The following is a 288,358-nucleotide window of genomic DNA, read 5'->3' as shown; positions in this document are numbered from 1 at the left end:
TCGCCCAGCCCTAATATATATATATATATATATATATATATATATATATATATATATATATATATATATATATAATTATAAAAACAAGAAAACAAGACACAAAACATGCACATAAATACAGGAGGTGATATTTACAATGAAATCATAAACAAAGAGAGTCATAAAACAATTTTAAATCAACACAAAAAAGTTTAAAGTTGGGCTTATAGATTCAGTTACTTTACATTTATGAAGATGAAATTCACCGCATAAAGTAAGCAGTTTTAATCTGTCATCCATCTCCTTTGACCCCGAGTCCCAAATCAAAAACAACACATTAACAACCTCAAAAGTAAAGAGTTTGTAATAAGCCAGGCTCAAAACTCCTTTACATAATCACATTCAAAAAACAAATGTGGTATTGTTTCAAGGTTATAGTTACAGAATGTGCAGTGTGAAGAGACGTCCAACTTAAATTTAGAAAGAAGAGAGTTACGGGGATTTTTGTCGAATTTTAAAGTGAAGCTCTTTCCACTTTGGCGTTTGGTCAAATGTAATTTTATGATGCGCTTTATGATGTGCTTATGTTATGTTTATGTTGGTTGGAGTATTTATGTATTTTTTATATTTTTTGAACTGACTGTACAGCACTTTGGTCAGCAGTGGCTGTTTTAAACGTGCTTTATAAATAAAAGTGCCTTGCCTTGCCTTTGTTAGGTAACAGAAACCTATTAATCCCAGTCCATGTTTTAATGGTAGAAAGAGAAGGATAATTTAATTTCCATTTGAAAAAGGCTTTGGGATGACAGCTGATCTTCCTAATAAGAAATCTTCTAATCCAAAAATTGTTACATTTGCCATTGGAAATCTCCAAACCCCCAATAGATAACTGGGGCATTTCACAAATGGATGCTCTGATAGCTACAGTATGACCTAAGTTTAGGAGAAATAGAATTAATAACCCCGTTATAAACTGCAGGTGAGGAATTCGCTCCCAAAAGATTGATAAATTCATTGTAGGAATAAAAGCTGCTATCCTTCTTAAACAAATCCAAAACAAAAATAACACCTTTGTCAACCCAATCCTTAATAAAGATAGATTTTTTTTCCCACGCAGCACATACTGATTATTCCATAGAATACTGGGGAAAAATTGTGGCAAAAGGAAAGCTTACAGGCCTACCATCCGGGGATATGACACACACTCCTTCTCCAGCATGGCGGCTGCAGGTGAGGATTTTTTAGATTTGTGCCTGATGGGCCGGTTGGAAATTTTTGGGTGCGACGAGCGACGTGTCATTTGTGTCGGGGAGATTTCCTTGAGTGTCAGATAAAGTGTGTCCGAGATGGTATGATTGCAAAAGCTTGCTCTTGAGTTATGAAGGGACGCTGCATCGAAACTGCACCAAGAGCTGTACGTGCAAATGCGAAAACATATTGATCAGCTTATTTACTTTCTGTTCAGACAACACGCGAGCGCTGTTTCAACGCACACATGAACTCAGAAAACAGAAAATGAAGGACATGCAGCCAAGCCCGTGTCTGCTTTGTGTTGTTTTTGTTGCATTGCAACTATTTTGTTTTTCCTTGTGTGAATGCAATATATATTTGGTTTGTTGACAAGAATTGAATTAAACCGTTGGCTCAAGCGCAGGCGCAGATTTGAGGGAGCTGGGGTTGCTGTAACTTCATACATTCACTGAGTTTCTTCACGCGTTTAACTGCAGGTCGCCTTGCATGAGCAAAAAGATCTCATATATGTGGAGCAAAAACATGTTCCTCGTTGAATCGCAAGATTAACTTGTTAGTGATGCTCTCATTGGTCTTCTGCACTGTCCCGGGACAAACGCTCAGGACTGACATCTTCTGCTGTCCCGGAACAAGCAGTTGTCACTGTTTTGAACCCTCTGTTGATTTATTACAATGTCCATTTTACAAATAACTGTCGTTTCCCTCCCTAATGCCTACTTTAACTGTTATATTAACATTAATACACCAACTTAATTTGATTTAATTTTCATTCTTTGACTTTTTAGTACTTTTTTATCATTATTGTTTTGCTTATTTAATTACCGTACTTTATTTTTGCTACTTTTTGATTTTTCTTATTGTTTTTACTTACGTTTATAGTTTTTTCCCGACTTTTATTTTATTTTTTGTTTTTACTTATTTGTATATTTCTGTTATTTGTATTGTTGTTGTTTTTTTTCTTATGGAGTTGTAAAATCGTCGTAAAATTCGTTGATTTTAAAGTATTACTACTGGTATATAAATTATTTAATGGGTTAGGACCTCAATATATTGCAGATATGCTCACTGAATATAAACCCAACAGATCACTCAGATCATTAGGATCACATCAGCTAGAAATACCAAGGGTTCACTCAAAGCATGGAGAGTCTGCTTTTAGCTATTATTATATTATTAGCTTCCAGAAGAGATCAGGTGTGCTCCTACAGTAGTCACATTCAAATCCAGACTCAAAACACATCTGTTTAGCTGTGCATTTACTGAATGAGCACTGTGCCACTGTTCGTCCGACTGTTACTGTACTTCATTTTATTCTAAATTGTTTTAATTTACTGTATTTTATTTTTATCATTATTTTTCATTATTTCTTATTTTTTATTCTAAACTGTTTGAATTATTCTGATTTCTTTTGATTATTTTAATTTCTTCTATGTAAAGCACTTTGAATTGCTATTGTGTATAAAATGTAAATAAACTTGCCTTGCCTGGTCTATTTTCGTACAACTGATACTTATTTATTTTAAAGAGGAATATCTGAAAATGCTCAATCAGCTCAATGGCAGAGAACATTCCTGTCTGAGTGCCATAAATATGTTTTTTTTCCAAAGTTTGCATCCCTGCAACTAAAGAAGTATTAAAGATAATATCTCATGATTCTCATTCATAATAAACGTTTCTTATGGAATCTTCATTTTAAGGCCCTATATGCCACAAATCCATAGTTATGGGGATCTCAGTGCGACCCCATGTCCAAATTCTCGAATTTAACCATTTTCAATGGTTGGAAACCATGCAAATGGTTGGCTTTTATACATATGCGATTGAATAAAAAAGTATTATGGAAACTTTGATGACGGCCTCTTTTCATTTTCCTTCCACATTCGGCATCAGCATGTCATGCTCACAATCTGGTGATCTATCACAATTATTAAAGGGTAGTTGGGATGACATGCAGTGCAGATTTCATGACCTTGTATTAAGTCTTCATGGAATATTTGTTCTTAGAAAAAATCATTTGGAATAAGTGAAGTGCATAAAGACAAAACCTGGTTAAAATGGTGTAAAACACTGATCGATTACTGTACGCAAAACATTTTATTTTACACATTCATTAAAATTTTACCACATAAAACATTTTATTTGTTATCCTAAAGGAAATATTTAATAAAGGAATATCTAGAATCATTTGAAAACAATCCTAAAGGATATTAGTAGGAATTTTGTTCAGGATTAAAGCATGGAACAAAAAGACTAATGTACGGTCAGACAATCTTACTGATTCCAAGAGACTAATAATAATATCTATTTGTGTGTATAGATAAATAGATATGAAACGTCATGCTCACGGATCTCCACTAGATGGCAGCACTATCATCAGTTCAGTTTCAAGTCTGAATAAATTTAAATTAGTTCAAACTTTCATTAGTAGAAAGAGCAGAGTATTTAGACTAAATTCATTCATTTTTGACTTTCAATGTTGTCTCTTTAAAAAAAAAAAATTTAACCAATTTACCAGTAGTCAGAAAACAACAAGCAGTCAAATGAAAAGTTACTTTAATAAGTAAATGTGTGCATAAAAAACAAGCAATGGATTTCCTTTATAAGTTTTAAATATCATTTTTTATTAAATTCAGCTTCTTTTTTAACCCATTATTAGTTTATTTGCCTATATAAGATATTGTTTACATAGAATCTTTAGTTATAAACAGTCAATATTATATTAAAAAAATCTTAATTTGTCACATAAATGTTCAACTGGTAGTCTACAGCAGTTTCATTTACAGTATTAAAGTCATCAGCTACTGATGTTACCAATTCTTGTTACCAGATTACTTAGTTTAGCAGTTCACAATAATGTCTCCGTCATAACTGAGAGATTTCATCAGGACCATCATGCACTCACATCTATATTAGATGGAAGAGATGTTTTGCAATTATTCATAGTATTTCTGTCTTTCTTTCATTAACATTATTTTTTTGCAGCTTCCGTGCCAGTGAATCTGACCTCATTTGGTTTTCATTTCTTTTAATATAGCGGAGTGCACTTTTAAATCTAGCATTAGAGAGCATTTCTTATTTTCAAACGAGGGGCCCTGCCTGCTTTTACCTGCCCCAGCCCATCTTTAAAAGCATTACGGGCCTCTTCATGAAGCTCTTCTACATGATCCTTCCATCCTGGCTTAGCGTTGCACACTTTTGACCTGGGTTTATATAATGGCCAACGCGAGATACCAAGGGACTCCACAATAGCTACATACAGGGAACATAAATCTTACAATGTTGTACATTCTTACAGTTCATATCCCGACACAACAATCCATCTTTTGGGACCTTAACGTTACCCAGCAAAGCATCGGACTGATATACATTAACCACGATGAAGTTTAACAATTCATCCTCCACTATCACCTTCCCATTATCTGTTTTATAGATTGCAGGTTTTGTACGGGGACAAGTCGAGCCCCCATCAGCTGCACACGCCGCCGTGACTAATCTCTGTTTATTAATTATTGTCATTAATGATTTATCAATAAATTATAACCGGAGGAAGAAGTGAAAACAAGGTTTTAGATGTACGGCAGAAGAAGAACTGTGCAGACTTTTGGTTGACACCAAGGTTGATCCACACAGGTCAACTGCTCCGCAGCACCTTTCCACTCTCGTTACAGAACCTACAGGACCACAATGCATGGAGCTCCCACTCTCTGAACGTTTTGGGTGGATCTTCAATATCCAGCCACACTAAAACCGTAAAACTAACTAATTTCAGCTCCAGCCATTAGGTCCCCTGAGATCTCTGTCCCACTCCAACTCACCCCAGCCAGGGAAGGGCTTGTCCTGCCTCCCTCCCGGACTCGCGTCGGGCAACCACGAGAAGCTGAAGTGGACCCCATCCGACACCCACCTAGCGAAGCCTTCACTATTGATCTTCATTCACCATGAGAGATATAAAGCAGCTACTCGCTGTAGTAAGAGTGCTTCACCTGGTCGAAGGCGCTGAGGGAGTGAGGGCGCCACACCACCTGACGCCGTGGGTCATTCCCATAGATATGGTGTGGAGTGACGACACCCACCACCACCCAGCACCGTCCAAAACAGCTATCCCGCGAGAAAGCACAACACAGAGACCCTCTATCACCCTCTGAGCAAAACTCTTCTCGGTTATCTGGTGATCTCCTATTGGTCTTCACTGCAGATATGAAGCAGTTTCTCAAGACGGGTGCTTCATTAGGCACTGTGGAGAGTGGTTGTGTTCATAGTGCGGCAATCTGACACATTATAAGACACTGTGTGGGTTTTCTTCCTTTAAATCTTCAAAATCTTTCTTCAATCTTCCCTAGGCCTGCTATATAGTTAGTATGCGAAAAACAGTACACCAACAGAGTAGTCTGTTACGAACATCGAAAAACAGTCCCCGGATGACCTACTTCTTCCAGCTTCACGCACATTCCATGGACACTTTACATCCATGAGGCCACAGGAGAGGATTAACGGATGGCAGTGAAGCGACGCAACTGAACTAAAGCTGCTGGTAGATCACATGACGTATAAAACATGATGGATGTAGAACGTCCGAATTACATTTATACTATACATATTCATAGCCTACTATATTGTGAGTGACATTCACGGCTGTTACTCTATGTTAGACAACAAATAGCTGCGATTTCTTGCCACAACAAACATTTTGGAAGGAAAAGTCTAAATATAAATGGAATCAGTACATAAAAGCATAATATTAAAGCCGAACGAGAAACAGTGAGCGCCCCGCTATTTAACTACAGCAAACGGGCAAATACGGTTGAAAGCGAGTGTATGTAACGTACACAGAGATATATCATAAATTATAGGACAGTTTCTGACTGCTAAAATGAGCTTCTCGTTTAAATTGCCTCGGTCAAACTCAGCACTGCACTCTACTGACTTCAATCCTGGTTGCCGCTCCGAAAGTCCCTCTTCACTTGCAGAAAGTTAAACAGATCTCAACTTTGTCGCATCACCAGACGCGCCTCACCGGTCGCCAACGGTCCCTGCCTCGCGTGTCGTCCGAAATCGCGCGCTCCACATTGAAGTGAATGGTAGACTTTCAACAGCTGCTTTTATAGAAGTTCTGCTTGTGACGTCATGACGAGGAATTTAGAATCTTAGTGACGAAAAGACGATTTCAGTGGCTGCATACTTGCTGCACGTGACGTCAATCGCATTCTTCGCTGCCATAGAGACAGAGCAACAGACGTCATTTCTTGGAATTTTGCGCGTCATCATAATCACATGACTTTTTTTTTTCATGATCACATGACTGAATCTGGCGCTGGGTGCGCGCTGACGTCACGCACCATGTCACGCCCCCATCCGGGGATATATATATATATATATATATATATATATATATTTTATAAAAACAAGAAAACAAGAAATACACAATAAAAACAAGAAACTTTTAGTCACAAAATGCACAACAATGTAGGTTTCTGTTCAAATGTTCAATACTATGACTGTCAGTGTCGACTATTTTATTTTTATATTTTGTCATTATAAAGATATATCTGAAGTGAACAATATCCTTTAGTATGACTTAAATACATAATGAGGCAACATAATTGGTTCATATAAAGTATTAAAAGTAATTCATTACATTTTTTTATTTAACAACACTATTAATATACATCAAGAAATAAATTTACAAATAACTTATGTTTATTATATATAACAAATGCCAACAGAGGGCGCAAGAGGCCTGACGATAATTGTTGCACTTTACATCAAGAGCAAACCATTGTTTAGTGTTTGATTGTAATGTTTTAGCCAACAGTTTCATTTTGAAACCTCAAACATTTATTTGCATTCTTAGAAATATATAGTTTTTTTGTGTGTGTTGTTAACATGTCTGATGGTCTTCGGGGTCTGCTGGACCCCAAATGACTTTTGCTTGAATTAAAAAAAATGTTCTCTTTTTCCAAATGGTATGAAACTTCCTACGGCTCTCAACACTGTCTAGATCTACAAAAAAAAAAAAAAATAAATAAAATGGAATTCTATCTGTTTTTATGTAGGCGTGACAAAAATAGTCACACTCGTGGTCTTCAGGGTCCATTGGACCCCAAAAAATAACATTTAATTTTGTAACAGAACAATAGTTATTTTTTTATACAAATATTATTTTACTGTTTATTAATGTTTTTACTCAACATTTGTGCAGTTTTTGGAGGATTTATGATATCTTTTAAATATCTATAAATTAATAAATAAATATTTATTTATCATTGGACTCAAAATAGACAAAATTCATCATCAAAATCAGAAATAACGCAGAACACAGACAGAAATGACAGAAATAAAGTGGCACACTTCCAACAATGCAAAAAAACATTCACAATCCAAAATTATCATGCTCACACACATGCACACACACATATAGAGGAATACAATATACAGCATACAGACTATAAAAACTGTTCGCTTATTATTTGTAAAATAAAATACTCTAAAATGCAGAACCACCGCAAAAATAAATTGGTAACACACATTGAAAATGTGCACACACACACACACACACACACACACACACACACACACACAGGAATACATTTGTAAGGCTATAAAACAGATAAAAGAGATGAGACCAACTATTGTTCTATTGTTCCAAACTATTGTTCATAGTTGTTCGATTTTCTTCCCAATTTACTTTTTTTTTTTACAAATATTTAATTTTTACTGCTTTATTTGCTAATTTGTTATTGCTGTTCAGTTGAAATAAATGATCAAATCTTAAGACTCCAACATTTCTCTTTGTAACATGTTGTTCAGGTTTGATTCTAATCATAATGTAACATTATTGAAAAACTGTTGTTTTTTTCAGTACAAAAACAAATGCTAAACTTTGACAAAAAGTATTTTATTTTTGTTATAATTGTGATTTTATAATATTTAAATATGAATCCAACTGAATCCAACTTTAGAAACTATATCTTTCAGTAATTCAAATAGTTTATAGGCCTAGTGGAGCTCTATAGCCATCTAGTGGTTAAAGTGACTTATTACAAATTTTAACCTGTTTTTTTCCAAAAATTAGGCAAAAATCTTACATTCAACCTTGTAAAATTATCCATGGTATCCCCAGGAATGAAAGTTAGAAATCTGGGTCTTTTATAAAGTTTATTTAACATAAAATGCTGTTTTTTTTTGTTTGTTTTTTGTAAAAATCCTATTTAAATAAATATTTATAGAAATAATAAAAAAAATCATAAATCCTCCAAAAACTACACAAATGTTGAGTAAAAACATTAATAAACAGAGTAAAATTATATTTGTTAAAAAAAAATATATACTATTCTGTTACAAAATTAAATAATATTGTCTGGGGTGCAGTAGACCCTGAAGACCAGAATTGTTACTTTTTTTGAAGACCATCAGAGGGTTAAGTTGCTAAATAAGTTCAACAGCACAAGTTTCATCCATATTCCCAAATGCACGTTATTGTGATAAAAGTACCGAAGCATAGAAGAAAAATAATACAAGGAATGTCCATTTTTTGCCACAAACTCAACTCTGTTGAACAGAATAGTACCAATGGGTGAAATGTATAAGGATCTATGTTGTCCCACAACCGTATTTATTTTTCGTTCTTCTTTGGAAAATAAAAAAATACAAGACTTAAGGACTTTTACACGTCACTCAAAAATATGATTTTAGGGATTTCCTCAGATAAATATTGCTCATTTCAGAGAAATGTTATAAACAGTCTGGTTTTACCTGCGTGATTCCTTACAGACATTTTTATTCACATTGGCATCTAATGAATTGTATATTTGATCTGTTAATGTATATTCTGTAAAAATGTTATATTTATTATCATGTTTAATTTTAAAGCAATAGTTATGTATTTCTTTATACTCATTTAAACAATTTTATTTTGGAGCAGCTCAAAAGTTTATGAAGACATGAAAAAAAAACTCAAAATAGACAATGTCATCAAATATTATTTATTATTTCAACATGAACATATACAGTATATATATATGAAGAGTTCAGATGCAAAAGCCTCTAAGTGCCATTTGAAATTTTCTTCTAGAATGATCATTTTTATCAAGCTCGTATATTTAAGTTCAGTAATTTCAGTTAAATTGCAATGAGGATTACCTATTAATTGTCATTTAAGTGAAATTACTGAACTTGAATATAAAAGCTTTATAAAAATGATCATTTTAGAAGAAAATTTCAAATGGCATTTAGAGGCTTTTGCATCTGAACTCTTCATATATATATGTAATCAACATAAAGGGCCATAATAATAATAATAATAATAATAATAATATCGTGAAGCTCTTCTACATGATCCTTCCATCCTGGCTTAGCGTTGCACACTTTTGACCTGGGTTTATATAATGGCCAACGCGAGATACCAAGGGACTCCACAATAGCTACATACAGGGAACATAAATCTTACAATGTTGTACATTCTTACAGTTCATATCCCGACACAACAATCCATCTTTTGGGACCTTAACGTTACCCAGCAAAGCATCGGACTGATATACATTAACCACGATGAAGTTTAACAATTCATCCTCCACTATCACCTTCCCATTATCTGTTTTATAGATTGCAGGTTTTGTACGGGGACAAGCCGAGCCCCCATCAGCTGCACACGCCGCCGTGACTAATCTCTGTTTATTAATTATTGTCATTAATGATTTATCAATAAATTATAACCGGAGGAAGAAGTGAAAACAAGGTTTTAGATGTACGGCAGAAGAAGAACTGTGCAGACTTTTGGTTGACACCAAGGTTGATCCACACAGGTCAACTGCTCCGCAGCACCTTTCCACTCTCGTTACAGAACCTACAGGACCACAATGCATGGAGCTCCCACTCTCTGAACGTTTTGGGTGGATCTTCAATATCCAGCCACACTAAAACCGTAAAACTAACTAATTTCAGCTCCAGCCATTAGGTCCCCTGAGATCTCTGTCCCACTCCAACTCACCCCAGCCAGGGAAGGGCTTGTCCTGCCTCCCTCCCGGACTCGCGTCGGGCAACCACGAGAAGCTGAAGTGGACCCCATCCGACACCCACCTAGCGAAGCCTTCACTATTGATCTTCATTCACCATGAGAGATATAAAGCAGCTACTCGCTGTAGTAAGAGTGCTTCACCTGGTCGAAGGCGCTGAGGGAGTGAGGGCGCCACACCACCTGACGCCGTGGGTCATTCCCATAGATATGGTGTGGAGTGACGACACCCACCACCACCCAGCACCGTCCAAAACAGCTATCCCGCGAGAAAGCACAACACAGAGACCCTCTATCACCCTCTGAGCAAACTCTTCTCGGTTATCTGGTGATCTCCTATTGGTCTTCACTGCAGATATGAAGCAGTTTCTCAAGACGGGTGCTTCATTAGGCACTGTGGAGAGTGGTTGTGTTCATAGTGCGGCAATCTGACACATTATAAGACACTGTGTGGGTTTTCTTCCTTTAAATCTTCAAAATCTTTCTTCAATCTTCCCTAGGCCTGCTATATAGTATGCGAAAAACAGTACACCAACAGAGTAGTCTGTTACGAACATCGAAAAACAGTCCCCGGATGACCTACTTCTTCCAGCTTCACGCACATTCCATGGACACTTTACATCCATGAGGCCACAGGAGAGGATTAACGGATGGCAGTGAAGCGACGCAACTGAACTAAAGCTGCTGGTAGATCACATGACGTATAAAACATGATGGATGTAGAACGTCCGAATTACATTTATACTATACATATTCATAGCCTACTATATTGTGAGTGACATTCACGGCTGTTACTCTATGTTAGACAACAAATAGCTGCGATTTCTTGCCACAACAAACATTTTGGAAGGAAAAGTCTAAATATAAATGGAATCAGTACATAAAAGCATAATATTAAAGCCGAACGAGAAACAGTGAGCGCCCCGCTATTTAACTACAGCAAACGGGCAAATACGGTTGAAAGCGAGTGTATGTAACGTACACAGAGATATATCATAAATTATAGGACAGTTTCTGACTGCTAAAATGAGCTTCTCGTTTAAATTGCCTCGGTCAAACTCAGCACTGCACTCTACTGACTTCAATCCTGGTTGCCGCTCCGAAAGTCCCTCTTCACTTGCAGAAAGTTAAACAGATCTCAACTTTGTCGCATCACCAGACGCGCCTCACCGGTCGCCAACGGTCCCTGCCTCGCGTGTCGTCCGAAATCGCGCGCTCCACATTGAAGTGAATGGTAGACTTTCAACAGCTGCTTTTATAGAAGTTCTGCTTGTGACGTCATGACGAGGAATTTACTGCAAACTTGCTGCACGTGACGTCAATCGCATTCTCCGCTGCCATAGAGACAGAACAACAGACGCCACTTCTTGGAATTTTGCGCGTCATCATAATCACATGACTTTTTTTTTTTTTTTCATAATCACATGACTGAAACTGGCGCTGGGTGCGCGCTAACGTCACGCACCGTGTCACGCCGTGTCACATATATATATATTATAAAAACAAGAAAACAAGAAATACACAATAAAAACAAGAAAAAGCACAAAAAACAGTATTCTCAAAGACAAAGTAAGCAAGGCAGTAAATAAGGGACAGTCCAATAAACAATAACAAATCACAAAACATGCACATAAATACAGGAGGTGATATTTACAATGAAATCATAAACAAAGAGAGTCATAAAACAATTTTAAATCAACACAAAAAAGTTTAAAGTTGGGCTTATAGATTCAGTTACTTTACATTTATGAAGATGAAATTCACCGCATAAAGTAAGCAGTTTTAATCTGTCATCCATCTCCTTTGACCCCGAGTCCCAAATCAAAAACAACACATTAACAACCTCAAAAGTAAAGAGTTTGTAATAAGCCAAAATGTCTTGATTATGAACTTGACATTAACCAAGAAATCATAACCTGTCACAAATGTCATAACAGGTCTAATTATCAAACTTAAAGAAGTTATTTAGCTTTGCGTTAACATTACATTACTGTCATGTGGTTGGTTTTGACTTTGGCCGTCATGACACCATTATAACTGTGACATGAATATTTTACTTGTCCTCAAGTAAAGTGGAACACATTGTACTAGTTATAAAGATGTCATTAAGGGTTATTACACTGTCAAATGTTTTAACAACAGTGTCATTAATATTTCCCCTTACCTCAAGTAAAGTGGAACACGTTGGACTAGGTATAAACATGGCAGGTTGACAGGTTATGATTTCTTGGTTAATGTCAAGTTGTCATAACAAAGACATTTTAAACAATGTCAACTTTGCATTAAAATTGTCATAATTTACCGAATGACACTTAATGACAAAAGTCATAAACATTCATAAAGACTCCTTCATGTTCATGACAGGTGTTATGTCATGTTTATGACAGTGTCATGTCAGTCCACACCCCTTCAAATAAAATTTAGACCCGCAAAGGAAAACAAGCGCTCTACAGGAGCTGAAGAGGGAATGATTGTGTTGAACCTCACAAACAGCTGTCTAATAAGTGGATACTGGTTCAATGTCCAAATCCTTCCTCTGATCTTCTAGGATTCTGGCTCAAAGTATTTTGAGTATTTTGAAAATACAAAAATACTCATCCTAAATGTATTTAAATACAAATTACATTTGATTTTTTCCAAAGGCTTTAAAATACAAAATAGTATTTTGTATTTCAAATACGTATTTTAAATACATGTATCTGAAATACTGCCCATCCCTGAAGGTTAACAGAAATGAGATAATTAACAGCAGTGTAATGCACACAATTCACCACAGGAGGGCGTTTAGACGTTTAGAGTCTTTAAATTGATATGACAGATATAAGAATATATTTCCATTAAACAAAAGCGAACTTTTCTAGATTTTTTTTTTACTATGTCGCTTTAAATTAATAATTTATCAAACAATGTGAAATAAATGCAAAGTAAGTGCAGAGTTTAGTGCAGTTTTCCTCTGGCGCTCTGAATACGGTTCAGCAGTGTAATTCACACAGTTCACCACAGGAGGGCGATTAAACTCCATTTTCAACAGAATATCGCAGACAGGGGCGGCGCTAGGGGTGGGCTAAGGGGGCTGTTTTCAGTAAAGCCCCGAATGTTTTTATTTCCTTGCATTGTACACACCATCACTGAGAGAATTTAATTAATTAAATGTATATTTCTCGACTCTCGCATCACAGCGTCCGTCAACATACGCATTGTCATTCACAACCGACAAGAACCGCCCACTCAGGCTAGTGCTTCTGACTGACATGTAAACTGGCCAACCATCGATGAGAAGCTCGGCGGTCTTGTACGATCCAGCCAATGAAATTAAATATTTTGGAGCCAGGTGTTTGTTGATGTGCAAGAAGTTAGTAATGAACGAGTAAAATGGATGCTATCAAAGTTCTTCCAAAAAAGAAAAAAAAGAAAAAAGAAAAAGGAATTAAAACAACCGCCAGCCATTACTAAAACAAGATACAACAGCTTCAGCAGGTATCTGTAACTTTTAATCGAAGTATTAGATTTCTTTCTTTAGATTGTCAGATACAGAACAATTACTCTCAACAACTTTCTTCTGTTAATTACATAAAATTCATCCGCAGACGAGTGGTCAGGTTTTTCTTTGAAAGTACATCACTGCAGACATTAATACTGATAAACTGTTATTTGTTAGTGTAATGTTTTAATTGAAAATATACTGGAAATGTTAACAAACGGCTGTAATGTTTTCCATTCTATGCAATAAAACTGTGGTTGTTGGTGAGGAAAGTTCTCTGAATCTTTAACCTCTTTATTCCTCAGTTTAAATACAAAGTTTACATGTGACTGGTTCAACTGTGTCTGAAATAATAAACAGCTTTCCTCAGTAACTTTTATATACGTTTATATATTTTTTTTTATGAAATTCATGCATTGTAATGTTTTATAAAAAAAATTGGGGACAGTATTGTCTACAATGTAAGCGTAACACAATGTAAGTCAGTCAGACTATAAACACGTTTCAGATAAAAAAGGATCTTGTAGTTTTTACAGTAATGTCCTGATCTCTTAAATGCATGTATAAGTTCAGCTTGATGTGGGTCACTTGGAAGTTTCAAATGAGAGTCAGAAATAATAATGTTCAGTTCATTTACATCTGGATCGCATGGTATGGGGCGCGGGGAAGTTCACTCATTCTTGCAAATGTTAATAATTTCGGTGTCAGCTGAGGTGAAGAAGACTCTGGTGAGTTCCTTGGTGGAATGAAGAATGTAATGAAGCTATAAGAAATGAAAGGAAAGCATTTAGGAAATTGAAGAGAACACATAATTTCCAAAATTTAGTTAAGTATAAAGTGACTCAAGCAGTAGTAGGAGAATGGTATTGTTCAATACCTTTATTTGTCCCCTCAGTGGGGCAATTGATTTCACAGCATACACTCAAAAAAATAATATGTTGGCTTTAATTAATTTTAATTTGTCAACAGGTTCCACATAACTGGAATAATATTAAACAAACATGTTTGTGTTTTGTTTATGTAACTTCAACATAATGGAATTATGTAATTTTAAATTACCCAATTTATGTAGTCTCAACATGAATTTTTAAAGGCTTCCTGACATGATTCAAAGGCATTTTATTATATTAATTATCCATTTATATTTCATTTGATTCAGTGACATTTAATTGAGCATGTGTACTTGCAAACATCGAGCCCTTGGACCTGTGCATGTATCGATACATTTATACACACGCTACCCAGACACATACACGCGTTAAAACACACAAGCTTTTTTGAGTATTACACACATTCTTTTCCACAGAGAGAAATGATCCTCCCCACTATTTTCTGAGTCAAAAATCTGATGAATAACATCATGTGCAGAGAGCTACTTTGCCATTGTGCTGCCACAAATGAATGACAAGCAAGGTGCTGTGAGGCATTTATATATGCCTGTGCTATCACATGATGTATATTTGTAAATATTGTCTAGTTCTGTGTGAGAACCACTGTATGGTGAGAACCTCACAGTTCCAAAACAAAATGTCATAATATGTTTTCTGGAAGCTGTGATGAAACAAGAACATGAAAGAAAGATTATTTTGAAGCCGGATCACTGCAGTCACGGCCAGTTTGTGTGTGTGTGTGTGGTAAAGTCAGATGGATAAATGTATATTAGATGCAGGAAGAATCAAATTTCTCTCTGTGGAAAAGAATGTGTGTAATACTCAAAGTTTGTGTGTTTTAACGCGTGTGTGTCTGGGTAGCGTGTGTATAAATGTATCGATACATGCACAGGTCCAAGGGCTCGATGTTTGCAAGTACACATGCTCATATGTGTACATGAAAATAATGAACATGCTCCTGAAAACTAAATTGTTCTGTAATTTTTAGTCTCTCCCATTCACTTTCAATGGTCGCCCATTGTGACAATTTTTGACCATGCCTACTCTCAGATAAATGAGACCCACGATTAATCAGATGCAAACAGAAATATAAAACCAGTCCTAATTGAAAGAGAACAAGTTGACAAAAAGATTGAATCCAAGATTGGGTGAAAATATGTTATAATGAGTGATTTATAAGCTATTTTTTATAGGCCGGTCATTTTTGACCGGGAACACCACAAGTGTGACTATGTTCCATATTTTTTACAAAACAAAAGTCTTTTACAAAACATGCATGTCTTGATCTTGGCGTCTCGGCATCATTCTGCTCTGAGAACTGATCGCTCCTGGAAGAAGATGGATGGACTTTAGCGGGTCAGGAAAAAAACAGTTTCTAGACACACAATCTCTGGACTTGAAGTCACTGCACTGAAGGAGACACTTACCTGACATTACATCACAGTTTAAAGTCCACAGAGGCAAACGGTTCCAGTACCAATGTGTTTAATAATAAAATAAACTCAGATAGTGTCAACTGAATTTGGCAATAATACAGTGAATTACAGTAAAGTTACTGAATATTTTTCATAATAAAAATCATCAAAATGATATGAAAATATGTTATTCCCAGAATAAGTGTTGTAGTATAAGCATGAGGACAGCAGTGTGTGTGTGAACTGAGTTTGTGACACTATAGTGTGTGTGACAGTGAAGTTAACTGTTTGGCTTTTCGGTTTTGCACTCTCAGCCTCTGCTCTCTCACACACACACACACACACACAGACACACACTCCTGCGCATATAGACATCACTGTATTTTGGCCACTGGAATACACACTGAAATTAATTAATTACTGATTGATTTTAAAAGAAAGTTTTGATTTTAAAAGAAAGTTTAATTCATTTCATAAGACACCATATTTGATGATACATCATCAAATCATTGAAAATCATAAAACATAGAATCAAGAAAAATATAATAAAATATAATATAATTTTTTTTTTAAAAACACGCACACTTTATGGAAAAATAAAACAATGTTGGGCCCTAAATTAAAAGGTAGCTTACTCTGTGTAATGTATTCCAAAGGGTAAAGGATTTAGGAAATCGAAAATAGTTCCTTGGTGGAATGAAGAATGTAAATATAAGAAATGAAAGGAAAGCATTTAGGAAATTGAAGAGAACACATCATTTCCAAAATTTAGTTAAGTATAAAGTGACTCAAGCAGTAGTAGGAGAATGGTATTGTTCAATACCTTTATTTGTCCCCTCAGTGGGGCAATTGATTTCACAGCATACACTCAAAAAAATAATATGTTGGCTTTAATTAATTTTAATTTGTCAACAGGTTCCACACAACTGGATTACATTAAACAAACATGTTTGTGTTTTGTTTATGTAACTTCAACATAATGGAATTATGTAATTTTAAATTACCCAATTTAAGTAGTCTCAACATGAATTTTTAAAGGCTTCCTGACATGATTCAAAGGCATTTTATTATATTCATTCATCCATGTATATTTCATTTGATTCAGTGACATTTAACTAAGTTAATTGACTTTAGCTAGCTATTTGTTAACAGAAGCACATACCTTGAATGGCCATCCCCAAAGATCCACAAGCATCAGTGAAAATGTACAACCCCAATACAACAAGATAGCACACTTAGTGTAGAATGTTTTTAGCATGATATTTTTGCTCACTAAAACAAATATTGGTTACTAATCAGTTTGTTTTCTCGCAGTTTATAATATTTTCATAATAGCCATCGTCCAGCCCTAAAACTTTATAGTTTTTTGTTGTTTTTTTTTGGTCAGTGTTTAATTAAAAACATCCAATAATGCAGAATATGCAATGATAAATATTTAATTGATGAGTTGTTAATATATATAACAATACATAATATATGGGTATGCTTTTACAGCTAAATTCAGCATATTGACTCAAAATGATAACTGCAAATCCACCTTTCGCTGACTGGAGTCCAGTTGTTTCTGTGAATTGCAGCGATCCATTTGCTTTTTTGTCAAATCTAGTTGTACAGTCAATCGCAAAGCTCTTTCCCACTTTGTATTGTGTTTTATTTATTTATTTATTTATTTTATTGAGAAATTAATCAAAATACAATAAGTACAAAATACAGTATATACAGTATATAAGAGGAATGCTTCACATGACAGATATCATATTGAAACATGTTTAAACAAATAAACAAATAAACAGGAATAACAAAAACAAAGGAGAAGAAGAAGAAAAAATACAAATAAAAACTAAATAAATATACATAAAAAAGCTCAATATTTCTTTCTTTTTATAGACACTTTTAATGTTCATATAATTTGGTAAACTAAGTGGGGGCATTAATTACAATACGAAGAATTCCTCCATAAAGTTTAACTACATTTCATTCTTTTTATTTTTAACTAATTTAAGTGACTTCCTCAGCGAATGTTGTGTTTGTTTTTCGCGGCCTTCAAACTGAAAACATGACGTCACGATAGTTCGCGCTAGAGCGCTCAGAGCCGTTGGAATGCACGTGACACGTCACTTTTAGAACTTCATTTTACGTCACAGTAGACTGGAGTATATTGAACAATGAAAGTCACTTTTTCAGTTTGTAGGTAGTAGAAGATTTGGATTATCTGTTATCAGAGTGAATTTTGTAGGTAGAAGTTTTGGATTATCTGTTATCAGGGTGACAACGTATTTATCATGGGACAGCTAAGTTCACGACCGAACACAGAGTGCGTACGCGAACCCTGTGTACTTCTCAAATACACCACCAACACGGCAGAAAACCATCCTCATCGGCTTGATGAGACTGTTGGGACTGGTGAGATTGATGGAGGGAGAGAGGAGGAAAGAAGCTGGAGGAGATGGCCCACTCTCTACTTTCGTCGTCGAGCTGCAAAATACGACCTGGCTCAGGCTGAGAAAGAGTTCCAGAATAATTCGGGATTATATCGGAGATTTGGCCAAGGTAAAGTCACGAACATGTCACCGTGATACAACTTTTCTGCCCTACAAAGGCAAAGCGCAGTAACTATACAATTGGTCAAAGAACGCCGGGCTTTATGACATGTGTTCTGTCTTGTGAAAAAAATATCTGGGTTAAATTATGACCCGTTTCGGAGATGTATTACCACATAATTCCCATAACATGTTTGACTGGCTGGTATAAAAACTTTAAAGGCCCTTTTCTCCGTTGCTTTGTTTGCGTAGTTACTGCACTTAGCCTTTTTAGGGCGGTATTGATTAATGGATGATTCTTCGTAATAAATGAGAACTATTTGCTGTCATTATGGCATCCATTTTAAAGGAGCAGTCCGTAACTTTTGGCGCTCTAGCGGTTAATAAACAGAACTAAAACAGTCTAAAATAGTCCAAATATAAACACTTATTAGTGTACCATAGTGATTCAATTCGGGATAAGACACAAACACTGTTTGGAAAACGGGTTCATGATTGTTTTAATTTTGAACGGACAGTAGCTTTAAAGTTGCAAATCAAAAATGAAAAGAAAGATTTTGATCACGGCATGATTTGAGAGTAGTTTGATTTGATGCCATTACAAAACCAGTCAGTATGTGAGAATTTAAACTCGGCAACAAATTGATTTACATTTTTAGAGAAAGTTGAATTCAAGTGCCCCTACACTGTAAAAAATGATTTTTTTGGTGAAGTAAATCCTAGTGAAAAAACAACAAACAATGTAATTTACATGAAAAAGTTAGTTCAGGCAAGAATAAAAAATCAAAAAAACTAAGTAAATTCCATATCAGTACTTAATTCAAGCTAGTAGAAATTAAAGTGTAAAATCAACTCATTAAAATTAAGTAAAACTGACTAAATTTTTCTGATACTGGGGTTCCCATCATGCACTGGACCTTGAATAATTACTGAGGTTCATTTTTCACCGTTTTCCAGCTGTAGTTACACTGTTTTATCATTGATTTTTGTTGTCAGTATTAGTAACTTGCCATTTTGTGATATTTTGAGTATTTCTTTTGCTCAAAATGACGCATTCAAACACAAAAAACGACCCATGAAATGTGTATTGTCTACCAAGTATTGAGGTCTTTGCGTTCACATGATGCTTAACATCTGATGATGTAATATAAATTACGTAGATGATCTAGAACACATACTATAAATGACAAATAAAATTCAATATTATTGTTTAAGTGAAATGTAATGCAAAGGAAATCGGTATTAATCAACCTTTTACTAGCCGAGTTAAAATTACTTATTTTCCGTAAAGTTTACTTAATTCCATATTCCATGTAAATTTAACTTAAAGATCTCTAATTAAAGCTACTGATAAATTTGTTTAGGTTTTTACTTGGCAAATCTTTGTAAATTTACTAGCATTTTCTGAGTTTTTCTGAGTTTTTGAATTTACTCCATTTTTTTTAAGTGTACATAAAGAACCACTCTAATTTTGTTCATTATTTTTGTTTGATTTAACATATAGCTCCAACTTCTGAAGTCCTCCCTGCTGCCGAGGAACAGCCAGAGGAGGAACAGCCAGAGCTGAATGTCCTGCTCAAGAGTAAGAACAAGTCATCAATCAGATTAAAAAAAATTATAACTTATAAAATAAAATGTATAGATATAATTTAATTTCATACTAACCGTGATTGTTTCTTTTAATAGGCCCCATTTGTGAGTTTTATGAAATTGGCCAGAAGCTGGGCGAAGGAGGATTTGGCTCGGTCTACGAAGGAACTCGACGCGTGGATGGACTTAAGGTTTCTTTTTATTCCTTTTTCTACATATCTGTTCAGGATTTATGTTTGCTATGATATGACTAATTTCTGTGCACACACTAATTCATACATGGGCAACATACGGCCCGGGGGCCGGATCCGGCCCACATAGTGCTTTAATCCGGCCCCCGCGATGCACTCGCAATTTTGATGAAACACCTTAAAAAAAAAACAAAAAAAAAACACAGTCTTTATCTGAACTGCGATCCTGCTATTAAAAACAATCCAACAGATGTCGCTGTGCGAATACAATTTGCGACTTAACTTGTCTTCTTCCCTCCTCAAAGTATCTAATTCTAAACGGCCAGGACATAAACAATTTGTCAAAATGAGTGGAGTAAAAAAGAGAAAAGTGGACTCTGAATGTCGAGCATTCAATAAAGAATGGACGTCAAAATATTTCGTCACGACCGTCGGCTCAAAGGTTATTTGTCTGATATGTCAAGAGAGCATCGCTGTCTTTAAAGAATATAATATTAGCAGGCACTTCAATGCTAAACATGCTAATTATGCCGTGAATTTCTCCGCAAAGGAGAGAGAAGAAAAAGCCACGAGATTGTCCTCCAACTTAACTGCCAGGCAGAATATTTTTACCAAGCAGTCTAATGTACAGGAGTCAGCAACAAAAGTGAGCTATATGTTGTCCCACAAAATCGCTAAACACAGCAAACCATTTTCGGATGGTGAGTTTGTAAAAGACTGTATGGTAGAGGCAGCTAGCGTGCTGTGCCCTGACAACAAAAGTCAGTTTGAAAATGTGAGCCTGTCTCGCCGCACAGTTACTCGTCGCATCGAGGTAATTGATGATGAGCTGTTAACGTAGGCTACGTATGGTTTTTTATAAAAATATGAATTACTAACCAGATATGGCGAAAACGTTGCCGACAGCGACGCGATGCACGGCCTGCGCGTTCTTACAGAGAGAAGGGAACTGAAGAGTTCTTCATAAAATGGCAGCTGGTTGTGGTTATTTTTCGCGGTCATTTCGTACTAATGTATTTGAATTTACAGTAACATGCCCCGAAATGGCTACATTGAAGAGTAGCCTATCATATACATATTATATTAAAATGTCTAGAATAGATTAAATTGAATGTAGAAATCGTGGTCAGCTATTCTAAAAACTTTAAAGTTATTAGCTAGAATCCGTATACACATTATAAGAATTATTACTTACCAGATGAAGAAGTTCCAGGTCGGCAGAAAAGACAGCAGCACCACTGACACGACAGAGAAACTCTTCCAAAGTCAAATATGATCCCATGCACACCCCACTGACATAAATTATGTCATAAATTATGACTGTTAATGGTCAACCAGTGCTACATTTTTATTTTAAATGTAAGAATAACATTAGTAGGCTATCAATTTTACCCCTGGAACTGTGTGTGGTGTTTTTCGCGGTCAATTTGCACTGCTGTATTTAGATTAACAGTCACTGATAATTTCCCAGAATGCATTGAAATTCTACAGTAACATACTGTCAACTGTGTGCACAGTACATAACTGTTGAAAAAACAATTTAATACTGTGAAAACAACTAAATCTACTGTAACTTACTGTACATAGATTATACAGTAAGAAACTGTTGAGAAAAACAGTATAATCCTGTGAAAACAACATAAATCATTTACAGTGCAGTTGTTTACAGAAGATAACTCAGCACTCAGGTTACTCTCTAGAATGGATTGTTGTTTATGAGACATTAAGAGTGCAGAGTCATCTGCATATAAAAATAGTTCACATGAACAGGAGTCGGCCATATCATTAATATAGACCATTTCACAAGATGTAAACAACACAGGTCCAGAAGCACTTCCTGTTTCAGTTTTTTAACACTACATAAAAGCTGGGATAAAATACAACCAACAGAACATTTAAAACTGAATCAAAAATTTAAACAAACATCTTTAAGATGTTTTCTTTACATGTGAAATAAAGAAAACGGCTACAAACTGAAACAGGAAGTGCTTCTGGGCCAGTGTTGTTTACATCTTTTGAAATGGTCTATATGTTAAAAATAATGACGGTCCGAGAATACTTCCTTGTGGAACACCACACTCAATTATACAAGGATCTGACATTACTCCCCCTAAGGCTACCAGTTGTTCCCTCCCTGATAGGTAAGATCTAAACCATCTACAGGTGGAGCTGTAGGAACAGCCAGAGGAGGAACAGCCAGAGCTGAATGTCCTGCTCAAGAGTAAGAACAAGTCATCAATCAGATTAAAAAAAATTATAACTTATAAAATAAAATGTATAGATATAATTTAATTTCATACTAACCGTGATTGTTTCTTTTAATAGGCCCCATTTGTGAGTTTTATGAAATTGGCCAGAAGCTGGGCGAAGGAGGATTTGGCTCGGTCTACGAAGGAACTCGACGCGTGGATGGACTTAAGGTTTCTTTTTATTCCTTTTTCTACATATCTGTTCAGGATTTATGTTTGCTATGATATGACTAATTTCTGTGCACACACTAATTCATACATGGGCAACATACGGCCCGGGGGCCGGATCCGGCCCACATAGTGCTTTAATCCGGCCCCCGCGATGCACTCGCAATTTTGATGAAACACCTTAAAAAAAAAACAAAAAAAAAACACAGTCTTTATCTGAACTGCGATCCTGCTATTAAAAACAATCCAACAGATGTCGCTGTGCGAATACAATTTGCGACTTAACTTGTCTTCTTCCCTCCTCAAAGTATCTAATTCTAAACGGCCAGGACATAAACAATTTGTCAAAATGAGTGGAGTAAAAAAGAGAAAAGTGGACTCTGAATGTCGAGCATTCAATAAAGAATGGACGTCAAAATATTTCGTCACGACCGTCGGCTCAAAGGTTATTTGTCTGATATGTCAAGAGAGCATCGCTGTCTTTAAAGAATATAATATTAGCAGGCACTTCAATGCTAAACATGCTAATTATGCCGTGAATTTCTCCGCAAAGGAGAGAGAAGAAAAAGCCACGAGATTGTCCTCCAACTTAACTGCCAGGCAGAATATTTTTACCAAGCAGTCTAATGTACAGGAGTCAGCAACAAAAGTGAGCTATATGTTGTCCCACAAAATCGCTAAACACAGCAAACCATTTTCGGATGGTGAGTTTGTAAAAGACTGTATGGTAGAGGCAGCTAGCGTGCTGTGCCCTGACAACAAAAGTCAGTTTGAAAATGTGAGCCTGTCTCGCCGCACAGTTACTCGTCGCATCGAGGTAATTGATGATGAGCTGACATCAGCATTGCTAAATAGGGCCACTGATTTCACATACTTTTCACTGGCCCTGGATGAGAGCACTGATATTAAAGACACTGCCCAGCTGCTTATATTCATCAGAGGTATTACGGACAAATTTGAAATAGTGGAGGAGTTAATTTTCAGACCTCTATGATACGGTGTCAGGATGCATGCAGAGAATGAACCTACCGTGGGCGAAGTTACTGAACATGACCACTGATGGCTGTCCAAACCTCACCGGGAAGAACACTGGGCTATTGCGTAGGATACAGGACAGGGTGAGAGAGGATGACCCAAGCTCAACTCTGATTTTCTTGCACTGCATCATCCATCAGGAGGCCTTGTCTAAGTCGGTGTTAAAGCTTGATCACGTCACCAAAACTGTGGTGAAACTTGTCAATTTCATCAGGGCACGGGCGCTTAACCACCGCCAGTTTATCCAGTTGTTGGAGGAGAGTGAGGCAGAACACACTGATGTCCCATACCACTCAAACGTCCGCTGGCTGAGCCTGGGCACCGTGCTACGCCGTGTGTGGGACCTGAGAAGTCAGATAGAGGTGTTTCTGGAAAATGCCGGGAAGGCTGGTGACTTTCCAGAACTTAAAGATTCCAATTGGATGTTTGACTTTGCCTTTTCTGTGGATTTAATGGGCCATCTGAATGACCTCAATAGGAAGCTGCAGGGGAAGGATGTGTTCGTGCACAAACTGTATTCCTACGTGTGAGCATTCAAAGAAAAGCTGACTCTGTTTTCCCGGCAAATGACAAACAAGAGCTTTACACATTTCCCAACTCTTGCCACAATGAAGGATGTGCCATCCCGACTCACTGTCAAATACACCACTACACTCGAGGATCTGCACACTGAGTTCAACAGGCGTTTCTCTGATTTCGGTAAAATAGAAAAAGAGATGGAGCTGGAGTCCGGCCCCTTTTCCTTTGACAGCGACCAAGTGCCTCCGGACGCTCAGCTTGAGTTGATTGACATGCAGTGCGATCCCTCTCTCAAGGAGAAATTCACCTCGTCATCATTGGACAGGTTTTATGGTGCATTGAGTGAGGGCAAGTTTCCTAACATGCGGAGGCATGCGCAAAGGAGGCTAGTTTTATTCGGGTCCACGTATGTATGCGAGCAGACTCTCTCTGTAATGAACTTTAACAAGTCACGCTACAGATCACGACTAACCGATGCACACCTGTCGTCCGTGTTGCGCATCTCTACGTCGAACACGACCCCAGATTTCGATGAGTTAGTAAAGAAAGGCGACCGCCTCAATTGTTCACATTGAGTTACAGAACACCGACAAAAACGCTCTTCATGGTCATTTCAGTTGCATAGGATGAAATAAATTTTTCTAAAGTAGCCTATGTTTGGCTAGTTCCATCAAGTTACCCTTGATTGGTGTTATTTTTAAAACATTTTTCAGTTTCATGTTGCCATTTCTTATGCATGTCCCGCGTAGATGGTTATGATACAGCTAAATCAAATTTAAATTTTGTGGGATGCATAGGCCTATTTCAATGTTGTCCTTTATATCGTTCAAGCAAACATATGTTTGAAGTTAATCTGCACTTACTTAAATTGTGTTCTATTTTATAAAAGATTTGAACAAAATATGTGAAAGAAATTACAAAAAATGAATAATCACAAATGAAATCAGCTGAAAATGTTTTTTATTCAGTGATGAAGTTCTCCCTCTGGTGGTATATAGCCTCAATAAAATTTGATAATTCCGAGCCAGATTGCCTGAAGTCTGTATCAGTATGCTAATAAATTTGCACAAACATATATTTGCAGTTTTGTTAATAGTTTTCTATCTTGAATAGCTACAGCTGGTATTAATGACAGTTGAACAATATGGGTAGTGTAGGAAATTAATGCTTGAAAGTAAATCCAGATAGTAGCTGTACCCACTAAACATTGGACGTCGGATAGACGTGCAGATCATGTCTATATTGGGTCCGTCGGTCCATGACCAATTGTGGACGTCTATTCGACGTCCAAACTAGGTCTGTTATCTGGACGTCCAACCATGACCCAACTTGGACGTCATCTTGACGTCCAACATTTGACCTTAAACTGGGTAACTTTTTTTGGACGGCATTTGGACGTCTTTTGACAGTTGCTGGAAATTATTGATTTGTAATATTTGTTTTATTTTTATTTTTTTATTTATATATAAATAGGCCCACAATAAAAATAAAAGCAAAAGCAAATGGTATACAAATATCATAGAACTAAAAAATTAGTTTTAACTTCATGATTTAATATTAATGACATTATACATTATTATAAGATGTTTTTCTTAATGCTGCGTGCGTGCCTTTGATGCGCGTGCGCGTGAACATTCAAATCACAGGAGCGCGCGAGCAGTTTGAATTGAAACAGGAAGCGTCGTGCCGTCGTCAACTGACAAACACCAACTAGCGTCTCTCGCTGTTGTCACTGCGTTCAGGTAAGTTAAGTTAACAAAATCACACAAATACTACATAAAAATGTTCCTGACACCTTTATTGCGTGTAATTGATACGTTTCTGTTGAATATTTACTTTATAGAAATGATTTTGGGTCTTCGAAAAAGTCCGTTAGCATCTCAATCGTTTTCAGAAGAGGCTAGCAGCTAAGTTAAGGTAAGTTACTCTGAAGCTGTTTTGTATAAGTTTGGGGTTTTATCTTTGTGTAGATAATAATTTTTGATAGTTTTTTTGCTGGTAATTTACAATGGGTGATTGGAAGTAACGTTAAGCTAATTTATTTAGCCTAAAATAATGCGATGTATTATTAATCAGTGACGTCACTTAACGTTACAAAGATTGATTAAAAAAAGTGATTTCATGAGGAAAAAACGTCCACGATAAAAGGGGGATTTATTGTTTATTCATGATAGTAATGTCATATGCATTTATTTAATAATATTTATGTATACTTTCTCTTTTCTTAGCTAGAGGAGAGGTGAAATGCAGAAAAGAGAAATTATATATGCTTGCTTCCTTGTAATAAACCCTATGTTCTAATCCTATGTAACATTGTTGGCTGTGACACATTGCATGTTATTTTCTAAGATCATGTTGATGTCCTAAGTTACTGCACCCCCTGTCCAAGACAATCTCCACGGCTATGAACTCGACTAGTAAGCAAAACCTCAAACATACTGTACTCTACTGTTCAAAAGTTGTAGGTCTGTAGGATTTATGCTTTTGAAAGAAGTCTTAACCCCAGTTTTTTTTTGTGAGATTGTCCTTAAGAAGCCTTTAGGCTAAATAATCAGCTAAATAATAGATGGCAAATATCATGTTATAAAGGTCATAATTATAATAATGAATTTAACTATTATGATAACAGAATATCATGGTCATTGGTATTTTTATTTTATTTCTCTAGGTGTGTTTTGAAATAAGTTGTCCAATGAGACATCGTACTGTCCAACTCAAAGGTATTTATTTATTTTTATGTATTTTTTTACTGATAAATACTGAAATTCTTTTTACTTTTAAATGCTGAATTCAGGGGGTCGACAACTTTAGGTACGCAAGTTATTTTTCACAGATATCTGGCAAGTTTACTCATGGCTCATACTCTTAGCCTTTATGTTTAAATGTTTGAATTTATATCTGCAATAGAATATTTGCAATATTAACCCTATCAGGGGGTAAAGATATCATTAGAGTTCTTTAAGGAGTAGTTCACTTTTGAAAGCTTTTGCTGATAATTTACTCACCCCCATGTCATCCAAGATGTCAATGTCTTTCTTTTTTCAGTCAAAAAGAAATTAAGGTTTTTGATGAAAACATTCCAGGATTATTCCAGTATTTTCTCCATATAATGGAGTTCAATGGGAACGGTTCAAGGTCCAACTGAGAGTTTCAGTTCAGCTTCAAAGGGCTTTAAAAACACCAGACAATGAATAAGGGACTTATCTAGCGAAACGATCGCTCATTAATAAATAAATAAAAAAGTTTAAGTTTTATGAGCACAAATGCTTGCCATGCTCTGTTCTGTGATGAGCGTTCGTGACTCTCCTGTTTGAACTCGTTCATCAAAATGAACTAATCTTTTTTCGAGTCATGACTCAAAGGGTCCTTGATAAGACCCTTATTCATCATCTGGAATCGTTTAAAGCCCTTTGAAGCTGCACTGAAACTGTCTTTTAGACCTGGAACCGTTTGGTTCCCAGTAAAGTCCATTATATGGAGAAAAATCCTGGAATGTTTTCATCAAAAACCTTAATTTCTTTTCGACTGAAGAAAGAATGACATGGATTTCTTAGATGACATGGGGCAGAGTAAATTATCAGCAAATGCTTTTTTTTATTTATTTTTTTAAATTTGAACTACACCTTTAACACTTCAAAGTCTGACTGATTAAATCATATTTGAAAGCAATGTTAAAAGTAACAGATCTCAATATTATTCTCCTCTCATGGCATAAAGGTGAGTCAGTACAAACTGTTATACCTCTGGGTATGAATGACTTCCTGTGGTGGTCCTTATTACTTTGAAGTTGAAGTAGCCTTCAACTGAAAACAGTCTGCTCTGACAAATAGTTAGTAGTTATAATAGGCCTGCTTGTGTCAAAATGATTTATGGCTTTTTTGATTGACAGGGGGCGGGGCTGACCTTTGACCTTCCGGATTCGCTCTTTGAAGTAGTCATAAACCTTTGACCTTTGACATACCATGTCTGGGGTATCGATTAACCTTTGACCTATCGATCAATCAAATGGACAGGTGGTGTTGACCCGTTGACCTTTCTAATCCAAAAAACATGTGTGTGTGTGTGAACATGTGTGGTTTGACCGGATGACCTTTTTTAATCCAAAAAACATGTGTGGGAACATGTATGGTTTTGTCCTCTTAGTGACCCCAGGAAGCGATCGATCAAAATGGACAGGTTGACCCCGGTTGTCTGGTTTTATCGTTGATGTAGCCCCCTCCCATACCAGAAAACCCGTCTATAAAATGGGTGGTCTCTGTTCTACAGAATTCCCATCCCATCCTGCTGTTGCATTGATGGAATAATTTTCTAATAATGACCGTATCACAATAGGGTATGTAAAATAAAAGCGGCTTACTTGAGTGCTGATGATTCTCTCACAGGCCTTCGGCCTCTGTGACAGTCGGGGTGTGAGGCTATGAGATGGCCAAACATTCCTTCAGCCAGAGAGAAAAAATCTTACACAAGCTAAAAAATTAAACCGTGTTTTATAGATTATAAGGAAAAAACATTTAGATTTAAATGTGAAAAAGCATCTTACTTTATTTTCATCAAGATGTGAAAAACCTCTCATCAGCAGAAGCATCTGTGTGCCTGTGTGTTTGTGTCTGTGTGTCTGTAACAGCATTACATTCTTGCATCCTGTGCTGAAACAGAAAAGTTAAAACTTTAACTAAAGTTAAAACCATGGTTCATTTAAAAAGAATATCAATAAAATGCTTTATCATTCATTGTAAAATAAAACAACATGTTTTATAGATTATAAGTTGACTAAGAGTCTATCAAAAATAAAACCATCTTACTTTTTCCAGCTGGTCGACAAAGTACTTCCTAAGATGCCCATACAATACATGGATGGTTTACAAAAGATGAGTTTAAAGTTGTGAAGATCTCCCTGTGATTCTCTCTCCCCCATGCATGGCCGGAGTGGTGTGTGTGTGTGTGTGTGTCTCTGTGTCATAAACGGCAATAAATTACTTTAGACCTCTCTGAATCCTCTAAGTCAGAGGGACCCTCTCACACTTATTTTCTGTGTGTGTGTGTGTGTGTGTGTGTGTGTGTGTGTTACATTATACCCCTTCAAGTGAGGACGATATATTTCACACTAAACATTAAGCTCTATATAAATGAAAATAGTTATAAATTTACATCTAGTAATTTACAAAATTATTATTATTTAACACTAACTAGAGTTGAAAAACATTGATCTTCAAAAGTATATAAATGAAATGGTAATAAATGCGCAATTATTAATTTACAAATATAACATTTCACACTAACTGAGTTGAAGTTGAACAACATAGTTCATTTAAAAGTATATCAATTAAATGCTTTTATCGTTCATTTCAAAAATAAGACTAAGATCTTAAGACTAAGATCTCCCACAAGTGATCCTCTCTCCCCCTCGCTTTACAGGCATGCATTGTGTGTGTGTGTCGGTTCAGCGGAGACATTCCATATGTTTGATTAGTGTTAATCTTACTTCATAGTATAATCATTAAAAGTTTAAATGATATCTTTTAAAAATACCAGATGTTTTAAAATAAATTAAATTAATTCATAAAACAAATATGCTACATCAGCGGTCTATGGAAAAACTTGACTATATTTTTATTTATCAGGGTGCATGTAAAAAATTCGATCTCTCACAAGTCATCTCACACATTGTGTGAAATGTTCAATAATTCCTTAAGTAGTATCTCTGCGAAAATCACCACATAGGTCTGTCTTTAGTGCGAGAGCACCAATGAAGACATTTTAGAAACTGTGATGCCAAAGGCCGGCCACCCATTAGCTTCAGGATAGTGACAGAGCAGATGAGTCTCTGTGCATCGCCGAGTCAAAGTTTTGTTCGTACTAGAATTATTTCGAATCATAATCGTAAAAGTTTCAAGCTTTTAAAATGAAAAGATTGTTTAAATTAAATCTTTATAGTTTTAATACATTCATATCTTCTATTTCTTTTAAAGATTACTCTAATGATTTTGTTTAAAGCCGACCTAAAAGTATTTTTATTAATATAGCCATAACAATTTTTGTACTGTAACTGCGTATTCTATACCATACACCTAAAACTCTACCGTCAGAGAAAACTGGATTTTTACATTTTCAATAAATAATTGAATATAATTTATAATAAAGCTGTTTTGCACTCACAAAGCATAAAATCTCTATTTTTAAATCAAATGATTATAAATTAAATGATATATAACTCTATAATGAATAATAACACATATGTTACTAAAATGTATTTGTACAAATTAAACATAGTTTTATCTAAAGAATATATCAATTACATGTATAATTACAAAAAACTCATTCTATGCAAACTAGATCTAGGCAATGATAAAGACTATGCAAAAAGCAAATAGTTTAAGCTGTCATAAAACAAAGACCTCTCATATCCGTTAGTAATAGGGTGAGATGAAGGTTCAGACCCTCACAGAGACGGAGGAGTTACGGGCCAGATGAGCCACTGGGCCACAATTATGTCATGTTATTCTAAATTTTTATTCTAAATTCACTTAAAAGCATAATCTTAAAAGTTTCAATTAGATCTTTTAAAATTAAAAGACTGTTTAAAGTTTTTTATTAAAGTCCTATCATCTGTTTATCTTACAAGACTTAAATGGGTTTCCATAAATTTAACCAAAGGTATTATTTATACTAAAATGTAAGAAAAATTAATTATTTCTACTTATTTCTACTAAATATTTCAAACATTATTTTTGTCCATGCCACATGAAACAAGTTGTCAAAGTTTGTTTTTGTTGTTTTAAAAGAAATCACACGACTCTACGTTGCACTTATTTAGATTAAGCTGTATCATTTAGAAAATCACCACACATTTTCAGAGGCGCAGTGTTGTCCATGATGCTCCATAAGTAAAGTTGGTCTTGACCGAATATTTAATTTACACATCTTAATTCAAAGCATGATCTTACTTTTTCTACGGTAGCTATGACCATTTGTACGTATAAGATATATCATTTTTACTTTTCTTGTATCTCCCAAACTATACTTATTCATTGTGGAAAAAGACACAAGTGAAACCCTTCACTGAGAATATACTATCGGTTATCTACACAAAATATATGTAGAATTTTCAAATGTCAGCTTTTTGGTGTTGACGACATGAACAGACTTTGTGGAGAGCCGATGATTCTATAGCAGAAACATGCCCTTTGACCTCCTCCATTTTGGAGGCTTTTTGTTAAAGACCTTACAGCTTCGTCCTTAAAAGGCATGCCGTGTAGGAATTTCACCCATCTAGCGGTGAAATTTTATTTGCCATTCAAACGCATAGTACTCTCTAGCGCCACGCTTTTTTAAATGCGTGTTGTGATTACGGCGACCGTTATGTGCCAAGAAGCTAGGACATGTCGTCCAATAGCACTTTTTCGAGTTTAACTATACACATTCTACCGTTACACCGTCTATATAATGAATTACACAACCACGGAATGAAAAAGCTTGTAATTTAGACCATTGTCGATAAGAAAGCAGGACTTCTACGTTCTGTTCAAAGTCTTTCTCCTTCATTACCTCTATCCACCTGGGAAAAGCGGTCCCGACATTTACCCTTGTTTTTAAATTTGCCGGTCACCCTTCCTTTTAGATTCAATTTTTAAGCATTATCATGGCGATGAGGATTGCATTATGAAGTATCGTGCAGCAGTGCAGCCTTTCAAGCGCCTCTCACTGACCTCCTTGCGTCCGTTTCAGTCAGCCGGCTCTCAATGAAAACGCGTTGCGGTGGACTAGTGCTTTTTGTCCCTCTCCGTTATTATAGTTTTTCAAGATGGGGGAACGACACGGCAGCCTCTGTGACTCACCCGTCAGAGCTAATTTTACACCAATGAGATCATATTTATAGACATTGATTTTAGCTAATGAAATACGTTTTTAAAAAATATTTAATTCCCCTTAAAAAGATAAAGTTTAATGACACTAGCTTGCAACGTTCCCCAAAAATCAAATACTCTTTACGATTTGTATTACACTTTTAAAGGATAATCTTACTTTAAAGTTTTAACAAAAATGTAAAAGCACATATTTGCTGTTTTCTGACACAAGACCTTTTGTGAATAGTATTAAGATGGAGTAAATTATTGTAGTGTCTTGTTCTGTTTGTATGGTGTTATCGCCTATATGTTTGAGAAACTGCCTAAACTTTGTTCTCTCGAACTTAATTTACCGACGGGTACAAATAAAAAAACCAACCAACCAACCAAGACCATTAACCGGTTCTTTTTTCTTTTATAAATTGACTTTCTACAAATATCAGCCTGATAAAAATGGACTTAGTACACGATGATACAAGATAGTGTTGTGTTTAAAACCATGATAACATTTTCTTTGTTTTGACAAACCTACAGAAATGCCTTTTGATTACTAAGTGTCAGGCAAAGTGCAAACAGACAATGTTTGAGAGCCCTAATATTGGCGTAATCTCTGCGAGGTCTCAACCACAATCGCAAAACTTTGTGGTGGGTGATACGGTCATAGCTTTACTAAAATAAAATTTTATCAAAATGTAATATATTATGGTTTGTTATCGACTAATACCTTTTATTTTTAACTAACGCTTCAATATCCAGCATAATTTTGTTCAAAATTGTTTTGTGACCCAAAATAATCAGATAAGGGAATGTTCACAAGCTACAGTTAGATATTCTCCTCCATAGTGTGTGTGTGTGTAAATAGTGGCGCTTAAATGTTTGGCTGTATTTTTTCACATCGTAGCGATGCAAAGTACCATACTCAAGCCTATGGTCTCACTTTAAAAACATAATCTTTATACAGTAATTGAACGGGCCCAAATCACCAAGAAACCAGGGTTGAAAAGCACCGTTTATAATAAATATACAAAAATTCACAAATGATGACTATTCAGATAGCTAGCAGATGTCTTTGTATGTTGGACAGTGTGTCTGTTTTAGGCGAAAACATTTCTTTGAGAACCGTCAACATTCATTCAACATTAATTTAAGTGTTTGACTAAACTTTCCCTCTATCTACGATGCACAAACTATTGTAAACTACTGTTAATATAAGCAAGTATTACTTACTTAAGTTACTTATAAGTAAGTTTTAACGTGAAAAGTAAGCCCATGCTGTTTTACACTTAAACTATTACATCTGACTATTGCACTGAGAGAGGCCCATTCATTAAGTTTGGTAATTCTAGAGATCAGCCCGCTTCCATTTAAAACAAATACGCTTGTGATCATTTTTTGTTTGTAATTGATTATGCCGTTTACATCTTGCTCCTTTGTACAGTTTGCAAAAACATGAGATATTTCGTTTAGAACATCTTTCAGCTAAGTCTACGAAACATTGACATGAAAGCTGAGTATTGCGGCTTTTCTGTTACCTACAAAAATATTAAACTCGTCTAGCTATTGTCCGTTGCACTGCACAGTCATAGATGCGCAGTTATTTTGTGTATGCGGCTAAACAACGGTTAAGCCGGTTAAACAACGTGAAAGGCGGGAGGATTCATTTTTTATTCCGTCTACACCGATACTTGGATACTTGGCCAAAAGAGTTTTTGGCCTCATCACCAAAATGTCTTAACGTATCATAAATATCACTTGCTAGATAAATTATATCTAACTATCAACAGTTATACGTGAAACACGCTCAGTCGCATTAGAGTCGGATTCTTGTTTATATTGAACATTGAACCGCTAGTGTTCTACAATTGTTTACCACCGTTTCATTTCATCTGGTTGTTACACTATCACCCCATGGATATCCGTCTCCTACCGTGAGCTATAATGTTAGTGAACTCTAGGTCTTCTCTTTTCATATACAACACTATTCACATGAATTGGCTTGATTTAATAAAATGATGGTTTAAACCATCCTAGTTTTTAAATAGCGCTTAAATGTTATCCCTAAAATACCGCACAAGGATCTCTGAAATATGTGTAGATCATCTATGTAGATCTATGTTTTTAAAAAATTCAGCAAAACAAACAATGAAGACATCTTTCTGTCGGTTACCCTCAAAATCCAGGCATACAACAAAATAAAGTACATTTACAAAATTACAAAAGTTTTATGCGATATTGATGTCACGTTTTTAATTTCAACTCGTTTTAATTTTAACGGAACTTCTCAATAGGGGGTAAAAGTTAACTGAAAGCAAGATAAAATACGTCCTAGCTTCTTTCTAATATATAAAATATTTATATATTTTGGTGTAATTCATAGAATTCTCTCTGGCGGCATATGCATAACGTCTCCATGACTTCTGATTCCATGAGGCTTTAATCCTATATAGTCATTTACGACATCATGACGACGACACCCCTATACAACCCCCTCCAGCGGGAGTGAGGGCGGACCACAATCGCAGGGCTGATAAACTCTACAGAGAGCTCAGCCTCAGTCATACACAACCCCAGTTTTCCTAACTGAAGGGGCCTAGCTCTAATAGTCGCGGACTGGTGTGCCGCTGCTACATCTCATCGATCAAAAGTCGAAGGAGCATTGTCTGTTGTAATACAGACTGTCAAAGTCGGCTTCAACCTTCCTGTTTTTTCTGACGTGAACCACGCTTTTTTCACGCTTCTGACCCAAAAGTTTGTCAACGTACAAGGGCGATTGTGCTGTAAGGACTTTCATCATCAAATAGGGGACCGAAAAATCCAACAACTTCAGAAATGGCGACGCAAAAGCTGACTGAGAGCGACCCCCCGACGAGTTCTGTCGGAGTTCTGCGTCATCCGGCGTGTGAGTGCGGCACGGGAAAAGACTGTCGTTTAAGAGCTATACAAGACTCTATGTTTAAAGATCATTTTAGAGGCCCGATGGTTAGCTTGATGCACAGGATGATCGAAGCTGCCTGTGATGACAACAACGATTGCACGAGGGATACCAAACGTGTGAAAAATCTCAAAAAAGAAATGGATGACATAAGAGGGTTGGTTCAAACTTGGACAGATGTTACGCCCATGTTTGTAAACGGCAAAGAACCGGTCGGCGTAATCCTCAGAAAAGTTCTGGATGTGATGCATGAATCTTGTGAGGAATTTGAATTTGTCGAACTACTCTGTATGTGTACGTTTGTAACAGATCTCTGTGTGTCACTGTTGTCAAAAAATGTCAAAACAGATGTAAATGACATAGTTCAAAGTATGGTGAACTATGCCCTAGAGAAAAACCTGATTGCGTGCCGCAACTTTTTATTGTCGCTCGATCACCTGTAAATGTCGTTATTGTTTTAATTCACTATGTTGAAATAAAAAAATATTTTGTGGTCATGTCGGAGCTCATAAGCTCATAACTTGGTTTCTATAGGATTCATAGTAAACATGCATAGTATAAATCAGATACTAAGTCAAATGGATATAATAAAACAGACACTAAGCACATTAAATAAAATGATATTTATTCAACAAACTAAAATCTAAGTAAATTGAATAAAATTATATTTATACAACAAACTAAATCTAAGTAAATTGAATATAAGTAAAAAAACAAAACAAAAAAAAACAAAAACAAAACAGAAAAATGGGTAGTAATAATGATGTCAGTGGTAATCTAACCAGAAAAGAAAGTCACGGCAGGTCGTCATGTCACGATCTAGGATGTAATTAACATACATTACAACAATTTTGTCGACGTTTTCAATAGCTTCTGCAATTTTGATTACATCATCATCATCATCAGAGTCATATTCTTTAGATTTCTTTACCAGTTCTGTACAGACATCGGCCACATAAGTACAAGTACACAACATATCGGTGACCCCTAGCATGCGTTGTGGTTCACAGATCATATCTAGAACCTCTTTTATCAAATCAGCGGGTGGATTGTCACCGTTAACACATTTGTCCGTCAAATCACCCCATGAATTAGACAGTCCTCTTATAAGAGCCATATTTTTCTTGAGATTTGCCTGACGCACAGTGTCATAACACGGAGTATCGGGGTGGGATGCGTCCATAATCATCTTATTCATTAGATCGGTCATCTGGATTCTGTAATGGTCTTTAAACATGAATTCCATACAGGACTTTAGGCTACAGGCTGCACCCATGTTGGAACTGGCTTGGTCACTCGCCATTGACGATCGGAAGACCTTGCCAAAGGTCGACGACGTCGCAGATGATTTCCTTGCGGGGTTGTCCACACGATGCGGATGATTTTAGGTGTGTCGTACGATTCCAAGTCTTTGCGGTGATTGGAGAGGTAAGTCAGGTTGTGAGTTTCAAGGTTTTTCGCTGGGTGGTGGTGGTGATGAAGGTTTAGTGCATCCGCAGTCGCACTCGATGAACGGACCCAAGTCTAAGCGACGGTTGATAGTTTTAGCTCGACCCTGTTGTTTTCGAGGTCTGTTAGGTCTGTTAGCCGGAGCACAATCGTTTTCAAAGCATGGTGCCAAGGCTACGCGACGTCTGGTAGTTTTGACCGGAGCCCAGTCTTTGTGATGGTCCGATGGACCGTGGGTATCATCAAGAATGCCGCAGCTGCTCACATGATCGGGTTCTGTACCGTTGACTTCAGCCATGGTTTATAAATGGCGCTTGAGAGGGGTCTGGTTGCCGGAATTTATCTGTAGAAGAGGGGGAGGAGTCGGTCTTTCATTTCTTCCACGGCTTGTAAAGACGTTTGCGAGGGTCTGACAGCAGAGATTTAGGATGACCGTAGTGAATGGGGGCAGATGGTCTGGTAAAGGAGCTACTGCGCGCGCATCTCTCGGGGTGGAACAGCTGCACTTTGACTTTGTTGTATCCGTCATGCATGTCACACCATTTGAACATTTTGGTGATGAGGCCAAAAACTCTTTTGGCCAAGTGTCCAAGTATCGGTGTAGACGGAATAAAAAATGAATCCTCCCGCCTTTCACGTTGTTTAACCGGCTTAACCGTTGTTTAGCCGCATACACAAAATAACTGCGCATCTATGACTGTGCAGTGCAATGGACAATAGCTAGACGAGTTTAATATTTTTGTAGGTAACAGAAAAGCCGCAATACTCAGCTTTCATGTCAATGTTTCGTAGACTTAGCTGAAAGATGTTCTAAACGAAATATCTCATGTTTTTGCAAACTGTACAAAGGAGCAAGATGTAAACGACATAATCAATTACAAACATAAAAAATGATCACAAGCGTATTTGTTTTAAATGGAAGCGGGCTGATCTCTAGAATTACCAAACTTAATGAATGGGCCTCTCTCAGTGCAATAGTCAGATGTAATAGTTTAAGTGTAAAACAGCATGGGCTTACTTTTCACGTTAAAACTTACTTATAAGTAACTTAAGTAAGTAATACTTGCTTATATTAACAGTAGTTTACAATAGTTTGTGCATCGTAGATAGAGGGAAAGTTTAGTCAAACACTTAAATTAATGTTGAATGAATGTTGACGGTTCTCAAAGAAATGTTTTCGCCTAAAACAGACACACTGTCCAACATACAAAGACATCTGCTAGCTATCTGAATAGTCATCATTTGTGAATTTTGTATATTTATTATAAACTGTGCTTTTCAACCCTGGTTTCTTGGTGATTTGGGCCCGTTCAATTACTGTATAAAGATTATGTTTTTTAAAGTGAGACCATAGGCTTGAGTATGGTACTTTGCATCGCTACGATGTGAAAAAATTCAGCCAAACATTTAAGCGCTACTATTTACACACACACACTATGGAGGAGAATATCTAACTGTAGCTTGTGAACATACCCTTATCTGATTATTTTGGGTCTGAAAACAATTTTGAACAAAATTATGCTGGATATTGAAGCGTTAGTTAAAAATAAAAGGTATTAGTCGATAACAAACCATAATGTATTACATTTTGATAAAATTTTATTTTAGTAAAGCTATGACCGTATCACCCACCACAAAGTTTTGCGATTGTGGTTGAGACCTCGCAGAGATTACGCCAATATTAGGGCTCTCAAACATTGTCTGTTTGCACTATGCCTGACACTTAGTAATCAAAAGGCATTTCTGTAGGTTTGTCAAAACAAAGAAAATGTTATCATGGTTTTAAACACAACACTATCTTGTATCATCGTGTACTAAGTCCATTTTTTTTCAGGCTGATATTTGTAGAAAGTCAATTTATAAAAGAAAAAAGAACCGGTTAATGGTCTTGGTTGTTTTATTTGTACCCGTCGGTAAATTAAGTTCGAGAGAACAAAGTTTAGGCAGTTTCTCAAACATATAGGCGATAACACCATACAAACAGAACAAGACACTACAATAATTTACTCCATCTTAATACTATTCACAAAAGGTCTTGTGTCAGAAAACAGCAAATATGTGCTTTTACATTTTTGTTAAAACTTTAAAGTAAGATTATCATTTAAAAGTGTAATACAAATCGTAAAGAGTATTTGATTTGTTGGGGAACGTTGCAAGCTAGTGTCATTAAACTTTATCTTTTTAAGGGGAATTAAATATTTTTTAAAACGTATTTCATTAGCTAAAATCAATGTCTATAAATATGATCTCATTGGTGTAAAATTAGCTCTGACGGGTGAGTCACAGAGGCTGCCGTGTCGTTCCCCCATCTTGAAAAACTATAATAACGGAGAGGGACAAAAAGCACTAGTCCACCGCAACGCGTTTTCATTGAGAGCCGGCTGACTGAAACGGACGCAAGGAGGTCAGTGAGAGGCGCTTGAAAGGCTGCACTGCTGCACGATACTTCATAATGCAATCCTCACCGCCATGATAATGCTTAAAAATTGAATCTAAAAGGAAGGGTGACCGGCAAATTTAAAAACAAGGGTAAATGTCGGGACCGCTTTTCCCAGGTGGATAGAGGTAATGAAGGAGAAAGACTTTGAACAGAACGTAGAAGTCCTGCTTTCTTATCGACAATGGTCTAAATTACAAGCTTTTTCATTCCGTGGTTGTGTAATTCATTATATAGACGGTGTAACGGTAGAATGTGTATAGTTAAACTCGAAAAAGTGCTATTGGACGACATGTCCTAGCTTCTTGGCACATAACGGTCGCCGTAATCACAACACGCATTTAAAAAAGCGTGGCGCTAGAGAGTACTATGCGTTTGAATGGCAAATAAAATTTCACCGCTAGATGGGTGAAATTCCTACACGGCATGCCTTTTAAGGACGAAGCTGTAAGGTCTTTAACAAAAAGCCTCCAAAATGGAGGAGGTCAAAGGGCATGTTTCTGCTATAGAATCATCGGCTCTCCACAAAGTCTGTTCATGTCGTCAACACCAAAAAGCTGACATTTGAAAATTCTACATATATTTTGTGTAGATAACCGATAGTATATTCTCAGTGAAGGGTTTCACTTGTGTCTTTTTCCACAATGAATAAGTATAGTTTGGGAGATACAAGAAAAGTAAAAATGATATATCTTATACGTACAAATGGTCATAGCTACCGTAGAAAAAGTAAGATCATGCTTTGAATTAAGATGTGTAAATTAAATATTCGGTCAAGACCAACTTTACTTATGGAGCATCATGGACAACACTGCGCCTCTGAAAATGTGTGGTGATTTTCTAAATGATAGTTATGTTTTAGGACTAGGTGAAACAATCCCCTGTTTAAGACCTGAGGTATGAGTGGTGACGATGCATCCATCAGAGTGATTTCCTCGATTTGGTTTAGTGGGATAAGAATGGGGGTTTCAAGCTTCATTGGGGTCATCAGGTGGGCACCCCCCTTCTCTGGCGTTTCAATGATAGGCCCACGACACCTCCAGAGGGCTCATCGGCAGCACCTGGCGTCCCAGGTGTGCCCCCCTCTGCTTTCAACCCTTAACTGCCACAGGTGGTATTAGGGGCCCAGTTGGAGTCTCCCCTTTTCACCCATATCCATCGGCTTGCTTCTTCTGCTGCGCCTGAGAGGGCTTTGATGGTTTGGCGTAGGGTTTGGCCTCGCACTCCCAGTTCCTTAAGGAGCTTGATGGTTGACTTGCCCACAAAGCCTCTGCAGCCGACTTCCACTGGGCAAACCTTGGCTTTCCACCCGCGTTGCTCAGCATCAGCTGCCAATTCGGTGTACTTGAGTCTCTTGCGCTCAAATGCCTCCTCTACAGCATCTTCCCAGGGAACAGTAAGCTCTATTATGTACACGATGTGGAGTGATGGGGACCAGAGCACAAGGTCTGGTCTTAAGTTTGTTGTAGCAATCTCAGAAGGGAAGTAAAGCCTTTTGTTCAAATCTGCCACCAGTTTCCAGTCTCGAGCCTTTCCAAGCTGGCTGATAAACGTTGTTGTGTAGCCTTTGGCTGTCTTTACTCCTTCTCGAATGAACTCCTTCGCATATGTAGGATGGAATGATGGAGAAGGCAGGGCATTGTTCTTTAGTCGGCTGCACTCCAAGGTGGTTGCTAGGCACTTCAGGACATGGTTGTGCCGCCAGGTATAGCGGCCTTGTGACAAGCTTGTCTTGCATCCAACCAGAATGTGTTTGAGGTTTGCGGGGGATGGACAGAGGGGGCACGTTGGGTCTTTTCCGTACCACTGGTTGAGGTTTGAGGGGGAAGGCAGGACGTCATACGTTGCGCGTAAGATGAAGCTGATGTGAAATGCTTCCATGCTCATCAGCTCCCTCCAAGAGAACTTTCTGCTCTCAACCCCCTCCCATCTCATCCACTGGCCTTGCTTGGCTTGTGAGACAGCCTTTGCACACCTCGTTGCCTGCTCGTACCGTCGCACCTCCTCGACGACCAGCCGTCGCCGCTGAGCTGGAGCTGCTTTATGCCACGATGGTCTGCTCTCTATAGATCCGAGGCCTCCTCTTCCCTGTTGCACATTGCCAATGATATCTCTGTGCCTGAGGTCTGACTTCGCCTGGTGAGTGGCTTCAGCTGGGTTCCATTTCCTTCCGGTCACCAGGGTAGGAGCTGTTTGGGAAACGCATGGATCACGGGACTCTGTTAGTGTCATTTCCAGCCTTACTTTAGAGCACTTGAACTCTTCAACCACGCTGGAAACAGGAATCTCCAAGATGCCTCTTCCATACAGTCCTATGTTAGTAAAACATCTCGGCAGTCCCAGCCACTTTTTGGCAAATGAGCTGATCAATCTCTCCAGCTTTTCTACCTTTGAGATTGAGACCTCATAGATGGTAAGAGGCCACATCATCCTAGGTAGTAGCCCGAATTGAAGGCACCACAGCTTTAGCCTGCCAGGGAGCATGGTCTTGTCGATACGTTCAAGGCCGTGCATGGTATCTTGCCTAAGCTGGTCTACCTGCTCCGTGTCCTTGAGGGTGGCATGGTACCAACGTCCAAGACTCTTGACTGGCTTCTCTGCTACTGTTGGTATAGGCTCCTTGCCCACATAAAATCGCTGTTCCGACAGCTTTCCCTTGACGACTGAGATGCTCCTGGACTTGCCTGGCTTTATTTCCATCCGAGCCCACTGGATGTTCTCCTGTAGCTTGTTCAGCAGGCGCTTAGCACAAGCCTTGGTTGTGGTGAGGATGGTCATATCGTCCATATAGGCTCTAATGGGAGGGAGACGAACACCAGATTTGAGCTTCTGACCTCCTACTACCCACCGAGATGCGCGAATTATGACCTCCATAGCCATCGTGAATGCTAAAGGTGAGATGGTGCATCCAGCCATTATTCCGATTTCAAGCCTTTGCCATGCTGTGGTATACTCATTAGTAGTTAAGCATAGCTGCAGGTCTTGAAAATAGGACTTGACAAGGCGGGTGATTTCATCTGGGATACTGAAATACTGGAATGCAGTCCAGAGGAGATTATGAGGAACTGACCCAAAGGCATTTGCAAGATCCAAGAACACAACATGGAGATCACTTCCATTCTTCTTGGCAGTTTGGATCTGATTCCATATCATGTTTGTGTGCTCTAAGCAACCAGAGAAGCCTGGTATACCAGCTTTCTGCACCATGGTATCGATGTAGTGGTTCTTTTCCAGGTAGGCTGTTAGTCTGTTAGCCACTACACTGAAGAATATTTTACCTTCAACGTTTACGAGGCTGATTTGGCGGAACTGGCTGATGTCCACCGAGTCCTTATCCTTTGGGATAAGGATGCCTCCTGCCCTCCTCCATGCCGTTGGAATTTCTTGCTTCTGCCAGACTACTTTCATTAGCCTCCATAAGCAGCGCAATACCCCTGGTGTGTTCTTATACAGCCGGTATGGAACTCCATTGGGCCCAGGGGAGGATGCAGCTCTTGCCCGACGTACAATTCTCTCCACTTCGCTCCATCTGGGGGGAGTGATGTCCAGCTCATGTTCTGGGGAATGTATCGGAGGCATATCGGGTGGAAGAGTTGTCTCTCCGTCTCGCTGCCTGTCAGTGTGGCTCTGTTTTAGGTGAGTTTCCAGATCTTTCTTTGATGCTTTGAGTTTGCCACTTTTTTCCTTTGTGAAAAGGTTTTTTGCAAACTTGTAGGGGTCTTTGAAGAAGTTTGATCTCGCCTGCTCCTTCATTTTCCGCCTCCTCCTCAAATTCTCAGCTCTCCTCAAGGTTGCCAATCGGTTCTTAATTTCTGCTTGTAGCAGGTTAATTCCCTCCTTCTCCTCCTCTGGGGCTTTTCTCCATTGTTTTTTCAGCTGCCTTCTTTCCTTGACTAACCGTTCGATTTCCTGCTGTCTTCTGAACCTCATCGGGGTGGGTAATGGTTTTTTCCTCTTTTCTGCCATCCCAAAGCGCTGTGCACCATAGTTGTAAATTAGGTCTCCCATTCGCTCCAGTTTCTTGACTGCAGTTCCCCTCAGTTGTCCCAGGAGGTTACTGATGTCAGTGTCAATCGTCTCCCACTCCTTTTTCTCACAGGATTTTGGCCACTTGACCTGTGTTTTCCGCCCCTGAATCTTATTCTCAGTTGTAGGCTGCGACAAGTTGGGCTTCAGGGACACGGCTATGCTTGGCTCCTCATCCTCCTCTCGAACAGGGGGATTGATGTTCTGCAGACTTTGGTTTTGGTCCTGCTGCTGAACTTCACTTGACTTATTCAACCTGCTTCGTAAGAAGTAACGGTCAATGCAAGTTCCCTGTTGCGTTGACAGCAAGCACTTTTTCAAGCCTTGGTGCCTTCTCAGGCCTGCATAGGTTGTTTCCTTGGTCCAGCCACATCTACAACTCTGGAGCTTAATTCCTGGAGTAGGTGTTGTCATCTCAGGTGTCTTATTGATCATCATTCTCGTTGTCTGTTTCGTTCCTGGGTCAGTAACCATGTAGTCTGTCAGTGAGTCATCATGCTCCCCCGCTCTCGCTGACTCTGGGGGTGTTTTCTTCCTTGAGCTTTTTGTAGCCTGAGATGGGTGGAACCTGTACACTACTAGTGCCAGGTCCCTCCTACCACAGGGAGCTAACCTGGGGCAGGCCCGTTGGGGTCTTTCCCTCCTGGCAGCTGTCTTTCCAGGCTGTCACCAGGTCTTTCCCTAGTTGCCAGCTGCTCTCTTCACAGCAGTCACTGGGTAGATCCAGATGATCAGTTATGTTTTAGGACTAGGTGAAACAATCCCCTGTTTAAGACCTGAGGTATGAGTGGTGACGATGCATCCATCAGAGTGATTTCCTCGATTTGGTTTAGTGGGATAAGAATGGGGGTTTCAAGCTTCATTGGGGTCATCAGGTGGGCACCCCCCTTCTCTGGCGTTTCAATGATAGGCCCACGACACCTCCAGAGGGCTCATCGGCAGCACCTGGCGTCCCAGGTGTGCCCCCCTCTGCTTTCAACCCTTAACTGCCACAGGTGGTATTAGGGGCCCAGTTGGAGTCTCCCCTTTTCACCCATATCCATCGGCTTGCTTCTTCTGCTGCGCCTGAGAGGGCTTTGATGGTTTGGCGTAGGGTTTGGCCTCGCACTCCCAGTTCCTTAAGGAGCTTGATGGTTGACTTGCCCACAAAGCCTCTGCAGCCGACTTCCACTGGGCAAACCTTGGCTTTCCACCCGCGTTGCTCAGCATCAGCTGCCAATTCGGTGTACTTGAGTCTCTTGCGCTCAAATGCCTCCTCTACAGCATCTTCCCAGGGAACAGTAAGCTCTATTATGTACACGATGTGGAGTGATGGGGACCAGAGCACAAGGTCTGGTCTTAAGTTTGTTGTAGCAATCTCAGAAGGGAAGTAAAGCCTTTTGTTCAAATCTGCCACCAGTTTCCAGTCTCGAGCCTTTCCAAGCTGGCTGATAAACGTTGTTGTGTAGCCTTTGGCTGTCTTTACTCCTTCTCGAATGAACTCCTTCGCATATGTAGGATGGAATGATGGAGAAGGCAGGGCATTGTTCTTTAGTCGGCTGCACTCCAAGGTGGTTGCTAGGCACTTCAGGACATGGTTGTGCCGCCAGGTATAGCGGCCTTGTGACAAGCTTGTCTTGCATCCAACCAGAATGTGTTTGAGGTTTGCGGGGGATGGACAGAGGGGGCACGTTGGGTCTTTTCCGTACCACTGGTTGAGGTTTGAGGGGGAAGGCAGGACGTCATACGTTGCGCGTAAGATGAAGCTGATGTGAAATGCTTCCATGCTCATCAGCTCCCTCCAAGAGAACTTTCTGCTCTCAACCCCCTCCCATCTCATCCACTGGCCTTGCTTGGCTTGTGAGACAGCCTTTGCACACCTCGTTGCCTGCTCGTACCGTCGCACCTCCTCGACGACCAGCCGTCGCCGCTGAGCTGGAGCTGCTTTATGCCACGATGGTCTGCTCTCTATAGATCCGAGGCCTCCTCTTCCCTGTTGCACATTGCCAATGATATCTCTGTGCCTGAGGTCTGACTTCGCCTGGTGAGTGGCTTCAGCTGGGTTCCATTTCCTTCCGGTCACCAGGGTAGGAGCTGTTTGGGAAACGCATGGATCACGGGACTCATGTTAGTGTCATACAGCTTAATCTAAATAAGTGCAACGTAGAGTCGTGTGATTTCTTTTAAAACAACAAAAACAAACTTTGACAACTTGTTTCATGTGGCATGGACAAAAATAATGTTTGAAATATTTAGTAGAAATAAGTAGAAATAATTAATTTTTCTTACATTTTAGTATAAATAATACCTTTGGTTAAATTTATGGAAACCCATTTAAGTCTTGTAAGATAAACAGATGATAGGACTTTAATAAAAAACTTTAAACAGTCTTTTAATTTTAAAAGATCTAATTGAAACTTTTAAGATTATGCTTTTAAGTGAATTTAGAATAAAAATTTAGAATAACATGACATAATTGTGGCCCAGTGGCTCATCTGGCCCGTAACTCCTCCGTCTCTGTGAGGGTCTGAACCTTCATCTCACCCTATTACTAACGGATATGAGAGGTCTTTGTTTATGACAGCTTAAACTATTTGCTTTTTGCATAGTCTTTATCATTGCCTAGATCTAGTTTGCATAGAATGAGTTTTTTGTAATTATACATGTAATTGATATATTCTTTAGATAAAACTATGTTTAATTTGTACAAATACATTTTAGTAACATATGTGTTATTATTCATTATAGAGTTATATATCATTTAATTTATAATCATTTGATTTAAAAATAGAGATTTTATGCTTTGTGAGTGCAAAACAGCTTTATTATAAATTATATTCAATTATTTATTGAAAATGTAAAAATCCAGTTTTCTCTGACGGTAGAGTTTTAGGTGTATGGTATAGAATACGCAGTTACAGTACAAAAATTGTTATGGCTATATTAATAAAAATACTTTTAGGTCGGCTTTAAACAAAATCATTAGAGTAATCTTTAAAAGAAATAGAAGATATGAATGTATTAAAACTATAAAGATTTAATTTAAACAATCTTTTCATTTTAAAAGCTTGAAACTTTTACGATTATGATTCGAAATAATTCTAGTACGAACAAAACTTTGACTCGGCGATGCACAGAGACTCATCTGCTCTGTCACTATCCTGAAGCTAATGGGTGGCCGGCCTTTGGCATCACAGTTTCTAAAATGTCTTCATTGGTGCTCTCGCACTAAAGACAGACCTATGTGGTGATTTTCGCAGAGATACTACTTAAGGAATTATTGAACATTTCACACAATGTGTGAGATGACTTGTGAGAGATCGAATTTTTTACATGCACCCTGATAAATAAAAATATAGTCAAGTTTTTCCATAGACCGCTGATGTAGCATATTTGTTTTATGAATTAATTTAATTTATTTTAAAACATCTGGTATTTTTAAAAGATATCATTTAAACTTTTAATGATTATACTATGAAGTAAGATTAACACTAATCAAACATATGGAATGTCTCCGCTGAACCGACACACACACACAATGCATGCCTGTAAAGCGAGGGGGGAGAGAGGATCACTTGTGGGAGATCTTAGTCTTAAGATCTTAGTCTTATTTTTGAAATGAACGATAAAAGCATTTAATTGATATACTTTTAAATGAACTATGTTGTTCAACTTCAACTCAGTTAGTGTGAAATGTTATATTTGTAAATTAATAATTGCGCATTTATTACCATTTCATTTATATACTTTTGAAGATCAATGTTTTTCAACTCTAGTTAGTGTTAAATAATAATAATTTTGTAAATTACTAGATGTAAATTTATAACTATTTTCATTTATATAGAGCTTAATGTTTAGTGTGAAATATATCGTCCTCACTTGAAGGGGTATAATGTAACACACACACACACACACACACACACACACAGAAAATAAGTGTGAGAGGGTCCCTCTGACTTAGAGGATTCAGAGAGGTCTAAAGTAATTTATTGCCGTTTATGACACAGAGACACACACACACACACACACCACTCCGGCCATGCATGGGGGAGAGAGAATCACAGGGAGATCTTCACAACTTTAAACTCATCTTTTGTAAACCATCCATGTATTGTATGGGCATCTTAGGAAGTACTTTGTCGACCAGCTGGAAAAAGTAAGATGGTTTTATTTTTGATAGACTCTTAGTCAACTTATAATCTATAAAACATGTTGTTTTATTTTACAATGAATGATAAAGCATTTTATTGATATTCTTTTTAAATGAACCATGGTTTTAACTTTAGTTAAAGTTTTAACTTTTCTGTTTCAGCACAGGATGCAAGAATGTAATGCTGTTACAGACACACAGACACAAACACACAGGCACACAGATGCTTCTGCTGATGAGAGGTTTTTCACATCTTGATGAAAATAAAGTAAGATGCTTTTTCACATTTAAATCTAAATGTTTTTTCCTTATAATCTATAAAACACGGTTTAATTTTTTAGCTTGTGTAAGATTTTTTCTCTCTGGCTGAAGGAATGTTTGGCCATCTCATAGCCTCACACCCCGACTGTCACAGAGGCCGAAGGCCTGTGAGAGAATCATCAGCACTCAAGTAAGCCGCTTTTATTTTACATACCCTATTGTGATACGGTCATTATTAGAAAATTATTCCATCAATGCAACAGCAGGATGGGATGGGAATTCTGTAGAACAGAGACCACCCATTTTATAGACGGGTTTTCTGGTATGGGAGGGGGCTACATCAACGATAAAACCAGACAACCGGGGTCAACCTGTCCATTTTGATCGATCGCTTCCTGGGGTCACTAAGAGGACAAAACCATACATGTTCCCACACATGTTTTTTGGATTAAAAAAGGTCATCCGGTCAAACCACACATGTTCACACACACACACATGTTTTTTGGATTAGAAAGGTCAACGGGTCAACACCACCTGTCCATTTGATTGATCGATAGGTCAAAGGTTAATCGATACCCCAGACATGGTATGTCAAAGGTCAAAGGTTTATGACTACTTCAAAGAGCGAATCCGGAAGGTCAAAGGTCAGCCCCGCCCCCTGTCAATCAAAAAAGCCATAAATCATTTTGACACAAGCAGGCCTATTATAACTACTATAGTTGATGTGTTGTATTATCAGGGATACTCCACTTTGTCTGGAAATTGGCTAATTTTACAAATCCCTCAGAGTTAAACAGTTGAGTTTTACTATTTACGATTTTCTGATATTTAGAAGAGTATCAGTAACCAGACAGTTTCTGGTCCCATTGACTTCCATAATATATGTTTTTCCCACTATGGAAGTCAATGAGAACAGAAACTATCTGGTTACTGATACTCTTCTAAATATCAGAAAATTTGCTGAATGATTTAGAAAATGGTAAAACCCAACTGTTTAACTTTAGGGGAGTTGTACAATGAGCCTATTTCATAAAAAGTGGAGTATCCCTTTAATCCCTTTTTTTTTTTTTGTGCAAAATTATTCTCAATAGTAATTTTTATTGAGTCCAATGTGTTTCCAAGTAGAGCCCTGCGCAGGACTATTTTCCTCACCCCGCCGAATCTCTGACCATTACCACCTGCTCCCGCAACGGATGTTACACTCCCGTGGGACCCGGCGGTACTCAATCCCAATGCAGCCCTCTACCAAGCACAAAGCTAACTTTTGTAAATTGCACAAAGCACAACAGGTTGATACAACTGAACGTTATTACAAACTGTTATTTCAGTGTTTTAAGTAATTTATAAGTGGTTGATGCTGAACTAATCATATACAAAACATTCATAAATGTTTAGCAAGTGATATGCTAACACTTCATGTATGTTTTGTAAATTATTACAAGTCATTTACAATTGAATAGTCGTGTTTTGTAAATTATTAATCATTGCGTTTCATAAATGTCAGGTGCCCAGTGGTTAGACTCCTTGTGTTTTAGAGAAGACAGCTGTCTACAACCTCACTAGTCAGCAATTACACTGCAGTACACACTACAGTGTTCAACACCTGTTATAGATGTGTAAAGGCATGAATTAATCATTTACACTTTCTGCATAAAGTGTGAACTATTCATCACTTGTAAATGTCTTACACTTCATTCGTAGATTACCACTTCAAGAATCAATAAGGCATAAGATCTACGCATGCTTTGTAACACATTTACTAGCGATTACTATACACTTTAGATTAGGGGATACAGAAAGTGTTGTAAATGACTTATTCATGCATTTACACACTGTTAAAAACTGTTACTTACCTGTTTCAAATGATATGTACATGAATACAAGACATTTACAACACTTTCCCCCTCTAATTGCTAGATGCATACATTATTATTTTTTTCATTTATGAAACGTATATTCATGTTTTATACATTAATAATTTACTAATAACTTGTAAATGACTTGTAACGGAATTGACAAAACATTCATAAATGATTAGCAAATGATACTAATATTTTCAAAGTAGTTCATTAACTAACCACTTACAGACTTACAACTGAACGTTATTATAAGGTGTTGACAATGGTCAACATTCTAATGCACACATTAAAGAATGCAAGCTTTGAGCTTTCTAAAAAAAGTGCAGTCTGCTTAGTGCCTCTTTGTAGACAGCCTAAGTGTTAGTTAACAGTTGCTGAGATGGCTTAGTATTTATCCAGTAATGGATGCAAGGAAACATATTTTTGCTTACAAATGTGGGGCCTTTGGTGAATGATTGCAGATTGCCGTTGCATATATCTAAATCATATATTTTTCTGCTTGTGTAGGAGGGATCATGAAATTTGATTCTGCAGCCACAGAGAAGTAAATCAAGATGCATGTTTCTGAGCACCTCAAGCACGCGCCGCAAAGATTGGAGGTAGAGGATTCACAACTCCCTGATGAGCCAAGACGAGAGGACTTGAATTATAAATTAAATTACAATCTAGTTATTTGTTCATAATTGTGCTTTACTGTGGCCCTTCAATGACAATCTAATTATTTGTTCATAATTAAATTAAATTACAATTTTACACTACAGTGTTCAACACCTGTTATAGATGTGTAAAGGCATGAATTAATCATTTGCACTTTCTGCATAAAGTGTGAACTATTCATCACTTGTAAATGTCTTACACTACATTCATAGAGATCTACTAACTAATTATTTGTTCATAATTGTGCTAGATATATTTGGTGCCCTTCAATTGCAATCTAATTATTTGTTCATAATTAAATTACAATCTAATTATTTGTACATAATTGTGCTTGATATGTCCGGTGCCCTTCTGATGCTATTCATGGCAATTTATTTTTGAATAAAGATTAAAATGGTGATTATTGAATTGTGATTTATTTGTATGTGTATTACTGTAATGTTGTAAAGTTATATAAGTTAGAAAAACGACGTATAATATAAGTCTAAATTTGACGTTGAAAAGACGTCCATAAGTAACCACATTTGGACTATAAATAGCCCTTACACGGAGGTCCCACAGACGTCCAAATTAGACGTGCAGTTGACGTCGAAAAAAAGACGTCGTCTGGCGTTACAAAACAACCCCTTCATTGGACCGAATTTGGACGTCCAAAAATGACACGAAAAAGACGTCACATCGACGTCACGTTGCGCAGTGGGTAAATAACTGTAGAGACATATTCGTATACAAAAACTGTATACTTGCATTGAATTAATTTGTATTAATTAAATCATTTAACTATGTTCAATTGCAATTGTCCAAAGGGTGGCCCTCGGGTTACTTTGACAAAGTAACTGTGGCCCTCAGACTAAAACTGTTGCCCACCCCTGTTCTATTGTATAAATTACTTAATTTCAATTTCTCACCTGAGTTGGTCAATCTTATCAAATCTTATCTTTCATGTCGATCTCAATATGTTAAAATTGGTAACTATAAATCGAACCCCCTATGTCTTTCAACTGGGGTCCCGCAGGGCTCCATACTAGGTCCTACCCTTTTTAGCTTATACATTAATGATCTACCCTCTGCATGTGAAAATTGTGATATTTTAATGTACGCCGATGATACAGTTATTTTTACTCATGGTAAAACTGCTACAGAGGTTGCAATCAAGCTAACAGATGTATTAGTGAAGGTCACATCTTGGCTTAACCAATGTTGTTTGCAACTGAATGTTTCAAAAACAGTTTGTATGTTTTTTTCCAAAGGTTCCCACATAGATGCAGAACAAGACATTTCTATTTCTGGACATAGATTAAAAGTTGTCTCAGAATATAAGTACTTAGGACTACACTTGGACTCAAACCTTACCTTCAAAACCCATATAAAGAGGGTCTGTAATAAAGTAAAGTTCAGTTTGGTTAATTTCAGGTATATCAGGACCCTCCTATCAACTGAGGCAGCTAAGGTATACTTCCACTCATTAATTCTCTCCCACATAAACTACTGTTTGATAAGTTGGTCCAACGCACACGCTACAGCCTTAAAACCATTAAAGTCATTATACAAACAATCACTTAAAATTCTAGATAAAAAGCCATTTCGTCATCACCATTGCCATATCCTACAGAAGTATAAATTGCTTAGTTGGGATAACCTAATAAAATACAGAAATGTCTGCTTAGTTTATAAGATCATGCACTGCTTAGCTCCTCCTCCTTTATTTGGCCTTATCACTTTTAAATCAAATACAAACAGAGTTACAAGAGGTGCAGCTAGGAGAGACTGTATAATCCCACTTAAAAAAACAGCGTTCAGTCAGGCTGTCTTTTCATTTACTGCTTCGCATGAATGGAACTCAATACCCCCACTAATTAGAGAGTCTACATCTTATTACTCATTTAAGATTAATGTTAAGAAATGGCTTATTGAAAATCAACACTGTCAACATTGATGCGGGTCCAATTCATCAACAATAATTGTATCGTTTATTAACATCTAATTATATTTTATATCTCATGTTTATTTGATTATTTGTGATTTTAACACAGTCTATTCTTTTTACTTTTTGTTTATTGTATATTGAACTGTATTGCATTGTTATTATTTATTATCTTAGGATGCCTAGTAACATCTGGCAAGGGGACTGCCGATGAAAACTAGCCTGTGGCTAACTCGGGTGCACTTACATTTGTTGTGAATGTTGATTAGTGTACATTGTCCCTTTTCAAATAAACAAATAAATAAAAGTGTCAATGTCAATGCCGTCTTGCCCGAGAGCTGCATGGACTCACAAAACGGATCTGAAAAGTTGCGATAAATAGTGTGGGCATCATTTTAGATCAGATTCCAATCGGATACAAAGATATTTTGGCAGTGTGAATGTAGTCATAGTTAATACGTTAGCATTTTAGCCATAGTCAAAGCTTCGTTTAACTTACACATGTGATGTGGCTGATGAGCTGATGCTGTGCCTCTCTCACCACAAACGCCTTCTTTCATCAGTTTTTTACACTCTTCTCTTTAACTTTTGACAGTCTATAGAACTCGAAAGGTATTTTCCCGATGCAACCGATAGGTACAGACCAAAAATCGACAATTTTTCAGCAGAAATAATCAGCCAAATATGCGAGCCCGTTCAGTTCAATGGCATTGTTTATGTTCTGTGCCTCCAAAATGGCCGACTTCCGGATTGAAATATACACGACGAGTCGTGAAAACCTATTGGGTCACATCGTTCACAAAATGGCGGACGGAGTCCTCAATTCATTTTCATATTAAGAGCCATCTCACTCAGCAACAGACAATGACCCAGCTTTCAGCATTATACCCACACATTCCCACATCATTCCTCTGTTAAAATTTACATAAGTATAATAAACATTTTCTTACAGGATCAAGATGTGTATACTTTCTAGGACAATGTTTGTTGCTGTTTGTCTGTGCTGTCTGAATTGGCCTTAATCCAGCTAACATTTTGTTCAACTTTATTTTCTTCCACAGTTATATTTCATAAACATAATGATCATGACAACTAAATATTTTTGTTATGGTTATTAATATTAAAGAATGAAGAAAGAAAGACTTTGAAATATTTTTATGTTATTTATTGCTACATTAAAACCATCCTTGATTTAACCAGCCGAGTCATTTCCAGAAGTGGTCCAGATCATACAAACATGAACGGGTTAGCAAACATGAATCAACCCAGTGCTTATAGCCGTAAAAAAATGCATGTGCCAGAGCGAGCTGCCAGCCTGGTTATCAGTTACGGTGAACATGAATCGGCCCAGTGCTTTACAGCCGGAAAGAAAATGCATGTGCCAGCGCGAGCTGCAGGCCAGAATCGGCCCGTTAACACACGCCGATGCCGAGTCTAAGCCGCAGGCGCCGCGAGGCAGCCGAGCTCGGGCCGATTATACATGCTGGCTGGGCAGCTATTTTGCCCCAAATCCTCTTAAAATGTCTTTAATTAGGGGCCAAGCACCGAAGGTGTGGATGCACCTATTGAAATCGTTTTCGTTTTAATTATTATTCCTCTTCTTCATCCAAAAAAATCACAATAATCTTTGTCCTTTGTTACTATTGATATGAAACAAAGTCTCAAATTTCAAATTACGTCCATTTTCTTTAGAAATTCAAAAACATAAGTAACGTTTTGGCGCTGTGGCGTGAGATCGCTCTGGCGCAGCTCAAGAGAAGCAGCAGCACTGATATCTCTCTTCCGGCTTAATAATACCAGTTACAGCGTGAAATAAACATGAATGAGCATCTGAAACTGTGTCCACCTCAAAGAGCATGCACAGAGAAGTCCAAATTAAACATGATTTAATGACTCGTGAATGTAAGTACACACTGATGGCCTAAGACACGAAACGAGCGGTTTGTGTGAGAAAACGAACAGTATTTATATCGTTTTTACCTCTTGCACACTGAGTCCGATTGAACCGATTATCAGATCGAACTGATCGATATATCTAAATATCTTTAGTGTAACCCTGCGTCTGATCCCTTGGCTGAAGCAACTCAGAACAGGTCTTCAAGTGTACAATTTTGTGGACATCCTGGAAGAGCATTTAGGATTGTGCCAACATTTCTTTGTCCCCAGTGCAGTGGGTGATAACAATGAGGAATCACTCATAGGTATAACATTAACCCTTTGACGCGTACGATCACACCGGTGTGATCAGTCTTGGCTGGTCCCTGGAGCGTACGATCACACCGGTGTGATTAGAACGTTCAGTGAGTCACGCGATCAACTGCTAAATTAAAAATTTCAAATCTGCTTTGGCGCTTTGACTGGCACTGAGGCAGAGACAGACATGCTCAGTGCTCATCATTTATTGAAAATGTTCAGTGTATTTTAGATTTCATACACTTTAAATGACAATACACAACAACAAAAATACTAGTAAAAACTAAACAGTTTGTTATTGCACACTAATATCTTTACCAGCAAGATCACCTTTTTATAATAACCTAAACATTATGTAATATTTAATTCGAGTCAAATCAAACACATTGTGTAGATAAAACGTCCGTTTCACACCCCAAGCGTCAGCAGCACTTTCGGCGTGCATGTTAAAGGGTTAGTTCACCCAAAAATGAAAATTCTGTCAGTATTTACTCACCCTCATGTTGTTCCAACCCTGTAAGACCTTTGTTCATCTTCGGAACACAAATTAAGATATTTAAGATATTAAGATCGCTCCTGCATACAGTCCATAGGCTTCTTGAGGGACTGGCTCTTGCTGTCCTCGAAAAGTCATTAAAGACATCGTTAAAATAGTCCAAGTGACTACAGGGGCTCAATCTTAAGTTTATCAAACGACGAGAACACTTTTGTGCGCAAAAAAACAACAAAAATAACGACTTTATTTCAACTATTCGTTTATTTCTCCCTCTGCGCGAGTCAGGTTACTAGTTTAATAGCGTAAGCTTCTGTTATTGTACGTCACACGCATCACACACACATGACCAGCGTCGGCCAATGGTGAGCCTACGTGTGACGTAGCTCTACGCAATCACACTACGTTAACTGACTTACAGGCTCATGGAGAAGGAAGTGAATAGTTGAAATAAAGTCGTTATTTTTGTTGTTTTTTTGCGCACAAAAGTGTTCTCGTCGTTTGATAAACTTAAGATTGAGCCCCTGTAGTCACTTGGACTATTTTAACGATGTCTTTAATGACTTTTCGGGGACAGCAAGAGCTAGTCCCTCAAGAAGCCTATGGACTGTATGCAGGAGCGATCTTAATATCTTAAATATCTGAATTTGTATTCCGAAGATGAACGAAGGTCTTACGGGGTTGGAACAACATGAGGGTGAGTAAATACTGACAGAATTTTCATTTTTGGGTGAACTAACCCTTTAATCAGTGAGTGCATTCATACCGGGTCGGGAGCAGGAGCAACGCGTGAGCGTCGAGCAGGTGCGTTGTGTGAGCGTCGAGCAGGAGCGTCGCGTGAGGAGAAGTGAAAGCGGGGGTTACCGTCATATATTCCGGGAGACATGGATGATCGTGCATGTTGTATATCCAGCAGGCTCTAAGTCGAGCTCCATCAGTGTTAAGCATTGTAAACAAATAATGGCGACGCCCGTCCGTGATAACCATGGTGATAACTTACCGATTAATTATTATCTTTTTTTATTTTTAAGTATTAAAACCACATTAGGAGTTCCCTTGCATATATTTAACAATGTAGTTAACAATTGTGTAAATATTTTGTATAAAAAAATAAAAGAGATTGTAACGGTCATGCATTGCGAGTCTTTTTTTTCCGCTGACAAGTGATGTAGAGCTGACGTCACCGTTACCTCACACTCGCTTCTGATTTAAGACACAACTTTTTATCAAGTTCACTAGCTTTAAAGTTCTTCAGAAAAAATGACAGAAAATATATATAAAAGAAGACAACTGACAAACAAGGAAATTGAGGAGATTTTTTTTAATTCTGATGAGGAGATTTTTGACAGCGAGGCAGAAAGTGACAGCGATGAAGATCTTCCCCCAAATCTTGAAGCTCTTGACGACATTGAAGAAGAGACAACACCCGTCCATGTTGTACCTATGTCAAATGAAGCAGAAGAGGTAAGCTCATTTTCATGGAAGGCAACCAACCTTTTTAATCCTCCTGGCCCAGGCACTTTTGACAACCAGCAGCGTGGTGTACAAAATCCACCAGAATCGCCCAGTGAGGTCAATTGTTTTAAATTGTTCCTCACAGAAGAAGTCATCGGAGAAATAGTGGAGGAAACAAACCGCTATGCCTCTGACTTGCTAGAAAAGGAAGTTAAAGGAAAACTAGCTAAATGGGTTCCAACAAATATCCCTGAAATGTACACCTTTTTAGTGTCAGTGCTCCTAATGGGGGTGATCAAAAAACCATCACTTCGTGATTACTGGAGCACAGACCCCATGCTCTTGACACCATTTTTCGGATCTTTGTTTTCTCAGGACCGCTTCCTTCTGCTCCTCCGCTGTCTACACTTCGCAAACAATGCGACAGCAGTTTTCAATGACCCGCTGAAAAAAATAAGAAACATATTCACTGCTCTCACGTCCTCCTTTCGTCGCATTTTTGTCCCATACAGGGATCTGTGTGTGGATGAGTCTCTGATGAAGTGGAAAGGCAGGCTGGCATTTCGTCAGTTCATTCCATCTAAACGACACAGATTTGGGGTCAAGTTCTTTGTTTTGTGTGATGTGCTAACTGGTTATGTGCAGGACATGATCATTTACTCCGGATCTACCACTGACATCCAACATTACCAAGGACTTGGGATTTCTGGGTCTGTTGTGATGACACTTCTGGCACCTTACCTTGGAAAAGGTCATGTTCTTTATGTGGACAATTGGTACAGTAGTCCCACACTTTTCCAGCACCTCTTGTCACTTGCCACTGGAGCTTGTGGGACTGTGCGGGCAAACAGGAAAGGGATGCCAAAGTTCACCTGTAAGATGACAAAAGGTGAGGTTGAATTTAAAGAAAATGGATCACAGTTGGCAGTAAAATGGCATGACAAGAGGGATGTTCATGTCCTTACCACAGTCCACCCAACTGGTATGGCAGCCACAGGGAAGCTCGATCACATCACTGGGCAACCAAAGATGAAGCCAGTCTGTGTGCTGGAGTATAACAAAAAGATGGGGGCAGTTGACAAAGCTGACATGATGACTGGTTTTCATGAATGCACCAGAAAATCTACCAAGTGGTACAAGAAGATCTTTTTTCACCTACTTGACACTGTTTTACTCAACAGCCACATCGTCTACCTGGCAAATTACTGGTAAGAAATAGATACACATAATCTAATAATAAATATAAACAAGATAAACAGGGATAGATTTTAAATTAATGTCACTATAATAAACAGACCACACCGTCACTTACTATTCTATTCTCCTCTTGATGTGCTCTACTATGAGTAGGAAAAGAAATCACCTCCCTGCAATTCAGGACAAACCTGATGAGAGGGCTGCTGGAGGAGTACAGCACAATGCGGTGTCCAGCCAAAGGAGGACGCCCTGCCTTAGACACTCCACTGCGCCTTACAGCCAGGCATTTCCCATCTGAAGTCCCACAGACCACTTCCCAGGGCAGCAAGACCAGACGTCACTGCAAGGTCTGCCTCTCCAGCACACGCAAGAGCAAGCAGAGGCGCCTCACCAAGCACATGTGTGTGTCATGCAACACTCCCTTGTGTGCTGTCCCATGTTTTGAGGAGTACCACACACTGAAGCATTATTAAGCCTGTAAAAACTCAGAGTATAATCATTAATTTATTATTCTATTTTAATTAATCTACATTAATCTATTTTGATTATTATTAATTGTAATTATATTTGTAATCTGATTTGTAATTAAATTAATAAATATAAATGTATAACATAGTTTGTTTGAAACCAAAACATTTACCAAAAGTCAGAGTATATTTATTGAATTTGTTTATGATTATACTTTTTTGATTGTTATTCATTGTAAATATATTTGTAATTGGTTTTGTAATTATATTAGTAAATAAGGACATTTGTAAATTTTACCTTACATTGAAATAGGTTTAATAAAACATGTATGAAATGTGTACATTTTGTGATTTCTTTTTAACAAAAGTCATACGTTTGAATTGCATGAATCTTATACTGTATCTCTCACCAGCAAAGCTGAGAAAAGCTAAATGTTATTTGACATTGTTAAATTACATTTCCCTAATATTATATATCTACAAAACATTTGAGCAAGCTAATGGGAAGTGAGGTGTGACCATAGACTAGATGGATAATTATAATATTATAATATATAGTCACACCTCACTTACCATTAGCTTGCTCAAATGTTTTGTAGATATATAGAGAAAAATAATTTAACGATGTCACACCATGTAGCTTTTTCTCTGCTTTGCTAGTGAGAGTTATAAAACTTAGTAACAATATTAATAAACTGATGTAAAACATTTAACGCCAAATATGTGCTTTTATTTATGTTACAACGTATCAATTCAACTGAACCCCTACTTCGCCTGCTGAATGCACGGCATTGACAGAGAAACACAACATTATTAGGCATGTGAACCTCCACATTTATGAGCACTGTCCGTTTTATAAGAGAATTTCCATAAAATAATATCTTTATTCACATTTATTACATGCTTTGAAATAATTCTAGATGCTTCCGAATAATAATAAAAAAAACTAAAATATAACTTAACTCACCGATTGCCACGCAGCTGTTGTGAGGAAAGCCCCGTGTCCAAACGAAATTCAAAGCAGTGGGGGGATAAACAGAAGCAAGCATATCAACCATAGTCTGTGCATGCTAAAAAATATATTTGAGAGGATTTGAATAAAAAATAAAACGAAACATCCAAACCACTCACCTGCAGGTGGTTATCCATCGTGCGCGCCATTGTGACTGTGCGAAGTGTCACGTGACACAGTTGATGCGTCGCCATGGAAATTAGAACGCGAGTCATTGCATAATAACGGTCGCAGAAAAAAACTCACGCCAGGCTGCCAGTCTGAATATTCAGAACGTACGTGTGAAAGGGTTAAATCTGATAGTAACTAAATAAAAAAAAAATAAAACACTTCAGTGTGCCGACGCACGGACTGAAGGTAAACAGGTTAAATGGGTCAATTACTTGCAACATCACTTGTTAAATCAGGCACAATTGTCAGAACAGACTGCTTGGTAGTTGACAAACAAGTGCAACCATCAAATTGACGAATTGAGACATTCTTAATTGTGTACCACTTCCCGGTCACAAGGATATCTCCTCCTCAGACAGTCAACAATAATCCACTGGTTTTATCTGCCACTTCATAGGGTCGTCTTAGCAATCTTTGATTGCTGCGAGTCATTGACTGTGTATCCTCAGTCAACTGGATCACTTTACTTGTAACATTCACCTAAAATACAAAAAACATGATTCAAAAAATGGTTAAACTAACAAACAATCTCTTTTCTTGGCATCAATAACCTTAAAGGTGCCCTATAATGTGAAATTGAATTTATGTTGGCATAGTTACATAACAAGAGTTCAGTACATGGACATGACATACATTGAGTCTCAAACACCATTGTTTTCTCCTTCTTACTTAAATCTCGTTTTTGAAAAACACCTGAAAAACAGGCGAATCTCCACATAATACCGACTCTGACGTAAAAGTCGGGATCGTTAATATGTATGACCCAAAATATTTGCATATGCCAGCCCATGTTCAGTGACAGACGAGACGGAGCTGCGCAGCCGAAGCATGGCAGTTGATCAGTGTTTGGATGTACACATGAATACAAAAGTATTTTTTAGTTCCTTCATCCGAGCCTCTGAAGAAACAATGGGTTAATTTTATTTTCTCTGGAAATTTCCAAACATTTCACTGAAGACTGTTTCCTTAACTTCCCAAGAGCTGGCCTCGGATCGAGCTGATGTGTTGTTGTTGTTCAAGTTCAGACAGGTAACGTTAATCTTTCACTCAAAATCGTTCAATACTGTTTATGCATCAGTAAGTCAAACCAGGGACTTCACATCGTTTCTTTTAGTAGGATGAAAAAATAATAATTGTGAATAAATTATATACAGAAAGCGATCAATATCTTTCCACACAGCGCGAGTTTATCTGGACACTTGCCAAACTCGTTATGAATTCAATGACGCACGTTACACTGCACAACGAAGCTCTTACTGTATTACATGATCGTGTTGGCATTGGTGAAAAAGCATTAGACTAGAGAGAGCAGAAACTGCATTACAATGATAAGATCTTCATTCTCGCGATCGACAGACTGTCTGTCCTCTGCTTGCTCAGCACAGCAACATTTTATGTGATGGGAATAGATCTAAATACTTCAAAAACATCTCACGATTCGTTAATCTCGATTGCTGTAATAGTAAAAACGTATCATAGCAGTAGTAAAATTATTCATATGCAGACACGCCCCTTCAAACCGGGTGTTCAAATCAGAGGCTAAAATCAGGCTAGGAAAAATGCCTTTTATTTCTAAATTATGACTATTTTTGATCTAAAAAACATACTAACATTATAAGGGCAACCCAGGAAACATAATAAAATAATAAAAAAAAACATTATAGGGCACCGTTAATGTCTTGTTTCCACTGAGCGGTACGGTAAAGTACAGTACAGTACAAGTCAGATCGGTAAACCATGATCCGGCTTGCGGTTCCACTGCCAACACTACCCTTACTTGATAGGTGTGGTGTTTGCCGGAATGAAACGATCAATGTTTCAACGATTTTCGTACTAAGAAAGCGACATAGTAAATAACAAAAGATGACGGACAGCAGATCTTGTTCTTGTTTCTCAACATGTTTTTCACAAGAAACAAGCGCTGGCATTAGGCGTTTCTCGATACCAAGTAGAGTCCGACTCAGGAGAATGATCCCGAGGATGCGAGTCCAGTAATTCTGCTAATGGAAAAGCGTTCTCGAATGCACCACTCAGGTCGCTCTGCTACTCCGGTTATCTCTGTATGTACATTTTAGGCAACAATAAAACGAAATATGTTATAAAACACCACTCTACTTCTTTTCGATTTCATTTCAATAGATTTTAAACATAATAAGCACACAAATGTGGTTCAGGCAACGTATAGCCCAGAGGTACTCAACAGGCGGCCCGCGGGCCTTACCCGGCCCATCGGCATTCATTTTATGGCCCGCGACATGCAAAAGATGAATGCAGTTTTTTCTAGCTCAAAGGTTGCTATTACTCTATGTAGGCAGGCTATACCGCGGACACTTTGGATAATCCGTGATTTATTAAAAAAATAAAATAAAATCATCGTCATTGTGATGTGTGTGGAATGTTTAATGGAACTTATATGGGCTAAATAGAGGAATAAATAGAGTCTCCGCTACGGCGACTGAAGTGCGCGCGCGTCCGAGTGAAGACTGCGCGAGCCATGTAGCTGACAGCAGCGGCAACAAACGCTCAGCTTGAGTTCAAAAACATTTTAGCACTAGATCTCTTATTTAAGAGCGAACTAAATTAATGCCCTGCTAGTTAACTGGAGATGTTTTGTTTGGATTAGGTACATCCGTGCCTCAATGTTTCCAAAAGTGTGCTGGGTACAAAATGATTAATGACAAAATCGCCATTGTCTTGTTTTTAACAGCTGACTCGGGTGACGTTAGAGCTGATCCGTGCATCTCTACTCTGCAATGTGTAATTATTGGCTGATGCTCATCTTAAAGGAGCTGTATGAAAGAAATTTATTTCAAATAATCATAAAATGGCCCTGATATGTAACTAGACATTCAGAAATCATGTTCATTTCAAATACTTATATCACTGACAACAGTAGTCCGGCTAGGATATTGTCATTTAAAAAGTGAAGTTGCAGCCCTCAACTGTCATGTTGTGTTTTGGTCTGATGCTCCGCCCTCCACTGATCAACCAATCACGGAGTCAGTAGTGTTGCGGCATTCGGGTTGCCAGCTCTGCTCTAGTTACCACAGCTGCAGATACAAATGTGTCGGATAAAAAAAATTTTGGATGGAGGTTGCTAATTATTTTAATATTTATTTTACTTCTATAGCAAAACAGCTGGTCTTAAAGCTTCAACCTTTCCATGGGTTTTTTAATATAGATTGGGTGAAAGCATTCTACAATAAACTTGGGGCATTGCCAAATTCATTTTCTTTACGGAAAGTTGAGATAGGGGAGATGGAAAAAAGCTATTACAGTTAGACTGCTCTAAGGGACCTGGTTTAGATGGGTTATCTCCTCGGTTTTTACGAGATACCGCTGCCCAAATAGCCCCATATATCTCATATTTTTAACCTGTCTGTTGAAACTGGAGTTTTCCCTCATGACCTCAAGAGGGCCAAGGTAATCCCCCTTTTTAAAAAGGGAAATAGCCACGATCCCGATAACTATAGACCAGTCTCTATTTTATGTACAGTTTCTAAAATATTTGAAAGGCTGGTCAATGAGCAATTAAATGAATACATGAATAAAAACAACTTCATGTTTAAATTCCAATCCGGATTCAGGAAGTCACATTCTACCGAATCATGCCTTCTCTATTTATCTGAAATCATTCACAGGGAAAGAGATAATGGAAAAGAGATCTGTGGAATGGTGTTATTGGATCTGCAAAAGGCATTTGATACAGTGAACCATGACAGACTGATTACCAAACTTGAGGCCTAATGCCGGGTTCAGACTGCATGATTTTCAAAGTAGTCGGGTCGCTGCTCTTTTCACACTGCATGACTATCTTGGCCAGCATTCAGTCACTGCTGTGTTCACACTGGACGATTGATCGGTGACAGAAGGTTTCACACTGCATGACTTTACAATGGGAAAAATCGCCGACAACTCTTCTAGCACGCTGCGCGCAAACTACGTTTCACAACAAACACACGTGAGATGTGAAAAGGAAACAACGCAAACATCACACGTGCTAGACCGAGTTCTCACGTGAGACTTTTTTCTTTTTCGACCCGGTTGTGATACAGCTCAGATGAAACGTCAAATAAACGTGGGTGCTCCTGCCAAATTTTTACTCATTTTTCTTCCATTTCTTGGGTCCAAATAGACCGTGAAGAAATCTTTTTTTCTGAATCAATGCCATGCATGTTGATATATGATCTATAACTCCTCCCCGAACTCCCTGCTGCTCTGTATCTTGCTCTCTCACTGGCTGCCGGTAATCACCGATGTAGTTTTCAGTCAAAACACTTTTCACACAGCAGGATTTTGAATCGCCGACAGGTCCAGATATTTAGCATGCCAAATATCTCACGGGCGTCGGCGACTCGTCGGTGATTCTCTTTTAGATCGCGTCTTTTCTCATTCACACTGCGTGATTGTCACTCGCGTGAACGAGCGCCGATTTGCCTGTGATTTCGGGCATTTTGGCGATATCTCAAAACCTGTCGGCGAGCCAAAATTGTGGCTAAAATCATGCAGTCTGACCTTGGCATTAGGGGCAGACAGCTCCACCTGTAGATGGTTTAGATCTTACCTATCAGGGAGGGAACAACTGGTAGCCTTAGGGGGAGTAATGTCAGATCCTTGTATAATTGAGTGTGGTGTTCCACAAGGAAGTATTCTCGGACCGTCATTATTTTTAACATATAGACCATTTCAAAAGATGTAAACAACACTGGCCCAGAAGCACTTCCTGTTTCAGTTTGTAGCCGTTTTCTTTATTTCACATGTAAAGAAAACATCTTAAAGATGTTTGTTTAAATTTTTGATTCAGTTTTAAATGTTCTGTTGGTTGTATTTTATCCCAGCTTTTATGTAGTGTTAAAAAACTGAAACAGGAAGTGCTTCTGGACCTGTGTTGTTTACATCTTGTGAAATGGTCTATATTAATGATATGGCCGACTCCTGTTCATGTGAACTATTTTTATATGCAGATGACTCTGCACTCTTAATGTCTCATAAACAACAATCCATTCTAGAGAGTAACCTGAGTGCTGAGTTATCTTCTGTAAACAACTGCACTGTAAATGATTTCTGTTGTTTTCACAGGATTATACTGTTTTTCTCAACAGTTTCTTACTGTATAATCTATGTACAGTAAGTTACAGTAGATTTAGTTGTTTTCACAGTATTAAATTGTTTTTTCAACAGTTATGTACTGTGCACACAGTTGACAGTATGTTACTGTAGAATTTCAATGCATTCTGGGAAATTATCAGTGACTGTTAATCTAAATACAGCAGTGCAAATTGACCGCGAAAAACACCACACACAGTTCCAGGGGTAAAATTGATAGCCTACTAATGTTATTCTTACATTTAAAATAAAAATGTAGCACTGGTTGACCATTAACAGTCATAATTTATGACATAATTTATGTCAGTGGGGTGTGCATGGGATCATATTTGACTTTGGAAGAGTTTCTCTGTCGTGTCAGTGGTGCTGCTGTCTTTTCTGCCGACCTGGAACTTCTTCATCTGGTAAGTAATAATTCTTATAATGTGTATACGGATTCTAGCTAATAACTTTAAAGTTTTTAGAATAGCTGACCACGATTTCTACATTCAATTTAATCTATTCTAGACATTTTAATATAATATGTATATGATAGGCTACTCTTCAATGTAGCCATTTCGGGGCATGTTACTGTAAATTCAAATACATTAGTACGAAATGACCGCGAAAAATAACCACAACCAGCTGCCATTTTATGAAGAACTCTTCAGTTCCCTTCTCTCTGTAAGAACGCGCAGGCCGTGCATCGCGTCGCTGTCGGCAACGTTTTCGCCATATCTGGTTAGTAATTCATATTTTTATAAAAAACCATACGTAGCCTACGTTAACAGATTAACGTTAAAAAGAAGTGGCCGCGGAATGTTCTATAAGCCAGTCAGACGCGGATTTCTTTCATCTTGATAGCTAACTTACTTGATTAAATATGTGATTTTATTAACATATATTTCATGTAACCTCTTATAAGGTCAAAATGGTGTTGCACACACAGAAGAGACTGTTGTCTGGTGGCACATATAGTTTTTATTGCTGTCACACACGTTCAGCAAATCTGCAAATTCAACAAATACAACAGTATCATTAGTTTCTGTATCACAGTGTTGAATACTTTGGCAGTGTGACTTCTTCATGTAAACAAGTGAAACAACACTCTCTTTCCAATAAACTCATTACAAATCTATCTGTTTTACAGTATGGTCACTGACAGCAAATTAAAACCGAAATTAAACTGTGTATTCCACCAAATAAAATAGCTACTGACAACAACATTTCAGCTTATAAAGTTCAATACACATTCAAGCACTTTAAGTAGCGATTTAATATAGCTGTAAACTCTCTACTAGAACATTTAACACTGTAACGCCGCGATCTCCCGCCCGACATCCGACACCGCGGCCGCGGACATCCGCCCACGCAGCGCGGGCAAACACATCCGCCAACGCGGTCGAGTCGGCCGCTCACCAGCCGCGGGAGCGTCGATGCGGTTCTCATCAATTCCATTAAACAAGTGCAAACTAAAACATTTAACGTACTCATAACAGTTATGTTGTCACATCACTTTTCTTACCTGCAAATTCAACAAATACAACAGTATCATTAGTTTCTGTATCACAGTGTTGAATACTTTGGCAGTGTGACTTCTTCATGTAAACAAGTGAAACAACCCCGCGGCTCCCCACTGTCCCCTAGTGTCACCCGCCAGTATACACAGGTTTAAGTGATGCTAACAGACATCTAAACTTAATAAGTTTTAACCAGACATACATAATAACAATAACACACATAAGTTAAAATACATAAGAGTATTTTAATCTATATGACTACATCCTCCCCCACTAAAAAAAAAAATGTTCCTTGACATTTTACCACCACTTCAGAAAAATATTTCCCGGCTGACCCGTACTGGCTGCAAAACAAAAGGTAGGTTTTCAGTTTATTTTAACTCTGTGCATGAAATCAGTAATCCCCTGCTTGCCATGGCTTGTTTCGAGATAAAAAACGATTGCACTTTTCCATAAATCTGATTATTTCTACCAGCAATGTTAGTAATGTAAACAGTTGCATCTTAATTAGATGAATCTTACCATGTAACCAGACTAATTACCGGCCACTTATTCACTTAGTCTTGTTACCTCTCTTTTTTTCTGTTTACTTTACAGGTCCCAGATCTTAGGTCACACGTCTCAGGTATGTAATCCTTTTCTACTTTCTTCTTCTATCCTTCTTTTTCTTGCTGTGATAGTTAATTGTCTTCAGTTTACTACCATGTTGTTTGTTAAAGTCCATGGCCTCCACAGGCTCTGACCACAGGCAGTCTGGAAGTCAATCTCCTTCAGACTAAATTTCTCCGTTCCACTGTTGGTTCTCCCAGTTCATTATAAGTCAACACCTTTGGCTGATGTCTCTGTCTTTTTGGGTAAGTTGATAGTTGTTGCACCTCCGTTTCACTCACAGAATCTCGATCCTCCTCCTCAGAAACACTGTTTTCTTGTGGAACATTCTCCTCTTCAGAATCAAGTAGGTAGGTGGGTACATCCTCATTCAGTATTACTGGTTCGAATGGTTCTGCCTCCGGATTCAGCATGATGGGCTTTCCACTTGGTTTAGAACAGAGAGGAAATTTACAGTACAGTTTATACCCTTCGTCATCATCACTGTCCGAGTCAGGGTTGGATTGTTGTTCTGGCTCCTTTCTGCTCTTAGCTGTGTGCCTTCTTTTCTGTGTTTGACATTCTCTGGTGTCCAGCTTTTCCACGGGTAAACTGTCACAGGGCAGCAGGAGGTTACGGTGCACCACCCGACTCTGTCCTCCTTTCTCTGGTCTGATCTCGTACACTGGACCATCAGGGCTTTTCCTACTTACTACTGTATACACACAATCTTCCCAGTGTGAGCGCAGTTTACCTGGGCCTCCTCTTTCACTTAAGTTCCTGAGTAAGACTCTGTTGCCAGGGCAAAGTTCAACACCATGGACTTTCTTGTCATAGTATTTTTTTCCCCTCAAGGCCTCTTTCTTTGCAGTCTTTGATGCAATTTGATAAGCTTCTTGTATTCGTGTTTGCCAGTTTGCCACATAATCTGTATAACTCTGCTGTTTTTCATTCGCCTGCAGGTTGAACATGAGATCGATGGGAAGCCGAGGTGAACGCCCGAATAGCAGGTAATATGGAGAGAACCCCGTCGCTTCACTGCGGGTGCAGTTGTATGCATGGATCACTTTGGACAACGAGTTCTTCCAGTCAACCTTTTTGTCATCACTCAGTGTCCTGAGCATGGACAAGAGCGTCCTGTTGAACCTTTCAACTTGCCCGTTGCCCATTGGGTGATATGGGGTAGTGTGAGATCCCCGCACACCACAAACCTTCTGCACCTGATCCATCAGATTATTCTCAAATTCCCTTCCCATGTCGTGATGGATTTTCTCAGGAAAGCCAAATTTGAGGGCAAAATCACAGAAGACGTGCTGTACCACAGTTTTTGCAGACTTATTTCTTGTGGCGTAAGCCTGCGCAAAACGTGTGAAATGGTCCATCACTACAAGTATGTACTCGTACCCGTTTTTGCACTTCTCGAGGTGAAGAAAATCAATGGATACAAGCTGGAAAGGGTATGTAGTCTGAATGGTCATCAATGGAGCTTTAGTAATCTTGTGAGGTTTTTTTCTTTTCAGACACTCACAGACACGTGTCACAAAGTGCTCAGTCTCTTTTTGCATATGGGGCCAATAGAATCTCTCACGTATCAAACTTAGAGTCCTCTCAGTTCCAAGATGCCCCATCTCCTGATGCAACTCCTTGTAAACCGTTTGATGGTGTTCCTTTGGTAGGATGAGTTGATTTCTCTTCCCTGCTTTTCTGTACAGAACTCCGTCATCATCCAAGTGCAATCGTGTCCACTGCTTCAGCAGAAGTCTGGCATCAGGCGATTCCTTTTTGAGGGTACGGCCGAATGGACGACTGTTATTCTTTTTGTACTCCAAGACACGGCTGATAACAGTATCTCTCTGTTGAGATTGCTTGATCTGCTCCTGCGAAAGACACAGATTAGTGGGTAGTGAGATTCCATCTTCCACCAGGTGTACAGCTTGTATGTCTATTGCACTTGTCCAGAGAGGAGCATCCTTTAAAGGTAACACCACACCCTGTACTGTAGCACTTATCACGTCTTGGTTAATCTCCTCTGTGCACGTTTTCATGTACTGGTCAATGTTTGGTGGCATCCTTGACAAGCCATCTGCATCTGCATTGCATCTCCCTGGCCGATATTTGATGGTGAAATTAAAATCGGCCAGCTCCGCGACCCAACGGTGTCCTGTTGCATTGAGTTTGGCTGATGTCAAAATGTATGTTAAGGGATTATTGTCAGTGTACACTTCGAAATGTGGAGCATGAAACAAATAATCCCTAAAGCGCTCACAAATAGCCCACTTTAGAGCAAGGAATTCTAGTTTTCCTGAATGCATGTGATAGTTTTTCTCAGGTGGTGTTAGTGCCCTGGATCCATATGCAATCACTGACATCTTTCCCTTTTGTCTTTGATAAAGGACTGCCCCCAGACCGTCCTGTGACGCATCACAATGGAGGACAAATGGTAGAGTCAGGTCAGGATAAGCAAGAATTGGTGGCTCTGTTAAATGGTCAATCAGTGTGTTCAATGCATCTTGATGAGTCTGTGTCCAAGTGATGGGTGTGTTAGGGGATGCCTGACCTTTTGACTTGGTGCTGATTCTTTTTTTCTGTCCCCTCATCTCAGCAGATAATGTGCCTTGTGGTGGTGCGGCGATCAGCTGGTAGAGAGGTCTTGCCAGGCGAGAGAAATTGGGTATGTATGTTCTATAATAGGAGAGGAATCCCATCATTTTCCTCAGATCTCCTACTGTAGCTGGTGTTCGGAGCTTCAGGGCCTGTACCGGGGCTATTTCGGCTGGATCCATGGAATATCCATCCTCAGACACAATGCGGCCCAAGAAACGCACTTTCCGTTGAAACATCTCACACTTGTGTGGGCTGAGTTTCACTCCATGTTTCTGGTATCTCTGGAGAACTGTGCGAACATGGGTCACATGGTCATCGAAAGAGGTACTATGGACAAGGTTATCATCCAGGTAAGGCTGACAGATAACATCTCGTAGATCCTCCAGACAAGCTTCCATGTTCCTCTGGAACTCGGCTGGAGCTGAGCTAAGGCCAAATGGAATCCTGTTCCACTGAAATAGTCCCCAGGGTGTTATAAAGGCTGTTAAAGGTCGGCTCTCAGAATCAAGGAATCCTTGGTGATAGGCCTTCCCTTGGTCCAAAACTGAAAACCAAGAACTGCCACTCAGGGAGTCTAACATATCCTGGATCCTGGGAATGGGATGCCTGTCTGGTATAGACTTGCGATTTAACTCGCGATAATCGCAGCAGAGTCTCAAACTTCCATCTTTTTTTCTTACACATACCATGGGGGAAGAGTAAGGGGATCTTGACTTGCTTATCCACCCTCGATTCAGCAGATCTTGAAGGTATTCCTTCACCTCCTGTAGAAGTGGCTTGGGAACAGAGATATAAGTCTTTTGCACAGGTGTTTTGTCATGGAGTGTGATATGCATGTTTAGTGAGGGGATGTAACCAACATCATTATCATCAAAAGCAATAGCATTGCATTCTTCCTTTAACAGTTGTCGTGCAATCTGTTGCTGTGGCTCTGTTAGGTGATCAAGTTTTATTGGGGGATCCCAATGACTTGGTTTCTTTGATTGATGCGGTGCAACACTCACCCCACATGTCTGTACCGTGGATGTTGGCTGATTTATTAAGGAGTCTGTTGTTGCTGGGTAAGTTGTCTTTATCACTTCCAGATGGCCTAGTATGAGTCGTGGCTCAAGTATGACTGGGTGTTTTGCTGTATTAGCGATGGCAATTGGCACTTTCACTGTCTTTTCTGTACCGACTTTGACTACTCCTTCTTGCATTAACAAACCCTCAGGTAGTGGTGATGGTTCACTTGGAGAAAATAACAGGCTTTGTTCTAGAAATTGCTTCCCAATGTTTGCTTGCGCATAGACAGTAGTTATTTCCCCTGCGTTAAGTTTGATCTTCTGTCTACCCACTCGCACTGTTCCAACAGTCACATTTGAATTCACGTTCTTCAGCAGTCTTAGCATTGATCTTGCCTTATTTATTGATATTGAGAAAGCTTTGCTTACCCTACAGACAGTGCTGGATCGTGGTCCTCCTTTCTCCCACCTGCCAATTATTTCCTCAATGATGTTGTAACCGATGATAGGGTTTTCTGCCACGCTAGAATCAGTTGCCACGAGCATGGGCACCTGCAGGGTCCCTTCTGAGCCTTCATCATCATTCAATCGAAAACTCACTTCCGCCCAGCCATCAAACGGGATCTCTGTGTGATTGGCAGCCAATCCAGTCAGTGTTCCTGGACCTAGGAGCTCCTCAATCGGTCTGACGGTGGTATGTGGTAAGTGTCGTTTTCTCCAGTCCGCGTTGATAATGCTGGCTTGGGCTCCTGTGTCCCATAAGGCTTCAACTGGGACATCATTGAGCAAACAGTGGATCAGGCACCTTTTTCCAACAATGTTCAAAAGTCCCGGCGTGGTAGGTGATAGTGACTCGTCAACAGGAGCGATTTCATCTGTGTGGATAGTAGGCTGGGAGTTATTTTCTTTATTGTCTTGCTTGCTACGTACAGACCTGGATGCCTGTAGCACTTCTGAGCTTGATTGGGACCCAAAGACAGAATGGACTACTGGGGGGTCCAGTTCAGCAGTCCCCTCCCGTTTCCCGATGCTGGCCTCCGTTGTCGACAGCCCCGTGATAGATGTCCATCTTGTCCACAGCGATAACAGTGCCTGCATTCTTCACCCTTTTGGGCCTCCTGACATGAACGGCAGCCTTTGCCCCCCCTTCCAGTCCGTAGTGGAGTAGCGGGTGGGTGAAACGGTGACCTGGTTGCTTCCATTGTCTCTCTGAAGACTTTTGTCATTTCCATGACGTTTGCTCTTAGGTCTTCAATCGCTTTAGTAGTGTTGTTGTCATTCTCTTTGCTTTGTGCCTGTTTCTTCTTGTCTTTTCCAGTGAGAATGTCTTTCATCAATGACTCTTTTTTCTGGCCTTGAGTCTCAATCTGGCTGCTCATATGTCGCTCATTGTCACAGGCATGTTCTACTGCTTGAACTTCACTTAGTCTGAGGGGTTTTGGAGTCGCTGCTTTCTTTAACTTTGTTTGTCTCTCCCATTCCAGATTAGCGGCTTCACCAATTTTCTCAATCAGTACTTCATCTGCCACTTTATAATCACTGAGGTATGGTTTGACTTGAAACTTAACTGCATCATTCAGAAGGCCTGTCTCCACAGAGCGAAGAAACTTCCGTTGGATAAGCTCAGGACTAAACTGCTCTCCATCCTGCTCCTCTCCAGATGTCCACAGTAGTTTCTCCCTCAGTTGTGGAAAGTGTGAGGTCTCGCTTTATTTCAAGGAGTTCCCTGAGGGGAAGGCCTGGACTCACTGCTCTGATAACTGCTTCAATTATTTCTGCCTCTGCATACCCCTTTCTCACTCCTGATTCGATCTGGTTGTTCAGGCTAGTGTAGGACAATTTTTCCTTTTGGCCCGCCTCACCAATTTGTCCGAAAACACGGAATTCCCTCCTCATAGTGACTTCAGGAATTGAATCGTGTCTTGTGGTTTTCTCTTTCACATTTATTTCAACTTTTCCTCCCTGGCGTTTTTCTTCAAGTTGCTCGATCTGTTCCTCTAATGCGCGACTAGCATTTGCATGTGTCTGTTGTAGTTCTGCATACTCTTTTCTTAGCTTCTCTATCTCAGCCAGATTTACTGGTGGCGGTTCGAGCTCGGCTGGTTTCTGAAAGGACTCGATGAAACACAGAAGTTCATTAAGGATCTCTGCATACTCTTCCTGTTCTAAACTTTCCTCAATTTCATCCAACGTCTTCTCAGCCAATCTTATTAGTGCTCGCCTTGTTTGACCTTGGAAACCTTCACCTGCTGGTTCGCTACACTTTAGACGTAGGCAGACTTTTATCAGTTCAGGCTTCTCTAGTGTCAGAAACTTGGAGCTAACACAGTCTTGAAGTTGTTCCATTTTTTTCTCTATGATGTACCTTATTCTCTGTATTGATGAATTTCTGTTAATTCTAGGTTCGTCTCAAGGAGGAGCTGTCTCTCTCACATCCAATCATCACATCCAGTCAGCAGTCCTCCTGGCTGGCTCGCCATGATTATGTTGCACACACAGAAGAGACTGTTGTCTGGTGGCACATATAGTTTTTATTGCTGTCACACACGTTCAGCAAATCTGCAAATTCAACAAATACAACAGTATCATTAGTTTCTGTATCACAGTGTTGAATACTTTGGCAGTGTGACTTCTTCATGTAAACAAGTGAAACAACACTCTCTTTCCAATAAACTCATTACAAATCTATCTGTTTTACAGTATGGTCACTGACAGCAAATTAAAACCGAAATTAAACTGTGTATTCCACCAAATAAAATAGCTACTGACAACAACATTTCAGCTTATAAAGCTCAATACACATTCAAGCACTTTAAGTAGCGATTTAATATAGCTGTAAACTCTCTACTAGAACATTTAACACTGTAACGCCGCGATCTCCCGCCCGACATCCGACACCGCGGCCGCGGACATCCGCCCACGCAGCGCGGGCAAACACATCCGCCAACGCGGTCGAGTCGGCCGCTCACCAGCCGCGGGAGCGTCGATGCGGTTCTCATCAATTCCATTAAACAAGTGCAAACTAAAACATTTAACGTACTCATAACAGTTATGTTGTCACATCACTTTTCTTACCTGCAAATTCAACAAATACAACAGTATCATTAGTTTCTGTATCACAGTGTTGAATACTTTGGCAGTGTGACTTCTTCATGTAAACAAGTGAAACAACCCCGCGGCTCCCCACTGTCCCCTAGTGTCACCCGCCAGTATACACAGGTTTAAGTGATGCTAACAGACATCTAAACTTAATAAGTTTTAACCAGACATACATAATAACAATAACACACATAAGTTAAAATACATAATAGTATTTTAATCTATATGACTACAATGGTCTAATCATTTTGTTATTTACCACGTTAAGTCGGTGAAAGCGCCTGCATGTTCATTATTTTATAACTTATAGGGGTTAGGAATTGAAAATCGATAAATGTATCCTGAAATCGGATATCCAAGGTTAGGATTCGGATTTATTGTTATAAAATTAAAGTGTCAATTCCTCATTGATTTTTTCACGCTTTTTTTCGTGTAAATCCTGACCTGGCGTTCTGCCATTTAACGTTAACGTTAATTTACCTCAGTGATAACTGGACCACGGAAAGCGCCCAGGTGTATTTTTGTCCAAAATGCAAAGCTATGTGTGACATTTACTGTATTGGCTATAATATCATTGTTTTTTGTTTTTTTAAACTATGTGTAAACTGACATGTCATTTGAAGGGAACGATGCCTTGTCAAGCGTTTTTTAAGTCATGTATCACACAACAAGCAAGATTTAACCTACGTTTTCACGTGATCGTAAATGAATTGATGTTGAGTTATGTTTCTGCTTGCGTTGCATTCAAAAGAAAAGAGTGGACGATAACTGAGTTATCTTTAGCCGTTCTTGGCATAATTATTTCAGCTGTTGACACATCAGTCTCACGGTCGAACAGCACAGAGAGTAATGAAGATTCTCTCAGTAATATGATCCTCTTAACTACGGTAAATCAACTTGGACAAACATAATGATAATACAAACGCATCCTCCATAGCCTATACTTTAGTGCCCTCTTGTGGCATAAACATATGCACAACACTGAACAGTATAGCATTGCATTATATTACACAGCATACAACTGAGGACATAATGAACATACTTTAACAATTGATTTTAAACAACAGTCCAACAAACAAGATTCTAGTATTAAGTGAATTACACTTTAGACATCATTTTGTCTGTTTTTGCTGTTTAGCCAAAACAACAACATAAAAAACGTTCTGAATTTTAACTGTCTTGTCTGTTCTCCTTTTCCACAGGTGTGAGCTGTGCATGTTAAGAAGACCCCTATCCATCTTGACGACCGATGAATTGTAAATCTAATCTAATTTAATTATTCTATTTATCTAACTACTACTACTATATCTTGGTCCAGTACTGACCCACTGAGAACATTTTTAAACAGATTATTATCCATCTGTGAATTTTGTCTATCTGCAAGTTGTTAAGAATTGTTGTGTGAAAATAAACGTTGTTGTACAGTTTAAGGTTTAATTGCATAAAAGCTTGGATAGAAAACTTCCTATTGCAAAAGTTAGAACATAAGTCTGCATATAAATGATTATTAATACCGTAATGCAAGTTTTTCATGGCACATGTGCATGATGAGGTTGTTTTGTGTTTAGTTTTTTTTTTTTTAAAGGACGCTGGATAACTTGTCATTTTGTAATACTCATCTGGATTGGTGGTTTACTTGTCAAAGCTAGTTTATATGTGTCTCCCAGCCCTGCAAATCTGGTCCCTTAGATAGAAAGCAGCCAAAACCCCTTTAAAATCAGACACTGACCAGTTATACAGTCTATCTCAAACCAATAGACAATCTTAGACTAGTTTAAGCTGTTTTACCCCAGCAGGGAGTGGGTGGATGAGTTGTTATGAACTATCTTTCTAATAGATTGATCAGATAGCACCCCTTTAATCTTTTCTATTTTACCTCTTCATGATAATTTTTGCATGTATTTATGCATAATTGTTCATGATTGTCATGCATGATTTTTATTGTATTATATTGCATTTTTATTATTAATGTATTTAATTGTATTAATGTATTTAAATGTATATTATAAATGCACTAATGTGTTTGAAAATACACAATAAACCTTGTGCAGTTAAAGCTTCAATTGTTCTTTTTTCTATTTCCCATTAACAGTTAAAATAATATTTCTACGGATTTTCTACAGGTTACACAGTAGCACTATAAAATAAATACAATAACATTACATACTATACAGTATTACTAAAAAATTAACAGTGTAATTATGTACTTTAATATGGTAAGAAATTACAGTAAAATAATGTTATTTAATTTGCAGTATGCTTAACAGTACTGTTGTTAGTGTTACGGTAATTTTACTGTTAAATGAAATACAGCAAGTACTGGATAATTGTTGCCAGTAAGTTACTGTTAATTTGACAAGAAATTTTTTACAGTGTGGCTGTTTTTAGCTAGAAACTCTACATTTTTAGATTAGGTCAACAATGATCATTTTAGCTAACGCTTTAATTTTAAACCAGTTTGAATATGCATGCACTTCCGGTTGAGTCACGCGTTATTATGTCAAGACTGACCATGACCCATAAAATATTGTATGGTAAAGTCCCAAATCATTTGTTGGGTCTTATTACTAAGGTGAAGGACACACACACACGGTTTAAACTCGTGTAATATATCCAACGCATTCTCATCCCAAAGCGCCATATACAACGCTTTTGCAAAAGCGTAAATATCCAACGCACATGGCACCCTTTAACGTCTAATGAGACGCATCGGTTATGGTTAAGTTTAGGTATGGTGTAGGGTAAGGGTTAGACCACTAGGGGGCGCCTTCTGCCCAAATATATCTGCGTCTCATTTTACGTTAAAGGGTGCCATGTGCGTTGGATATTTACGCTTTTGCAAAAGCGTCCTATATGGCGCTTTGGGATGAGAACGGGCTCAATATATCAGACCTCTGTCCTTATGCATTCAAGACAATGTTAGGAAAAAAACATTTGCCTATATAGGGGCAAATATATGTAGCCTGGTTCAACCAGACTCTAGTACATTTCATTTGCACATAGAGTCTGGCCTCTCTCAATTGAGAAACGTTTCCTTCCTTGTAGGCGGGTTCACTATTAAAGTTCAAATCTATTGGATCTGCCCAAAGTCACTCACGATCTGCCATAGCCAATCGCTAACGTGTGGTCGTGAGTGACGTATGTCACGCGCCGAAACGGCTGGAAACAACAAGTCCGAATGATCAGAGGATTATGTTTACAAAAGGATTTCAGTCAACGAGCGCCGCAGGTTTTGTTAATCTAGGAACAATTATTAATTCGAAATGTATATTTGACACGAAGGACAGTGATATATTCATTCAACGGTGGAAGCTGTGTCTAATCATTACAAATACGCCGCTGTGGTCGTTTTCTGATCTGCCGCAAATGCTGTAGCAGCTACAGTGAATGATCAGTCTGTCGCTATCTGCAGATGTGTAATAAACAACAATTTTTCATATTACGTCTTATTGTTTCTTAATTACCTTAATTATGGTCTTCAAAGTATGTGTTTGTACATTTTTATGTGGCATTTAGTTTTTATTTATTAAAACAAATCAACCATTGCCATCTAAAACTGAAAATCAAATATCTTCAAAGTATGGTTTTTCACATTTTTATTTATGACAATTATTTTTAAAAAATCACAACCAATTTGTATGATTTACAACATGTAAAACTGACACACCAACCTCCTGCACGAGTGCACAAAGGGGTCAAAATGTTCTATTCATCACAAGAATCAGTAAATTTACAGTTGGGAATATGAGCGACTGACATGACTCCTGAGCGGATCTTCAACAATAGTTTAGCAGCCAGGACTCGGGGCTTCCGAACACCGCGAACACCAGGCTAAACCGTCCGTCCAAAATGTCACGGTCATCGTGCACGAGCTGCCCAGCACAAACCTCCAACCTTTCCGCCTCCTTCACTTGGTCCTCAGTTGTGCAACAAGAGGTGAGACGATAACAATCCGGCTTTAAATTCTGTATATTCGGCAGTTTCTTTTCCAACAACGGACCGAATAGCTTTTCTCACGTCTTTCTCCGCTGCCATTACTGAACTCAAACTGACGCGCTTACATCAACGTCATCTTTCTCAGCCACTCCCTCTACTCGCTGATTGGTCCTACAAAAAAATGATTCTGGAAACCTAACGATACACAGCAGTACCAGACGTAGTACTGAAGGAAAATGAAATTGAGCGGAAGTGCGTAGGAGGGTGCAGCCAGGCTAAAATATATGTTCAGTGGAACAAGTTAGACTGGCAAATTAAAGTAATCTTAAGCATTAATTCTTTTAAAAAGAGGACCAAGGATTGGTTATTAGAGAGGGTAGCGAAATAGAACCAGGAGCCAGTTACCTGTAATTTACCTGCATCTGTAATTTTGCTTATTTAAGAAAATGTTCGTACAGTATGTTGTCATTGATTATCACACAATATGTAATTGTCTTGTCTTGACATTATGTGTAAGAGGACCACAATGGAAATAAGTCCTGCACTTTATTGTGTTTTAATCCTCGATTGTTGGTCCATTTAAATGTCATTGTTATTATTATTTTTTTTATGTCCCAGTATTACTTTAAATTGGACAAAGACTAGCAAGACGTACCTTGCAGGGAGGTTTTTAATACTCTGAGTATGAACTTTAAAAAAAAAAAAAAATTGTTGCATTAATATTGCTAGAAAACTGTTAATCCACTTTACTGTTCCAGATTTGGTATTTTCACGTTCAGTATTAGCTTACTTTAGATAGGACTAGCAAAAAGACTTGCTAGACTTACCTAGCAAGATAGCTAATTGACTGCATTTCTAAATAAGTAAAAACTGTAAATATTGTCATAAATAAAAGTCTTACCACGCAAGTTGTATTTGTTGCCCTTCACATTTTATGTGGTTTAAATGTGGCCCCCTTGGCATCTGAACTTGAGTACCCCTTGAATAGCCTATTGATTATATTCACTGCATGTATGTACGATATATATTTATAACAAATCTCAATATAAAACACAACCCTGCCTCTTTTCATTTAAATTCAAAATTATTAAACATATTCTAGACAATATGTAATGTATTGCATATTTCAATGGTAAAAATGTTGCAATAAACAACATTACAGATGATCTTATAATAAAAATAAATGACAAAACTCTATTTTTGTTGAATTTCAGTTTTATCAATAATAGCCATTATAAAAGTATAAGTAAAAGGTACAAAAAGCTATACAGTAAAGCTTTAATAACATAAAGCTAACAATTCAGTCAAATATACAAATTCAGCGCTCAAATATATGAAAATTCACTGATCTTTCTGCCCAAACTATTAGGCAGGGAATGAATTATAGATTAACGAGACCAAAGATCGCCTGTTAGGTTTATACAAGACGAACTATATCTCATGTTTAACCACTACAGAGACGTCAGAGTCAGCGGCAAACATCAGAACGACTAGCTGTGGAAAGGCTGTTCCAGGCGGGGGACACGAGCGCGAGCGTCCGGTGATCGCTTGCAATGGATCTCAGTCAAATTATCATAAATCTATAAATAAACCACAGATTTGAGCTTTAAAAAACTACATTCTCACCTGGAAAACTCATAAAACTACATTTACAGTTGTATTATAATAACAGTTGTATTATATTTCACAATATAACAATAACAATAACAGTATCAGCGCTTCTAATGCCATTGTAACACTCGCAAGTGACAATACTCTGTCAACCAATCAAAGTTCTGCAGTGAGTCTAGCTCCTCCTTTTAGTACCGTACCACTGTGCTGGAGTCCAACAAACAACAATGGGTCTATATTACATCTCAGGTACTACGGGTACACACAACAAACATATTAATAAAACACTACTGTAAAAACCCACATGAAATTTGATTTGTAGCATTTGAAGGGGTGGTCAAAATCCCTTGCCTCTTCAGTATATATATCATAATATCATTTTAAATGATTATGTATTTCTTTTATAAAATCAATAATTAAGTATATTCATTGTTACTTAATCATTTATCGACATATACATTTATTCTTTGTGCTTTTGCTTGTGAAATAATATACTTAAATGCATGCTGATGTAAGTCACCAGCTTCTTTTAGGTGCACAAGGCCATTTGTCTCTTTCTCTGGTCTCAGGAGAAAGGTTTATGGATCATAAAGGCGTCGTGAACACATATGTCCAACACATATGATACTTCTCTGTACAGATGGTCAAGCTATATTGAGCATTGCTTTATTGAACTTTAATTGTTATATTAAAATGTATTCTTTCTATTATATTTGCTTTCTGAGGAGCAAATGTTATCTGTTTTTCTCCCAAACGAGTGAATGTTTTACCATTATGTTTTGGTACACTTAACTGATAATAAGCCGCTCAGACTCTCTTCAGCCTTGATAAGAGCTCTTATTTGCTAGGGTCCTATGTGAACGCAGTAACAGTGAAAATAAAAGGGAAATAGGGATTTGGTTTATGTCTGAGTGTTAAAACATAAAGGGGTCATTGAGTCCAACAGTTTAAGGCACCATTTCTTTGTTGAAGTCTTACTCCAGTTAGACTAAAGTTCAGTGCTAGTCTTCTTAGTTGCAGGTTAAGGAACCACTGCCATTATTGGAGATTGAATGAGTTGTTGTTCTGGACACACTGGCGCCAGCAACCCAAATCTGTGACCTGGAAGGTCATGACGTGCCTCATCGATGGAGATATGTTTCGTCTATCTGTATATGTGTGGAAAATTACTGTGTTTATCTATTTCTTAGCCAATGAGAATCATTCAACGTGTAAGCAATGACGTAGCTTAGACCTTGGAAATGGTATAACTGCTGTGATTGTTGTAACTGTAAGGGGGCGGCCTACGAAATCCTGAGTGAGTCTTGAAGCTGACTTCTGCTGATGAAATGGCAAACTATGTTCAGTAAAACTTTCTTTAATTTTTATAATTCCGACTCCGGGTCTTCATTCTTCATATCTGGTTCTGGGTCCTTTAACTGTATACCCCTAACAACCCTGATATAGAAAATATCTGCTTGGCAACAAGCTGGGAACAAGCCCAAATAAGCAATTACACTTTAGAAAAAAGCCAAAAAAAACGCGACCCGCGACTTTGTAAGAGACTTTACAGAAAAACAAGCCCAAAGTCGCTTAAAATAAGCGAACTTGGCAACACTGGTGATGAGTCTGTGCATATATATTTAAATGGCAGTGTGTTCCTTGTAAAAACAAAAAAAGTTATTAAAATGTGTAAACAACATGCAGTGTATTTGTGTCACATTTTATGACACAAGACTGGGAACTGTGTATGAACTATCAATGTTTTATTTGTCAACTGTGAGCTCGCGAATGAACTATAGATGATTGGACAAAATTGGGAGCTTGCGTATGGACTTGATGTTCATGTAAAAGGAGCCTCAATAGACTCTAAACATTGTAGTTTCATGTAAATGGAGCCTCACGCCCGTTTCACACATACTCCGTTTGCAGTGCGTATGCGGTCCGTATTTTTTTCCGTACCCATGTTAACAGGTTAGAGCTTTCACACTGCACGCGGATGCAGTCCGTCGATCCGTTCCAGTTGCGGTGCGTATACAGCAGTACAGAGATCGTTTCCGTACCGAGTCTATTTCTGCTGTGCTGCAAACGCAGAAATAAAGTGACAGCGCTCGGTTCGTGGTCAAAATGAACTCAGATTGACCTCGAAATGTAGTAGTTTCACCATAAATGCATTTAATTCAATAAAATTTAGTAATCTCTCCATAAAGGTATTTAATTGTTTCATATTTTTACTTTAAGACATCTTAATATACAAGTAATGCATGGAATTGTATGCATTCGTTGTTTAAATCGTGTTTAAACGAGCTAGCATGCGTCCATTCAAGCTTATCTTGCTACATTTGTAAAAGAGAATCGCAAAGCCATGGCAAAACTTTTATTTTTAAAAAAGTTACTGCATATGGTGAACATACTGTATTTTGATTACCAAAAACCAGGACACATGGCCCAGAAAACAAATGATACTCGAAGTTTACTCAAAGATGCCTTGTTAATTTCAATACAATTAAAATAGGCTATGCCCCCTCTGTGGATAGAAAATTGTTGTATTAAGACACAAAATCAGATCCACTTCTCAGAGGATACTCAACATGTTTTATTATGACAGGTTGGTATAAAATTTAATGAATGAAATAATGATTAAAAAATAATGTCTCTTTTATATTAAAAAAAAAATAAATATATCAATATTAATTAACTAAAAGAAATACCTTCAAATTGAACAAAAATACCTCTCACAAAAACTAACTAGTTTCCTTCCTCTTTATCCTGTTTTTCCTCCTCATCCTCCTTGTCTGCTCATCTCCTATATTTTGCTATAAAGCTGATCTTTTCCAGCGTTTTTTTTTTTTTTTTTTTTTTTTTTTTGAAAACAAGGACATCACTTTATAAAAAACGGCCAGGACAGGACGTGAAAACAGGACTGGGATAACAGGACTGTTGGTCACTGGTCACGCTATTGCTGCATAACTTCTGATTTTGAAATAAAAATAGCGAGTGTTTGTGGTACAGCTCACGCAATGCAAACGCAGCATATGTGAAAGCACTTTAGCGCGTGCGGCTCCTGTACCGGATACGCACCGCAACACTCACCGCATACGCACTGCACACGGAGTATGTGTGAAACGGGCGTCAGTTTGACCAATGAAATAATTGACTTTGATCTACGTCCTGGAGCTGGAGTGGTTGGATCTCTGACAACCCGGACAGACTGTATTGTAAGTAGAGTAAAGTACTTATTGTAAGTGTATTGTAAATACTTTGTACAGTATTGTACATGAATTTATGCTCACTGTACATTAGTAAATAACTGCTTTTTTTGTTTTTTTGGTTTACCACAGCAGGATTTTGAAGAGGGCACCACGCACTCTACCCGGGCATCCCAGGACAGTGTCTCCTTCCATCGTCGGCTCCTCAGAGCTCCTTGAGGGATGCTGAGAGCGAGCCGGAACCTCAGAACAATTTCCATAAAGTTACGCATCTCTTTAACCATTCATTCACATATTGCTCACCTTTTATACTACTACTGAATCAGATCAAATGCATTAATATTATGAACAGCAGCTATGCTAATTATTTCCCATCTGCCTTTCTGCTGTTATCTCGGGAAGCTTGTCCCGAGAAAATAGGGGTTCGTCAGCTCCAGTTTGTATCCAGCCTCTCACAGAGACTTCAGATTCCCCAACGCCTGTGATGAGAAGACCAACGCCTGTGAAGAGACGACTCAATGCTGGCGATATGTTATGCCCTTAATATTACATGATTAACTAAATGTATTTTTTTCCCTTTTAACTTACCTGATATACACTTACTGTAAAGCTTCTATTGAAACAATATGTATGTAAGCCAGACTGAGCCTGGGTTCACTCAAGTTTTTATTCTCCATCCAATCTGATGGAGTTTTGGTTCCTTGCCACTGTCGCCTTTTGGCTTGCTTAGTCGGGGATATTTGTTAATAAAATGTGCAAACAACATGCAGTGTATATAAATTCTTTTATATTGTTAATACTGTGTGACGTGTGTTTGACCATGTGATGAGTGTGTTTTTCTTGTGAAAACAGTTTCAAGTTAATAAAGTGTGCAAACAACATGCAGTGTGTCCTCACTTTCTCTGCTGTGCTAAAATGTCTGTATTTAACTCAAATCTCAAGCTTTCTTTCTTTCTTTCTTTTTTTTTGCATCAAATTAAACAGTGAGTTCTGTACTTCTCAGTGCTGATAATCATTAAGCTTTAATTGGTCAGAGAAGTGAAGAGACGACCTCAAACTGCGCAGTGTATGTTATTTTCTGCCGGTAATTTCATGTTTCTCACACCAAAATGTCTTTTATTCTGCCAATTCATGAGATGGTGTCATGTATTTTACTTCAAAATAAAGCTGAGTATGTGTCCTTTCATAATCCAACACTTATTTGGCTTTATCATGTTCATAGAGTGAATGAGATCTCATCAGGTTAGCTGACCTACAATTTTGCAGTGGTGAAAATCTGGGAGTAGTTTACCGTTGAATCTCAGACCTTTGTCGTCACTGTCTCTGCTGTGCTAAAATGTCTGTATTTAACTCAGATTTATTTGTGCTACTCAATCTGTGTTTACAGCGTGTCCTTGGTAAGCATCTATTTACACATTTTGTGAGAGTAGTTTGTGTCAAGTATGGGCAATTAGGGTAATATCATAGAACATGTCACCACAATGGTTAATGCTTCTCATGATTTGTTTTTGTAGAACATTTTGGTCAGCATCCATTGTCTGGGTCAGACAAACAAAACAGACGAGGGTCCAAGGAAAAAAGGGTAATTCAAGAAAACAATGCTCAGCACCTGGATGGACAAGCAGGCAGGCTAATCGAATGGCAAGGTATTTATTTCTAGCACATCTCATACACAATAGTAATGCAAGGTGCTTTACATATATTTTCTGGTAATGAATGAAAGTCATTTTAAAGGGGTGATGAACTGAGAAATCAAATTTTCCTTGAGCTTTTGACATCTAAGAGGTCATCATATTATAATAATATCCTGTTAGTTTCAGAACTGAAAACGTCCTTGTTAGTCCAGTAAAAGCTTTTATTGACACCAGCCTCTGAAAACGACTCGTTTTTAAAAGTGGGGAATTATGACGACAAAGAGGATAAAACACCACCCCCGCAGAAGAAGATCAACACCTGCTTCAACACGGCCGGTTTAGCCCCGCCCACCGATTCACCCATTACACACATAGCTAAGTAACATACATGTACATGCTGACCTCGTGATGACACTGGATCGAGCTACCGAGCAATACAGAATATTGTGCTGTGCAAGACAGTCGCTGCATAAGCTTCCTCTGGATTCCAATAGGAAAACGAGGGTTCGATCAATGTTAAAAGCAAGTTCGCGAAAGGTTGGTATCTCATGATGAACATTTTACACAATCACACATTAAAAGGTGGTGTAAAAATATGTTAAATTCTTAATACAATTCTGTAAGTGTGTTAATGTCAACCCGAGAAGCGATTAAGCCTTCGTTAGAAAGTTACTGACTTAGTTGCAATTTTGAGGTAAAATGCTCCTGGGCAGTGGGCATGGCCGTGGCTAACCAGTCCGGACCTCGGCCATTTTTTTTTACATTCAAAAATGGAATGGCATGATTGAATGATTATGTGAATGATTAATTAGCCATGTTTAGACCACCTGTGTGTTTGCAATTCATGTTGCAGCGAGAAGCTAGCGCAGTGAAGGGGGCTTGAGAACGCATTGTGAATGAGGGCGCTAGTGTAGCCTCTGTGTTGCCAGATCCACCTAATCGAATGGTGCGGTAATCTTCTGGACCTGTCTTTCGGATTTTTTTGTGACACTTTAGGAAGTTATTATAGTGGAAAGTTGCATGTTAGTGTTAGTGATATATTAATCTTATTTCCAAAACACAAGCTTTGAAGTAATTTCGAATTGTTATTATATTATTTGTTTGTTTTTCGTAGCAATATCTGGCAACATTTTACTGTCTGCGTTAATAATAAGCTTATAGACAAACTGCAATTGCATAATTGTGATTATCTATAAAAACAATAGCATAATACAGATCTGTATGTTACAGAATGAAATTTGCCAAATAACCTTACTGGCCAGCTGGAAGACAGCTCATGCTTTGTTAACGTTTCACATAGTCATCATAAATGCAATAATTAAAGTAGTGTTTCTCAACTAGCAATCTATTCAACTAGCAATTTATTTAGACCTACTTTTATTCTGTTTCTTTGCACAAAACTCTCCAGAAAGTGCCATTTAATAGTTAATATATATATATATATATATATATATATATATATATATATATATATATATATATAGTAAATTCCTTTAAAAAATCCCTTCATGTCCATGGGGAAATGTGGGTCCAATAGCCTAACCATTATTATATTACTAATTATTGTGAGGTAATTATTAACCATTATTACCTCACTTGTTTTCAGACCCTGGTTGTTACGGTATACAGATCCAATGTTTCCTTCTTGTCTCGTGCTTGTGTTGTGGTATGAAAGCACATGTACTGTGGGCGTGAATGTTGTCATTCCTTGATCCGCTCCAGCTGATCATCATTAATCATCACCAGCTGCAGCTCATACCCACACTGCTTAAATACTCACCTCATTCTCATTTCCTTGCCAGATCGTTGTTTGATGTCCGGGTGTCGGTGTTGTGTTTGCATTCCTGGTTTCCTGATCTCCGTGTCCTGTGGATTTGTCGTCTCGGTGTTGTTTCGTCTCGTCTTCACTCTTCACTTCACGAGGATTCACCGCACCTTGACCATCGAAGTCCCTGCGTTGTTCACACCCGTGTCATTGTCTTGAGTATCACTATTAAATCTGGAGTAACTGCAATTGCTTCCTGTTCTCGTTATTACATGACACTGGTTGCAGCCTTGCTGCTTGGTTGTCGGTGTCAAAACTCTATAAGCTGTGATTCAAATATTAAATAATGTTATGTCATTATTTTACTCTTACACTGACTCTTTGCTGCTTCAGTCCAGATTAGTGTTGTATAGGGTAAATTTATAAGGTGTGGAAATTGTAAAGCTGTGGGATTTTTTTATAGAAGATATCTAGAATGTTACGGTAAAGGATTTTCACATTGTAGGCTTCATTTTATGTACTGGTTTTAATGTTGAATAGATATTTCTAAAATTGTATGATGTTTTTGTTGAGTTATTATTAAACAGTTCTTTTTCTGACCTTTTTCAAACTTGCCCCTGATAAATAACCCAAACTACAAAAAAAAAGACTAAAACTAACACTAAAACTAATAAAAACTAAACTAAAACTAAGCATTTTCAAAAAATAGAAACTAAAATAAACTAGCAAACCCACTTTTAAAACTAATTAAAACTAAACTGATTTTGAAAACAAAAATTCAAAACGAAATAAAAATAAAAACTAATGAAAAATGCAAAACTTGGTTTGAAGCCCAATTCATGAGTCCCGCAAATTGCTCAAAAAAAAAAGAAAAGTCGGTCAGTCTATATCCTCGAGACCCAGGCAGCCAAACGTTGTGCCTGAACAGGTTCACGTTCATGAACTCATATTTTGGGTGAACTGAACGTATTTACTCTGCCTGTCCTGATGAACGTTACTGTAAACTCGTTCATTCTGGTGTCTGTGAACGCACGCTCTCGCAGTTTAACTTCGTTCAATGGGGTGCCAGATTTCTATAGAGCCTTCCAGGCGAAAACCCGGCTAAAACTCACCGTAAGCAGGGCTTAATATGTAGCGAAAAAACACCCAATCTGGCAACACAAGCCACCAGTGTCGCACCGCGGCCGCCGTCGACAAAGGCGTCATATGATAATTTAAACGGATTTTATAACGAGGTCGGTGAAGATGGGAAAAATCTTACATTTCTGTGCAAACTTTGAACTGAACTAGTTCATTTTAAAATGGGTGAACTGAACTTTGAACTAGTTCATGTAGAAAGTGAACTTCCCCAAGACTGGTTGCCGCTCCCACGTGACCTGCTGACTAGGCTGTTGTCAACTTTTTCATTGTTGTCATGACAGCGCACCTTGTCGTTCCGTGAACCTCTGGAGTTGTGAGTTTAGACTTTTTTAAAAAACTGTTCCTGTGGTGTTGAGCAACTATGATTCCTGTTAATCCTATAATTTTATATTTTTCTTTTATTTAAAGTGAATTAATTGTGATGAAAAATAAATAAAATTAAATAGCTAAAGTAAATCGTAAGTGGAAGTGCATCTGTCAATTCATTGAATGTTCAAAATATTCATTTTATTTAGAAAAAAATACACATTGGTTGGCCTATTCATGAGTAAGTATATATCAGCAATTACACATGTTTAGGGAATAGGGCATTATTAATGTATGTGCTAAGGTATGTGCTTTTTTTTTTTTTTTTTGAACAATTATTCATGTACAAACAGTAAGGCAATAGTAACAATTCTAGATATGGGTAAACCACTATCAGAGTCTGCCCGTGGGGTGGGGGCACCGCCGGGCCAAGCAGTGTCCCACATTGTCCCTCAGAAACATACCCCTTGTTTGCTAGGAGTTGGGCCTGCAACACACAGAACATCCTCGAGGAACACTATGAATCACGTATCGAGGAGCTCTCTCGTAAAATCCGTGCTCTTGAAAATCACCAGGATTGGCCTAAAGCTTTTGAGCTTGCTACTAATTGGGCGCATAAGAACTATCAAACATGCATTAGCCAGGAGACATTTGAGCAAGCAGAAAAGATCATTCAATCTGAAATGCCAGGCTCCTCTGGTTGTAAAGCTACAGAGACCTCACGTGCACCCACATATGCAGAGGTGGTGACACAGGGAGAACCATCATCCCGAACCACCACCAGTGTTTCCACTGCCACCACCCCTCTATTAGTGGCACACACCACGTCCTCTAGGGTCACTGAGTCTGTTGTTCCCCTTATCACGCCGGTGGATGCATCTCATAAAACTATTGAAATTCAGACCTCGCCGAGCTTACTCCAGGGACTCGAGACCACGGCCACGTCTCCTCCACACAGGGGGGATTGGTCTTTTGAGGAAGTGTTCTTTAAAAAACACAATATTAGCTTCCATCTTTATGCAGATGACTCACAAATCTACCTGCCAATCAAAAGAAAAGATGGAAGCTCCTTATCAAGATTAATGGATTGTTTCAATGATATTAAAGCATGGATGGCTTTAAATTTTCTACATTTTAATGAAAGCAAAACGGAGGTTATGGTCTTTAGACCCAGTGGCGCCTCTGATGTCTCACAAATAGACCTGGGCAGTTTACAACCTTATGTTAAGTCTACTATAACAAACCTGGGTGTTAAAATGGACTGTGATTTTAAAATGGAGAAGCAAATAAATTCGGTTATGAAGGCTAGCTTTTTTCAGCTTAGGCTTATTGTAAAGCTTAAGCCTTTTTTATCTTTTACTGACTTTGAGAGGGTCATTCATGCTTTTATTACTACACGCCTTGACTACTGTAATGCTCTGTATGTTGGTGTCAGCCAGGCCTCCATCTCACGTCTACAACTAGTTCAAAATGCAGCCGCGCGGCTCCTTACTGGAACGCGTAAACGAGACCACATCACCCCTGTCCTTGCCTCTCTCCATTGGCTCCCAGTAAAATTCAGGATTGATTTCAAGATTCTGTTGTTTGTTTTTAAAGCCCTTAATGGACTAGCCCCAGCCTATATTACTGATCTGTTGAAACCACATACTCCCTCAAGGTCATTACGGTCTGCAAATTAGCTACTACTTATTGTCCCTAACACAGCTCAAGAGCAGAGGGGATCGAGCTTTTTCAGCCGTAGCGCCAAGACTGTGGAATGATCTGCCCCTCCATGTCAGACTAGCCCCTAGCCTTACAGTTTTTAAATCACGTTTAAAAACACATTTCTTTTCTGTGGCTTTTAAAACATTGTGAGAGCATGATGTCTGCTGTATGTTGAAATTGTCTGGTGTTGTATTGTGTCAAATTAATTCTATTTATTGTATTTTATTTATTTGAATTATACAGCACTTTGGTCAACCTTGTTGTTTTTTAAATGTGCTATCCACAAGTTTCCTACGCCCCATGAGGCCTTGCGTCAAAAGTGGGCGCGACTTCCGGTTGGAAGTAAACAAAGCGCAACTTGACATGCTTGACACTCGTTCATTCAACAGTTGACAGTCATTCAAGTTATAGCGATCCAAACTAGCTAACGATGTGGGAACACAACCTCAACGAAATTAAAAAAGGTGAAATAACAGTACCTTTACCCTCCGCAGTAGTTGATTGGGAGTATTATAATAACATTATTAATAATCAATACTGATCAAGGCGTGGTGACAGACAGATGTGCGAGCTGACAAACAATTAAAATAAAAAAATACACACTTAGTCATTGTGCTTTGGAGTTTATTCAAAATTATAAATGAATGTGCTGCTTGAATACATTAACTGGCACATTTGGTATTCTGTCAACACAGGCTTTGATCCTGAGTTTAGCTGTAACATCAATAGCGAACAGCTGATCACATGCTGATAGAATTTATAGAATATAAAGAATTTTAAAAAAATGTACACCGGAAGATTCGTCGTCTTTTGGGAGGTGATGGAAACTAACGTTACAGTCGTTGGCAGGGTCAGAGACGGGCTCTGGCAGGATCACTCGTTTTCAGTGTAAGCCACTGAATTAGTTTAGTCCGGTTATACATACAACCGCGAACAGCACATGTTGTCCCTGAGCTCCGTAACGACATCTCTCATAAAGATTTGCGTCTTTAAATAGTAAAATAATTCTCCGAAAAACAGCTAGCCTCTTTGCTAACTAACACACAAAATACCATTGGAATGCTACTTCCGCCGCGTCACCGGAAGTTTCACCCACTTTATTTTTTACAGGAGCGCCCCTCGGAAACTTGTGGATAGAAATAAAGCTTGATTGATTGATTGATTGAGGAGGAGCAGCCTCCTCCTGTTGGTCCCCATATCATGCTCCTGCCCATACAGGCCGTTGAGCGCAGTCCCTTAGAGCAACGTCCCCAGAAAAGGACACACAAAGAGCAACGCAGCACGAACCGCCCAGAGGAACCCACGGACACTCTAACTCCTGTTGCCGCGGGGCCCGAGAATAACTCGGGTCACACAGGCCAGACTGAGCCTCCCCTTTTGGTCCCTCTGGGTCCGGTGAGTGAAGCTGACTCTGGTCCATGTCCCTATCAAGCAGCAGTCTCTCCTTATGGTAGTGAGCCACTTTTTTCAGATAGCTCAGAGCCACACATGGCTGTGTCCTCCCCGTTGTCTCATTTTCTCCACGAGTTTTTATTTAAACACGAAAGCACTATTTAAAGTGCTTTTGTGTTTTTATTTAAACCTCAGGTGGTTTCCTAGTGTTTTAAATGGTGCTTTAGTGTTTTTAAATATATTGATTGTCTTTTTATATAACGCTCTGGGTTTTTAGTGTTTTAAAATGGTGCTTTCATGTTTGTATATAGTTCTTTCGTGTTCCCAAAATAAAGTTTTACTGCATTTCTGAGCGTTTTTTTTTCTTGTCTTTTGGTTTTTTGGATTGTATGCTTTGTTCACTGGATTACCCTCTCGTCTGACCCTTGCCTGTTTTGTTTGCCTGATAATTTGGACTGCCTTACAGTGTTTGACTTTTGCCTGTGACTTGGATTGGATTACTTGGATGTCCCTGATCTCATTTGGATTTACAACGAGGTAAGTGAAGCATTTTGATTAGTCTAATCATAAAGCATTTTAACTACTCCATCACAAGTCAGAATTTCAATGTGTTTTTTCTTTTATAAAGTAAGTTTCTTAAATTTATATTTTTATTTGATTACACCGTTTAACTGACAGTTTAAAATATCTTCAATGCCGAGACAGATGTGCAGACTTGTAGATGTGTAAAGAACATGTTTAACCAGTTATTCTACAGCTTTTGTAAACTGTTAAACATTCTTTTGTTTGTTAGCAAAGTCAAATCAACTGTTCATCTTCTGTCAAGCAGACAATCAACTTCTCAAAGGGAAGGTATGTTTCTGCTCAACCTATTTTGCTATTTTTGTTTTGTATCTGAACAATTGTATTTAATAGCCAAATAATGTATGTTTTGGCAATCTCATTTCAAAATAAAAGTGTTTAATAGTTGTTGTTTGGAAATTTGCTGTTTAAATCAAGGGCCAGCCCTACCTAGACTTTAAGATTGTTAGTTTTGGCTGTCCATGTTAAAGCAAGGCATTGCACTGTATAAAAGTTTATTATGCTGGTTAATTTGTGCGCTTTTCTTTCAGCTGTGCACAGTGTCTGGATTATCAGTGATAGCTACGTGCGACGGGGCCAACAGCGACCATGGGGACCAATCTTGGTCTTCATTCCCAGGTCCAGTGGTTCGGCAGGGGTGGCTTGTGTTGGAGAGACCTTCTTTCCTTCTTCAAACAGTGCCTTAAAGGACGAACCCTTCCGAATGTGCTGGTCATTCACTGTGGAGGGAATGATCTTGGCCGTGTAATGAGCGTGCTTCTTGTAAACGAAATGAAGGATCTGCGTGAAATTAACGTGAAGTTTCCTCAGATGAAAATTGTGTTTTCATCCATAAATCAAAGACGCCACTGGAGGCATGCCCCCCCTGTAAAGGTTGAGAAAATGCGCAAGTTTATGAACAACATCATGGCAAAGTTCGTGCCCTGTGTCAACGGCTGTATTGTACTCCATGGACAAATTATGTACAATAAGCCTGAGATGTTTTTGAGGGACAAAGTTCACTTAACTTTCCTTCACGAACAATCCCACGGCTTTAAATAAACAGAGCACTCAGTGCCTTCAAAGTGCAGCCCATTCATCTTTAAGAATCTTGCTTCCCATCTGACGTCACACATTTCTCCTGGTTTTCAACTTCTTCCAGTCATCAGGCTCTATTCTGGAGTTGTAACTTGGCTGCATCAACATCCCCAAACACCAACAACAGCAGCACCAAAATGAACAGTGACTCAACCAATGGCGTCCATTTGGGGGCGGGACTAACGCCTTTTCAGAGTAGTAGCAGAAAGGGTGAAGACACATTCGAGCTCTTCACGGTGAAGCAGGAGCTGGAATACGTCGAGAAACAGATCCGCGGTCTGCTGGTGAAGCAAGCGAGCTGTTGGATCGGCGCTCAATGCTTGAAGCATCACGCGCCGACGCTAACAAATCAAATCACTCTTTGACTCCGAGTTCATCTACGCCGTACGTTACTCTGCCGAGGAAGATGCGACCATCTCAGGCTTCATTCACTCCGGCACCGAAACAACATGGACCATGGATCACACAGCGGAAGACACGAGCCAGGACCAGAGCTGCCTCTCCGCCCCTCCCGGTCTTCGAGATCTCCACCCGGAACCGCTTCTCCCCTCTTCGCGAGCCGGAACGCGATGACGCCGTGATCATCGGCACATCCATAGTCCGCCATGTCCGCGCTAATTCGGATAAAGGTAAGGTGCGCACTCACTGCTTTCCTGGTGCTCGTGTTCTTGATGTCGCTGCACAGGTTCCCGAGATCCTGAACGGGGACGAGCGCGTCGGAGCTGTTGTGCTGCACGCGGGAGCGAACGACATTAGGCTGCGGCAGACGGAGGTTCTGAAGAAGGACTACAGGAGCCTGATCGAGACGGTACGCAGCACAGCGCCTAAAGCAGCGATCATCGTGTCTGGACCGCTTCCCACGTACAGACAAGGACAGGAAAGGTTCAGTAGACTTTTTGCATTAAATGAATGGTTAATGTCATTGTGTAATGAACAGAGGCTGCACTTTGTAAATAACTGGCATCTGTTTTGGGAAAGACCGAGGCTGTACAGCACAGATGGTCTCCATCCCAGCCGAATCGGAGCGGCTGTGCTGTCGGACAACATTTCCAAGACACTACGCACCAGATGACTAATGAGTCAAAGTCCAAATTACAGCCTTTGCGGCCCAAACTTAACTAATAAGCATAGTGTGGAACATTATATAGAAACTGTGTCTATTCCTCGTTTAGTGAAGCCAAACAATAAATCTAGTGTAGGATCTAGCAAAAATCTTATTGTAATTAAACCAGAAAATCTAAATATCAGTCAACAAAAACAATTTCTAAAGCTAGGTCTCCTAAACATTAGATCGCTCACACCTAAGGCGGTTATTGTAAATGAAATGGTCACAGACAATAACTTCGATGTTCTGTGCCTTACTGAAACCTGGCTTAAACCAAATGAGTATTTCGGTCTAAACGAATCTACTCCGCCAGGATACTGTTATAAACATGAGCCTCATCTGATCGGTCGTGGCGGCGGTGCTGCAACAATCTATAAAGATATTTTTAATATTACTCAGAAAACAGGTCACAGGTTTAATTCATTTGAAGTACTTGTGCTAAATTTTACGCTCTTAGATGTAAGAAGGAAATCTATATTATCTCTAGCCCTGGCTACTGTATATAGACCTCCAGGGCCATATGCTGAATTCCTAAAAGAGTTCGCAGACTTTCTCTCAGATCTATTGGTAAATGTCGATAAAGCAATAATTACTGGAGATTTTAACATACACGTAGATAATACAAATGATGCGTTAGGGGCTGCGTTTACAGATTTATTAAACTCCTTTGGGGTCAAACAAAACGTCAGTGGTCCCACTCACCGTCTAAATCATACACTAGATTTAATTATATCATATGGAACCGATCCAACTGATATAGATATTATACCGCAAAGCGATGATGTCACTGATCATTACATGGTGACTTGCATAATACGTACTGCTGAAATATGTCATGTTGCGCCACGTTATAGACCAGGCAGAACAATCCTTCCAACCACTATAGATGGATTTTCAAATAGCTTACCTGATCTATCTAAGCTGCAAAGTGAACCCAAACAAATGTCACGGGTGACAAAATCGCTCAGTAAACGGAACCTTCTTGATAGTCCTGAGTTTCCTGAGGGAACATATTGGGTGCAACACTCCACTACAGTTCCGGGTGTGATGGAAACATGCCCGTACTGATTAGCGCTAATGCATTGCAGGTGTGAGAGAGAGAGGAGCGGCACTCACACGGACTCCCTGTTTCATAAGCCACGATATAAAAGGGGCATTTAGAGAGTGTTTGCAGCGCGGTTGGTGGGTGTACAGTGTGTCAAGATTCCAAAGAGCAGACATTAAAGTGGGTTGACTCTGGGCAGTGCTGGATACAGGCTCGTTGGAGTGATCGCCCATTCGAGTTTGCTGGGTCAGATTGATCATTTGTGGGAAGACTGCTGGACCGAGCTAGGGCTGGATCTGTGCTGTGGAAGGAGAGAGGAAAGATAAGTGAATTGTTTTCATCTTATGAACATTTGAACCACTTGAAGAGGATACAGTGAATGTGGATCTGACTGTTGGAGGAGCTATGTGTTTCAGAGTGTGATGAGGAGGAATTAAAAGTGAAAACCCCGTAAACGAGCGTAACGGACGGAGTGGGGCCTCTGTCCAACCCTATCGTGTGAGTGAATTGCAGTGCTTTTGCCTTATTGATACACATTGATTTATTGCTGTGGAATTGAAGTGAACACACGTGTGCTGTGTCTTTGTTGAGAAGTGGCCCCCATCCATGCTTACACGTTCGTGGAAGGTTATTATATCTGCCTCCGTCAGAAGCCCAGAGTGATACAGTGAACTGAAGAGAGAGTACTTTGTACTGTGAAGATCCCCACCTGTTCTACTTGCTGTTTGAGCCTAGAAGCATACAGCACCACTGGTAAAGTAACCTTATGACTCACTGTCTCCATATTGTGAACTGAAGAGAGAGTACTGTGTACTGTGACTATCCTCACCTGTTCTACTTACTGTTTGAGCCCAGAAGTATACAGCAACGCTGATAAAGTAATCGTTTAACCCACTGTCGCCCTACTGTGAACTGAGGAGAGAATACTTTGTACTGTGAAGAGCTCCACCTGTTCTACTTGCTGTTTGAGCCCAGAAGCATACAGCACCACTGGTAAAGTAACTTTATGACTCACTGTCCCCCTATTGTGAACTGAAGAGAGAGTACTGTGTACTGTGACTATCCTCACCTGTTCTACTTACTGTTTGAGCCCAGAAGTATACAGCAACGCTGATAAAGTAATCGTTTAACCCACTGTCGCCCTACTGTGAACTGAGGAGAGAGTACTTTGTACTGTGAAGATCCACACCTATTCTACTTGCTGTTTGAGCCCAGAAGCATACAGCACCACTGGTAAAGTAACCTTATGACTCACTGTCTCCCTATTGTGAACTGAAGAGAGAGTACTGTGTACTGTGAATATCCTCACCTGTTCTACTTACTGTTTGAGCCCAGAAGTATACAGCAATGCTGATAAAGTAATCGTTTAATCCACTGCTTCATTACCGTGCACCCACGAGAGTACCCTGTACTGTGAGGAATCCTTACCTGCCATACTTACCGTCTGAGTCTGGAAGTCTGCAGCACCGCTGGGGGAGAAGTAAGCTTTTAACCCACTGCTTTATTATCGTGCACCAACGAGAGTACTCTGTACTGTGAAGAATCCTTACTCGCCATACGTACTGTCTGAGCCTGGAAGTCTGCAGCACCGCTGGGGGAAAAGTAAGCTTTTAATCCACTGCTTTATTATCGTGCACCAACGAGAGTACTCTGTACTGTGAAGAATCCTTACCCGCCATACTTACTGTCCGAGTCTGGAAGTCTGCAGCACCGCTGGGGGAAAAGTAAGCTTTTAATCCACTGCTTTATTATCGTGCACCAACGAGAGTACTCTGTACTGTGAAGAATCCTTACCTGCCATACTTACTGTCTGAGTCTGGAAGTCTGCAGCACCGCTGGGGGAAAAGTAAGCTTTTAATCCACTGCTTTATTATCGTGCACCAACGAGAGTACTCTGTACTGTGAAGAATCCTTACCTGCCATACTTACTGTCTGAGTCTGGAAGTCTGCAGCATCCGCTGGGGGAAAAGTAAGCTTTTAATCCACTGCTTTATTATCGTGCACCAACGAGAGTACTCTGTACTGTGAAGAATCCTTACCCGCCATACTTACTGTCTGAGTCTGGAAGTCTGCAGCACCGCTGGGGAAGAGTAAGCTTCTAATCCACTGCTTCATTACTGTGCACCAACGAGAGTACTTTGTACCGTGAAGAATCCTTACCTGACATACTTACTCTTGGGTCTGGAAGTCTGCAGCACCGCTGGGGAGAAGTAAGCTTCAACCCCCCTGCTCCATCATCGTACATCGACGAGAGTCTCTTGAACTGTGAGAAACCTTTGGCTTAATAAAGATTGTTACTCCTTTGAAATTTATCTCTGTCTCCGGGTCCTCTGTTGTGTGCCTGTGGTGTCGGCTCCTCACGGTGGTGACTCAGTTAGAGGGGGGGTGGTTGGTCACCCGAGCGTTCCTCCCCTCGACCTGTGACATCAAAAGTGGCGTAGTCGGCAGGGTACACACCGTGAGTTGTAGCGGCCACAGGTACGCGATGGCGGACGAAGAGGCACCTGCGGCTCGCCCTCAAGTCATGCCGATCTTCATGGGAGCTCCCTGGGCGGAGCACTATGGAGGACCGGGATCGGAGTTAAGCTTACAGGATTGGAAGGCGCAGACGGAGTATCTGGCTGGACTACAGGGACTGAGTGCAGCACAGAGAGTACAGTTTGTGTTGGGGTCGCTAGAAGGAGAAGCCAAAAGGGAAGTTCTGGCTGCATCGGAAGCCACACGTGCTACCGCAAAAACTATCTTCGATTTCTTGTTCGGATTATATGGAGACTCCACCCCAGTGGCCACTCTTCGTGCCCAGTTCTTTAACTATAAACAGGGGCCTACGCAGACACTGCGGGCATACTCCTTGAAGTTGCGGGAGCAGTTTGGCTGGCTGAAGGGGCGGCCGGATCATGGACTGGGTGAAGGGGATGACTTGTTACGAGATCAATTTGTCTTGGGGCTGCGTGAAGGGCCAGTACGTCAGGGCATAAGACTCCAGCTTCGACGAGACCCCACTATGACCTTTGAGGCTCTGCGACAAGAGGCCTTGGCGTTAGAACTGGACCAGGGAGAGGTAACTCGCACACCAGTCTGTGTGGCAGCAAGTAGTGCCAGTGGACCTGCGCCTGTCGAACCGAGCGATTGGAAGCAGAAACTGAGGGCCGAACTGTTGGAGGATGTCAAGGGACAGATGGCGGAATTATCCCGGAACCTGCTGGGTGAGCTTCGTCGAGGACGAGTTGAAGGCGGAGCAGTGGGGCGAGAGAGGTCGTATTCAGAGGAAGGGCGAGGTCCTCTGCGCCGCCCCCTACGTCCTGTGGGCCCCCGGTTCCAGTGGGACGACCAAGGAAGGCCCATTTGTATAAATTGTGGAGATCCTGGACATATCAGTCGCCAGTGTGGGCTTCGTCGGGGTTCTCAAGGGGGTTTTTAGTTCCACCGGCCACTGTGGGTCAAGTGGCCGGGACCCCTTTGTGTGACCCTCTTTCTGTTCCTGTTGCACGAGATGACTGGGTGGGACATTGCCCTACCGTGGAGGTTCAAGCTAATGGAGTCACGATAGACTGTTTGGTTGACACAGGGTCTCAAGTTACGCTATTCTCGGAGAGCCTGGCCCAGGAGTTGTTCGCAGATCATCGGCTCCAAGCAACTGAAGCTTCCAGGCTGACCCTACGGGGGGCTAATGGTTTGGACATCCCCTACACAGGGTACATCGTGGTAGACTTTCTTGTCCAAGGGGTCCCCGTCCAACAAAAAGGGGTAGTTATTGTCCGAGATCATTGCTTGGGAAATCATCGAGCACTTTTAGGGATGAACGTTATACTGGATTGCTGGGAAGAATTGTTTCGGGGCCCGCCGGCTCGGATGTCTCCGTCACCGGCAAAACAGGACTGGGACCGAATTTTGGCCGATTGTAAAAGAGTGCACGCAGCTAATCACATAGAAGAGAGGGAAGACATCGGTCGAGTTGCCTGTAGGTATGCTCTGTCCATCCCAGCTCAGAGTGAGACCGTTCTTTGGGTCCGAGTACCCGCAAGACCCCGTGGGTCAGGCACCTGTGTCCTGGTAGAGCCTCACGAAGATTGTCAGCCAGTTGAAGTGGCTCACGGACTGGCGGTTGTCCATCGGGGGCGAGTCTCAGTAAAAGTACGGAACACAAATCCTTACCCAGTGCTCCTTCGTCGACACCAACGTCTGGCCCGAGTTTCCTCGGTACGTCCTGCCCAGGTGCACGAGCACCAAGCTGTCTGCTTCAGACAGGTGAGCCCTGCGGTGGTGGAAGTTGCCGTCCGCCCTGTTGAGGTAGAACTGGGTTCGGTTGGAGGAGGGATGCCGGCCCATCTGATGGGAGAGTCCCTGAAGGGTGAGAATCTGGAAGAGGAGCAAGTGGTACAGCTTCAGGAGCTTTTGAGGAAGTGGCAACATGTGTTTTCAAAACATGAAGAGGACTATGGCTGCACAGGGGTGGTGAAGCATCAAATACCCACTGGTGAGGTGACGCCTAGTCGAGAGCGGTACCGTCCGGTGCCCCCCACTCTTTATACCGAGGTCCGCACCCTGTTGAAAGGTATGCTGGAGGGAGGAATCATCCGAGAAAGCAGTAGTCCTTGGGCTGCGCCCATCGTTCTGGTGCAGAAGAAGACGGGAGCCTGGAGGTTTTGCGTCGACTATCGCAAACTTAACAGTGTAACGAAGAAAGATGCATTCCCGTTGCCACGGATTGAAGACTCACTCACCAGTCTTACCCAAGCGGCATGGTACTCGACATTGGACCTGGCAAGTGGATACTGGCAGGTGCAGGTGGATGACCGAGATAGGGAGAAGACAGCTTTCACCACCCCGTTTGGGTTATTTGAATGGGACCGTATGCCGTTCGGTCTGTGCAACGCTCCTGCGACTTTCCAACGCCTGATGCAGCGCTGCCTAGGAGGACAATTAGTCGACTCAACGCTGGTCTACCTAGACGATGTGATCGTCTTCTCCCCTGATTTCCACACTCATCTGCATCATCTGGAAGGAGTTTTCAGGGCCATGGAGAAATATGGGCTGAAGCTTAGGCCGGAAAAATGCCAGTTACTGCGGAAAGAGGTGCAGTTCTTGGGACATCGTGTCAGTGCTGTAGGGATCTCCCCGGACCCAGAGAAGGTGAAGGCGGTCCAAGGATGGGAGCCACCCCGGACAGTAAGACAGGTGCGGTCGTTCCTGGGCTTTGTGGGATATTATCGTCGCTTTATAAAGGGATTCTCTGGGCTTGCTAAGCCACTGAACCAACTCTTGGCTGGCACTGGACGTGCCCGTGGTAAAGGCTCCCCCTCAGTACACTGGGATTCCACCTGTGAGACCGCTTTCCAGAACCTTAAACAGGAACTCCTGAAGGCCCCAATCTTAGCCTATGCAGATTTCACCCAGCCGTTTCTCCTGTACACTGACGCCAGCAATGCAGGATTGGGGGCCGTGCTGGCCCAAGAGCATCAAGGAGTGGAGAGAGTGATAGCTTACGCAAGTCGAAGTTTACATCCCGCCGAACGAAACGCTGCAAACTATAGCTCCTTTAAAATCGAACTACTGGCGATGAAGTGGGCCATGACGGAGAAGTTTAAAGACTACTTGTGGGGAGCCAAGGTAACGGTGATTACAGACAACAATCCCTTAGTACACTTGCAATCCGCTAAATTGGGGGCAGTGGAGCAGCGCTGGGTGGCACAGCTAGCAAATTATGATTACCAGCTAAAATATCGTCCCGGCAGAGAGCACGTAAATGCAGATGCCCTGTCCAGACTCCCAGCCACCCAGAGAGACGATCAAGCACCCCTCGGTGCCCTTGGTACCGAAGATGAGTTGCTGGTGGCCGTGGTGGAAGCTCCCGGGGCCCCGGAGTCTGTTCCATCTAGTTGGGGGTGGGACCCCGGACGGTGGAGAGAGCTGCAGCAGAGAGATGCAGATTTGGGTCAGCTCCTGTTGTACCTCCGACAGGGAAACATGCCGAGGGCAGAGGAAAGACGGTCTCAGACGGTGGGGGTACGACAGCTTCTGAGACAGTGGAAGAGGCTGCAACTCCGAGAAGGAGTAATCTGTCGTTCAAGGCGGGATCACCGCACACAGGAGACTGTACACCAAGTTGTTGTACCAGAGTGCCAAGTTTCGGAGCTGTTGAATGCCTATCACACCCATACTGGCCATCAGGGCCAAGAGAGGACACTGTCCCTGCTGAGGAGGTATTTCCACTGGCCTAGGATGGAAAAGAAAGTTGAGGAATTTGTTCAGAGCTGCCCACGGTGTACATTGTTCAAACGCAGGAAGGAAGTCCGGGCCCCATTGGTCCCCCTGCGACCGAAAGCACCTCTGCATATCGTAGGAATAGATTTCCTGACTCTGGGTCGACCAACAGACCGATTCCAGAATATTTTGGTCATGACCGACCTATTTACTAAATATGCCTGGGCTGTCCCCACCGTCGATCAAACGGCAGTGACCACAGCCAATGCCCTTTGGAGAACAGTGATACAACCTTTTGGCTGCCCAGAAACCCTACACTCGGACCAAGGTTCAAATTTCGAGTCCCGGGTCATCCAAGAGCTGAGCCGCCTCTATGGCTGCCGAAAGACCCATACGACCTCATACCACCCTCAGGGTAACGGAGGGTGCGAAAGATTCAACCAGACCTTGCTGGGGTTGCTGGGGACCCTAGAGAGTGAAAAACAGGGCCAATGGGCCGAGGGTCTTCCCTCGCTGTTACAAGCATACAACAACAGTGTGCACAGTGTCACCGGGTATGCTCCTTCCTACCTTATGTTTGGGCGCCATCTCCGCTTGCCTGTGGACTTGCTCATGGGGACCGAGGCTGCAGAAAGAGGGTATAGTACCACTGACTGGGTAAATCGGCACCACCACCAACTGCTCAATGCCTACCGACGAGTCTCAGACCATCTGAGTGCAGCAGCCGCCAAGAATAAGAGACTATATGACCGGACTGCCCGAGAGGCCCCTTTGTTACCTGGGGAGCGAGTGCTAGTATGGGACAACCGGCGCCCAGGGAAAGGGAAGCTCAGTGCCCGCTGGGAGTCGACGCCATATGTGGTGGAACAACGACAAGGGCCTGATGCCCCCGTCTACTCTGTACGGCCCGAAGGGAAGCCCGGACCAATACGGGTGCTCCATCGAAACCTGCTCCGTCCCTGTCCGAATTACCCGCAACTAGCGGCTGAGGCTCCAAGTGCACCACCCGCCTTAGAGGCACCTATGATAGGGTGGGCTGTGGTCCCGAGGGACCCTGAGGTTGAAGCCAGAGCGGCTCTGCCCTCGCCACCCCGACGATCTCAACGGAACACCCGAGGACAACCACCTGAGAGGTACGGCGAATGGAATTGAGGGACGCCAGTTCCAGGGACTGGAACCGATTGGCAAGGGGGGATGTCACGGGTGACAAAATCGCTCAGTAAACGGAACCTTCTTGATAGTCCTGAGTTTCCTGAGGGAACATATTGGGTGCAACACTCCACTACAGTTCCGGGTGTGATGGAAACATGCCCGTACTGATTAGCGCTAATGCATTGCAGGTGTGAGAGAGAGAGGAGCGGCACTCACACGGACTCCCTGTTTCATAAGCCACGATATAAAAGGGGCATTTAGAGAGTGTTTGCAGCGCGGTTGGTGGGTGTACAGTGTGTCAAGATTCCAAAGAGCAGACATTAAAGTGGGTTGACTCTGGGCAGTGCTGGATACAGGCTCGTTGGAGTGATCGCCCATTCGAGTTTGCTGGGTCAGATTGATCATTTGTGGGAAGACTGCTGGACCGAGCTAGGGCTGGATCTGTGCTGTGGAAGGAGAGAGGAAAGATAAGTGAATTGTTTTCATCTTATGAACATTTGAACCACTTGAAGAGGATACAGTGAATGTGGATCTGACTGTTGGAGGAGCTATGTGTTTCAGAGTGTGATGAGGAGGAATTAAAAGTGAAAACCCTGTAAACGAGCGTAACGGACGGAGTGGGGCCTCTGTCCAACCCTATCGTGTGAGTGAATTGCAGTGCTTTTGCCTTATTGATACACATTGATTTATTGCTGTGGAATTGAAGTGAACACACGTGTGCTGTGTCTTTGTTGAGAAGTGGCCCCCATCCATGCTTACACGTTCGTGGAAGGTTATTATATCTGCCTCCGTCAGAAGCCCAGAGTGATACAGTGAACTGAAGAGAGAGTACTTTGTACTGTGAAGATCCCCACCTGTTCTACTTGCTGTTTGAGCCTAGAAGCATACAGCACCACTGGTAAAGTAACCTTATGACTCACTGTCTCCATATTGTGAACTGAAGAGAGAGTACTGTGTACTGTGACTATCCTCACCTGTTCTACTTACTGTTTGAGCCCAGAAGTATACAGCAACGCTGATAAAGTAATCGTTTAACCCACTGTCGCCCTACTGTGAACTGAGGAGAGAATACTTTGTACTGTGAAGAGCTCCACCTGTTCTACTTGCTGTTTGAGCCCAGAAGCATACAGCACCACTGGTAAAGTAACTTTATGACTCACTGTCCCCCTATTGTGAACTGAAGAGAGAGTACTGTGTACTGTGACTATCCTCACCTGTTCTACTTACTGTTTGAGCCCAGAAGTATACAGCAACGCTGATAAAGTAATCGTTTAACCCACTGTCGCCCTACTGTGAACTGAGGAGAGAGTACTTTGTACTGTGAAGATCCACACCTGTTCTACTTGCTGTTTGAGCCCAGAAGCATACAGCACCACTGGTAAAGTAACCTTATGACTCACTGTCTCCCTATTGTGAACTGAAGAGAGAGTACTGTGTACTGTGAATATCCTCACCTGTTCTACTTACTGTTTGAGCCCAGAAGTATACAGCAATGCTGATAAAGTAATCGTTTAATCCACTGCTTCATTACCGTGCACCCACGAGAGTACCCTGTACTGTGAGGAATCCTTACCTGCCATACTTACCGTCTGAGTCTGGAAGTCTGCAGCACCGCTGGGGGAGAAGTAAGCTTTTAACCCACTGCTTTATTATCGTGCACCAACGAGAGTACTCTGTACTGTGAAGAATCCTTACTCGCCATACGTACTGTCTGAGCCTGGAAGTCTGCAGCACCGCTGGGGGAAAAGTAAGCTTTTAATCCACTGCTTTATTATCGTGCACCAACGAGAGTACTCTGTACTGTGAAGAATCCTTACCTGCCATACTTACTGTCTGAGTCTGGAAGTCTGCAGCACCGCTGGGGGAAAAGTAAGCTTTTAATCCACTGCTTTATTATCGTGCACCAACGAGAGTACTCTGTACTGTGAAGAATCCTTACCTGCCATACTTACTGTCTGAGTCTGGAAGTCTGCAGCATCCGCTGGGGGAAAAGTAAGCTTTTAATCCACTGCTTTATTATCGTGCACCAACGAGAGTACTCTGTACTGTGAAGAATCCTTACCCGCCATACTTACTGTCTGAGTCTGGAAGTCTGCAGCACCGCTGGGGAAGAGTAAGCTTCTAATCCACTGCTTCATTACTGTGCACCAACGAGAGTACTTTGTACCGTGAAGAATCCTTACCTGCCATACTTACTGTCTGAGTCTGGAAGTCTGCAGCACCGCTGGGGGAAAAGTAAGCTTTTAATCCACTGCTTTATTATCGTGCACCAACGAGAGTACTCTGTACTGTGAAGAATCCTTACCTGCCATACTTACTGTCTGAGTCTGGAAGTCTGCAGCATCCGCTGGGGGAAAAGTAAGCTTTTAATCCACTGCTTTATTATCGTGCACCAACGAGAGTACTCTGTACTGTGAAGAATCCTTACCCGCCATACTTACTGTCTGAGTCTGGAAGTCTGCAGCACCGCTGGGGAAGAGTAAGCTTCTAATCCACTGCTTCATTACTGTGCACCAACGAGAGTACTTTGTACCGTGAAGAATCCTTACCTGACATACTTACTCTTGGGTCTGGAAGTCTGCAGCACCGCTGGGGAGAAGTAAGCTTCAACCCCCCTGCTCCATCATCGTACATCGACGAGAGTCTCTTGAACTGTGAGAAACCTTTGGCTTAATAAAGATTGTTACTCCTTTGAAATTTATCTCTGTCTCCGGGTCCTCTGTTGTGTGCCTGTGGTGTTGGCTCCTCACGGTGGTGACTCAGTTAGAGGGGGGGTGGTTGGTCACCCGAGCGTTCCTCCCCTCGACCTGTGACACAAACAGATGAATTAGAGGAAATGACTAGCAGTTTAAGCACCATTCTTACTAGTACATTAGATATTGTTGCGCCAATTAGATTAAAAAAGGTTCGAGAGAAAATTAAAGCACCGTGGTACAACAGTGCTACGCACGCTATCAAGAGAGAAACTCGCAACTTAGAGCGTAAATGGAAACAAACTAATTTAGAGGTCTTTAGAATCGCGTGGAAAGACAGTATGTCACGTTATAAAAAGACACTAAAAACAGCCAGGGCTGAGCATCTCCGCAAACTAATCGAAAATAACCAAAATAATCCAAGGTTTTTATTTAACACTGTGGCTAGACTAACAAATAAACAGACATCACCAGAGCAAAATATACCGTTACAGTTTAGTAGTAATGATTTTATGAATTACTTCAATGCGAAAATAGAAAGCATCCGAAACAAAATTATAAATGTACAATCCTCCATGGTGTCTTATGATTCAGCTTCAATTATGGACCCTCTAGAACAACTAAACCGCTTTACAACGATAGGACAGGAGGAGCTAAATAAACTTATCATTGCATCTAAACCAACAACTTGTTTATTAGATCCAATACCCACTAAACTACTGAAAGAACTATTACCTGTAGTGGAAGAGCCTCTCCTCAATATTATTAACTCGTCTTTATCTTTAGGTCATGTCCCAAAAATATACAAGCTGGCAGTAATAAAACCGCTCATTAAGAAACCGCAATTAGATCCAAATAACTTGGCAAATTACAGACCCATTTCAAATCTTCCATTTATGTCCAAAATACTTGAAAAAGTAGTGTCCGCTCAATTGTGCTCTTTTTTGCAAGAAAATGATATCTATGAAAAATTCCAGTCAGGATTCAGACCGCATCATAGTACAGAAACTGCGCTAGTTAAAATTACAAATGATTTACTTTTAGCTTCTGACCAAGGCTGTATCTCAATACTAGTCCTACTTGATCTTAGCGCTGCGTTCGACACTATAGATCATATAATACTCTTGGATCGACTAGAAAACTTCACCGGTGTCCAGGGACAGGCATTAAGCTGGTTTAGATCGTACTTATCGGACCGTTCTCATTTTGTCTGTTTAAATGGGAAAAAATCAAAGATAACGTCAGTAGACTATGGAGTACCGCAAGGATCGGTTTTAGGCCCTCTGCTATTCTCAATATATATGCTGCCACTTGGTAATATTATAAGAAAACATGGAATTAATTTCCACTGTTACGCTGACGACACTCAATTATATATTTCATCACGACCAGATGAAAACACTAACTCATCTAAAATGACAGAGTGTCTCAAAGATATAAAATGCTGGATGACGCGTAATTTCCTGCTATTAAATTCAGATAAAACGGAGGTATTACTTATTGGTCCAAAAAACTACTCACAAAACCTCTCACAATACAACTTTAATATAGACGGATGTCCTGTTACTTTATCCACAACAGTAAAAGACCTGGGTGTTATACTAGACCGCAACTTGTCGTTCGAAAATCATATTTCATATGTTACAAGAACAGCCTTTTTCCACCTTAGAAACATTGCTAAGCTACGTAACATGCTATCTATTTCTGATGCAGAAAAATTAGTTCACGCATTCATGACCTCGAGACTAGATTACTGTAATGCTTTATTAGCCGGTTGTCCTGCATCCTCAATAAACAAGCTACAGTTAGTACAAAATGCAGCTGCTAGAGGTCTTACTAGGTCAAGAAAATATGATCATATAACACCGATTTTATCATCTCTACACTGGTTACCTATTAAGTTCCGCATCAACTACAAAATACTACTACTGACCTATAAAGCCCTAAATGGTTTAGCACCTATGTACTTAACGGACCTTCTTTCGCCCTACAATCCACCGCGTTCCTTAAGATCACTAAATTCAAGGCTTCTGGTCATTCCTAGGATATCGAAGTCCAGTAAAGGAGGGAGGGCGTTCTCGCATTTAGCTCCAAAACTCTGGAATGGCCTTCCCGATACGGTCCGAGCCTCTGACTCGCTGACACAGTTTAAAACTAGATTAAAGACGCTTCTCTTTAGTCAAGCATTCACATAATGCTTACCTTCTAGTCCCTGTTATGCCATACGGAACCGTTTGCCACTGAAACTGCTTAATGCACCAGTGGGGCTCGACAGCCTTTTAGACAAACGGGTCGGCGCGTATGGTTGGGTTGCGGAGAGTTCGGGTTACGGAGAGTTTGTGAGTTATAACGGAAATCATTATGAACATCAGCTATGCTAATTATTTCCCATCTGCCTTTCTGCTGTTATCTCGGGACGCTTGTCCCGAGAAAAATGGCGTTCGTCAGGTCCAGTTTTGTGTCCAGCCTCTCACGGGGATTTCGGATGCCCCAACGCCTGTGATGAGACGACTCAACGCCTGTGATGAGACGACTCAACGCCTGCGATATGTTATGGCGCCGTTTGATTCATAAACAATATTTATATTTAATATTTATATTTAAACAATATGAATGTAAGCCAGAGGAGAACTGGCCCCCGACTGAGCCTGGGTTCTCCCAAGGTTTTTTCTCCATCCAATCTGATGGAGTTTGGTTCCTTGCCACTGTCGCCTTGCTTTTGGCTTGCTTTGAGCTTGCTCAGTTGGGGTTATTTAGTGTTTAGCAATGTTGTTGATCTGTGTTGTGCTACTTTCATGTTATCACTGTGAAGCTGCTTTGATACAATCTGTATTGTGAAAAGCGCTATATAAATAAATGTGACTTGACTTGACTTGTTAGAGATTTACCTGTTTCTATCGCATTTTGCGGTTCCTTTCACACTCAATTTGAGGAATAATTTGACACTAGAATCATAAAAAATGCATGTATGAGAAAATGAATAACGTTAAAGGATTTTACCAAGAGTTATTAAGCGCACAAGCCGTTATACGATCTCATTCCGTGTTCTGACAGACACCCAATGTCAGGGAAATCCAGGCCAGCTCATAACTGGAGTCGGGCCTTCGTCGTGTCCTGTTATCACGAATTTACGTTGCTACGTTAGCTGCTATAGATCTTTTTCACAGCTTCCACATAAATATAGTGTCACAATGACCATCGTGCAGGTTTTCACTTAAACACAGTTGAGTGAAAACTAAATGTGTGTCATCTCCTGTGCATTGGTCTTAAATTGACTGTGTACTGCTGTGCTGTCTGTCTTTAACCCATTTACTCCTAAAACGTCAGCTAAAAACGCCTATAAAAACCTATGTTGTTCTAGGATAAATGTCCTTATCTCCTGAGGGTTTTCTGAAAAAATACTAAGAATTGTCAACGTCTACTAAAACCTTACCCTGCAAACAAGCCTGCACTGGCCCTGTCCGGGCCCACTTAGGGCTAGCCTAAGGGCCCCCTGCAGGCTGCTAGCGCAGGGCCCATGAGAATTTGCTCATTGGCAAAACGTTGGCCCTGCATGGGCAGCCCTCACTTAGCCCCAAGGAAGCCCTCACTAAGCCCACACAGGGCCCGCACCGCACACACAGGGCATCTACAACAATAGATCTAGTTCACAATTAATCTGTTTCACTATAAATACTTTTTGGCTAATATAACTATAAGTCTTTGGGAAAAACAATTATTCTATACATCTGAATGCAGTCACCACATAACTAATTTCTGTATTTTCACAAATGTACAGAAGTCAAAGGGATTTCAAATCAATGTATTTATTAATTACAAAACATAAAACATTAAATTCAGGTTATTATATATAATATAATTACACTATTATATATTCACATAAAAAACAGAAACATAGAAAACAGCTGTTTTACATTATGATAAAATTTCACAATATTACTGTTTTTTTTTTTTTAAATAAATGCAAATAAATGCAAGCTTGATAAGCAGAATAGACTTCTTCCAAAATGTTTCCAAATTTTTTACCTGTATACTGTATATGATTTTATACAAAATAAATAGTAGTTAATAAGATTGACACTGTATTATATCTAGTAATATTGAAGCTAAACAGAGTCCCTATAACAGTGCAATTTGTAGATTTTTAGTCTTCAAGAAAATGTTTTATGAGTTGCAAACCTCTTTGTCTTTGCTTTCTCTCTCACACAAACACAACACATCAGTTACACAAAACATCAGTTAAATTCTTCATTGCAGGTGCACAAATCCTATTCTAAAAATTACCAAACTCATAGGGTCATATTTTTGTTGATAAACAGTAACATTTTGGCCAATTTTGCACATTTCTTGGTGTATAATTTTGTGAATCATCTATACTGTTTGGCTATTCTCATGTGGTCACACTTCACTTTTCATTCACAGTCACATATGCTCAAACCCCGTGTGGCCGTGCCTTAAATGTCAGCATACATTTCTTACAGGGCTGTGCAAAAGTTAATTGCGATTAATCGCATTCAAAATAAAAGTCTGTGTTTACATAATATATTTGTGTGTGCTGTATATAATTATTTTGTATTAGGGCTGTGAAACGATTAATCGCATCCAAAATAAAAGTTTGTGTTCACATAAATTATATACGTTTGTGTAGTGTGTATAATTATTTTGTATATATAAATACACACACATGCATGTATATATTTAAGAAATATTTGCATGTTTGTACTGTATATATATTTATACAAAATTAATATTATACATAAATATAAATCTTTGATATATCAATAACACATTTTTCTTAAATATATACATGCATATGTGTGTATTTATATATACAAAATAATTATACAGACATATATCATGTAAACACAAACTTTTATTTTTGATGCAATTAATCGTTACACAGCCCTATATTGTATATATAAATACACACACATGCATGTATATATTTAAGAAAATGTGTTATTCATATATAAAATATTTATATTTATATAATATAGATTATGTATTCATATATATATATATATATATATATATATATATATATACACAGAATTTAAGTGCAAATAATTCTTAATTTTAGATTTGCAAATGAGTTTTTCTCTCTCAAATATTACAAGTACACAAACACATCTACACACACAAAAAAATGTATTACACACATACAAACCACACTCTGACATCCACCCACACAATTATTGTTAATAAGCAGAAAACAGGAATAAAGCAACTGGCACCATCTGGTAAAAAAAAAAAAATAGTAAAAATAAAAATTTCGGAGCCTTGCCAACAGAATAAAACAAAGAAAATGTCTTAACAAAGATTGCATCATTTTATAGTTAAATGGCCCTGGGAAAAAAAACTGAAAAGGACAAAAATGTCCATAAGGATGCACAAGGGTTAATCCAGCTTAGTTCTCATTAGTTACTTGTGTGTGAAACCCACTTGGTCAAAACTGAGCTGGGACTTTCAGATCTTTTAACGCTTTTTGGGGGTTTAATTCTGTTTGGTGAACCACCGGGTAAAGGCAGTGCTCTGTACTTGTTTTGGTACTTGTGTAAAGTAAAATAAAAGTGTTTAGTTTTTTAGCATTTAGTTTTTCTCCCTGGTACTCGTGTCAGGGCCTCCCCAATACCTGGAGGATGTGAGCCTGTGCACTGTGTGCAGGGTTAAGGACTGATGATAGTAGCAGGACTGGCCCCTTCACCTACCGTCACTCTCTCTTCAAATAAATGCTGGACAGGACAAAGCAGAACACCACTCCTTCCTCTGGCACCATAAAAGGGCCTTGATGTCACTTTCAGATATGTATGGTTTATGTTAAGCCACATCTTTTTGGATTTTCTGGCACTACTTTTGTGGAATTGGATGATGTCAGCTTATGACTTTACATTTTTTCTCAATTGTTTACACACAAATTCTGGTACTTGAGACACAATGACCACAACATGTAACTCATTCACCAACCCCCTGAACCAATTCTGCTAAACTACAAGCACAATTCCTGCTTTACACTCAAATTGCAGCTCTAAAACACACTTTTTTCAAAACACTACACACAATTCTCTGCATTTGGCACAATTTTCATCCAAAAAATCTCTTGTTTTCACGAGGAAAACACTGCCATTCAAATATTCACACTGACTCGTCATATGGGTAAACACATGTCACACCGTTTTACAATTAGCGATCAGAGCTTTAGCATACAAGACTGAAACAGAAGAGAGGATGCAGCATATTTATTTATTTATTTGTTTTTTTACTGTAACTGTATACGGTACATTTCTCTGTTGTGTTGACCACTGTGTGTAGACCACTCTATGTGCAAATTTGTGTTGCTGGGATGTACAAAATGTGCGATCTATCTCCCTTTGTTTTTGTGGGAAAGATAAAATATACAGTTTTTCTCGATTGTTTACACACATTTTCTGGTACTTGAGACACAATGGCCACAACATGTAACTCATTCGCCAACCCCCTGAACCAATTCTGATGAACTACAAGCACAATTCCTGCTTTACACTCAAATTGCAGCTCTAAAACACACGTTTTTCAAAACACTACACACAATTCTCTGCATTTGGCATAATTTTCATGCAGAAAATCTCTTGTTTTCACGAGGAACATATTCATGAGGAACAGATATTCACACTGACTCGTCACATGGGCAAACACATTTCACACAGTTTTACAATTAGCAATCAGAGCTTTAGCATAAAATACCAAAACCAAAGAGAAGGTGCAGCATAGATTTTTTTTTATTTCTTTTTTTACTGTAACAGCATAAAAGATTCTGTTGTTTTGTATGTAGACCACTGAATGTGCAACTTTGTGTTGGTTGGGGTGTACTATCTCCCATTGATTTTGTGGGAAAAATAAAATATATTTGTTACCGTGTATTTGTGTGTTCTGGGTATAAAAAACAATATTCTCAAATATTTTACAACATGTGGCTTTTGAAGACTAGAGTTACTCATTTCTGTATGTGCCTCAATAACCCCGCCACACCTTTACAAGTGTTCACAGCATGTCTTTAGTAAATCCTGACAGCAGTTTTTTATTGCCAGTCTCATTATAGAAATGAGTGTTCATCAATAAAAAAGTGTGTGTGTGTGGACTCTGGAGCCAAAAATAGAACTAATTGTAAATGAATTTTTTTCAGCATAGATCATTTCTATGAGGTGTCCAGAACAACATACTAAAAGTCCTAAGAAATCCTAGTTGAGGAAATATGTTTAATTCGCATCAATCCGAGATGTGTGCCAGTAAGGCCAGACAACAATACACCCCAATGGGGCTATTTTTTTTCCTTTACTCCTATCAAAATAAAACTTTATACAATGAAAGTATCCATGAAAAGTAACAAATTTTGTATCACAAGTTTCTTTGAAAATGAATTGTATTATGCAAATGAGCTAATACCCAAATAGGCTTAATTTTTTCCTGTACTCCTACCACAATAAAACTTTACACAATGAAAGTCTACAGGAAAAGTAACTTTTTTTGTATTACAAGTTTCTTTTGAAATTAATTTGAATATGCACATGAGCTCTACACTTATTGAATATGTCATAATTTGCATAGGCAGAAACACCCTTCATATGTATATGACAAATCGGCCCAATCTTCATCCAATCATCCTACTGCCAATGGGTGATGGCAATGCTGCTTTTAGACTGGCCTCTAACCTGAAAACTGCCTGGTTTGGTAGTACCTGCCAGGGGTATAACCCCCGCCGGTATAGTCTTCAGGGTCACAGAGGGACACAAGCCTCAGGGGAGGGTTGGGAGGATTGATTTCCTCAACTAGGATTTCTTAGGACTTTTAGTATGTTGTTCTGGACACCTCATAGAAATGATCTATGCTGAAAAAAATATTTTACAATTAGTTCTATTTTTGGCTCCAAAATGGGCTATTTTGCCTGGACTATAACGCGGGGTTAAATGTAACATGGACATTTTAGTTCGTCAGGATCAAGCAGGCCGTCTTTCCGCTATTTTTCTCTTGCTGCCAGAAGACGGTCTTCCGCAAATTTGCGGAAAGTTTTGATTATATTTCGTGAAGATACTGGACAAAGAGTGTTTTGACACCATGAAAGTAATTTTTTTCATCATAGGTTTTTTTGGGTTTCTGAGTTGGGTGTATAGCCTATGTTTCCAAATCTAACTTTATATTGCCTTAATCACTGTCTTGTTTGCTCAAACACAGCACCGTTTTGAAATATGTCAGCAATTCTTAGCGACTGTTAGCTAGAGTTAAAATATGTAATACACAGCGGGGTTAATTCTAACACAGTGGTACAACTAAGCCTCCAAGTGTACAATGATAATCAAATGAAAACAGGGAGACACACAACTTTTCAGGTTTGAGTATTATTTATACATTTAACTTTGTTAGACTTTCACAAACAATGTTGGAATTTAAAATGTTTAAAATTTAGTGCACTATGAATGATAACTTGTTTATTTATTAAAAATATGGCCTGTCATTAATGCAATAAACCCTTTAAAATTTTATTTTAAGCTCATTTGTATTATCATTACTGTTATTGTTACGTCCCCAGAGAACTGGGTACGTATTATAGTGATTTTCATTTCTGGCATTGCTTGTGGTTCTTGTGTTTTTTTCTTCTTACAGGTAAGATGGCTTCAATAACCATTCCAGCAGCTGATTGGTGGATCAACGGCAGATTGGATCTTGGAACTCCTCCTACTCGTCAGTGGCTGCAGCTGGCTGGGCTCTTTAAAAAGCCTTGTTTTGGATCTGTTCACTCTCTGCTCTGGGCTTTGCACTCTGCTCTGGGCTTTGCTCTCTGCTCTGGGCTTTGCACTCTGCTCTGGGCTTTGCACTCTGCTCTGGGCTTTGCACTCTGCTCTGGGCTTTGCACTCTGCTCTGGGCTTTGCTCTCTGCTCTGGGCTTTGCACTCTGCTCTGGGCTTTGCACTCGGTTCCTGCTGTTGATGTGATTGGTATCCCTTTTTGGGAAACATTGTGAGTTGTAGATAACTTTTTTTTGTTGTCTATTTTGAGAGTAGGATTGGAACATTTGATAATACTTTTGATAATGTTGTAATCTGATTTGTTAGCTAGTAACACTAGCTTTGTGTTCCACTTTTGGAACTTGAGCAGCAGGACTGAGTTTGTTCTTTGTGAATTATTATTATTATTATTATTTGTGTTAACTTTTCTTTTCTTGTTCTTTGTTTTATAGGGAGTTGGGGGAGTAGATTTAGAGCTACCCCGGGGTATACATCACCCGTAGGCATACTTCTCTGTCTATAAACACCAGTTAGACCTGGGCGGACCACCATCTGTAATTTTGGTTAGGGCGCCTTGATCGTGTGCCAGATAGGTGATGTGTATAATTAGTGTAGGTTAGGGGTGGGGTATTTTTGTTTATTTCTTTTCTTTGGTTCGTCCAGCTCTCCCCTTTCTCCCTTAAATTTGTTTATCATTTACATTATTACCGTGACAAAAAAATAAAAACACAGTTTGTACGGTATTTGGAATTTGTCTCCTTTTCTCACACCACGACTCCATTCCTCTTTTGCTGGCATTTGTGGGTCTGAGCAGGGGGTTATCAGGTTCCCCTCCCTTTTTGGGGGCTGGAACGTAACAAATGGGGGCTCGTCCGGGATCTTGGTGCCCCCATGCTCGGACCACTTGATGCTTGGTGATTGAGATGTGGTGTTGAGGTGTGAAAAAGGCTTCGTAGTTTTGTTTGGCATAATAGTGGATGTTTTCTGTCCTAGAGTTGGTTGGTATTTATAGTTGTCTGAATAGTTTTAGAGTGTACTGAATAGTGCATTGGAGTTGGGGTGAGTATGGCGGCTACTTCAGAGGTGGCAGGCTTTATTGCAGAGCCCTCATTGGGGTCATTGTGTAATCTGCGTAAGGTAGATCTATTTTCATTAGCAGACTACTATAATCTAACCGTTGATAGGCAGGCTCGTAAAGCGAATCTAGTAGCAGTGATTAAAAGCCATTTATTGAGTCTGTCAAGGGCAGGAGTTATGGCTGTTGAGGATGTGGAGATAGAAGATGAAGGGGAGGACGAGGAGGACGTAGGGAATCTCTCGCCTGCACGGCCGAAGGGTGGTGTGGGGGGTGGGGATGCTCCGGTACCTCGAACTCTGCCAAAGTATGATCCATTTTCTCCAGTGGTTCCTGAGTCTGTAGAGGTCGCTCGGTTAAAGCTGAAAGCAGCCCGTCAAGAAGCAGACCAAAAAGACAGGGAAGACAAAAGGAGGTATGAGATAGAAATGAGAAAAATAGAGGCAGACAAGGAAGCTCGAATTCACATTCGGCGAATGGAACTTGAGGCTGGGGTGTCTCCTCACTCAGTTGGCAAGCCAGGTCATTTTGATGTAGGCAGGAACATTGCAGTTGTTCCCCCATTCCGTGAGTCTGAGGTAGACTCATATTTTTCTGCTTTTGAACGAGTAGCTGCTGCCTTACAGTGGCCAAAAGAGGTCTGGCCTCTACTTCTTCAATGTAAGCTAACTGGGAAGGCCCAGGAGGTTGTAGCCTCTCTCTCCATAGAGGATAGTTTGCATTATGATGTGGTCAAAGCTACTGTACTGCGTGCCTATGAGCTGGTGCCAGAGGCTTATAGGCAACGATTTAGAAACTATAAGAAAAGTGGTAGTAAAACATTTGTTGAGTTTGCCAGGGACAAAGAGTCCTTGTTTGACCGCTGGTGTGCAGCCAATAAAACATCTACTTATGAGGCTTTGAGAAATCAGATCTTGTTGGAAGATTTTAAGAACAACCTACCTGAAAGAATAGTGATGCATTTGAGTGAAAACAAAGTGGTGAAGTTGAGTCAGGCAGCGGTAATGGCCGATGAATATGCCTTAACACATAAAACAGTGTTCACAGCATCCAGTCAGAGTAGAACGTTCGTTTCATCAGCAGGCGGAGCATCACGCTCTTTAGATCCTTCTACTGTTCCTAGGAAAGAAGAGAGGGAATGTTTTTATTGCCACCGGAAAGGCCATTTAATCTCAGATTGTTCCTTACTGAAGAACAAGTCTAAGTCACCTCCATCTTCCCGTAAGAGTGTTGGTTTAACTCAGACTGTTTCTTTTCAGGAAGCTAGATGTGCTGGCGAGGTGCTCTCAAAGAAACCAGACCTGTTGTATGCTCCGTTTGTGTCTGTAGGGTTTGTTTCATGCACCGGGAAAACTGAAGACCAGAGGGAAATTAAAATCTTACGTGACACTGGTGCGGCTCAGTCAGTTATCCTTACAGATGTGTTGCCATGGTCTGATCAAACATACTGTGGATCACACATATTTTTGTGTGGTATTGAAGCTAACCCAATTTCTGTGCCTTTACACTGGGTTCACTTGCGTTCTGATTTGGTTTCAGGTCGGTTCCGTGTTGCGGTGGTGCCTACATTGGCAGTGGAAGGGGTAGCATTATTATTAGGAAACGACATTGCTGGAGGTAAGGTGTCCCCAGTACTAGAAGTAACAGACAGACCTCAGTCTGTCTCTGACAATGTCCTATTTCAGAAGTACCCTCAAGTGTTCCCTGCATGTGTTTTAACACGGGCACAGGCTCGTATGCAGGGGGATACAGTGAATCTATCTGACTCTATTCTTGAACGGGTTGAACCTGTAGTTGTAGAACCTAAACCAGAGGCGTTACTTTCTGTGCAGGCTGAGAAAAGGGGGTGCAGAGTCGCTCCCCAGTTAGAAGTGTTGTCATCCATCACACCAGAGAAGCTGATTGAGTGGCAAAAAGAGGATGTCAGTCTTCATAAATGTTTTGATTCTGTGGTCTCTCTCGAAAAGGCAAAAGTACAGGGGGCTGCTTACCTTGTGGATGCTGGTGTTCTAATGCGCAAATGGACTGCACATAATACCGGTGAGGACTGGGAAACAGTTTGGCAGGTAGTCGTTCCATCACCACTACGACAGCAAGTATTGTCACTGGCTCATAACCCTGCATGGTCCGGACATTTAGGGGTAACTAAAACTTACAACAGAGTCCTCCGACATTTCTTCTGGCCAGGATTGAAATCGGACATTGTGAAATACTGTAAAACCTGTCATGTATGCCAACTTGCAGGAAAAGTGAACCAACCTGTTCCTCGTGTGCCACTTCAACCGATTCCCGTGATTGGAGAACCGTTTGAGCGGGTGATTGTTGATTGTGTGGGTCCATTGCCAAAAACTCGAACAGGTAACCAGTTTCTGCTTACCATAATGTGCAGTGCCACTCGATATCCAGAGGCTATTCCTCTCCGGACAATTACAGCTAAGACGATTATAAAGAGTCTGATCAAGTTCTTTTCCACCTTTGGTCTCCCCAGAGTGATCCAGACGGATCAAGGAACTAATTTTATGTCCAAACTGTTTTCTTCTGCATTAAAGACATTGTCCATATCGCATCAGGTCTCCAGTGCTTACCATCCAGAGAGTCAGGGGGCTCTTGAACGCTGGCACCAGACCCTCAAAACTATGCTGAGGAAGTATTGCATGGAGACAGGTGCTGATTGGGATGAGGGTGTGCCCTTTGTTTTGTTTGCTGTAAGGGAAACGGTGCAGGAATCTTTAGGGTTCAGCCCAGCTGACCTCGTGTTCGGACATACACCTAGGGGTCCGTTAAAAGTGTTAAAGGAGCATGTTTTATCTGATGCGCCTAGTAGTGCCCCTAAAAATGTGTTGCACTTTGTAAGTCAGATGCGAGAGAGGCTGCACGCTGCCCGCATGCTAGCTCAGGAGTCGCTCTCTTCTTCTCAGTCTCGTATGAAAAGACAGTATGACAAACAAGCAAAAGACCGTGCGTTTTTGCCAGGGGATCAAGTACTGGTTTTGTTACCAATTCCAGGTTCGTCATTGTCTGCCAGTTTTTCTGGGCCATATGTTGTAGAGCACAAAGTTAGTGATACTAACTACATTATTAAAACACCAGATCGCAGGCGCTCTTCTCGTTTGTGTCATGTTAACATGCTGAAGGCCTATCATGTGCGTAATTCTTCCGAAACTCCCTCTAGTGTTCCAGTCCAGTCTGTAGGATCCAGCGTGGTGTTGGTGGTACCTGTGCCTACTGTGGACCTAGAGAACAATGATGGTTTGGAATTGCGTCACTCATTACAACAGTGTAAACGACTTAGTAATTCAGAGATGCTACAAAACTTGCCTTCGTTGATGGAACATTTGGATGGTAGTCAAAAAGATGATCTTGTGTCTCTAATACAGTCTTTTCTTACTGTGTTTCAGGATGTACCTAAGAGCACGTCTGTTTTGATGCACGATGTGGATGTTGGCAGTACAGCTCCTATTCGCCAACATCCCTATCGGGTAAATGTAAAAAAACGTGAGTTAATGAAAGAAGAGGTTGACTATTTGTTAAAACATGACATGGCAAAACATAGTCACAGTGCTTGGAGCTCTCCGTGTATTTTAGTTCCCAAACCGGACGGCACGTCCCGTCTATGCACAGATTACCGTCGAGTCAATGCAGTAACGGTGCCAGATTCTTATCCGCTGCCCAGGATAGAAGACTGTATTGACCGGATTGGTTCGGCTGTTTTTGTAAGTAAACTTGATTTACTTAAAGGTTATTGGCAGGTGCCTTTAACTCCACGTGCTTCTGATATTTCGGCTTTTGTGACTCCCGATACTTTTGTACAGTATACGGTTATGGCGTTTGGAATGTGCAATGCACCCGCTACATTTCAGCGTTTAGTTAACATTGTGTTTGATGGCGTCCCTAACTGTACAGCTTACCTTGACGATGTAGTAGTATACTCACCCACATGGGCTGAACATCTATCCACGTTGAGGTTGGTGTTTCAGCGGTTGGAGAACGCTTCGCTAACCCTCAACTTGGCTAAATGTGAATTCGGTAAGGCTACTGTAACATATCTGGGGAAACAGGTGGGTCGTGGGCAAGTGCGTCCCATTGCTAGTAAGGTCGAAGCTATTGCTAGCTATCCTACCCCTAAGACACGCCGTCAGTTACGTCGTTTTCTTGGAATGGTGGGTTATTACCGGACTTTTTGTAAAAACTTTTCAACGGTAGTCGCACCCCTAACCACTTTGCTTAGTCCAAAAATATCTTTTAAGTGGTCTGGAGAGTGTAACTCTGCTTTTGAGTCCGCAAAAGCACTGCTTTGTAACGCCCCTGTGTTAACCGCTCCTAATTTTGACAAACCTTTCAAATTGGAGGTAGACGCCAGTATGGTGGGGGCTGGGGCAGTCCTTGTACAGGAAGATGAGGATGGTGTAGATCGGCCAATTAGTTTTTTCTCCAGGAAGTTCAATCCATGCCAGTCTCGGTATTCTACTATTGAACAAGAAACGCTTGCTTTATTGTTGGCCTTACAGTTTTTTGAGGTATATGTTGGTTCTAGTGTTGAGCCTGTAAGAGTATTCACAGACCATAATCCTCTTACATTCCTCAAAAGAATGTACAATCAGAACCGTCGTCTTATGCGGTGGGCTCTGATTCTACAGGGATATAATGTCTGCATCACTCATGTCAAAGGAACATCTAACGTAGTTGCTGACGCATTGTCCCGTGTGTACCAAGACTAAGAGGTGTGCAAACAGTGGTTTGCACAACTTTTGGGGGGGTGGCATGTTACGTCCCCAGAGAACTGGGTACGTATTATAGTGATTTTCATTTCTGGCATTGCTTGTGGTTCTTGTGTTTTTTTCTTCTTACAGGTAAGATGGCTTCAATAACCATTCCAGCAGCTGATTGGTGGATCAACGGCAGATTGGATCTTGGAACTCCTCCTACTCGTCAGTGGCTGCAGCTGGCTGGGCTCTTTAAAAAGCCTTGTTTTGGATCTGTTCACTCTCTGCTCTGGGCTTTGCACTCTGCTCTGGGCTTTGCTCTCTGCTCTGGGCTTTGCACTCTGCTCTGGGCTTTGCACTCTGCTCTGGGCTTTGCACTCTGCTCTGGGCTTTGCTCTCTGCTCTGGGCTTTGCACTCTGCTCTGGGCTTTGCACTCGGTTCCTGCTGTTGATGTGATTGGTATCCCTTTTTGGGAAACATTGTGAGTTGTAGATAACTTTTTTTTGTTGTCTATTTTGAGAGTAGGATTGGAACATTTGATAATACTTTTGATAATGTTGTAATCTGATTTGTTAGCTAGTAACACTAGCTTTGTGTTCCACTTTTGGAACTTGAGCAGCAGGACTGAGTTTGTTCTTTGTGAATTATTATTATTATTATTTGTGTTAACTTTTCTTTTCTTGTTCTTTGTTTTATAGGGAGTTGGGGGAGTAGATTTAGAGCTACCCCGGGGTATACATCACCCGTAGGCATACTTCTCTGTCTATAAACACCAGTTAGACCTGGGCGGACCACCATCTGTAATTTTGGTTAGGGCGCCTTGATCGTGTGCCAGATAGGTGATGTGTATAATTAGTGTAGGTTAGGGGTGGGGTATTTTTGTTTATTTCTTTTCTTTGGTTCGTCCAGCTCTCCCCTTTCTCCCTTAAATTTGTTTATCATTTACATTATTACCGTGACAAAAAAATAAAAACACAGTTTGTACGGTATTTGGAATTTGTCTCCTTTTCTCACACCACGACTCCATTCCTCTTTTGCTGGCATTTGTGGGTCTGAGCAGGGGGTTATCAGGTTCCCCTCCCTTTTTGGGGGCTGGAACGTAACAGTTATTAATAATAATAATAATAATAATTGTACATCATGCAGCTGCCACACACAAATCTAATTTAATTGAAATTACAATATTTATAATTTTATTTATTATTATTTATTGCAAAACTATGCAGCCCTTTTCTATGTCTCTATCCATGATATTGATCCACAATAGAAGGATGATTGGATGAGGGATATGTATGGATATCTGTCTATACAGATGCACAAACAATATCAAACTATTCAAATAAAATAGTACTGATTTATGTGTGTTACACACAAGTGTTACAACTAACCGCTCTGTCTGTTAGAATTAACCCCGCATATGGGGTAAGTTGTAACATTTGCACTTCTGTCACTTTCAGTCCAACTGTACGAAAATGGTAGGTCCTAAAAAAACTTTAAGTGTTCATTTGTAGCAGAGATGTGTATGTTGCTTGTGTAAAAAAAAGTATTAATCTAACCTAATTATTTTTTAATTGAGCCAAAACCAAAAAGCGTTAGGTTGTGCCCCGCTCTCCCCTAAATCCTGAACTTTGGCTTTGCATCGCATGTGATTTACTCGTTGAGTGTGAGTAGGTACCTTGCTGAAATCGCACAGACATCGCACAGTGTATGCCTCCACGGAGCTGATTTCAACTGCCAGTGTGAAGGTGTGAAGGCCAGTGTTTGCATACCCGAGGCAGATCTCAACCTGAGATATATGTCATCATGACTCATTACATGACTTGGGTTTATGTAATAAATTTATTGAGAGAGAGAGAGAGAGCGAGAGAGAGAGAGAGAGGACAATGCAATTAAAATCCAACTTTTGAAGGAGTTGTCAGATTATCTCTTTGCTTGAGGATGCTGGTTAACCATGATGCAAAACGAACACGCTTTAGTCTTTGTTTTTAGTGTTTATAAGGGTTATTTGATGTCTCTTGATTGTAAACATGTTATTTGGATCGAAGCACACAGGCACCAGGTTTAACTTGCTCTCAATACACAACATCCCCCTTTCCTTGCATATAAACTTCCCCCAAACTAAAGTTCTCATTCACATTTTCTCACAACTGAAAACAGTTCAGAAAATTCAACAACGCTTTCCAAACAGGTGCACTAAAACACAACATAACTCTTATTTAATTCCCACCTGCATTAATGTTAGTCACTTGAAAAATTTAAATTTGAAAAGTTAAATCATAAGTAACCTCCTCTTTAACTTCAAATCATCACCAAGTTGCATTTAATGTACTTAATTTAAGGCTCATTTTTTTTTAAAACTGAAAGCAGTTTATTTCATTTATATGTTTGTTCTGTTTTATTTATTTGTGCTATTGCTTGTAATTTGATTATTTGTTCCTAATACCTTGATCTAACTTATAAAAAGTGAGGCAAGTGGCTGCATTGAATGTTTTAGGTTGAGTCAACTTGCAGCCTTTTTTAAGTATATTGAACATTTTAACATTACTTTATGTGAACGCAATAAAATCAAGTTGAGTTAACTAATAATATTACTCAGATAAACCTACTTTTCTTGATAGAAGTAATGTATTTATGGCTACAAGTAACCTGCACACATTTTAATTAGGTTTTATGAACTGATTTTCTTAGTAAAATTAACCTAATCATATGTGAATTAACATTTTAATTGAGTCCCGGATAGAAAATAAATCTAAACGTCTATATTCTAAGCACTACAGTGATTAACCTATTACAAATGCAATGGAAGAAAACAATGAGAAAATAGATTGAAGACAAAACATTTATTCAGTGTTAACTAGTGTCACTTTTAAGAGTGACTACACAGCAAATAAATGTGGCCACACATGTACAGTATAATATAAAACAAACACTGTATAAGTGTATTTTCAACCTGTTCTGAACAGTACATCCAAACTGCCCAATCTGTAATGTTTGGATAAAGTTAAATGTGAGCTTATTAATGTAATGTAATGTGTGAGCATTAATGTGGATAAAGATGAATGTAAAGATAACATCACATTGTATCACAATGGAGGTCGAGAGCATAGGTCAGTCCAAACAGGAGGCAGCATGATTTAGACAGGTTTGGCACACCTCTGACCACGGGCTGTCCTATCATAATACCAATCGTGTTGGGATGATGGCACATGTACATTTTCAGTGGGCAACTGCCAAGCTCAGCGTGCACCTCTGTTTCAGCACGATTCTATTGGTGGAGACAAAAAATAATCAAGAAAAACAGGTAATGAGAGGAATATAGCAGACCAGAAGAAGACATAAGACAGAAAGTCACAATTGTACTTTACTAAAGGTGGTGATACTAGACGGATACTGTGACTAGAGCATGTGACCAGAGCGGCTCTCGTGAGTCTCCCTTCAGCTCACGCCCCAGTTGGTTGCGCATGCTGACATTGGAGGCATCACCATCCATTGTGACACATACCACCCTAATGTAGTGATGGGCAGATCGAGGCTTCGTGGAGCAATGAAACAGTTGAAGCAAATGTGCTATTGTTTCGAGGCTTCGAATCAATCCGACACCCGTCTCCATGGCGACACCTAGTGGTCATCTGAAACAACCTTTACAACGAGCCATTTAAAAATGTGTTGTTTTGTATTATTGTATTTTTTTAATATCTTTAATATCTTAATCTTCTTGTAACCTGTAGTCTCTTCACATTGCATAATGTTATTTTGGTCATGAAAAATGATTATTAATAAAACAAATCAAGCCACAATGTCTCACTTTCTTATAGATTTTTATTTAAAAACATTAATTTTTCTGCTGTTCTTTATATTAATCTGTATATATATATGGTGGTCTTTTAGTCAAAAACACGCCTGTCCTGACCAGTTACAGTGGCGTAGATCGTAGAGTGTGTAGTTCTTGAAAGAGCAATTGATGCGCTCGGGTTCAAGCCTGGCTTTTTTTGCCGAACATATGAGATGTAAAAAGTATAAACTAACTAACATGGTCTCTAGAGTTATATTTTGCCAATGGACTAAAATCAAAACCATTATATGGCTTTTTGCCTCCATAAAACAGCACAATACTTTAAGAATAGGCATTCTATGTGCACTATATATTATATATATTTTTTTTCATATATTTTTTTACGGCTCAAAATCTTGTTACAAACTATCTTTACAAATATGAAATGGACTCGTATGTTGTGTCGATGAGCTAAATTAGTTTTATTAAAAAAAAAATAAAGCGTTTGTCATATGGTGCTATGTAGAACCACAAGAGGTGCCATAGAGCACGTTAACCACCCCAGAGAACCACTGAAGAACCTTTTTTTAAAGAGTGTAACCTACAACTACACACAGGTATATACACAATAATAAGCAGAGAACAAATGTCACATCCAGTTAGGCTTTATTATTGTGATAATGACCATCTGACTTTACAGATTTACATCAGAAAACTGTTGTATGACATGGTTTGGTAGTTTACCATAATATGATGAATAATTACAACACATTTGATCTTGCGGTTCTTGTCTCTCTTACAGCTGATTTAGTTGATCTGTGTGAGTTTTGGGTTGAGGTCACCTCAATCACAGCAGAGCATGATCACGTCATTGAGAGCGGTGTCGTCTCCACTTCCCTGTGGGTCTTCCACCCGTGTCTTGAGGCCACAGATTCCTTTTCCTGGACACGTCGGGCTCCAGTCGCCCCAGTTGCCCCAGTCGCCCACGCGGCTCGGAAAGGTACTCCACAGCTCATCACCTCCACTGCACCTAAAACTGGAAAATTCAGATGGACAATATTGAGAACCGTTATTGTGCCATCACATGATCACCTGCAGCAGCACGACTGCCAATCTGATCTTAAACTACTAGGGGGTGAACCGGAGACCTTAAATTGCAAAAAAAGTCAAATAAAAAAGATGGTATAAGAGGTTTACACGTTATAACTTACAGCACCACACACTCACTTGATGTTGTTTGCGGCCGTATCGTCATCATGTCCTTGGGGAGATTCGACTTTCAGCTGGAAAGCGTTCAAGTATCCAGTATGACACCATTGTGGTAGTCCCCAATCACCCCAGCTGAAGAAAACACAAGGTTGCCTGATCAAATCTATTATTATTCAAGAAAATCCTCAATTTGCTTAGCTTAAATGCAAGAATTATCCTTTACCTTCCTGCTTTGGACTCAATTGGGGTGTCACACGATCCTGTGAAACCTTTGGACCGATCAACACAACAAAGCTGAATGGAGTTGAGGCCTGTATCATCACCGGCAAGCTGCATTCGTTCAATCTAAAAACAACAGTGAGACAATCAGTAAACGCTAACCCAGGGGTCGTCGAGCTCAGACGCCACAGGGCCCTCATTTAAAACACATCAAACGTGAAGGGCCACAAATTACAGCTTGTATCGCAAGACTTTGACACTACAGTTTTTACTTAATTAAGAAACGCAGTTTATACCACTCTTGCTAGTCTTTATGCTAATTAAAGTAATCGAACACTGAATGTGAAAATAAAAAAACCCTGGAGCAGTGGATTGACGTTTAAAATAATAATGAGGTTCATATGACATGTTTTTATACTCAGGGTCGCTTTACAAAGTTATTATTCTTAGTCTACAACTAATACTAGGCCCACTATTAGCCCTGTACATCTAACATTAATCATTATGCTCTTTAGTATTACTCAGACACTTTAAAGATCTTAATTAAATGACAAACAGCAACTGCACAGTTTTAATCCTTTTATGCACTCATCCCCTCCATATTAGCAAAACTAGAGTCAATGCTCAACTTACCTTCATATTAAACCCTGCGGCGTACTTTCCACTTGGACACTTGGTATAACCGGTCGCCCACGATCCCCAGACCCCTCCATTCGGCACCTTCAGCTCAGACTCACCGCTCACAGGCCCAATAATGGCTAGCAGTGAAAACAGCATGGACAAGAAGTGATGCATTGCTACAGCACTGGCCTAAACACTGACTTATATTAAATTCAATTAAAGTTCACTATCTGTAGAGACCAATAAAACAGGTTTCACAGCATTCTCAAGTTTATTAAGGAGGAAGCCTCATATTTATACACAAGATTAAGCAGAATCATTAACCATGATGTCCTTTCCATCCAATCACAATAATCAAACAACAACCCCTACCATATGTGGCATATTAAGAAATTATGTTTTATTAACAAAGTTCGGGAGGAGCACGTTCAGATAATTAACCCTAATTAAACACACGTGGAGCACATTCAGATAATCAAACCTAATTAAGTGGAGCACATTCAGTTATCTCATATCTCTATTCAGTCATATATTTATATATGATAATCACGCTGTAAGTAACCCCTAAAATCTAGAAGGTAGATTGAGGCTTCGTGACGCGATGAAACAGTTGAAGCAAATGTGCCATATTGTGTCGAGGCTCAGCGGTGACACCTAGTGGTCACTTGTAGGAGTTGATCTAAAACAACCTTGACAACAAACGAATATAAAAATGTTTTTATTTATTATTATTGTAGCTGTTTTTCTAATATGTGAAGCTATGCTCCTCACTGTGCAGAATGTTATTTTGGTCCTGACAAATGCATAGTGTCACAATGTCTCACTTTTTAGAGATTCTTATTAAAAATATGAATTTCTCTTCTTTGGAAGGCTGGAAAATACTCTTTGGTCTCACCTGAACTGCCTCAGGTAAGATTTTTTACTTTGGTACTTTCATGTTCCCTTAAAATTAGCAGAAACATCACAACTACACTACATTAAATCAACGGCTATTTGGTTAGGGTTTTGAGATCCAACACAATTTTGTACAAAGTTTAAAAATTTCTTGAAATTTGAACCAGGGGTTTCATACTGTGTAATATAGTCAATAAGTAACATCACATCATTTAGGCTCATGAAAAATTTGGTTAACTACACATATGTAGCCTAAACCATTGCTTTCATTTCAAATGTATTTTGTATACACTATGTGTATGTAAGTGGTATGTGTGTGGTTACCACACTGACTTCACAACTTTTGCCTAACTTTAAATCTAAAAATAAAAATAAACACACCCCTGTTCTAAGAGAATGTTAGTTGCTTTCGATAAAAGCTGATATGGATATAAGTGTCTGCTAAAAGCTGTAAATTTAGAAAGTGCGCTGCAGAATGTTTTTACATGAAACTGTATTATTGAGCAAAATTGACCTTTCTCATGGTTGGTTTCTTTTAACAGGTTTGCATAGCGCATACAGATAACCTATCCAATTTCACGAAGAATGGGCGTTTGTAAATTTGTAAGACACACACACACTTTCAGTATCTTGTTTATATTGTGTTTGAACTGGTATGGAATTTGGTCCAAAATGTGAAACAATTTCAGTCTCTGAATAGATCGCTCCACATGCATCCTAGCTTTTGAAATCAATCTGTTATTGCTCACTTCCTCCTGAGTGAACCGTCCATTGACGAGCAAAAACGGGATGTTCAGGGAAACTCCTTCTGGCAAAATGTCCTGAATTGTGAAGCCCTTGTCTGCCATAACCATATCGCCAGGATGTAAGTGTTGGAGAAGTCCACAGTCAGCTGTTATTGCCTTGTCTGAGGCACTCCCACCGTACAGGTCACTGGCAAAGGTGATACATCCATTAGGCGCAACACCGATTAAAGCCTTGTACTGGCTCTTGTACTCCGTGTTCGAGACGGCAACCTCTGTGCAGTCGAGCACGATCCGACAGTTAGGGAAGGGCTGGAAGCAGTCTGGCAGCGATGTTTGATTCTTGGTTGTGGAGGGGATGTTGTTCTCAAGCAAACCGACATGCAAATATCTCATACAGGGCACTAATGATGGTGGTGAAGATGTCGGTTACTGTGGCTGTGCTACAATTAAACCTTGTTGCAAGGTCTATGTGGCCGCAATTTAGCCTAAGCTTCATTAAGGTCAGGAGCAATTGATCAACTAAGGGCATAATTTGGACAGTCCAATCAGAATGATATTGTAGTTCAAATTTAGAAAGAAGCGATTCCAAAAACAGGACCGTGGCAACATCAGGCAATCCAGTGAAATATTGAACTCTCTCAGGACTATTAGAAATTTGACTGAAGGAAAAAATGTGTTTTTTCAATTGTTCATTCTCTGCCCTGAGCATCTCATTCTCAACCTCAAGGGCCACAAGACTTTTTGAAGTACACGGGGTCTCTACAGTTGTCACCGTGTCAGCATCCGGTCCCTCATCCTCACCGTTGCAAGGGACCATTTGTTTCTTGCGTTTTGGGAGATGGCTGAGGTTCTCTGGGAATTGGAAAGTCTTCCCCTCATTCCAGGCAAATCTTGATGGCCCAGCAGCTTTTCCATTGGGGAAATGCCAACTGCACACCCTAGAGTTGCAGTTTGGGATGAAGTTTTTACGTCTGTAAAAAATAAATGCATTTATAATTTTAGCATTTAAATATTACTTTTATAATTATAATATTTACATTCATACACCAAAGGGATTTATTATTATTATTATTATTATTTAAAGGTTGTACCATGTTCCTATTGACCAGAAAGACTTATTTCAGGTGAAAATCTGACAATATCTCTTAGCTCGCTTGCTTTACATACAACAATCAAATAGGTTTATGAAACATTTACTGTAAGTGCTTTTTCATGTTCCAAAGGTTGTAGTATTTTCCTAGTGACCTGACTAACTCACTACATGTGAAATTTCTGTAATACCTAATATTATTATAATAATTTACATATACAATAATATAACGCTGTAATTCACTAAAAGGAGTTTGTTTGTTAGTTTCAGGTTGTAGTACATTAATAAACATCTTATATCTCAGACAAATGTTAGCAGATTATCATACTAAAACTGCCTCTAATGTTTTTTTTCTTTCTTGCTATGTACACATCTTCATGCTTCGATTTGTCTATAGACTAGTTCTGTTCTTGTTTTTGTTATCATTTTATAACGTGCTTCGTGGTACATTATTCGGCATTTTCGTTCACACAGCACTAACTTATATACTAAAACATAGACTGTAGGCAAAGCTAACGTTAGCCTTAGCTAGCTAACTTCGTTTCATCTTAACTAGGCGGCAGAACAAGGGCTGATAACTGAAAAACAATGCAAGATTTGGGTTTATAGCAACAAACAACATATAAAACCCATAACGTTAGACTACATAAGCCCTTTTTTTCTTAAAGGTCTGATTTCGCTTCAGCGCCAGTGGGTGTTAGGGATAAAGGAAAGAATTGTAACTTACCTGATCAACTGCAGCCATTTTCTCTTTTCTTTCTCGTCACAGGGAAAGCGGAAGAATGACAGATGAATGTCACTTGTTTTTTTTAACTCCGATCTATTTAAACAACACGGGACACAGCACTGCGGCATGTTAAAACCAGGTTAAAACTCGTATCGGGCGAAAGCGGTAAATAGATGGAGAGGACCCGACATTTGGACCCGGAAGCGAAATTTTTTCCCAGGATGGTAGGGGACTCATTAATATTCATTGGGGAACTCATTCTTGATTGGTCTTAACCCACATGGCTCTGACGGGCTCTGGTGACGGTTAGGTGGGTTTTTTTTTTTTTTTTTTTTTTTTTTTTTTTTTTTTTAAATCTTAACAATACAAACAGTAAGACACAAATAAAGTCATTAATACAGAAAACACAATATTAAACAAAAACAGAGCCAGGGGAAGCTTCAAATAAATACATTAAAGATAGAGCATAACTGAATGGTTTTAGCAGCCTTCTTATTTTGTGAATCATAAATGGATTTGATATACTGTTCCGTCTCCCTACCAAAAACAATAAAGGAAGGTTTTGAATTACTAAATTTGGCTTTGTGAATATGATATTTCCCTAAAATTATCAATAGATTAATTAAGTATATTTCTTTTTGTTTTTTACCTTTGTCAGCATGGAGACCAAACAGCACATCCCTCCATAACAAAGAAAAATCAGCAATGAGTTTAATAGAAATATATCGAGACAGATCTTTCCAGAAACTGATGGTGTAGGGACATTGCCAGAACAGGTGTACCATTGTTTCAGGAACTAGACCACATAAAGAGCAGTCAACACAAATGTCAAGCTTAAACCTTAGAAGATATTGCTTAGCAGGATAATACCTATGTATCATTTTGAAAGTGATTTCTCTTACTTTATTCGTAAGGAGGTATTTGGAAGGGTCCAAATAATCCCCCAATTCAGGATATCAGCAAAGTTAGACCAATAGGGAACAACGTTAGGGATGCATGTGACATCTCTCTGGAATATAAAGAGCGAATATTCCTATTATTATTCCTCGTTGTGATTGCGAAACAAATATTACCAACTGAGGTTAACTTTGGGTCCAAAGCTGGTAGGCAAACAGGTTTTCCAGACCTTTTTAAGAGAGTTAAGATACCAGAAGGGATGGCATCCATAACAATTGCGAACTCTCTTGGGGTGAATGCCAAAAATGCGAAGGAATTCAGAATAATTTAGCAATAAACCATTATCATTTAATAGTTGGGATACTAGAAAAATGTTATTATTAAACCAAGTTTTATAAAATAAGGATTTATTTTTGAATTTAATAAGCTGATTATTCCAGATGAAGCACCTATGTGGGGAGAAATTATGTTTGTAGATTAATGACCATGCTAAGAGCATTTGTTTATGGAATTTCGATAAAATTAGGGGAATTTTTTCTATTTTATAATCACATAAAAGTAAAAATTCTAGACCACCAACCTTAGAAAAAATATAATTAGGAATAAAATTCCAGGTAGATGTAGGATTTTTTAGAAAATGCTTTATCCAATTTATTTTAAAAGTATAATTGAGGGTTGTAAAATCAAGAAAGTTTAGACCACCACGTTCAAAAGTATTCATAATAACAGATTTTTTCACATAATGAGTCTTGTTTTTCCAAATAAAATTGAAAAGACACTTATCAATTGAATTACAAAGCTTTTTGTTGACAAATAAGGGGATAGCTGCATACGTAAGACGGGATAAACCTTCTGCCTTTGTCAACAAAACTCGTCCTTTCAAGGATAAATCCCTCTGCAGCCACTGATTTAACTTTTTCTTTGTCTTATCACTAATTGAATTAAAGTTTACAGAGCATCTATCCTCCTCATTTTTCATTATAGTAATACCTAGATAAGTGATCTTATCTTTGATCGGTATGCTACAAATCTGGGAGGTATCGCTTTCTTTAAGGGAAAAAAGTTCACACTTCTTCAGATTTAAGCAAAGTCCAGAAGCTGCTGAAAATAACTCTATTGTTTTGATAGCGATTGGTACTTGGCTGGCATTTTTTAAAAATAATGTAGTATCATCTGCAAGTTGGGCGAGAATAACTTCTCTATCTGCAATTGAAATTCCTTTTAAAGCACTATTTTTAATATGGGTGGAAAGAAGTTGAGTACACAAAATGAATAGATAAGGGGAGGCAGGGCAGCCCTGTCGGATGCCTCTCTGCAGCTCAAATCTCGGTGATGTCCCACTTTTTAATTTGATAGAGCTATTGCCTTTGCAGTACAATGTTCTAACAACATTACAAAAAAAATCCCCAAGGTTAGGTGGGGTTAGGGGTAGGTCGTCAGTCCTCAGTGACGGTTAGGTTTAGGGGCGGGGTTAGAGGTAGGTCATCAGACCAATCAGGGATGAGCTCCCTAATGAATATTGATGAGTCTTCCCCTACCATCCTGGGGAAAAAAAATATCGCGACCCGGAAACAGTATTATCTTTTTTTTTCTTTTTTTTTTTTTTTTTTTCCAAAATTATATTTTAATACATTAGAAACAACAAATCACATATATTTTCCAAATTATTCCAACGCATCATACAATATAAAACATTAAAGTTAACATTCTTATCAATGAAATTAAAGAACATTAGAATTACATACAAAAATAAAAGAAGAAACATAACACAATAAAAATGAGGTAGGTATACAGTATACATATATAATTACATTAAAGAGGAGTTCAATTCTTTGAAGATGTCCATCGTTCTGGTTGCTTTGCGATTTGAGAGACCTTTCAGTGTTTCAAAGTATATTTTCAAGTCAGCTTTAAAGTGGCAAATGTTAGGTGTCCTTCCAGACCATTTACATTTATGTATGTAAAATTTACCAAGAAATAAAATCAAATTTAACATAAAAATTAGACTCTTGTTTATATCTTTTTTACCATAATAAAAAAAAAACATCTCTTTTACCAATGCAAATTTTTACTCCACTTAACATATTAAATAAATATTCCACATCAATCCAAAAAAACCTCACAAACATACATTCAAAGAAAAGATGTAAAACAGTTTCAGTATCCTTTTTACAAAATGTACAGAGTTCAGAAAGGTCATTTTTATATCTTTTTAGGAACTCATTTGTTGGGTAAATTTTATGTATAATTTTAAAATATATTTCGCATACTTTGTTATTAATACAGTATTTATTAGAATAGGTCCAAATCAATCTCCAATTAATATTTTCAAAATGTTCATTCCAAAAGAATTTATTTCGAGGTGTAGCAGGGCAGTGAATCAAGGATCTAAAGAATTTATTATTACATTTAATATCTTTTATATCTACACCGTTTAACAAAACCTGTTTTTTAAACATTGACTGCTTATGAGGTTCATTACTGCCTCTCAAAAGACTCAAAAAACCTACTGGAATTGCGTCAAAAACAATACTATATTCTCGTGGAGATATTGGGATCCCAAATAGGTTTAAAAATTCAGCATACGTAAGTAAGAAACCCTTGTTATTTATCAATTGTGAAATCATTAGAATATCATTTTTAACCCAATTGTCGTAGAAGATTGATTTATTCTTATATTTAACCATTTTATTGTTCCATATTAACTGTTTGTGGGGGGAAAAATTATGCTTGTAAATAAGAAGCCAACATAAAAGAGCCTGTCTATGAAAATTGGAGAGCTTAATGGGGAGCTTGTTAACCTCAAAGTCACATTTTAAAAGAAACTCTATACCCCCAACTTTCTCAAAAATAAGATTTGGAATTATATACCATAGTTTATCAGTATGCTTAATATAATTTTTAATCCAGTTCAACTTGAAAATTGTATTAGAAGTATCAAAATCAAGCACATTTAAACCTCCTTGAGTATAAGAATTACATAAAATATTTTTATTTAAATAGTGTGACTTATTTTTCCATATAAAGTTGAATAAGTTTGAATCAATTTTTTTAATATAGGATTTTGGTATATCCAACACTTTGCAGGATAGACCAAACGAGACAGCCCCTCAGTTTTGGACAGAAGAACTCTACCTTTGAGTGATAAATCCCGCATGAGCCACATATCAAATCTCTTTTTAATTTTCACCATAAGAGGTTGGAAATTAGATTGCACTCTGATTGATTGATTTTTACAGATCTTGATACCAAGGTACGTAACCTCCTCCCTAACCGGTATACCTTCAAATTCAGTTAAAGGAATATCATTGTCTTTAAGTGGAAAAAGAGTACATTTTTTAACATTTAAAGATAAACCTGAAGCTTTAGAGAATATATTGAGACATTCAATAACTTTTTTAACCTGTGATATATCTTTTAAGAATATAGCTGTATCGGAAACAGTATTATCGGAGCATGATTAGTGCCGAAGTTACGACGTCACTCTGTAGGCCAAAACGCGGAAGTGAGTTAGCATTTTAGCATTACGGTTCCCTCGCTCTAAAGCCTATATGGGATTTTTGAATGGGTTTTTGCTAAATCGCCTGAAATAAGGTCTGTGGTGAACAAAGCCTCTAAATATTTTCACGTTTTGATCTATGACATAGAACACACAGTTATAACCTGCTTGTGTTTTTTAAACTTTATTGTGTCTGTTTGTGTTTTTTAAAATCTTTATATAGGCTTCAAAATGTATACATTTTGGATTAACTTGTAAAGATTATCTTGCTAGACAAAACGTGTAAGGGTCACAACCCTTTGTTAAACACAGATCTTATTTTTTGCGATTTTCCAAAAGTCTATGGGGAAAATGCATTGCTTTTCTGCCGAGGGAACCCATGCGCCGCTAGCTTCCGGGTTGTCCTACAAAGTGACAAATTTTAAAACAATTTGAAAACTTAATTAAAACGCAGGAAACACCTTAAAGTGTGCAAAAGCCAGGAGAGAGAGCCGGAAAAAAGTAGCAGACAAATTAAGTTTGTAGTTAGATGTTTTTATCACCAATAATGAAACACAGCTGAACATAATGAAACACAAAGAGTCCATGGGGAAACATAACATGGGGAGAGAGTGCCCTCTAGTGGCTCTCGAGGGCACCAAGGCTGCTGATTGTCACAAATTCTTATGGCACGCCAACATATACTGAAGAGTTATGTAGAAATAAATAAAATAATCAAATGTAAAAAAAGTTCACATACTTGATCTCATGTTTTTTTTTCTCATGTTTTAATGTTGAACTGTCAAGTTGTCATGTTCAAATAATCAGTTCCATGACCTTGACACATTTTTATTTTAGATAATATGTTATCTAAATATTTATAATATTTAAAATATTTATAATATTTAATATTATAAATATTTATAATATTTTATCTTAATATTTATCTATCTATATATATTTTTTTTTTATAAGATTAGAATGTACCAAATATTCTCCGGTTTTATGCAAAACATAAATACGACAAATGGAATATCAGATCTCTGTCATATGGTCAAAAATAAATGCAAAAAAAAAAAAAAGCTTTTTGCTAGATGTTTGACAGATGAAAACTAACAATGTATCTTAAATACATGATGTAACCTTGCTCTCACTTAAAATATGTCCCCCATTAAGTCCTTGAATTTGAGGGTATTGGACCTGGAAAGTCCTTGAAAGGTCCTTGAATTTGATGTTAACCAAGGTGTGGGAACCCTGTTTATAGAAAAAGCATTTCAGAAATCTACATAGAAAATACAGTTAGTTAATCATGTATTGATTTAGGGCATAACACATCGCTGAGGTAATTGATTCATTATGGATAACTGAAACTACATTGATTGAATGAAAATACTTGAAACATGAATAATTTTTTTATTTTGACCTAAATATTAGTGATTATGATATTAGCCACAATCAACCCTAACTTTTACTTTTGCATTTAACTAATGGGGTTGTTAACGTAACTTGCAACAGTTTGATTTTTGGAAAAAAAACGTTATTGATAATACATTATGGTAATGACAGATTAACGAAACTAAGTATATAATAACAACATTATATTTTGGAGATTAATTATTATCTGCTGTATGTAAGTTATACATTGTCTGCAAAGCAAAGCTTTTTTGTAAAGTACAGATTTAACCAAAAACTTGCTGTACATTCAAGCTGATAGTCAATGCAGCAAATTTGAAAATAGGTGTGGCCAAGTGCATCCCAAAGTCTATTACTTGTAAATGAAAAATCAGAACTTATGAAGATTACAACTAAAATTTTGGAAGGTTACAGAAGTCAAAAGGGAGTAGGAAGTGTAGAACCCCTTGCTTTCAATGACTTCACATCTGCGGCCACTGGACATAGTCTTTCACTCTACTCTGCTATGATGTTGTTCCAAACTGTAGTTACTGTAGTCTGTATCTTAGACATAACTTTATCACAAAGTTATGATTTTCAGTCAGATGTAGATCAAGACTTGAAGTGGGGTAGCTGGCTATGTCATTATTTCAATGTTTTCAGCTACAAGTAGCTGATATATCTGCTATATCAGCCTGATTGCAGCCATATTAATTTTTTTGCTCTATGATTTTTATTTGTCCATTAATATAGGGCATCTGCACATCTCATGGAGTTGAGTCGCCTTCTTAGGGACCAAACTGGAGTGCCAGATGGTTCGGGAGTGACTGGACCGCCTGCCGGAGTGACTGGACCGCCTGCAGGAGTGACTGGACCGCCTGCCGGAGTGACTGGACCGCCTGCCGGAGTGACTGGACCGCCTGCCGGAGTGACTGGACCGCCTGCAGGAGTGACTGGACTGAATCATGCACAGGTGGGACTGACTGGACCGCCTGCCGGAGTGACTGGACCTACTGGAGTGATGGGGTCTGCTGGATCTGACACTTCTTCCTCAGCACCAACAGCTGTGCCTCCAACTGGTCGGCTTCCATTTCCCTCCATGAGTAATTTTTCAGGTTACCGACCAAATAAGGTGACAGAATCTTTGAGCAGGCTGTTTCAGCCTTATAGTAAAAGTTAAAAAAAAAAATCATGCCACCCAGCCATGGGAGCACACATTTGTTTGCTGTGCTACAGTTGACATGAGTGAAATTCCTAGTATTGAGGAACAAATGAGCCTCCAGGCCAACGGACTTGGAAAAAAGAAGGTCCGATTTTGGGATGTAAAGTGCACACCTCAACAGTTTTTGATAACAATTAAGGAGTCTTTCCCTTTACTGCGGCATGCTGGAGGCTTCAAGTTGATGCGTTGCTGCAGGAGTAGAAAGTTAATAGATATAGTGATGCCGCCAGAAGGGTATTCAGTGAAATACCTTAAGGACACCAGCAATCTTATCAAGGCTGTTGCTTACATTGTCCCGCTGCAGTGTGATCTTCCCCTAAATGGTGATATTCAAAAGGTAAGTTATATCAGGTACTTCTTTGTGTGTATTATTTATGTTCTCCCTTATCTTCTCTGATATTCAGTGTAATGTGCATTTTAGGATCTCAGTGTGAGAGAGGTGGAACCTTTGCAGCAAACATGCATGAACTGCAAAAAAAATGTGACATTGCATGTTTTGGAAAGCCACAAACAACACTGCATCACTATGCGACTCGTTCTTTTACTATTTTCACAATAGAGAAAGGCTAGGCTTTTTTGTATTAATATTATTTATATTTTTATTTTTAATAAAGTAGTGCTTGCATGTGGATTCTCTCTCCGCTTCATTCCTGGCTCAGCATAACAATACCAGGACATAATGCTAACTGTCTGTTGGAACTCATTTAATAACTCTTAATGTCCCTAGTAACTAATGAGTTCAGCTATAGCAGGTCACACATTTTGCTCAGACAGGTAGTTCTGATAGTTAGTTATCACTAGACTCACATGATTCTCATTCCTTAAAGGGATAGTTCACAGACTGGAAATTTTGTCATAATTTACTCAACCTCATGTTGTCCCAAATCTGTGTGAGTTTCTTTCATCTGTTGAACTTTAAGGAAGATATTTTGAAGAATGTTTCTTATTAGAAAATTATTAGACCACATTGACAAGCATAGTAAACTATGGGACCATCAACTGTGCATTCTGGGTGAACAATGCTTGTAAGTTGCAAGACGTATATTTCTTTCTAAATAAATAACTGGACATATGGATGTTGACTTAAAATGGTTTACATTACAGCATTGCTGCAAGGTGACTGACTCCGCCAGTATGTGAGTGAAAATTCTAAACTAACTTTGTATTAATGTCATTATATTGACATAACACTGTTGCATAAAGTATTGTTCCTAGTTTCCATGACTGAGTTCTTGTGTTGTTATCATCTCCAATGTCACACTGATGAGTAAGCTGTTACCATTAAATTGTTCTAAAGCTCATTCCAGAATATAGTCGTGTAGGTGTGCCACAAAAGTTTTGTCTTGAATTGGAGTTGCATTTCAGTGAAATGTTGCACTTCTGGGACACCAGTCAATTAATAACAAGGAAATTTACATGTGGTCTTTCACTTGAAAATGTATCAAAATTATGTCTTTTTACAGTTTTTTTTTTTCCCTAAATGTTTAGTGATGGCAAATTTCCATCTACATTATTCTCTGTTTGTTTGGTTTCACAATGTTTAAAATGTACTTTTTGGTGATTGTGTAATCCTTTTTCTTTCTGTAAGAAGGACTCCAGATACTCTGAGGTGCAGCAACACATATTAAAGGCATTTGTAATCATAACTTCAGTAAAATAATATTACTCATCGTCATAAGTTTCTTACTTTTACATTTTGCAAACGAACACTGTAGCCTACAGGCGATGTGCAAACGTGGATGTTTTACATTTCTTAAAGATATAAAAGGCATAAATGGTCTTCATCATTTTATTTGTTATTAAATAAACTTACATTTCAACGAATTCAGCCGCTCATTTAAGTCCTCGGTTCACTCGTGCTGCGTGCTCATGTGTGAGTTGTATCAGTTGGCCGAAAGAAACAGTTCTTGGTTCTGTACTGGTGATTCAAGAACTGCAACAACCGAGATGGGTCTGTCTGCGGACTGCAAGAGGGGGGCGTAACAGGAAGTGGGCGGAACTTGAAGTTGTCCAAATCACACAGAACCACACGATATGGCAAACTCAAAACCAGATGTTGTGGCTTGTCAGCAAGATGCCAGCTCGTAGCATAGAGACAACAGTAAGAATATGTTCCCAAGATAACCGTGTAAATGTAGTGTATAAGTCTATAATTTAAGTCATATTGACGCTTTTTAAATTGCACAAGGGTGGAGTAAAGCGTTTGCAACGTCGAGCGTGCCAATCTCTCTCGCTGAGTGTCACTCACACAGATGCCACGTCATTTTACTGAAACGTCCCCAGGTGAAAAAGACGTTGTATTAAATGTATTAAAAATATATTTGAAATACAAATAGTGTGTTTATAATACATTTGTATTTACAACATGCTTATTTAAAGTGTACTAAAAATGTATTTTATTGCATTTTAGTATATTTCTAAAAAGTATACTAGAAGTACATTGGTAATAAATATATATTTAATTACACTTTTAAGAAATATACTATAGAAAAGCATACTTTTAATGTATTTATAAAAAGTATATTAGTAATATATTGGTAATAAATGTATGCTTTATTATATTTTTAATAAATATGCTAATGATAATTATACTTTAAATGTATTTCTAAAAAGTATATTAGAAGTACATTGGTAATAAATATATGTTTAAATACACTTTTAAGAAATATACTATAGAAAAGCATACTTTTAATGTATTTATAAAAAGTATATTAGTAATATATTGGTAATAAATGTATGCTTTATTATATTTTTAATAAATATGCTAATGATAATTATACTTTAAATGTATTTCTAAAAAGTATATTAGAAGTACATTGGTAATAAATATATGTTTAAATAAACTTTTAAGAAATACACTATAGAAAAGCATACTTTTAATGTATTTCTAAAAAAGTATATTATTAGTACATTGGTAATAAATGTGTGCTTAATTATATTTTTAATAAATATGCTAATGACAATCATGCTTTAAATATGTTTCTAAAAAGTGTACTAGAAGTACATTGGTATTTAATTACATTTTTAAGAAATATGCTAAATACAAACATATTTTAATTATATTTAAAAATGTTTTACTAGAAACGCAATGCTAATAAATATACACTTAATTACACTTTTAGAAATATGCTAAAAACAAACATAGTTTTAGTGAAGTTTTAGTGTATTTACAGAAAGCATACTTGTTGCTAAATTAAAGTATTTTTTGTGTTCACTTCAAGTTTAAAAATTCAAGTCCCTTTAATTCCCTTCCTAACATGAAGGCAATTAAACATGTATCGAAATTAATTGTATATTTCTACAAAGACTAGAAGTAGCACTTTAATTATAAATATGTGCTCAGTTAAGCTTTTAAGAAATATACCAAAAACTAACACACTTTTTGTAATACTACCAACACTTAACTCAATGCATATGTATTTCACACTTTATATTATGTGTTTTAGGTTTAACTTTTTTAAATTAATTTGTTATAATTATGAAAAGCACTAAAATTGGACTAACAAGTAATGCACTTCTATACTTCTGCATTAATTAATCAAATAGTCTTTTCCACAAAACAAGTGAATACCAGTACTTGCACACATCAACATAAAAGATCAGGTGTACATACTAGAAAAACAAAATAAATTTCTTAAAGCTTGACTCTTACATTTGTTTAGCCAAAATTAATTAAAAAAAACTTGTTAATAAGCATGTTAGGTTTATATAAACAGAGTTGTTTCTTTTTTTGTGGATGTTAGTTAATATTTCCAGTTGCATTCATTTGGACCAATCAGAGCCAATCTTTTCAAAACAAGCTTGCCGGCAATTGTCCAATCACACAGTGCCATTTGAACTTACATGTTGGGCGGGGCGCAGACAGCGGATACTGACTGTCTGTGGTATTCCATTATAGCTTCGGATATTTCAACAGAAATCATGTATTTTCCAAATTTTGCTTTGTTATTTCACTGGCTCGGACCTAGTGAATGTGGATAGCACCGATCTAATATTGAGAGAACACACGAGCAGATTACCAGGTCGTCAGCTCCCGCGAACAATTTAGCAGTGAAGAGGACAACGCAGAGGTGCGCCGCCACGACATGGACTGAGCAAGATACTGCCAGAAAAGATCTTACTTCTTGGTGGTAAGTTTATTAGTTTAAGTGATTAGTATAATTGGCTTTATTCTCACTTTGGGTTTAGAAAATATTTTCAGAAGTTGATGTCGATGTTCTGTGGATTACTGGCGTTTCTGTTGATTTGACACTAAAGCGAGTTAATCCATTGACGTCTATCAACTTAATTGTTATAGATCTAGACAGTGACATAATACAACTATAAAAACATTGCACACTGTGTTTGCAGAAAAAAGGTTATTAATGGTGATTACACGACAGGCTTGATTGTCCCTAAGTAACTTCTTGTGTTTTAAATATTATAATATATTTTAAGCTCTAATAAAACTTTCACATCTGTGATATTTAATTCATAGTAAAATCTAATTAATTATTAGTAGGCTGTCAGTTTTCATGTCAATTCGATAAATAAATTAAGTTGTAATCACCAACTATAAGCTTTCACAAAACCAATTATTAAATATCTTGCACTGAGAAATTAAAATGATGTTAAATAATGAAATGAGAGATTTTATATTTAATATTTAGCCTAGCCAAGGAATTTGCACATTGCAAAGACATTGAGTAGATGAGGTCAAGTCGAGTAAGTAGTAGTTGATCCTCTTGATTTGTAACTTTTTGTTGGTGAAAAACAACAAAAAAAGGCAATAGTGTGTCATGTAGCAGCTAAGTAACTAAGTGACCTATATATATTAACACGTATTTGAAAAATGAATATGTATTTTGCCTGATTATGCATTGAATTATGCAATCACATAATCGTGTTTTTCTCGAGGGACTGATTTATATGATTTTATGAGTTGTATTCAGCTTTTTTACATTTAATCAAGGCGTTATCAGCTGTCACCAACTTGTAACTTTCAATAGAAAGTTCTGTCTTTATTAATAATGAATAATTACTTTAATAATAGGGTGGAAGTTACAGTAATGGTTCATTAAATATGTTTCACCATTTAAACAAAATACAAATTATATATGAAGAACACAAACTAGTGTTTTTTCTGCCCTAACTTTGTATAACATGCGACTTTATTTTTTCTTATAGAGCTTCCAGGGATATTAGCATCTCTCAAAGAGGTCCTGGAGTCCATGAAACGAGGTTCATTCAGCTCAAGCCCAAGATCATCTGAGCTGTGTCTTCCTGAAACCTCAGAAATGGTTAGAAAATTCTTTATGATAAAGAAAAATCCTATTTGTTATAATAATTATATCTGACTTTTTGTGCATTAAGTGTTCTGAATTAAGTAACAAAGTGACAGCTTTTTATTAGAATTATAAATGAACAAGTTTATACTAATGCTTGTTTTTTTTTATTCTTGCCAGATTTCCCTCGGTGTTTCTGATGTCCCCAAAAGAGTCTATGGCAGACTGAACAAGTCACGAACTTCTCTTTTTACTCAAGATTTGGCCACTTTACTTTTTGCTATTGTATTTCACTTTGTTTGACTTAAAGGATTAGTTCACTTTAAAAAAAAAAAAAAAAAAACCTTTAGCTGATAGCTTACTCACCCCCATGCCAAGATATCCATGTCATTCTTTCTTCAGTTGAAAAGAAATTAAGGTTTTTGATGAAAACATTTCAGGATTTTCTCCATATAATGGACTTCATTGGGGACCAAACGGTTCAAGGTCAAAAAGAAAGTTTCTGTGCAAACTGTTCAAAGGGCTTTAAACGATTCCAGACGATGAATAAGGGTCTTATCAAGCGAAACGATCGGTCATTTAAAAAAAAAAAACCCACAAGTTTAAGTTTTATAAGCTCAAATGGTCGCCTTGCTCTGTTCTGTTATGCATGTTCATGATTTTCCTATTTGAACTCGTTCATCAAAATTAACAAATATTTTTCCGAGTCATTAGGTTCATTCAATGAACGAAATGAATGAATTGACTCGAAAAAAGATTTGTCAGGGCTGCCAACTCTCAAGCATTCAGCACAAGACTCTCGCAATTGAGCCAATTCTCATGCTTTCACGACAAATTGACTGCTAGCCATTGGACCCTGAACTGTTTGGTTCCCAGTGAAGTCCATTATATGGAGAAAATCCTGGAATGTTTTCATCAAAAACCTTAATTTCTTTTCGACTGAAGAAAGAAAGACATGGACATCTTGGAAGACATGGGGGTGAGTAAATTATCACCAAAAGTTTTTTCAAAAGTGAACTACTCCTTTCAGTTAGTTTATTTATTTATTTATTTTTGTTCTGTTTAATACCTCTGCAAATCAATGCATTTTATGTTAATGTATTTTGTTTAGTTTTCATAATGCTTTACTGATGTAGTGCATTAAAGTTTATCTTTCAAAGAGTGTTTGTGTGTTTTGTAGAAATATTTTTTTTATTGGGTTTTGTTGAATTCAAATGTTTAAATGTATTTTTAATACATTAAAATATATTATTTTTATATTAAATGGTTTTTGGAAAAATATATTTTTAATATGTTAATAGTGGGTCCAATAGTGTTCTACTAATACATTATTAATAAGCTGAAATTATATTTAAAATATACTCAGAACGCATTAATGTGAAGCTAAAAATATACTAATGCTGTATTTCTAAAGTCGATTTAAAGTGTATTAAAATACACTTTAAATAAGTGCTATTATATTACATTAAATGTACTTAAAATGGTTCCATTTTAGCACAATTTAGTATAATAAAATATATTACTATTACCTTAAAATTGAACTTAAATACATATTAAAATACACTTAATATACTTGAAGTTGTTTCAATTTAGCACATTTAATACATATTTAATACGGTACATTTAAAATACATTAAGTATATCAAAATAAGTACAATTTAAATATATTTCCTTTTCACCTGGGTCCACTTTTGGTATGGAAAGATGTCTAACATTTAAACTTAGACGACATTATTAATCAAAAAGCCGTATTATGGTTTCGTTTTTTAGTTCATTGGCAAAATATAACACTAAAGACCTTCATGTTAGTTGATACATTTTACATCTCATGTTCGGCAAAAGGCGGATTCAAACTCGGGTCCGAGCGCATCAAAAGCTCTTTCACAAACTACAGGCTCTACGATCTACACCACTGTAGCTGTTCTGTGACGGGCGTGTTTTTGGTATAAAGACAAGCACTAAAGGTGGCTTTAGTGCAAATATAGCCTATCCCCCCACCCCCACCCCACAATAATGTACAATAATGTGTAAAGGATCGAAGTCAGTAGTTATTGAGTTTCTCCTTTTTTCTGTTCTTGTTGTTTCTATTTCATACAATGATTCTTCTTATTAACATCAGGTGTCACCACTAATGGCTTAATTAATCATTAATTAATTAATCAGTAAGTAAAAGTTCTGACCAGCAGGAGTCGCCAGAGTGGCGCTGAGAATCAGTGAATCAATGAATCACTTCATGGAGCAAATGAGTCAATACATCAGGAAAAAAAGATTTCTCTTATTGCCAGAGCACAGAGTCATGTGAGACAATTGAATAATATAAAATATATTTAATAATATGTAAAGTGGTGTAATCTTCCTTTTTTCTCATATCCTCTGTGATTCTGGTTATTGGATCAGAGGTTGCACTTCTCACGCAAACCACGTTACAGAACCCGTCATCACTTCACTAAACCAGTCAGAAGTATCAGTGAGTAGTGTTTTTACTGGTTATTAGATCAGAGAGCTGTTATAATCATCACATCATAATAACCAGATCTACCAGTTAATGAAAGTACATTGATTTGATCCTATTGAAGCTACAGGCTTTCTGTGCGGTGGTTACAAACTGAAGTCTGCTTTTCTTTAACATTTGATGCTTATTGTTTGTTTAAATGTTAAAGGTGCCCCAGAATGTTTTTTTTTAAATCATTTTATAATATTTCCTGCAATGTTATGTTTTTTAGATCAAAAATAGTCATAATTTAGAAATAAAAGGCATTTTTCCTAGCCTGATTTTAGCCTCTGCTTTGAACGCTCTGTTGGAAGGGGCGTGTCTGCTGTGTGTAATCCGGCCTCTGCTGTGATTGGCTGACACGCTTGCATATGAAATAGCTATGTATTACATGTGAAACTCTCCCGAATAATTTTACCACAGCTTATACGTTTTTACTATCACAGCTATCGAGATGAACTAATCGTCACTGGCGACCCCTGTGGCCACCCCAGATCTGATAGGTAGTTGGTCAAGTTCGTCAACACAAGAAACAAGAGAAATGCTGTCAATCTTTGATGACAGCTGATCAACTGATTTCGGTCCTGTTTTACCTTTTTTAATAACACAGTAATAGTCATACTGAGGCTCTGAGAGCTGATTTCTGCTCAGCGGGCGTTTTGCCATGCAGGTCAGGTTACTAATGAGATGCGCGCGCTGGCTGCTGCTGCTCCGTGAAACAGGTGGACAGTCTTACAACAAATACAACGATAAAACGTGGGAATCTGTAGATTGAGAGGTATGGTAATTTAATGTTTAGTTATATCGTAGTTCCCTGTGAATGTGTAGGAAAACTGAAAAAGTCGAACTACACTGTACTAGCTAGATTAGCATCCTGAGAGAGTGCAGACGGTAAAGAGGACGCGCGCAGCTCTTAAAGGCAAGTACTCCTCGCTGCAGACTGTAGCGCGGTGACGTCAGGTATCTACAATACGTCACGTACGGACGTCACGTATGTGTTACCGCGCATGCGCCATATCGCGGTGACCGCGCATGCGCGATTATGTCACGTGTTCTGACGTGACGCATGCGCAAATTTGACAAATTAAAGAAAAAGTTCTTGTATTAAAAAAAACAACCTCTAAAGTAATAATGAAAGCAGCAAAAAGGAGTACAACACACATGCATAGTTAACTATGCCTGATCTAAGGTAAACTTTCAGAGTATTGTGTAATTCTGTGTAATATTTTATTTAAAGTTTAGTTTCACATTCTGTTTCACTTCACTTTGTAAATTACAAAATTGCTGTAAACATTGATGGCACCTTATATATTTCTTATTTTAATCATTTCCCTTTAATAATAAATAATTGTTTATTTTTTGTGCAATATATAGTCTATCATAAAACATTCATTCCAATAAACTAATTTGAAGTTAAGCCAACTACACAATTGTCAATCTCTTTATCCAACATTATTCATGCCAACTCAAAAAAACAAAACTCATAACAGTGATAACTTTTATTTCAAAACAAGTGTACAAATACAGATAATTACATACATTTGTATCACAGACAGACAGAAACAGACATGAGTACAGAGACAGACAAGACACATACACGAGAAAGAGAGAGAGAGAGAGAGAGAGAGACAGACACACACACACACACACACACACACACACACACCCCTACTCAGCTTGAAATTCCCCTCCATCATTGAAAAAACAATCAATTGAGCAATAGCCGTCCACCTCCTTATCAGAATAAAATCCAGGCAGGACTCCTCTTCTGCCATCACCCACATACCCAGGTGGGCAGTCCTTATATAGTGCATTGCAGTGCAAGCACAAAGTTAATGAGTACGGCACCCGGAAGTCTTGTTTGTATTGGCTGGAAAATGCACTCCAGTTCACAACACCTAATTTAGATAAAATAAAGAACAAACAATATTGAATAATTTTAAAGAAAGGCATTAACATAGTACAGAGTCATGAAAGTTTATATATATATAAATATATATATATATATATATATATATATATATATATATATAAAGTGATTGGCTTTGTCTGTAAAGTAACGATAAACATGACAGATAGGCAGATAGAGATAGATCGTTAGAGAGACAGATAGATAGGAAGAACAGACAGATAGATGGATAGATCACACAGACAGATTGTAACGGTCACCAGGTGGAGTGCCCTTGAGAGTCACCAGAGGGCACTCCACACCAGATGTTCATGTTTCACTCAACTACATTTCCCAGAACTCACTGCCCGGACTCATCACTGATCACATTCACCTGTACCTCATTCACTGATTGCATTCACCTGTGTCTCATCCTGTTAGTGTGTCTATACCTTGTGTTCACATTCAGTGTTTGCGAAGTCTTGTTGTACTGTGTGTCTGCATTTCTGAGCGTTTTCCGTGTTTGTTTTCTGGTTTTTGACTTTGGATTGTTTTTGGATTCTGATTATTGCTGCCTGCCCTGACCTCTGCCTGGTTCTTGGATTCCCAGTGTGTATTCTCCATTGTCCTGTCTGCTGATTCTCGACCCTGCCTGTACAACTATTCTTAAATTAAAGCTGCATTTGGATCTTCATCTCCAAGTCTCGGAGCAGTTCATAACAGAAGACTTCGCCACACCGAGATCCAGCAGCCATGCCAACAAGAAGCCCAGACGTCCAGATCTTGCGTCTCCGTCAGGAGAATCGGTCCGTCGAGGACTATGTTTCTGAGTTCATTGAACTGGCCCATTTCGCCTCAATGAGCACAGAGTGTTTAATGATCTTTTTCCGAGGAGGACTCTCTGAACCACTCAGTTCACTCATGCCCTTACACAATCGTCACGGGACATTAGAGGACTATATTAACCAGGCCCTTTTGCTAAGCGGTTCCTTGTTTACTGTGGGTGTTGTAGAGAAGGAGCTCCATGAACCCGTGGTATCTACTCAACCAGAGCTTCACGTTATGCCAGAGCTTCATGCCGAGCCCGCGCTCACAGTCAGCCCTGCCGAGCCCGCGCTCACCGTCAGCCCTGCCGAGCCCGCGCTCACCGTCAGCCCTGCCGAGCCCGCGCTTACCGTCAGCCCTGCCGAGCCTGCGCTCACCTTCCAGCCAGAGTCTCGTCCCGCCGGGACAGCCCAGCCAGAGTCTCGTTCCGCCGAGACAGCCCAGCCAAAGTCTCGTCCCGCCGAGACAGCCCAGCCAAAGTCTCGTCCCGCCGAGACAGCCCAGCCAAAGTCTCGTCCTGCCGAGACAGCCCAGCCAGAGTCACGTCCCGCCGAGACAGCCCAGCCAGAGTCTCGTCCCGCCGAGACAGCCCAGCCAGAGTCTCGTCCCGCCGAGACAGCCCAGCCAGAGTCTCGTCCCGCCGAGACAGCCCAGCCAGAGTCTCGTCCCGCCGAGAAAGCCCAGCCAGAGTTCCATGTCAGCCCTGCCGAGTCTGAGCCTGTTCACGTCACTTCTGCCGAGACAGAGACGCTTCACGTCACTTCTGCCGAGCCAGTGTCTATGGACAAGTTGGCCGTTTCAGAGACTGTTCACGTTCCTTCTGCCGAGCCAGTGTCTATGCACAAGATGGCCGCCTCCGAGCCAGTGTCTACGGACAATATGGCCGACTCAGAGACTCTTCAATGTACTTCTGCAAATTCAGAGATTGTTCACGTCACTTCTGCCGAGCCAGAGACGCTCCACGTCACTTCTGGCGAGCCAGAGACGCTCCACGTCACTTCTGCCGAGCCGGAGACGCTCCACGTCACTTCTGCCGAGCCAGAGACGCTTCACGTCACTTCTGCCAAGCCAGTGTCTAAAGACAAGATGGCCGCCTCCAAGCCAGTGTCTCCGGACAAGGTGGCCGCCTCCAAGCCAGTGTCTCCGGACAAGATGGCTGCCTCCAAGCCAGTGTCTCCGGACAAGATGGCTGCCTCCAAGCCAGTGTCTCCGGACAAGATGGCTGCCTCCAAGCCAGTGTCTCCGGACAAGATGGTTGCCTCCAAGCCAGTGTCTCCGGACAAGATGGCCGACCCAGTGTCTCCGGACAAGATGGCCGACCCAGTGTCTCCGGACAAGATGGCCGACCCAGTGTCTCCGGACAAGATGGCCGACCCAGTGTCTCCGGACAAGATGGCCGACCCAGTGTCTACGGACAAGATGGCCGATCCAGTGTCTCCGGACAAGATGGCCGATCCAGTGTCTCCGGACAAGATGGCCGATCCAGTGTCTCCGGACAAGATGGCCGATCCAGTGTCTCCGGACAAGATGGCCGATCCAGTGTCTCCGGACAAGATGGCCGATCCAGTGTCTCCGGACAAGATGGCCGATCCAGTGTCTCCGGACAAGATGGCCGATCCATTGTCTCCGGACAAGATGGCCGATCCAGTGTCTCCGGACAAGATGGCCGATCCAGTGTCTCCGGACAAGATGGCCGATCCAGTGTCTCCGGACAAGATGGCCGATCCAGTGTCTCCGGAAAAGATGGCCGATCCAGTGTCTGCCCCCGATCCAGTGTTTGTTTCTGTGTCTGTGTCTATCCTTGTGACCATTTCTGATGTAGTGTATGTTCCTGAGCCGGTGTCTGGTCCTGAGAGGGCATCACCGCCGTGGCCGCCTGAGGGGTCTTCGCCGCCGTGGCCGCCCGAGGGGTCTTCGCCGCCATGGCCGCCCGAGGGGTCTTCGCCACCGTGGCCGCCCGAGGGGCCTTCGCCGCCGTGGCCGCCCGAGGGGTCTTCGCCGCCGTGGCCGCCCGAGGGGTCTCCACCGCTTTGGCCGCCCTCAAAGCCTGCTCTGCCCTGGCCGCCCGCACAGCCTGCTCCGCCCTGGCCGCCTGCACAGCCTGCTTCGCCCTGGCCGCCTGCACATCTTGCTCCGCCCTGGCCGCCTGCACGGCCTGCTCCGCCCTGGCCGCCTGCACAGCCTGCTCCACCCTGGTCTTCCGTCCTAGTCTCCAGGCCCTATTCTGCTCCACAGGCCTGGCCCTCCATCCCTCCCCCGGATCCGCCTCCGCTCCACCTCCCTCCTGAACTGTTTTTGGAGCGTCTGGAAGCCGCTCTTTGGGGGGGCTATGTAACGGTCACCAGGTGGAGTGCCCTTGAGAGTCACCAGAGGGCACTCCACACCAGATGTTCATGTTTCACTCAACTACATTTCCCAGAACTCACTGCCCGGACTCATCACTGATCACATTCACCTGTACCTCATTCACTGATTGCATTCACCTGTGTCTCATCCTGTTAGTGTGTCTATACCTTGTGTTCACATTCAGTGTTTGCGAAGTCTTGTTGTACTGTGTGTCTGCATTTCTGAGCGTTTTCCGTGTTTGTTTTCTGGTTTTTGACTTTGGATTGTTTTTGGATTCTGATTATTGCTGCCTGCCCTGACCTCTGCCTGGTTCTTGGATTCCCAGTGTGTATTCTCCATTGTCCTGTCTGCTGATTCTCGACCCTGCCTGTACGACTATTCTTAAATTAAAGCTGCATTTGGATCTTCATCTCCAAGTCTCGGAGCAGTTCATAACACAGATAGAAATAGATGGACGGAAAGACAGACTTTCTCAAGTACCATTTACAGCACTCAACTTAGATTTAAAGAACTTACTGTCCAGCCATTTAAAGTGGGCCTCTTCTCTGAACTTGTGCTTGTTGACAATGTCCCTGAAAACCTTGCAGGTCATTGAGAGTCTCCAGAAAGCCACATCGCCGTCGTCTGTGACAACTCTCATCAGGATCCGCCACAGGATGTCAGGTGGCATCTGTCCAAAGTAGCCAACAAACAGTCCAAAATGTAACTTAACATGCGACTTATTAAAAAGGGTAACTGATAGATTGACAAGAGTTTATGATGTGCTTACCTTGGTCAAGTAATCATCAGGCAGGGGGGTTTCCATCACCTCTAAATTGGAGAGTAAGAACAAGAGTAGCATCATTTTAAAACCCTGTTATTTGTACAGTTCAATAATTAAAGTGGGAACCAATACCTGCTCTCTCTAGTCTCATTTTTTTCCGGAGTTCTTTTCTTTCAGTGTCTGATCTTCAAATGTTAAAAATCTCATGAATTAAGTTTGTTCTTAATGACACATCAATAATTTATTAGCAATCTATAAACACTTATTTATTTTAAACTGCTAAATTTATGTTCAGAGACATGTTGACCACATTTGACATACAGTACAATCTGATCTAACTTACTTCAAAGGATAGTTACTCAGCAGAAACATGCACCACCATCTTCTTATTGTTAGCATGTCACTCTGTAAAACGGAGCACTGATTAGCTATTGCTAACTAAGGATTTCAAAAAACAAAACTAAAAAAAGGCTTACTTCATTGAAATCAAAACGCCCCTCCATCACAATGTAGAGAGCATACTACAATATGAATTAAAGCACATTAGATCAGACATTAAAGAAATGTATACTAAACAACAGTATACTAATATGTTTGTTAATACTATCAACAAAAAGTAAATGCAAAATCTTTCAGATGTAGGGCATTTATTATACTTTCTGGTATGACTTGAATTACAATGACTTACCATCAACAAATACAGGCGTATCGATTATAAGAGTCTTCTTAAAAAAAATAGTATATGCAGCATTTGTGTTTAATGATAGAAATAATAGACTGTATATGTTTCAGCTTAAAAATGAGTGACAGCGGCTGGACGTCCGATTATGGTTACACATCAGTAAGTGTCTGTTATGGACAGAGATTATTGTGTGATGTGCATTTGGACAGATGTTTTATTGTTTTATTTTGCAGGACAGTGAGCATACCTCTTCGGCAGAGGAGAACAGAGGAGCAGGCAATATTCGTCGTCCTCCTCGTCCTCTTCCTCCTCCACCTCCACCCGACAGCCCAAATATGCCCCGCCATCTGCCACGCCGTCCACCCCCCGACCCCTCCACAACCACAACAGGAGGATGGAGACGCCCCACTCCCTCCACAACAGGAGGATGGAGACGAGGTAATGGACATGCAGGTATTCAATGTAAGCTGTCAAACTCTGTTGCAATTGTGTTAACTTCTCATTTGATTTTTATTTCTCTACAGTATTTAGCCGACAATGAAGAGGAGGAGGACTTATAATTTATTTTAAATAAATATTTGTAAATAGCATTATGGTCTTGTTATGAAGGAGATGACAGAGGCAGATCCAAATGCAACAATTTATTCAAATCTAAGACTTTGTCAAAGATAAAGAATCAGCATCAACAGTTTCAGGGTTAAACAAAGGCGTGTCGATAACCAGGCTGAAGATCAAGGGCGGGCTGCAGGCAAACGAAATCCAGAAACAGGCAGAGGGTCACTAGGCAGGCTGCAGAAAATCACAGAGATCCACCCAGGCAAGAGTCAAGACACAGAAAGGCACGGAAAACCAGGAATGCTCAGGCATGCACACAACAGTGAAACAATCCTTCACAACCAGACACCAGGTTAACAAGCCAGATATAGGTTAACTAATCAGAGTTGAATCAGAACAGGTGATAGTCAATCAGCAATCAATCAGCAGCAGTCCTACATACTAGGAAGCAATTATATGAGTCCCTAAACATGCAAAAGGAGGCATTGAAACTGGAGTAAGGATATTCCAAAAGGGCTGGCTACCGTAACATAGCCCCCACCCAAAGGAGCGGCTTCCAGACGCTCCAAACTAAACCCCTCCTTCCCAGGGAGGGTCAGGCAATTCAGGAAGCCAGGGAGGATCAAGCAGTTCGGGGATCCCCAACAGAGCCGGACGGACACAGAGACAAGGTGACACCGTGGGTCCGGAGGGCCAAGGCGGAGCGGAAGGCACATGGGACCGAGGCGGAGGACAGGATCCGGAAGACTGTGGTGGAGCCAGGGTGACGGCTGACCAATGCAGAAACAGTAGGACGAGTGAGCCTGGCAAAGCTGGTGGGCTGACAGGACATGACGGAGCTGAGGGAACTATGGGCCTAGGTAAAGCCGAAGGCTTGAAAGACCAAGGTGGAGTCTGAGGCTCAGGGGACAGAGGCGAAGGTGGGGGGTCCACAGGCAAGGGTAAAGCGGAGGACTGGACATACTTAGGCAAGTACACAGTGACACAGGTGGGCAGCTGAGGATGAGCAGAGGGGTGGACAAGGCTCAACAGCGGCAGAACAGGAGAGCAAGATGAGTCCAATAGAGGCAAGAGAGGGAGAGTAGGTGGGAACGCCAAAAGCTCACCATTGGCAGTGCAGGATCCATTCAACTCAGCTGAGCTGGTTTCATTCGACTTGACTGGGCTGAATTCATTCCATTTAGCAAGGCCAGATTCGTCAGACTCGGAAGGGCTTGACTCAGTAGACTCGGAAGGGCCTGACTCAGTAGACTCGGAAGGGCCTGACTCAGTAGACTTGGAAGGGCCTGACTCAGTAGACTCGGAAGGGCCTGACTCAGTAGACTCGGAAGGGCCTGACTCAGTAGACTCGGAAGGGCCTGACTCAGTAGACTCGGAAGGGCCTGACTCAGTAGACTCGGAAGGGCTTGACTCAGTAGACTCGGAAGGGCCTGACTCAGTAGACTCGGAAGGGCCTGACTCAGTAGACTCGGAAGGGCCTGACTCAGTAGACTTGGAAGGGCCTGACTCAGTAGACTCGGAAGGGCCTGACTCAGTAGACTCGGAAGGGCCTGACTCAGTAGACTCGGAAGGGCCTGACTCAGTAGACTCGGAAGGGCCTGACTCAGTAGACTCGGAAGGGCTTGACTCAGTAGACTCGGAAGGGCTTGACTCAGTAGACTCGGAAGGGCTTGACTCAGTAGACTCGGAAGGGCCTGACTCAGTAGACTCGGAAGGGCTGACCTCGTTGCGCTCAGACTCAGGTTCGGCAGGCAAAACATCTGCAATCTCTGATTTGGCAGGCATAATTTCCACTGTCTTTGATTCAGCGGGCGCTATTTGGGGCGCGGACTTGACAAGACTCACGTGGACAACAGGCACAACAGCTGCGGTGCAGAGAGCAGAGTCGAAGGATCTGGCACGAGGCATGGTCTTTCTGGTTGATCGCACTGATATCAGGTGAGGGTCTATTATGCTGGATATCGTCAGATAAAGTCTAGTGACTGATTTGGTGGGGCTTACGTGAAGTGCAGGCTCAACAGGACCGGTGCAGAGAGCGGATTCGAGAGATCCGGCGCAAGCCATTTTCCGGACAGTGTCACCATGAAGAGCTGGCTGCACAGGCATGACGAAACGTGAAGGCTTGACTGGTCTCATGCGATGCACTTGTTTCTCCCCTTCCTCACTCTCCTGGACGTCATCAAACATTGCTTGAAAGTGCTGCATGAATACCTCAAATGAGGGGAAGGCGGATCCATCCATTTTACAGACCGAGACGAGCCAATCCAATGCGCAGCCAGAGAGCAGCGAACAAACAAAGGCGATTTTATTGGCATCAGTAGGATAAAGCGAACGCTGCTGGGCTAAATACAGAGAGCATCTGAAAACAAAGTCTTTGCATTTACCAGGATCTCCAGTGAACTTTTCGGGGAAAGCAAGGTGAGGGCTCGTACTTTCAATAGTCAGAGGCTCAGAATCGTGTGCTGGTGCAGGAGATGCTGACGCTGGAGATGAAGCCACAGCTGACTTTTTCAGAGACTGAACAGCCCTGAGCAGTTCCTCCGTTACTGAGGTCAGTCGAGACAGCTGGAATTGATGCGTGGCGAGCAGGGAAGCTTGAGCAGTGACTGCACCAGACAGAGTAGACATTGTTGCTGGATCTTCATTTGGTGAAGGATTCTGTTATGAAGGAGATGACAGAGGCAGATCCAAATGCAACAATTTATTCAAATCTAAGACTTTGTCAAAGATAAAGAATCAGCATCAACAGTTTCAGGGTTAAACAAAGGCGTGTCGATAACCAGGCTGAAGATCAAGGGCGGGCTGCAGGCAAACGAAATCCAGAAACAGGCAGAGGGTCACTAGGCAGGCTGCAGAAAATCACAGAGATCCACCCAGGCAAGAGTCAAGACACAGAAAGGCACGGAAAACCAGGAATGCTCAGGCATGCACACAACAGTGAAACAATCCTTCACAACCAGACACCAGGTTAACAAGCCAGATATAGGTTAACTAATCAGAGTTGAATCAGAACAGGTGATAGTCAATCAGCAATCAATCAGCAGCAGTCCTACATACTAGGAAGCAATTATATGAGTCCCTAAACATGCAAAAGGAGGCATTGAAACTGGAGTAAGGATATTCCAAAAGGGCTGGCTACCGTAACAGGTCTACTCTTCTCATTTTTTGAAATATACTGTATTTCCAAATCTGTCGAGGTTTTGCAGAGATATTTGTGTGTTATTTGTGTGTCTTGTAACATTGAGGGTGCAGCCATGTTTGTTTTGATGCAAAGCCCTCTGGGATATGACGTCTTACCTTGTATTGTGATCACATCAAACAATTGTTCAAAGGAAATTGTATTTTATTAAAATTACATTACTATAAAGTAAAGTAAAGACAACTATATACACAATAAAAACAGAAATGACAAAGAAATATATAAATGAATATTATATTTCATTTATTATAAATGAAATATAATGGATTAGGATGAAATATAATTTATAATGGATATAATAAATGTATATTACGATCAGCTAGGGGTGCGATTAAGGACTAGGGTTCGACTTGGACTTAAAGTATGGTTGACCCCATCAAGAACTTCTTTGCCGCTCGATCATGTCACCCTCTGTTTTCTCAGAAGCTCAGAGGAGGACGTGAGAGCGACTGTACTCCTGGCCTTCTGCTGTCCTCCACTAGAGGTCGACCGATATTGGATTTTACCGATAACGATAGCTAGGTTGGGCTGTACTTGCCGATAACCGATTAATCAACCGATAGTTTTTAAAATTGATACTGGATAAAAACAAACATAACACTCCAAGTAAAACAGTGCTGAACTTTATTATAAAAATACAAAAAACTGGCATAAAAGGCATTCTTTCAAACAAACAAAAAATAATACTCTAAATAACAAATTAAACATTCCAAATGTAACTGTTTAACTGTTCTTTTTCAAGCCAACCTAATGAATAAAAAAGACGTTTCAAATAATAACAAAATTTGCCATCTGAAAATAATTTAAACATTAAAATATGTCAAATGTGTGTTTCTTTAGCTATAACATGTTGCAAGTCCAATTTGTTAACAATGATTTATTAGCTAGTTTACATGATGTGCATTATGCAATATAAATGTTTACAGCATTAATATTTGAGCAATACAATTTCACTTTGATCATTCATGTTAGTTCATAGAGTTTTAACTATGGTTAACAAATAAAAACCTTAATTTAAAAATGTAGTATGTTAATTAACAAACAATGAACAGCAGTTATTAACCTTAGTTAATGTTATTAATGTGTTAACCAGCGACTGCAAGTTCGGGGCTTTATTACTGTTGGTGGTTCGGGGGGCTCCACTATGCGCTGCTCTGTCTATTATTGTTCCAATAAAAACGCCAACGGTCCGTGAAGCATAGCCTATATGAGTTGCGTATTTTAGTTCCACTTTCATTTTGTTTGTATTCGCTGCTAGGTAACGTGTCGATAGATCGCTTATTGCTCAGACACACATCAGGTTGTGATATTTGTCTCCGTCTCACACTCCGTCTCTCGATCATGTTCCCACAGACGTTTAATCGCGCTATTCTTGTCACGGATTCATTGACGCGTCCCTTCCACGCTTACCATGCGTTTAACGTGTGGCAAATTTACCGGTCGCACATGTGCGACTGGATGTAAAATTCAGTCGCACACTCTCAAATTTTAGTCGCAAAATGCGACTATTTGGTCGCAGTCTGGAGCCCTGTGTTTTATAGAACTTAAAGAATATTTAATAAAAATAAATATGTATTAAAGTGATGGTGAAAAAAGAACCGAAATCGAATGCTTCTCTGATTCGTTTGTTTTTGTCGGCTGTATGAACATATCAGTTTGCTATCATACGTCTCTAATGCAACGTCGCTGCATAATGAATGCATCAAAGTGACCAGCTGGATATAAACTAATGCAAATAGATGGGAACAATTTGTAACATTAAACATTCGGGTCGGATTTAGGTGTATTTTTGTGTCAGTGTTTTAACCGCTTGAGGTACTACTAATGTGCGTCCTCTCAGCCACTCTCGAAGGCAAACAAACATACTGTTGTGCGGTTCTTTCTCTACTAATGCAGCATTTAGTCAACAAATTCATCAGTTTATAATGATATGACAAAATGTCCTGTGTACATACTTTTTCGCTGTCCGTGCTTTAGCACGCGCATCAGATGTCAGCGATCTCTGCTCTCCACACAACGCGCGCTCTCAGTGCAGCGCGCAGTGTCACGTGTCGAAATAAACAACACGAGGCATCAGTTGATAGTTTTTATGACACCTCTAGAGGCCGCTCTTGTACTGCATGATGCCAGCAGACCCTTCTCAGCTCTCTCGTACTGTGTAATGAATGACAGCGCGCACTTCTCAGCCGCCCCAGCAACGGACGAAACCAGGAAATAACTATCGGTGCGGATTTTTGCCGATAACGATAGTTCCACCAATCAACTATCGGTGCCGATTAATCGGCAAATCCGATGAATCGGTCGACCTCTATCCTCCACCCGAGATTGAGCTGCTGACTGAGGCCTCGCTAGTTGTGGGGCTTGATGATTCCTCCTTCCCTTCAAACAGTGCATTAATAATTGACCGCTCTCTGGGTGCCTCTCCACAGCCGGAGTTTGGAGCTCCAACTGGGCGTGGCTTCCGAGATACATCCGGTCAAAGTCCCATCTTTGACCGGGCGTTACTCGGGAACCAAGCCGACTTTGGGCTCCATACTCTGGGATCATGGGGGGCCTATGGGGACCTTCCCTTGCCCGGAGTTTGGCGCTCCAAGTCGGCGTGGTTTCTGAGAAAGCTAGACCGGAAGTGGCCGTATCTCGGGAACGGAAGGTCCCAGGAGCTGGCGACGGTGGGGGTAGAAGGGGCCCCACGGGCCCTCATAATGCCCGGAGTTTGGAGCTCCAACTCGGCTTAACTCCTGAGACACACCCACTTATACACGAGGGACTTTTGAACAAAACGGACTATATCTCGGAAATGACGAGTTCCAGCGGATCGTCCTTCGGAGGGATGAGGGCCCTCTAGGGGTCCTCTCAGACCCCAGAGTCCCGAGGCTCTGGGACCCTTCCTTCTGAAGTGAACCCTTTCCTGTTGGGCCCCGTATCTCAGACGGTGGGGGCGCTAGACGCACAGGCTGGGGCCCGTTGGAGAGGGCCCCTCGGGACCTTACTTTGACCCGAGTTTGGTGTGGCTAGGCCGCTGGGTCCCCGAGTTATAGCCATTCAAAGTTCGGTGCCCACCTGCAACTTATTTGACAGGGCGCCGGTAGGCTGTCTGTGGACATCGCATTAAAAGGTCATATTTCATAACTGCAGTTGGATATATGTTGTCAAAACTACTGTGCACCACACAGGGGACACCATGTAACACACTGATGCACAGTACAGCCAGTAATTATGCACAATTTGCATAATATTCAACTGTCCACATACAACCTATAGGAGCTCTGTCGAATAGGTTACAGGATGGATGCTCTTTCTGACTTAGACATTTTCAGCGGGTCAGATCCTCTAAAGATTTGGGGATTTCACACTATGTGGTGAAGTCCAGTCAGTAACTTAATAAGCTACAAGTTGGATGCTGATTTTGACTGGGTGTATCTCGAGAGCCAAGCTGACTTTGGGCTCCACACTCTGGGGTCATAAGGGACCCATGGGTGCCTCTCCACACCCGGAGTTTGGAGCTCTAAGTCGGCTGGGTACTCGAGTTATAGCCGTTTAAAGTTCGGAGCCCACCTGCAACTTACTCAACAGAGACCCTGTAGGCTCCTCATGGACAGTGCATTAAAAGGTCATATTTCATAAAGTGGTTATTTGTGCTCTAACCTACTTTACAACACTCAAGGGACACTATACAACACACTACTGTACATTACTGATATTAATGAAGAATAATTTGCATAAAGTCACACTGTCCACGGGGAACCTACAGGGGCTCCGTGAAATGCGTTGCAAGTGGGATGGTGTTCATGACTTAGAAATTTTCAGCAGGTGAATCCTGGTCAGGAATTGGGGATTTCAACAAATATGTTGAATGTCAGTGAGTAACTTATTAAGCTACATGTGGTATGCACGTCCCTTTGATTTGTTTTGGTGCTTAATAGTCCCAACTCGTCCCCTTGGAATTATAAGGTTCTATCTGACAATTTTATCCAAATTGAGTTATTCACATATTCTTATTCTGTGACAACTTATTTACATTATGTGATGGGTTTTTTTTAAAGTTGTGTACATTTTGCACTGATCTGTATTCAAAACAATAGAATAAGCTCTAATCCCTAACTGTAAAACTGTGTGACGTGTTTTTGAGCATGTGATGAGCAGTGTTGCCAGATCTCGCGAGACAAATAAGCAACCAGGCCGGTGAAAACAAGCCCAAAACAAACGACTTTTTCTCATAGACCATAAAAGAGCTATTTTAGAGCTTTTATAAAGAAAAGAGCCCCTCTAGGTTTCGGGAAGAGAAAAATAAACTGTGTGCATGGTTTTACAATCCATGGGGATGGATGGTTTTAAACTGCATAAAGATTGTCAATTTACATCCACGTGGACAGATTGGTAAACTGCGCACAGTTTTTGCTGTGCACACGGTAGCCTATAGCTTGGCTGTCCATCCAGTGTTAGTACTGAGCCCAAATACAATATTACTGAAAACTCATTTTTGAGATATCAACCGAAAATTTGGAACACAACTTCTTCAGATTTTTGACTTAAATTTTCTTGCAATTTTAAAGTAAAATCTATTTTATATTATATAAAATATGAATAATTATATTTTTACATTGTTCATTTTTATAAACTCAAACTTGTAACTTTTTTTCTGTTTCACTTTCATAGTTTCATAATACTTCACTTCAACAATAAATATGGCAAATGTCTTCTTTAAAACAAGATCAAATAGTTTGATGATTATGATATGATCGTCATGTCTTTGCGAAAAAAGGGGGAGTGACAGTTAAAGGGTTAAACTATAATATCTCTATAATATCTACAAAAAATAATAAATATATAAAAACTCACCTACGGTTCAGTCACTATCAGTCACTCACGACTGGCACGTTATTTTTATTTAAATGTCACTCACTGACGTTTTTCTAACCTGAAAAAAAAAACCCCGATTGCCCAGCTTTGCCTCTGATTGGCTAGGACTCGTTGCCACTGGGTCCAAGGGTCAATATTATTACTGCCAAGGGTGGGAAAAAAACTCTGTGAATGGGGGAAGGGAGAGAGGGAACAGGCAAGACAAACTCCTACGTTTAGAAATATCTGCTTGGCAACAAGCTGGGAACAAGCCCAAATAAGCAATTACACTTTAGAAAAAAGCCCAAAAAAACGCGACCCGCGACTTTGTAAGCGACTTTACAGAAAAACAAGCCCAAAGTCGCTTAAAATAAGCGAACTTGGCAACACTGGTGATGAGTCTGTGCATATATATTTAAATGTCAGTGTGTTCCTTGTGAAAACAAAAAAAGTTATTAAAATGTGTAAACAACATGCAGTGTATTTGTGTCACATTTTATGACACAAGACTGGGAACTGTGTATGAACTATCAATGTTTTATTTGTCAACTGTGAGCTCGCGAATGAACTATAGATGATTTGACAAAATTGGGAGCTTGCGTATGGACTTGATGTTCATGTAAATGGAGCCTCAATAGCGTCTAAACATTGTAGTTTCGTGTAAATGGAGCCTCAGTGTGACCAATGAAATAATTGACCTTGATCTACGTCCTGGAGCTGGAGTGGTTGGATCTCTGACAACCCGGACAGACTGTATTGTAAGTAGAGTAAAGTACTTATTGTAAGTGTATTGTAAATACTTTGTACAGTATTGTACATGAATTTATGCTCACTGTACATTAGTAAATAACCTCTTTTTTTTTTTTTGGTTTACCACAGCAGGATTTTGAATAGGGCGCCATGCACTCTACCCGGGCATCCCAGGACAGTGTCTCCTTCCATCGTCGGCTCCTCAGAGCTCCTTGAGGGATGCTGAGAACGAGCCAGAACGGGAGAACCATTTCCATAAAGTTACGCATCTCTTTAACCAATCATTCACATATTGCTCACCTTTTATACTACTGCTGAATCAGATCAAATGCATTAATATTATGAACATCAGCTATGCTAATTATTTCCCCTCTGCCTTTCTGCTGTTATCTCGGGACAATAGGGGTTCGTCAGCTCCAGTTTGTATCCAGCCTCTCACAGAGACTTCAGATGCCCCAACGCCTGTGATGAGAAGACCAACGCCTGTGAAGAGACGACTCAATGCTGGCGATATGTTATGCCCTTACTATTACATGATTAACTAAATGTATTTTTTTTTCCCCTTTTAACTTTCCTGATATACACTTACTGTAAAGCTTCTATTAAAACAATATGTATGTAAGCCAGACTGAGCCTGGGTTCTCTCAAGTTTTTATTCTCCATCCAATCTGATGGAGTTTTGGTTCCTTGCCACTGTCGCCTTTTGGCTTGCTTAGTCGGGGATATTTGTTAATAAAATGTGCAAACAACATGCAGTGTATATAAATTCTTTTATATTGTTAATACTGTGTGACGTGTGTTTGACCATGTGATGAGTGTGTTTTTCTTGTGAAAACAGTTTCAAGTTAATAAAGTGTGCAAACAACATGCAGTGTGTCCTCACTTTCTCTGCTGTGCTAAAATGTCTGTATTTAACTCAAATCTCAAGCTTTCTTTCTTTCTTTCTTTTTTTTGCATCAAATTAAACAGTGAGTTCTGTACTTCTCAGTGCTGATAATCATTAAGCTGTAATTGGTCAGAGAAGTGAAGAGACCGCCTCAAACTGTGCAGTGTATGTTATTTTCTGCCGGTAATTTCATGTTTCTCACACCAAAATGTCTTTTATTCAGCCAATTCATGAGATGGTGTCATGTATTTTACTTCAAAATAAAGCTGAGTATGTGTCCTTTCATAATCCAACACTTATTTGGCTTTATCATGTTCATAGAGTGAATGAGACCTCATCAGGTTAGCTGACCTACAATTTTGCAGTGGTGAAAATCTGGGAGCAGTTTACCTGTTTTCAACTTTGTTTGCATTCAATTTTCTGCATCTTGTTCAGGGAGTTGATAATGCAGACTAAAGTTGAGGTTGGCACCGTTGAATCCCAGGCCTTTGTCGTCACTGTCTCTGCTGTGCTAAAATGTCTGTATTTAACTCAGATTTATTTGTGCTACTCAATCTGTGTTTACAGCGTGTCCTTGGTAAGCATCTATTTACACTTTTTGTGCAAGTAGTTTGTGTCAAGTATGGGCAATTAGGGTAATATCATAGAACATGTCACCACAATGGTTAATGCTTCTCATGATTTGTTTTTGTAGCACATTTTGGTCAGCATCCATTGTCTGGGCCAGGCAAACAAAACAGACGAGGGTCCAAGGCAAAAAGGGTAATCCAAGAAAACAATGCTCAGCACCTGGATGGACAAGCAGGCAGGCTAATCGAATGGCAAGGTATTTATTTCTAGCACATCTCATACACAATAGTAATGCAAGGTGCTTTATATATTTTCTGGTAATGAATGAAAGTCATTTTAAAGGGGTGATGAACTGAGAAATCAAATTTTCCTTGAGCTTTTGACATCTAAGAGGTCATCATATTATAATAATATCCTGTTAGTTTCAGAACTGAAAACGTCCTTGTTAGTCCAATAAAAGCTTTTATTGACACCAGCCTCTGAAAACGACTCGTTTTTAAAAGTGGGGAACTATGACGACAAAGAGGATAAAACACCACCCCCGCAGAAGAAGATCAACGCCTACTTCAACACGGCCGGTTTAGCCCCGCCCACCGATTCACCCATTACACGCATAGCTAAGTAACATACATGTACATGCTTACCTCGTGATGACACTGGATCGAGCTACCGAGCAATACAGAATATTGTGCTGTGCAAGACAGTCGCTGCATAAGCTTCCTCTGGATTCCAATAGGAAAACGAGGGTTCGATCAATGTTAAAAGCAAGTTCGCGAAAGGTTGGTATCTCATGATGAACATTTTACACAATCACACATTAAAAGGTGGTGTAAAAATATGTTAAATTCTTAATACAATTCTGTAAGTGTGTTAATGTCAACCCGAGAAGCGATTAAGCCTTCGTTAGAAAGTTACTGACTTAGTTGCAATTTTGAGGTAAAATGCTGCTGGGCAGTGGGCATGGCCGTGGCTAACCAGTCCGGAACTCGGCCATTTTTTTTTACATTCAAAAATGGAATGGCATGATTGAATGATTATGTGAATGATCAACGCGTTCTCATCCCAAAGCGCCATATAGGACGCTTTTGCAAAAGCGTAAATATCCAACGCACATGGCACCCTTTAACGTCTAATGAGACGCTTCGGTTATGGTTAAGTTTAGGTAAGGTGTAGGGTAAGGGTTAGACCACTAGGGGGCGCCTTCTGCCCAAATATATCTGCGTCCCATTTCACGTTAAAGGGTGCCATGTGCGTTGGATATTTACGCTTTTGCAAAAGCGTCCTATATGGCGCTTTGGGATGAGAACAGGCTCGAATGATTAATTAGCCATGTTTAGACCACCTGTGTGTTTGCAATTCATGTTGCAGCGAGAAGCTAGCGCAGTGAAGGGGGCTTGAGAACGCATTGTGAATGAGGGCGCTAGTGTAGCCTCTGTGTTGCCAGATCCACCTAATCGAATGGTGCGGTAATCTTCTGGACCTGTTTTTCTGATTTTTTTGTGACACTTTAGGAAGTTATTATAGTGGAAAGTTGCATGTTAGTGATATATTAATCTTATTTCCAAAACACAAGCTTTGAAGTAATTTCGAATTGTTATTATATTATTTGTTTGTTTTTCGTAGCAATATCTGGCAACATTTTACTGTCTGCGTTAATAAAAAAAGCTTATAGACAAACTGCAATTGCATAAGGCAACCACACCAAACGCAATGATCATTGTGATTATCTGTAAAAACAATAGCATAATACAGATCTGTATGTTACAGAATAAAATTTGCCAAAATAACCTTACTGGCCAGCTGGAAGACAGCTCATGCTTTGTTAACGTTTCACATAGTCATCATAAATGCAATAATTAAAGTAGTGTTTCTCAACTAGCAATCTATTCAACTAGCAATTTATTTAGACCTACTTTTATTCTGTTTCTTTGCACAAAACTCTCCAGAAAGTGCCATTTAATAGTTAATATAATATATATATATATATATATATATATATATATATATATATATATGGTAAATTCCTTTAAAAAATCCCTTCATGTCCATGGGGAAATGTGGGTCCAATAGCCTAACCATTATTATATTACTAATTATTGTGAGGTAATTATTAACCATTATTACCTCACTAGTTTTCAGACCCTGGTTGCAGCCTTGCTGCTTGGTTGTCGGTGTCAAAACTCTATAAGCTGTGATTCAAATATTAAATAATGTTATGTCATTATTTTACTCTTACACTGACTGTTTGCTGCTTCAGTCCAGATTAGTGTTGTATAGGGTAAATTTAGTATAAGGTGTGGAAATTGTAAAGCTGTGGGATTTTTTTTATAGAAGATATCTAGAATGTTACGGTAAAGGATTTTCACATTGTAGGCTTCATTTTATGTACTGGTTTTAATGTTGAATAGATATTTCTAAAATTGTATGATGTTTTTGTTGAGTTATTATTACACAATTCTTTTTCTGACCTTTTTCAACCTTGCCCCTGATAAATAACCCAAACTACAAAAAAAAGACTAAAACTAACACTAAAACTAATAAAAACTAAACTAAAACTAAGCATTTTCAAAAAATAGAAACTTAACTAAACTAGCAAACCCACTTTTAAAACTAATTAAAACTAAACTGAATTTGAAAACAAAAATTCAAAACGAAATAAAAATAAAAACTAATGAAAAATGCAAAACTATAATAACCTTGGTTTGAAGCCCAATTCGTGAGTCCCGCAAATTGCTCAAAAAAAAAAAAGAAAAGTCGGTCAGTCTATATCCTCGAGACCCAGGCAGCCAAACGTTGTGCCTGAACAGGTTCACGTTCATGAACTCATATTTTGGGTGAACTGAACGTATTTACTGCCTGTCCTGATGAACGTTACTGTAAACTCGTTCATTCTGGTGTCTGTGAACGCACGCTCTCGCAGTTTAACTTCGTTCAATGGGGTGCCAGATTTCTATAGAGCCTTCCAGGCGAAAACCCGGCTAAAACTGACCGTAAACAGGGCTTAATATGTAGCGAAAAAACACCCAATCTGGCAACACAAGCCACCAGTGTCGCACCGCGGCCGCCGTCGACAAAGGCGTCATATGATAATTTAAATGGATTTTATAACGAGGTCGGTGAAGATGGGGAAAATCTTACATTTCTGTGCAAACTTTGAACTGAACTAGTTCATTTTAAAATGGGTGAACTGAACTTTGAACTAGTTCATGTAGAAAATGAACTTCCCCAAGACTGGTTGCCGCTCCCACGTGACCTGCTGACTAGGCTGTTGTCAACTTTTTTATTGTTGTCATGACAGCGCACCTTGTCGTTCCGTGAACCTCTGGAGTTGTGAGTTTAGACTTTTTTTAAAAACTGTTCCTGTGGTGTTGAGCAACTATAATTCCTGTTAATCCTATAATTTTATATTTTTGTTTTATTTAAAGTGAATTAATTGTAATGAAAAATAAATAAAATTAAATAGCTAAAGTAAATCGTAAGTGGAAGTGCATCTGTCAATTCATTGAATGTTCAAAATATTCATTTTATTTAGAAAAAAATACACATTGGTTGGCCTATTCATGAGTACCCAGGTGAAAAAGACGTTGTATTAAATGTATTAAAAATATATTTGAAATACAAATAGTGTGTTTATAATACATTTGTATTTACAACATGCTTATTTAAAGTGTACTAAAAATGTATTTTATTGCATTTTAGTATATTTCTAAAAAGTATACTAGAAGTACATTGGTAATAAATATATATTTAATTACACTTTTAAGAAATATACTATAGAAAAGCATACTTTTAATGTATTTATAAAAAGTATATTAGTAATATATTGGTAATAAATGTATGCTTTATTATATTTTTAATAAATATGCTAATGATAATTATACTTTAAATGTATTTCTAAAAAGTATATTAGAACTACATTGGTAATAAATATATGTTTAAATACACTTTTAAGAAATACACTATAGAAAAGCATACTTTTAATGTATTTCTAAAAAAGTATATTATTAGTACATTGGTAATAAATGTATGCTTAATTATATTTTTAATAAATATGCTAATGACAATCATGCTTTAAATATGTTTCTAAAAAGTGTACTAGAAGTACATTGGTATTTAATTACATTTTTTAAGAAATATGCTAAATACAAACATATTTTAATTGTATTTAAAAATGTTTTACTAGAAACGCAATGCTAATAAATATACACTTAATTACACTTTTAGAAATATGCTAAAAACAAACATAGTTTTAGTGAAATTTTAGTGTATTTACAGAAAGCATACTTGTTGCTAAATTAAAGTAATTTTTGTGTTTACTTTGTGTGTATAGCAATTTGTAACCTTATAACTTATTTAACCTTGTATAGGACTAGAGCAATATATTTTTAATATTTATGTTATACTGTAGCATGTGCTTCAGCCCTGCTTTAAAAAAATATTGTGAAAAACAAATGAGACATATATATATATATATATATATATATATATATATATAAATAACGTTATATATATATATATATATATATATATATATATATATATATATTTATAAAGTTTAAAAATTACAAGTAATGCACTTCTATACTTCTGCATTAATTAATCAAATAGTCTTTTCCACAAAACTGAATACCAGTACTTGCACACATCAACATAAAAGATCAGGTGTACATACTAGAAAAACAAAATAAATTTGTTAAAGCTTGACTCTTACATTTGTTCAGCCAAAATGAATAAAAAACCTGTTTATAAAGCATGTTATGTTTATATTAACAGAGTTGTTTCTTTTTTTGTGGCCATTAGTTAGTTAGTATTTCCAGCTGCATTCATTTGGACCAATCAGAGCCAATCTTTTCAAAACAAGCTTGCCGGCAATTGTCCAATCACACACTGCTATTTGAACTTACATGTTGGGCGGGGCGCGGACAGCGGATACTGACTGTCTGTGGTATTCCATTATAGCTTCGGATATTTCAACAGAAATCATGTATTTTCCAAATTTTGCTTTTTTATTTCACTGACTCGGACCTAGTGAATGTGGATAGCACCGATCTAATATTAAGAGAACACACGAGCAGATTACCAGGTCGTCAGCTCCCGCGAACAATTTAGCAGTGAAGAGGACAACGCAGAGCTGCGCCGCCACGACATGGACAGAGCAAGATACTGCCAGAAAAGATCTTACTTCTTGGTGGTAAGTTTATTAGTTTAAGTGATTAGTATAATTGGCTTTATTCTCACTTTGGGTTTAGAAAATATTTTCAGAAGTTGATGTCGATGTTCTGTGGATTACTGCGTTTCTGTTGATTTGACACTAAAGCGAGTTATCGTCTATCCATTGACGTCTATCAACTTAATGTTATAGATCTAGACAGTGACATAAAACAACTATAAAAACATTGCACACTGTGTTTGCAGAAAAAAAGGTTATTTAGGTGATTACACAACAGGCTTGATTGTCCCTAAGTAACGTCTTGTGTTTTAAATATTATAATATATTTAAAGCTCTAATAAAACTTACACATTTGTGATATTTAATTCATAGTAAAATCTAATTCATTATTAGTAGGCTGTCAGTTTTCATGTCAATTCGATAAATAAATTAAGTTGTAATCACCAACTATAAGCTTTCACAAAACCAATTATTAAATATCTTGCACTGAGAAATTAAAACGATGTTAAATAATGAAATGAGAGATTTTATATTTAATATTTAGCCTAGCCAAGGAATTTGCACATTGCAAAGACATTTTTTTATTAAACCTGTGAGTAGATGAGGAGTAAGTAGTAGTTGATCCTCTTGATTTGTAACTTTTTGTTGGTGAAAAACAACAAAAACAGTCAATATAGTGTGTCATGTAGCAGCTAGTTAAGTGACCTATTATATATTAACACGTATTTGAAAAATTGCGTCCCCCGCATGAATATGTATTTTGCCTGATTATGCATTGAATTATGCAATCGCATAATCGTGTTTTTCTCGAGGGACTGATTTATATGATTTTATGTGTGGTATTCAGCTTTTTTACATTTAATCAAGTCGTTATCAGCTGTCACCAACTTGTAACTTTCAATAGAATGTTCTGTCTTTATTAATAATGAATAATTACTTTAATAATAGCGTGGAAGTTACAGTAATGGTTCGTTAAATCATTTAAACAAAATACAAATTATATATGAAGAACACAAACTATTGTTTGTTCTGCCCTAACTTTGTATAACATGCAACTTTATTTTTTTCTTGTAGAGCTTCCAGGGATATTAGCATCTCCCAAAGAGGCCCTGGAGTCCATGAAACGAGGTTCATTCAGCTCAAGCCCAAGATCTGGCATCTGAGCTGTGTCTTCCTGAAACCTCAGAAATGGTTAGAAAATTCTTTATGATAAAGAAAAATCCTATTTGTTATAATAATTATATCTGACTTTTTGTGCACTAATACTTCAGTAAGTGTTCTGAATTAAGTAACAAAGTGACAGCTTTTTATTAGAATTATAAATGAACAAGTTTATACTAATGCTTGTTTTATTTATTCTTTCCAGATTTCTCTCGGTGGTTCTGATGTCCCCAAAAGAGTCTATGGCAGACTGAAAAAGTCACGAACTTCTCTTTTTACTCACGACTTGGCAACTTTACTTTTTGCTATTGTATTTCACTTTGTTTGACTTAAAGGATTAGTTCACTTAAAAAAAAAAAAAACTTTTGCTGATAACTTACTCACCCCCAGGCCAAGATATCCATGTCATTCTTTCTTCAGTTGAAAAGAAATTAAGGTTTTGGATGAAAACATTCCAGGATTTTCTCCATATAATGGACTTCATTGGGGACCAAACGGTTCAAGGTCCAAAAGACAGTTTCTGTGCAAACTGTTCAAAGGGCTTTAAACGATTCCAGACGATGAATAAGGGTCTTATCAAGCGAAACGATCGCTCATTTAAAAAAAAAAAAAAAAAAAGTTTAAGTTTTATAAGCTCAAATGGTCGCCTTGCTCTGTTCTGTTATGCATGTTCATGATTTTCCTATTTGAACTCGTTCATCAAAATTAACAAATCTTTTTCCGAGTCATTAGGTTCATTCAACGAACGAAATAAATGAATTGACTCGAAAAAAGATTTGTCAGGGCTGCCAACTCTCAAGCATTCAGCACGAGACTCTCGCAATTGAGCCAATTCTCATGCTTTCACGACAAATTGACTGTTAGCCATTGGACCTTGAACCGTTTGGTTCCCATTGAAGTCCATTATATGGAGAAAAATCCTGGAATGTTTTCATCAAAAACCTTAATTTCTTTTCGACTGAAGAAAGAAAGACATGGACATCTTGGAAGACATGGGGGTGAGTAAATTATCACCAAAAGTTTTTTCAAAAGTGAACTACTCCTTTCAGTTAGTTTATTTATTTATTGTTCTGTTTAATACCTCTGCAAATCAATGCATTTTATGTTAATGTATTTTGTTTAGTTTTCATAATGCTTTACTGATGTAGTGCATTAAAGTTTATCTTTCAGAGAGTGTTTGTGTGTTTTGTAGAAATATTTTTTTACTGGGTTTTGTTGAATTCAAATGTTTAAATGTATTTTTAATACATAAAAATATATTATTTTTATATTAAATGGTTTTTGGAAAAATATATTTTTAATATGTTAATAGTGGGTCCTATAGTGTTCTACTAATACATTATTAATAAGCTGAAATTATATTTAAAATATACTCAGAACGCATTAATGTGAAGCTAAAAATATACTAATGCTGTATTTCTAAAGTCTATTTAAAGTGTATTAAAATACACTTTAAATAAGTGCTATTATATTACATTAAATGTACTTAAAATGGTTCCATTTTAGCACAATTTAGTATAATAAAATATATTACTATTACCTTAAAATTGAACTTAAATACATATTAAAGTACACTTAATATACTTGAAGTTGTTTCAATTTAGCACATTTAATACATATTTAATACGGTATACTTAAAATACATTAAGTATATCAAAATAAGTACAATTTAAATATATTTCCTTTTCACCTGGGGCCAGATGCTCTAGCTATAGTCTAATTTGGATAGTAAGTCAGTCAAGTCATCTCCATTCTTATTTTGTGCTTTTAAAAATGTAGATTGTTTCAAAGCCGCTTTACAGAGATAAACGTATAATTTAAGGTAACAGAGATTGAGATTAGACAGTATTTTAAAAAAAGCAGTCATAAACTTAATTTACTGAAGATAAAAAAATCTAAAAAACATTTATCTTAACAGATGAATTGTAGACAAACGTTAAACATATACCATGGAAAGTATTATTAGCTGAAAGATTTGGCAGGGATGGCTCATCTTCCTCAGGCGCGTGAGCAGTGATTGTGATGTCAGCAGGTAGTTTGTCTAAGAACAGACATTGGAAGCATGGGATAAACTCATAGTTCAGGGGAGTTGATTACAAGGAATTGTAACTTACACAAAATGCCATGACAAAAAAAACAACAACCTACAACTCACTCAAAAAAAGACACTCCAACTGAATTCAAAACATTTTTAAAATAGGATTTTCATTATATACATGATACTGTTTGTATTTTGCACAAAATAGCCTGTTCCCGCCAGCTGGCAATACACTTAGTTTGCCTGTTCACTAATTGACACTGGTCACACCACCATCAAATCAACACAACACAAGAAATTACACGAAAAGTTAAATCAGTTACTTACAACTCGGAGGCTTTGGGAGGCTTACTGGCTTTTGGGAAGATGTGGACATTTTTCTCCTTTTTTCAGTTGGAATCTCATATTCTCCTATCAATTCAGGATGACTATAGTTTATACAGTATATCTCTGCAATCATGTATGGTATATGATTTTTATACATTAACAGCATAGTAATGCATGAAAAAGCTATCGCGTGTTTACCTTCACTCTCTGACCAGTATTTTGATGGAACTTTTTTCTTCCGCACTTTTAGCACCTCTTCCTCTGTGTCCACATTTGAGCTTGCAACAGCTTTTTTGGCTCGCTCTCTGGCTGTCTTATAGTTGTCTAAGGACAGAATAAATTTGTGTTGTCTTTTTTAGTTTTTGTAATCATTTTACTATTTAAATGCAGTGTACCTCCACATGACTATATATTTATTCAGTTTTCTCACCAGTCTCGGAGAGTATTCTTATTTTATGTCGCTTCCAGAGATCCTTATCTGGCCTTTGGGAGGCCTTTGCCATGGCATCAGCGTTTCTACGGGGCCAGTAGCAAATCAGAACCTAAAACATTTCATGGAAAAGTTAATCACATCTTATTTTATACAGTATTAATTATGTGTGTGTGTGTGTGTGTGTGTGTGCATATGTCTGATTGTGCATGTACCCTTACCCCATTCACCTCCTCTACCCATAATGCAGGCGCCACAGCAATTGAATTTTCTTCTTCAAAAATAACTACGTAAAATCCAACCAAAGAACATAAATTTCTTATAAAAAAGGGCCAATAAATATGAAATCTAAGTTAAAGACATTAAAGCAATGACAGAAAAAAAGAATACTAACTATGTACATATTTCCGTATTTCTTTAATCAAGGTCGTGAAGGAGAGAAAAGACAACTTTGCGGCCATGCCCATCCTCAAGGATCATTGCCCTTCCTTGCAAGTTTGTCTCGTCCAGAATCTGCATCTTTGATGGACCACACACATAGGCTCCGTAGATCATTGAGTCACATGGCTCGTAAAGGTATGATGTTAAGTGGGAGAAGACTCTACATAAGAGCTTTCCAGAGTTGATCCTCTCCAGAACTTCACAGCAGGATGTTGGGCTAACAATGTAAACATTATCAGGATGCTTCAATTGTATTTGTCTCTCTTCACTTGCTTGTATAGGAATTTATGAACGTTCTTGGAGCCGTTTGACTGCTTGGACTAGAACATGGTTTCCTGATCTAACCGTCTTCTTCAGCTGGTGCAGGTAGCTCTCAAACGCAAAGGCACTGCATTTGTCTAATGATCCATATGTGGTGGCATCAGCAGTGAGGTGAAGCAGTGAGTGCACATTGTACACTAGGAATTCTTTCCCATATATGTGCCGGCCTTGTTCAACAAAATATGTGAGGAGCTCATGGGCATACACATTGTGGGTTTGTGTTAAATGTGGAGACACTAGTATACACAAAGCCACATTAAAGGCCATGAAATGACTGTACAGGGTTTCTGGCAGGATTCCCCGGAGAACAACTTTGCCAGTGTAGAGCATGAACTGCCTGAATTCAGTGGCCTTCCACCTCTCCAATTCCTCCAGACTGCGTGGCTTCCTGGCAAAAAGATTGGGTATGTCACTTCTCAAATTCCTCAGCCTCTGATTGACCTCCCTCAGCTGAGCCGGCGATAGCCGATGCCCCGACTTGCCCCGTGACCATAGTAGGAGCATTTTTCTCATCACTCCCAGGCAGCACTGGTGCATGTAGTCAGCAGGGAAAGACTTGATCATGTCAATTTGGAGATTGCTGAAAGGGGACACAGCATCTTCGTGATGATGTTCTGGCTGGTGTTGCTCTCTAAATGAGACATCATTCCTCAAAGTGAGGTCATGCACCTGTTGGTAGGTGATGCGCCCCTCCCAGGTGCCTTTTTGGGTGCATTTGTCACAGCCATAGTAACCTGAGAATTGTTTGATGCACTTCAGCATGGCTTTTGCTGGTGCATCACAGGTAATGCATCTCAATCTCACATTGACTGTTGTTTCTCCCCAGGCAAAGCCATTCATTAGAATAGTTTTCAGTTCATCTGAAATGACTTTAATGAAATCCAGTGATTTGGGCTTGGCCTCAGTAAGGGCAATTGTCAAAGGAAATGTGCTTGCTGGTTTTAGATGTACTGTGCAGAGTACAGGCCAGAAAGATTTACCAGTGCTCTTAAAGAGTGGCAGTCCATCTACATTGAGGGAAATCTCAAGTTCAGTGATGTCTTTTGCATAATTGTTGGGATACCGATTCAAGCACATTATTAATTGTTCAGTCACTCCTAATTTAATGCATTCGACACCAGAAACCATTTGGCTTTCAACATGATCCGTTTTTAGTAATGTTTTAGTGGTAGATGGCAGGTGTTTATGCCCTTGATCCCTGAGAATTTTGAGCAGTTTGTCTGCAGCGTTGTGCTTAATATTATATTCATTGATCCACTTCTTTAACTCCTCTGCGAAATTTTCAGTCGGCATATCAATGTTGGCATTACTCTCAAAAAACTCTTCATCCATGTCACTACTGGAATATTCAAGAACCATATTCTCTGTGTCTTCTGCCATTGAATGTTGTAGCGATGTGACTCCACTGATGTCAGTATTGACAAACAGCATTTCATCGCTGTCACTATTAGATTCTCCAGTCACTGCATTATTTAGGCCTGGGTTACAGATTGGCATAGTGTCCCTGGGATTTTGTGCTTCACTGTCTAGCACATTACTAGTACCAGCTGTGTTAATTTGAACATTTCTCATTTTCCTTTGCACCCTCTGCCATAGTCTTTTATATTCTCTTTTCCTAGCTTCTGCAGGCATCCAGTTATGTGACACAGCTATGTGTTTTTTTCTCTGCTAATGGGTACATGCATGTAATTTAGAAAACCTAAAGATCATTCATTTTTAGGCAAATACAGTGATCTTTCACGCCATATTATATGAAAAACATCTTGGTATAACAATAAACTTATCACATTGCTGTGAAATGATCCCTTTTTCTGGCATGTCATATGCTGTAAATTTGAGATGGTTCTCACTGCAGAACATGAAATCCACGGGGAGGAGTCGGATCCAGATCCAACTCCTCCCACCTTACATACACATAAACCTACCCAACTCCGCCCCCTAATCCCTAAACCCAACCCTAATCCTACCCATCTCCACACCTTGGATTTTGATCTGACTCCTCCCCGTGGATCTCATGTTCTGCATTGAGGTGCTACTGGTAAATTTGGAAACCTTTTTTTGCAAGACAAGCCTACCTTCTGAGATGACATCATGCTAGTATGTCTGTAGGGCAGGGTCTGGAAAAGCACATAAAAGAGGCATAAAGTGATGGAAATCCCCTTATTTACACTTTACACTAGAATTTTGTTTACACTGTTACTTCATATGATAGATTATTGCCTGAATTGTGACTTATACCCGGTTGTGCATTAAAGTGTAATTTCTATAATAATATTATTTATTTATTTATTTATTTATTTAATTAGTTTCTATTTTTATTTTGTTTGTGTTTTGTACAGTCTTGTTTGATCTGGTGTTGTTATGTAGGAGATAAAGAAAACCAATAAAAATGTAATTTCATGAACATTACTATTAAACATGGACCTTTATTTTCACCAAAATAGGCTTATTTCTGTTTTTGTAGGCTCATTTTGTAAATCTAAGCGCAAACTGGGTGCTGGCTGTCTGGCCATGTCATGACGCCACCGTCACGCTCGTGCGGAGGCTGCTGCGAGAGTGGCGCGCGCACACACAGCCAAGCCTGTGAGAGGTCGCGCTAATTTTCAAATAGCCTACTTTATTTATACAACTTACAATATTGATAATAATTACATTCATAATTTATCTAGTAGCTAATGTTTACATGACAGACATAACCCTAAAAAATGAAGGAGCTGCTTATCTGAAAAGTATAGGCTTCTTTAAACCAAATGACGTCACGTAAACATAACGGTATTTAACGACAATTATAGCCTATAACGGGGTAACAGGGCGGACGAGTGGTATAAAGTTAAAGAAAAAGATGGAAAAGCAGTTTGTGTGAATAATTGTGGTACATTACACCTGGGAAAAGACAGTTTTGTCAATTTTATGACAATTCTTGATTAGGCCTACATTTCTTGTGGAAACGGCAGTTTTACCATGAGAAGATTCCGCTGAAAAAAGGCTAACTTACTGTCCTTATAATTCCATATTATTATTATTATTAGCATGTCTACATATTTTATATGTTATTTTGTTTTGTGTTTTTAATTTAATTAAAACGGTCAATTTAAAAGACATTTACCTCAGAAAAAACTGACAGTTGGGATGTCCAGTTGTCCACTATGAGTTACGTGTCAGTCAAGACGAGTCGAAGCAAAGTGTGAGCGCGATGGTCAGGGACCCCAGCTTATATATGCCCGCTGCTAGATTTAAAATTTCTGACATAGGTGTCAAACGTTTTTTATTTTATTAAAAAAAAGTAATATATATTTATATAGGCCTAATGATATACATTATATTATAATGTAATATAAATGAAAAAAAAGGTTCCGCACAAAAATTAATTAATGCAACTCCATATCTTACAAATAAATATTTGTTGTGAGAATAATTTAGTATTATTTACAGTATTATTTAGTATTATTTATAGTATTATTAGTATTATTTATTTATTAAATATATAATTCGTATTATTATCATTATAATTTAATGTTATTTATTTAATTTATTTTAAAATGTTGAAGTGCAAATAATATAAATAGTCACACTCGTGGTCTTCTGGGTCAAAAATCAAATTTAATTTTGTAACAGAACATTAGTTTTTTTTTAACAAATAGAATTTTACTGTTTATTAATGTTTTTACTCAACATTTGTGCAGTTTTTGGAGGATTTATGCTATTTTTAAATATCTATAAATAAATAAATAAATAAATAAATATTTATTTAGCCTATCATTGGACTAAAAATAGTCAAAATTCAAATTCAGAAATAACGCAGAACACAGACAGAAATGACAGAAATAAAGTGGCACACTTCCAACAATGCAAAAAACATCCACAATCAAAAATTATCATGCTCACACACGCGCGCGTGCGCGCGCACACACACACACACACACACACACACACACACACACACACACACACAGAGGAATACATAAAGCTATAAAAAAGATGAAAGAGATGAGACCAACTGTTGTTCTTCCAAACTATTGTTGTCCGATTTTTTTTTTTTTTTACAAATATTTTATTTTTACTGCTTTATTTGCTAATTTGTTATTGCTGTTCAGTTGAAATAAATAATCAAATTTCCAACCAAGACTCCAACATTTCTCTGTAACATGTTGTTCAGGTTTGATTCTAATCATAATGTAACATTATTGAAAAACTGTTGTTTTTTCAGTACAAAAACAAATGCTAAACTTTGACAAAAAGTATTTTATTTTTGTCATAATTGTGATTTTATAATATTTAGATGAATCCAACTGATTCCAACTTTAGAAACTATCTTTCAGTAATTCAAATAGTATAGGCGTAGTGGAGCTCTATAGCCAGTGACTTATTACAAATTTTAACCTGGATTTTCCAAAAAATTAGCAAAAATCTTACATTAAACCTTGTAAATGTATCCATGGTATCCCCAGGAATGAATGTTAGAAATCTGGGTATTTTATAACGTTTATTTAACATAAAATGCTGTTTGTTTGTTTTTTTTGTAAAAATCCTATTTAAATAAATATTAAAAATAAATCCTCCAAAAACTGCACAAATGTTGAGTAAAACATTAATAAACAGAGTAAAATTATATTTGTTAAAAAATATATTAAAAAATAAATCTTATTGTCTGGGGTCCAATAGACCCCGAAGACCACGAGTGTGACTTTTTTTTTTTTTTTTTTTTGAAGACCATCAGAGGGAAGTATGGCGCGCAAAGAAGAGTTTTGATATTTTGGTTCATTTTTGGGGTGTGGCAGAAAGATGTTAATGACAGAGACGCTAAAGAAGCGCATCATGTTATTTTCTTTAGGCTATTTTTCAATGGCATGAATAATAAAAAATGAAAAATAAAACAACGAAAAAGGAGCTGTTTTCTCATTTTCCTACTTTCAAAATCAAATAAAAAAAAACAAATGGACAGAAGATACCCTTATTATATTAGGCACATTTTCTCATGACAAATCGTTCATTATTGTAATGTATGAGATTTTATAAAACGGTTAGTTCCAATCCTTGATTCTGATTGGTCAAGAGCTGTGCTTTATTCACGATAAAACACGGCAATGACCGCTTCACCCAACGGTTCTATTTATCACTGCGCCCTTAGCAACACCCTTAGCAACCACACATATCAACATAAACATAGAAAAAAACTTAAGAATTAAAAAGGCTAAAATGTTTAAAGTAAATTTTGATTTACTGGGTGGCATGACGATGGATACGTGGTTTGAGGAACAATTTGGAGAGACTTCTACAAATACGAACCGTCATGCTGAAGTGCTGAAATGTAACATTGACACATTCGAGAAGACTCGTAATGAAAAAAATACCGTGCAGCAAACCCAATGGGCAGTGAAATGCTTCGGTGACTGGTGTAGTGAAAAGGGTTGCAGCATAGATTTTAAACAAATCACCAAGACAGAACTCAACGCACTTCTCCGTGACTTCTACGGAACTGTCAGAAGCTCCAAAGGAGAACAATATGGGATCAGTAGTTATTGTAGCGTTACGTGCAGGTCTGAACAGATTCCTGAATGATCCACCTTTGAGTTTGTCCTGGTGTCTGATGAGAGACAGTGAATTCATCTCATCCAATAATGTTTTCGTTGGAGTCGTAAAGACAATGAGAAGAGAGGGTCGTGATAAAACGGAGCATCACACACCGATTTCTGCTAAAGATTTCAGCACCATAAAACTGTCCGATGCGCTTAATCCCAACACACCTGAAGGACTCGTAAACAAAGTCTGGTTTGACGTGCAGTTACACTTCGGACGCAGAGGAAAAGAGGGGAACCGAGAACTCATTCCAGACTCATTCCGAATTTTAACAAACGAAAATGGTCTGAAGTATGTCACAATGAGCTTCAATGAAGACACAAAAAACCATAAGGACCCACATGACAGAAATAAGGATAGCAGGCGTGGCTTCATGTTCCAACAAACTGGGAACCCGCTTTGTCCCGTTGCCTCTCTAGAGAAGTACTTTTCTCTTCTGCCATCTAACCCTCCCGCTTTTTACCTTCACCCCAAAAAGCAAAACCTCTCTAAATGTGTTTGGTACGTAGATCACTCACGCAGCGGCACATAAATCATATAAGCTATTTTATAATTTGTGTTAAATCTTGTTGTGTTAAAGGTTTTTCTCGTTTTTGACTGTTGCAGGTACACAAGAGAGCCTATGGGTGTGAACTACCTCGCAACTATGTTGCCGAGAATTTGTAAAGCAGCAGGTACCTCCAAGATTTACACAAATCACTGCCTGCGCAGTACCATGGTGCAGAGATTGTCCGATGCTGGTCTCGAATCGAGGGAGATTATGTCTGTGAGTGGACATAAGTGTGAAAGTTCACTACAGAGCTACTGGAGGCCAAACTTAAAACAAAGAAAGCACTGGAGTGACATTCTTGCTACAACAGAAAACACAGCTGACAGCGCTGAGCCCCAACAAAAGAGGACCGCGTTAAATATCACCACAGTGGAGCCGATTGAAATGAGACAAATATTTAATGCGTGCACAATAAACGGAGATGTTCAAATAAATTTAAATAAACAACAATAAATAAAGTATCTCTTATTAGGCAGCATTTTAGCGACTAAATTAATAACTAGATTAAAGACCTAACTGTTATCTTTAAAAAATGTGCCCTTCTGTTTATTTTATTTGTTATTTTGCTGAGAGATAAGCTATACCTATTGGTGTGAGGAAATTTCACAAACTTTGTGTTGTAAAAAATAAAAAGAATGAAACAAAGTTTGAGAATGGTTTGTTGTTTTTATTTGAGCTTTCCTGTATATTACACATTGGAACGTTGCTCTTCACAGTCAGGGACTATATTTTTCTAGCGGAAGGAATGTTTTTATTGATTAAACTACATGAAAGTTGCACTAATACATTGGTTTTTTTTACTTTAATATATTGTGTGGCAACCGTTTTATAAAAGCAATAAGGTACTCGAGGCAAGTGCTGTATCGTGAATAAGTAACAGCTGAAGGGGTTACTCCGCTTCGCGTCGTGCCTAACAACGCCCTTCAGCCGTTACTTATTCACGATACAGCACAGCCTCTCGTACCTTATTGCTTACATAAATGTCTTTAGCCTACCTGTTTCTTCTTCTCAGGTGTGCTGACTGCTGAACCGGACTCATCCAATTGATTTTTTCTTCGATGGTAAAAAAAATAAATAAAATAATAATAATAAAAAAAATCTTCCCCCAGAAGTTCAGTCGTGTGATCTTTGTGGCCATCAATTTTATGGCCAATTTAAAAATCGCCATTTACTTTGTCCACTTTATCAAGCAGCTGTTTTCCTGAAATTATGACTCGCTCAAGCGTTTTGCTTCCTCTAATACGCTATAGGCTATGTATGCCTATATAATTTTTATTTTTATTTATTAAATATATGGTTTATTATGCATATATTTGTTAATCTTCATTATATGATAACATACAGAAAGTAGTCAAAAGACATCCAAAACAAAAGTTGTTTATTTATTTATACAATATTAAAGTGCTTATTTTTCAATAAACGAAATTGTCATCGTAGAAGACAGCACAATACAACAATTTTCAATCTTCAGAGCAGATTAGTACCTTTTTGTGGTGGTTTATTTTGAAAAAAGCACAACAATTTCTTGATATTGTGAGTTTACACAAATACAAGCTTTGAAAAATGTATTATTCTTATCTATACCAGAAACGATGGAGTATTTTAGGTTGTTTACACTGTTAACAGGAAAAATGCATGTGATTCCGCTGGCGCTTCATGCACTGCGCTCCCCACTCCGTACATAAGGGACAGATAATGGAAGAACCAGGGCAGCGGCAGTGAATGAGGATGCAGCTCTCCCTTCTGAATGCAGCAGAGTCAGTCAGCTGTGGTTGTGGCAGTGCCTAACCAAAATTCATTTTGAATATTTATATAGAAATGTATAGACAATAGAAAATAAGATATTGTTATGTTCACCATTCTGCAGCATGTTGGTAAGTATTTTTAGATATTAATTGTGCTTGATATTTAAATAATGCACGACTTCAGCATAGAAGACAGTGTCAGAGCTCCACAAAACTCAAAGATTTTCCAATGTAAATGTGGTAAAAAATGTAACTGCATCGCATGCTTATATTCACGTTGCATGCCTTGAGCTATATGCCATGTTTTGAATGTCTGTTAATAAGGGATTTATGGACACACCAAGGTTAGATTTGTTTAGTAAAAGTCATATTTTTTATTTTGAAGTAAAAAAGATAAAATTCTACCCACACAATTAGCAGAGAGGACCTAATTAGATGGCTAGCATGTTAACTAGTGCTATTATTTTAAAATTTAATACTTAATATATTATTATTTAATATTTTCATGAATTAGATGGCTACATTTAATACATCTATGCTTTCATTAATTAATGTGTCATATTTGTAACGTGTGACCATAATAACCAGTAGGCCTAGAAACGTTCCCCCTACAGCCAGGAACGTTATTTTATGACCAAATAGAGGACCGTATGGAAACGTTCTGTTAACGTCCCGAATGTCCTCTTTGTAACGTTGTTGTGTGACCATAGTATAACCAATAGCGAACGTCTCCCTAAAGTAATAACGGGAACGTTATTATGACCAACAGAGAACCATATGGGAACGTTCTGTTAACGTCCCGAATGTCCTCTTTGTAACGTTGTTGTGTGACCATAAAACAACCAGTATGGAACGTCCTCCTGAAGTCACATTGGGAACGTTATTATATGACCAACAGGGGACTGTATGGGAACGTTCTGTTAACGTCCCGAATGTCCTCTTTGTAACGTTTGTTATGTGACCTTAAAATACCCCAAATAGAACGTCCCCCTAAAGTCATATAAGGAACCTTGAATTGCAGCACTTTCATAACCAAAAGAGGACGTTCTATGAACGTCCCTAATGTTCTGTAAAGGTTCGGAACTTTCGTCACCTTTAGAGAACTTTTAGGGAACGTTGCACAAGGTCGCGAGAACGTCCCCTCCTACGTGGGAAGTAAATTCAGAATATATCTTTCCAAATTATAAAACGACGTCGATTGGGGGAGCGCGCAGGTATTGTAAAAGCCCGTGTGTAGTCCACGGATGCTGCCTGTCATTGACTTACATAGGCATCAATTCCGTGGGCACATCACGGATTTTTTTGCGAATCCGTGAAACTGCAACGGATTTTGAGTTAAGAGTCCGTGTTCATTTCACGGAATTCTGTGAGATCAGGTTGCCTCATAACAGCAGATACACACAGTCAAACTCTTCGGGAAAGACGCTCGGCACAGTTACTTCTATTGCTCTCCCTAAACACACACAAAACACTCGTCTTAACCTACACTTCATTATTGTGCCTATTAACCATACATTTAGTCTAAGGAGCCATTTACACGACACCGTTTCCAACTAAAAACGGATCAAGTTTTTGAAACGGTCTCTGTGTAAACAGCAAAAACGCCAATCTCTGAAAATGATGATGTCATGCGTATTGTGTTCAGATATAGCAGGGATCTCAAACAGTTTTTCATTTGAGAGCTACTTTTTAAAAACGAAAGAGGCCGAGAGCTACTCATGTAATACACTACTTAAATCTCTTACATAATCTCATGACTCATTAAAGATCTCAGAGAGGGCAAAGGTGAAAGCTGCCAGCTTCAGTGATTTCAGCCTGAGAAATGGCATCACTGAACAAACAGCACAGCAGTGGGTGTGTGATGTTCAGGAGTGGGCAATCACAGGTAAATCATGCACAGTGCTCGGACTCTTCAGAAATACAACTGTTAGTTACTTTGTTCAAATATGAACTACATAAGGTGATCAGAATCTTTCAAATGAAACTATCGCTTGACTGTGTTACCTATTCAGAGCCAGGTAGCACAACACAACAGGGAGCAACAGAGGATCTCAGGGCTGAGATAGAAAGTATCATAGTGTCCCTGCTATGCAAGAAGCAGGACCTCTATCGTCAGCATGGTTGGTTGACAAATATTGAAATGGCACATTCCAAATGCAAACAAACAAAAACTCTGTTTTCCTTAGAGTTTTATTGTTTCACTTTGCAGATAGCAACCAGACCAGACAAAGAAAGAGAAGAAAAATAAGAGAATTAAAAAACAAACTAAGACAAAAGATTGTACTCTACGATACTGTTGCAGAGGATACGATTGATGGGGAATTGGCTTCCAATTTGACAGAGGACTACATCCTGCCTTGGGAGAGAAGTGAGGATGGTATGGTAGCCTATCTTGACATGTTTTCCAAAATGTATGCCTACATGCCTATGGTATAGCAATGACAAACTCTATCTCTCAATCTGTCTATCTATATTTTTATGTTTGTGTTTGTAACTTAATTGTGAATACTAAATCACTTTTTCATATTTCCATCAATTCCCTCTACCCATAGGCCACTCCTTCAGATTAAAACGGTCTGTTTTTGACCAAACAATGCTAATTAGACGGCTTGAGGAAGAGCAGAGCATCCTTGTGAAGGAGATGTCTCAGCACATCACGTCTCTACGAAAGGAGATAAAGGCAGTGGATAAGCTTCAAGAGAACATCAGAATGGGCTGTAAGTCAAATTCTGATTTTTTTTTTTCCTCACTAAATTAGTCCCTTTCCTACTGCTCAACTCACCTCAACTTGACTACAGTAATTTCCTGTGTATTAGCCACATTGTGTATAAGCCGCAGGACAGTGTTTTATGCAAGTTAAAAGAAACAAAACCATATCACTTCCATATTAACTGCCCCCGTGTATTAACCTCATAGCTGAAGAAATTTTGTAAAATCAATATAAACTGCGGCTAATAGTTGGGAAATTACGGTTCTCTGGTTACAGACGTTTTGTTTACCACTGCATAAAAGTACCATTTAATGTAATTGGTGGCTATAGCGACACTGAAGTCAACTACCCACTATTTGCTTTAAAGGACATTACTGAAGGAGAAGAGATAACTTATGACTATGGTGGAATTGATTGGCCTTGGAGGAAACAGGTTTGTCAAAAAATGTTGAATATTGGCTTTGTTGTAAAAAAAAGTCAGAATGATAGTTTTATTTTACCCAGATTTAAACCAATGCTGATGTTTCTGCCTCAGATTAGTTTTGCCTAGTTCAGTATAACTTCTAACCTATTTTTAAAAGATTGAATCATGCAATCATCATCTAAAAGACTAAATCAATTTAACAACATTTTACAGATATACATTGTGTATATTACTCTTACCTCATGTGTCCTAAAACAACCACAGTTTCTTTGTAGCTATTATTGAAACTTCTAAAGTCTAAACATATACATTCTACATCATGTGTCATTGAACTTTAGATGAGTTTGCTTTCTCCAAGTCATACTAGCTCTTGGCTACAGGTGAATTCAGTCATGCCACACTTCATTTTTACTGCTTCCTCAACTGTGACGGTTAGAGCTGTCTTATAGCAGGCAACATAGATATGACAGAAATCACAGCCAACTTGAACCCATCAAAAGTAACTTGGATTTAGCCTCAGATACAGGAAACATGTAAACATTGCCACCACATGCATGTCTCCTGTGTCTCACATGTGTTAATGTTGTTTCCACTGAAGTAATGGTACTGCTGACCATCTATTCAATAATAATGTTAACTCATTCTTCAGGACAAGCCATTGGATGCCACTGAGTCTTCTGAGGCTGACCTCTTCAGAAACACAGAGCAGACTCCTCCGAGATCATCCAGCTTCAAGACACAGGTACTAGTCTGTCTCTTTTACTGTCTTTCACTGGTTCCTCCATTAGGTTCGAACCTTCTACTTTTTTAGTTTCGAGGCGTCTTCTTAATTGTTAACTTCTTCATGGAAGTACATTTTTAGATGTGTATACATCAATGTATATCCTTAGTCCAATATAAACTTCTGCGCACATTCTGGTTTTTGTGGTTTCATGGGGACCAGTCAGTAGGACCAGTGTTTAGTGGCAATCACTCCTTGTGATACACACACTTGTCAGGTCTCTTGTCATTGTGGGGTCCACGCTAACTAAAAATTAATGTAGACATTGGAACACTTCATTGACTCTTTTCTGTCTAGAAGTCTAAACGTATACATTCTACATCATGTGTCATTGAACTTTAGATGAGTTTGCTTTCTCCAAGTCATACTAGCTCTTGGCTACAGCTGAATTCAGTCATGCCACACTTCATTTTTACTGCTTCCTCGACTGTGACGGTTAGAGCTGTCTCATAGCAGGCAACATAGATATGACAGAAATCACAGCCAACTTGAACCCATCAAAAGTAACTTGGATTTAGCCTCAGATACAGGAAACATGTAAACATTGCCACCACATGCATGTCTCACATGTGTTAATGTTGTTTCCACTGAAGTAATGGTACTGCTGACCATCTATTCAATAATAATGTTAACTCATTCTTCAGGACAAACCATTGGATGCCACTGAGTCTTCTGAGGCTGACCTCTTCAGAACAACAGAGCAGACTCCTCCGAGATCATCCAGCTTCAAGACACAGGTACTAGTCTGTCTCTTTTACTGTCACTTAACTTTTACTTTAACACTTCACTAAATAATGCATTATGCATAACTCACTTTAAACTTTTATTGTAGCTTTTATTATTAAATGCTCTTCCTCTACAATCTGGCTAATGTCAAGTCATCTTCATTTATACAGACCTTTTAGAAATGTAGATTGTTTCAAAGCAGCTTACAGAGATTTTTTTTTTTTTTTTGGCTTTATAGGGCCAAAAAAATATAGGCAGTTGCAGTCTTTGCCATATATTTAAACCATTTCTATGCCAATTTTCTTTTCTTTTTTTCAAAAATATTAAGATTAAGTGAGGATTTCCAATGTTTCTGAAATACCATTTGATGTACATAGGTATACATTTATGAATGCGTGTTGTCATTCATATCATGTCTTTGATGTTCTATAGTGCTTACATAATCCAGAACCCTTACCTTCAATGAACAAAGTTGGAATGAATCCTTCCCTGGTGGACTACACAGATTCTGATGAATCTCAGAGTCCAAGCCCAAATCATGACCAGTTTAATTCAAGCTGCCAGGTAATTTTTTTTTTTTTTTTTTTTTTTTTTTTTTTTTGCCATTTGCATGTATTTTTACAGGAATGGGTACTGAAATATAGTATCAATAAGCTCAAACACTATTGGTTCTGCTTTCAGTACCTATTTCTCCCTTGTCCTTGGGTTTAAATGGTAATTGTGTATTTTTTCAATACTCTAGACATGGTGTCCGACTTTTGAGTTTGAACTAAGCCTCACCCACCAGGACGGAGATTCTGTTCCAAGGCTGAGGAGGACCAAAAGCATACAGGTAAGCAACTCACAATGTAGAAGATGGATGTACATACTTAACATACTTGGCGTCTTGTACGTAACACAAAAGTAATATTTAATCCATGCACTGACTTTGACTTCACTTTTTCTTTTCTGAAGATGAAAAGAAATGTTGAGTTTGATTCAAATGAGCTTTTTGACAGCTCAGCCAGCAGTGGAGAGGAATATATTCCTAAGAGTAGTGAGGATTCATCTGAAGATACAGACACAAGCGAAGTCATTGAACCAGTCAATCAGAAAGAAAGCATGCTTAGATTTCCAATCCAAGGGAAGTACGCTGACATCCGAGAACTGAACGATGTGTCTTCGACGCAAATCCTTAGCAGAGGACGCTCACCTTCAAGAAGAGAGGGCAACTCTGGTATGACACGTAAAAGGCGATGTTCAAGCAGTTCAAGACGTGCATCCTACCCTACAACACAAGCAAGTAGTGGTCACTCAACAAAATGGAGTGGAGGGGGAGACCCTGAATCTGTAATACAGAATACAACACCTGATCTGGAGAAAGATCTTCCTGACAATGCCTCTTCCCTCCATACAGAAGAAGTAGCTGATGGTTCGCTTTCCATACCTGCTGTCTGTAAAAAGGAGAACGGGGCAAGAATGTACAACAAAAAGCAATACTGTTTGTACTGTAGGGTGGGATTCGTGAAAATGGCAAGGCATTTGGAGCGCGCTCATAAAGATAAACCAGAGGTTGCACAGGCTCTGTCCTTTCCAAAAGGCTCCAAACAAAGACGAATGCATATGGAACATTTGAGAAACAGGGGCAACTTTGCACACAATGTGGATGTATTAAATGCTGGTGTTGGAAATCTTGTTCCTCGCAAGCAACCAAGGAAGGATTGTCAAGCACAGAATTTCCTGCATTGTGTACATTGTCATGGTTTCTTCACAAAGAAAATTCTTTGGCGGCACATGATGAAATGCAAGTTCAAGCCGAATGTTCCACAAAAACCTGGCAAAACCCGTGTCCAGGCCCTCTGCGCATTTGCAGCACCTCCACCACCTGGTGTCAAGGTGGAATTTTGGAAGCTGCTAAACAACATGGTTCAAGATGAAGTTTATTCTGTACTGAAATCGGATGCCTGTATCATGGAGTATGGTGAGCATTTGTTTAACAGGCTTGGATATGATGTTGGTAAGCATGAATACATCCGACAGAAAATGAGAGAGCTAGGAAGGCTTCTGATATGCTCAAGGAAAACCACTTCCTTGAAGACCATTAAAGATCACATCAAACCTGCCAATTTTATGCAAGTTGTGGAATCAGTGAAACACTTAGCAGGCTTTGACAGTAAAACCCATGCATACAAGTGCCCAAGTCTAGCTCTCAAAACTGGACATAACTTGACAAAGATTTCAATGCTGCTTGAAAGCCGTGCAAATGTTCAGAATGACTACAGTGCTGCAAAAGATGCTCGTACATTCCGCAGAGTGTATGAAACCAGATGGAATGAAATGATATCAGCTGCATCACTGAGAACACTTCAGGAGTCTAAGTGGAATACTCCTCTGTTGCTTCCATTCACAAAAGATGTCCAGACTCTCCATTCGTATTTGGATGTGCAACAACAAGATCTTCACGGTAAACTGTCTATAGAGGCATCCCCCCACACGTGGGCAAAACTGGCAAAGGTCATTTTGGCACAAGTCATTTTGTTTAATCGACGAAGAGCTGGGGAGGTGTCAAAAATGACCCTTTCTTCATATGTATGTCAAAATCCATCAGACCCACATGAAGATGTGAATGAAGCCCTCTCAGATCTAGAGAAGAAACTCTGTCAGCATTTCAGCAGGATTGAGATAAGAGGAAAAAGGGGAAGAAAAGTTCCTGTGCTTTTGACCCCAATGATGAAGCAAGGGTTGGATCTGCTCGTCGGCTCACGGGAGGTTTGTGAGGTTCCTCAGGAGAACATTTACCTTTTTGCAAGACCAAACGCTTTGACCTGTTACCGTGGGTCTGATTGCCTTCGACACTTTGCCAAGGTCTGTGGTGCAAAAAGTCCGGAAAGTCTCACTTCTACGAAACTTCGAAAACAAACTGGAACACTGTCTCAAGTTCTCAACCTCAGTAATACAGAGCTGGATCAGTTAGCAAATTTTCTTGGGCATGATATTAGAGTGCACCGGCAGTTCTACAGACTTCCTGAAGGTACCCTCCAACTTGCAAAAATTAGCAAAGTCCTCATGGCTCTGGATCAGGGACGCCTGGCAGAATTCAAGGGCAAGACACTGGATGACATCAACATTGATCCTGAAGGTACGTTGCCGGGAGTTGCAAGTCACAAATCTTTGGTTTGAACTGGCCCATTTCTGCTCAAGAAGGTTTGTTTATGCTCACCATGCACAGCGGTACTGCTACACCTCTTCGATGATCATATTTACTGAACCCCCATGCATTAATTATGTGTAGGGCTGCAGCTAAAATAATTTTTAGTAATCGAGTATTCTATAGATTATTACATTGATTTGTCGAGTAATCATATAAGAGACACTTTTGCTTGGCGGCAACACAAACTCACGGCCCAACCAGGTGGATAAAACAATAACAATAAACGTACATTTATACAAAAAAGTTTGAAATCTTTGAAAGCCCTACTTATTTAATTTTTCTTCACAGATTTTAACATGAACACGTAATGTCTCATACATGTTAGTCTTTGGCGTAATTGGGGGCGTCAGGATCGAATGAATTACATGTACTTTCACTAACAGTCATTCTTTTCCCTCTCCCCCAAACCCTCCACAGAAAATGTGCTCTTGGACAGCGAACATGAGTCAGAGTCAGGTACGTATTTTACATATGATCCTAAATCTGACCATGTTCAAGGGTAACTACAAATGTCGATTTACTTAATGGATGTCCCAAACCAGGCTTTTTTTCTCTTAAATATTAAATGCTAATGTGTCCAATCTGAGTCCAACCTGATACTTTTACCTAAATATTGATTAAATATTTGAAACAATAAAATAACAGCTATACTCGGACGCACTTGATCCAAATAGCACATAGCACAACCTTGGCTGAGGCGGAAGAGACTAATAAGTGGGTCCATGGTGGATCTCGGTTCTCTCTCGGCTGCTGGATCTGAAGAGGCGAAGTATTCTGTTACGAAGCTGGAGACGAGATGAGATCCATGTGCAGCTTTATTTAGAATCATCAAACAGGCAGGGGTCAGGAAACAGCAAAACAGGGATATCAGAGAGTGAGCGCAGAGAGTCGTCAGGTAACAGGCAGAAGATCAGGGCAGGCAGCAGACAGGCAGAAGTCAGGAAACAAACCAGGATCAAAACCAGAGAAATCAAAAACAGGATATACGCTCAGAAATTACAAGCCGTGGCAATGCAATACTTCGCACTGGGTGAGTGTAAGAGTGTGGCTTAAATAGAGAGTCTGATGAGGTGCAGGTGTGTGTGTAATCAGTCACCGGGATGAGGCATTATGGGAAATGGAGTTCTGGAGAAGTGATCAGTTCTGATGTGGAGTGCCCTCTGGTGATTCTCTGGGGCACTCCAACTGGTAATCGTGACAGTAACAACTACACAAGCCTTGCATCACAAGCCTAAAAAGAGGGATGCAGGTTAACTTTTTAGATATCTCAAAATTATTTACATTGTGATCAATATGCCCTTTGTCTGTTTAATGTCAAACTTTGTTACTGTAAAGATTGCTAAAAACTGAAATGTTTATCTTTCACATTCTTTGTTTGTTATAACCAACCTGTACAGGTCGTCAGCCGTTCAAGAGAAGGGTGTGGGAGAAAGAGGAGATCCATGCGGTCGAGAAGCACATGATGTCCTTCATCACTTCATGCCGTGTACCAGGAAAAAGTGACTGTGATAAGTGCCTTAACCTGGAGAAAGCAGCACTTAAAAACAGAAATTGGCTGGCCATTAAGTTCTATATTAAGAATAGAATCACAGCTCTCAAGAACAAAGTTTAAAACAGTGTCATGGCTATGTCACGTTTAAGTTTAAATGTGTTGCTCATTAAAGAATGAGGAATGTTGGAATTACAAAGGAATGTTGGAATTAGATTGGTGGTATTCAGCACTAAGAAATGTTAAGAACAGAAAAGAAAAAAAAGCCTTTAAGCATTTAATGCCGTTAAGATGGCACAATGTTCCAGGAGCTGAAATAAAAATTTTACAGTCAGTCTATTGTTGGGATTTGTATCGTGTAAAATGCTGAACTTAATCAAAGTCTTTTTAGGCAAGTCATACCACTTGCCCCGGGCAGCTATTTCGGATTTTACAAGACCAGGCTCTATCTAAATGAATGGGCACAGAGTCAGAACTGCACTTTCATTGGTCCCCAGGACATAAAAACTGCATGTATAGAAACAGCAGTAAAATATACTTTGCCCCAAAATAAGGTTTAAAACGCCTTTTTCCCCACAGGTTATACTTTACTGCGCATGCAAGGGTTCTCTCGCTCTCTGACGTTCATGTGTTACTGCATGCTCGCTAGCCGCTACTTCTGAAAGACTTGGGATGTCTGATATTTACGATATTTACACAACTAACACATCAAATTTGCCGCTATCGCAAACCTCAAGTACGCATGCGTCGGTGGAACCAGACATTTAGGTTTAAATGTTTCCCGGCTTGACTGTTAAAAGGAGATGATTGGCTGTCCAGCGGGAGGGGCGGGGCATGTGCATACAACCGCCATCTTTGGTGTTACGGGTTTTCCCTATACCGTTGTATTAAGGATTGAGGAAGTACCATGTCTCTTTATAAATAGTCTCTGCCTTAACCCCTTAACGCCCACTGTTGCAAATATGCTACAAACCGTTTGACTCAGTCAACCAGCTGAGATAACGTCTGCATTCCCCCAATGCACTTGTTTCAAAGTGACGGACTTATTTCCTGTTTACACAGGAGGATTACTCCGGTCAGGAACATTTGCAACATACCAAATTGACCATTATGCCCGCTGTTGCAGATTTGCAACATACCAAATTGACCATTATGCCCGTTGTTGCAGATTTGCAACATACCAAAATTTCGATTTATTTGTTGTGCAAATGTGAAATTGATAATCTCAACATTATTTACCATCTACTTAAAGGCAAAAACACACATAAAACATTTTTTTATATACAGCTATATAAATTCAGACGTTAAGGGGTTAATTGTGAACTTTGCGCTTGTTTGTGATTAGCAATGGTTCAATATGAAGCCTTGAAACACGGACAACCACCTGATTAAAGGGACTTATTTTACTTCTGTTGCAGTTAGAAAACTATACAACAGCATGTTGACTAATAATATAATAATATTCTACTGGCCAACCTTTTTAACCTTACCAGTATATAATATAATTAGGTTGTACAATTACATAACACCAATTTTGCAAGAAATTTTGCTCCAGTAAATATTTTGGCACATGACAGTTGTAATTGGCTCTCAAAGTAAGTTTAACCTGAATGTGTGTCAAGTGGTACCCAGAAGACTGAAAAACCTGATGGTGTGTATATGTGGACCCCATTAATGACTAAATACCTGATAAGTCCCCAGGAAGCGGCTCCTAGTCAGGTCACGGAACTCTACTTGGTCTGATTCATCATTTAATGTGACATCTGTGTTTATGACTACTCCAGTATGCTTCCTGAACTTTTTTACTGCTGCACAACCTTCAGAAAGGGTGGTTCCCAGAATGCATGATCCTGTCAGGTGGCCACACAATGCCTCAAAGACAAGGCTGTGTGTGTGTGTTCTGTTTCACCTTACAGTTCGTTCAAGTGCTGCCAGCATAATCTTCTGTTTCATCTCCGAATATCTGAGTAAAGTAAGATTTAATACGTTTCTAACTTGATTTAGCCACATATTTTGTCAAATACTGACACTGGTCCCCACTACAGCTTTTAACACTGTACTGGTTTGGTTAGTTGGAGTTCATTTTGGTTTACATCATGACAAATATATTTTAACCACCTCCCCATGTAATGTTGTTTCAGATAATTATTTCATATTGTATTAAGAGACTGTATGTGTGTGTGTGTGTGTGTGTGTGTGTGTGTGTGTGTGTGTGTATGTGTGTTCTGTTTCACCTTACAGTTCGTTCAAGTGCTGCCAGCATAATCTTCTGTTTCATCTCCGAATATCTGAGTAAAGTAAGATTTAATACGTTTCTAACTTGATTTAGCCACATATTTTGTCAAATACTGACACTGGTCCCCACTACAGCTTTTAACACTGTACTGGTTTGGTTAGTTGGAGTTCATTTTGGTTTACATCACGACAAATATATTTTAACCACCTCCCCATGTAATGCTGTTTCAGATAATTATTTCATATTGTATTAAGAGACTGTATGTGTGTGTGTGTGTGTGTGTGTGTGTTCTGTTTCACCTTACAGTTCGTTCAAGTGCTGCCAGTATAATCTCCGGTTTTATCTCCGAATATCTGAGTAAAGTAAGATTTAATACGTTTCTAACTTGATTTAGCCACATATTTTGTCAAATACTGACACTGGTCCCCACTACAGCTTTTAACACTGTACTGGTTTGGTAACTTATTGTCGAGCTCTGCTGTATAATTATTTTTGATAAAACTCTACAAACTTTGTTCTTTTCCACAACTCACTGTAGCAAATCTGTATTTTTGTTTCTGTAATGTTTCTTTTAGACAAAATGAATAGAACAACTTTACCTGTCTCCAGCTCCACCTTAAGAAGGAGGACCCATGTAGACGTAGATAAACGACTTAGACAAATTAGGGGTGACTGCACGAATTTGACTGACTTTCAAACAACAACGGATAGGGAATGTGTATATATCGATAGCGTGTTTTTTGAAGACAGTACAGACAATCCAACTGAAACTGGACTAGTCTTTAGTGAGGAGGAAGGTGGCATGGAGGTAGATGAAGATATACAGGAGGGTTTCGTGGTTGGCAGCTTTGATGGGCCTATTCAGACATCTGATTCAGAACATTCAGATAATGAACCGTCTGAGACATTTTCACTCTCTGACAGCATTTCCAACTGGGCCATACACTTTGGAATTTCTTTGGTTGCTTTGACAGCACTGTTGTGCATTCTTCGCATTTGCCATCCTGATCTTCCAAAGGATGCTAGAACCCTCCTTAGGACTAAGACAAAGTACTCTATCATAGAAAGAGCTGGGGGACAGTACCACTATTTTGGTATTCTGACATCACTTAGAAGTACGCTGTCTAAATACATACACACACTTGCAGACAATTTATGTTTGAAGTTACAATTTATGTTTGACTTCCTTTGTTCAAGAGCTCTAGTCTGCAACTGTGGCCCATTCTTGGACTACTACTGAGTGTTCCTATGAAAGAACCAGTAGTGATAGGTTTATTCTGTGGATCAAAGAAACCAAGCTCAGCAGCAGAGTTTCTTGAAGATTTTGTAACTGAGTTACAACAGCTTGAAAAAGGCTTTGACATAGAGGGTAAGACATTGAAGCTTGAGCTGGACACAGTCATTTGTGACACACCAGCCAGGTCCTTTGTTAAAAACACAAAGAACCATAATGGTTACCATGGTTGTGACAAATGTTCTCAGCCTGGTAAATACATTAACAGACGCATGACATTCCCATGTACAGACTATGCTCTAAGGACAGATGATACATTTGAAAGAATTGTTGATGAGGTTCATCATCATGAGGGGCCACATCCATTTTATGGCAGTAGTGTTGGCATGGTTTCACAATTCCCTCTCGATTATATGCATTTGGTTTGTTTGGGTGTGGTAAAGCGTTTGTTGAAAATTTGGCTCCGGGGTCCTCTGAATTTCAGAATACCTGCAAACATAATTGAAATAATGTCCGCTAAACTGGTAGAAATGCGTCCCTATATTCCTGTGGAGTTTGCTCGAAAGCCCAGATCACTGAGGGAATTAGATCGCTGGAAGGCCACTGAATTGAGGCAGTTTCTGCTGTACACAGGACCTGTAGTATTAAGTACCTTTCTGGACCGAAATATGTACAACAATTTCATGCTACTCTTCTCTGGTATTGCTATTTTAGTCAGTCCTAGACTATCCTACCACACACAGTATGCTCGCACCTTGCTTAGATCTTTTGTTTTACACTTTGGGGAAATATATGGCAAAGATCAACTTGTGTATAATGTACATGCTTTGGTCCATCTAGCAGATGAAGTACAACAACATGGTTGTCTTGACTCATTTTCTGCATTTCCCTATGAAAGTTACCTACACAAACTAAAAAGGCTTGTCAGAAAACCAGACTTTCCTCTTGCCCAAATTATTCGTCGATTGTCTGAGATGAGAATTACTGACACTCCTTTAAATGGTGCCTCTCTTAAAAAACAGCACTTTGTTGGGCCACTTGTAGATGGATTGTCAGTGAAAGCACAGTATGGTGAGATGGCCTGTGACAAGTGGACTGTTAAAGTTTCAACCGGGAATAATGTCTTTGTCATCGGAAAAGAGATTTGCATGATACATAACATTGTGGAATGCAGTGATGGAGTCTACGTAGTGTACAAAGAATTTTCAGAGAAGTCTTTGTTCTTCACTTACCCATTCAATTCTGACTATCTGAATGTCCATACTATGTCAGAAACATTGGATATATTCAAGTGTGTTAAAGCTTCAGAGCTTGTCCAAAAATGTGTCGTTTTACCTCATAGGGATGGTTTTGTGGCCATACCCTTATTTCATACATTTTAGGAATATCTCCACAGGTAAAAGGTTTAGTTCACCCAAGAATTACTAATATTTTAAGATCATTTACTCACTCTCATTTTTAATTATTGGGTGAACTAAAACTAAAGTTCTTGTGTTCTGATATTAGCTGTAAGAATTTTGATGACGGGTGTTTATATAGAATTAGGACCAGATACATTGACATTGACATTACCATGCATCATCACAAACACTGCAGTCTGAAGCTGGATAATAATTAACTGTAAGTACTTTACTGTAAGTTGCTTGTTCAATGTGTTCTAAGTCATGTTTGTTTATATAGCGTTATATACAATACAATATATATTGTTTCAAAGCAACTTCACAGTAAGTTGACAGTTCATTGTTGATTCAATTGAGTTCAATGAGGCCACGTTTACACTGCAGGTCTTGATGCCCAATTCTGATTTTTTGAACATATCTTATTTTTTATTTTTTTTGGACCAGCTCTTTTTTATTTAAAAGTGACCCATATGCAATTACACCATGCACTGTGTGAAATAACCAAGAAGGTAGATGTACTGACCTGTTCTTGAAATGGGAAGTTAAATTTCTCTGGTGCTGTTTGTTACTTCTCGTTTTAGGATGTTTCACTTAATTGAGTTCCTGCTAAACAAAACCGTAGCAGTGGTGCCACAAAATTGGTACAGTGATGGAGTTACCTACTGGCCAAACTACAAAAATGATGAGAGAGTGAACAGAGCAGTGAAAAATTCTGAGGAACCTGGACCTGACTGGAGAAAATATGATGCCAGAGTTATTAAATCCTGTGGTATTTTCATTTTAAATAACCTAAATGGCTGTTGTAAGCAAATATCAAAGTATTTTGGCAATATGTTATATGGGAAGAACCCTTTTAATTACATTGTCTCATTGTTCTGTTGTCTATAGTTCTGTTCTTTTTTTACTCTATTAATTTGAAGGTCTACTTAAGTTTAACATGTAGACTATTTAATTTTTAGGTACCTACTTTGTGGCACGACAAGTTTTGAAGAAAGCTCTAAAGTGCAACACATCAGATCTACAGTCTGAAGAGGAAGAGGAGGAGATTCGGCCAAAAAGAAGGCCAAAGCCGTTGTTAGTATAAGTTATCCTTTATATTTTACATTATCTTTTTGGCCTCTATATATTCTCAAAAACATAATTTAGTGTTATGATATGATGAACCCGACAACCACCACACGTAAAGTCAGCTGAAATAGAGTTAAATGGACAGTATGTTTTCTGGTTTCTCAGAGAAACCATTCTCAACCAATTTCACTGATTTACAACTTAAGTTCTTAGGCCAGTGAAAATGTTTATGACAGATGTTTTTGTCCAAAGCAACTTACATTGCATTTGAAGGTATCCATTTACATTTACATCAGTTCTTGCTTTCCCTGCGAATCAAACCCATGACCTTAGCATTGCAAGCGCCAACACTCTACTGTTTGAGCATCAGGAAGGCTTTAAATTTTTTATTATTATTAATAATTAATAAGATGTTTACTGCTTGTTTTTTTTCCACCCTAATTTATAGTCATTTCTTCGGAGACTCTGATGAGAGCGAGGAGGAAGATGCTCATAAAAAGAGAGGCAAACTTTTAACACAACCATCAGCTCCTGTTATCGCACCACCATGCTTGTTGCATAAACAGAACGTTCGATATTTTTGGGTTGAAACGGTAGGCTGGACGACTTCCGGTTACGTTGACGTTACTCCTGTCAGACAGAGCGAGAGAGTGATAGCTTAGTTAGACAGCAATTATGAGTTTCTCAAAAGTAAAAGAAAAACTAATTAAATTACAGCGTCAATCCAGACGAACGTCTTTACACTGTTGTGTGCCGATGTGTGGAAATTCGTCGAAATACAATGGAACGATTAGTTTTCATCGCTTCCCTGTGGATCGTGAGGTAAGATCAAAGTGGCTAGTCAAGATCCGCAGGGATAGCTTCACTCCAACTGAATGCACAAATGTCTGCAGTTGTCATTTCCTTTTTGAGGATTTTGTTACGACGATTGGGGGGGGGGGGGGTGGAGTGGGTGCGACTGAAGAAAGGCAGTGTCCCTTGTTTGTTTGCGTGGAATGAGTTCAGCGTACTGGCACCTCGGCTTAATGTCTGGCAACGTCGGCCAAGGCCTCCTTCCCCTGACCTACCGATGGAGTCTGACAACGAGGTGGTCACAGAGAAGGAAGTTGTACATCGTGATCACGCCTACTGTGTCACACCCACTACTGCACTTGTCACACATCAGCTGGCAGATGAAAACGAAGCCCTGAGGAGAAAGGTAGAGGAGCTGCAACAAGAAGTCCAATCATTGCAACTGCTGTCTCGATTTGGCCTCCAACACCTCCAAGGATCTGATGAGGATATTCGTTTTTACACAAGGTTGGTCCATGCTATTATGCAATTGTATGTAGTAGCTAACTCTGGGTTGCAGTGGGGATTATAGTACTGAAAATCTATACTAAATTTAAAGTACAATTGCTCCCTTTTAATGTACTCGAGTAAAAATAACATTTTCTTTTTGAGAAACCGAAGTAAAATTTTAAAAAGTATGTTGTTCCGTGTCAGTCATCATTTCGTATTACTATGAACACAAAGTTTTAAAGTGATTATAATTTCATTGCAGATTTGCATCATACAAGCATTTCCAGGCCTTTTGGCAATTGGTGGAGCTGCAACAACTAAAATGGTATGGATCACCAGTGTCCATGCTGCCTCCAAAGAACCTAGCCTTCTGAGACCATCAGTAAGTTATGTTTTTAGTTTTAACATTTGTTACAGTTTACTTGACAAATCTTGAATGTCAAAGGCTCCAGTATTAATCAAGGGTGTTTTCAGATGATTTGTTAGGGCGACATACATTAATACTACAAGTTATTTCTACTGTGTTATGTGTTTTTGTTTTTTTTTACAGAAACTAGCACCAATAGATGAGTTGCTGCTTTTCTTGATGCACATTTCTGTGGGCCTGCATTTGAGGGACCTAGCCAAACGCTTCAACATCCATACCACCACAGCAAGCAGAATAATTACATCGTGGACACATTTCCTCTATTATCTACTGGGTTCCATCCGCCTGTGGATACCACCTGAGGAAATAAAGGCTCATCTACCACCTGAGTTTGCTTTGTTCCCAGACACACAAGTGGTGCTTGACTGCACAGAAATATTTTGCCAAACTCCCTCTTCTCTTCTTTTGCACAGCGAAGTCTACTCCCCGTACAAGTCACACACCACTTTCAAGGCCATGATTGGCATTGCACCTCATGGTGCCATCACTTTTGTGTCACCTCTGTATGCAGGTTCCATGAGTGACCGGGAAATTTTTAAGCAGTCAGGAATAGCCAAACTCCTCACACCAGAGATGGCCATCATGGTCGACAAAGGCTTTCTTGTGGACAATCTCTTTCCTGGAAAGGTTTACCGACCAGGTTTACCAACAGATGACCAAAGAGGATGTCCAGCAGACACAGTCTATTGCCCGTGTGAGAGTGCATGTTGAGAGGTGCATCAGGCGAGTAAAAGAGAACAAACTGTTTGATAAATTAATTCCTCTGTCAGTGTGTGGGAGCATTGACCAGTTGTTCACCGTCGCTTGTCTCTTGGTGAATTACCAGAATGGTCCGCTGGTTAAGGCATGGGCAACACAGAAATGAATGGTCTAGAATTTTTATCAATCAGTTTACAATCAGTTCCAATTACTTTGTTCAAGCTTTATTGTTCAAAAGAACAATAAAACTTGAACAACGTAATTGGAAGTGATTGTAAACTGATTTCCCGGTAAAAAATTTTCCCTGTTTACAAATCTATACAAAACTTGAACTGGTACTGTATGTTTACAAACATCCAAAAATGTAGAATCTATACATATCTTTGTAAATGCACTTACACGCTCTCTCTCTCTCTCTCACACACACACACACGCACACACTTACTCATTTGTTATTGCTGTTAAATTCATTCAATTTTGATGGTCATGTATTTTTACCCAATATGTAATATAATTGTTAATTTCTATTCATTTTTGTTTTGTTGGATATAGTAATAGATGATTGAAATAAATAACATCTTAAAACTCCAATATTTCTCTTTGTAACATTTTGTTCAGATTTGATTCTAATCATAACGTTACATTATTGAGAAACTTTTTTTTCTGTACAAAAAATGCTCAATTTTGACTATTTTTAAAAACATTTAGATGTGAATCCAACTTATGAAAATATATCATTCAGGTAGTCAAATAATATAATGGAGTCATATAGCTGTAACGCTTCAGGCAGCGACCTCAAAGTTTAATATTCCAACAGGCCAACATTCGAAACAGTGTGCATGAACACAAACAATGACCCGCCAGTGAACAGAAAAACCGGGGGGAGCTTAAATACACAGAGATAATGACAAAGACAACAGGTGATGATGATGAGTGAAACACAGGTGAAGGCGGTGATGACGATGATGATGATGATGAACAGGTGATGTTAATGATGACGGAGGATCCTGGGAAGTGTAGTATAGATGAAGACAGACAGTGAATGTGACAATAGATTAATTACAATTGATAATTGATTTTTTTAAACTATTTTCCAAAAAATGGGCATAAATGTTACATTAAACTATTTAAAATTATCCATGTTATCCCCATGAATAAAAACCATAGCAAATTAACAAACAGTAAAAGTACCTGAGTACCTGAACTGATTTAATTTAATAAATACATACAAAAATAGAACTGATTTACTGTAAATTATTCTAAGAGTAACAGTAAATAGTAACAGTATCTATTTCAAACATGTTTCAGGCATGTAAAAATAAAAAAAGAAGTGATCCCCCTTCTCCCTAATGATTTGTGCGACCTCTGCATCTTTGTAAATTCTTTGGATGACCATGTCATCCTCTGCAAAGACCACAAAGTCACACCACTCCATTCCGCTTATTAGAAGCTGCCCTTGGACCTGCCAGTAGTAGCTGTGCTGCCGTTTTAATTTCATTGTGTTGCCATCCAACTTCAAGTATTTGCAATCAACATAGCTCTTGCAATTTGGACATTTAATCTCAACCAGGCCATAGGGAGGGTTTTCGGTTGGGTCAAATACAACCCCGTCAGGAGAAGACCCTAACCAGGGGGCATCAGGGTGGATGATAAACCCACAGGGCCAATAGTTTGAGTTTCTTGACCCTGCAGTACTCCTCAATGGCAACAGGTTCAAGTACCAGGCCCCTCTTCATGGCAGCAGTTTGAACAGTGCCCTTCCAAATCCTCTGAGCGAGCTGCTGTGCTGTACTCTCACCTCGAACATGGCACAATTCTCAGAAGTGTGAGGATGTTATCCGTGGTCGACGAACCTGATGCCACTCTGCAGACAAGCTCTGGTCCCGCGTGGAAGCCTCCACCAGTCTGGCCATTTCAATACTTGTCTGCAGGGAGACAAGATGAAGTTGTTGTTGTTCACTGCAAACAAAGGTTGTAGGCTCCAACTTGTAATCAGCCAATGGCAGAAGTGGAGGTGGAGGTGCATCTGAGTGCAACTGGATGGTCCTGGTGGGTGCTGCTGGGTGCTGAGAGTAGTGATGGGAAGTCCGGTTCTTTTCCGCGAACCGGTTCTTTCGGACAGTTCGTTTTAATGAACCGGTTCAAAAAACCGGTTCACCAGTTCTTTTACGTCATCACGTAATGACGTCAATTCTATCATCCCGGCGGATAAAACTACTTCAAATTACAGGAATTTTTTATCATAACTTCAGTTAAATAATAGTACACATCGTCATGATCATCTTGGATAAGTTTCTTACATTTACATTTTGAAAACGAACCTGCTGCAGCCAAGACGATGTGCTAACGCGGATGTTTTACTTGTTTTAAATATATAAAATGCATAAATGGTCTTCATCATTTTATTTGTTATTAAATAAACTTACATTTCGCCGATTCGCCCTCTCATTTAAGTCCTGGGTTCACCCGTACTACTGCGTGCTCGTATATCAGCACGGGATCAGCCGGCCGAAAGAAAGTTCTGTTCAGAGACGGTGCTATCACGCATGCGCAGTATCTCCAGCTCATCGGTTCTCCGTATCGAACGTGTCCGAAAGAAACAGTTCTTGGTTCTGTACTAGTGATTCAAGAACTGCAACAACCAGTTCTCGACTCGAGAACCATAGCATAGGCGTGTGTGCTGAGCTGAAACCTGAATATACAGTCAAAACTAAAAAATCGATGCATGTCTGTCTCCAATAGCCTTCTGTAGCCTATACGTAACAGTATACATCATGTTTATAATGTGTTAACATAACTTCGTTATGTTAACACATTATAAACATTTACTAAGCAGCACCATTAAAACCTTGGCAAGAGTTTACATCAAAGATTTATATTGTTACTAGAAATTAAATGAGCTGTTCCTGAAAATATTATATTGGTATAATAATAAATGTTTAGTTTGACAGTTTTAGAATCCAATCATTGTTTCCAATCGTTAAAATAATACATTGATAATACAGTAATTATGTGATAAACATGTTTCCAAAATGTTTTATTTTGTTACACTTACTGATGTTCAACTAAAGACATGGAAACGTACATTTCGTCCCTCAGAAAAAAATGCACGCATGCACAGCTCATCAACTCATCAGTTCTCAGTATGTCGAACGTGTCCGAAAGAAACAGTTCTCGGTTCTGTACTAGTTATCCGAGAACCGCTGTATGTATGTTCGGTAGCACACGCATGCGCAGTATCAGCTGCTCGTGCTCATCACTTCTCTCAGCACAACATATGTCTCCGTTCAGTGAAGTTTTTGAGTTACTGAATAAAATGTACTAATGGATATTGGTTTATTTCGATTCGGAGGGACTGTCAGGCATGTCTGAAAGTGAGTAACTTTAGTAACTTGTGGTTTAGCGCTGACGCAAAACGCGAACTGTTTCGGACGATTCAGTCCGATTTAGTGTACTGGTTCGACCGGTTCACTAAAAAGAACCGGTTCAAAAGAACGATTCGTTCACGAACCGGCCATCACTAGCTGAGAGGCGATGGCACTTCCTTCCTGCACTTCCTCTAGTGCTGACTGGACTAGCAGAACATCAGAACTTATGGCCATGGTGGTGATAAATGGTGCCAAGGTCACAGGGAAATCACTATACACCTCAGCCATTTTGAGCATGTTCACATCTGGCAGTTCTCCCCTCGGTGCTTTGTAAAGTGTGCTCCTGTGTACAAGGTAACATACTGTGTTTCAGATGTGCTTATTATCATATTTAAATCATGATTTATCTAAATTATAGAAATATGATATTACCTCACACCATTTCCAACCGTCTTTTGCTTGGGTTTGGCTGCCAAGACGACCATGTCTCTGACCCGACCTGGCTTCACACCCTGTTGATAGTAATAGTCTTTAATGAAAGCAAGCTTTGCACACATAACAATTCAGCTGACTGACTACACTATGAAACAGTGTGGGAAATTTTGCTCTAAGACCTACCATAGACCTTGGCTTGTGCCAGCGTTGCTCTGTTTCAGTGCAACTAAGGACAGGGGGTACAGCAGTGATCTGAAGCTGCGAGTAGTGTGCTGTCTGATAGAGCAGTGCAACATTGTGATTGCACAGTGCCTTACCAGCCACACATGAACACACAGCCTCACACAGTTGCACCGGGAATGAGTGCTCAAGGGTAATCTTAAAAAAAGAAGACAATTTTAAAAAATATTCATATTACAGATAACCATTGCCATCTTATATATACTGCCCTACAAAGGCAAAGTGCAGTAACTACGCAAACAAAGAAATTGAGAAAAGGGCCTTTAAAGTTTTTATACCAGCCAAACATGTTATGGTTAGATTATGTGGTAGTCAGTGTTGGGTAAGTTACTCTAAAAAAGTAATTAATTACTAGTTACTAATTACCTCTTCAAGAGTGTAATTAGATTACTGGACTAATTACTCTCTCTAAAAAAGTATTTAATTACTTTCAAAATCCCATATCAATCTCAACCAGCTGAATAATACAAGGATAGACATGAATCTGTTTTAATTCTTTCAAATAAATACTATAAAATTGTATGAATTATCCTTAAACTGACCAAGGTGGCGAAGGTTACATCATAAAAACATACTTTTTAGCATCAGACAATATATTTTGATGTTAAACCCACTATTGTTTTATGTCTGATCTCATGAAATTTCACACTTTTTTCATACATATTTTACAATAATTCATACGAATTTGTACGAGTGCGATTTAGACACCTCATAAAATGCATACGAATCGCTGTGAGATCAGATTGATCTATACAGTATTTACCTCAATTACATCAGAAGTAACTGTAATTAAATTACAGATAAATGATGAGTAATCCCTTACTTTACATTTGCAAGGGAAAAGTAATTAAATTACAGTAACTAATTACTTAGTAATTAGTTACACCCAACACTGGTGGTAGTGCATCTTCGAAACGAGACATAATTTAACCCAGATATTTTTTCACAAGACAGAACACATGTCATTAAGCCCATTTCAAGTCTTAAGTCATTTTTGACCAAAATGTGTAGTTACTGCGCTTTGCCTTTGTAGGGCAGTATAGTACAGGCATAGGAAATGGAACAAAATCAACATTTCAGATGTTAAGTTATAGCCTACCATGTTAAAGCTGCAATACCTAAGATTTAGATGCCGCTAGAGGGCGCTACATTCAAAACAACAACAATGGCTTTGCTTGATGACGACGTGGAGAAACGCGGAATGATGGGAACTGTTGTTTTCAACTCCACCGTGGATAAATCAGTCAGACGGGAATCGAAAATTAGTTGTCATGGTCATGGATGAGGTAAAGTTCGATTTCTATAAACGTTGCGTTTAATGACATGCTTGTTTTTCATTAAACTGAAATAACCGCGCAAGAAAAGTCAGGTTTAAAAGTAAATTAGTTATCACAGATGTTACTGTACGAGTCACTGGACGAAGCTATGGTGGAGAGGGTTTGAAGGGGCAGGTCTCTTGCAAGGATTTGACGTGGCTGGTCCTCCTTGGTAACTTTATAAAAATAAAAAATCAATTTAATGTACATTTGACACATCTATTCATGTCGTGTAAGTATTCAACCACAGCTACAGTTTCACAAAATTAACGTTAAGGGGGTCGCACACCGGACGAGAAGCTGCAGCGCCGCGTGGCACCACATAATTATTCGAACACATTATTATCTATAAGTGTACACATACCGGCGGCGCCATTCGGCGTCTGTCCGAGGCGCCCAGTAACGGCTCAATCAGGACCGTGTTCAAAATCCTGCTGCGCCACAGAGCACCATTTACACACTTTTATATAAAATTTTAATTATTTTTGTCTCAAACCGTTGCTAATGGATCCTGACTTTGCCCTATGCTGCAATATGCATTTAGTTTTGCCATGATTTACAGAAATTAGCTGCTTGAATGACAATTGCTGATGTTATTATTAGATTTTTCAGGTAAGATAGATTTGTGAACGGATGATCTGAGGTAAAGTTTTCAGAATGCAGACTCAGCAACGATTGTATTTAATTGTACAGTACAATCATAACATAGAACAGACATAGAACAGACATTATCTTCATTTTCTGTCATTAAACATAACAATATTCCTGTCCATACACTGATGAGAAATTGCGCGTCCGATGCTGTGGAGTTGTCCTAAACGTGAGGCGGCGCTTCTCGTCCGGTGTGCGACCCCCTTTACAGCCAACAGTTCACATTCCGAGAATAAATAATAATTCATTACATTTATATAGCGCTTTTTTTTCTGGAAACTCAAAGCGCTTCACATAGAGGGGGGGGGGGATCTCCTCAACCACCACCAGTGTGCAGCATCCACCTGGATGATGCGACGGCAGCCATATTGCGCCAGAACGCTCACCACACACCAGCTTACTGGTGGAGAGGAGACAGTGATGAAGCCAATTGGTGTATATGGGGATGATTAGGAGGCCATGATGGACAGAAGCCACTGGGCAAATTTGGCCAGGATGCCGGGGTTACACCCCTACTCTTACGAAAGACATCCTGGGATTTTTTATGACCACAGAGAGTCAGGACCTCGGTTTAACATCTCATCCGAAGGACGGTGCGCTTTTGACAGCATAGTGTCCCCATCACTTTACTGGGGTGTTAGGACCCACACAGACCACAGGGTGAGCACCCCCTGCTGGCCTCACTAACACCTCTTCCAACAGCAACCTGGTATTCTCAGAAGGTCTCCCATCCAGGTACTAACCAGGCTCAGCCCTGCTTAGCTTTAGTGGGCAACCAGTCTTGGGCTACAGGGTGATATGGCTGCTGGTGTAAATGAAAAGAACAATTGTGCTCCATTCCATAACAAATGCGCGAAACAAGCTGTCGTTTGTTAGACGCGAAACAAGCTGTCGTTTGATAGATGCTAACGCACAACTACCGCATTTGTCCAGGACTACACGTAGTACGAGCGGAAACCGAGGTAAGCGGATATGACGCGATTGACTCGCGACTCCCAGCTCACCCCTGCTCACACGTCCCGTTTCCTTGGTTAAAATCTCAATTTTCTCGCGATTTAAATATTGTTTGAAACATATGGAATATTGTGAGTTATCATCTTTACTAAATGTATAACACTGGCCTTGTGATTTTGGGATATTTTAATGCAAAAATCTTAGGTATTGCACCTTTAACCATTTGTCATTTGTTAACTAATAGTATAATATTAGTTAACAAATGAACAAAGTTGGTCGTTTTTATAAACATTAAAATATGTTTGTATTAGATATGCGAGATGTTAGTAGGATATTACAAGTCAAAAAACGTTACATGAAAACTGAACAGAAAGATAACTGAAACTTCAACAAACTTACAACTTAACTTACCATACAAACTTAACTTAAACTTAAAATAAACAACAGCCGTCACAAGCAGTTCCTGGAGTTTTCATGGGGGCTAGGTTAGACATCTAAGAGCTACTTTCTGACTATGTTATTGATACAGAACCTATCCTAGCGACACAAAATCCCCAGGACATGGTTGGAGCAGAACTGGCTGGAACAACTGAACTATCTTAGATCCTACTCTGAGGTCGTGAGGTTTCTCATTCTTCCTCAGTGACCTATGGCAGGTAGCGCGGACGCTCACTCTCCCTGTCTCTGGCTCTTTCTTTGACACTGAGTAAGAATAATATCATGTTATGATCAAAACAATTAAAACAAGATAATATTCATCAGGCTCATTTAATATTTAACATTACCGGTTAGCAAGATAGCTCATAGGCTAGGCTATTAGACTAAAACAAAGCATAGTAAATTAACTTACCTTCGTAATTGTCGATGTAGCTGGAAATATACATTTTAAACCCCTTCTCCCGCTTGCCCTTTGGGGCTGATGTTGAGGATTGTATAATCCTATGTACATCGTTAATGGTAGTTCTTGGCAGGTCCTGCAAGCATCGTGTGTAAAAAGCCATCTTCCTCGTTGACTAACTAAAGTTAACGTTAGCGTTCTCGCTCTGACAAGCAGCTGCTCGCTAGGCTTGCCGCGATAGACGGTGTTGACGGTGTTACCGGTTTTAAGCCCCATCACCGGTGACATCACTTTCCCACCGTGACACCGCGATGTCTTGACTTTTTTTTTTTAAAGTATTCGTTTTTTGCTAAAATATTTATTTGAATTAATTAAAAATAATAATTTTCAATTATTTAGTTCTGAAGAGAGCATTATAATTAAAAATGAACTGCGCAACGCGTGCTGTCACGTCACAGATCAGCAAGCATCAGGATTCCATTTAGCACGTGTGGAGACGAGAACGAGTCAAATTACAGAAAAGCAAGATAAAGGCGGAAGATTTGGTGTCAAAACGCAATGCAAAAGCGTCTGTTTGGCAATATTTTGGCCAATATATATTAATGTTAATAAATGCCAATTTATAGTGTTTTACTTTTTTTAGAGTGTCATTTATGTAGGCTAAGGTCCTTTTTAAATTTTTTATTTTATATTCGTCTCTTTTTATTTGGTTTTATCTTATTTAAACTTTGTTTAATTTATTTAGGCCTATTTTGTTTTCTTCGTTAATAAACGTTTTATTTTTTTGGGCCCACAGTTTGCCGATTTTCACTTCTTTCAGCCTATGCATGGGGTTATTTTTATTCGTTCGTTATGTTAATAAAAGTTCTGTCTATATTTTATTCGTTTATTATTCTAATAAAAGTGCTGTCTAAATAAAAGTTTATTGTCAGCGAGTTGTTTTTTTTTTTTTTTTTTTTTTGTCCATTCCAGCAATTGACGCTGAATTGCAATTGACGCTTATATTTCGAAAGTGAAAGTAGGCCCTATGTCATTTATGTAGGCTAAGGTCCGTTTTATTTTTTTATTTTTTTTTATTTTATATTCATCTCTTTTTAATTGGTTTTATCTCATTTAAACTTTGTGTAATTTATTTAGGCCTATTTTATTTTCTTATTCGTTAATAAACGTTTTATGGTTCTTATTTGTTTGGGCCCACATTTTGCCGATTTTCACTTTTTTCAGCCTATGCATGGGGTTATTTTTATTCGTTCGTTATGCTAATAAAAGTTCTGTCTATAAATAAAAGTTTTATTATCAGCGAGTTGTTTTTTTTTTGTCCATTCAAGCAATTGACGCTTATTTCGAAAGTGAAAGTATAACGCGCACGCATTTAAAAGCTATTTAACCCCCCCGCCCTGCCCTCCACGGTGACACCGGGATTACCGGTGTTGTCACACGTCGATTAACCGGTGGGAAATTTTCCTCACCGCGGCAACCCTACTGCTCGCTGTCAGACTCGCTCTGACAGGAGTAACCGGAAGTCGTCCGGCCTACCGTTACAACCCGGAAATATCGAACGTTCTGTTTATGCAACAAGCCTATTGAGGTGCCTTTAGGTATTAGATATGACACCAAGAGAAATAGACAAACAGGAGCATATGAGCAACTCCCGGTTAATGATAAATTTATTTATATACCAATACTAAAAACATTAGAATTTATTTTTAAGAACTCTCATGTGTGTGATTTCATGCAGGACTGCACCCAAGTGAAATTTTTAACGATTTCTGTGATGGAACTTATTTTAAAAATTACCCCTTGTTTTCAAGTCACAGATTTGCTCTACAAATTCAACTCTATTACGACGATTTTGAAGCAGCTAACCCCTTAGGATCAAAAAAAGGAATTCATAAACTTGGTTGTCTATACTTCCCCGAAACCTTCCACCAAAAGAAAATTCAACTCTAATGAACATTCATCTGGTGTCTTTGTTCCATTCAGAAGATGCAAAAAAGTATGGAATAGATTCAATATTGAAGCCTTTTGTGGACGATATAAAAATTTTAGAGACAGAAGGAATAAAGGTCCCTTTCTGCGAGATGCCTGTAAGGGGTACGGTTGCACAAATAACCGGTGACAACTTGGGCATTCACTCAATTCTGGGTTTTATGGAGTCGTTCAGAGCAAACTATTTCTGCCGCTTATGCTTGATTGACAAAATTTTGTCTCAAGAAGTTTTTTCAGAGGATGATCCACGGCTGATATTAAGAACAAAGATTCTTAATGAGGAACACTATGCTGATCTTTCAGCGGAACCAACTCTTACATCTTCACATGGAATTAAGCGGAACAGCTTACTCAATACACTCTCATACTTTAATGTATCTGAAAACTTTGCATTTGATATAATGCACGACATTTTAGAGGGTGTGGGTCAGTATGAGATAAAACTTTTTTTCGATTATATGGTTAAGAACAAATTCATTTCAAAAGAAAGGCTGCTCAACAGAGTCTATGCCTTTAACTATGGCCACATGGAAAGATCAAATCAGCCAACTAAAATAAACTTGGACTGTGAAGGAAATGGCATTGGATTGAATGCTGCACAGACTCTTTGTTTAATAACAAACATACCGCTGATTTATGGTGATGTTGTTCCTCAGGGAAACCTACAGTGGTATTTGTTACTGTTGCTTTTGCAGGTCATCAACATTGTGTTCTCACCTTCAGTCACAGAGGGTATGACTGTGTTTTTAAAACATCTCATTAAAGACCATCATCAACTGTTTAAGGAGCTCTACCCATCCAAAAACTTGATTCCAAAGCATCATTTTATGTTGCATTACCCTCGCTGTATTCGGAGAATTGGACCATTGTTGCATGTTTGGTCAATGAGGTTCGAGGCCAAACATAAGTTCTTTAAGAACAGCATAAAGAACTTTAAGAATTTGACTGTGTTTTTGGCAAAAAAACACCAATTTGCTGTGGAGAATCACTGGGAATGTATGAATTACAATTCTCTGGAATCAGGACCAGTAAAGGTACATAAACTTCTGTGTTTGGATTATTTTGAAGAGATTTCTGAACAGCTTTGCATTGATTCTCAAACTGAAATTCGACATACAAAGTGGGTAAAATGCTCTGGAGCAGAGTACAGAGTTGGCCTTTTCGTGTGTTCTGAAATTGTTGACGAAATGCCTGTTTTCAGTAAAATACTAAATATATTATTGCTCAGAGAACAAGTTTTCCTGTTGTTAAAAGATTATGAGTCAACATTCATTGAACATGTCCATGCCTACAGATTATTTGACAAAGCATCACAACATGTTCGGATAGTGAACAAAGACAACTTAAGGAATATTTCCTTGTTTGATGCACAGATGTCCTATGGTGCTGACTCATTTTTCTACATAGTTGCAAAAAAATGAACTTGTTTGAAACACTTGAACTTGTTTGAACACAAGGAATATATTTTATCAGAATGAATGTATTTTCAGACCAGGTGCTGTGTCTTGTTTGAAAAGTAGAGATTTATGTACTTATTTAGCCTATAAGGAACAGTATACTGTATTTTATTGGAATGAATGTATTTTCAAACCAGGTGCTGTTTAAAATTGATGAGTTATAGGTATTAAATTGATGTAGTTTTCAATGTAAAGATGTTATTGTTATTTGTAAAAAAAAAAAAAAAAAATTATATTGAAAATGTTCATTAAGATGATTTGACAAAGTATCAGCTTACATGTACACGTGTCCTATGGTGCTGATTCATTTATTACCAATGTTAAGATGATATTGCATTGGAGAGTTGTCTTATTAATTGTATGTTTGAAAAATTTAAAATTTTAATAAATGTTCAAATAAATTCATAGTCACTTGGTTTTTGGAAAAATATATTTTTTTAAAATTCATCTGCATTACCATTTTAAAATAAGTATATACATTAAATCAACATAAAAAAATACACAACATGTACAAAAATACATATGGAGTTAAACACCATAAAGTGTTAAATGTGTATATTTAAGAGTAATAATTTCTTAACACCTTGAGTGATTAAATGAAACACTAACACAGTGTTTAAAAAATAAACACTTTCGTCAGTGTTGTTTTAACACTAGCAAAGATGGACCTGTATGTTCACCCGGAAAGTGATAATTTTAACACCCATGGTGACAAATCTCCTGACATCCCTTACAAGTGTTTTATTTAACTGAATACATCACAATAAGCTAAAACACATGCGCAGGATACTTTACTTCCTGATAAAGTGCGCGCCCGGATTAATCCGTGCTGCTTTCACATTCACGCGAACCGCGGCACGGTTCAGGAGCAACCGAACTCCAGGCAGTCTCGGGTTCGGTACCGCAGTGCGCACCCGGGTCCCATGACAGCGTTCACATTAGCGAACCGTGCCCCGTTACCAACTAAACTGCCCCCTTAAATACAACTCTTGCTTTTTATTTCACAAGCGTCATGAAATGTGTACAAATGGAGAAAAACAACCTTTTACTCTCACAAGACTGTATTATCCAGATCATTTAAACGTTACTCTCAGGAAACTTTAAAAAACACTGGCTGATGAGGTTGTTGTGAATTGTTCATGTGTTAATATGGTCACAGTTTAAAGAGACATCGGTCACACTTTATAATATCTGCATGCTATTGTCACAGGTCGAGGGGAGGAACGCTCGGGTGACCAACCACCCCCCCTCTAACCGAGTCACCACCGTGAGGAGCCGACACCACAGGCACACAACAGAGGACCACAGAGACAGAGATAAGTTTCAAAGGAGTAACAATCTTTATTGAACCAAGGGTTTCTCACGGTTTAAAATACTCTCATGAATGCATGATAATGGAGCAGGGGGTTGCAGCTTACTTCTCAGGTAAGGATTCTTCACAGTACAGGGTACTCTCGTTGGTGCACAGTAATGAAGCAGTGGATTAAAAGCTTACTTTTCCCCCAGCGGTGCTGCAGACTTCCAGACTCATACAGCAAGTATGGCAGGTAAGGATTCTTCACAGTACAGGGTACTCTCGTTAGTGCACAGTAATGAAGCAGTGGATTAAAAGCTTACTTCTCCCCCAGCGGTGCTGCAGACTTCCAGACTATGGCAGGTAAGGATTCTTCACAGTACAGGGTACTCTCTCTCTCTTCAGTTCACAGTAGGGCGACAGTGGGTTAAACGATTACTTTATCAGCATTGCTGTATACTTCTGGGCTCAAACAGTAAGTAGAACAGGTGAGGACATTCACAGTACACAGTACTCTCTCTTCAGTTCACAATAGGGAGACAGTGAGTCATAATGTTACTTTACCAGCGATGCTGTGTGCTTCTGGGCTCAAACAGCAAGTAGAACAGCTGGGGATCTTCACAGTACAAAGTACTCTCTCCTCAGTTCACAGTAGGGCGACAGTGGGTTAGACAATTACTTTACCAGCGATGCTGTATACTTCTGGGCTCAAACAGTGGATAGAACACGTGAGGACATTCACAGTACACAGTACTCTCTCTTCAGTTCACAATAGGGAGACAGTGAGTCATAAGGTTACTTTACCAGTGGTGCTGTATGCTTCTGGACTCAAACAGCAAGTAGAACAGGTGGGGATCCCCACAGTACAAAGTACTCTCTCCTCAGTTCACAGTAGGGAGACAGTGAGTCATAAGGTTACTTTACCAGTGGTGCTGTATGCTTCTGGACTCAAACAGCAAGTAGAACAGGTGAGGATCTTCACAGTACACAGTACTCTCTCTTCAGTTCACTGTATCACTCTGGGCTTCTGACGGGGGCAGATATAATAACTTTCCACGAACGTGTAAGCATTGATGAGGGCCACTTCTCAACAAAGACACAGCACACTTGTGTTCACTTCAATTCCACAGCAATAAATCAATGTGTATCAATAAGGCAAAAGCACTGCAATTCACTCACACGGTAGGGCTGATCAGAGGCCTCGCTCTGTTTGTTGTGCTCACTTTACATGGGGTTTCACTTTCAATTCCTCCTCCACACACTCTGAAACACATAGCTCCTCCAACAGTCAGATCCACACTCACTGTATCCTCTTCAAGCGGTTTAAATGTTCATAAGTTAAAATCAGTTCACTTATCTTTGCTCTTTCCTTTCCCAGCACAGATCCAGTCGATAGCTCAGCCCAGCAGGCTTCCTACAAACAATCACTCTGATCCAGCAAGCTTAAATGGGCATCTCTCCCTTTCCCCTGTCCCTTCCTTGTCAGTGGGTCCTCCATCTGAGCCTCCTCCATCTGTGTCTTCCCCGTCTGAGCCCTCCTCTCCCTTCTGTCTGTGTCCTTTTATCTCGTTTATCTTGACTCGTCAAACAGGAAACCTGTGTGAGTGCCGCTCCTCTCTCTCTCGCACCTGCAGGGCATTAGCGCTAATCAGTGCGGGCATGATTCCATCACGCCCGGAACTGCAGTGGTGTGTTGCACACAATCCGTTCCCCTAGGGAACTTGCGACTCTGAGGAGGGTTCCGATCGCCAAGCGATTTTGTCACCCGTGACATCCCCCCTTGCCAATCGGTTCTACGACGTTCCTCAATTCCATTTGCCATATCTCTCCAGTGGCTGTCCTCGGGTATCCCACTGAGGTCGTCGGGGTGGCGAGGGCGGAGCCGCTCTTACTTCACTTCGAGGTCCCTTGGGACCACAGCCCACCCTACCATGGGTACCTCTTCGTCCACCATCGCGTACCTGTGGCCGCTACAACTCACGGTGTGTACCCTGCCGACTACGCCACTTTTGATGTCACAGGTCGAGGGGAGGAACGCTCGGGTGACCAACCACCCCCCCTCTAACTGAGTCACCACCGTGAGGAGCCGACACCACAGGCACACAACAGAGGACCGGAGACAGAGACAAGTTTCAAAGGAGTAACAATCTTTATTAAACCAAGGGTTTCTCACAGTTTAAGATACTCTCAGCGGTGCTGCAGACTTCCGGACTCATACAGTAAGTATGGCAGGTAAGGATTCTTCACAGTACAGGGTACTCTCGTTGGTGCACGGTAATGAAGCAGTGGATTAAAAGCTTACTTTTCCCCCCAGCGGTGCTGCAGACTTCCGGACGCATACAATAAGTATGGCAGGTAAGGATTCTTCACAGTACAGGGTACTCTCGTTGGTGCACGGTAATGAAGCAGTGGATTAAAAGCTTACTTTTCCCCCAGCGGTGCTGCAGACTTCCGGACTCATACAGTAAGTATGGCAGGTAAGGATTCTTCACAGTACAGGGTACTCTCGTTGGTGCACGATAATAAAGCAGTGGATTAAAAGCTTACTTTTCCCCCAGCGGTGCTGCAGACTTCCGGACTCATACAATAAGTATGGCAGGTAAGGATTCTTCACAGTACAGGGTACTCTCTCTCTCTTCAGTTCACAGTAGGGCGACAGTGGGTTAAACGATTACTTTATCAGCATTGCTGTATACTTCTGGGCTCAAACAGTAAGTAGAACAGGTGAGGACATTCACAGTACACAGTACTCTCTCTTCAGTTCACAATACGGAGACAGTGATTCATAATGTTACTTTACCAGCGATGCTGTGTGCTTCTGGGCTCAAACAGCAAGTAGAACAGGTGGGGATCTTCACAGTACAAAGTACTCTCTCCTCAGTTCACAGTAGGGCGACAGTGGGTTAGACGATTACTTTACCAGTGGTGCTGTATACTTCTGGGCTCAAACAGCAAGTAGAACAGGTGTGGATCTTCACAGTACAAAGTACTCTCTCCTCAGTTCACAGTAGGGCGACAGTGGGTTAGACGATTACTTTACCAGCGATGCTGTGTGCTTCTGGGCTCAAACAGTGAATAGAACAAGTGAGGACATGCACAGTACACAGTACTCTCTCTTCAGTTCACTGTATCACTCTGGGCTTCTGACGGGGGCAGATATAATAACCTTCCACAAACGTGTAAGCATGGATAAGGCTACTTCTCAGCAAAGACACATCACACTCGTGTTCACTTCAATTCCACAGCCAAAAATCAATGTGTATTAATAAGGCAAAAGCACTGCAATTCACTCACACGGTAGGGCTGATCAGAGGCCTCGCCCTGTTTGTTGTGCTCACTTTACATGGGGTTTCACTTTCAATTCCTCCTCCACACTCTCTGAAACACATAGCTTCTCCAACAGTCAGATCCACACTCACTGTATCCTCTTCAAGCGGTTTAAATGTTCATAAGATAAAATCAGTTCATTTATCTTTGCTCTCTTCTTTCCCAGCACAGATCCAGTCGATAGCTCAGACCAGCAGGCTTCCTACAAACAATCACTCTGATCCAGCAAGCTTAAATGGGCGTCTCTCCCTTTCCCCTGTCCCTTCCCTGTCAGTGGGTCCTCCATCTGAGCCTTCCCCGTCTGTGTCTCCCCCGTCTGAGCCCTCCTCTCCCTTCTGTCTGTGTCCTTTTATCTTGTTTATCTTGACTCGTCAAACAGGAAACCTGTGTGAGTGCCGCTCCTCTCTCTCTCGCACCTGCAGGCCATTAGCGCTAATCAGTGCGGGCATGATTCCATCACGCCCGGAACTGCAGTGGTGTGTTGCACACAATCCGTTCCCCTAGGGAACTTGCGACTCTGAGGAGGGTTCCGATCGCCAAGCGATTTTGTCACCCGTGACATATACAATTGTTTTGGACTAAAAACTTCTTCAAATTGGATTGTATGGACGCTTTTCAGTGAAACCAAACCATTTTTGTTGGAATGTAAGGGATCAGTGGACTACTTGGTGAGTTTCTTCCAGTTTGTGTTGGTTTGTTTTGGCTGTTGGTGGTCTGACAAAGAGACAGATTGTGCCCGCTGTGTTGATTGTATCTTAAAATGGTTTACGTCGTTCGAATCACGAGTTTCTCAGCTTTCCAAAGATATGTATTGTGTTTACTTTTGTGTTTGTGGAGCTTTGTTTTTCACAAAGTTAAACCTATAAACCACCCTGTGGGTCGTATACGGGACGTCGGAACACTACAAAAAACTGCTCACATTTTGAAAGATTCAGATTCAAGCCTGAGCTTTCAGAAAATTGGTTTACAACATTTAGTGCAACTCCTATTTGGGATTCATTTTTTAGAAACAGGGTTGTGTCATCAGCCAGCGGTCAGATTTGTTTCTCTTTAATTTGATGTAATTCCTTTGAATGAACTCTTGTGAATTAAAACGACAGAGAGTTTGAGCTTCAATCCCCAATAGAAGAGGCGAGGTGGGGCAGTCTTGGCGGAGACCTTTGTGTGTGTGAAATCTAGATGAGCTTCCATTAGCCAATCTAACACAACTGTTTCCTCACATGTACAGAGTTTATACAGCATTAATACAATTCTTACCAAAACTAAAACAGTTTAAGGTGTCAATAATAAACTTGTGGCTTACCGTGTCAAAGGCTTTTTGAAAGTCTAAGAATAAATAAGGTGTCGTTCATCATCTAGAAAGTCTTTGTATTCAATCAGATCCAAAACTAAGTGAATGTTATTGACTATGTGACGATCTTTCATGAAACCAGATCGGCATTCATCAATTAAAGTGTGTAATTTAGATTTGAGACGTTTTGCTAAGATAGATGCTAGAATCTTACAGTCATTATTTAGCAATGTTTGGGTCGCCGATTGTCAATGAACAGCGAGTGTGTGTGAGGTTTTGGATGAAGTGTGTGACGCCTCAGAGAAGGAGGAAGATCCCTCTGTCAAGAGATTCTCTGAAGACAGCCAGAAGAAATTTACCACAGAGAAACATTTCTACATCTCAGAGCTCAGACCATCACAGCCTGGGGATTTATTGTTCTTTAATTGAGTTATTCCCCAAATAATCTCCTCAAGAGTTATGTCCTGACAGCAGATTTGATTATATTCATTACAGTCATTATTTAGCAATGTAATGGGTCGCCAATTGTCAATGAACAGCGAGCTGCCCTAAATAATAATAATTATATCTGAATAATTCTGGATGAGTTTAGTCTAAACATTATTATATTTGCAGGCCTGATAGTGAAGATTTCTGCTGACACTCATCTGAGCTTCTTCCTCTGTTCCACCTTTAATTACAACTAAACCATCATTTGGCTGAATAATAAACCAACATTAACCATTCAATATCACATGTTTCTAATACGCATGCTAACACACACACTGCTTTATTTAATAGTGAAGTCTGAGTCTCTTCCACCTGTATGAAACACATTTACACATGTATTTCTCCTCTTAGACAGCAGTGACAGCACTCTTCTGTGGATCACCTGATGGTTTCTGCTCCTCTCATCTCCGTTTCACAGATTTAAACCTTGATGTAAATCCACTGACGTTTGCCGGTCGATCTTAATATACTCTGTAAAGTGGAACAGAAGAGAAAAAAATCAGTGTTCAGTGGAACAAAGTGCTGTTTTTCTTTAGTAAAAGTAAGTTAATTGAATTCCTGTAATCAGATTAATTACTGACTTTACATGATCTTGGATAGAGATATTTGTGTATTTAAATATAATAGATGTAAAGCCTGAATCATGTTCATATGTGTGTGTGTCGGTGCGACTCCTATTCAGTCTCTGTAAAGGAGAAACTAATGAGTGTACGGCGTATGGAATAAACCACAGCGAGCAAATACTAATGTTATTTTGAGTTAAACACAAACCTTTAGTTAAAGCCGTTTGTCCTCTAGTTTAAACATGTTTGTAGGCTCTTAGTAAATAACTGAGAGTAAAGTAAGTGTAGAGTAGTGTGACGTGTTGCTTGTCACAGTAAAAACACACTAGAGACAGAGACATTGCTCATGTGAGCTGGACGCTGTGAGCTGAAGCTGGAACTGCACTGATTTTAGCAGGAGTGCAGCGTTTCCTACAATCTGACCAAGTCTGTTTCACACTCAAATGATTCACTTCTACTGACACAGTTCATAAAGCAGGTGTTGATGTATAAAGCTGTGACAGTGAGCTTTTCTTCTCTTTCCTCCTTTGTGTTCAACATTTCACTTCACATTTTGTTCTCACACAAACCCTTTGTTGCAATAAATCTTAATGATAATTTCCTTTCATGAATATTTGAAAGGATTGTTCACATATCAGAGGTAAATGAAGATGTCTTTAATATCTCAGTGATGTTTCCTCACCTCAGGTCACAGTTTGAGTCTCGTAGCTCGTCTCTGAGCCGCTGCTTTGAGTCTCCGATCTTATTGTCACTCAGATCAAGCTCTTTTAAAAACTGCAGAGCTTTTGAGTTCGTCAAAGACTGAATTAAAGAAGAAACATCTGTAATGCCACAGCACTGTAGACTAGAGAGACACAGAGGAAGAGAGATTATCTTACAAACAAATCATGAATGTGAAGAATTTTACACAGATATAATGTGAACTCAGACTCACTGTCAAATATTGAGGATAAAGTGTTTTAGTTTAATAAACCCAGAAAGTGCACTGCTATAACCAATGAAACAAAAGCCCTGCTGTCTTCAAATAAATAAACTTCAGTCACACTGTAATTGCTGTACAGTATAATGACACTAACTGTAGTTTCTCCAGCTTGAATTGTGGGTTCATCAGTAGATCACTGAGGTTTTTCACTCCTGAGTCTCCTAGTTTATTCACGCTCAGGTCCAGATCTCTCAGGTGTGACGGGTTTGATTTCAGAGCTGAAGTCACATCAGAACAACCTTCATCTGTCATATAACAGGATCTTAACCTACATTAGCAGAGAGAGAGAGAGAGAGAGAGAGAGAGAGAGAATGAAGAAAATAAGAGACTCTTTATTCTGTAAAGTCACATCATCTTCATCAGCAAATAAAACAGAAGAAGAGAGATCTTCATCTTCATTTCACCAGATCACAAAATACTAAGGTGAAAATGTTTGTTCAAATATAATGTTAATGTGTTTTAGTTTAAACAGTTGAAGCGATTTTAAGCATTTTGATTCTTGTGTGTGAATGTGACTGACCTCAATCTCTCCAGTTTACAGTGTGAATCCTTCAGTACGGCACATAAGTGCTTCACTCCTGAGTTTCCTAGATTATTCCCGCTCAGGTCCAGCTCTCTCAGGTGTGACGGGTTTGATTTCAGAGCTGAAGTCAGGATGAGACTTTGATTCTCTGTAATACTGCACCCTAACAGACTGAAGACAGAGAAATAACAATAGTTCACATCTATGATGATCATCTTATTGAAGAGCTACAGCAGCATTTAGTTTCCAATAGTCTGTTTTAAAACCCAGTCACACTAGTTCTGTGCGCTGGAAGACACTGTTTCTTCTCTTTCATTTCTAACTATTTATTTGACGTCTCTCTTCTTTATTCTCTGTTGAAAAGGCAGATTTCTGTGTGTACACAATCAGTGCATTGTATCAGATGTTGGGAATTAAACAATTACTATCTACACTCTAAAAAGTTTTATATGATTTACTACATTTTTTTGGTGAAAAATGTTCACACTCAAAAATATTGATTTCATTTTAAAGCAGTGAAATCAATTACAATACACTGTATAAGCTAACTAGAAAAAAAGCACACAAAAATGTGAATAGGGAAACCCAGAAAGTGCACTGCTATAACCAATGAAACATAAGCCCTGCTGTCTTCAAATAAATAAACTTCAGTCACACTGTAATTCAGTGGTGGGCCATCAGGGCCAGCAAGGCCTTCTCTGAACACTATCAGAATCACTGACTTGCACTTTAATATATTTTTTGCATGATTATTAAATTATTCCCAATAGTTCATTCTCTTAATTTCATAGCTTTTCTCTTGGTTGTGCTGCTTCCAGTATTGTGTTTTTATGTTAGAGCTTGTATCCAATCATATTTCAGCCATCATGTGTTGACGGGTCAAATAAATCTGCCTGGAGGCCTTCAGAATCGACAGAGCGGGTGCCTGTAGCTAGCCTGACTACGTCAGACTTCCTACTTCCGCTAATTTCATTTCGCTCCTGTAGTGAGTCTGAGATAGCGGCCTATCTTTCAGTTTTCCAGCGGGCTGAAAACAGCCGGCCAATCAACGAACAGAGGGCGGGCTGAGAGCCGTGACGTAGCCGCTAAGCGCCAAGAAGTACATTGTAGGTTAGAGAAATCGAAAACCGAATACCGAAACAACCGCAGAAATGGGAAACAAGACACGGGATGCAATTCGCTCTGTTATGGAGAACATTCCGGGGTTTTTCAAACTGAAGCAAAAGTCGTTTACAGCCATGTTCACTCCGCTATTTCGCTCGCATCATCAGTGTTTACAGCTAGGACCGGCGCATGCAGACGTTTTTATTTTTGCAAATCATTATAACAAGGACAAATATTAACACTTCAAGCTTAGGCATTTAGGCTACCCATTTTTTTCAGGCTAATTGTAGTAATGACGGATCAGACCTGTTTGGCCATAACTATATGCATAACTATATAAGGACATAACTTACCCCCATTCAACGTCAGTTCTCTGTCTTTTACGGCCATGACAATGATGACAATAACGTCGGTTTCCTCGGCTGTGAACGCTCCTGGCGCGCTGTTATTATCATAATAATAATCCACCATATTTCGTTTCGACATCCTGCTGCATTAGTCCCAGAGATGTTATTTATGAACAATCTGTTAATTGTGTATGTCACGTGACAAATGAACGTAAGGCTCGGAAGCAAGGTAAAGTGATTATTTATGTTCCCTGTAAATCATTTTTTACTGCATTATGATTTCTTAATTCAGAATATGATCAACATTGCTTAGGTGGATGTGATCGGGGAATTTGGCTGTTTAAATTATAACATTAAGCCAAAACAAAACAAAATGACTCGAATGACTCAGAAAATCAGTAAAATGAACTTCCTATTCATGACTCGCGAGAGCAGCGGCTCGGTCTCGCCCGATCGCAGCCCTGCGGGGCGGCGGAAACTAAATCATTCATGACTCGTGAGAGCAGGGCAAGCCGATGCTGCGGGGCGGCCGCAACTCAGTAATTCATATAAATAACCTAGTTTGTGAATTGTTCATTCCCGGTTGGCACACATTTTGCAGCCCTTACAAAAGCGCAGCTCCCTGTCTACAGTGGAATTTCGATCATAGATTTGAGTTTGATGCATAATGTCTCGATGCGGCCCTGTCGGCGCATAACATACGTCATAAATAAACTTATCTGATTGGCTTACGGGTAACCAATGATTTTAAACTTCAGAGAAGCGCCCCCTTGCAAGAGAGAAAACACTTCTCTATTATGCCATTCCAGACTCTGTCTACGAAGCAAAGTGAAGTAGCAGAGTCTGGTATTACCAGGCTAGCCTGTAGCTTAAAATGAAACGCAATGAAACTGTTTCTTTAACCAATCAGATAATCAGTCAGATTTAATCAGCCAATCAGATTTCACTTTGACTGCAGCGGGGCCATCTAGCAGGCGTATAATAACATCTGTATTTTCTCGTTCTTTGATTGGATGCGCGTACTATTACTGGTAGCAGGGGCGAAAATTTCATCAAAATGTTGGGGGGGACAATAAACATAACAATTCTCAAGAGCAAATTTTGAAGGGGACACCAATAATACAGGCAAAAAAAATACAGAGGAAAGCCTTACTACTATTAGCATGGAGACCATTTCATTATACTTCTTAAAATTTCTTTCTGGTTTAAGCCAGCGGCGAATCTGTTTACATACTCTCCTCACGCAGCGCAGCGATTTCATTTCATTCATTGACTCATTCTTTAACTATATTAAATTATATAAACCAACTAAATTACAGTGAAAGCGTTAGAATCTAAATGCACAGCGCACCCGGACTTTCTCATCAGTGTATGGCCAGCAATATTGTAATGTTTAATGACATGAAGATCTGTTCTAAGTTATTATTGTACTGTACAATTAAATACAATCGTCTGCGGTCTGAAAACTTTACCTCAGAGCATCCGTTTACTGAATGAATTGAGAATCTCACCTGAAAAATCCAATAACATCAGCAATTGTCATTCAAGCAGCTGATTTCTGTAAATGAATGCAAAACTAAATGTATATTGCAGCATAGGGCGAAGTCAGGATCCATCACCACCGATTTGAGACAAAAATAATTTAAATTGTATATAAAACTATGTAAATGGCGCTCTGTGGCGCAGCAGGGTTTTGAACACGGTCCTGAGCCGTCGCTGGGCGCCGCGGACAGACGCCGAACGGCGCCGCCGGTGTGTGTACATTCATAGAGAATAATGTGTTCGAATTTTAAAGACGTGGCGCTGCGCGACGCGATGCGCTTCTCGTCCGGTGTGCGACCCCCTTTACTGGAGTTCCACAACTACTCAAAAACTGTTTTTCTCTCCCGCCACCGGAATGTGTGTGTCTGAGGTAAAAGGGACGGAGGCGGTGGACCAACGCACTGTGAGGCAAGGGAGGGGGGTCTCAAAATGTTTAGAACGCTTTTTTCGTAATTGCCCCGTTTGCATTTCTGTTATTTTATTTCTCAATTATTTTAAGAATATATCATTACATTTTTTACAATACACATATTTTAATGTTTTTTTTTGGGGGGACAACCCTCAGATAGGGGGGGTCCTGACCCCCCCCGACCCCCCCGTGATTTCCGCCTATGACTGGTTGTATCCGCATCTGTAGCGAACTGCATAAACTAAAATATATTCCTGTAGATGTAATAGATTTCAACCCACAAATTAATGTTTCTTTCCCTCCTCGACCCCCAGCAGAAAAAAAATCCCTTATTCAGCCTGAGCTAAACGCAGAGTAACGGGACTCTATTCGATCTCTCTGGGTTAAAACAGAACAGATTAATGTAAGTTATGCCACAAATGATTCTGAAGGCAAAAGTCCCGCTGATCTCGTTGATTTCGGTCAAAACTCTGTGTGAGAGCATGGGGCAGCTGTACACATCGTCATGTTTTGCGGTGACTGTGTGCTTCTGTCGAACAGGCACTCTCAGCCATAAAGCAAATTAAAATTTATGCTAGAAATTAGACGAGACAGACACGACATTATTGGAACTGAAACGCAGTTAGAACCTTTACGACAGTAATTGAAGTCTTCTTGAGGAAAGAAATAAGGATGGATTTTGTGCAAAAAATAATCTGTAGTTTTGGTGAGTATATGCTTTTTTCCCCGTGCTGAATATGATTTTCTTCTTAATTTTTTGTATAAATTTATAATCGAAACTTAATTTTTTTCAAACATTCATACTATTGTAACGTCTGAAAAGGGACTATTGTAACCCTTGAACGACAAGATAATTGAGGCTCCGTTTCTGAACTTATAATCGGATTCGTAATGCTAGAACCACTTTAGAAACGCACCAGCCGAACTCACGCGCTCGTTTCTCTCTACCGGCCTCTCCCGAACTCACCGCATAACCCAATAACTGCCGGTGCAAAATAAAAACAACAATTATAGAGAGTCTTTGCGCTGATACACTATTAAAAGTTATTAATTCAGGTAGGACAGAAGGCCTAGGTGTGAAATGCACGGCCCGCCACTACTGTAATTACTGTACAGTATAATGACACTAACTGTAGTTTCTCCAGCTTGAATTGTGGGTTCATCAGTAGATCACTGATGTTTTTCACTCCAGAGTCTCCTAGATTAGTCCAGCTCAGGTCCAGCTCTCTCAGGTGTGACGGGTTTGATTTCAGAGCTGAAGACACATCAGAACAACCTTCATCTGTCATATAACAGTATCTTAACCTACATTAGCAGAGAGAGAGAGAGAGAGAGAGAGAGAGAGAGAGAGAATGAAGAAAATAAGAGACTCTTTATTCTGTAAAGTCACATCATCTTCATCAGCAAATAAAACAGAGAGAGGAAGAAAGATCTTCATCTTTATTTCACCAGATCACAAAATACTAAGGTGAAAATGTTTGTAAAAATATAATGTTAATGTGTTCTAGTTTAAACAGTTGAAGTGATTTTAAGCATTTTGATTCTTGTGTGTGAATGTGACTGACCTCAATCTCTCCAGTTTACAGTGTGAATCCTTCAGTACGGCACATAAGTGCTTCACTCCTGAGTTTCCTAGATTATTCTCGCTCAGGTCCAGCTCTCTCAGGTGTGACGGGTTTGATTTCAGAGCTGAAGTCAGGATGAGACTCTGTTTCTCTGTAATACTGCATACACTCAGACTGAAGACAGAGAAATAACAATAGTTCACATCTGTGATGATCATCTTATTGAAGAGCTAAAGCAGCATTTAGTTTCCAATAGTCTGTTTTAAAACCCAGTCACACTAGTTCTGTGCGCTGGAAGACACTGTTTCTTCTCTTTCATTTCTAACTATTTATTTGACGTCTCTCTTCTTTTTTTTCTGTTGAAAAGGCAGATTTCTGTGAGTACACAATCAGTGCATTGTATCAGATGCTGGGAATTAAAAAAAATTACAAACTACACTACTAGATAAAAAACTGTGAAAAGATAAAGAACTATAAAAAAAAAGTGAGCAATAAGTAAACCCCCAGAAAGTGCACTGCTATAACCAGTGAAACATAAGCCCTGCTGTCTTCAAATAAATAAACTTCAGTCGCACTGTAATTGCTGTACAGTATAATGACACTAACTGTAGTTTCTCCAGCTTGAATTGTGGGTTCATCAGTAGATCACTGAGGTTTTTCACTCCTGAGTCTCCTAGTTTATTCCTGCTCAGGTCCAACTCACTCAGGTGTGACGGGTTTGATTTCAGAGCTGAAGTCACATCAGAACAACCTTCATCTGTCATATCACAGTCTCTTAACCTACATTAGCAGAGAGAGAGAGAGAGAGAGAGAGAGAGAGAGAGAGAGAGAGAGAATGAAGAAAATTAGAGACTCTTTATTCTGTAAAGTCACATCATCTTCATCAGCAAATAAAACAGAGGAAGAGAGATCTTAACAAAATAAGTGAAAATGTTTGCAGAAATTTATTGTGAAATTAAGACTGTGAGATATTGCGTATAAATATATACTGATATATTGAGTGAATAAATGAATATTGAGTGTTTTAGTTTAAACTTTTGATTCTTGTATGCATGTATATACATACAGTCTCTGAGGTAGAAGTGTGCCTTCGGAGCGTGTGATTGGCTGAATGTGCGGTAGAACCGTGCCTTCGGAGCGTGTGATTGGTTGAATGTGAGGTAGAAGTGTGCCTTCGGAGCGTGTGATTGGCTGAATGTGAGGTAGAAGTGTGCTTTCGGAGCGTGTGATTGGCTAAATGTGAGGTAGAAGTGTGCCTTCGGAGCGTGTGATTGGCTGAATGTGAGGCAGAAGTGTGCTTTCGGAGCGTGTGATTGGCTGAATGTGAGGTGGAAGTGTATGGAAGTAAAATAATGTCTAATGTTTTTGAAACAAAAAGCATGTTGAATTGCACCAATTAAAAAAAAAGCATTGCGTTAACCCTGCTTGCATTTTAATCCATTGTATTTTTAAGGCTTACATTTTTATGGGCTGAAATTCAACATGGCTGAATATTTAAGCTGTGAATATTTCAATTAAAAATATTTTTCATTATTAAAAATTCAATAATCCATATTCACCTTTCATATTTCACTTCCAAACTGTTTAAAAATACAACCTATAATATTCAACAGGCAATTTTCGGTCCATTTGATTTCGCCTTGAAAATTCGCTTCCACAAATTCAGTGGTTCAAATTCGACAGTAAATTCAACGGTGACATCCAGAAACTGCAGGAAAAGCAATATATTACTGAACATACTCTCTATCTGCTGTTAGACGGCTTTACCAGCAGGGGGTGCACGCGCATGTTGAAAAGCACCAAAGCAACAGGAGAGGCCTTCACAAAACCTCATTTGCTGAAATGGACAGAGCGATGAGTACGAGTTATAATTTATATGTGTGTGGGAAAGATTGATTAAGACACAAAACACACGAGCCTTTACTCAAGTGTCTTATGACACTTAATTTTGATTTGTCCACAGCAAAACTAAATTCTCTCACCGTTGGCATTGATAGTAAAACAACTGTAATACACTGAGACAGAGTGAATTGTTTGTTATAGTCACTATGACGGAATACTAAATTTATTTATTTTTTTAAACTTTAATGATGGAATAAATTGCTTTAAGTGTCAAACAGTCTCTCTCTCTCTCTCTCTCTCTAACACTAACACACTCTCCTCTCTCTCTCACACACACACACACACTAACACACACTCACACTCTCTCTCTCTCTCTCCCTCTCTCACATACACACACACACACACACACACACTAACGATTATCTTTGCCTCTTATCCCACGATTGTCATACAGTATTGTAAAAATATGGAAGCAAATGAGAGACATAACTATTTGAAATTTAACAGCCACTGAATACTTTTACTAGTTTTGAATACTAGTTTTGTATTCAATTTTATTTTGAAAAACATTTGTCTGAATTTATTTGCTCGAGATTTCACCCCTTTGAAATTATTTTACTTTGGAAACCATGCGTCTGAATTTATTTGTTTCGAATTTACCTCTGAAATTTAAAGGTGCAAGGTGCAATGTCAAAAAGTTGAGTATCTATTAATTTTTCTCGATTGTTTACACACATTTCCTGCAAGTATGCCTCATACTCTCAGAACTCTACACACAAATCTAAAAACACACACACAATCGGCAAAACCCCTCAATTCTAGTGCAAAATGAAACTTTACATTCAAAACAATGTTATATATTCTCAAAATGTTATTTTGTATTTTTCCCACAAAAACAATGGGAAATAGATCGCACATTTCATACACATCATTCAACACAAAGTTGCACATACAGTGGTCTACATACAAAACAACAGAAAATGTTTATGCTGTTACAGTAAAAATCTATGCTGCATCCTCTCTTCGGTTTTGGTATTTTATGCTAAAGCTCTGATTGCTAATTGTAAAACTGTGTGACGTGTGTTTGTCCATGTGACGAGTCAGTGTGAATATTTGAATGGTAGTGTGTTCCTCGTGAAAAGAAGAGATTTTCTGCATGAAAATTGTGCCAAATGCAGAGAATTTCTGTGTAGTGTTTTGAAAAAAGTGTGTTTTAGAGCTGCAATTTGAGTGTAAAGCAGGAATTGTGCTTGTTGTTCATCAGAATTGGTTCAGGGGGTTGGTGAATGAGTTACATGTTGTGGTCATTGTGTCTTAAGTACCAGAATTTGTGTGTAAACAATTGAGAAAAACTGTAACAGAAATGCAATATGACATCCATAACTATGTTTTCAGTGGTGTATAAAGAACTTACTTAATAAACCGTAATGTTTTTATTACCTTAAAATGAGACATTTATATCTCCATAACCGCGGGAATCCCCTTCTATGAAAGTCGCCATATCATAACGTCATCTTTCTACCGTAGCCGAACGCGAACAAACAGTGCTACAGAACGCGTTTCGCCACTACCTTGAAAGAGAAGCAGCAGAAAGCTAGAAACTAGCCATAAACTCTGTGAGTAGTGACTTTTCCCTTGTGAGTAGTGTAAAATATGTAGTTGGGATTGTTTCATGTAACTTAGTTCTCCCTCGCTGTGTTATGGGTTTGTTATGTGGGGATAAATGTGCTGTTATGTTCGTAAGACAGCTGATTAGTACTCATGTCATTGATCGTAAAACAGTATGTTACAGGAATCACTAACCCGTCGATCTTGTAAGAGATCTAAGTCAATCGCGAAGAGTTTTCAAAATCAGAGAAAAAGCCTATTGTGTGTAGTTTATGGTGTCTATGGGATGCGGTAATGCGCACGCTGTTACAATCATGTCATTTTTGCCGTGCGCACCTTTGGGCTCATGCGGACGCGTCGAGTGTAAACAAGGCTTTATGCTTTAACCAGTTCAGCCACAGTAACAGCTCATATTAGCCAGCTAAACTTTTACAACCCTTTTAGAAAAAATATATAGCTGCATAGTTTCATGTGGTTCTTCTCCCTCGCTGTTTTATGGGTTTGCTATGTGGGGAGAAATGTGCTGCTGGTTACGTTTGTGAGACAATCAGCTGATCACTATTATTATATTAAATTATATATTAAAACCCTTGATCCTCACCTGACTATGGCTTTGTAAACTGTATCCATGATGTGGTTTATAATGGATTGTGGTACAGAAACAGTGACAATGTTACACACTCTTGTCTTACTTTGGCTATTCTCTGCTGTCTCAGCCGACGAGATGTTTGTCCCGTTTTAGCAACCATAGCTTCTTCGAAAGGGAGGGGTGAGCAGTGGGCTAAGCCCTTAGTGCAAACCTGGTGCAAACTCGCAACCGAACCGCTAGATGTCGCTAAAAATCCCACATTGCACCTTTAAACAGGCCTATGAAAATTTCCATTTTAAAAACCTGAATTTCGATGAATATTTTTCAATGCTCACAAATTCAGATAAAAAAAAATAAAATAAATCAACTTACAGAATTTCAGATAAAATAGATTCAGGTTGATCAAATTTGACTAAAATTATGAATTATGGGCGTGCTCAGAGTAGTAGCCATCAGCTTAAAAAACAATTTCTGGGTTAGTTGGCTTGTTTGCTGTACTCCTTGTCTCACAACAGCTTTTAAACATTGTTTTGTTTTTTGTTAAGTCATACATGACAAGGAGGCAGCCTCTCGCAATGCAAATCAATGGAGACGGTTGGATTGTTTTTCTCCCCTGGTGGGGGCGTGGCGATCGGCCGACTAGGTACAGATCGGCCCTCGTGGCCTCGAAACACAACTGGCCCACAGGGGAAATTCCCGACTCTCCCGATTGCCACTCCGCCCCTGGTGCCCAGGACCCCTTAGATGTCATGGGCCCCTGAGGCAAGAGTCCAGTTGCCCTAATGGTTAATCCAGCCCTGGTGGTCTGTGAGTGGTGTGTGCATCTGGCTCCTCCTAAACGGGCATCCTTTACTGTTCTGATCTGACAATCTTTGGTGGTTGCCACCGGGTATTAATTAGCCCTAAGAGCATAATAATCCTTTATACACAACAACAATAAAATAGCACAATGACAGGATTGATATGGTATACCCACGTTGTAACAAATAAATAAAAGATCTTTTTCACAAAAGTTATCTTGTGCTTTTGCCTCCGGCATCGTCCTGTCAGTCATCGCACCTCACTCTAGTCATGTGACTCCTGTGGCTCAACTTACCTCAGTATCTCCAATTTACACTTTATATTCTTCAGTCCAGTGCAGAGCAGCTTCACTCCTGAATCCTGCAGATTATTATTGTTCATGTTCAGCTCTTTCAGATTGGTGTCTGATCCAAGAACTGCAGCCAGAGATGAACAGCTTTTGTCTGTTAAGTTACAATCATTTAACCTACAATAAAGTCACAACACAGAATTAGATTGAACACATACAATACATTTTCTATATACTAATATTAATGAAATTTTCCACTTATTTTTTACATAAACAGCATATACAGCAAAGAGGCTGAGTTAAATTAACATTTACCTTTAAAAACTACAATTTCCTCAACAATAGTGTTTTTTATACAGTGACAAATTTCCAAGACAAAATGAAGCATGTTTGAAAAAATATTTGTGTAAAGCTGTTATATCTATAGGATATTTTCTCTATTTATATCACCTGATAGAGTTTAGGTTCTTGCCAGTGTTGACTCTGTCTTTCTTAATTGGGGACACTTAATATTAGGGGTGTGCACAAAAACTGATTCACATTTGTATCGCAATTCAAGCTTTACCGATTGAAAATCGATTAATAGAATTCCAAAAAAAAGATTCATATATATACAGTATATATATATATATATATATTAGGCATAACATTTTTTTTTTAAAGTTTGGTATGTCAGTTGAGGTCATGGGTTGGTAGTTAGGGCCCAAGCCCTGAAAGGGCGAAGGCCCTATTGTTTTCCTTAGGATTATTAGGGCCCAAGCCCTGAAAGGGCGAAGGCCCTATTGTTTTCCTAAGGATTATTTATTATTAGGGCCCAAGCCCTGAAAGGGCGAAGGCCCTATTGTTTTCCTTAGGATTATTATTATTATTATTATTATTTATACGACTATTCGGGCACTTTTGGGGCCCTTAACATGCTCAAAAACTCTTGAAACTTTGCACACGGGTCAGAACCCGCGGCCATCAGGGCCGGGCTGAAGATGGTACCCGGGCGTGGCAGGGGGGCTAGACAGCGCCCCCTGGAACGGGGTCCGAAAACTTGGTCCATAAATCAAACACGCTTGCATGTAATAATATGAAACTCGGTGCACATATAGATCTCATCGTTCATATATACCTCATACTATTACTTTTTACCCCAGCCCAACAGGAAGTCGGTTATTTAGGGTTGTTCATAAAACACTCGCAATGGAATTTGAAGTACTACTCCTAGAGAATTCAAACTCACGGCACGAAACTCGGTCAGCATGAAGTCAAGGCATTGACGATGAAAGTTTGCGAGGGGATTTTTGATATCTCGAACGGTTTGGCCATGGCGAGGAAACGAAATTATGGCGAGAAACGTGAAACAGGAAGTGTGTTATAACTTCAGCATACATTAACTGATCTTGATGAAACTTCAGCAGTATGTTCGCTGTAAGAGGACGATCACATGGATGTGACTATTGTGAGTCAGAGTTATAGCGCCACCAACTGGCAGCAGGAAGTGTGTCACTTTCAAAATGCTTTGAACTCACCCGTTTATTTTTACCCGATGTGCTTCAAACTTAATCTGTATAATGTAAATACATAGCAGATGAAGACCTGTGAATGGATTCTTGATATCTTTGATACTGTTGCCGTGGCAACGCATCAAACTTTAAAATTCTTTTTTTTTTATGATTTTGAGACTCTTAGCGGCTTTTGGGGCCCTTAACGGGTTTGAAAACTCTTGAAACTTTGCACACAGGTCAGATCCCACAGCCATCAGAGCCGGGCTGAAGATGGTACCTGGGTGTGGCAGGGGGGCTAGACAGCGCCCCCTGGAACGGGGTCCGAACACTTGGTCCATAAATCAAACACGCTTGTATGTAATAATATGAAACTCGGTACACATGTTGATCTCATCGTTTCATCTATACCTCACGCTCTTACTTTTTACCCCAGCCAAACAGGAAGTCGGCTATTGAGGTTTGTTTGTAAAACGCTCGCAATGGAATGTGCAATACTCCTCCTAGAGAATTCAAACACACGGCACGAAACTCGGTCAGCATGAAGTCAAGGCATTGAGGATGAAAGTTTGCGAGGGGATTTTTGATATCTCGAACGGTTTGGCCGTGGCGAGGAAACAAAATTATGGCGAGAAACGTGAAACAGGAAGTGTGTTATAACTTCAGCATACATTAACTGATCTTGATGAAACTTCAGCAGTGTGTTCACTGTAAGAGGCTGATTACATGGATGTGACTATTGTGAGTCAAAGTTATAGCGCCACCAACTGGCAGCAGGAAGTGTGTCACTTTCAAAATGCTTTGATATCACCCTCTTATTTTTAACCGATTTGCTTCAAACTTCATCTGTATAATGTAAAAATACAGCAGATGTAGACCTGTGAATGGATTCTTGATATCTTTGATACTGTTGCTGAGGCAACAAATCAAACTTTAACATTCTTTTTTGATACTTTTGGGACTCTTAGCATGCTTGAAATTGCTTGAAACAGATAGATACAGATAGCTCGACAGATACATCACATTTATTAGCCAGTAGGCATGTGCAACTTTGGCAAAAGATTAAAGTAATGTCAAAAAAGTAAACAGTAAACACTAAAAGCCTCATATCTTCTAAAAATGTAATTATACATCATTTGTTTCTAAATTAAATTATACAAATATTATAATTAAACCAGTTTTTCCCTTTTTTCATTTAAGAATTATGTTTACGTTCAAAAACAGCCAGAATGGTTTTAAAATTCAGAAGAAGAAAAAATAATCTGAGTCATACGTAGTGCTATACTGCCCTCTTGTGTTCAATATCAGGTAGGCCTATTGTGTATATTCCCACCGGTTAATCAACGTGTGACTCCGCTGGGACTCGGGAACTTTTAAATCGCTTACTTAAAACCGAAAGTCAAAATACAGATATCCGCACAAGACATTAATGTTGTGGAGTAGAGCGAGCATTTTAAATTAATTCCTATTAAGTAGGATTGAACTAAACAGAATGAACGTTCACTCTGTTCTGCTGGTTCCTCGCTGTTGGCGCGCACAGTTATGAATGCTTGTGCAGCCATGAGTTTTAGTTTAATTTTAAAATTAGCGCAATTTCGGGATTTGTATTATTTGAATTTATTTTTAAAAAACACAATGTTGAGTTTTATTGTAACACTGTTTAATCGCGCCCACGGTTATATTTTGTATATTATATATAATTATAATGTATTTCTGTATAAAATAATACTACAATAAAAAACACATTTGTGACCGACCTGATCCAGCAAAATTAGTCACAGTGACCCAAATTTAAAAATTGAGATTTTGATATTAATGGAAAGAGGACACTGTAAGCTTTCAAATGATACCTTGGTCATCCCAGGTGAAAAGGAAATATATTTAAATTGTACTTATTTTGATATACTTAATGTATTTTAAATGTACCGTATTAAATATGTATTAAATGTGCTAAATTGAAACAACTTCAAGTATATTAAGTGTATTTTAATATGTATTTAAGTTCAATTTTAAGGTAATAGTAATATATTTTATTATACTAAATTGTGCTAAAATGGAACCATTTTAAGTACATTTAATGTAATATAATAGCACTTATTTAAAGTGTATTTTAATACACTTTAAATCGACTTTAGAAATACAGCATTAGTATATTTTTAGCTTCACATTAATGCGTTCTGAGTATATTTTAAATATAATTTCAGCTTATTAATAATGTATTAGTAGAACACTATTGGACCCACTATTAACATATTAAAAATATATTTTTCCAAAAACCATTTAATATAAAAATAATATATTTTAATGTATTAAAAATACATTTAAACATTTGAATTCAACAAAACCCAATAAAAAAAATATTTCTACAAAACACACAAACACTCTTTGAAAGATAAACTTTAATGCACTACATCAGTAAAGCATTATGAAAACTAAACAAAATACATTAACATAAAATGCATTGATTTGCAGAGGTATTAAACAGAACAAAAATAAATAAATAAATAAACTAACTGAAAGGAGTAGTTCACTTTTGAAAAAACTTTTGGTGATAATTTACTCACCCCCATGTCTTCCAAGATGTCCATGTCTTTCTTTCTTCAGTCGAAAAGAAATTAAGGTTTTTGATGAAAACATTCCAGGATTTTCTCCATATAATGGACTTCACTGGGAACCAAACAGTTCAGGGTCCAATGGCTAGCAGTCAATTTGTCGTGAAAGCATGAGAATTGGCTCAATTGCGAGAGTCTTGTGCTGAATGCTTGAGAGTTGGCAGCCCTGACAAATCTTTTTTCGAGTCAATTCATTCATTTCGTTCATTGAATGAACCTAATGACTCGGAAAAATATTTGTTAATTTTGATGAACGAGTTCAAATAGGAAAATCATGAACATGCATAACAGAACAGAGCAAGGCGACCATTTGAGCTTATAAAACTTAAACTTGTGGGTTTTTTTTTTTTAAATGACCGATCGTTTCGCTTGATAAGACCCTTATTCATCGTCTGGAATCGTTTAAAGCCCTTTGAACAGTTTGCACAGAAACTTTCTTTTTGACCTTGAACCGTTTGGTCCCCAATGAAGTCCATTATATGGAGAAAATCCTGAAATGTTTTCATCAAAAACCTTAATTTCTTTTCAACTGAAGAAAGAATGACATGGATATCTTGGCATGGGGGTGAGTAAGCTATCAGCTAAAGGTTTTTTTTTTTTTTTTTTTAAAGTGAACTAATCCTTTAAGTCAAACAAAGTGAAATACAATAGCAAAAAGTAAAGTGGCCAAATCTTGAGTAAAAAGAGAAGTTCGTGACTTGTTCAGTCTGCCATAGACTCTTTTGGGGACATCAGAAACACCGAGGGAAATCTGGCAAGAATAAAAAAAAACAAGCATTAGTATAAACTTGTTCATTTATAATTCTAATAAAAAGCTGTCACTTTGTTACTTAATTCAGAACACTTAATGCACAAAAAGTCAGATATAATTATTATAACAAATAGGATTTTTCTTTATCATAAAGAATTTTCTAACCATTTCTGAGGTTTCAGGAAGACACAGCTCAGATGATCTTGGGCTTGAGCTGAATGAACCTCGTTTCATGGACTCCAGGACCTCTTTGAGAGATGCTAATATCCCTGGAAGCTCTATAAGAAAAAATAAAGTCGCATGTTATACAAAGTTAGGGCAGAAAAAACACTAGTTTGTGTTCTTCATATATAATTTGTATTTTGTTTAAATGGTGAAACATATTTAATGAACCATTACTGTAACTTCCACCCTATTATTAAAGTAATTATTCATTATTAATAAAGACAGAACTTTCTATTGAAAGTTACAAGTTGGTGACAGCTGATAACGCCTTGATTAAATGTAAAAAAGCTGAATACAACTCATAAAATCATATAAATCAGTCCCTCGAGAAAAACACGATTATGTGATTGCATAATTCAATGCATAATCAGGCAAAATACATATTCATTTTTCAAATACGTGTTAATATATATAGGTCACTTAGTTACTTAGCTGCTACATGACACACTATTGCCTTTTTTTGTTGTTTTTCACCAACAAAAAGTTACAAATCAAGAGGATCAACTACTACTTACTCGACTTGACCTCATCTACTCAATGTCTTTGCAATGTGCAAATTCCTTGGCTAGGCTAAATATTAAATATAAAATCTCTCATTTCATTATTTAACATCATTTTAATTTCTCAGTGCAAGATATTTAATAATTGGTTTTGTGAAAGCTTATAGTTGGTGATTACAACTTAATTTATTTATCGAATTGACATGAAAACTGACAGCCTACTAATAATTAATTAGATTTTACTATGAATTAAATATCACAGATGTGAAAGTTTTATTAGAGCTTAAAATATATTATAATATTTAAAACACAAGAAGTTACTTAGGGACAATCAAGCCTGTCGTGTAATCACCATTAATAACCTTTTTTCTGCAAACACAGTGTGCAATGTTTTTATAGTTGTATTATGTCACTGTCTAGATCTATAACAATTAAGTTGATAGACGTCAATGGATTAACTCGCTTTAGTGTCAAATCAACAGAAACGCCAGTAATCCACAGAACATCGACATCAACTTCTGAAAATATTTTCTAAACCCAAAGTGAGAATAAAGCCAATTATACTAATCACTTAAACTAATAAACTTACCACCAAGAAGTAAGATCTTTTCTGGCAGTATCTTGCTCAGTCCATGTCGTGGCGGCGCACCTCTGCGTTGTCCTCTTCACTGCTAAATTGTTCGCGGGAGCTGACGACCTGGTAATCTGCTCGTGTGTTCTCTCAATATTAGATCGGTGCTATCCACATTCACTAGGTCCGAGCCAGTGAAATAACAAAGCAAAATTTGGAAAATACATGATTTCTGTTGAAATATCCGAAGCTATAATGGAATACCACAGACAGTCAGTACCGCTGTCTGCGCCCCGCCCAACATGTAAGTTCAAATGGCACTGTGTGATTGGACAATTGCCGGCAAGCTTGTTTTGAAAAGATTGGCTCTGATTGGTCCAAATGAATGCAACTGGAAATATTAACTAACATCCACAAAAAAAGAAACAACTCTGTTTATATAAACCTAACATGCTTATTAACAAGTTTTTTTTAATTAATTTTGGCTAAACAAATGTAAGAGTCAAGCTTTAAGAAATTTATTTTGTTTTTCTAGTATGTACACCTGATCTTTTATGTTGATGTGTGCAAGTACTGGTATTCACTTGTTTTGTGGAAAAGACTATTTGATTAATTAATGCAGAAGTATAGAAGTGCATTACTTGTTAGTCCAATTTTAGTGCTTTTCATAATTATAACAAATTAATTTAAAAAAGTTAAACCTAAAACACATAATATAAAGTGTGAAATACATATGCATTGAGTTAAGTGTTGGTAGTATTACAAAAAGTGTGTTAGTTTTTGGTATATTTCTTAAAAGCTTAACTGAGCACATATTTATAATTAAAGTGCTACTTCTAGTCTTTGTAGAAATATACAATTAATTTCGATACATGTTTAATTGCCTTCATGTTAGGAAGGGAATTAAAGGGACTTGAATTTTTAAACTTGAAGTGAACACAAAAAATACTTTAATTTAGCAACAAGTATGCTTTCTGTAAATACACTAAAACTTCACTAAAACTATGTTTGTTTTTAGCATATTTCTAAAAGTGTAATTAAGTGTATATTTATTAGCATTGCGTTTCTAGTAAAACATTTTTAAATATAATTAAAATATGTTTGTATTTAGCATATTTCTTAAAAATGTAATTAAATACCAATGTACTTCTAGTACACTTTTTAGAAACATATTTAAAGCATGATTGTCATTAGCATATTTATTAAAAATATAATTAAGCACACATTTATTACCAATGTACTAATAATATACTTTTTTAGAAATACATTAAAAGTATGCTTTTCTATAGTGTATTTCTTAAAAGTGTATTTAAACATATATTTATTACCAATGTACTTCTAATATACTTTTTAGAAATACATTTAAAGTATAATTATCATTAGCATATTTATTAAAAATATAATAAAGCATACATTTATTACCAATATATTACTAATATACTTTTTATAAATACATTAAAAGTATGCTTTTCTATAGTATATTTCTTAAAAGTGTATTTAAACATATATTTATTACCAATGTACTTCTAATATACTTTTTAGAAATACATTTAAAGTATAATTATCATTAGCATATTTATTAAAAATATAATAAAGCATACATTTATTACCAATATATTACTAATATACTTTTTATAAATACATTAAAAGTATGCTTTTCTATAGTATATTTCTTAAAAGTGTAATTAAATATATATTTATTACCAATGTACTTCTAGTATACTTTTTAGAAATATACTAAAATGCAATAAAATACATTTTTAGTACACTTTAAATAAGCATGTTGTAAATACAAATGTATTATAAACACACTATTTGTATTTCAAATATATTTTTAATACATTTAATACAACGTCTTTTTCACCTGGGATACCTTGAATGGTTGTAACGATATACAGATTTGAATTCTGGTCGTCTGCCCTTTTTTTTCCAATTGAAAACCTAAGAAAATCGCTTTTAAAGTTTTTTTGCTCGTTTTTTTTTTTTTTTTTTGATATCTTTCAAAATCCATAGCATTTTAAGGGATAAACTATTTATTTTATATAGCTTAATTTGACCAAATAGATTAACATATATAAATGCAATTTAACGAGGCTGAAACTCAACTTATTTTTAATTTTTTTGAAATAAATAATTAAAAAGTCACTTTTACAAAAATGTTCTAAAATCAGAAAGATTAAAGAGGAGTCAGAGAGAAATTCAGTTTTCATACGGATTAGCCCACATAAGCAGAGAGCAGTCTGTTTTCTTTCATTTTGAATGGTTGTGTTTAAAAGTAGACGTTTCAATATATATGTCTGTGAGGATACCTTATACGCTGACTTTCGGTTCATGAGACAAGCTTCAGTTCACGTGCCGCGCGTCTCCGCGTCGTGATTAGGCCTAGCCTATTGTCTGCAATTTATTTCTTATTATTAAATCCTAGTAATTGGTTGATGAAACATTGATTTAAATTAAGATAATTATTTTAAAACGAAATTTACTTTAAAGAAAGGCTTTGTGCTTGCATGTTTAAGCTATGTGAAAGTTTTAGTGCTGCTTCCAGAGAACGGTCACGTTCGGATTGTTTTTCCTCATAAATGCGAACACGGAAAATAAAATAAAGATTTTATGTTCTGGAGAGAGTCAACCCTTCTTCATCGGGTGAGTATTACTTTTGGTTTGTGCAGTGTGGTTCACATAGGCCAATTTATTGAAATATTTAATTATCTGGGAATTGGATCTCCTCCATAATGCTGAAATTGCCCAATTTAAAAAAAAATTAGTAATAATTTAAGTTTTGTGGTGTAAGTCTACGTATTTTATAATGTTAACTTCAAATAATACTAATAGCCTAGTAATTTAAAGATGTTGTAGCTAGCATTGGGTCTGGACGTGAAGGATAACTTCGGGAGTTGAAGGGACGTGTCGGTGTCGTGATTCTGTCTTCTCACACCGCGACACAGGTTCGTGGATCTGAGTGTCGCGATCGTTACAGCCTTACATAGGCTATATTCTTCTTGCAGATAAATATACTCACGCAGTTTAGGTTAGAAGCCTCCAGTGAGTTCAACGTTTCAGGGGATACCAGGGAAATGCTCAGAGGTGACGAGGGGAGTTGAGAAGAGCAATGTTTATTTCAGCGAATTTAAAGCTTTGACAACTTTAATCGTTATTTAAATACCTTTACTCAATTATCTCGACTACGAAACCCTGTGAGATTATTTTTGAATGTCTGTTCTTTGAAATTAGCAAAAAAAAATTATTTTTTTCTTTTTTTTTTTTTTGTAATTTCATGGTTTTTCCACATAATCGGCCCATATCTTAAAATGGAAGGTTGCAACTTCCGACTCATTTCGCCAGAGCGGGTCACATTTGATTTTTATTTTTTAAACAATGTAATGTGTAACCTAAAAATAAACAGATTATTTGATAAATGGTATATTTAAATCTGCATATTGTAGCCTAATATCTGCAGGGCAGCCTAGTCTTAATAAATGTATGCTTCATTTTTCATTAGTAAATTTGATCAATAAATTCAATAATTTAGAATAATAAGACACTATAGGGCTGTTACCCTAGGTAAGGCTGATCAAATTAAATCGGTTACACAATAATGTTACGAGATTGGTTTAACAGGAGTCAATTAAAAATCGCTGTAAAGAACGATACTTTTAAACATAACCCTAAATCACCATAAGGTGTCGCCAGATGACCGTCTTAATGAACGAGTCATGGATTCAAAATGCTGAACCATTCAGTAATGAGAAAACACATTGCTTTGAGATGCGCGATGGGTCGCTGTGATCTTTGTTTAACTATTTTCTCTGCTGAAACAGAAAAAAGTCAATATTGCATCTAAAAAGTCAATATTGCATATAAAATGTAAGTGACTTGACTTGTGTGTGTGACTATGTTTGTTGTAGTGAAAAGAGTTGCACCCTTGTTAAAGGCCTTGTGTTTTTGGATATATATCTTTCTTTCTTTTTTTTTTTCTTTTTTTACAAAATATGCATATAACCCATATATTTTAGATTTATTATTTGCTTTAAATTAAATTAAGATTGTATTTTTGGTAATTGAACCTGAATGAATTTAAAAATGAATGTGCTATATTTCAGATCATATATTTGTTTTTCTTAAAATTTGAACTAACTTTATTCTCAGCTGAATTATAAATATTTTATTTCTGTATGAATTAAAAACACATTTGATTTTTCTTTTTTAATCAATGTAGAATGTGTAACTGAAATATAAACAGATTAGGGCTCTGTTCGAGGACAAGTAACTAAAACCAATGCGACATGATGAATGTTTGTTTCCCAAACCATCTCAGAGTAACAGCTTACTTTTCTTTCTTACTATATTCTTTCTTACTATAAACTGTGCTGTAGAGCTTGCATCAGTCAAAGCAGGGTTACATTTTGCATGTCGTGCACAATAAACCTAAAGGCACCAGGGTGGCGGTGCCACCGGCTTCATATATATATGTATATATACAGTATATATATATATATATATATATATATATATATATATATATATATATATATATATATATATAGCTGTGATCCGCGATGAAGGGCCAAAGCCAGTGGCATGGCCACCCTGGTGCTTTTAGGTAACTAAGGAACCGGGGTTGCGGTGCCACCGGCTTGGGCCCTTCATCGCTGCTCGCAGCTATATTTATTATTTTGTAACCTTTTGGGCATTTTTGGGGCCCTTAACGTGCTCGAAAACTCTTGAAACTTTGCACATGGGTCAGAACCCGCGGCCATCAGAGCCGGGCTGAAGCTGGTACCCGGGCGTGGCAGGGCGGCTCGTCAGCGCCCCCTGGAACGGGGTACGAACACTTGGTCCATAACTCAAACACGTTTGTATGTAATAATATGAAACTCTGTGCACATGTTGATCTCATAGTTTCATCTATACCTCGCGCTTTTACTTTTTACCCCAGCCCAACAGGAAGTCGGCTATTGAGGTTTGTTTGTAAAACGCTCGCAATGGAATGTTAAATACTCCTCCTAGAGCTTTGATCCAAATTCGACAAAACTCGGTCAGCATGAAGTCAAGACATTGAGGATGAAAGTTTGCGAGGGGATTTTTGATATCTCGAACGGTTTGGCCGTGGCGAGGAAACGAAATCATGGCGAGAAACGTGAACCAGGAAGTGTGTTATAACTTCAGCATACATTAACTGATCTTGATGAAACTTCAGCAGTGTGTTCGCTGTAAGAGGACGATCACATGGATGTGACTATTGTGAGTCAAAGTTATAGCGCCACCAACTGGCAGCAGGAAGTGTGTCACTTTCAAAATGCTTTGATATCACCCTTTTATTTTTACCCGATTTGCTTCAAACGTCATCTGTATAATGTAAACATACGGCAGATGTAGACCTGTGAATGGATTCTTGATATCTTTGAAACTGTTGCCGTGGCGACGCATCAAACGTTACCATTCTTTTAGGATGCTTTTGAGACCCTTAGCATGCTTGAAATTGCATGAAACTCGACAGACACATCACATTTATTAGCCAGTAGACACGTGCAAAGTTTCAGAAACGGGCGTGGTGAGGGCTCAGTAGCGCCACCTTTTGACAAAAGTGGGGTTGTTAGTTTTATCTACAGTTACAAAAATCGGTATGTATATTGTACTCCTCGAGCCGGACAACTTTCTAATTGACACTCATTAGCTAGGACCCACAGAAAGTCAGATATGTTTGTTTGAATGTGGTCTTGCTCAATCTGAGCCTGCTGTCTTTGCCTGTCTGTGTATGTGTGTGTGTTTGTAGGGGGAGGGGTATTAACCATTTCACTCCTGTGTGTATGGCCTGCATAAAAAATAAATGCCTTAAGCCTGGTATTTTTTTAAATAGGTTTTTATTTTTTTATAAGTAAAGGCATATAACCAGTTTAATTGTAGTGCATTAATAGTTTTATATAATTAGTTTATTAATTAAATTAACTTGGTCCATAAACTTGATCTGAAAATTTGGTCCATAAATCAAACACACTTGCATGTAATAATATGACTTGAGTGTTAATCACATCATGTTTTCAGTTTGAATATAAAATATATAAATTATGTAAAAAAAATAAAGTTGATCCAGCTGGAGCGCAGGCTGAGAATAGCGCTGTCATGACTGGATCAGAGATCATCAGTCATGCCTTCTCATACCTTACGCGCACACCACGCCCACTTACATCAGATCACATCAACATGTCAGCCGGAGGGATAACGAGGGTCGTCGTCGCTTTTGGATTCAAGAATTTCTTACAACAAGATGGCAAAAGAACAGCGCTTTGCAAGACATGCAACGTTAAGATCGCGGACAGTCAGATGACAACCTCCAATTTCGTCCGTCATTTGAAGAGCCATATTCTGCCCAGTAAGTGCTTGTCAATTTGTTAATGTTATCTGGTTAGCTCGTTCGTAGTTAGCTAGCTAATGTAAGTTAAAGGAGAACTCCGGCGCAAAATTACACATTGTTACCTAGTCAACCGTTATCTGAGATTTGTTTTCATGACTGCCGAATGTAAATAGTTTTATCTATAAAAACAGTTTAGCCTATAACGTCCGACATTCTGCATATTGTGTTATTTTGTTAAGCCCCACTAAAGGCATAAAAAACTGTAAAGCACAATCAAGTTTTCACACTATATTCCAAGACTTCTAAAGTCATTCAATAGCTTAATGTGTGGTAAAATTAATATTTTAGTCTCTAAGTTAAAGTTAACGGAAAGTCATCTCGCCTCAGTCATTCTCCATGCATCAGCATTAGCGCGTCGCGTTCGGTTGCGACAGTAACACGACGACACTCTCTTCAAGATCAATGTTCCCAATATTATACTTTATTTGTAGATAAGGCATAAAGGTCTATGATTTGCATAAAATGACTATCTTGCTGGAGTGGAGTTTATTGCCCTTTAGAATACACTAAGCATTAGTGCTGCACGATTAATTATATCGCAGTGGTAATAGCGATCTCAAACCTATGCAATTATATAACGCAAAATGCCGCGATTTTAAATGAAATAAACAAAGTAGGGCTATTAGCGCAGCATCTCTTCTTTTTTGTCATCCTTTGACTAGTGTTACAAGATCCCCCTCTTATTGGTTCAAATGCCTTTTCGCATTTTGCACGACAAGAAGTGAAAAGCTGCCTGTGAGTGCCCTAGATTAGAATAGATGAGACTCGCATAATGCGCATGCACTGACCGTGTGCCAGCCCAGAATAAACAGTTCTCTTTCGAGCTTGAACGAACAATAGCACACACAATTATGCCAAAATGTGAGAGTTGTGAGTTGTGCTATGAGGCGCGTGTGAGATCCGCGTCTCGGCAACAGGTGCTCTTAAAGGGCCAGCAGCGAATAAAGCGTTCTTTCAGTAAAGTTAAAAGAACAAAGGGAAATTAGAAAATTACTCACTGATCTTGAGTAAAGAACTTTTGTAGCTTTAATAAGGATTATTATATATATAATTTATGATTCAGGCAGCGCAGACTGTTTGATAACTTTATTCAATTTCTGTACCTGTTAAGACAGGAAGGGCACAGGTAAATATGTTTTTTATTATGGGTTTATGTGGGGATTGTTTGAAGTTCACTTAATTTAAAAGCTGTTATATATTTTTTTTAAGCCTAATAATTTTTTAAAAAGTTGATGGCTTTCAATTGATGGAATCACTGTAATGTTGGTTTGGTTGATGATTTATTGATCATTATAGGTGTTATCAATCATTTATTGTTGTTGTTGTTGTTTTTAGTTTGAGTTGAGAAATAAACATTAATCTGTGTGTGCATTTTACTTTAGAACCAAGCAAGTTGGACTCATGAAACCATTTTATTATATCGGAGTCGCAAATCGCAATTGCAATATTGGCTCAATAATGGCAATATGACATTTTCCCAAATCGTGCAGCCCTACTAAGCATAGATTATAGATACCATCCCTTCGCTATGTTCTTTTCAATGTGAAGCGTTGCGTGCTGTGACTTGGTGTTGCTTCAAGTGCATCATTCTGCACACGGGATGCGTATGATTGCATATAATACTTTGGGGAGACAAGGGGGCGTGGCCTAAGGGAATATCACTCGTGATGTTAAGTGATGTTACCCCGCCATCGCTGATACAACCTTTAGCAGTCATGTTTTTGCTTCTTGAGAGAGAGAGAAAGTGTGTGTGTGTGTGTGTGTGAGCAGTGGCGGTTCTAGGCGGGGGCCTGGGGGGGGCCAGTGCCCCTGCGACAACAAGCTTGGACCCCCTTGTGGCCCCCCTAAATGTGGAGTCAGTGTGAAATATTTTTTTTATAGTGTGTCACGCATTGAGCATGACAGTCACTCGTTTCAGTCTTTTGTCTCACACTCCCGTCACACATTGTATTTCTCATGCGGAAAAACTATTAATAATATATTTAATATACGCAATTTCTCTGGCCGCGCCGCTCTCACGTGAGAATCAAGCGCGTCTCGCCTGGAGTTCAGCAGTCGATCCTGCTACGCATCAGCCAATCAAAAAAAGAGAAGTGCTACTTAATAGCCAATCAGAAAAGGGCACTATTGTATCTGGGTAAAATTTAACGCAACAACCAATGAAAAAAAGCATATCCTGGAATTGTTCATATGATTCTGTTACAACATCTTCCGAAAGTTTCTTCACCCGTCCCACAGATGAAACTAATCACTGGAGCTCCGAACATCACTTGGAGCACGGAGTAAGTCATGATCTCCTGTTTTAATGTTACAACAAATTCACAACTTGTTTGACAAAAACTATTGACAACTTGACTGATGTAAGATGAATCTTTCCCGTAGCGTAAGCTAGCTTACGCAATGCTCGTTCCCTCATCTAGAGAGAACCGAGGTTACGTTAGGTAATCGATTCGTTTCCCATTTAATTAGTATCAGTCTGTAACTTAGACAACAGTTTTACAGCCTGTTCACTGACAACACCTGCTCAGAACAAGTAGTCTAGGCCTAGTCATCTTATTACACGAATCACGATGACTGACATATTGTCACATTATAAACATCTCTCTCTCCAAATAGGCTTAATAATTTTATTAGCACTAGATAAATTAAAGTGTATTGCATAGTCGATATTATAGGTCACTTTTAAAATCATGTCATATTTTATAATTATATCCTGGCCAAGGATGCATTAATTATTGCTTCTGTCTTTCAAAGATGTCAGGAAAAAAACAATTATAAAAAAGCTCATTCACCCTGAGAGGAAAGACCCCTAAAAAGGCCAGTTTAGAGGATAATTTGCTGATCTTTTTGCAAAAAAAAAACAAAAAAACCCCACAAAAATCGTAGATTAATTTGTAAAAATTATATATATATATATATATATATATATACATACATACTGTATATTCAATGTAAAAAAATAAAATGGAAATTCAAATACAGACTGATATATGTAATGCAAATGTAAAAATATAATGCAAATGCAAATTGTTGGATAATTATAAACATGGTATTTTGCTTATTTATGCATTCAGTGCAGTGCAGAAAATGATAAGGTCTAAATGTAACTGGCCCCTCTAACAGTACAACTGGCCCCAGCTTGGCCCCCCCAGTTGAAATGGTCTAGAACCGCCACTGTGTGTGTGTGTGTGTGAGAGAGAGAGAGAGAGAGAGAGAGAGAGAGAGAGAGAGGAGAAATGTAACAAAGTTTAATATTGTTTGTAAACTGTGTTTGAGAGAGAGGAAGGTGTTCAGAGAGTCTGTAGGATGTTAAGCTGTTATTTGTTTTATGGACTCAATGTTGAAAATTTAAAACATTTCAAACACACTGTTGGCAGAAGTGAAAAATAAATAATTTTATGAAGTTACAATTTTGTTTGATTCCATGGTGTATTTTACTGAACATGAGTATTTACAATGCAAATTATTGTAATTTACTGGCAAATACTTATCTTGTCTTTTCATTTTATTAAGATCAGATTCTGCATGTAAAATTAAAATAATAAGGTGACTTGACTTGCACTTGACTTAACCTACTACAAGACTTGACTTGACTTGACATAGCCTGTGACTTGACTTGACTTGCCCCCCCCCCAAAAAAATACTTGGGACTTACTTGAGACTTGACGGTTAAGACTTGAGACTTACTTGAGACTTGCGTGACCTGCGCCCATCTCTGCTCTAAGTTTTAAGACAGTTCAAATGGAAGTTGGGAATTATGTGTTGTTTGAATAAATCTCCTAGGAGAAATACATCAAATTACAACGCATGTGTTTACCAATCACCACCATACTCGGTGTGCATGAAGTCAAGACATTGAGGATGCTCAATTCCGGACGGATTTTTGATATCTCGAACGGTTTGGCCGTGGCGAGGAAAATAATTTTATGACTAAAAAAGGACACATAAAATGTGTTAACTTTGCTCGTTTTACCTACAGTTACAAAACATGCCACGTATATTGTTCTTGTCAAGCCGATCAACTTTCTAATTAACAGTAAGAAGCTCAGACCAAAAGAAAGTCAGATATTGCAGTTTGGATGTGTATCTTGTCTCTATCAGTGTCTGTATGGGGAAGAGGGAGGGGGGGGGTTGCTGGTGTCTGCGTTTATGTGTGTGTGTGTGTGGCTGACTGTAGATTTTTTCTGCAAGTCCTTATCTTTTTGCATAACAATTTTGTATTTTTTTAAATGACAAAATATGCATATAACCCTAATCTTTTAAATGTATAGTTTGCTTTAAATAAAAGTAAGATAAATTGGTAAACTACAAATTGGTAATTGAAGCTGAATGAATTTAAAATTAATGTGCTATATTTCAATACATTTGCTTTCCTTAATATTGTAAAACACTAACCTCATTTATATATGTGTGTGTGTGTGTTTGTATGTATATATATTTTGCAAAGCCCTCACTGATGCAAGCTCTTCTGCACACTTCTCTTCGACAGTCAATGCGGAGGTTAAGTTTTTGCACGTCGTGCAGAATAACCCTCTTTATATATATATATATATATATATATATATATATATATATATACTTAAAAAAGCGGGGGTTAAGTTTTTGCACGTCGTGCAGAATAACACTAAAGGCACCATATATATACTTAAAAGTGGGGTTGTTAGTTTTATCTACAGTTACAAAAATCGGTATATACATTGTACTCCTCAAGCCGTACAACTTTCTAATACATAGTCATTAGCTCGGACCAAGAGGAAGTCAGATATTTTGGTCTGAATATGGTGAGCCTCTCTCTGAGCCTACGTCCCTGTATGGCAAGCCCTTTTAACATTTAAAAGCTAAGTTTGCCTGTCCGGAATTAACATTGTAGATATCAACAAAGTCTTTCTGTCTAGTCGTTACACTTTGGATAGTTTGTATTATCATTTAAGATATCTGTAACATAATTGTGACTAGTCGAAATGACAGAGTATGGCAAGCCGTTTTAACATTTAATCATGAAAGGGCCAAAGCCTTCGGCACCGCCACCCGGGTGCCTTTAGGTAACTAAAGGAACCGGGGTTGCGGTGCCTCCGGCTTGGGCCCGCCATCGCTGCTCGCAGCTATATTTATTATTAGGGCCCAAGCCCTGAAAGGGCGAAGGCCCTATTGTTTTCCTAACGATTATTATTAGGGCCCAAGCCCTGAAAGGGCGAAGGCCCTATTGTTTTCCTTAGGATTATTATTATTATTATTATTATTATTATTTATACGACTATTCGGGCACTTTTGGGGCCCTTAACATGCTCAAAAACTCTTGAAACTTTGCACACGGGTCAGAACCCGCGGCCATCAGGGCCGGGCTGAAGATGGTACCCGGGCGTGGCAGGGGGGCTAGACAGCGCCCCCTGGAACGGGGTCCGAAAACTTGGTCCATAACTCAAACACGCTTGTATGTAATAATATGAATCTCGGTACACATGGTAATCTCATCGTTCATATATACCTCATACTATTACTTTTTAGCCCAGCCCAACAGGAAGTCGGTTATTTAGGGTTGTTCATAAAACACTCGCAATGGAATTTGAAGTACTCCTCCTAGAGAATTCAAACACACGGCACGAAACTCGGTCAGCATGAAGTCAAGGCATTGAGGATGAAAGTTTGCGAGGGGATTTTTGATATCTCGAACGGTTTGGCCGTGGCGAGGAAACGAAATTATGGCGAGAATCGTGAAACAGGAAGTGTGTTATAACTTCAGCATACATTAACTGATCCTGAGGAAACTTCAGCAGATTGTTCGCTGTAAGAGGACGATCACATGGATGTGAATATTGTGAGTCAAAGTTATAGCGCCACCAACTGGCAGCAGGAAGTGTGTCACTTTCAAAATGCTTTGAAATCACCCTCTTATTTTTACCCGATTTGCTTCAAACTTAATCTGTATAATGTAAATACACGGCAGATGTAGACCTGTGAATGGATTCTTGATATCTTTGATACTGTTGCCGTGGCAACGCATCAAACTTTAAAATTCTTTTTTTTGATGATTTTGAGACTCTTACCGGCTTTTGGGGCCCTTAACGGGTTTGAAAACTCTTGAAACTTTGCACACAGGTCAGATCCCACAGCCATCAGAGCCGGGCTGAAGATGGTACCTGGGTGTGGCAGGGGGGCTAGACAGCGCCCCCTGGAAGGGGGTCCGAACACTTGGTCCATAAATCAAACACGCTTGAATGTAATAATATGAAACTCGGTACACATGTTGATCTCATCGTTTCATCTATACCTCACACTCTTACTTTTTACCCCAGCCCAACAGGAAGTCGGCTATTGAGGTTTGTTTGTAAAACGCTCGCAATGGAATGTGCAATACTCCTCCTAGAGAATTCAAACACACGGCACGAAACTCGGTCAGCATGAAGTCAAGGCATTGAGGATGAAAGTTTGCGAGGGGATTTTTGATATCTCGAACGGTTTGGCCGTGGCGAGGAAACGAAATTATGGCGAAAAACGTGAAACAGGAAGTGTGTTATAACTTCAGCATACATTAACTGATCTTGATGAAACTTCAGCAGTGTGTTCGCTGTAAGAGGACGATCACATGGATGTGACTATTGTGAGTCAAAGTTATAGCGCCACCAACTGGCAGCAGGAAGTGTGTCACTTTCAAAATGCTTTGAAATCACCCTTTTATTTTTACCCGATTTGCTTCAAACTTAATCTGTATAATGTAAATATACGGCAGATGTAGACCTGTGAATGGATTCTTGATATATTTTAAACTGTTGCCGTGGCAACGCATCAAACTTTACCATTCTTTTAGGATGCTTTTGAGACCCTTAGCATGCTTGAAATCGCATGAAACTTGACAGACACATCACATTTATTAGCCAGTAGACATGTGCAAAGTTTCAGAAACGGGCGTGGTGAGGGCTCAGTAGCACCACCTTTTGACAAAAGTGGGGTTGTTAGTTTTAACTAGAGTTACAAAAATCGGTATGTATATTGTACTCCTCGAGCCGGACAACTTTCTAATTGACACTCATTAGCTAGGACCCACAGAAAGTCAGATATCTTTGTTTGAATGTAGAGAAAATCTTAGAATTTTGCCAGTCTCTCAGTGTCTCTCTGTGTGAGTGAGAGGAGGGGCGCCTGTCAGGTTAATTAGGGCCCAAGCCCTGAAAGGGCGAAGGCCCTATTGTTTTCCTTGGGATTATTTTTCTTTACTATTATTATTATAATTAGGGCCCAAGCCCTGAAAGGGCGGAGGCCCTATTGTTTTCCTTAGGATTATTATTAGGGCCCAAGCCCTGAAAGGGCGAAGGCCCTATTGTTTTCCTTAGGATTATTCTTTTCTATTATTATTATTATTATTATTATTATTATTATTTTTCTTACGACTATTCGGGCACTTTTGGGGCCCTTAACATGCTCGAAAACTCTTGAAACTTTGCACACGGGTCAGAACCCGCGGCCATCAGAGCCGGGCTGAAGATGGTACCCGGGCGTGGCAGGGGGGCTCGTCAGCGCCCCCTGGAATGGGGTCCGAACACTTGGTCCATAACTCAAACACGCTTGCATGTAATAATATGAAACTCGGTACGCATGTTGATCTCATCGTTTCATCTATACCTCGCGCTTTTACTTTTTACCCCAGCCCAACAGGAAGTCGGCTATTGAGGTTTGCTTGTAAAACGCTCGCAATGTTATTTGAAATACTCCTCCTAGAGCTTTGATCCAAATTCGACGATACTCGGTCAGCGTAAAGTGAAGACATTGAGGATGAAAGCTTGTGTGGGGATTTTTGATATCTCGAACGGTTTGGCCGTGGCGAGGAAACGAAATCATGGCGAGAAACGTGAAACAGGAAGTTTGTTATAACTTCAGCATACATTAACTGATCTTGATGAAACTTCAGCAGTGTGTTCGCTGTAAGAGGACGATCACATGGATGTGACTATTGTGAGTCAAAGTTATAGCGCCACCAACTGGCAGCAGGAAGTGTGTCACTTTCAAAATGCTTTGATATCACCCTTTTATTTTTACCCGATTTGCTTCAAACTTCATATGTATAATGTAAACATACGGCAGATGTAGACCTGTGAATGGATTCTTGATATCTTTGAAACTGTTGCCGTGGCGACACATCAAACTTTACCCTTCTTTTAGGATGCTTTTAGGATGCTTTTGAGACCCTTAGCATGCTTCAAAATGCATGAAACTCGACAGACACATCACATTTATTAGCCAGTAGACACGTGCAATGTTTCAGAAACGGGCGTGGTGAGGGCTCAGTAGCGCCACCTTTTGACAAAAGTAGGGTTGTTAGTTTTATCTACAGTTACAAAAATCGGTATGTATATTGTACTCCTCGAGCCGGACAACTTTCTAATTGACACTCATTAGCTAGGACCCACAGAAAGTCAGATATGTTTGTTTGAATGTGGTCTTGCTTAATCTGAGCCTACATCTCTGTCTTTGCCTGTCTGTGTATGTGTGTGTGTTTGTAGGGGGAGGGGTCTTAACCATTTCACTCCTGTGTGTATGGCCTGCATAAAAAATAAATGCCTTAAGCCTGGTATTTTTTTTAATAAGTTTTTTATTTTTTATAAGTAAAGGCATATAACCAGTTTAACCACTTAACTGTCACCGTCCCACAGGTGGGACGTTTGCCACTATATTTTTAAAACAATAATATCTTAGTAAATACCTTAAATAATATTGACAAACTATATATCATTTGAAAGCTTACAATCTCTAGTTTCCATATTTGGTGACTGATTTTCAAAATATATTACAGAGGAGCCATAATTTATCTATATAAAACAAGAATATTTTCATACTCATAAGGCGTGTTCAGACCTTTATTTTAAAATAGCAGTAAACATGAAAAATCATGAAAAAATGGTAGATACCTCAGTTTGTTTTCATGCCAAAAGTTCAAAAGATAGAATCCATTCAATTATTTTGGAAAAAAAAGTTCTGAAAAGTTTGAAATATCAAGAAAAAAATAATAAATTCACCATTTGTGACGTGTCAGCTAGCTATGGCGTACATGCGTGTTCTTTGTATGTGTTTCTTAGAGGTTCAATTCATATCAAAATCTGCCAAACTTCCCATGCTACTTCTGAATAGGATCTCTACTTCAGAAATTGTTTGAAAATTGTGAAAATAATAGTTCATATCACTCAAAACACGAATGGAAATGCAGGCGCCCTTATATGGGCAGTAATGGAGTCTGATTGTGCCCTAGTGAAAAAGTTTGGTACTGCGCCCAAACAAAATCTTACTGAAAGCTCATTTTTTGAGATATCAACCTAAAATTTGAAACACAACTTGTTCAGATTTTTGGCTTTGATCTTTCTTCCATTTTAGAGTAGCCCAGGTTTTGAAAATATATATTTTATGTAAAATATGAATAATTAATATTTTTACATTGTACATTTCCATAAACTCAAACTTCTATAACTTTTTTTCTGTTTCACTTTCTTAATTTATTTCACTTCTACAAAAATCTGCCAAATGTCTTCTTTAAAACAAGACCAATCATATGTCTATATTCCAAAGCATTCTTGAATTACAACCATTTAAGTTCGAAATGTGCATTTTCATGTCTATTCAAAAAAGGGGGGGTGACAGTTAACAGGTTAATTGTAGTGCATTAATAGTTTTATAGGTTTATTAATTAAATTAACTTGGTCCATAAACTTGATCTGAAAATTTGGTCCATAAATCAAACACACTTGCATGTAATAATATGACTTGAGTGTTAATCACATCATGTTTTCAGTTTGAATATAAAATATATAAATTATGTAAAAAAAATAAAGTTGATCCAGCTGGAGCGCAGGCTGAGAATAGCGCTGTCATGACTGGATCACGAGATCATCAGTCATGCCCTCTCATACCTTACGCGCACACCACGCCCACTTACATCAGATCACATCAACATGTCAGCCGGAGGGATAACGAGGGTCGTCGTCGCTTTTGGATTCAAGAATTTCTTACAACAAGATGGCAAAAGAACAGCGCTTTGCAAGACATGCAACGTTAAGATCGCGGACAGTCAGATGACAACCTCCAATTTCGTCGGTCATTTGAAGAGCCATTCTGCCCACTGTGCCCAGTAAGTGCTTGTCAATTTGTTAATGTTATCTGGTTAGCTCGTTCGTAGTTAGCTAGCTAATGTAAGTTAAAGGAGAACTCCGGCGCAAAATTACACATTGTTACCTAGTCAACCGTTATCTGAGATTTGTTTTCATGACTGCCGAATGTAAATAGTTTTATCTATAAAAACAGTTTAGCCTATAAGTGACGTCCGACATTCTGCATATTGTGTTATTTTGTTAAGCCCCACTAAAGGCATAAAAAACTGTAAAGCACAATCAAGTTTTCACACTATATTCCAAGACTTCTAAAGTCATTCAATAGCTTAATGTGTGGTAAAATTAATATTTTAGTCTCTAAGTTAAAGTTAACGGAAAGTCATCTAGCCTCAGTCATTCTCCATGCATCAGCATTAGCGCGTCGCGTTCGGTTGCGACAGTAACACGACGACACTCTCTTCAAGATCAATGTTCCCAATATTATACTTTATTTGTAGATAAGGCATAAAGGTCTATGATTTGCATAAAATGACTATCTTGCTGGAGTGGAGTTTATTGCCCTTTAGAATACACTAAGCATTAGTGCTGCACGATTAATTATATCGCAGTCGTAATAGCGATCTCAAACCTATGCAATTATATTTCGCAAAATGCCGCGATTTTATATGAAATAAACAAAGTAGGGCTATTAGCGCAGCATCTCTTCTTTTTTGTCATCCTTTGACTAGTGTTACAAGATCCCCCTCTTATTGGTTCAAATGCCTTTTCACATTTTGCACGACAAGAAGTGAAAAGCTGCCTGTGAGTGCCCTAGATTAGAATAGATGAGACTCGCATAATGCGCATGCACTGACCGTGTGCCAGCCCAGAATAAACAGTTCTCTTTCGAGCTTGAACGAACAATAGCACACACAATTATGCCAAAATGTGATTTTGTCTAGTATCTTCATAACATAAGAAAAGTCTATGGATGAAAAGAGTTGTGCTATGAGGCGCGTGTGAGATCCGCGTCTCGGCAACGGGTGCTCTTAAAGGGCCAGCAGCGAATAAAGCGTTCTTTCAGTAAAGTTAAAAGAACAAAGGGAAATTAGAAAATTACTCACTGATCTTGAGTAAAGAACTTTTGTAGCTTTAATAAGGATTATTATATATATAATTTATGATTCAGGCAGCGCAGACTGTTTGATAACTTTATTCAATTTCTGTACCTGTTAAGACAGGAAGGGCACAGGTAAATATGTTTTTTATTATGGGTTTATGTGGGGATTGTTTGAAGTTCACTTAATTTAAAAGCTGTTATATATTTTTTTTAAGCGTAATAATTTTTTAAAAAGTTGATGGCTTTCAATTGATGGAATCACTGTAATGTTGGTTTGGTTGATGGTTTATTGATCATTATAGGTGTTATCAATCATTTATTGTTGTTGTTGTTTTTAGTTTGAGTTGAGAAATAAACATTAATCTGTGTGTGCATTTTACTTTAGAACCAAGCAAGTTGGACTCATGAAACCATTTTATTATATCGGAGTCGCAAATCGCAATTGCAATATTGGCTCAATAATGGCAATATGACATTTTCCCAAATCGTGCAGCCCTACTAAGCATAGATTATAGATACCATCCCTTCGCTATGTTCTTTTCAATGTGAAGCGTTGCGTGCTGTGACTTGGTGTTGCTTCAAGTGCATCATTCTGCACACGGGATGCGCATGATTGCTTATAATACTTTGGGGAGACAAGGGGGCGTGGCCTAAGGGAATAGCACTCGTGATGTTAAGTGATGTTACCCCGCCATCGCTGATACAACCTTTAGCAGTCATGTTTTTGCTTCTTGAGAGAGAGAGAAAGTGTGTGTGTGTGTGTGTGTGTGTGAGCAATGGCGGTTCTAGGCGGGGGCCTGGGGGGGCCAGTGCCCCTGCGACAACAAGCTTGGACCCCCTTGTGGCCCCCTAAATGTGGAGTCAGTGTGAAATATTTTTTTATAGTGTGTCACGCATTGAGCATGACAGTCACTCGTTTCAGTCTTTTGTCTCACACTCCCGTCACACATTGTATTTCTCATGCGGAAAAACTATTAATAATATATTTAATATACGCAATTTCTCTGGCCGCGCCGCTCTCACGTGAGAATCAAGCGCGTCTCGCCTGGAGTTCAGCAGTCGACCCTGCTACGCATCAGCCAATCAAAAAAAGAGAAGTGCTACTACATTGGTTGTTAGTTTTATCTACAGTTACAAAAATCGGTATATACATTGTACTCCTCAAGCCGTACAACTTTCTAATACATAGTCATTAGCTCGGACCAAGAGGAAGTCAGATATTTTGGTCTGAATATGGTGAGCCTCTCTCTGAGCCAACGTCCCTGTATGGCAAGCCCTTTTAACATTTAAAAGCTAAGTTTGCCTGTCCGGAATTAACATTGTAGATATCAACAACGTCTTTCTGTCTAGTCGTTACACTTTGGATAGTTTGTATTATCATTTAAGATATCTGTAACATAATTGTGACTAGTCGAAATGACAGAGTATGGCAAGCCGCTTTAACATTTAATCATGAAAGGGCCAAAGCCTTCGGCACCGCCACCCGGGTGCCTTTAGGTAACTAAAGGAACCGGGGTTGCGGTGCCTCCGGCTTGGGCCCGCCATCGCTGCTCGCAGCTATATTTATTATTATTATTTATACGACTATTCGGGCACTTTTGGGGCCCTTAACATGCTCAAAAACTCTTGAAACTTTGCACACGGGTCAGAACCCGCGGCCATCAGGGCCGGGCTGAAGATGGTACCCGGGCGTGGCAGGGGGGCTAGACAGCGCCCCCTGGAACGGGGTCCGAACACTTGGTCCATAAATCAAACACGCTTGCATGTAATAATATGAAACTCGGTACACATGTTGATCTCATCGTTTCATCTATACCTCGTGCTTTTACTTTTTACCCCAGCCCAACAGGAAGTCGGCTATTTAGGGTTGTTCGTAAAACACTCGCAATGGAATTTTTAATACTCCTCCTAGAGCTTTGATCCAAATTCGACGAAACTCAGTCAGCGTGAAGTCAAGACATTGAGGATGAAAGTTTGCGAGGGGATTTTTGATATCTCGAACGGTTTGGCCGTGGCGAGGAAACAAAATCATGGCGAGAAACGTGAAACAGGAAGTGTATCATAACTTCAGCACACATCAACCGATCTTGATGAAACTTCAGCAGTGTGTTCGCTGTAAGAGGACGATCACATGGATGTGACTATTGTGAGTCAAAGTTATAGCGCCACCAACTGGCAGCAGGAAGTGTGTCACTTTCAAAATGCTTTGATATCACCCTTTTATTTTTACCCGATTTGCTTCAAACTTCATATGTATAATGTAAACATACGGCAGATGTAGACCTGTGAATGGATTCTTGATATCTTTGAAACTGTTGCCGTGGCGACCCATCAAACTTTACCCTTCTTTTAGGATGCTTTTAGGATGCTTTTGAGACCCTTAGCATGCTTCAAAATGCATGAAACTCGACAGACACATCACATTTATTAGCCAGTAGACATGTGCAAAGTTTCAGAAACGGGCGTGGTGAGGGCTCAGTAGCGCCACCTTTTGACAAAAGTGGGGTTGTTAGTTTTAACTAGAGTTACAAAAATTGGTATGTATATTGTACTCCTCGAGCCGGACAACTTTCTAATTTACACTTATTAGCTAGGACCCACAGAAACTCAGATATTTTTGTTTGAATATGGTCACTCTGAGCCTACATGTCTCTGTGTCTTTGGCTGTCTTTGGCTGTCTTTGGCTGTCTGTGTGTGTGTGTGTGCCTGTGTGTGTGTGTGTGCAGGGGGAGGGGGCTTAACCATTTCACTGCTGTGTGTATGACCTGCATAAAGAAAATACATTTCTCAAGCCTGGTATTTTTTAAATAAGTTTTTATTTTTGTTTTTTATAAGTAAAGACATATAACTAGTTTAATTGTAGTGCATTGACAATAGTTTTATATAATTAGTTTATTAATCAGATTAACTTGGTCAATAAACTTGGTCTGAAAATTTGGTCCATAAATCAAACACACTTGCATGTAATAATATGAAACTTGGTACACATATAGATCTCATCGTTTCATATATAGCCTACTTCACACTCTTACTTTTTACCCCAGCCCAACAGGAAGACGGCTATTTAGGGTTGTGTTTAAAACACATGCAATGGAATTTAAAGTATTGCTCCTAGAGCACTGAACCAAATTCGACAAAACTCGATCAGCGTGAAGTCAAGACATTAAGGATGAAAAGGTGCCAAGGGATTTTTTATATCTCGAACGGTTTGGCCGTGGCGAGGAAACAAAATTATGGCGAAAAACATGAAACAGGATGTGTGTTATAACTTCAGCATAGATTAACTGATCTTGATGAAACTTCAGCAGTGTTTTCGCTGTAAGAGACCGATCACATGGATGTGACTATTGTGAGTCAAAATTATAGCGCCACCAACTGGCAGCAGGAAGTGTGTCACTTTCAAAATGCTTTGAAACCACTCTCTTATTTTTAACCGATTTGCTTCAAACTTCATCTGTATAATGTAAATACACGGCAGATGTAGACCTGTGAATGAATTTTTGATATCTTTGATACTGTTGCCGTGGCAACGAATCAAACTTTAACATTCTTTTTTGATGCTTTTGGGACTCTTAGCATGCTTGAAATTGCTTGAAACTCAACAGATACATCACATTTATTAGCCAGTAGACATGTGCAACTATGGCAAAAGATTAAAGTAATGTCAAAAAAGTAAACACTAAAAGCCTCATATCTTCTAAAAATGTAATTATACATCATTTGTTTCTAAATTAAATTATACAAATATTATAACTTCCCCAATTTTTCCTTTTTTCATTTAAGAATTATGTTTACGTTCAAAAACAGCCAGAATTGTTGTAAAATTCATAAAAAAATAATAATCTGAGTCATACGTAGTGCTATACTGCCCTCTTGTGTTCAATATCAGGTAGGCCTATTGTGTATATTCCCACCGGTTAATCAACGTGTGACTCCGCTGGGACTTGGGAGCTTTTAAATCGCTTACTTAAAACCGAAAGTCGAAATACGGATGTCCGCACAAGACATTAATGGTGTGGAGTAGAGCGAGCATTTTAAATAAATTCCTATTAAGTAGGATTGAACTAAACAGAAAGAATGTTCACTCTGTTCTGCTGGTTCCTCGCTGGTGGATCATATGATTACTTTGTCATAATCTATGACAAAAATGCTATTATAAACCATATTAATAATAGATAATACACATTGCTCTTATTTTTGAAAAATACATTCATGAAAAACAAGATAACAAAAATCATAAAAAAATATAGCCATGGCTGCTATAAATGTTTGAAATGCATAGGACAGATGTTTAATGACGCAGCAACATATAATTGAAAGGCAATTAATAATCTGTCATTACGTCACTGCATTATGATATTACGGCTCCAATACGGTGCAGCACAAAGCACTTATGTGCATCCCGAGCGGAGAATGATGTGCTTGAAGCCACATGAAGTTACAGCGCAGTGAGTCCGTATTGAAAAGTTCAAAGCACAAAGGAAATACATATTTATGAACAGTGTATTATACATTATCTATCTATGCAATAGTTTATTGAGCCTTTTCTTTTAAAGGTTTTAAATTTCAGTTACTGTGTGCGTGAAGAACAATTATAGTGCTCTGACTCTAGTGTTGTGATCTAACCGACAGCGTCCGACACCCGGTAGAAAGTAACACGGTTAAGTTACAGTCCAGCAAGAAAAAGTTTCTTCATTCGAAAATATAGACCTTTAGACCTTTATCTTAAAGATCCAGTATAATAGGATTAACATTCAATCATCTTAAAGATCGTTTCATCATTGACTGTAACCGAATGTGACGTGCTGTTTGAATGCTGAATGGAGAATGACTGACAGGCGCAGAGAGGGAAAAGTTTGTGTTCTTGAATTTAATGACTTAAATATTAATTTCTATATCACATAATAGCTTCAGAACACTAATAATACAGTACACAAAAACTTTATGGTACTTTAGAAAGTTTTTGTGCCTTTGTGCCTAACATAGAATAGTATATATGCACAATATAGAATTTGAATCAGCCTCGTCAAAGATGGCAGTGTCAGAGCCGATACCGATCCTGAGTATCTAATCGGCGCACTTCTTTTCAACAGTCAAATTGAAATTGAAATTGCTTGAAACTCAACAGATACATCACATTTATTAGCCAGTAGACATGTGCAAAGTTTCAGAAACGGGCATAGTGCAAGGACTAAATAGCGCCACCTTTTGACAAAAGTGGGGTTGTTAGTTTTATCTACAGTTACAAAAATCGCTATATACATTGTACTCCTCAAGCCGGACAACTTTCTAATACGTAGTCATTAGCTCGGACCAAGAGGAAGTCAGATATTTTGGTTTGAATATGGTGAGCCTCTCTCTGAGCCTACGTCCCTGTATGGCAAGCCCTTTTAACATTTAAAAGCTAAGTTTGCCTGTCCGGAATTAACATTGTAGATATCAACAACGTCTTTCTGTCTATTCGTAATTACATTTTGGATAGTTTGTATTATCATTTAAGATATCTGTAACATAATTGTGACTAGTCGAAATGACAGAGTATGGCAAGCCGTTTTAACATTTAATCATAAAAGGGCCAAAGCCTTCGGCACCGCCACCCGGGTGCATTTAGGTAACTAAAGGAACCGGGGTTGCGGTGCCACCGGCTTGGGCCCGCCATCGCTGATCGCAGCTATATTTATTATTATTATTATTTATACGACTATTCGGGCACTTTTGGGGCCCTTAACATGCTCAAAAACTCTTGAAACTTTGCACACGGGTCAGAACCCACGGCCATCAGGGCCGGGCTGAAGATGGTACCCGGGCGTGGCAGGGGGGCTAGACAGCGCCCCCTGGAACGGGGTCCGAACACTTGGTCCATAAATCAAACACGCTTGCATGTAATAATATGAAACTCGGTACACATGTTGATCTCATCGTTTCATCTATACCTCGTGCTTTTACTTTTTACCCCAGCCCAACAGGAAGTCGGCTATTTAGGGTTGTTCGTAAAACACTCGCAATGGAATTTTTAATACTCCTCCTAGAGCTTTGATCCAAATTCGACGAAACTCGGTCAGCGTGAAGTCAAGACATTGAGGATGAAAGTTTGCGAGGGGATTTTTGATATCTCGAACGGTTTGGCCGTGGCGAGGAAACAAAATTATGGCGAGAAACGTGAAACAGGAAGTGTATCATAACTTCAGCACACATCAACCGATCTTGATGAAACTTCAGCAGTGTGTTCGCTGTAAGAGGACGATCACATGGATGTGACTATTGTGAGTCAAAGTTATAGCGCCACCAACTGGCAGCAGGAAGTGTGTCATTTTCAAAATGCTTTGAAATCACCCTCTAATTTTAACTCGATTTGCTTCAAACTTCATCTGTATAATGCAAATACATGGCAGATGAAGACCTGTAAATGGATTCTTGATATCTTTGAAACTGTTGCCGTGGCAACGCATCAAACTTTACCATTCTTTTAGGATGCTTTTGAGACCCTTAGCATGCTTCAAATTGCATGAAACTCGACAGACACATCACATTTATTAGCCAGTAGACATGTGCAACGTTTCAGAAACGGGTGTGGTGAGGGCTCAGTAGCGCCACCTTTTGACAAAAGTGGGGTTGTTAGTTTTATCTACAGTTACAAAAATCAGTATGTATATTGTACTCCTCGAGCCGGACAACTTTCTAATTGACACTCATTAGCTAGGACCCACAGAAAGTCAGATATGTTTGTTTGAATGTAGAGAAAATCTCAGAATTTTGCCAGTCTCTCAGTGTCTCTCTGTGTGAGTGAGAGGAGGGGCGCCTGTCAGGTTAATTTTAACCCTTTATTTGCTGTGTGCAACTTCTCTGGCATTTTCGGGGGCCTTAACATCCTCTAAAACTCTTGAAACTTTGCACACGGGTCATAACCCATGGCCATCAGGGCCGGGCTGAAGCTGGTAACCGGGCGTGGCAGGGCGGCTCGACAGCGCCCCCTGGACTGGGATTCAAAAATTTGTCCATAAATCAAACACACTTGCATGAATTAATATGAAACTCGGTACAATTATAGATCACATCAGGCCAAACAACTTTCGTGCTCTAAGTTTTATGACAGTTCAAATGGAAGTTATTTATGAATTATGAATTATGGGTTGTTTGAATAATTGTCCTAGGAGAAATACATCAAATCACAATGCATGTGTTTACCAATCACAACCAAACTCGGTGTGCATGAAGTCAAGACATTGAGGATGCTCAATTCCGGACGGATTTTTGATATCTCGAACGGTCTGGCCGTGGCGAGGAAATGAATTTTATGACTAAAAAAGGACACATAAAGTGTGTTATAACTTTGCTCAATTTACCTACAGTTACAAAACTTACCACGTATATTGTTCTCGTCAAGCCGATCAACTTTCCAATTTAAAGTCATTCGCTCTGAGCAACAGAAAGTCAGATATTGTAGTTTGAATGGATTTATTTCCCCTGCGATTCTCTCTCTCTCTCTCTCTCTCTCTCTGTGTGTGTGTGTGTGGGGGTGTGTGTCTGTGTGGGGAGGGGAGGGCTGTTGTCTGTGTTTATGTGTGTGTGTGTGTGGCTGGCTGCGATTTTTCCTACAAGTCCTTGTCTCTAAGTCCTTGTCTTTTTGCATAACAATTTTGCATAACAATATTTTTAAATGACAAAATAGGCATATAACCCCCATCTTTTAAATGTATAGTTTGCTTTAAATAAAAGTAAGATTGTATTTGTAATTGAAGTTGAATGAATTTAAAATTCATATGCTATATTTCAATATATTTGTTTTCCTTAAGATTTTTAAACACTAACTTCATTCTTATCTGAATTACAAATATTTGTTTCTGTTTAAAATAATACTCTGACTAAAAACACATTTGATGTTTTTTTTTTTTTTGGATTTTTATTTACATGTATTTATGTTTATTATTATTATTATTATTTATACGACTATTTGGGCACTTTTGGGGCCCTTAACATGCTCAAAAACTCTTGAAACTTAGCACACGGGTCAGAATCCGCGGCCATCAGGGCCGGGCTGAAGATGGTACCCGGGCGTGGCAGGGGGGCTAGACAGCGCCCCCTGGAACGGGCTCCGAAAACTTGGTCCATAAATCAAACACGCTTGCATGTAATAATATGAAACTCGGTGCACATATAGATCTCATCGTTCATATATACCTCAAACTATTACTTTTTACCCCAGCCCAACAGGAAGTCGGTTATTTAGGGTTGTTCATAAAACACTCGCAATGGAATTTGAAGTACTCCTCCTAGAGAATTCAAACACACGGCACGAAACTCGGTCAGCGTGAAGTCAAGGCATTGCCGATGAAAGTTTGCGAGGGGATTTTTGATATCTCAAACGGTTTGTCCGTGGCGAGGAAACGAAATCATGGCGAGAAACGTGAAACAGGAAGTGTGTTATAACTTCAGCATACATTAACTGATCTTGATGAAACTTCAGCAGTGTGTTCGCTGTAAGAGGACGATCACATAGATGTGACTATTGTGAGTCACAGTTATAGCGCCACCAACTGGCAGCAGGAAGTGTGTCACTTTCAAAATGCTTAGATATCACCCTTTTATTTTTACCCGATTTGCTTCAAACTTCATATGTATAATGTAAACATACGGCAGATGAAGACCTGTGAATGGATTCTTGATATCTTTGAAACTGTTGCCGTGGCGACGCATCAAACTTTACCCTTCTTTTAGGATGCTTTTAGGATGCTTTTGAGACCCTTAGCATGCTTCAAATTGCATGAAACTCGACAGACACATCACATTTATTAGCCAGTAGACATGTGCAAAGTTGCAGAAACGGGCGTGGTGAGGGCTCAGTAGCGCCACCTTTTGACAAAAGTGGGGTGGTTAGTTTTAACTAGAGTTACAAAAATTGGTATGTATATTGTACTCCTCGAGCCGGACAACTTTCTAATTGACACTTATTAGCTAGGACCCACAGAAAGTCAGATATTTTTGTTTGAATATGGCCACTCTGAGCCTACATGTCTCTGTGTCTCTGTGTCTTTGGCTGGCTGGCTGACTGGCTGGCTGTCTGTGTGTGTGTGTGTGTGTGCAGGGGGAGGGGGCTTAACCATTTCACTGCTGTGTGTATGACCTGCATAAAGAAAATAAATTTCTCAAGCCTGGTATTTTTTAAATAAGTTTTTATTTTTATTTTTTATAAGTAAAGGCATATAACTAGTTTAATTGTAGTGAATTGACAATAGTTTTATATAATTAGTTTATTAGTCAGATTAACTTGGTCAATAAACTTGGTCTGAAAATTTGGTCCATAAATCAAACACACTTGCATGTAATAATATGAAACTTGGTACACATATAGATCTCATCGTTTCATATATACTTCACACTCTTACTTTTTACCCCAGCCCAACAGGAAGTCGGCTATTTAGGGTTGTGTTTAAAACACATGCAATGGAATTTAAATTATTGCTCCTAGAGCACTGAACCAAATTCGACGAAACTCGATCAGCGTGAAGTCAAGACATTAAGGATGAAAAGTGCCACGGGATTTTTGATATCTCGAACGGTTTGGCCGTGGCGAGGAAACGAAATTATGGCGAGAAACATGAAACAGGATGTGTGTTATAACTTCAGCATACATTAAATGATCTTGATGAAACTTCAGCAGTGTTTTTGCTGTAAGAGACCGATCACATGGATGTGACTATTGTGAGTCAAAGTTATAGCGCCACCAACTGGCAGCAGGAAGTGTGTCACTTTCAAAATGCTTTGAAATCACTCTCTTATTTTTAACCGATTTGCTTCAAACTTCATCTGTATAATGTAAATACACGGCAGATGTAGACCTGTGAATGAATTTTTGATATCTTTGATACTGTTGCCGTGGCAACGAAACAAACTTTAACATTCTTTTTTGATGCTTTTGGGACTCTTAGCATGCTTGAAATTGCTTGAAACTCAACAGATACATCACATTTATTAGCCAGTAGACATGTGCAACTATGACAAAAGATTAAAGTAATGTCAAAAAAGTAAACACTAAAAGCCTCATATCTTCTAAAAATGTAATTATACATCATTTGTTTCTAAATTAAATTATACAAATATTATAACTTCCCCAATTTTTCCCTTTTTTCATTTAAGAATTATGTTTACGTTCAAAAACAGCCAGAATTGTTGTAAAATTCAGAAAAAAATAATAATCTGAGTCATACGTAGTGCTATACTGCCCTCTTGTGTTCAATATCAGGTAGGCCTATTGTGTATATTCCCACCGGTTAATCAACGTGTGACTCCGCTGGGACTCGGGAACTTTTAAATCGCTTACTTAAAACCGAAAGTCAAAATACAGATATCCGCACAAGACATTAATGTTGTGGAGTAGAGCAAGCTTTTTTAAATAAATTCCTATTAAGTAGGATTGAACTAAACAGAATGAACGTTCACTCTGTTCTGCTGGTTCCTCGCTGTTGGCGCGCACAGTTATGAATGCTTGTGCAGCCATGAGTTTTAGTTTAATTTTAAAATTAGCGCAATTTCGGGATTTGTATTATTTGAATTTATTTTTAAAAAACACAATGTTGAGTTTTATTGTAACACTGTTTAATCGCGCCCACGGTTATATGTTGTATATTATATATAATTATAATGTATTTCTGTATAAAATAATACTACAATAAAAAACACATTTGTGACCGACCTGATCCAGCAAAATTAGTCACAGTGACCCAAATTTAAAAATTGAGATTTTGATATTAATGGAAAGAGGACACTGTAAGCTTTCAAATGATACCTTGGTCATACCTTGAATGGTTGTAACGATATACAGATTTGAATTCTGGTCGTCTGCCCTTTTTTTTCCAATTGAAAACCTAAGAAAATCGCTTTTAAAGTTTTTTTGCCCGTTTTTTTTTTTTTTTTTTTTTGATATCTTTCAAAATCCATAGCATTTTAAGGGATAAACTATTTATTTTATATAGCTTAATTTGACCAAATAGATTAACATATATAAATGCAATTTAACGAGGCTGAAACTCAACTTATTTTTAATTTTTTTGAAATAAATAATTAAAAAGTCACTTTTACAAAAATGTTCTAAAATCAGAAAGATTAAAGAGGAGTCAGAGAGAAATTCAGTTTTCATACGGATTAGCCCACATAAGCAGAGAGCAGTCTGTTTTCTTTCATTTTGAATGGTTGTGTTTAAAAGTAGACATTTCAATATATATGTCTGTGAGGATACCTTATACGCTGACTTTCGGTTCATGAGACAAGCTTCAGTTCACGTGCCGCGCGTCTCCGCGTCGTGATTAGGCCTAGCCTATTGTCTGCAATTTATTTCTTATTATTAAATCCTAGTAATTGGTTGATGAAACATTGATTTAAATTAAGATAATTATTTTAAAACGAAATTTACTTTAAAGAAAGGCTTTGTGCTTGCATGTTTAAGCTATGTGAAAGTTTTAGTGCTGCTTCCAGAGAACGGTCACGTTCGGATTGTTTTTCCTCATAAATGCGAACACGGAAAATAAAATAAAGATTTTATGTTCTGGAGAGAGTCAACCCTTCTTCATCGGGTGAGTATTACTTTTGGTTTGTGCAGTGTGGTTCACATAGGCCAATTTATTAAAATATTTAATTATCTGGGAATTGGATCTCCTCCATAATGCTGAAATTGCCCAATTTAAAAAAAAATTTGTAATAATTTAAGTTTTGTGGTGTAAGTCTACGTATTTTATAATGTTAACTTCAAATAATACTAATAGCCTAGTAATTTAAAGATGTTGTAGCTAGCATTGGGTCTGGACGTGAAGGATAACTTCGGGAGTTGAAGGGACGTGTCGGTGTCGTGATTCTGTCTTCTCACACCGCGACACAGGTTCGTGGATCTGAGTGTCGCGATCGTTACAGCCTTACATAGGCTATATTCTTCTTGCAGATAAATATACTCACGCAGTTTAGGTTAGAAGCCTCCAGTGAGTTCAACGTTTCAGGGGATACCCGGGAAATGCTCAGAGGTGACGAGGGGAGTTGAGAAGAGCAATGTTTATTTCAGCGAATTTAAAGCTTTGACAACTTTAATCGTTATTTAAATACCTTTACTCAATTATCTCGACTACGAAACCCTGTGAGATTATTTTTGAATGTCTGTTCTTTGAAATTAGCAAAAAAAAATTTTTTTTTTTTTTTTTTTTTGTTATTTCATGGTTTTTCCACATAATCGGCCCATATCTTAAAATGGAAGGTTGCAACTTCCGACTCATTTCGCCAGAGCGGGTCACATTTGATTTTTATTTTTTAAACAATGTAATGTGTAACCTAAAAATAAACAGATTATTTGATAAATGGTATATTTAAATCTGCATATTGTAGCCTAATATCTGCAGGGCAGCCTAGTCTTAATAAATGTATGCTTCATTTTTCATTAGTAAATTTGATCAATAAATTCAATAATTTAGAATAATAAGACACTATAGGGCTGTTACCCTAGGTAAGGCTGATCAAATTAAATCGGTTACACAATAATGTTACGAGATTGGTTTAACAGGAGTCAATTAAAAATCGCTGTAAAGAACGATACTTTTAAACATAACCCTAAATCACCATAAGGTGTCGCCAGATGACCGTCTTAATGAACGAGTCATGGATTCAAAATGCTGAATCATTCAGTAATGAGAAAACACATTGCTTTGAGATGCGCGATGGGTCGCTGTGATCTTTGTTTAACTATTTTCTCTGCTGAAACAGAAAAAAGTCAATATTGCATCTAAAAAGTCAATATTGCATATAAAATGTAAGTGACTTGACTTGTGTGTGTGACTATGTTTGTTGTAGTGATAAGAGTTGCACCCTTGTTAAAGTTTAAGGCCTTGTGTTTTTGGATATATATCTTTCTTTCTTTTTTTTTCTTTTTTTACAAAATATGCATATAACCCATATATTTTAGATTTATTATTTGCTTTAAATTAAATTAAGATTGTATTTTTGGTAATTGAACCTGAATGAATTTAAAAATGAATGTGCTATATTTCAGATCATATATTTGTTTTTCTTAAAATTTGAACTAACTTTATTCTCAGCTGAATTATAAATATTTTATTTCTGTATGAATTAAAAACACATTTGATTTTTCTTTTTTAATCAATGTAGAATGTGTAACTGAAATATAAACAGATTAGGGCTCTGTTCGAGGACAAGTAACTAAAACCAATGCGACATGATGAATGTTTGTTTCCCAAACCATCTCAGAGTAACAGCTTACTTTTCTTTCTTACTATATTCTTTCTTACTATAAACTGTGCTGTAGAGCTTGCATCAGTCAAAGCAGGGTTACATTTTGCATGTCGTGCACAATAAACCTAAAGGCACCAGGGTGGCGGTGCCACCGGCTTCATATATATATGTATATATACAGTGTATATATATATATATATATATATATAGCTGTGATCCGCGATGAAGGGCCAAAGCCAGTGGCATGGCCACCCTGGTGCTTTTAGGTAACTAAGGAACCGGGGTTGCGGTGCCACCGGCTTGGGCCCTTCATCGCTGCTCGCAGCTATATTTTTTTTTTGTTTTTTTCTCCAGTGCCAGCAAGGGATAGAAAGGAAATTATTTTTAATTTTTTTTAAAATTTTACTTTACAGTAGCGATGGATAGGCGACTCTGTTTTTCAATAACATAGCCTACTTGTACATGTACTACCACCTTGTGTGTCCCAGCATGTTACACACACAAGCTGATTTTAAATGTGTATTATTTCTTCCCCAAGCTCATAAAATAAATTTGGGTCGCACATAAATTGACAGGGTAGGTCGGAGACTGGAATTGAACATTTTTTTTTTTTTATGCCTTAGTGGTGGGCATCGATTTTTTTTTTTAAATCTAGATTAATCTCACGGTAATCTTGGAATTAATCTAGATTAAAATGGCTCATTTGAATTCATGAAGGCATTCAGGCATTGAAGGCATTCAGAATATGTATGCTACCCAAAAAAATAACCTTACAGGTAGTTTGTAAGATGAGCAGAGGTGGAGCTAGACTCTTCATCATGGGGCTCTCTTCTACCATATGTAATAAAGTGTCACTTGTTGAGCCAAGTAAGCTCATGTTAATAAAACACAAAGACTATCTCGTTCTTTTCCTTTTAATGCGCCCGATTTATATTTTCTCTCCATTTTCGTAATTATTCTCTACATTATACAGTCGCACCTCATGGCACCCACTGCACTCCTGAGGCAAGTTGGCCTGCCTTATGCGCTGTGTTTCGGTTCATTTATGACTCACAATACAAGCTTCAGTTCACTCGCTGACGCCTCTGTGTCGTGATTATCTATTGTCTGCTATATTTATTTCTTATTTATTAAATCCAGGCAACTGGTTGATGAAACATTGATTAAAATTAACATACAATTAATAAAAAATGAAATTCAACTTAATGAAAGGCTTTGTGCTTTATGTTTAATGTGAAAGTTTTAAAGCAGTCTTTCAGTGCCGCTTTCAGAGTGGTCAAGTCCGTAACGGGGAACTGTCACATAACATTGTTTTTCCCTCATAAATGCGTACATAAAAAATAATACAAAATTAATATTTTATGTTCCGTGGAGAGCCAACCTTTCTTTAACCGATGGGTATTATTACTTTTTGTACACCTAAAGGTTTGTTTTTTTTGTGTCACGTCCGCTCATATTAAATATAAAATGCATTTACTGATCTTTTCCTAATGTCTGGATAAACAGATTGGTATTAAATGCCCCTTACAGTGCAATACGGCTAGGTATACATCTGCGCAAAAATATCAATGTAAAAGTCATCATAGCTTGTATAGTATGGACCCAGCTCCCAACCCAACTTTGAGAATAGATTAACCGCAATATTTTTTTATCGCTCAATAAAAGTCTCACTTTAACGCAGCAAGTTAACGCCGATAACGGCCCACGATATTATATTTTGTAATGGCGTGCAGGGGCGGAGTGGCAATCGGGAGACTCGTAGTGTTTCGAGGCCGTGAGGGCTGGTCTGATAATAGTGATAAATTGTAAGTTCTTAGCAACAGCATCCGGCGGACTGGTGTGTGGCCGCTGCCCGCTGGTCAAACTTTGCAGCCTCTCTGCTCAACCCATAAATGAATCCATCGATCCGCATATTTTTTTTGAGTTCTTAAATGGTCTAGTGCTAGATCTTTTGCCAAGCGTGTCAGAAGTTGCAGGTTATAATCTGCACTCATATAGTTGTAAGGATTTTGGCCAGGCGAATCAAACCCACCCCCAGGGGTTTTCTGAAACACACACACGCACACACAAGCCTTTCCCTTCCCCCACACATCGGAATGTGTGGAATGTTTTTGAACAAAGAGAAGGACTTTTGGTGTTTAAAAACATTCAACAAAATGTTTTCAATGGTTTTTATGTATATGTGTCTTCCCCATGTCACAGTGAAATAACTTTGTTTGGTCACAGCGTAAATAGAAATTAAAAATACCTTCGTCATGCATTTTAAACATAAGTGTATATTCCTTTGATATAACATAATGTTCCTTGATATCTCTAGAATGCTTATTGAATGAAACGCTCGAATATGCATGGAGATGTAAAGTAAAGGGTATTTTTGATTGTTTTACTGCCAATGAAGATCAAAATTGTTTTACTATAAAACCCTCATTGAACACACCCCCTTCCATGAGAAGCGCGCGCTGAGGAACAAAGGACAATAAACCAAGAGTTCCCGCGAGCTACGTCCATCTCCCCGATTGGCTCAAGCCAACAGGAAAGGGATGGATTCCGCCAAGGGGATAAAAGGAGTGCACAGGTTCCGCCTCCCCCTTCTTTTTCTGACCCCCTCAGAGAAATATGTAATGCTTTCGAGATCTCCTCACGGAGATCTGATCCGACCATGGATCTTTTCTTTTGTTCGTCTAAAAGTCTCGTCTTTTCCTCAAATGGACTGCCAAGTTTGTCTCACAGGAAAGGAAGTGGACTTTGCCGAACTATTTCCTCGGGTAACGTCACCTCAAAGACTTTAAGCCTTTCAAACACTCGCGCTAAATTCCAACGAACGCCACGTGACTCCCCACGGAACAAAGGAGCCATGAACGAGCCGGGACGGGCCGCGCAAACACGCTGCGGCCGCGCTCCACGTGACCCACGCGTGCAGGACAGCACCTCCAGTCGACACGTGGCCCGAACGGGCCGAGCAACGAGCCCGCGACTCACACAGACCAGATATGCCCTGCAAGTATACCTTCTTTTAGAGCTTCTAAGAAGCATTAAGAAAGTGTTTTCGTGGTGTTCAGAAAGGTTAACTGACTGTTTTGATGAACGTAACTTCCTCTCTCACAACTCACTCTCTCTCTCTCTCACTCTCTCTCTCTCTCTCTCCAACTCACTTAACTTACGCGTATCCATTGTCTAAAAGCTCTGCGTCGTCTTAGTTTGTGTTTTAATGTTTGTAAATACATGTATCATTGTAACGTAGTAAATGCTCAAGTAGTAACTTTATTAAATACAAAATATGCTTACCTTGACTGATTGTCTTGCTCATAATATGGGTCAATGAAATGTCAATTTAATAAGCTATACGCTTTACAGAACTACAAATACCTAAGAGGGTATTTGGTTATAGAGCAGGGAAGGCAGATTCTAGTGGCCACAGAATTTGTTTTCACAAGCTCTATAACTTAATTGAGCTAATTGATTTTGCCTGTCTTGTAAAACGTGGTCCTTGCAATTAATAACAATTAATTTGTGGTTGATTGCGGGGATGCACATGTATGCACATGGGTAAAATTAAAAAATTATGTAAGACCGGTCTGATCCAAATCTGTATGAATAATTATTAATTATCAATTATTAATTATGATATGCAAATTCCCCCTTTATCAGACCCAACCAGAGTCTTTACATAGTTTTTTCCTCTCTCTCATCAAAACCGAATATGTTCATCAGTGGTTACAGTCTATATCAAGCAGGGACACATTTATGTGCATTTTATTTTGTGATTTCATCGGCGATAGATTGAAGAGTGCGTCCGAGTGAAGACTGTGCGTGCACCACAAGAGTATGAAGTACCAGGTTGACTGGTGGTTAAGTTCTTCATTTAGCATGATTGTTGTTTGATCTGACAACAGCACTTTAAAGCTAAATATAAAAGCGGTTTATTTAAGTTTTATTTTAAACTTAAATTCAATGTATTTGAAAGCTGGCCAAAGCTTGGCATTTTGCACTTTTTAGTTGCAAAAGTTTTTATTTTTGTATGAAGATATAATGTAATAGCAAAATACATTTAATTTGTTGTGTTTCTTTTTTTTAAAATTGTATGTCTACTGCAATACTGTTTTTGCAAAAACTACAATAAAACCTGTTGGAAAGCATCTTTTGCAGTGATTTTTGTGTGAGCATATCAGTGAACACCCCAGACCCCTCGGTGAGTTTCACGTCTTAGTAAACTAAAGTTTAATGCGTTTCATGAATGATTGTTCCAGTGCACATAGACAACCATTGTGTAGGTGGAGGGTGCTAACACACAAACCTAAAATTCTCGGCACAGCAGCATTTGTCCAAATTTCAATCTTAACCGTTCTATTTCATCAGAAACTATCTTAAAACAGGGCTTTAAGTGTAAAATACCGAACTAACCCTTTAAACTACAGTAGTACTCATAGAAATAAGCATTTAAATATATAATTACACTGTAAAAAATGATTTTTTGGTTAAGTAAATACTAGTGGAAAAAACCCAATGTAATTTACTTGAAAAAGTTAGTTCAGGCAAGAATTTAAAAACTAAGTAAATTCCATATCAGTACTTATTTCAAGCGAGTATAAATGAAAGTGTAATATCAACTCAATAAAATTAAGTAAAAATTACTCAACTTTTCTGATACTGGGGTTCCCATCATGCACTGGACCTTGAATAATTAATGAGGTTCATTTTTCACTGGTTTCCAGCTGTATTTACACTTTTTTATCATTGATTTTTGTTTTCAGTATTAGTAAATTGCCATTTTGTGACATTTCGAATAAATTTTTTGCTTAAAACGACACATTCAAACACAAAAACGATCCATCAAATGTTACCACCATTGTGTATGTCTACCAAGTATTGAGGTGTTTGCATTCACATAAGGCTTAAAGTCTGACATGATGTATATAAAAATTACTTAGATGATCTAAGTAAAGAACATACTATTAATGACTAATAAAATTCAAGATTTAAATTGTTTTAGTGAAATGTAATACAAAGGCAAAGGAAATCGGTATTAATCAACCTTTTACAAGCCGAGTTAAAATTACTTATTTTTTGTAAAGTTTACTTAATTCCACATTCCAAGTAAATTTAACTTAAAGATTTCTAATTAAAGCTACTGATAAATATGTTTAGGTTTTTACTTGGCAAATCTTTGTAAATTTACTAGCATTTTCTGAGTGAGATCGTTTAGCAAGGTTTTTTCAAGTAAATCCCACTCCAAATTTTTTACAGTGTACTGGGAGAAACTGAGGGACAACTAGTATATGATGTGGTGAGATGTAGGTATTTTATTTTAGTAGCCTGTTTTATAAAAATCTCAATGTTTTATCTATAACCTTTCAAAATTTCATATTACGTTTTGGAAATATAAATAACATCTATTCTGTACTAAATTACATTATTTCCCCCCAGTTTGGGTATATGAATAAAATATGCCTTTTTTTCTACCTCAAGTATGAGTATGTGATAATATAATATTCTGTATAACAAGTCATACAAGTCTGGTGTATCATATGATACAAAACAATCATGCAAACATTTTTACAAGATATTTCATATTTTGTCTTAAATTGTGATAAACTGTCTCCACACACACGCACGCACACACACACACACACACACACACACACACACACACACACACACACACACACACACACACACACACACACACACATATAGCTTCATGTTTATGATGGGGAATAACTATTGAGATACATGCATTTTTCAGATGAGAGCTAAACAGGACAAAATATATAAAGACTTACAGTGCTCTTCTGGAGGCTTTAATGACTGCCAATAATCTAATGAGACACTCGTCTGATTTCTTGAATTTCTGAAGCTCAAACTCCTCCAGCTCTTCCTCTGATGTCAACAACACAAAGACTAAAGCAGACCACTGGGCAGGTGAAAGGTCACCAGATGAGAGACTTCCTTTGCTAAGGTGGGTCTGAATCTCGTTCACCAGAGTTTGGTCGTTCAGTTCATTCAGACAGTAGAACAGATTGATGGATCTCTCTGCAGGAAGATTATCCTCTAATTTCTGCTTGATGTACTGAACTATCTCCTTGTTGCAATGAACTATTTCCTTGTTCCTCTGGTCAGAGTCGTCTCTCTTTGTTAACAGACCTCGTAAGAGTCGTCGAACTATCCCCTCGTTGCTCTGGTCAGTGCCGTCTCGCTGTGTCAACAGACCTCGTAAGAGTCGTCGATTGGACTGGAGTGACAGACCGAGGAGGAAGCGAAGGAAAAGGTCCAGGTGTCCATTGTCACTCTCCAGCGCCTTGTCCACTGCAGTCTTGAGAAAATCAATCATGGTTTCATTTCTGTTTTCCTGTTCTGTAGACTCATGATCAAACACACTTGTCTTGTTGATGTCTAGAAACAGATGTGCATAAAGGGCTGCAATAAACTCTTGAATGCTCAAGTGAACAAAGCAGTACATGGTACCAAGAACGATCCCTGTTTCCTCCTTAAAGATCTGGGTACACATGCCTGAGTACACTGATGCCTTATAGACGTCAAGACCACAGGCTTCCAGGTCTGACTCATAGAAGATCAGGTTGTTTCTTTCCAGCTGATGAAATGCCAGTTTCCCCAGTGAAAGGATGGCGTCTTTATCCCAGGAAACATCTGGTGTGAATTCTCCATCATATTTCCGGCGGCTCTGCTGGATCTGAAAGCGGAGAAAGTGTGTGTACATTTGTGTCAGAGTCTTGGGAGTGTCTTCAATGTTTGATTCCTGCAGTGTTTTAGAGATCTCATCAGCCTGAGTGTTTCTCACATCATTATTTCTCTTCTCCTCCAGAATGTTCTGGAGAACAGTGGCTGAAATCCAGCAGAAGACTGGGATGTGGCACATGATAAAGAGACTCTTTGATTGTTTAACATGATCTATGATTGTGTTGGCTTGAATATCATCCTTGAATCTTTTTTTGAAGTACTCTTGCTTTTGTGCGTCGCTGAATCCTCGTATCTCTGTCAGCCGGTCGATACAGTCAGGAGGAATCTTACTGGCAGCTGCTGGTCTGCTGGTGATCCAGACGAGAGCAGAAGGAAGCAGATTTCCCTTCATGAGGTTCGTCAGGAGAACATCCAGAGAGGCTGGTGACGATACATCACGCCACGTCTCATTACAATCAAACTTCAGAGGAAGGCGACATTCGTCCAGTCCATCAAGGATGAACAGCACTTTGAACTGATTCCTTCTTGTAAGGTTCAGTCCTTTTGTCTCTGGGAAAAACTGAGTTATAAGGTCCATCAAACTTAGTTTTTCTTTCTCCTTTAAGTTCATCTCTCTGAATGGAAGAGGAAATATGAAGCTGATATCTTGATTTTCTTTTCCTTCAGCCCAGTCCAGAACAAACTTTTGCACAGAGACTGATTTCCCGATGCCAGCGACTCCTTTTGTCAGTACAGTTCGGATCTCCTCGTCTTGTTCAGGCGCTTTAAACAAATGTGTGCATTTAACCTGTATCTCTTGTGCTTCATGACGTCTGGAAGTAACTTCAATCTGTCTGACCTCATGTTCAGTATTGAGCTGTTCACTGCCACCCTGAGTGATGTAGAGATCTGTGTAGATGTTATTCAGGAGTGTGGAGTTACCTTGCTTCGCCATTCCTTCAAACACACATTGATACTTCTTCTTTAGGCCACATTTCAGCTGATGAATGAGGAACAGCTCACCTAAACACAGGAACAGAAAATAGATAGTTTTAGTCTTCATTTTCTCTCCTACATTTATAAGAGACAATCAGACAGATGATGACGAGTTTCTTGCCTTCTAGAGCATCAGCAGCTTCATCTTGCTTCATCTTTCTCAGGTAATGTAGTGTGAGATCAAGAGCTGCTTCTCTGATACTGGATCTGTTCTCATTAAAGTCCTTCACAAAGTGGTGTGTGTTCTCATGTTGTAATATTTTCTTTAACTTCTCCAGTTCATTCTTCAGAAATGTGATTATTTTGCTCTCAAGATCCTACAAACACAAGTAAGAGAAAAGACAGAATAACACAATTTAAGCCAAATTGTACATCTACATTTGATCAACACTATTTATTCAATAATTATAATACATCCAGTTAAAAGACTAACATGCTAACCAAGTTGTGCTAAAATGTGTTCAATAACATATTTGTTTGTTATAAATATTAAATATTTATCAAATTTGTTTTCCTACCTGGAAGATCCCAAGAAGACTGTCTTTGAAATTCTTGTGTTTCCTGTGAGTCTGAAGGTCTGTGTCTAATGTCTCATATTGAAGCCTGTAATCACATTAGTAAACTAAAATACTAACTGATATTTTACAGAAAGAGAAATAAGCATTAGCTGTGAATACTCTGACAAATATTTGATCTAAACATGTTTCATGATTGGTATTCACTGATAAAACTTTTAAACACAGTCAACATGTGACAAAATAATTAGCAACACAAAATACCTTTTATTAGATGATGGTGTTTTCTCACTGAAGTTTGGAGGATGATCATTAGACTGATCACTCTTCAGAGACGCAGAGCTGGACACATGTGAGCCTGATCTTACACTGATGAAACAAAAATTAAACAGTTGAAATTTTTTAATGTTGCAAATAGTAAATAAATGCAGCCTTTTTTTCATTATTTCAATTTGTTCATTAGCGAAATACCGTTCGGTATTTATGGAAAGGACCACTGGAGGAAAATGAGGGAGGGTCATATCTTTTTATTCTTTGTTGAGGGGAGGGTGATCCAACATTTTTTATTCTAGGGAGAGGGTCACCCAATTTTTGCATTCATGAAAAAAGCAAAATTTCAAAGTGGCTTGTTTGGTGGATGTTTTTTCCATGTATCTCTCTCGGTCTCGGCCCCTCATTGCTATCAGATGGGTCTTACCCAACAAAAGTCCAGTTTGGCACTGTTTGATAGTGAGCGTGCGCATGCCTCAGAAAAAGTGCATTAGAACAGAACGCCAATAAAATGTTTACCCAGCAAAGCTTTAAAGCACGAGCAAATAATGAGCTTTTGTGATTGCGAATAAGTGCAGTGTCCTGTGAGTGTAACTCTACCGCCGCTTTAACACGTGATGTGAATGTACGTTGAGTTTTACAGAACTGCAGCTGATATAATGTGCGCTGTAGCACTATATATTTTAGCTTCCTAACATTATTGTGTTTCCAGAACAATGTAATAATGAGTAAATCTACTGAAATTGCCATCATAACAGTGGAGTGTGATGTGTCAGACGTAGGGCTACCACATTTTTAAATTACTATAAGTATTATTTGAAGTTAATATAATAAAATATACACAAATTTTTAAAGAAACAGATTTCTTTAAAGTAAATTTCGTTTTTTTATTAATTGTATCTTAATTTTAATCAATTTTTACATCAACCAATTGCCTTGATATAATAAATAAGTAAATAGTAGAAAATAGGTTATCACAAAACGGAGGTGCCGGCGCGTGAACTCTCGTCTCAAATGAACCGAAACTCAGCGTATAGCTTAAGGTAGGCTATTGCCTCACAGACCTGATAAATATGTAGAAAGCGTGACATGTCTACTTTTAACAGAACAATTCAAAACGAAAGAAAACAGACTAGAGACTGCTCTCTTCTTATGTATCCTATGAAATGTGCATTTCTCTCTGGCGCGTTCACTACTGCGAAGATCTACATCGTCAACTCTTTATATTTGCAGGCGACACTAACAAAGACTTGTTTATTAATAAACAATTAAAATGTCTCCTTGCTATATTTAACATATTCATAATCATTACTTTTGCCGGTTCTTTATGGCAGCTTTTAGATAGGCTAATTTATTTGCAGTGCCACCCTTACATGTTACATGAACGCCTCACCACTGCATCAGTACTGAAAACATGTGTTTTTTAAATTTTTTATTTCAATCCTGAAGCGAACCGAATTGTAGGTTTGGTCTATCGTTACAGCCCTAGTAAGATGAGAAAACGGGAGTTTAGTCGTTTGTCATGGTCGTAAAAAACAATGGCTATATGAAAATCTTTTTTTCACAATCATTTTGGAGGGTCATAGAAAAAACTATAGTAACTATAGTTGGATGGATGCAGTGCTTTAAGTGTGCTGGTACGCGTCGGTACTCAGTACCTCCACTTCCAAATATAGCTCTTGAGCGTACCGCCTGTCATGATCCTGGTTCTTCTCTCTTTCTCTGTCTCCCTCTTGTGGCCGTTTGTTCACTCTCTCTCTCTCTTTCTTGCATTACGCCCTCAGGATCTCATGATCTCATCTCTTTCAGCTGATGCTACTCTTCCTATTATCTGTGCTGGTCTGCACCAGCTGTTTCCATTCTTCCCCTGATTGTTTCTCCTTCTTCTAGCGCTTTCTGTCCCTAGATCCTTGTCGGATTATTCTATGTTGTGGCTTAATACTGATGCCGGAATTATCTCACTCTACTTTGTCCTGTCCTGTCCTGGTGTGAGCTGTAATTCCTACCTGCATATATTACTGTGTGGTTTTGCTCTCTGACTTCAGTTCAGCACTGGAAGCTGTGGTCCTCTGCCTCGCCACCAACCTACTGCTGACCTCGCCTCATTCACGGGAGGTTCGGGGTTTCTCTGCCTAGCGAGTCGCCGTCCGTGGCTGCATTCGGGGCTCACCAGAAGTGGGGATTTCTGTTCTCATTTAGTGCCGTGTGGCCGTGACTGTTTTCTGCTATTATTCCCCTGAACTTCTGATGATTACTGTTGGTCTGCTTACTATCCATTAAAGACTATCAGTGGACCGCATCCTCGCTGTTGGGTCCTTTTTCCATCCAGACGTTACACCGCCACCTCTCCGTGCGCCCAGAATGTGCTTTTAGCGTACCGGTACACTCATTTGCACATCTGTTTTAATCCTTTGGCTGCGCTGCCGCTTTTCAGAGCGCCCTTAAATGCGCGCTTCCTAATTCGTCCAACCGAGAGCAGAGACTACATTACCCATACACCCTTGAGTTTTACAAGTGAAGAGAGCATGCGTCGCTTTTGCCCGTAGCTACTTTAACACTCACAATCGGAATGAAATCAATATGATTGATGAACCTGAACAATGTGTTTCATGAAAAATAAATAGTGCGCATTTATATGTCACAAGTTTTAAATCAGATCTGATTTGATGAGTTTCCGCGCTGTTCGCACATAAATATTCTCCTCTGTTGGTTCTTTATTTGTTTTCAGCAGCAGACGTAATATTAATTCGTCTCTGGTCATAATTTAGAGCAGATTAACCGTTTTGCCGTACTGATCACGCAGTAAAAATGCCCCTCCCCGCGGCCAAAGTCTGTGGATGAGAATCCAAAACATGCACTAGTGGGAGGTTGTCCTGCTTCACTTTACATACGCGCGAGTAAAATGAGAATTTTAGAATGATGGGAAACTTATTAATATGACACTTTTTTCAACAGGAAAAACCATAGACAGTACAAAACAACCAGCTCGTTCCGCTCGTCATCCATCATTGCATTTATTTAGCATCATTGCATTTTCGCAGTCCTTTCAGTTTCATTTACATTTTACATATCATTTATTCATTTAGCTGACGCTTTTATCCAAAGCGACTTACAATTGCTATATAGGTCAGAGGTCGCACGCCTCTGGAGCAACTAGGGGTTAAGTGTCTTGCTCAGGGACACATTGGTGTCTCACAGTGGATTCGAACCCGGGACTCTCACATTAAAGGCATGTGTCTTAGCCACCCCATTTTCGGTTTTCAATCCGATCAAGTGTTTATATGTTCTCGATCAGATTACAAAAGGGGTAAACCGCCTCTTTCAATCCGATCGAAATTTCATTCGGATCTAGCTCAATCGGATCGATTAACATGAAGGTTTTTTAGTCCAATCTAGCCGTCAATCTAATTATATGTGTCAACCATGGTGTCAATTCAATGTGGTCCTAAGAGGGTGTGTGTGTGTGTGTGTGTGTGTGTGTGTGTGTGTGTGTGTGTGTGTGTGTGTGTGTGCGTGTGTGTGTGTGTGTGAAACGAGTAAAGAAATTTGTTCTATGATTATTAGGGGTGTGAAAAAAATATGACGAGATTTCCTGTTGAATGAAAAGCTGTCTCGCGATATCGCCATGACTGAGCGTGAGGGTGAGATTACAATAAAATATTCCACCGCTACTGTACACTCACATTCGCCTAAACTATCATTTTGCTGTTTATATAAAAGAAAAGAAAAACCATTATAAACGAATGTAAAAGTCTGCTCTGCTCATCTTTTACGAGTTGCCATTGCAATCAGCGCAGCACGAATCACAGTTCACTGTTCGCGTGACAATGGCGGAGGATTCGTAGCCTGGCTGCGCCCTCCTACGCACTTCCGCTCAATTTCATTTTACTTCTGTACTACGTCTGGGATCGCTCCATATCCTTAGGTTTCCAGAAACCAATTTTTTGTAGGACCAATCAGCGAATAGAGGGAGTGGCTGAGAACGATGACGTTGATGTAAGCGCGTCAGTTTGAGTTCAGTAATGGCAGCGGAGAAAAACGTGAGAAAAGCTATTCGGTCCGTTGTTGGGAAAAGAAACTGCCGAATATACAGAATTTAAAGCCGGATTGTTGTCGTCTCACCTCTTGTTGCACAACGGAGGACCAAGTGAAGGAGGCAGAAAGTTTGGAAGTTTGTGCTGGGCAGCTCGTGCACGATGATCGTGACATTTTGGACGGACGGTTTAGCCTGGTGTTCGCGGTGTTCGGAAGCCCCGAGTCCTGGCTGCTAAACTATTGTTGAAGATCCGCTCAGGAGTCGTGTCAGTTGCTCATATTCTTAACAGTAAATTTACTGATTCTTGTGATGAATAGAACATTTTGAGCCTTTGTGCACTCGTGCAGGAGGTTGGTGTGTCAGTTTTACATGTTGTAAATCATACAAATTGGCTGTGATTTAAAAAAAAAATATTGTCATTAATAAAAATGTGAAAAACCACACTTAGAAGATATTTGATTTTCAGTTTTAGATGGCAATGGTTGATTTGTTTTACTAAAAAAAATAAATGCCACATAAAAATGTACAAACACATACTTTGAAGACCATAATAAAGGTAATTAAGAAACAATAAGACATAATATGAAAAATTGTTGTTTATTACACATCTGCAGATACAGACTGATCATTCACTGTAGCTGCTACAGCATTTGCGGCAGATCAGAAAACGACCACAGCGGCGTATTTGTAATGATTAGACACAGCTTCCACCATTGAATGAATATATCACTGTCCTTCGTGTCAAATATACATTTCGAATTAATAATTGTTCCTAGATTAACAAAACCTGCGGCGCTCGTTGACTGAAATCCTATTGTAAACATAATCCTCTGATCATTCGGACTTGTTGTTTCCAGCCATTTCGGCGCGTGACATACGTCACTCACGACACCCCGTTAGCGATTGGCTATGGGAGATCGTGAGTGACTTTGGGCAGATCCAATAGATTTGAACCCGCCTACAAGGAAGGAAACGTTTTTCAATGGAGCGGTTCCAGACTCTATGTGGAAATGAAATGAACTAGAGTCTGGTTGAACCAGGCTAGAGGATTCGTTGCGCAACATCAAAGTCTGATAAATGTCTTATCTTGTAGAATGCACGCTCAGCACCGCTGCTCCTTATACACAGAGTATGCGCGATCACCAATTTGAAAGTAAAACACAAGCTCCCTGATGTGCTTTACGCACAAATTAGGCTTCATTGTCCGTCTCCCAATACCCATCTCTGGACTGTTTATTTGCGGCTATGGTCTCTGCACTTCGAATATTGAGAGAGTACTGTAATGTTTTAGGGACAACAGACAAGGGAGGCTCTGTTTCTGAACTTATGATTTGAACACAAGAAAAACAACATAGAGACAAACACACCAGCCTCGTTTCTCTCCGCATTAACCCTATAACTGCTGGTGCAAAATAAACCAGCAATTTCAAAACAATTATAAAGAGTCTGTGTGTTAACTTTGATTATGGTTGTACTTGCACTTATTGTTTGCACTTCAGACTTCAATGAGTTCAGTTAGGAGGTCACACACAGCCTCAATCAGAAGGTCTGGAAGCTCTTAAATGTACAGTAAGGTCGGAAGAGGCTCATGTGAAATCAAACAGGAGAAAAGCCAGTCAATAAAAACCTTTTACAGTGCTTGTATATTGTTTTCTTTCAATGCATTTGATAATTCATACTAAATTAGGTAAAGATAAAGTAGACCTGAAATGATATGCATTAGTGCATTATTAGTTAAAAGATTGCAAAATGCACCAGCATACAATTTTTCCAGTCATGAATTTCATCATTGAGGATTTCTGAAAAATTGTGCAAAATTCTCGTCTCGTTCTCGTGTCTCTTCTCGTCTCGTGAGATAAGTGTCTCGTCACACCCCTATTTGGTTATTATATTTTATGTACATGTACATGTGTGTACATTTGTTCAAAATGTTTTCAATACCCTTTTGCACATTTTTTTTATTTTGTTTAGTAGCTCATTCTAGCTCAAGCAAATCCACAATTAAATTATTTTTTACAACAGACGATATATAACAGTCGTCTGTTGACTGCTGTATATAAACCCCTTCAATATAGTTGTTGTTACCTCAGGGGAAGAGAGGAGTCAGCAAAAAATAAATAAATAAATAAGTAAATAAAATAAAAATAATAAAATAATAAATAATAATAATAGAGTACCGGTACCTCTTTTGGGCCACTTAAAGCACTCGATAGATGATCATGTTTAATTGCAAAATTTATTTTCCATAGTGAATTTATGCCTCTTGTGTCTGCCTGTGTAACTGTGTTACTGGAGTGAGTTTCATAAATCCCCTTACACAGTCAAGTTCAATCACACACACCACTGTGGACAAATAATACAACCCTATATTGTAATGTAAAAATACCTTTCATTAGATGATGGTGTTTTCTCACTGAAGTTTGGTGGAAGATCATTAGAGCAATCACTCTTCAGAGACACAGAGCTGGACACATGTGAGCCTGATCTTACACTGATGACACAAAGAACAGAGAGAGAGAGAAAACACTTTAGTAAAGGAGGATCAACTGTGTCTGAAACACATCTGTGTCTTTATCTAATCCTCCACAGAAACACACACTCACACAATTTACAGTTTTATACTTAACCATCATTTTATTTACTGGCTCACGTTAGTTTATCAATTTCTTTAATATACAAGAGAGAGATTAAACATGTTGAGAATTTAAAAGATACCTGGCCATAATTTAAGAGAAAATTTCACGTTTTTATTTATTGACAGAATAGAGAGCGGAAATGTGTGACAGTTTTGTTAGCATACTGGAATTAAATTAAGTGTATAGTTGTTTTCTAATGTCAATCAATAATTGTATGATCTAAAAACTAAAGTCATTTATTTGGAATAATTCAGCGTCTAGAAGGTTATTAAAACTGTGATATTTTCTATAGACCAAACAGGGCTTTATGGACACTGGCAGAGTTAATTTAAGAAGTTAAAATTGAAGTTGGTCAAAGCATTTGCAAATATAGAGCAATGCTTAAAGTTGTGTTCTTGACAGGGAAACACAAAGTCCAGTGGAGTTTAAAGTGAGAGTGTGAAAACAGACGCAGTCTCACCTGTGTTTCTCTGAGAGACTCATCTGAGAGAGAGAGTCCTTTCCTCTTTCCTCTGACATACTGCAACTAAACTGACCCTAAAAAACTGATCAGAAAACACTCAATCCTTCAGCATCACCTGCAAATCACAACATTTACACACATCAACAACATCTTATTGAAGAATAAAGACTTATCATCAACCACAGCAAAAACAATCTATCAAATAAAGTGAGTTACAAACAAATATATTGCCATGTAAAATAACCGAATGATCTTAATCATTTCTGATTGTTTAATGAGTTTAACTGACTCTGATGTAGAGAATCGAGGCGAATCAAACACAACTTAATCAAATTAATCTCTCATGGGATTAATTCACATGTAGTCAGGGAGCCAAAGTCTCAAAAATGGGTTGAACCTGACATGGTCTGCCATACTTTTTATTTGTGTTTTTTCTGTTAACTTTGACCCTAAGAACAAATATTTGGAGGGTCTGCTCTGCCGGAAATATCGCGAAAAAAAATTGTGGGCATTTTAGTGTAAGCACCCTTTATTTTTTATCAGAAAAATGTGAAAAATTATTTTTTTCATCAAATTCTTAGTGGGTTGGGTAGGTTCTCAATAAATGCATTCCAGATACACAGAACACATGTGCAGACAACATCCACTGAAAAAATAATTCTTAAAACACATTTCTACATGATTTCGCATCAATTTAATGCAAAAAAACAGGCGTTTTTTCACTTATTTTCCACTATTTTCATCTTTACTTCATTGGCAATCAACTATTCCCTTAAGTTATGACATCAGGCAATATGCCATTCTTTTCACCAAACACTATACTCATTACACAGAAAAAATTATAAAAATCCAAACAAAATCAATGGATCTGTGATGATTTCACTACTAGTTGGCGATCAACAGGCTCAGAATTTCAATAGAATTTTAGACTACTCTCAAAATTCTTAAAAACATGCTGGATATTTAGCATCATGGCTCACTTACAAACACACACACACGCACACACATGATCTTAGTAATTTTTATGAGTTTGGAACAACCAACCAATGGTTACCAACGGTTACCAACAGACTTCGAAGCTGCTCATCATTGTCTGTGGTAAGTGATAGTGACTAATATACCGGTAGGTCTGCCCCAGAGTTTTGGGAAAAGAATGGTAATATGGATACTGTAATTGTAATTAACTGAAAGGACCACACCAGTCTTCAAACAATAATATTTCTGATGATTCCTCATCCCAAACATATCCCTGTAGCAGCAGCATTCATTCTCTACTAGTTTACTTAGCTAGCTTTAGCCGTTTTAGCTAATGTCGGTGGTTTCTTTAAACGGCATTACTCCTCACAGGTATGGGGTAGAGAGTAGAGACTTACTTTTTTTAAATGCTTAGGATATTATTCTCTAATAGAGGTACGTGTCCTATATGTTCAATAAGCTTCAACCGGAAGTTGAGAAATTGCCAAAATTTCAACTGGACTTGTTAGGTAAAGAAATAGATATGAGAATAAATGCTGATACGTTTGGAGCGAGGAATCATTGGAAATAAACTTGTATGAAGCCTGGTGTGGTCCTTGAAGTGTTTTTCATGTCAGACAGATAGTAGGCTAGTAAGGATAACTAAAGGCTACATTAAACGTTAGCTGCCATTAGCATTTAGCTTCATGGCTAGTTGTTACATTGCGGTTTAGAAAGTTTAGCTAGTTAGCTTGTGGCATGAATGGCCACACAGACAAAAAAAACAATATATAGCTATATTGGATATCAGACTGTACACAATAATGAACAATACAAATGTTCTGTAAAATGTAAACATACTATATAGTATGCATAGTTTGTTTTTGTTTTTACAGTATATAGAGTGAGTGATTTGTCAAAAGCTAGTTAGCTAGTAGTAATAATAATAATTCATTTTATTTGTTGGGCGTCTTTCAAGACACCCAAGGACACCTTACAAAAAGTAAAAAGTAAAATTTTGAATTGATATGAAATCTGATTGGAAACCAATGAATGTTCCCTAAAACTGGAGTAATATGCTCATTCAACAGTGTTTGTGTAATGATCCGAGCTGCTGAATTCTGAACCATCTGAAGTTTATCAATACAGGATGACACTCAGACTCTTAACCTGAGAAGAAAGAAAGATAACAGAGTCGGCGATAGTAAGTGTAAAACTTCCACAATTCCGCAGTTTTGATTGAGTACCTACTATTAAAATTTTAGTTCCCTTTCAGTCTATCACGTGCGGCGTAACATCGACGTGACAATGTAATCGGGACCACTTCAGGGATCGCATCACGTGCCCCACTCCGCAGCGTGGGTATAGCAGCTTCGAAATCCGTTGGTAACCGTTGGTTGGTTGTTCCAAACTCATAAAAATTACTAAGATCATGTGTGTGTGTGTGTGTGTGTGTGTGTGTTTGTGTGTTTGTAAGTGAGCCATGATGCTAAATATCCAGCATGTTTTTAAGAATTTTGAGAGTAGTCTAAAATTCTATTGAAATTCTGAGCCTGTTGATCACCAACTAGTAGTGAAATCATCACAGATCCATTGATTTTGTTTGGATTTTTATAATTTTTTCTGTGTAATGAGTATAGTGTTTGGTGAAAAGAATGGCATATTGCCTGATGTCATAACTTAAGGGAATAGTTGATTGCCAATAAAGTAAAGATGAAAATAGTGGAAAATAAGTGAAAAAACGCCTGTTTTTTTGCAATAAATTGATGCGAAATCATGTAGAAATGTGTTTTATGAATTATTTTTTCAGTGGATGTTGTCCGCACATGTGTTCTGTGTATCTGGAAGGCATTTATTGAGAACCTACCCAACCCACTGAGGATTTGATGAAAAAAATAATTTTTCACATTTTTCTGATAAAAAATAAAGGGTGCGTACACTAAAATGGCCACAATTTTTTTTCGCGATATTTCCGGCAGAGCAGACCCTCTAATTATTTGTTCTTAGGGTCAAAGTTAACAGAAAAAACACAAATAAAAAGTATGGCAGACCATGTCAGGTTCAACCCATTTTATAGAGCTTTTGAGACTTTGGCTCCCCGACTAATGGCTTCAACACTCCAAAAGTTCTGGAGCCCACATTCCAGAGTCACGGAACGGCGCCAAGGGTTTGCTTTAAGGGATAATCTTCCCCCACTCAAAGAAGAATTTTATTGCCCCACAGGCCCAAGAGATGGGCACTAAACAGGACGAACGTGTCAATATGGTAATGTTTTACTAAGACAAATCGGCTCCAAAATGGTGGAACGAGAGGCTCACAACAAAGACCCCTTTGATCCCCTGACAGAGATGTTCAACAGAACACCTCTCCTCGTCCCCTACGAGTTGAACTCTCAGCGACCTCACTGTTGAGATCTCTCTGAGATCTCACGCATAAAATCATATAAACTCACCACAGAACAATTATTGGACCTATAACCAATTATAATTCTTGTTGTTTCTACACTTCATGTGTTATTATGCTTAGATCACATAATAATCGTGTAATTGTTGTTACTATTAACTCTCGTAATTGTTATACAACCATTAGAAGTGTGAATGCCTCGTTTACGCTTAAACGAACCGTATTCTCCTAATTCAAAAGATGGCTTGACTGAAATCTGTCTAAAATGCTTTGTTGTATGATTATAATATATAATCTTAAACTGTGTTCTTTTGTTCTCTGCTACGTGCTGGAGACCAGCTCACAGACCATGCATAAATTATGATAAGCAAGAAGTAGATCCACCTCCTAAAGTCATGCCATTACCTCATTGGCCAAAAGTTTCTAGGAGGTTGGACTAGAGTTTAAGTTAAAGATCCGAACAAAGGACCTCATAAGGAGATTTTTGTGGAGATGTTGTTCCGTTCAATGTTCCGTGCCTGTTAGATTTTTGTTCGTGTTTGTTCTGTTAAGTCCGTGCCTCTCTCTAAAACCAGCAAGAGAGTGTTCTGTTCGTGCTTATCTCTGAAACAAAGAACATGTTCGCATGCTTCTACATCGACTAGACCAAATTCGACCAGCAGACGAATAACCCATCAAGATCAGGGTTACAATTCAGCTCAGTCAAGCCATCCGACTCGCCTTACTTTCATTTCTTTCCTTTCTTTCCTTTTTCGTAAAAGTCTCGTTTCAAAGTTAAGTTTGCAACGCGCTTCGAATTGGAAAAGACTCTCATTCGCTTGCTAGTCACACGTGACCGGCAAACTCAGGAACTTCCATCCCTGCACTTCAAAGACAACCAACCACGCAACGGACCTGGCCGGGAAAACCCCCCTTCGACGCGATGCAGACAAAGGGAATTCCCTCAGCCACTACAAAGCGCAAGTACTCCAGGCTCTAACTGAACTGGTGCTAATGTTAATTGAATAACCTCTCTAAGAAATGAAGGTTCAAATTAATGCTTGGTGGTCTTTTCAGTCATGTCTTACATGCATATAGAAAGCTGAAACTTTCTCTCACTCTTTCCAACTCATTCTTTCCCCTTTCTCGACTGTATGAATGTGTGTGTGTGTGCGTGATTATGTTTAGACCTTATAGGGCTGTCGCGGTAACTGCAATATTGTAGTACCGCGCTTCTGACAAGACAACCGCAGAGGATTGCACGTAACCGCAGCAACCGCGATATTCACGTTTTTTTTTTTATAAGGCTATACCCTTCTTGTTTTGAACGTAATGCATGTGTATTGAATGTTAAACCAGTTCATAATGATAACAAGACTGTTTATCATGGTGATGTGTAGCCTACAGGCTTCACACAGATAGTGAATGAGAGAGATCGGCAGAGCGCGTGCAATTACCTGCCTCTGTCTTTGAAGTTGTGAAAAGCTTGTCGTGTCAAAGGGAAGCGAAATATTTGTTGCATCACCATTTTAACGTTCTCTTCACGTGTATTTTCCCATAAATGCGCGTCAGCAGCAGCGCTGTTCAACATCCCACAGCACAAGGAAGCCAAAATAAAATCAGTGAGTCACGCATTGAATCAATGGGTCTCTAATGAGTGAAGCATCAGCTTCAGCGTTGCCCATGCGACGCATTGCTGCTCAGCTGAGCCTTGAAAAGTTGAACATCAATGTTAGAAATAATTAACATATTGTTTCTTTACATCTCTTTTAATGAATCAGCTTTTTTAAACGTGTTCGTGGAATGAACGGTTCAATGACTCGCTCAAAGTCCGTTGTCATAACAATATGCGCGCTGAGTGAAAGTTTTTCAATGCGCATATATACTGTAGACGCTGTATAGTTTCGGTTACAATGCTTACTGAAAATGTCCTCGTTTTTGTCCACATCGTAAACTTTATTTATATAGCAACAAAAACATATAAATTAAATAAATAAATGGCGGTAATACCGCATATTGCGCTATTGAGCACTCAATATTACCGCAAGGGAAATTCCATAACCGCGACAGCCCTAAGACCTTATAGTTGTGTTTAGAATAGCTAATAAAGCCTTCCATATATTTGAAAAGATAAATTTTCTTGTGTCGTGTTTGCACATTTAATGTCTTGTACTGTTCGATCTAAAGTTACCTTGCTGAGACATCCCAGATAGCAGCTGACTCTGGGCCGGATCCGCCTCCAAACCGGCAGATCCGTGTAACAGTCACCCCCGTTTTACTGCCCCATTCCAGATACGGCCCGCATGTAGTCTGTGTACATCGGGAGTAGGCGTGAACATCCATCAGTCGGCGGAATCATAATAGTTCTGGCCCGGACTCGTCGGAACGAGCGCGCGAATTGTTTCCTTTTTTTTTTTTTTAACCGGTTCATTCCAGATCAGAAGTCAGTCGGCGGAATCGTTGTTGTTCTGGCCCGGGGCCGTTGGAACGAGCGCGTGAACTGTTGGTCATTTGGATCTTCGGACTGCAAGCTCCGTGGAAAGAGTTTATAACGGTAAGTTGAACGATATCAAACAGTCAAACAGTTTAGTGTGCTTATTTTTAATAGCGGTGTAATGTTTGTTATCAACATTTCGGAAAGTTTTGACCGGGTTTTAACTTCTTACGATGGCTATTGAAGAAGATTGGCTAACGTAACGTACTCTTTTTAGCTGGGTTAGCTGAATGAACTGATAGCTATGCTAGCATTAATAAACAACTTTGTGTGTTGCTAGCTTAAACATTAATGCTGTTTAACGTTAGTTAACTTACAATGATGTTGTATACGTAGTTTTGAACAGCACTAACGTTAATTAACAGCACCTGTCTTCCTTTTTAGATATTTTCTTCACCCCTGGCTGCGAGAGCCCCGGATTAATAGGGTAAGTTAACTAAAGTATTTTTTTCCGACTTTTTTTTTTAATCCTTATCCTGCTATGATAAAGCACAACATTATGAAGTTATGATAGGTAAAGTATTAAAAATCAAAGCTAGAAGAAATTAGAATTTTCATCTGACATTAATTATAAGTTAACGTTAATTCATAGGTGTAAATTAATTGTTTACTAAGTTCACTGTCAAATTATGACAAATATAAGGTCTATGGGCGGGAAAACGCATCTCTCCGTTTCTTTTCGTTGACTTTGTATGAAATCCCGCCGTGGTATTATGGTTGAGCAGTGCCTGATTCATTTGGATATTTATTTGGGTTATGGCAAGCCACTTAACATTTAATCATTTTAACCTACTAGTCTCTATTTTCATGCTACTAGTACTTATTTTTTAGATATTAGTATCTATTTCATTAAGTACTAGTACTTATTCAATAGCTACTAGTGTAATTCTTTAGATACTAGTGTTCATTCTTTAGATACTAGTGTTGATTCTTTAGGTACTAGAACCTTTTTAAAGATACTAGTACTTAGATACTAGTTCTTTTTTATTAGATACTAGTACTTATTCATTAGGTACTAGTACTTATTGCGATAGTGACTGACTATTCTTTTGTGACTAAATATTGTGACTTTTGTTGCCATTGACTTCCATGGGGATCTGTCATTCAGATATCAACTATTCAGTTCTGACTAGTATGTATTCCAATTGTGACTAGTACATATACAGTAGATACTAGTAGTTATTCATTAGGTACTAGTACTTATTTTTTAGATACTAGTACCTATTAAATAGATACTAGTACTTGTTCATTAGATATTAGTACTTATTCATTAGATACTAGTACATATTTATTAGATACTAGTATTTATTCCAAATGTTACTAGTAAGAATTTTTATTTTACTAGTTTTACACTACTAATAATGCATAATAAGGGATGCAACTTTAAAGCCAAAAAAAATAATTTGATAGCAGTGCTGAAATAGATTGCAGTCATGACAGAACTGGTTACTCACAATCACTTCCTCTTGAAAAGGTTGATTTAAGGATGATCCAATACAATCTAGTTGTGATTAGTTATTCATTTGTTTTGAGTTACTAAATGAAAGTCTACACAAAATTAGGTATTCTGCCACACCAACAATAGTAAACATGGGCAACATCTAAAGCTTTTCTCAAAACAGTGGGTTATTGGCTTGACTTAGAGGTAATTTTCAGAATTTGTACCCATCAACCAATTGACTTTCTCTCTTAACAGAGGCTGTACGGAAGAACCAAGTTGCTAGCAGCGCATCGGACAACGAGATTAACCAGCACGCCATCCGCTGGTTCAACCCGGCCTCTGACCGCGGAGGTGGCCGCAAAGAACGTGCCATGGCCAGAGATGCATTAACCATGGTAAATTGTAGATAAATCATTGTGCTAGTCTTTTGTAGAAACATTTGTTTTGTGTTTAACTTTGCAAATTGTTGTTAATAGCATTGCAGCTACGTAGTACGTATGTAGGAACAGTGACATATTTTTTCAGGGCTGTCCTGGGAACGATAGAAATATTCTGTAGGATGCATCTATAGGACGAAAGGGATTGTGTAAGCCTATGTGTTTATTTATTACGATCACTTAGCAAATGACAAACTAAACCAACTGAGCGCTGACTACAATGGAGGCCATCTTCTCACGCTGTTACACGGGTGTGTGACCACCAGGGCTCCAGACTAACTTTATTCACCTCAAACCAACATACTTCCAGAGAAAACATCTATTAACTTGTTAATTTTAATGATTTTTGTTTGAAGTTTGAAAATGCAATACAGATACAGATTTAAAGGAGAACTCCGGCGCAAAATGAACCTTTGGTCTAATTACACATTGCTACCTAGTCAACTGTTATCTGAGATTTGTTTTCATGATTGCCGAATGTAAATAGTTTTATCTCTGAAAACAGTTTAGCCTATAGTGCTAGTATAATGCTAGTATATAGGGCATAGAGTAATGACAAGTAAAAATTGCTTGTTATTACCACTAACAAGGCTCAAAATAGCCCCACACCAACACGACAGCATAACAAAGGTCCCTACATTCAAACCGAAGCGTTGAGAACTTTTTCAGTCTCCATAGAGTTTAATAAGAAGATATTTTATACACACAGTCAACTTCGCGAATACAGGAAGAAGCCATCTTTGAAAATTAGTCTCTACCAGTCGATCTAAGAACGCCGATCCAAGTGCGCTGAACTGTGCAGAATCTTATATGGTCCATTGTTTTCGGAAGAAACACAAACACGAACCGTTTTCTTCTCTTCAATATGTACACGTAGCCTACTGTTCGCGCTCACATTATCACCTTATTCACATCTCACCGGTGGACATGGATCGGCGTTCTTAGATCGACTGGTAGAGACTAATTTTCAAAGATGGCTTCTTCCTGTATTCACGAAGTTGACTGTGTGTATAAAATATCTTCTTATTAAACTGTATGGACACTGACAAAGTTCTCAATGCTTCGGTTTGAATGTAGGCACCTTTGTTATGCTGTCGTGTTGGTGTGGGGCTATTTTGAGCCTTGTTAGTGGTAATAACAAGCCATTTTTACTTGTCATTACTCTATGCCCTATATCAGTCATTCCCAAAGTCGGGGTCCCGACCCACACGTGGGTCGCGGGAGATTTTGTCTGGGTCGCCAAGTCGAGCACTATTTTTCAGTGTGTTGTAGGCTACTCTCTAGATATGGGCTATTCAATTGGCGGCCCGCGGGCCAAGTGCGGCCCGCCAATCATCTCCATACGGCCGAGGGCACCCCAACCTCCCTCTCCTCCTATTTTCTGGTGGTGCCGCGCGGCTAAATTTGGTTAGATATGCGCGTGGACGCAGTGGCGCGTGCAGCTGGATGACTATACGCACGCACTGTGTGTGTACCATGAGCACTCCGACTGACCTGAGAGAAAAGTTTACAGTCCGAATATTTCAGCAGTTTTTATGTGTGTCCCGTATTTCTGTCGACTGAACCAGCGATAATAATCATTCGTTGGTTTGATTATTTCCTTTCCATGAATTGGCCATTGGCCAAACGCGCGTGCATAACGGTCTGAAACGATTCGGATTTTTTTCACCTGAAGCGGTTTCTCGGTAAGTAACAACAAATAGAGAACAAAATAGCGCTGGTTTCAGTCGTTTCACTAGTTTACTTTGAACTAGGCAGCACGGCCCAGTGGATAACGGAACGCAAAGCTTAAAGGAGTTGCGTTTACTCCCGGTCCCGGACACTATTATTAAACAACGTTGCGCGACATCCTTTAAGAAGCGTCGGACACGTACTCCTCTCTCTTACAAACCACACATCACTCAATGATTTTAACTAGTTTTAAATCGGATGAAACAGTCTTAACATTCCCAACACTACTGATGAGAAAAATAGAAGAAACATGAATAAAGTTAGAAGACTAAATGCCCTAATCACCACCCTTACAAACATTTACCATGTAATAGCCTGAATGTAATAATTTACCATGGTTTGGGCATAAATGTGGAATATTTATATTGAATGCTATGTTATAGTCATTTATATTGCCTTAGATTTATTAGGGGGGTAGAGGAATTTGTATTTAATCGTGTGTGTAGTTTTTTTTTTTTTTTTTGTGCCTGTTAGGCATTTTTATGCAGTGGTAGTGAGCCATGCATGGTTACAAAGTCTCAGTGTCAGAATATTTTAATTTAAGCCTATAATAATTATTATAGTAAATTATGTACACTGTAACTATGAGAATATGAAAACAATGAGATGCCCTGTCAACTTTTCCTTTCTCATTTCACCTCTGCATATTGTCAACAACAGGTTAAACAAAAAAAGTGCTTTGTCAAATATCTGTATCTCTTTTAAATAGTTAACTGGAAGCTTAAAAAATGACCTTAAAAAATGGTCATACATATTTTGTTAATGCATAAATTCTCTTCGTGATATATGAACTATATGGGCCTAATGTTTTTTGGGTCACAAGGATTTATCGACTTTAAAATGTGGGTCGCCAGAAAAAAAGTTTGGGAAACACTGCCCTATATACTAGCATTATACTAGCACTATAGGCTAAACTGTTTTTAGAGATAAAACTATTTACATTCTGCAATCATGAAAACAAATCTCAGATAACGGTTGACTAGGTAGCAATGTGTAATTAGACCAAAGGTTCATTTTGCGCCGGAATTGTCCTTTAACTACAAAAAACACCCCAACTACAACAGTTAAGCATGTTTGCGGTACAAGATAATCATTCATTAGTTGTAATTGTGGTAAAATGTTCTCTTAATCTGGATTTTGATTTTAGGTCAAATCTTCCAGCCTAGTCCCCTTTAATATTACCAATCTCAGTGGATTTTCATGTAATTTGTGATTGCCATTATCAATTGAGTTCTTACACTCTTTTTATACTTTGCAGGAATGAACGCATCAGCCATCCCACACTCTTCCATGATGGTTTGTTGGACGTTATGTGACGGTTGTTCCAACAGTTGTTCAAGACAGAAATTATCTGTAGAAATGTGTTTATTAGACTGATTTTTAGTTTGGCAATTATCTACTTTGTTTTAAGTTTCTGTCCTGTCTTTTTTATTTTAGACATTTTAAAATAAAATTTTAAAATGTGTATTTTAAATAAAATTTTAAATGTGTCACTCATCTGTTCTATCACTTTCTTTGTTGAAATTCTATGCAGGACAAATAGAAACAGTCTGTGTAACAGCTTTGACTATCCATGCTTTGTGCTCCAAGAAAGAAAAGTAATCGGGTTTAAAATGCTAGGAAAAAGAAAACGCAAGTAAAACAAGAAATCGTAAGATGGTGGGGGAAGGGGATTACGGTAGTAATATTTACTCATTACAATTGACGACAACATTGCCCAGTACAATTGCTCTAAAAGTTGCTCTGTGAATCATCAGCTTTAGTGTACTTTGAAAATATACAAGTCATTATTTGTTACACTTCGCAGACAGAAATGGTATACCTTCACTGATATCTATTACTAGGACCCATAGTACAAGCTGAATCATGCACAACATCTAAAACAAACTAAACTACCCCTTTAACTGAAAAAAATCTGTATTTTTGTATATGGTTTGTTTTGTGGTATAGATCAAGGTTATGACAGATGCCAGAGGTGGTGTGATTCCGGGCCAGAACTA

General features: G+C 38.8%; 6 protein-coding genes, 6 long non-coding RNA genes and 5 pseudogenes across 18 annotated transcripts; 10 read left to right on the top strand and 7 right to left on the bottom strand.

Moving 5' to 3' along the window:
* The first annotated feature begins 22,883 nt into the window (after nt 1-22,883).
* Nucleotides 22,884-25,050, top strand: LOC148997200 (general transcription factor II-I repeat domain-containing protein 2A-like; annotated as a pseudogene).
* Nucleotides 25,051-48,350: 23,300 nt separating this feature from the next.
* On the top strand, nt 48,351-50,310 carry LOC120487999 (uncharacterized). The gene is made up of 2 exons (XR_016147064.1): nt 48,351-48,685; nt 49,763-50,310. It is a non-coding gene; the product is annotated as an uncharacterized LOC120487999 (long non-coding RNA).
* Nucleotides 50,311-122,214: 71,904 nt separating this feature from the next.
* On the bottom strand, nt 122,215-124,170 carry LOC148997199 (vitelline membrane outer layer protein 1 homolog). Its single transcript, XM_089122059.1, has 4 exons — nt 123,627-124,170; nt 122,998-123,119; nt 122,793-122,906; nt 122,215-122,601 (listed from the first exon to the last, which is right to left on the bottom strand). Exons 1-4 carry the CDS (start codon nt 123,786-123,788, stop codon nt 122,409-122,411), a joined length of 591 nt encoding a protein of 196 aa, XP_088978185.1. The 5' UTR covers nt 123,789-124,170; the 3' UTR covers nt 122,215-122,408.
* A 146-nt stretch (nt 124,171-124,316) lies between these two features.
* unm_sa33528 (un-named sa33528) lies at nt 124,317-127,298 on the bottom strand. Its single transcript, XM_039671415.2, is given in 3 exon segments — nt 124,317-125,638; nt 125,640-126,225; nt 127,072-127,298. Coding segments are annotated over 3 exon segments (1,278 nt in total). The 5' UTR covers nt 127,200-127,298; the 3' UTR covers nt 124,317-125,074.
* A 10,640-nt stretch (nt 127,299-137,938) lies between these two features.
* Nucleotides 137,939-140,160, top strand: LOC148997198 (uncharacterized). Its single transcript, XR_016147066.1, has 3 exons — nt 137,939-138,190; nt 139,227-139,339; nt 139,505-140,160. It is a non-coding gene; the product is annotated as an uncharacterized LOC148997198 (long non-coding RNA).
* A 3,139-nt stretch (nt 140,161-143,299) lies between these two features.
* On the bottom strand, nt 143,300-148,238 carry LOC148997197 (uncharacterized). The gene is made up of 6 exons (XM_089122064.1): nt 148,114-148,238; nt 147,981-148,042; nt 147,770-147,822; nt 147,644-147,684; nt 147,391-147,544; nt 143,300-143,713 (listed from the first exon to the last, which is right to left on the bottom strand). Exons 1-6 carry the CDS (start codon nt 148,138-148,140, stop codon nt 143,484-143,486), a joined length of 567 nt encoding a protein of 188 aa, XP_088978190.1. The 5' UTR covers nt 148,141-148,238; the 3' UTR covers nt 143,300-143,483.
* A 15,600-nt stretch (nt 148,239-163,838) lies between these two features.
* On the top strand, nt 163,839-166,433 carry LOC148997196 (uncharacterized). Its single transcript, XR_016147068.1, has 3 exons — nt 163,839-164,309; nt 165,363-165,479; nt 165,655-166,433. It is a non-coding gene; the product is annotated as an uncharacterized LOC148997196 (long non-coding RNA).
* A 2,228-nt stretch (nt 166,434-168,661) lies between these two features.
* On the bottom strand, nt 168,662-170,503 carry LOC148997195 (uncharacterized; annotated as a pseudogene).
* Nucleotides 170,504-173,151: 2,648 nt separating this feature from the next.
* LOC120478181 (uncharacterized) lies at nt 173,152-180,842 on the top strand. The gene is made up of 9 exons (XM_089119571.1): nt 173,152-173,162; nt 174,260-174,280; nt 178,627-178,763; nt 178,891-178,998; nt 179,088-179,255; nt 179,431-179,595; nt 180,611-180,615; nt 180,662-180,754; nt 180,801-180,842. The coding sequence occupies exons 1-9, from the start codon at nt 173,152-173,154 to the stop codon at nt 180,840-180,842; spliced, it is 750 nt and encodes a 249-aa protein (XP_088975697.1).
* Nucleotides 180,843-181,440: 598 nt separating this feature from the next.
* Nucleotides 181,441-182,277, top strand: LOC148997194 (uncharacterized). Its single transcript, XR_016147071.1, has 3 exons — nt 181,441-181,530; nt 181,952-182,083; nt 182,262-182,277. It is a non-coding gene; the product is annotated as an uncharacterized LOC148997194 (long non-coding RNA).
* Nucleotides 182,278-182,287: 10 nt separating this feature from the next.
* On the top strand, nt 182,288-184,678 carry LOC148997193 (uncharacterized). Its single transcript, XM_089119563.1, has 2 exons — nt 182,288-182,351; nt 182,474-184,678. The coding sequence occupies exon 2, from the start codon at nt 182,474-182,476 to the stop codon at nt 184,676-184,678; it is 2,205 nt and encodes a 734-aa protein (XP_088975689.1). The 5' UTR covers nt 182,288-182,351.
* A 4,558-nt stretch (nt 184,679-189,236) lies between these two features.
* LOC148997192 (uncharacterized) lies at nt 189,237-192,152 on the top strand (annotated as a pseudogene).
* A 1,053-nt stretch (nt 192,153-193,205) lies between these two features.
* LOC148997191 (uncharacterized) lies at nt 193,206-194,555 on the top strand (annotated as a pseudogene).
* A 1,276-nt stretch (nt 194,556-195,831) lies between these two features.
* On the bottom strand, nt 195,832-202,456 carry LOC148997190 (uncharacterized; annotated as a pseudogene).
* Nucleotides 202,457-211,763: 9,307 nt separating this feature from the next.
* On the bottom strand, nt 211,764-276,990 carry LOC120492984 (protein NLRC3). 7 transcript variants are annotated; one of them, XM_089121933.1, is made up of 14 exons: nt 276,917-276,981; nt 276,207-276,311; nt 269,779-269,883; nt 269,518-269,602; nt 269,121-269,316; nt 267,109-269,026; nt 224,363-224,533; nt 219,834-220,007; nt 219,228-219,401; nt 218,794-218,967; nt 214,258-214,431; nt 213,832-214,005; nt 213,438-213,599; nt 211,764-212,663 (listed from the first exon to the last, which is right to left on the bottom strand). In XM_089121933.1, exons 1-14 carry the CDS (start codon nt 276,973-276,975, stop codon nt 212,654-212,656), a joined length of 3,681 nt encoding a protein of 1,226 aa, XP_088978059.1. In that variant the 5' UTR covers nt 276,976-276,981; the 3' UTR covers nt 211,764-212,653. The 7 variants fall into 7 exon arrangements, with proteins under 7 accessions (XP_088978059.1, XP_088978050.1, XP_088978044.1 ...); XM_089121924.1 differs by lacking the exon at nt 219,228-219,401 and having other exon boundaries at nt 211,766-212,663; nt 276,917-276,990; XM_089121918.1 differs by lacking the exon at nt 214,258-214,431 and having other exon boundaries at nt 211,767-212,663; nt 276,917-276,990.
* On the bottom strand, nt 228,554-230,777 carry LOC120492959 (uncharacterized). The gene is made up of 3 exons (XR_016147067.1): nt 230,524-230,777; nt 229,375-229,487; nt 228,554-229,209 (listed from the first exon to the last, which is right to left on the bottom strand). It is a non-coding gene; the product is annotated as an uncharacterized LOC120492959 (long non-coding RNA).
* Nucleotides 276,991-282,466: 5,476 nt separating the features above from the next.
* On the top strand, nt 282,467-287,855 carry LOC120460459 (uncharacterized). The gene is made up of 4 exons (XR_016147057.1): nt 282,467-282,809; nt 283,134-283,176; nt 284,446-284,585; nt 287,617-287,855. It is a non-coding gene; the product is annotated as an uncharacterized LOC120460459 (long non-coding RNA).
* Nucleotides 287,856-288,358: the final 503 nt, after the last annotated feature.

Source organism: Pimephales promelas, chromosome 2 (genome assembly GCF_988280905.1).
Source record: "Pimephales promelas chromosome 2, fPimPro1.hap1.1, whole genome shotgun sequence".
NCBI classification, from domain to species: Eukaryota; Metazoa; Chordata; class Actinopteri; order Cypriniformes; family Leuciscidae; genus Pimephales; species Pimephales promelas.
This window is presented reverse-complemented; position numbering and strand designations above follow the sequence as displayed.

Excerpts from the sequence above, each read along its gene's own strand:
- LOC148997199 (XM_089122059.1), bottom strand. The coding sequence starts at position 123,788 with ATGCATCACTTCTTGTCCATGCTGTTTTCACTGCTAGCCATTATTGGG. Across the intron at positions 123,120-123,626 it reads CCGCAGGGTTTAATATGAAG|ATTGAACGAATGCAGCTTGC; the intron begins GTAAGTTGAGCA and ends TGTTGTTTTTAG. Across the intron at positions 122,602-122,792 it reads ACGGCCGCAAACAACATCAA|TTTTAGGTGCAGTGGAGGTG; the intron begins GTGAGTGTGTGG and ends TGAATTTTCCAG.
- LOC148997197 (XM_089122064.1), bottom strand. The coding sequence starts at position 148,140 with ATGGAGGGGCGTTTTGATTTCAATGAA. Across the intron at positions 148,043-148,113 it reads GGCGTTTTGATTTCAATGAA|AGTGACATGCTAACAATAAG; the intron begins GTAAGCCTTTTT and ends TCCGTTTTACAG. Across the intron at positions 143,714-147,390 it reads CCACTTTAAATGGCTGGACA|GTGTTGTGAACTGGAGTGCA; the intron begins GTAAGTTCTTTA and ends TATCTAAATTAG.
- LOC120478181 (XM_089119571.1), top strand. Across the intron at positions 178,999-179,087 it reads GGACCTCTATCGTCAGCATG|ATAGCAACCAGACCAGACAA; the intron begins GTTGGTTGACAA and ends TTCACTTTGCAG. Across the intron at positions 180,755-180,800 it reads CATCCAGCTTCAAGACACAG|GTTCGAACCTTCTACTTTTT; the intron begins GTACTAGTCTGT and ends TTCCTCCATTAG.
- LOC148997193 (XM_089119563.1), top strand. The coding sequence starts at position 182,474 with ATGAAAAGAAATGTTGAGTTTGATTCAAATGAGCTTTTTGACAGCTCA.
- LOC120492984 (XM_089121933.1), bottom strand. The coding sequence starts at position 276,975 with ATGTCAGAGGAAAGAGGAAAGGACTCTCTCTCTCAGATGAGTCTCTCA. Across the intron at positions 214,432-218,793 it reads TTCAAGCTGGAGAAACTACA|TCTGTTAGGGTGCAGTATTA; the intron begins GTTAGTGTCATT and ends CTCTGTCTTCAG. Across the intron at positions 213,600-213,831 it reads TTCAAGCTGGAGAAACTACA|TCTACAGTGCTGTGGCATTA; the intron begins GTTAGTGTCATT and ends GTGTCTCTCTAG.